Source organism: Mesocricetus auratus, unplaced genomic scaffold, assembly GCF_017639785.1.
Source record: "Mesocricetus auratus isolate SY011 unplaced genomic scaffold, BCM_Maur_2.0 Super-Scaffold_100006, whole genome shotgun sequence".
NCBI classification, from domain to species: domain Eukaryota; kingdom Metazoa; phylum Chordata; class Mammalia; order Rodentia; family Cricetidae; genus Mesocricetus; species Mesocricetus auratus.
Genome location: NW_024429190.1, coordinates 5,162,484 through 5,450,841, shown reverse-complemented (window position 1 = coordinate 5,450,841; position 288,358 = coordinate 5,162,484). Strand labels below are relative to the sequence as shown.

General features: G+C 41.4%; 2 protein-coding genes, 1 long non-coding RNA gene and 1 pseudogene across 4 annotated transcripts; 2 read left to right on the top strand and 2 right to left on the bottom strand.

Annotated features, from left to right (window-relative positions):
• The first annotated feature begins 33,139 nt into the window (after positions 1–33,139).
• On the top strand, positions 33,140–33,907 carry LOC101824733 (annotated as a pseudogene).
• A 34,902-nt stretch (positions 33,908–68,809) lies between these two features.
• LOC121140654 lies at positions 68,810–76,757 on the bottom strand. 2 transcript variants are annotated; one of them, XR_005877578.1, is made up of 5 exons: positions 76,694–76,757; positions 72,952–73,059; positions 72,405–72,473; positions 70,884–71,080; positions 68,810–69,969 (listed from the first exon to the last, which is right to left on the bottom strand). It is a non-coding gene; the product is annotated as an uncharacterized LOC121140654 (long non-coding RNA). The 2 variants fall into 2 exon arrangements; XR_005877577.1 differs by lacking the exon at positions 76,694–76,757 and adding an exon at positions 73,223–73,311.
• Positions 76,758–84,754: 7,997 nt separating this feature from the next.
• LOC121140733 lies at positions 84,755–89,148 on the bottom strand. Its single transcript, XM_040746625.1, is given in 6 exon segments — positions 84,755–86,873; positions 86,875–87,109; positions 87,112–87,272; positions 87,274–87,862; positions 87,865–88,114; positions 89,023–89,148. Coding segments are annotated over 6 exon segments (3,480 nt in total).
• A 49,475-nt stretch (positions 89,149–138,623) lies between these two features.
• On the top strand, positions 138,624–287,834 carry Vwc2 (von Willebrand factor C domain containing 2). Its single transcript, XM_005082954.4, has 3 exons — positions 138,624–139,352; positions 163,277–163,406; positions 287,349–287,834. The coding sequence occupies exons 1-3, from the start codon at positions 138,657–138,659 to the stop codon at positions 287,498–287,500; spliced, it is 978 nt and encodes a 325-aa protein (XP_005083011.1). The 5' UTR covers positions 138,624–138,656; the 3' UTR covers positions 287,501–287,834.
• The last annotated feature ends 524 nt before the right edge of the window (positions 287,835–288,358 follow it).

Genomic DNA, 288,358 nt, shown 5'->3' with positions numbered 1-288,358 from the left:
AGAAAACTTCCCAACCTTAAGAAAGACATGCCAATGAAGGTACAAGAAGCTTACAGAACACGAAATGGAGTGGACCACGAAAAAATCCCCTTGCCACATAATAATCAAGACCCGAAATATACAGAATAAAGAAAGAATATTGAGAGCAGCTAAGGAAAAAGATCAAGTAACATAGAAAGGCAGACCTATCAGAATTACACCTGACTTCTCCATGGAAACTCTAAAGCCAGAAGGTCCTGGATTCTACCAACACTAAGAGACCATAGATGCCAGCCCAGACTACTATACCCATCAAAGCTCTCAGTCACGATAGACGGAGAAAACAAGATATTCCATGACAAAACTAGATTCAAGAAATATGTGTCCACTAACCCAGCCCTACAGAAAATTTTGGAAGGAAAACTCCAACCCAAGGAAACTAACTACAACCAGAAAAACATAGGCATTAGATAATCCCCCTCTACCAACAGCCAAAAGAAAAAAGGGGTGAAATTCCACACATAATTCCAACAACAACAACCATTGCAAATCGAAGAAGGATGAGCAATCAATGGTCATTAATATCCTTCAACATTAATGGCCTTAACTCACCCATAAAAAGACACAGGCTAGCAGAATGGATTCAAAGACAGAACCCTTCCTTCTGCTGCATAAAAGAAACAAACCTCACCCTCAAAGACAAACATTACCTGAGAGTTACAGGTTGGGAAAAATTTTTTCAATCAAATGGACATAAGAAACAAGCAGGGGTAGCAATCCTAATATCTAACAAACTAGACTTTAAAATAAAATCAATCAAAAGAGATGAAAGAGGTCATTATATACTCATCACAGGTGAAACCCACCAAGATGAAGTGTCTATCCTGAACATCTATGCCCCAAATACAAAGGCATCCACATTCATAAAATAAATATTATTAGAACTTAAATCACATCTAAAGCCCCATACAGTTATAGTGGGAGATTTCAACACACCACTCTCACCACTAGACAGGAATACGAGACAGAAACTCAACAAAGAAGCAAAGGGTCTAATAGAAGTAATGACCCAACTGGGATAAACAGACATCTATAGAACATTTCATCCACATAAAAAAGAATATACCTTCTTCTCACCACCACATGGAACGTTCTCAAATATCAACCACATACTTGGCAACATATCAAACCTCAGCAGCTACAAAAAAATTGGAATAACTCCATGCATCTTATCAGACCACCATGCTTTAAAATTAGAATTCAGCAACAACACAAATTGCAGAAAACCTACAAACTCATGGAAATTGAATAATACTCAACTGCACAATCCCTGGGTCAAAGAAGAAATAAAAAAAGAAATTAAAGACTTCCTCAAATTCAAAGAGAATGAAGACACAACATACGCAAACCTATGGGACACTTTGAAAGCAGTGCTATGGGGGAAGTTCATAGCACCGAGCGCCCACATGAAGAAACTGGAGAACAGTTATACTAGAGAATTAACAGCACAGCTGAAAGCTCTACAACACCAAGAAGCAAACTCCCCCAGGAGGAGTAGACACCAGGAAATAATCAAGTTAAGGGCTGAAATCAATAAAGTAGAAACTAGAAAAACAATACAAAGAATCAATGCCACGAAGAGTTGGTTCTTTGAGAAAGTCAACAAGATAGACAAACCTTTGTCCAAACTTACCAAACAGCAGAGAGTGAACATGCAAATTAACAAAATCAGAAATGAAAAGGGGGACATAACAACGGACTCTGAGGAAATCCAGAGAATCATCAGGTCATACTTTGAAAACCTGTACTCCACAAAATTTGAAAATTTAAAGGAAATGGACGACTTCCTGGATAGCTATCACTTGCCAAAACTAAATCAAGAACAGATAAGCAATTGAAACAGACCTATAATCCCTATGGAAACAGAAGCAGTCATCAAAAGTCTCCCAACCAAAAAAAGTCCAGGTCTATATGGCCTCAGTGGAGAATTCTACCAGAAATTCAAAGAACAGCTTATACCAATTCTTCTCAAAGTATTCCACACAATAGAAGCAGAAGGGTCTTTGCCAAACTCTTTCTATGAGGCTTCAATAACCTTGATCCCCAAGCCACACAAAGATACAACTAAGAAAGAACTTCAGACCAATATCCCTCATGAACATTGATGCAAAAATACTCAATAAAATACTGGCAAATTGGATCCAAGAACACATCAAAACAATCATTCACCAGGATCAAGTTGGTTTCATCCCAGGGATGCAGGGATGGTTCAACATACAAAAATCCATCAACGTAATCCACCATATAAACAAGCTGAAAAACAAAAATCACATGATCATCTCACTAGATGCAGAAAAAGCCTTTGACAAAATCCAACACCCCTTCATGATAAAGGTCTTGGAGAGATTTGGGATAACAGGGACATACTTAAACATAATAAAAGTTATATACACTAAACCAACAGCCAACATCAAACTAAATGGACAGAAACTCAAGGCAATTCCTCTAAAATCAGGAACAAAACAAGGCTGTCCACTCTCTCCATACCTTTTCAACATGGTACTTGAAGTTCTAGCCATTGCCATACGACATCAAAGGGGGATCAAGGGGATACAAATTGGGAAGGAAGAGGGCAAACTTTCACTGTTTGCAGATGATATGATAGTTTACATCAATGACCCAAAGAACTCTACCAGGGAACTCTTACAGTTGATTAACACCTTCAGCATGTGGCAGGCTACAAGATCAACTCAAGAAAATCAGTAGCCCTACTATATACAGATAATGAAAGGGCTGAAAAAGAAATCAGTGAAACATCACCCTTTACAATTGCCACAAACAACATAAAATACCTTGGGGTAACGCTAACCAAACAAGTGAAAGACCTGTATCACAAGAACTTTGAATCTTTAAAGAAAGAAATTAAAGAAGCCCTCAGAAAATGGAAAGATCTCCCATGCTCTTGGATAGGTAGGATCAATGTAGTAAAAATGGCAATCCTGCCAAAAGGAATCTACAGATTCAAGGCAATCCCCATTAAAATCCCAGCACAATTCTTCACAGACCTTCAAAGAACAATAATCAATTTTGTATGGAAAAACAAAAGACCCAGGATAGACAAAACAACCCTGTTCAACAAGGCAAGGTCCGGAGGCATCACCATCCCTGACCTCAAGCTCTATTAAAGAGCTATAGTCCTGAAAACAGCTTGGTATTGGCACAAAATTAGACAGGTAGACCAATGGAATCAAATTGAAAACCCAGATATTAACCCACACACGTATGAACAGCTGATCTTTGACAAAGAAGCTAAAAATATACAATGGAATAAAGAAAGCATCTTCAACAAATGGTGCTGGCATAACTTGAGGCTGGCATGTAGAAAAATGCAGATCGATCCATGTTTATCGCCATGCACAAAACGTAAGTCCAAATGGATTAATGACCTCCACATAAATCCAGCCACACTGAACCTCTTAGAAGAGAAAGTGGGTGGTACCCTTGAACGAATTGGTACAGGAGACAGCTTCCTGAACATAACACCAGTAGCACAGACAGTGAGGTCAACAATTAATAAATGGGACCTCCTGAAACTGAGAAGCTTTGTAAGGCAAAGGACACAGTCAGCAAGACAAAAAGGCAGCCCACAGAATGGGAAAAAATATTCACTAATCCCACATCTGACAGAGGGTTGATCTCCAAAATTTACAAAGAACTCAAGAAGCAAGTCTCCAAAACATCAAAGGACCCAATTAAAAAGTGGGCTGCAGAACTAAATAGAGAGTTTTCAATAGAGGAGTCTAAAATGGCTGAGAGGCACTTGAGAAAATGTTCAACATCCTTAGCCATCCGGGAAATGCAAATCAAAACAACTCTGAGATACCATTTTACTCCTGTCAGAATGGCTAAAATCAAAAACACCAACGACAATTTATGCTGGAGAGGATGTGGTGAAAGGGGACACTCCTCTATTGCTGGTGGGAGTGCCAACTGGTTCAGCCACTTTGGAAATCAGTATGGAGATTCCTCAGAAAAATGGTAATAAACCTACCATAAGACCCAGCAACTCCACTCTTAGGCATATATCCAAAACCTGCCCATTCATACAACAAAGATGTCTGTTCCACTATGTTCATAGCAGCATTATTTGTAATAGCCAGAACTTGGAAGCAACCTAGATGTCCCTCAACCGAAGAGTGGATAGAGAAAATGTGGTACATCTACACAATGGAGTACTATTCAGCAGAAAAAAACAATGGAACCCTGAGATTCACAGGCAAATGGGTGACACTAGAAGAAACCATCCTGAGTGAGGTAACCCAGTCACAAAAAGACAAACATGGCAAGTACTCTCATATTTGGATTTTAGACATAGATCTGTGAAGAGGCAGACTCCCTCGGTTGAGTACTGAGCTGAACTCAAGAAAGCCAGTAACAGAGAGGGAGGACTGATGACCAAAGGGATTAAGATTGGGCTGGTTTAACCCCCAGAAACAGCTGACCTGACAAAGGTTAGCTCTTGAATTCCAGGCATCAGCCTGGGAATCCAGCATGGGACTGATCAAGACCCCCTGAATGTGAGTGTCAGTGAGGAGGCCTAGGTAATCTATTGAGCCTTGGACAGCAGATCAGTAACCATCCAGAGTATGCACGCGGACTTTGGACTCCCATCCAACAATGTGTGGTGCACTCTCACCCTGAACTTTTGGGGAAGGGTCTAGGCCCTACCCTATATGAAATGACATACTATGGACACCCCCATGGAGGACCTCACCCTCCCTAGGGAAATGAGGGGATAATGGGGGGGTTGGGGCGGGGGCACGGCAGGAGGGGAGGGAAAGGGAGAGGGACCTGCAACTGACTTGTGAAGCAACCTTGTTTCTCATCGAAATTTAAACTGAAAAATAAACTTAAAATAAAAGCTGCATGAACAAAAATGAACAAATAAAAATCAATGGAGAATGAACACCCTCATGACTAAGAAACAGGAATGTGATTGAATACTTTTTCAGTTTAAACTTGTGCAGTTTTAAAATTGTATACAACGAGTACATTGCTCATCTATTACTGGAAGGATTCCCTCTTTGAGACTTTTCATATCATACTCATGTACCCAGTTGTGTGAAAAAGGAAGCTTCCTTTTTTTCTTCCAATGTCAAAGCCTGGTTAGAGTTTCTAAGTCATAAGTGACATCTAATCTCCCAAACATGTTTGTTATTTGAAGTGTCAGTTGGATATAGATGTCGGCCCAGTGTGCTTTCCCAGCAATATTCCAGCTTTAAAATCGATGTTAGTATAAAATTGCTTCCTAGGTTTTTGCAAAATTAGCTTCTAACTATAGTACAAGTGCTAATAACTTGCACAGTATCCAAACAACTGCCGATTGGCACACATAGAATTTGCAGCTGCTACAGCTCCTATTGCTTCACTCTGTGCTGAGAAAGATCTCTAGGCATAAAATTCTCTCTTGTATACATCCACGGTTGTATTTTACTTGAATTATCTAAGTGATGCTTGGGCTTGCTGCCTACTGATAGATTATGGATATACCATAATTTATACCAGAGACGTACAAGAATCATTCCCGCATGTCAACAGTTCTGAAGTACTTACCTTCACACAACAAGAAATCAGATTTCTGGCCTTCAAACCAGGAAAAGAAGTGTTGTTACCATGTGAGTAGAATTGTAATGCTGCTGCTTTGTTGGCCCAAGAACACAGTTCTACACTTAGCAAATCATCATCTGATGTGCCAATGAGGAAATGGTCCTACAGACAGAATGCGTCCAATGACAAATCTGTGTCAGCACTTAAATCCTTCCAGGATTAGTTGGGTAATTTCCATATGCCATATCTCTTCTCTAGAGAAGTCCATAGGAAGAGAAAGAAGAAAGTCCATATTGAGGATAAGGAATAATGGCAAAAGTCACTAAAGGGCCCACATTACCAAAGTCAAAGTAAAGAAATTTTTTACTCACAAATATAAGTATTCCATGTCAATAAAATCAGAAAACATTTGTTATTTTTATTTATTAAATAAGACCGTGGCCATCATTTTGGCACTTTTGTATATTCATTACATTTTGTTCTTAGTTGTATGCTCCTCCCTTATTATCCTCCACCATTCCCCCTTAATTCCCTTTTTCTGGTCTCCTTTCTCCTCCCAAATAGCCCCCACTTGTATTTGAGGCCACATTTATTCTTCTCATTCCTCCCCTCCAATCACCCTTCAGATCCCTTGCCTGTTTGTCTTTCATGCACCTATTCTACTATCAGAACAAAGGAATACACATCACGCACACACATACGCACATACGCACACACACACACACACACAATTCTACATATGAGGAAAAATGTGCAATAGTTGTCTTTCTAAATTAGGTTTATTTTTATTAAGATAATGTTCTCTGGGGTCAACAGTTTCACTATACACATCACAGTTTCAGTTTCTAGATGAAAAATAATACTGTGGAATAATCCTCTAGTACATTGTAAAGATTTGTCAATAAAATTAGCATAATAAAATGCTGATTGCACTGTAGCCAGGCAGGAAGTATAGGTGGGGGTGACCAAACGAACTATGAAGGTAAGGAGAAGGGCAGAGTCTGAGGTCACCAGCTCAACTCAGAGGGAGCAGTAGATGAACATGCCATGTTAATAAAGGTATTGCCACATGGCACAGGGTAAATACTTAAATTATTACATCTAGTTAGTAATAATCCTTAGCTATTGACCAAGGATTTATAAGTAATAAAAAGCCACTGTATCCGTTATTTGGGAAGCAGCTTCTGGTTATTTGGGACCAGGTGGTCAGGACAGGAAACTTCCACCTACAGTACATATACTACATTTGGTTTTTAATATTTTTTATTTTCTATATTGTAATATAATTAAATCATTTCCCTTTTTTCTATCCTCCATCCAGACTCTCCCTCCATGCCCAAATTTACTTCTTTTATTTTTGAGATTATAATATTATTAGATCATTTCCCCTCCCCATTCCTCCCTTCAAACCTACATTTTCTTTACCTATTCATCTGCTGATGAGAATTCAAGATATTTTTATTTCTTAGCTATTGTAAGTAGCTCAGCAACAAACACAAGTGTGCAAGCATCTTTGAGGAATGTTAACTTAGAGTCCTTCCAGTACACAAGGAGTGGGGTAGCCCAGTCCTTATAGTATTTTTAGTTTTAGTTTTTTTAGGGACAGCCATACTGACTCATACAATGTAGCAGTTTGCTGTCCTACCAGCAGTTTACCCGCCATTTCCCTACATGTTTTCTTTTTTAATGTTAGTTCTTTGAGTGTTCTGAGTTTTGTTCAATCTCTTTGACAACATGTACCCCCCAAGTCTTCTCAGATCTGTCCCCTTCCCTATGGACTCACCTGTTTTGTAAATACTTGAAGACCAATTTGTGCTGCCCAAAATATTCTTAGATGCCTGGTTCTCCATTGGAGACTGATCAAATTTAACAGTGAATATGCTCTTAGAGGATATGGACTCTTCCCTTCTTAGCTCCTAATAATTGGCATTGCTCTGCAGCTAGGGGTGGGATTGCTCAACTCTCTTCTCTATGGTGGGATTTGTCTGGCTTTGACTTACACAGATTTTGTACAAACTGCTTTCAGCTCATTCATGCAGTAGCCCTTTTGTGTTCAGATGTTTCCTTGTAATCACCATTGGCCTCTTACTCTTATACTCTTTCTATTCCCTCTTCTAGAATGATTGCATAGTCTTGAGGAGTACAGTATATATTCCCTTTAGGGATGAGCATTTTTAGGTCTCTTACACTCTGCACCTTAGTATTGTGGGTCTATGTATTAATCATCCCCTACTGAAATTAGGAGATACTTTAATTAGGATTGAGAGACATATCGAGCTATGCATATAACCGTAACTGGATGCTGGCATGTAGAAGAATACATATAGATCCATATCTGTTGCCATGCACAAAACTTAAGTCCAAATGAATCAAAGACATAAATCCAGTCACACTGAACCTCTTAGAAGAGAAAGTGGGAGATACCCCTGAACAAATTGGTAACAGGAGACCGCTTTGTGAACACAACACCAGTAACATAGGCACTGAGATTGACAATTAATACATGGGACCTCCTGAAACTGAGAAGCTTCTGTAAGGCCAAGGACACAGTCAAAAAGACAAAAAGGCAGTCCACAGAATGAGAAAAGATATTCACCAACCCCACATCTAACAGAGGGCTGATTTCCAAAATATACAACGAATTCAAGAAACTAGTCACTGAAACGCCAAATAAACCAATTAAAAAGCAAGGTACTGAACTAAATACAGAATTCTCACTAGAGGAGTCTAAAATGGCTGAGAGACACGTAAGAAAGTGTTCAACATGCCTACCCATCAGGGAAATGCAAATCAAAATAACTCTGAGATACCATCTTAGTCAAAATGGCTAAAATAAAAAACACCAATGACACCTTATGCTAGAGAGGATGTGGATAAAGGGGAACACTCCTTCACTGATGGTGGGACTGCAAACTCATAGAGTCACTTGGGAAATCAGTATGGTAGTTCCTCAGGAAAATGGGACTAAGTCTACCACAAAATCCAGCAATTCCACTCTTAGGCATATACCCAAAAGATGCACATTCATACAACAAGGACATCTGTTCAACTATGTTCATAGCAGCATTATTTGTAATAGCCAGAATCTGGAAGCAACTTAGATGCCCCTCAACTGAAAAATGAATAAAGAAAATGTGGTACATTTACACAATGAAGTACTACTCAGAGGAAAAAAAACAATGGAATCTTGAAATTCACAGACAAATGCATGGAACTAGAAGAAACCATCCTGAGTGAGGTAACCCAGTCACAAAAAGACAAACATGGTATGTATGTACTCACACATATATGGATTTTATACATAGAACAAAGGATTACCTGTCTACAATCCACACCACCAGAGAAGCTAGGATACAAGGAGGACCCCAAGAGAGACATACATGGTCCCCTGGAGAAGGGAAAAAGAACAATATCTCCTGAGATAATTGGGAGCATGAGGAGAGGAAAGAGAGAGCTAGGAGAAAGAGAATGAGAGAAGAGGAGGGGAGAGGAGCACATGAGGGAGCAGGAAGATTGAGGTGGGGAAGAATAGAGGAGAGCAAGAAAAGAGGTACCACAATAGGGGGAGCCATTATAGATTTAGAGAGAAATATGTCACTAGGGAAATGTCCAGAGATCCAAAAGGATGACCCCAACTAAGAATCTAAGCAATAGTGGAGAGGATACCTTAAATGTCCTTCTCCAATAATGAGTTTGATGGCTACCTTATGATCCATCCTAGAACCTTCATCCAGTGGCTGATGGAAGCAGAAGCAGACACCCACAGTTAAACACTGAGCTAAACTCCTGGAATCCAGTTGCAGAGAAGGAGAAGTGATGAGCAAAGGGGTCAAGACCAGACTGGTGAAATCCACAGAAACAGTTGACCTGAACAAGGGGAAACTCATGGACCCCAGACTGATAGCTGGGAAACAAGCACAGGACTGATCCAGATCCCCTGATCATGGGTGTCAGTTAGAAGGCCTGGGTAATCTATGGGCCCTCTAGTAGTGGATCAGTATTTTCCCTAGTATAAAAATGGACTTTGAGAGACAATTCCACATAGAGAGATACTCTCTCAGCTTAGACACATAGAGGAGGGCTTAGGCCATGTTCCAAATGATATGACAGACTTTGAAGATCTCCTATGGAAGGCCTCATGCTCTCTGTGGAGCATAAAGGGGACGGGATAGGGGGTCATTGGGGAGCAGGGAGGAGCAGAAGGTAAGGGAACTGGGATTGACATGTAAAAGAATCTTGTTTCTAATTTAAATTTAAAAACCACCAAAAAAAACAGAATTGGTACAATACTATATCAATTTAGTAGCATAATATTAGTAGGTTTTCCCCCTAGCAACTGTGTCCTACATAGTCATAGACTTTTGACCCAGGAATAGTACCAGGTATGTGTTTCATTTTGTTGAGCAGGACTTAATTAAATCCAGTCTGTAAGTAGTTAGACTCTGTCCTTGTCTTTTTAAGAAAGTGTATACTCCTTCTAGTGCACAATCAGACATACAATTTGCATATGTGACTATGTCTGCCTCTTTACCTGATTTTCTATGTATGTAAGGCCTACTCATGTTCTTAGAGTGTGATTCATTATGCAGATGATCTTCTGTTGTGGATTGTCATGATTCTTCATCCATTTCATGATGTAATATTAATTTCAGGTAATTTTTTCATCTGGTGCAAAGAACTGGACAGTTCCTTTTCCAGGCAATTCTAGAGGTTTGTTTATTTTTGTACACGTTTCTTTGGTTTCTTCCTTTTTGTAATATTCTCTTAATTATTTCTTCATATTTGTGAATAGTTTCATGACATGAGTTATATTATATTCCCATTATATCTTATATCTTAGTTTTATTTCTTTACATTTTCTAAAATTATTCTGATTTATTGTCTCTTAATTTAGACTTAAGTGCCACTGTTTAATTTTCCCAAATGATTATTTCTACTCTAATTGAGTTAGCACTCAATTTATTTAGTTAATTAAGATTTTCTCTCTACTGCATTTTTCCTACCTATTTGTTTGACACATGAAGTGTTCTCTACTGATTTGAGGATACGTAAGAACCACTATATCCATTTTATTTTATTAAAATAATTTCAAGGGAAAGAATTTACTTCTGTGTCTAGATATTATTTACTCAATAGTTTCATATTATTACCTACACATTAATTGTTAAATTTGATCTTTTGTCATAATAGTGACTCACAAAGGTCTAACAGTTTCCATTGAAGTCCATCTATGGCTGACTATTGGAACAGCGAAATGTAGCTATCTCCAGGAGCAAACAGATATTGCTAAGTTGATCCAAAGTGATATTGTTGAATACACCGTGACCGTGGTTGCCAGTTTCCATTCTCTTGTGATAGAAGAACTCTCATTGTCTCTAACTGTTTCCTTGGAAAGACAACTTCACCAACTTGTCAAAAAATGTTACACTGTGTAGGAGGAAACTTAGGACTGCACCATTAGCCACATGGCACTGTAGAGGCGCATCAGGATGTGGTAACAACAGGGCGGAATCCCACTGATAACCACACCCACTTTGGTCATGACTAGAGACAGGGTGGTGAACTAAGCCGCTAGGCAGGCCCACTTTTGGGTGTGTCTAGAGGCGTGTACAGAGGTTCTTATAAAAGATTGCAGCAGAGCCGCATTTGCTTTCTTTTCAGCTTCCGGTTTGGTAGCAAAAAGCTACTTCACTCATGTGGGTTGCCTGGTTTCTCTTGTAATTTCTACAATAAACAGTTACCTATACCTTCAACAAGTGTGCCTTTTATCTTTACAGCAACAGCACTGAGTTAGAAACAGCTGAAATTCCCAGAGGAGTCTTTTTTCCTAATCAAATTGTTCTCCAACCAAGCCTCGTGTGGTTCACAGAATTAGTAGAGCATACGCTTTGCCATGTGTGGCCCCCGTGTATAGACCATGTCAGTTAAGGCTCACATAAAAACAGAAGCAGACTAATTCTTTTATATTCAGATTACTTTTTCTCACTCAAGACCAATATTGGTATTTCTTGTCGCATGACAACCAGTTCAAGTGTTCAACATTCAATGGGGCCATCAAGCTCCAAGAAATGCTGGGAACTTCAGCTACATGCTCACAGCTGGAAAGGTCTTGATTGATCCCAGGTGACCTCTGCTAATGTCTGTTCTTGGAAAAAGACCTGTTCTTATATCAACAAAGGTACATCCACTACCATTTCCAGCACTAGAGCCACCAGAAATGTCACATACCCACTTTTTGTGGGCAGGCAACCCAGTGCGCAGCTGTAGAAGACTACCTCAGAATGTGGTCTGTCAGATTTGTATGCCCATAGCAGGCATAGTGCTGATGGGTTGCCCCTCTTGGGATGGCGAAGTTTCCCAGATTAGTGCTGTATTTTGTTCTGAGATAGAATTTTCAACTTTCCCTTGTCTCCATTGGTTCCACAGATTAAGGAGTCACACTTTGTCTTATTCATTGTGCCACATTTGACATGGACCCTAGACTCTGCTTTTTTAAACGGCTTCCATAATTTTACAGTTGACTTTCAGTTTCTGTTGTTGTTGTTGTTTTTTAAGATAAGTGCTTGGGGCTTTCTCATTTTTAAAGTTTAAAGAAAAATAAGAATGAGCCAGTCAAATGGTAGGATTTGAAAGGCAAAAAAGGTGCATGGGTATAAGATGCATTCAAAAATGCAAGGAAACCCATTGAGCTTTAATGCAACTGTGCATATGAAATCCATTGTGAGCAGTTTTTTGTGGTTGATTTTTGGGACATAGGAGCCAAAAAGAATGTCCACATGCATAGCGGTCATAGTATAATAATTTTAAGAATACTATTAAGGGACTAGAAAGATGGATCCATGCCTACAAGCACAGAGGACTTATGTTTGGTCCCTGAATCCACATAGCATCTCATAACCTTATCAGTCTTCCAGTTCCTGTGGATCAGACACACTTTTTCAGCTTCTGTTATCACAAGGTATGATCCCAATGCACATGCATATATCAAGGCAGAAACCTGTACATGTAAAAATTACAAAAGGCATAAACATTTTTAAATGCTATTAATGTATTTCTAAATATATATCTGTGTGAGTTCCTGCTTTGCTTTGATCTGCTCTTCTCTGCTCAAGTTTCAGGGTGACTTTCAACTCAGAATCCTCCTGCCTCTACCTCCTCTAAGTGCCAAGGCTGCAGGTGGTTGCTACCACACCTGCCTTCTTTTGTCCCCATATATTCAATTTAAAAAAATGGAAGCATTTTGAATACAGAAACAGCTATCTGAATCCAATTCCCTTCCACTAACCCAGACATTAAAGAGCTTTGTGGATTTGTAACACTGATGAATATCCACTTTTCTATGGGGATACATATTTTGACCAATAAATGTATTATGTTTATGTGTTGTGTATTATTGTTATCTTAAATATCTCAATTATTTTTTGAAATGTAACTATAAACTCAAACTTCAAGAGAGAAGTTTTCTGAAAACAAATAGTTCTTCGTGGATTTAAAGATGTCTGCTCTGCAGATAAGCTCAGAAAGAAGCAGAAATGTGATTTTTGTAAATGCATCATGCACCTTCTACACAGTCCAGAATCCATATCTCCAAATACTATCCTATAACATGATTTCTTTCCTGTCAACTGCCTGGATCCCGCAGATGTCTCTGATAATAACACATGAGACACTATTAATTATGAAGGTGTTGGCCATTTGCTATGGTTTCTTAATGGCTATCTCTGATTTAATTCTTAACCCATAATATATATTTTTGTAAGTTCCTATCTTACTGAGAATGCCAGAATTGCACCCTCTCCTCCTGAGATCACATGGCAACTCTTTACTCTTGACTACATTTCCTAGATTCCTCCTTGACTCCTAGTCCCACCTATCTTGCTTCCCTATTGGCCAACAGTGCTTTATTTATCAACCACTAAGACAACATATACACAGAAGGACTTCCCCCATCATCTTCTCTTTTCTGTCTAACTATGAATACAATATTTAGCCCATTAACAGCAGGATTTTAAAAAAATATCATCTATCCTATCTTTGTGAGTCTAAAATCTTATATGTAGCTTATCTTTTATCATAACTAAGGAAAACTATGATTATAACTATCTGTCTTCAACTCCATCAAAGACCACAGAAGGATAATATATAAACACTAGAATTGACAGAAACATCTCACTACCTTGACAGTCACCCGAAGTTCCTCTGTAACATTGGAGAATCAATCTTCAGCCCATAGGCCACAGAGTGTCTGGCAGGCTTCTCAGAAAAGCAGGAAATTTTAAATGTCTATTTGTATTGGCAGTTTGTCAGCCATTTTTTTTGTGTCCTACAGAAAGTCCAGCAGTCTCTTCCATGAAGCAAGAACCCTTTAGAACTGTCATCCATCTTGTTTTGCAAGTTTAGCAGTCACTTTCCTGTGGGTCCTCCATGTCTACTTTATACAGTAATAGTCAAACAGTCCAGGCAAGAACAGTTTCTTGCTCAAATGACTAGATGCATTATGTTGAAGGTAGATTCCATAATGAGTTTCTTCAATGGCCATCTTCCTCTCAGATGTAATTGGTGTGCCTGGAGTAGTTGTGTCTCACTGTCATTAAAAACCCTAAGCCATTTAAATGCCATTTTCTGAAGGTGTTTGAAGGTTTGAAGACTATCTATCCATCTGAAATATATCTCTGTATATATAGAAAACCCAACTAACCTAACTATAAGTTTTAACTATTATAGGTGACTATATACAATCTATATTTAATTATGCATTACATTTTAAAAGATCAGTATAAACACAATACATAAACAAGAGGAGAAATATACATTAACACAAAATTGACCTTAAATTTGTATCAATAAATGAAAATCCATACCAATACAAAGTATTCATTTCTATACCATAATCTCCCTTTTACCTTTAAAAAGAGACTGGTTATGATCATTAACTATTTATAACCACCCCCATTTAAATGAAAACAAAAATTTATAAATAATATTTAGGAATTTGGGCGTTGTTCATTCCAAACTGCTTCCTGCTGTTTGGGCTTACTGTTCATGCCATAGGGATCATTACAAAACACAGAAGCCTGGCTAAGTCCTTGTTTTTTGTAGTCTGTAAGGCTGCATCCTCTCAGCTGTTGCATCACCTGGGACACCGTTTCAGGGGTTCTTGCTTCATCGTTAGAATGAAAGGAATCCATAGCTTGGAAACGCAAGCAGAAATTCTTTTCCCAAGTAACCTGTACTCATATTTAAATTTAGAAGTCAAAGAATTTTCAAAATATATGTTGGATTAATTTAGTAGCATTTCTTTTAGCAGTTGTTGCTATTTCCTTAGCAGTTAAACTATTCAAAGACAACACAGTAGCATACAGTACCCAGACTCTCTTTGTACTTTTCATCTTTACATGGCTTTTATATTACTCTATTTCTTTTATTTTTATTTATCTATTTTTTCTCTGAGACAGGGTTTCTTTGTAGCAATCTGCCTGCCTCTGCCCCTGAAGTGCTGGGATTAAAGACTTGTGCCACCACACCCAGTCATTATCCTGTTTTTTTTTCTCTTCCAAGCCTATATATATTTTTAACACACTATAAACCTTTTAGAGGTTTTACTTTATCTGAATATGACTTTACTGTAAATTGTTATGTTTTTCTGGCCACGTGTCTCTTATCTCCTAAACAACATTGCTAAAATCAAAGCTGCAGCTGTTTTAACTGCTGTCTTTCCAAGATGGCGGACGTAAGTTTACCACCAGCACTGGCCATGCAAGTCTCTGCTTGTCTCTAGCAAAACAGAGACCACCTGAGAAAATGTTGCTACAAAGAATCTGTGCTTCTCTCTGTTCTTGTTTCTAAAATCTGTTTTAATCTTTTGTTCTTCTACGTGGAAATTCATGCCTCACGTTGGGCACCATATGTAACTTGATTTCTTTCCTGCCAGCTGCCTGAGTTCCACAACTGTCTCTGCCCCCAAATAACACACAATACACTATATTAATTACGAAGTTGTTGGCTATTTGCTATGGTTCTTAATGACTAACTCTGACTAAATTCTTAACCCATAATTACTAATATATATTTTATAAGGTCTTATTTTACCAAGAACGCCAGACTTGCACCTTCTCCTCCTGATCACATGGCGACTCCCTACTCTTGATTACATTTCCCAGAATCCTCCTTGACTCCTAGTTCCACCTATCTTGCTTCCCTATTGGCCAGCAGTGCTTTATTTAGTGACCAAGAAGACAAACACATACACAGAAGGACTTCCCCCATCACTATCCTTTACTAAAAAACTACATTTTTGGCAACTAGAGATGGCTGCTCTTCCCAAGGACTTTGGGTTGATTCTCACAAAGTGGCTCACAAACATCTGAAACTCCAGTTCACTGTCCTATTCTGGCCTCCATGGGCATCAGGCATACACACAGTACACAAGCATACATGCAGACAAGACACTCACACATACAAATACTAATAAATAATTGGGCCCTCACCGAGACACCTCTTGGATGTCCTATTGTGGCTTGGTGTCATGGAGATCCTAAAGTTTTGGATCTGCAGAACTGGCCACTTCACGTGCTCCAGCAGTTTATAAATGAGGTGGGTGTTGGGCTGGGCTACCTGGTAGTCCTGGTTATGAGCCTGGGTGATGTAAGTCTGTGAACTTTCCCTCATTGTTATCACACACACACACACACACACACACACACACACACACACACACACACAAATGCTAATAGCTTAACATTTCTATGGGACTCCTGACTTTGAGAATGAGTGAGTTTCTGACTCTTATGTCTGCTCTTGGGACTCTTATCCTTCTGTTGAATCTCTGTATCCAATTTCAATATGATAGTTTTTGCTTCATCTTATTATATTTTTTATGTTTTATTTTGTCATGTTTGGTTGTTATCTCTTAGAAGCCTGTTCTTTTCTAATGAGAGACAGAAAAGAGTGAATGGAGAAGGGTGACTGGGAGGAGTAGAGGGAGGGGAAACCATAATTAGGATGTATTGTTTGAGAAATGGATTTATCTTCAATAAAGGAAAAAAACATAAAAATAATAAAACAATAAAATCACAGATTCTTGAATAGAAACAGCAACCAGTCTGTGGTATGAGAACAAATCTGCTAAAAGCACATATTTCAAGTAAAGACTGGCAAGAAGGCAATCAGCAAAGGTGATGCTCTGATTCTTCTCAGTATCTGACCTGCCAGGGGAATGCCTGTGCTTATAGACAGCAAGAGAGGGGCATCCGTGTCAGCTTTCAGATGCTGCTAAATTTCAAAGCTGAGGTTTCCACTTGATGTCTTTCAGGGTCTTTGTATTTTCACCTTTTAAGTGGTTCATAATGGCATGCAGAGCATATGCATGGTGTCTTGCTTTAAAACACCTTTGAAATAATAATCTATTGTCACTATTTCTTGAGGTGCATGCAGAGATAATGAATCACAGATTTTGTTCACTGCTAACTGGAAGCTGTTTAATAAGACTTGGACAATGTTATAAACCGAGTAGACCTAGCAGATGGTGCTGAAAGATTCTAGCTGGAAAATGCATTCTTCTCTAGCATCATTCAAACTTGGTGTTATCCTACAGAAAGCTCTTCTTCGTATTCTTCATGGTGTCCAATCAGTTGTAAGAGGATTTGTAAACTCTTCCTGTTATCCTTACTCTTAGAAGTAAGACACTCATGAGGCTGGGGAAACAGCTCAGTGATTGAGAGCGCTAACTACTCTTCCAGAGGATCCAGGTTCAATGCCCAGCCACCTACACCAGTGCTCACAATTGGCTGCAGCTCCAGCTCCAGCTCCAGGGGATCAGATACCTAGTTGGGGTTTCTGTGGGTACCAGGAATACATGTGGTGTGTAGAAATACACACACATGAAACACTCATACTGTACAGTTGAGTGTCCCTAATCAACAGGTCACGCTGCACATTCTGAAGCTTTGTGACCCCATAAGTGGCAATCCAATACCAACAAGGTGTCTCCATGCACAAAATTATTAAATATCTGTGTATAGCATGACTATTATAAAACATACATCAATTTTAGATTAAGCTCTGGATACTGGATACTAGCCTCTGAACATCTCTGTGTATAAATACCCCAAATGTAGAAATATCTAAAATCCAAAATGCTTTAGTCCCCAATCCTTCCAGGTAAGGTAGAGTCCTTCTCTGTTTTATTCTCACTCTGCCTTGTCAGTCTGGCAGCCACACAACCTCTCTAAAGCCCTGTGGTTGAATGAGCTTGAAACTCATGCCCAGTCTTTTTACCACAGTCTTTTGTGGTCTCTTTGAGGAGTTAACATATATCTCCTAGGAATTTTCTCAAAATAAAACCTGGTTTTCTGCAGGTTAAAAATTCTTGCTTGGTAGGTGTTTTTATAGTAAGACGATTTGACTGGTTTTTTAATTCATGGTTCACAATTTCTTCAGAAATATTTTAACTTGTGATTTTATAGTCTTACCCTGAAGATGTTTGACTGTTGCTTTGAAATCTGGAATACATTTATGATTATTATTATTATTATTATTATTAGTAGTAGTAGTAGTAGTAGTAGTAGTAGTAATATTATATTAATAATGACTATATGGACAGTAGACTTGATCTGGTATATGGTGAACAGTAAATAAGCTTTAATTCCATATAATTTCCAAAATTATACCTCTGTATGATAGTCGATTTTATTGTGGCTGCTTTGTTCTTTGAAAATTCAAATTATGTAGTCCTTGGATCTCCTTTCCTTGTGTTTTGTTATTTTTTTCCTTCAGTTTACGTTGAAAACTTCTTGTCATGTTACTTGTTTTGCTTTTCTCTTTATCTCTCTTTACATAAGTTTTCTGTCTCCAGTCTCTTTTAATTTTGCTTTTAATTGTATTGTGCTTATTTGCTCTTGTTTTGCTTCTCTCTTGATTTCGATCATGCTTCATTTCCTCCTTTCTCAATTTGTCTCTTACTTTAAATTTTTTTAAATTTTTATTATTTTTGTGTATACTAGTGCAGTGCCCACAGAATCCAGAAGAGGGCGTCAATTCCAATGAGATACAGTTACTGGTGGTTGTGGGCTGCCCTGTGTTTCCTAAGAAAAAATTGGATGGGTTCTTTGGAAGAGCATGCCCTTAACCACAGAACTATGCATGGTTCTGAAGTCTCCCTTGATTACAAAAAGAACCTTGATTAGTGAATAAAATGGATTGTTTAGTAAGTTTCTGTTTGAAACATTTTTGTTGTGTTTAATTGTCTATATCGCAAGGTTTCTGCAAAGAATGGTTATTTTTGGTTAATTTGCAGTACCCTTGGACCAATGTTATGCTGAGCCCTTTTGTTCATCAACACTTGATCTACTGGCCTCCTCAAGCTGGGTCCCTATTGTCTGCAGAGAGCAAAGTAGTGTGTCAAACTTTCTAGTTTTCATGGCCTTTCAGCGTTGTGATTCCTCCATGCCTGCGACTGCACCCAGTTTATTATTTAGATATGGAGTGTGTGCTTCCAGGGCAGAAGTGCTGAGACCTGTAGCTCAAGCTAATGGCACTGTGTCCCCTTTACATCCGTTTCTCTTGTTTCTTTCTTTTCTCTGCTTGGCTCTCTGCATGAATGGAGCAGGAATTGCTTCTTTCTCTCTGTTTACAAAGGCCGAGCCTGGGTTTTTTTTTAAGGTTAATATTTTTCCAATATGATAGAAAATATTTATAAAAATGATGTTTTTGATTAAGAAGGTTACAAAATAAATTAAATGTTTTATATGATCTAATTTTGTGGAAATAAAATGTATGTATACCCAAATAAGATACAAAACAACAACAATAACAAACAAAAAACACCCAAGAGTCATCACGGTATTGACAGTGAATACCAAGGACAGTAAAATTATAGTTGCATTTTTTCTCCTGGCTTACTTATAATATTCCAGGATTTTTTAGAAACAGATTTATTTGGCAATAAGAAAACCTTGTAAAATATAAAATAGTAACTGAAAAAGAAACAGTATCAGTTAGGTATAAAGTAAATTAAATATTAGGTATTGTTTCAATTCTTGGAACTTAAAATGGTGGTTTCCCTTCTCTACTGCTAACTATATACTCTAAGAAAAATCAAGAAATCACATACAAATGAAATATGTTTGGGAGGGTATATTCAGAAGACCGTACAAATAGATAACTGCCAAGGAAGTCTAGTAAACCACCTCTACATGAACAATTGAGAATGTTTAAGATAGTAACCCAACCTGCAATTTGTTTGTTTTAAGATAATGCCTTTGATATTACCAAAGAGCTGTTCAGATTATGAATAGAAAAGTCACCCATTCATACCACCAAAGAGTGGATCTTCTTTCACCAACATTGAGAGACCAAGAAGGACATGGTCGTATAGTAACAAGGTGGTGGATTCCCATGAGAGTTCTGTATTCAGAGTCTATACACATCTCTTAACAGACATTTGGACCCAAAATTCACTACACATGCACTCTTTTCCCTTTGTCCAAAAAAACTAACATCACATGATTATGTCTTCTCTAAGTAGAAGACCACGCTTATTAGGTGTAGGAAATGAACAGGTGAAGTCTAACCAGATAATGATAGATGGTAGGCATACATAATAGATAAAGATAGATAGATGGTGAATAGGTAATGGATGGATGGATGGAAGATAGATAGAAAGATAACATATAGATACTAGAAAGAAATCTTTAGACACTTAAATATATGCAAAAAGATTTGGTTAGATAAACAGATATCAGAACAGAGAAATAAAAGTCATAAAATAGATTAAATTGACTGGCAAACATAGATACCTAGACAGACAGGCAAACAGACAGATAGCATTACTATAGCCACATAAAAGTTTGAGTCTCTAGTGACATATTAGGTTTTGGCCTCATTTGTTTCTTCCATTCTTATCATTGTGCTTTTCTCTCCCCCCCCCTCTGTCTCTCGTGTGTGTGTGTGTGTGTGTGTTTCAATATTACCTTTCTACTCATAGTCTACCACTTCAATTCTCTTCCCATCTTTCTTGTAGCTCTAATCATAAGAAAATATCCACCTAGACCTGATACATATCCTCTTTGCTGGGTATAACCCGTAATTCCTGGCTGCTCTTATCTCCCATGAAATCAGCTACAACATCCTACAGGTGAGCACTGTCCTTCCATACATCCTAGTCAGGCTATAGATGACTGTAATGTGGATGAACTGTAAAAAAAGAAAAACAAACCGGGAAAATCAGTTCCTCCATTCAATAATTTGGAACTGGGATGCAAAAACTATATTTGGTGTGTTGATGACTGAATTTTTGGAATCTCCAAAAATATGAGCTTATGGCACATAAATTTCTAAAACCAAAGGCAAGTTGAGTTGTGGCATAAAGAAAGAAGCAGAGAGGGGAGGGGGGAGGCAGGAGAAGGGGGGGGAGAAAGAGAGATCTTCAAGAGCTCATTTGCATTTTTAAATGCTTAGGTCTATGAATGTAAAAATTATCACTTAAAGTTTTTCTTGTTTTTAAACTAGACTCAGTGGACCCGATCATTGTAAAAAGATGAGTCCATAATTAGATATACATAATTGGATATACACAGTCATCAAAATAATGTAGCTTAGGTGTGTTTGTGGACAAAGCAGTGATAAAAGCAACAGAAATATTTGAATTAATAAAATTACATCAAAAATTCAAATTAAAGGTTAGAGAATAAAGGAAAGATATTGTTTTCACCAAAAGCCTACATGAAATAGCTTATTTGTGCAGGTTCATTAGGCCTTGAAGAATTCTCAGTGGAGCATATTATGTAGAATAACATTAAAATAAAACACTACAATCTACTACATTTTCAACTCAGCTATGAAAATTATAAGGCCATACTTCCATACTAGCTTACACATGGAAAAAATCTGAATCAGAGTCTTAAAGCCACTACAGTCTGATCAATCCAGGCTCATACACGTAGAACAAAAGATTATTTCTTTTGGTAAACTGGAGATGCTGTTTGGTAAACTGGCATAAGTGCCTCTTAGAATCTACTTTCCAGGGATGGAAGTGTAGATGACTGTTGTGGTGAGGATCGCTTCACGGGGGCAATCTGAGTAGCTCTGCTACGAGTTAGAGTTACAACAAGATGAGCTTCTAACCTCTAATTTCCCCCTCTATGTACTTGGCTGAGGGTCAAGCAATGCTATCCAATTTCAGTTATGAAGTGACTGAACTTGACCTTGCACTACTTCATCAAGAGAAGTGCAATGTGTGTCTCCAGGGATGAACTAGAGAACCCAGTCATCTTAAGGTTTCTGTTGCTGTCAAGTGACACCATGATGGCATCAGCTCCTATAAAGGAAAACATTTCATTGGGGATGGCTTGCCCATTCAGAGGTTTATTCCATTTGTCTTTGTGGTAGAAAGCATAGCAACATGCAGGCAGACATGGTGCTCAAGAGGTAGCTGGGAGTTCTACATCTGAATCCACAAGCAGCAGGAAGAGAGAGTGACGCTTGGGATGGTTTGAGATTCTTTAACCTCAAAGCCTATCCCCAGTGACACACTTCCCCCAACAAAGCCACACCTACTCCAGCAAGGTCACACTTTCCAATAGTGTCACTCCCTCCGGGCCTATGCAGACCATTTTCTGTCAAACCATCCCACCAATCAAGTCTACATGAAGACAAGCCAGTGTGTGTATGCCCGAGACCATCCCTATGTGCTGTGTTCCCTAGCACTTGACAAGGTGGCAAGCAGATGAAGTCCTGAGTGAATGTGTGTTGTTCACAAGAGCACAGCTTTGTCAAGGACCCCAGTGCCTGAGACCAACGGGAAGGGTAAAACTCTGCCCAACTAAGACTCAGAGAAGTGGGAAAGCCCTTGCCTGGTCCACGTGTGGATAGCGACAGTGTGTGCAGAAGTATAACTGCACAGTCCTCCTCCCAGATGTCTACCCTGAGACGGCTCCCCTGTAGACACCCTACGAAGATGACCTTGTTTAGCTGCGTGCAAAGAAGCCTCCTCCTTGCTCAGCAGTGTAAACTAAACATACTGAGTTCCCCAACTGCTGGTGGTGTGCTTTTCTGTACATGTGCTTGTATGTGTACCTTCTTCATTCCCTCATACTCAGCGCAATCCCAAAGCCATGCAGGTCACAGAATGATTGTTAGGCCCTTCAGCATTTTTCTGGAAGTTTTAAACCCTTGTTAGCTTTAGTTTACCAGGTATGCTGCATTAAGTTAGAAAAACTAATATAATACAATAAGCAATGGAATCACTGTCAATGTATAAAAACTGTGTCCACATAAAGTTTTCAGCCCTGTAATTTAAATCTACAGACTCACTGTCTGCTAGCTACCAAAAAATTATAAATATATCAGCACCACTCACATTGACCATTTGTGAGTATGTTTAACATGTTTACATGAATGTGATGCAGACACACAAAAGCCTGTTTTTTATTTTATTTATTTTTTATTTTTTGGTTTTTTGAGACAGGGTTTCTCTATATTGTTTTTTTCAAGGCTGTCCTGGAACTCGCTCTGTAGATCAGGATGGCCTCGAACTCACAGAGATCCACCTGCCTCTGCCTCCCTAGTGCTGGGATTAAAGGCGTGTGTCATCAACACCCAGCTGTTTTCTAATTAATCAATCAATTAGTTTTTCCCAGTCCAATCACAGTTTCCCTTCTTTCTTCCTCTTCTCCCAGTCCCTCCCTAACTCCCTATCCACTCCCTCTCCCTTCCTTTCAGAAAAGTGCAGGCCTCCCATATATATCAGACAGCCATGGCATATCAAGTTGCAGCAAAACTAGGCACCTCCTTTCCTATTAAAGATGGAAGAGGCAACCCAGCAGGAGGAAAGAGTCCCAAAAGCAGGCAACAGAGTCAGAGACAGCCCCTACTCTCTCTGTCAGAAGTCCCATAAGAGGACCAAGCCGCACAACCTTCAGCATATGTACAGGAGGCCTAGGTCAGTTCCATACAAGTTCTCTGGTAGGCAGTTCAGTCTCCATGAGCCCCCATGAGGCCAGGTCAGCTGACTCTGTGGGTATTTTTCCCCAGAGAGGGTTTCCCTGTGTAACAACCCTAGCTGTCCTGGAAATAGCTCTGTAGACCAGGCTGACCTCGAACTCACAGAGAACCACTTGCTTCCTACTCCCGAGTGTTGTGATTAAAGGCGTGTACCACTACTTCCTGGCTACTCTGTGAGTTTTACCATGATATCCTTGGCCCTTCTGGCTCCCATAATCCTTCCTTCCCTTCTTCTATGAGGTCGACCTAGTGTTTGGATGTGGGTCTCTCCATCTGTTTCCATCAGTTGCTGGGTGAAGTCTCTCCAATGACAATTAGACTAGGCAGTGATCTATTAGGAGTCATTTCACTGACTTATTTTTTTTGTACCAGTTATGCTTGGTTCTATCCTAGGTCTCTGGCCTGTTCAGGCTCTGAGTCCTTGTCCTACAGGCAGTGTGAGGTGTAGATTCCCTTTCACAGTAATGTCTCAAGCTGAACTTGTCATTGGTTGACCACTCCCATAATTTCTGTACTACCTCTGTTCCATCACATCTTGTAGGCAGGGCAAATTGTAAGTCAGAGGTTGTGTGGCTGGGTTGGGCGTCTCAATATCTCCATTGGAAGTCTTGCTTATTTTTAAGAGATGGTTGGTTCAGGCACCATATCTCACACTGCTAACAGTCTTAGCTAGGGTTACCCTCATAGATTTCTGGAAGTTTCCATTGCATTATGTTTATAGCTAGTCTCAGACATGCCCCTAATTACAGTTGCCTTTCCCCGTACTCTCTCCCTCTATCCTCTCTCCACCTGATTCTTACTGTTACCATGCCCACCCCACATCTAGATATCTTCCCTTGTCTACCTGTGATGACTTTTATTTCCCCTTCACAGTGAGATTCATGTGTCCCCACTTGAGCCTTCCTTGTTATTTAGCTTCTTTGAATCTGTGGATTGTAGCATGGTTATCCTTTACCTCATAACTAGTATCTACCTATAAATGAGTAAATACCATGTATGTCTTTCTGAGTCTGGTTCACTACACTCAGGATGATCTTTTCTTATTCCATACATTCATTGGCCAATTTCACAATGCCATTGTTTTTAACAGCTGAGTAATACTCAATTCTGTAAATGTACATTTTCTTTGTCCATTCTTTGGTTGATGGACATCTAGTTTGTTTCCAATTTCTAGCTTTATGAATAAAGTTTTAACATAGTTGAGCAAGTGTCCCTATGGTAGAATGGATCATCCTTTGGGTATATGTCCAAGAGTGTAATAATTGGGTCAATTCCTAATTTTCAGAGAAACAACCTTATTGATTTCCAAAGAAACTGTACAAGTTTACACTACCACCAGCAATGGAGGAATGTTCCCATGTTCCACACCCTCACCAATAATACTTGTCACTTGTTTTTCTGATATTAGCCATTCTGACAGGTGTAATATGAAGTCTCAGAGTCATTTTGATTTTCATATCCCTAATGGCTAAGATGTTGAACATTTCTTTAAGTGTTTCTTGGCCATTTGAGATTCTTCAATTGAAAATTTTGTTTAGATATATACCCCATTTTGTAATTGGATTATTTGGATTGTTGGTGTCTTGTTTCTTGAGTTTCATGTATTCATATATATTAGTAATCAGTAATCTGTCAGATGTGGATGTTGGTAAAGACCTTTTCCCATTCTGTAGCCTTCCATTTTGTCCTTTTGGTAATGTCTTTTGCCTTACAGAAGCTTTCAATTTCATTAGGTCCCATTTATTAGTTATTGCTATTAAAACTGGCATGATTGGTGTGTTTAGTACGTTGTCTCCTCTGGCAATAAGTTCAGGACTGTTTCCAATTTCTCTTCTATCAGATTCTGGTTTTATTTTGAGGTCGTTTGAACCACTTGGCCATGAGTTTTGTTCAGGTTGATAGATAAGAGTATATTTGCATTCTTCTACCTGCTGACATCCAGTTAGACAAGCAGCATTTGTTGAAGATGCTTTCTTTTTTCCATTTTATATTTCTGACTTATTTATTTAAAAAATCAAGTGTCCATCGTTTCGTGGGTTTACAGTTGGGTCTTTGATTCTGTTAATTTGATCAACCTGTTTGTTCTTATACGAATAGCATGCTGTTTTATTATCACTACAGCTCTGTAGTACACCTTGAAGTAAGGGGATGGGAAGGTTTTTTGTTGTTTTGTTGTTTGGTTTTTATATGGGATTGCTTTATCTATCCCTGAGTTTTTTTCTTTTTTCATTACGAAGTTGAATATTCTTTCAAGTTCTGTGTGAATTGTGATGGAATTCCCATGTGAATTTTGTTAAATCTATAGATTGCTTTTGGTAATACATCCATGTGTACTATGTATAGCCTGCCAATCTATGAGCATGGGAAATCTTTCCATATTCTGATATCTTTGTCAATTTATTCAAAAACTTTAAATTCTTGCTATGCAGGTCTTCCACTTGCTTGGTTAAAGTTGCAACAACATATTTTATATTATTTGTGACTATTGTGAAGGGTGTTGTTTTCCTATTTCTTTTTCAGCCCACTTATCTTTTCTGTATAGAAGGGTTACTGATATTTTTTTTGGTTTATTTTGTATCCAACCACTTTGCTAAAGGTGTTTATTAGTTGGAGAAGCTCCCTGGTAGAATATATACATATATATTCTTATATATACTACCATATCATTTGCAAATAGTAATATATTGACGTCTTCTTTTCCAGTTTTTATCCCCTTGATCTCATTTAGTTGTCTTATTGCTCTCGCTAAATGTATTGAATAGATAAGGAAAGAGTGGAAAACCTTGCATTATCAATGCTTTTAGTGAAATTGCTATATAAAATAACGTTTTCTCCATTTATTTGGATGTTGGCCATAGGCTTGCTGTATATTGTCTTTATTATATTGGGTCTATTTCTATTTTTTTTAATTTTTGGTTTTTCAAGACAGGGTTTCTCTGCGGCTTTGGAGGCTGTCCTGGAACTCGTTCTGTAGACCAGGCTGGTCCCGAACTCACAGAGATCCACCTGCCTCTGCCTCCCGAGTGCTGGGATTAAAGGCGTGCGCCACCAACGCCCGGCCTATTGGGTCTATTTCTTGCATCCCTGATCTCTCCAATACTTTTTATCTTGAAGGGGTGTTGGAATTTGTCAAAGGCTTTTTCAGCATCTAATGAGATGATCTTGTGTTTTCTCCTTTCAGTTTGTTTTTATGGTGGATTACATTGTCATTTTCATATGTTGAACTCTTCTTGCATCTCTGGGATGAAGCCTACTAGATCATGGTGAATGATCCTTTCTGTGTGTTCTTGGATTTTGTTTAAAGGGTTTTTTTTTCAGTATTGTCACATCAGCATTCATGAGAGAGATCGGTCTGTAATTCTGTTTTTTTGTTAGTCTTTTGTGGTGTGGGTATCAGGGTGACTGTGATCTAAAAACCGAATTTAGAAATGTTCCCTCTATTTCTATTTAAGGAGTATTGGTATTAGCTCTTCTATGAATGTCTAGCACAATTTCACACTAAAACCATCTTGGTCTGGGCTTTTTTGGTTGGGATATTTTAATGACATTATCTATTTCTTTAGGGGTTATAGGCCTATCTAAATTTATCTGATCTTGATTTAATTTCAGTAAGTGTTGTCTATCAAGAAAATTATCCATTTCTTTTAGATTTTCCAATTTTTTGGAGTATAAGTTTTGAAATATGATCTACTGGTTCTTTGGATTTTCTTGGGGTCTGTTGTTATATCCCCCTTTCATTTCTGATTTTGTTCATTTGGATGTTTTCTTTGCCTCTTAGTTAGTTTGGATGAGGGTTTGTCTACCTTGTTTCATTGATTCTTTGTATTATTCTCTTTGTTTCTATTTTATTGATTTCAGTCCTCAGTTTATTATTTCCTGTTGCATGTGTTCACTTCTTTTTGTTTTAAAGCTTTCAGGTGTGCTGTTAAGTTACTACTATGACATCTCTCCAAATTCCTTATGAAGGGGCTTAGTGCTACAAGCTCTCCTCTTAGCACCACTGTCATTGTGTCCCAGCCATTTGTGTATGCTGTCCATTCATATTCACTGAATTCTAAGTCTTTAGTTTCTTTCTTTCTTTATTTATTCATTGACCTAGTGTTGCAGTGAGTTGTTCTGTGTCCATGAGTTTGTAAGCTCTCTGTTGTTTCTGTTGTTGAAATCCAGCTTTAATCCATGGTAGTCTTGCAGGGTACAGGGGTTATTTCAACTTTCTTGTACCTATTGAGACTTACTTTAAAACTGAGAATATGGTCAGTTTTGGAGAGTGCTCCATGAGGTGCTGAGGAGAAAGTATATTTGTTTGTGTTTGGGTGAAATGTTATGTAGATATCTGTTAATTCTATGTTAGTCATAACATCTGTTAGCTTCATTATTTCTTTGTTTAGTTTTTGTCTGGACGACATTTCCGTTGGTGAGAGTGGGGTACTGAAGTCTCCCACAACTGATGTGTGAGGTTTGATGTGTGATTTAAGCTTCAGCAATGTTTCTTTCACAGATGTGGATGCCCTTCTGTTGTAGTATGGATGTTAAGAATTGCAATGTCCTCTTAGATTTTTTTCCTTTGAGGAGAGTGAAAGGTCCTTCTCCACCTCTTTTGATTAATTTTGATTGGAAGACTATTTTGTTAGATATTAGAACGGCTACACCAACTTGCTTCTTTCATCCATTTGCTTGGAAAAATCTTTTTCTAACCCTTTAGACAGAGGTAACATCTATCTTTAGTGTTGAGATGGGTTTCTTGTATGCAGCAAAAGGATGGACTGTAAGAAGAAAACAGAATTCCGCCATTAACCATGTGACTTACTAGAGGAGTACACAGATGAGGTAATAAAAGAGCAGTTTACCGCACCACTAACCACACCCACTTTAGGCTTGACTAAAGACATATACGGACATAGGCGGTGAACTACATCACTAGTCAGGCCCACTTTTGGGAATGGCTAGGGGCATTATGGAGGAAGGTATAAAAGACTGAACAGCAGAAGTCTAGCTCTCTTTTTCCTGCTTTCGGGGACGGAAAACTACTCGGCACATCTGGGTTACTTGTTTGGTCTCTTGTGAGTAATTTCTACAATAAATACTTATTTTTACTTTCAGTAAGTGTGCCGTTTATTGTTGCAGCATCATTTTGGTGTCAGAAGTTTCGGAACCCGGATCCAGGCGCCCAGAAAAGTGGCTACTACCTCAAGGTATTTTAAATAGCCCAACTTTGTGTCAATATTTTGTGCATAAACCTCTAGAAATAATTTGTAAAAAAATTCCACGTTCATTAGTATATCATTATATAGATGACATATTACTGTCTGATTCAAATAAGGATACTTTGGAAAAGATGTTTGAAGCAATAAAGGAAACTTTGCCTCACTGAGGATTACAAATTGGCACAGGAAAAAATGCAAAGAGGAGAATCTATTAACTATTTAGGTTATAAAATAGACGCTCAGAAAATTAGACCACAGAAAGTACAGATCAGAAGAGATCATTACCAGACTCTTAATGATCTTCAAAAACTATTAGGAGAAATCTCTCAATTACAGACAATTATCGGTGTAGAAGGGCATGATTTAAAACACCTGGAAATGGCTTTAAAAGGTGATAAAGACCTAAACAGCCAAGAGTACTATCAGCTGAGGCTGAAAAAGAATTAGAATGGGTAGAAAAGAGAATATTAGAAGCACATGTGGACCGTGTGGATCCAAAGCTGGACTGTATTCTGGTTATTTTACCATCTAGAGAATACCCCTCAGGAATATTAATGCAGAGGGAAGACATTATACTAGAATGGGTATTAATGCCACATAAACAGAATAAAAAATTGAAAACACATATATATAGAAAAGATCTCCGATTTGATATTAAAAGGTAAGTTAAGGCTTCATCAACTGACTGGGAAAGACCCAGCTGAAATTATTGTACCTTTAACAAATGGGGAAATTTCCTCCTTATGGAAGGATAATGAGTATTGGCAAATAGCTTGCAGTGACTTTTTGGGAAGTATTAGTAACAACTATCCCAAAACAGAGAGAATCAAATTCATAAAGAAAACAATTCGGATTCTTTCGTGTATCGTGAGGCAAACACCTATTTCTGGAGTTCTGACCTTCTACATGGATGCTAGCAAATCAGGTAGGGCAGGGTATAAATCAGGAAACATAAATAAAGTAGTTCAAAGCCCTTACAACTCCGTACAAAAGGCAGAGTTATATGCCATTCTCATGGTACTTAAAGACTTTACAGACCCTCTCAATATAGTCATGGATTCTCAGTATGCAGAGAGAGTTGTCTTGCACATTGAGACTGCAGAATTTGTTCCTGATAGTATAGAATTAACATCATTGTTTATACAATTACAGGAAACAATCAGAAACAGGACTCACCATATATATATATATATATATATATATATATATATATATATGTATATATATATCACATATCAGATCCCATACAGGTCTGCCAAGTCCTGTGGCACAAGGCAATGATGAAATTGATTAGTTTATTAATAGGTAATGTGTTGGAAGCTTCAGAATTTCATAAGAAACACCATGTTAACAGCAAAGGTTTAAAGAAGGATTTTTCTATCACCTGGCAACAAGCCAAAGAAATAGTAAGAAATTGCCCCAGTTGCTCAAACTCCATTACCAGCAGGTTGTAATCCTAAAGGTATTCACAGAAATGAACTTTTGCAAATGGATGTATTTCACTTCCCAGAATATGGCAGTTTGAAATATGTACACCATACCATAGACACGTTCTCAGGCTTTCAATGGGCTACTGCCCTCAGCTCTGAAAAAGCTGATTCTGTTATTACACACCTCTTAGAGGTGATGGCTGTTATGAGTATACCTAAAACAATAAAAACTGACAATGTTCCAGCACATGTCTCCAGTAAATTGGAACAATTTTTCAAATATTATAATATAAAACATGTAACTGGTATACCTTACAATTCCACAGGACAAGCAGTGATTGAAAGATCTAACCGAACCTTAAAAGAGATGCTTCATAAACAGCCAGGAGGAACAAAGACCCTCAAACAGAGGTTACATACTGCTTTACTAACTTTGAATTTTCTTAATGCTGATGAAAAAGGACAAACTGCAGCAGAAAGACACTGGATTACAGAGAAGATTTCTGAACTGAACCAACTGGTGTATTTTAAGGTGTTATGACCTCAGTCTGGAAACCAGGATATGTGTTACGTTGGGGAAGGGGTTATGCTTTTGTTTCCACAGGAGAAGAAAAGCTTTGGGTTCCATCAAAATTAATTAAGACTCGATCTGAACAGAAGACATCTCAGGAGGAGGAAGATAACAGCTCATCTACAAATTCATATTCCACCATGGGTAAAGTGACCTCCTAAAAGGAAAGAGAAGTGTTTTGTTTTTTGTCTTCCCAGGTAAACTCAGCAAAGAATACTGGACATATAGATTCCTGAAGAAGAATGAATAGCTATCCTGTGGACCATCAAACAAACAGTAACTCACTGTGTGGTATCAAAGTCTAAATCTCTCTATATTGTTTTTTATAGTACCCTTTTATCTTTGTTGCTTCATATACTTCAGTCTCCATTCATTTAACTGAAGCTGGCTTTGGAGTTGGATTGGCTCTCCTACTCTAAATTCAAGCATATTATTTAAATAAAATTCAGAATTTCTGTATTATATCAAAGAGCCATTGATATAAGACAGAAGAAAATAAAATTAGGGACTGTTATCTGTGGATTTCTTTTTCTGAAAAGTCTAATTTCCTTCATGTTTACCATCCTCCTTATTGTCACCTCTCTTCCAGTATGCATACATATAAAAGTTACAATATTTCTTTTTTTTTTTTTTTTTTTGGTTTTTCGAGACAGCGTTTCTCTGTATTGTTTTTTGGAGACTGTCCTGGAACTAGCTCTGTAGACCAGGCTGGCCTCGAACTCATAGAGATCCGCCTGCCTCTGCCTCCCAAGTGCTGGGATTAAAGGCATGCACCACCAACGCCCGGCACAATATTTCTTTGTTAGCATTAATGCTTGAGTTTTCCAGAGAACAAGGGATTTCCTGACAGTAATCTTCAACTGCTTCATAAAGAGAATGTGGGTCTGCCGGGCGGTGGTGGCGCATGCCTTTAATCCCAGCACTTGGGAGGCAGAGACAGGTGGATCTCTGTGAGTTTGAGGCTGGGCTGGACCGATAGCCTCCAAAACAATACAGAGAAACCCTGTCTCAAAAAACCAAAAAAAAAAAAAAAAAGAGAGAGAGAATGGAGAATGTGGATCCACTTCCTTGACTCCACCTGATTCGACTGGAGGCATCTGAACTGCCCCACATAATGACTCTACCTGACTAGCACCATCCTGAAACTGGCTTGAAACTACATCACTCTACACAACTCCGGAGCAAGGAACTGAAACAGCACACCTTCTACAATCTGGCCAGAGCTACAGACGAGAGCTTCAATCAATACTAGAACTCCAGTCAGGAACTTCAATCAAGCATCTCCTGCCTTACAGAGACTGTCTGATCTACTGAAGATTTTGTGACACTAACATTTTTCTTCTCACGGGTCCCCATGAGATTGTCATCGTCCCATCTCAGCAGGAAGTAGTTTTGAAAATTCCATGCCCTCTCTCCCTACTATTGATATTATAGGATAGTTCACACCTGTTAGTGTTAGTTTTAAATTATTTTAGAGTTGGGATTGGAAGGAGGTGTTCAGACTTGGGTGTTTCTTTCAGATAAGTTTAGGTTTAGATGGGATAGATGTTTGATACATTTTGTTCATTGCCACAAGTTAGTTGTTTTAAGTTTAAATATCCTTTTTAGACTAAAGGGGGAATTGTAGGAGGAAAACAATGCCGCCATTAATCATGTGACTTACTAGAAGCGCACACAGATGAGGTAATAAAAGAGCAGTTTACCACACCGCTAACCACACCCACTTTAGGCATGACTAAAGACGTATATGGACATAGGCGGTGAACTACATCACTAGCCAGGCCCGCTTTTGGGCATGGCTAGGGGCGGTACGGAGGAAGGTATAAAAGACTGAACAGCAGAAGTCTAGCTCTCTTTTTTCGGCTTTCGGCTTCCAGTTCAGGGGCGGAAAACTACTTGGCTCATCTGGGTTACTTGTTTGGTCTCTTGTGAGTAATTTCTACAATAAATACTTATTTTTACTTTCAGTAAGTGTGCCGTTTATCATTGCAACATCAATGGACCATGTTTTTGTATCCATTCTGTTAGCCTGTGTCTTTTTATTGAAGAATTGAATTCATTGATATTGAGAGGTATTAATGGCCAATTATTGTTAATTCTGTTATTTTGGTGGTGATGGTGGTGGTGTATGTGTGTGTGTGTGTGTGTGTCCCTTCATTGGGTTTTGATGGTGCCAGGTTATTTATTGCCTGTGTTTTCATGGGTGTAATTAACCTCCTTGGGTTGGAGTTTTCCTTCTGGTAAGTTCTATAGGGCTGGATTTGTGTATAGATATTGCTTAACTTTGTGTGCACTGGGCGATTGAGGGCCAAAGCGGGTGCGCAGCACGTGGCTGCCACAAGGGCGGCATGGATGTGTGGGCTCGCTTTGCTGTGGGCACTAATGGCCTGGGCTCAGAGGAGAGGTGTGTGCTTGAGCTCAAGCAAGCACAGCATGGAGACTTGCTTCTGCTGTCCTCCCTACGATGCCTATGACAACCTCAAGGCCAAGGTCCTGGCCATGTTACTTGACTGGATGAGCACATGGACTTTGAGTTCGTGCTCAAAGCAGATGACGAATCCTTTGCGTGCCTGGATGTTCTACTGATGCGCACATTAGCCTGCACACAACCGTCGCCTCTATTGGGGCTTCTTTTCTGGGCATGGAGGAGTCAAGCCTGGAGGTTGCTGGCGAGAAGCTGCCTGGCAACTTTGCGACTACTACCTACCCTATGCTCTGGGCGATGGGTACATCCTCTCTTCGGACCTAGTGCATTACCTGAGCCTCGGCCACGAATACCTTCGCGAGCGGCACAGTGAAGATGAATCGCTGGGCGCCTGGTTGGCACCAGTTAATGTGCAGCGGGAGCACGACCCACGCTTTGACACAGAGTACAAATCACGGGGCTGCAACAATCAGTACCTGGTGAGACACAAGCAGAGCCCGGAGGACATGCTGAGGAAACAACAGATGCTGCTTCACGGGGCCGATAGTGCAAGCAAGAGGTACGCCTCTCCTATGTCTATGATTGGCCAGCGCCACCCAAAGAGGTTATTCCCTGTTGTCGTTGCATGTGCTGTGGCGTCTTCGGACACAGGCCAAGCTGCCTGGACAATGTGGCCAATTGTTTGGGGTGAGCTGGTTTATCCAATTACTGTTGAAGCCTTGGGACCTCAGTCCACTAACTGATAACCAGAGGCAGCTAATAATATCCAGTTCGTGCCCTGGAGAGTGTGCGCATTAGTGGTCTTGTGTAAGGCCTCGTTATGGGTTTGTAGGTTGCATCTGCACCCCACACACACCTCCAGCCAGAGTAATGCCACCTATCAGTCAACTGGGGTGTGGGGGCAGGGAGCCTCCTCACTTGACGAGTTTATAGTACTGCATTCTGCCCCTACTTGCACTCTGCAGCTCACTGCCCATCTTGAATGCTCTGCACAGCCCTGTCCACAGACTGACCTGCAGACTGTTCAGTTCATCTGTGTGTTGCCATCAAAACGCTATTTGCCAAAATTGCCAGTGTATTGTTGGGACAAAGTTCCATTCTGTTATGTCTCCTGTTTTTATCCTTTGTCATGTACAAATCTGAGATTGACTTGATTTTCAAGTTAGCTAACTTAGATAGTATTTTTGTCTCTGTAGATAGTTTGGTAAATATGATTCAGTTTCTTTGGAACCTATTTATAAATATCGTAAACTTGTGTAGATAAGAATTTTAAGTTTAAAGCTGTGCAGTGGTGGTGCACACCTTTAGTCCCAGCACTTGGGAGGCAGAGGCAGGTAGATCTCGCAAGTTCAAGGACAGAATGTTCTGCAGAGAATTCCAGGGTACCCAGGGCTACACAGAAAAACCCCTGTCTCAAACCCTACCACCCATCCCCCAAAAAAATTTAAGTTAAGAGTGTTCAAGTCTTCATTTTTTTAACTATTTAAGAAAAATTCTTTAGTGTCAGAACTTGTATCTGTGGATTAATCTATCAATAGCCTGAGTGACCAGTCGCACTGTTGGGTGTGTTTAAAACAGAAGATTGTTTCAACTGTCCATTTCTGTTTCAGGTTTACACATAGGTCCCTTTGTTTCTGAATAGACCACTTTTAAGGCTTTTCAGAGAGCACGAGCCTATGGACTGTAAGGCACTCAGCAACTAAGATGTCCACACAAGTTTGTCTTTAAATTTGCTCAATTTTTCACACAAACACTCCTGACATCATGTCAAAATACAAGCTAAACAAATGTCTCAGCACATCCCTTTATTCCCCGCACTTGGAAGGCAGAAGCAGATGAATCTCTGTGAGTTCGAGGCCAATCTGGACTACTAATGGAGTTCTCAGGTAGTTGAGACTACTCTGTCTCAAAAGACCAGGAAAAAAAAAACACAACAACCCAGATGTCTCACCAAGCTAGGAAGCATGGCACTGGTGGAAATCTAGGTCATTAAGAGCATAGGCCGATGGCTAGCACTAACAGGCTGTTCTGAGTGGGCCAAGCCAGTTCAGCAGTCACTGAGACCAGGGCCACAAAGAGTGTCCAGTCCTCTTGGTATCAACACAGGTGATAGAAGCCATGTCACAGGACCTTGGCAGTGTGATTCTAGAGACCATTTCCAAAGTTCTAATCTGTATCATTTCATTGGGTAGCCACTTTGGACTAATGGTTCATTGGCATATCACCACCTTGGGGTTAACTCCTTAGCATATCAAGGCCTGTCCTGGACTAGGCTCATATTCAAGCTGCCAAGTGGGCTGCCAAGAGGTTTGCCTTCTTACCAAAGCTGTCTGGTGGCAAACAAGCATCATTATTTCAAGTCACACAAAATGGTTTTTGAGTTACACAACATGGTTTTTAAGCTGTAGTCCAGGTGTGCTTCCACAAAGGTGTTCAGATTCTCTGTGTTTCACTCAGCAAAGTTCCAGGAATCCACACCCTTGAAGCATAGAGACTTCCCAGACTCTGCCTTAAGGAAATAGTGTTTGCTACCTAGCACCCCAACCACACAAACTAACAGCTAATATTGCATACTTTTTTAATGTTTAAAAAAATTAATGTTATACTTAAAAAATATAAGGTGGTTCAAGAATAAACAACCAATCTGCGCTGAATTTAACCACAAGTTTTGGATGATGATGTTGCAATCTCTGCTATTTTAATGGGACTGATGTTTGTGGTTGTTTGGTTTTAGTTTTGGATTTTTTGAGACAGGGTTAGATTTTTAGCCTAGACTGGACTTGAACTCATTCTTGCCTAATCTGAATACTGGGATTACAGGCATAAACCACAAAGCCCAGTTTACATCAAGTTGTTTGTTTATTTGTTTGTTTGTTTTAGTCTGTGTAGCCTGGGTATATTCCAGCCTGGCCTCTGCTGCCCCACTCAGGGTACAGTGGATAGAGAGAGGCATGCCATGAGTGCCTGTCATCAACTTGCTTTTAAATTCTCAGGCTGTGGACTTGAGCCTGTTTGAATTCTTCTTTTACCTTTTGCTCCTCTGCCCCCCTTCACCCTTTTTTAAAAACAATGCCCCATTGGGTTCTTTTCCTTAAAGACAGAATATTCAGTACTGGATTGTAAAGCCCTGGATCAGAAAGAAGGGTGCTCTTGTCAGTGATTGTGATTCTCCTGTCTCTATAGTGTGAGGTGATCAAGCTTTGAGATTTATAGGGGTCAGATTAGGAGGCCTAATACACTTTCTCCTGGACTCCTGAAGACAGGATGAGCTGTACACTGTTTTTAGATAATCTGTGAGATCTGGTGGGGCTTAAAGGGACCATGCCCTCTGTGGTAGTTTGAATAAAATGGTCTCCATAGGCCCATAAGGAGTGGCACTATTAGGAGATGTGGCCTTGTTGGAGTAGGTGTGGCTTTGTGGAGGAGGTGTGTCACTGGGGCAGGTATGAGGTCTCAGAAGCTCAAGCTAGCTCACTTCCTGATAACTGGGGATCACGATGTAGAACTCTCGGCTACCTCTCCAGCACCGTGTCTACCTGCATGCTGCCATGTTTCCCACCATAATGATAATGGACTAAACCTTTGAAACTGTAAACCAGCCCCAATTAAATGTTTTCCTTTATAAGAAAAAAAATATATTGCTTAACTTTGACTTGTCATGAAATATTTTGGTTTTTCATTATATGGTGATTGATAGTTTTGTTGAATATAGCAGTCTTGACTGACGTCTATGGCCTTTTAGAGTCTGCAAGATATTTGTCCATTCCCTCTGGTTTTTAGAGTCTCTGTTGAGAAGTCAAGTATAATTCTAATAAGTCTGCCCTTATATGTTACTTGACCTTTTTCCTTCAATGTTCTTTCTTTGTTCTGTATGTTTTATGTTTTGATTATTATGTGGCACAGGAGACTTTTTTATAGTCCATTTTATTTGGTGTTCTGTAAACTTCTTGTACCCTTATAGGTATGTCCTTCTTTAGGTTAGGAAAATTTTCTTCTGTGATTTTGTTAAGTATAGTTTCCGGTCCTTTGAGCTGGTATTCTTCTTCTTCTATTCCTATTATTCTTAGGATTGATCGTTTCTTAGTTTCCCAGATTTCCTGGATGTTTTGTGTTAGAGATTTTCTTAGATTTAACATTTTCTTTGACTGTGAATATATTTCTTCTATTGTATCTTCAACACCTGAGATTCTCTCTTCCATCTCTTCCATTCTGTTAGTGGTAGTTGCATCTTTAGTTCCTGTTTTCTTACCCATTTCCAAAATTCCCTCCACTTGTAGAATGTTTTTTAATTGCTTCTGTTTACATTTTAAGGTCTTGAACAGTTTCCTTCACCTGTTTTTCTTGGCTTTTTTTGGCATTCTTTAAGGGATTCATTGATTTCCTCCAATTTTTTGTTCATCTTTTCCTGAATTTCTTTAAGGAATTATTTTTCATTTTCTCTTTAAGGACCTCTATCTTCTTCATAAAGTTTTTTTATGATCATTTTCTTGTGCTTCTGCTGTGTTGGATTGTTCAAGTCTTGATTAGTAGGACAGCTTGGCTCTGATAGTACCACATTGCACTTTCTGCTGTTAATTGATGTTTAAGCATCTGGGTTTGGGATGACTATAGGTCTAGATGTTGCTTGTTGAGTTTGTCTTTGTTGGATGGGTGTTTTGTTCCTTTGTTTCTGTTTCTTCTCTGGTCTTCTGGCCTAAGTAAATGGACAGTGAATCTTGAGGCCCAGGAGGATGTCTCCTGTGGGGGTTTTGTGGTCTGCAAGACCTCTGGGGTGTTGGGTTCCAACGTTGCCCCTGCAGTTCCAAGTACCTGTGTAGCCTCTGAGGTTCTGAGTACCTGATTGGTCTCTGGGATTCTTAATATAGCATGGCCTCCAATATAGCAGATGGTTTATGTCAAGGTTGTAGGCTGGAATGTGGAGCTAAGGGGAGGGATAAATTCTGAGGCTGTTGGGCCAGCTTTAGGGAGTATTAGCTGGCTGTGGCAGTGTTTTACATTGAATCTCCAGTATCAGTCTGACCTCAGGTAAAGAAGAAGTCTGTCTTCAGTTGAAGTTGTGGGCTGGACTATGGATTCCAGGGGAGGGGAGCTGCAGTCTGGGATTGTTGGATGGGCTTTAAGGGATATTAGCAGGCAGTAGGCAATGTCTTACCTGGGTTCCCTAAGACCAACCTGCCATTCAGTAGGGAAGCCAGAGGTGTGGGCCAGGATATGGAACCCAAAACCTGTTCTTTTATCAGAAAAATATTATTACTGCTGTGACTATGTTATATGTTAGATACCCATATTCAAAATCAATTTAGAGAATCTACCTAAGTGGTGTCCATCAACAATTAGATAAATAAAATGTGGTATTTACACTTACAGACATGTAAAGGGAAAGAAATACTATTTGGCCTTAAAAACAGATAATGGGTAATGACACTTGTGACAACATAGATGAATGTGGAGAGTACTATGTCCAATGAAATAAGCCACATACCATCCCAAACACACAAAAAATATTACATGGTATCAAATATTCATGGGATCTGACCAATGGAACTCATAGAAGCTGAAAGCATCCTCCAGCTTAAGTGGAACCTTGTAATCAGATGCTGGGTTATGCAGTGTGATGAAAGTGAAGACTTTGGCCAAAGGATGTGCAGATTCAGTTATACTAAGGGAATAAATGACACATACTTCAAGTAAAAACCTTGTCAATCATACCAACCCAGTTACTACATATTGTGTATGGCTCTGTGGTGTGTGTGTGTGTGTGTGTGTGTAAAACAGCACTACTTTAATATATGGTAATAATTTTTTACTATACAAATTATTTTTAAAAAAACAAACAATTGCCACCATCTTTTGCCATACAAACCTTACTTAAAATGTATGCTCTCCTATAAGATTTAAGGGTTTCATATGTATTTTAATTGTTTTATCTATGCGGTGCTAACAGTGCTAACGGGGAGACATAAGTTGATTCTTCATTATTTTGTTGTTCAAATGATTAGTATGGTAAACAAGATTTGAATGTGAACTTGAAAAGAAGCATAAAATCTGTTAATGTGTAGCATGAAGAATTCATGGTGGAAGTACCAAAATTGAAGTCTGTATTAATAGAGGCACTTCTGAACATGTTCAGCCCTTGAGGCAGACATCCAGGATTGAATCCTCATCTACATTTTTCTGCTCATAGTAGTTAGTGTGGCAGTGCATGCCACTGTGATTTAATATATGGAGACCAATAAAAAGACACACTCCATCAAGAAAGAAGACTCCTTGAGATTCAGAAAGTAAATTAAACCTAAAAAAAATTCAGCAGGAAGCAGCTCACAAGTTTCAGGAAGTTCCTGAAACCTACAAAGTTTGCAAAACCCCTCCCATAATTTAAAAAAGCAATAATGATTGCAGGGGAAAGGAGACCATCAGACTAGAACAACAAAAAAGGCCTGTAAGTTATACAGTGATATGTGTGGGATTTCATCTGTGCTGACCTGGGCTTTGCAGTGATAAAGCTATCTTGTGTCACCCATACTCCATAATTAACTCCTGTAAGTAATACCACGAAACTCAGTGGTTCTTCAAGTTGGATTTGGTAGAATCATTATTTGTTCTGTCCTTGGTTCCCTATATGCTTACTCATAACTCCACAGGAAAAATAACATAACAATGTGATGGGGTATGTTCTTCTGTATATATGCTTCTCTTATAGGCTGATGAATAAAACACTGATTAGCCAGAAGCCAGAAAGGAAGGATAGGAGGGGATACAGGACCAGGAGAAGGCTAGGGAGAGGAGGAAGAGAGAGGCTGCCAGGGGAGGCACCTTGTAGAGACCAGGAAGATAGGATGTACCAGGTGCTCTCTAGTAAGATAAGTTCATGTAGAAATACACAGATTATTAGTTATGGATTAATAATTAAGAGAGGGCTAGCCAGTGAGAAGCCCTAGTCATTGGCCAACAGTCTATAGATTAATATCAGTCTTTTTGTGTTTATTTGGGGCTAATCAAGTGTGAGACCAGGATGGAAAGAAACTCCAGCCACAATAAGGATTTGTTTAGAATTACTGGGCTATATTCATCCTTAAGCTTTTGGCTTCTAAACTTGTTTTTACTAAGACAACAGACACTTTTTTTGTTGCTAGGAACAGAAATTTTAACTCAAATGAAACTTGTAATAAAGGTGTTATGGTTAAAAAGATGGCAAATGTATGGCAAAATACTTTCCCTTAATTCCAGGAGTCCTTATACATAAGTGCTTCAGGGGTAATTGATAATAAATGTTCTCATTTTGGAGGGACTTTGAGGTGATCTCCAGGTTTTCTCTGTCAAAAGACATTAACATTGCTTAGTTCACTGGGTTCTGAGGAGAACCACAGCTATTGTTCTGTCAGAATTCCATTTGAAAATCCCCTTTGCCCACCCTTTCTGTACTGTCAGGATTAAATTCTTTGTTCACTCCGGTTTGATGGTTACTTAGTTCATCTTGATCCATCTTGGCCCAGAGCACTATGTGAGAGGTTTGAGTGTCTGCCACTATGCTGTGTAGCCACCAGGAGCTTTGCTCTTCCTTTGTCTGAGAATTCTGGTCACACCTTGCAGGATGGGCATCTGGGGCCATTTAATAGAGTAATGGCCAGACATCGTCCTCATAAGCTCTTGTGATAGACATTTTATCCTCATTGTGAGTCTGTGTCTGACTGAAATCGGGCCCAAAGAAGATGGCTATAATGTGAATAATATCTGTCTATTCTATAACTTTAGTTAAATTTGATTCTGAATGTGAGGGGGAAAGAGAAGCTTTTAAAGGAGGTTGCTTCCTCAGCATGATTAATGCAGCTCTATAGAACTGGCAAATTTTTCTGAGTTCTCTGTGAGGACTCAATAATAATCTTCAAGAGCAGATTATTTACCTCAGGTGTGGATTTTATAAAACAAAGACCCCTCAAGTCTTTTCTTTCCTCTGCATATACCCAAATGTTCTTCTGCCCTCCCCCGTGAGTTAAAGCAGTAGGAGTCCTTACCACAAACTGAACAGACTCTGACACTACACTCTTGGACCTCCAGCCATAGATAGGAAACACTATCTTTTCTGTATACATAATCCAGTCAGTGTCATCTAGTCATAGTGATGAAAACTAACCTAAGATAAAGACTTCTCCCCAAAGCACAGAATGATGACTTTGAGTGTTTTCAGTGCAAGACCAAATGTGCCACTAGTCACTATAGCAATACATTCTTTCTGGTATTTGTCCAGTGCCCATTGCTTTTGTGGGATCCAGACAATTTTTATATTCCTAAAAAAAGAAATAATTTTGAGAGTCCTGTTGAATGACTTTTCAACCTAGGTACATATTAGACCAAGGGAATATTGGTAAAAAGAAGAGAGCTTGGGGATAGTTGAAATATCATCAATGTTAATGATAAAATTGCCCAGAAATTCTGGCATGGGCCTAGCCATTGTTTCAAACATGACTCAGAGACTCCAATCAAATGACAGAAATATGTCTGGCCAAAAATAAGGCTCTTCCACTGAGACAACCTTTCCAGTGTCTCTTTGCCTCATTTCTGTTTTCTTCCATTATCTGTCTATATAGTCAGAAGAGAAAGAAAGTGGGAGACAGGCATCCCACTGAAGGATAAATGTGCAGGGCTGATGCTCCACTTGTTCTGTGGTAATTTCAGAACAGACATAGAAAGAAGTCCATGTGTGCCACCCAACTAGCTTCAATACTACAACAGTCTACCTAGTAATTCTTTATCGGCCAACAATAAATGAGCAAAGAGATTGTCTGAGTTTCCCTTAGAGTAGAACTTTACACAACCTCAGTCTCCTAGAGCCAGAGAGTAGGCAATGAATGTATCAAAGGGACGCCCTTCAGAGCTTAATTGCATGTACTACACGAGTCCACAATGTTGAGTGAGTTCTTTCAGCATAGATGTGTAACACTGCCTGACACCAAGAAGAAAATATGATATATCACTGTGCCTCTGCCTGGTGTGGAGAACCACTCAATAATAGCAACAATGGGAAAGAAGAGCATATATTATTAACAACCTAAGAAGTCCCTGCAGTGGAATTGCCCAGCCATTTGTCTCAGCCCCACTATGGAGGAGCAGCTCCCCAGACTCTTCCTCTGATGACTGATAGAGTGTGGGGCTCAATAATGTAGTTAAATTGGAATTATTCTGATGTTTTCATACAGCTTTGACAATTTATTTCAATATAATTAGAAGAGAGACTCCAACATAAAAATGACAAATGATGAATGATAAAATACTAGTTAACCTTTATTTGATCATCACACATTGTATTTAGTTGTCAAATTATCACACTGTACCCCCAAATATTTATAAATATCCTGAGTCAATTAAAACCATCCAAATAATCAGAAAGGACATAGCCTTATGTTGTTTATTATTTAAAATCTTTTTGCTTTTATTCTAAGGAATTCTGATTGACTATAATTTTATTTTATATTGTTCTTACTTAATTTTTTCTCCTTAGTTGGGAAATATTGCTTACTGATGAAGATTTAAAATATACCACTTGACCTATCTTCAACTTTTACTTGCAGTTCATTGTCTTTAGAGTTATACTACTCAACCACCAAGATGTTAAGGTGATCAGTATTTATTAAAACTATAACACAACACTGTACTGTTTTTAAGTCCTTTTAAAATACTCAAAAGATTTGCTGCTAGTTAGGCCAAATCCCCCACTGTAGTCTACGTATTATTTTAGTTAATTTGTACCTGATAATTAACCTTTCAAGATATCTATGATAATTTAAGAATTAATTTTAAAGTATTACACATTTAGTATCTTGGAAGGTTAGCAATAATAGAAACTCCACTTTTCCAAAGTATATTAGCATGTCTCTCTTTTCTATTTTTCTGATTTTGTTTTCTAAGCAGAGAGTATACATTGGGAAAGTCAAGAACCAGAATTAAGGTCTAGATTTACTTTACTTGAGAGTGAGCTGAGACTTTGAGTCTAGAAATCTCAGTCTAAATTCAGCATGGCACTCGTCTACTTGTGAGTTTCCTCTCAGAAGCTCAATTCCCTCGCCTAGAAAATGGCGGTTCTTATTGCTTTCTCCCTGAGATTACTGTGAGGGCAGAATGAGGTAATGGTTGTAAATCCTGGGCACTGTGACTGGCACATCATAAATGCTAAATTACTCTCACTTCCATTGCTCCCACTCTTAGTCATACATACGGATATTTCAAGTTTATGTAGCTAAATTCTTACCCTGTTCAGTCACAGTCCATATGTCTTTGTGATCTCTTGACTCATATGTGACTAATCGAGTTGAAGGCTACAGCAGTGAATATCTCATTTCCCTTATAAGTCAATCCAGCTCATCAATTAGATGTGGAAAATAATAACATATAAAAATTAATAATATTTTTTTCTCTAAGAAAAAACAGAACACATCTGAGTTTTAGTCTTAGGGACTTCTATCTGCCACTGTTAGAAGTCAGAAGAGTGAATGATTCCTCACTGGAGTTCTCTGGGCTCCTCTTTTGGCAAGCATTTTACAAACCACCTGCTACTACAATTCTAGGAACACAGATGACAAGTTATCATCTGCTTCCCAAGTAAATCCATGTTCAAAATGTTCTCCCACTGCTGTTAATGAAATTCCCACCTTAGTGAGCTCTAGGAAAGATGGACATAAAATCCTGGGGATACGTCCAATACAATGCCTGTCAACCTTGTGTCATGTTACCTTTAACACTTTCCATGACATTCTTCTTCATGAGGGTGTTCACACACCCATGCTTACACAAGAAGCAAAGTCCTTTACATCTAGCTGAAATACACCTGGCAAGAGATACATCTCAACCCTTTCTTGCTTCTGAATGTTAACAATGGAAGACAGCAAGCATCTTTGCAGGAAAATCCAGCCTTCTCGGAAGCATCTTCATGTGTCCTTATAACTGACCATTAGGCTTTCCATATCCACGGACAAGGGGAATTGACACTAGGAAACCATTGAGCTTAATCTGATCTGAGAGCAGTCCTGCTTTCATTACCTAGCCAACGCTTTACATTTGTGGAAGCTATATGTATTTCATCCCATAGCCTTTTGTTGTTGTCTTTTATGATGGGATTGGAATAGTGGGGTTGGATGCTAGACCTTGTAAACACAAAGCATACATTCTACCACTGATCTACACCCTCAGCCTCTTTCCATACCTTGGTAAAACTGTCACACATTTCACTATTTGGGGCCATCTGAAGTTCAATTTTTTTCCTCCTTAAATTCCACTAGGTTTAGTTCATCTCACCATCACTGGCCCAGAAGAAGTGGGGGTCTCCTGAGTTAGTAGTGAGTCATCCCACCTGAGAATATGTGACTGTGACCAGCATATACACAGGAGGAAGGGAAGCACAGATTGGAGAGTCCACAACTGGAAAGTAACACAAGGTGCATTTTCAGGGTAAGATTACACGTGAAAATTGTTTCCTAAAATTGTAAAATTAAACAAAACTCAGGGACAAAAACTCCTTATGTTCATACGTGAGTATGAACATCTTCTGACAGACTCCAAAATAAACACATAAACAAAGCCAGCTGATGCTGCAACGATAAACAACACACTTACTGCAAGTAAAACTAAGTATTTATCATAGAAATTACTCAAAGATACCAAACAAGTAACCCAGATGAGCCAAGTAGTTTTCCGCCGCCGAACTGGAAGCCGAAAGCCGGAAAAAGAGACAGAGACTTCCATTGTTCAGTCTTTCATACCTTCCCCATAACACCCCTAGCCATGCCCGAAAATTCACCGCCTATGTCCGTATACGTCTTTACGTCCCTCCCTCTGTATACGTCTTTAGTCATGCCTAAAGTGGGTGTGGTTAGCGGTGTGGTAAACTGCTCTTTTATTACCTCATCTGTATGAGCCTCTAGTAAGTCACATGGTTAATGGCGGCATTGTTTTCCTCCTACAGCCAGCCATATTGCTGTCAGGAGCATGTCTGGGGTCCTTGGTCCTGTGGCAGCTGTCTCTATGTTGATGACAGTGGCTCCTGTTGCCTCAGAGGCCTGTAGTCTGGGATAATACCTGAGGCCATGTTAGTGTCTAAGGGCTATGCAACTGAGGAGGCCATACAGATCTGAGTGGCCTGCATGTCATCTGGGCCTGGGCTGCTGCCAAGGGCCGTGTGTGGGTCTGCGATCCTGCTGCAGCTGGGGTCTGTGTTGATCTCCATGGCTCCTGTTAACACCAAAGGGAGTGAGGATAAGGCTGCACAGTCTGCCCTGCCCCTTACGGGCTGCAGCAATAGCGAGAACCGGCAGGGTCTGTCACCAACTGCAGCTCTTGGGAGAGCAAGCCCAGAACCCTGCTGGGCAGCGTAGTAGAGCTGACCCTGCTGACAAGGGTACTGGTGATCTGGCTCCGTGAGCATGCAAGGGACATCTGTACCCACCCCTCACCTGTCATATGGTGCAGTGGGCAAGGAAGAGATGCCCTCCCCTCTCCCCAACCCCTTGCTGCTTATGGGGTAGGAGAGCTAACCCTGAGGTTATGGGCATTGGAGAGCTGGTCCTGCCCCTCACTGCCTGCAGCTCTCAGGAGAGGAGACCGTGCTTTCCTCTGGGGCAGCACAGTAGAGCTGACCCTGTTGTCAGGTGCAGGGGTGAGCTGGCCCTGAGGGTATAAGAGCAGGATAGCTGACCCACCCCCCACCTCCCCCCCCACACACCATGTGCTGGTCTGCCGCAGTGTGTGAGCTGGCAGGGGAAGTGCTGGAGAATTTACCCTGGTAGTGGCAATTAGGGAAAGCAGGCAGGCTCACCAACCCAGCTACCACCCAGACCCAGAAACAGGGCTATGAGTTAGCCCACCCCAGCCTTCACTTCATCTGTGAACTGCTGGGGCACGTGAAGGGGCTGGACCTGAAGATTCAAAGCTGCAGGATCTCCATGACACCAGCAACAGCGGGCTGTCCAAGAAGAGTCCCTCTGAGGGCCAAGTATTGTTAGTGTAGAAGAAGCCAGAGACCTCGACCCAGACCAAAGACTCATTGCAATGAGCACTTACAAGATGCGTGGGCTAAAGGATATACTGTCTGACTCACCGTGTCACACTACCGCAGAGATTTTTGTTTCGTTTTATTTGTGGGGGTTGTTTTTGTTTGTCTGTTTGCTCAGGAACTTTTGTTGTTTTTCTTTTAAGTTTTATTTTATTCTATTTTAAGGATAGGTTTCAAGGGCAGAGGGTGGATATAAAGGATGGGGAGATGAATGGGATCAAGATGCAGGATGTGAAATCTACAAAAAAATAAACAAAGTTAAAGAAAAAAACACACTGAAATTTTTAACACCTATGCACCAAACACAAAGGCATCTATGTTTGTAAGAGGAACACTACCACAGCTTAAAAATCACATACTGACCCTCACACACTGATAACGGGAGACTTCAATATCCGACTCTCGAGAATAGATAGCTTATCCAGACAAAATCAACACAGAGAAATGCTGCAGTCACTGACACTATAAACCCAATGGACTTAGCACATATTTACAAAAAAATTTCACCCAAACACAAAAGAATATACCTTCTTTTCTGTACCTCATGAAACTGTCTCCAAAATGGAGCATATACTCAGACACAAAGCAAGTCTCAAAAGATATAAGAAAATTGAAATAATACCCTGCATCCTATCTGACCACCACAGATTAAAGCTAAATATCAAGAAAGAAAACAATAGAAAGCTTACAGACTCGTGAAAACTGAACAACTCAGTACTGAATGAAATATGGATCAAGACAGAAATTAAGATAGATATTAAGGACTATAATTAAATAAAAATGAATATCCAACATACCCAAACTTATGAGATATACATATGAAGGCAGTTCTAAGAGGCAAATACATGCCTCCAGTTTACATAAAAATATTAGAGAGATTTTATAATCACAACTTAATAGCACAACTGAAAGATCTAGAACAAAAAGAAGAAATCACATCCAAAAGATAAGAAGTTATTAGACTTAGACCAGAAATCAATATGAAAGAAATAACAACAACAAAAAGTTGGTTCCTTGAGAAAATAGATAAGGTTGAAATATGCTTATCTAAGTTAACTAAAAGGCTGAAAGAAAATATCAAATTGGCATAAACAAAAGGGGGGGACATAATAACAGACACTGAAGAGATTCAGAGAATCATAAGGACATACTTTAAAAGCATGTGCTCCACCAAATTAAAAAAAACTAAAGTAAATGGGTTATTTTTCAATACATACCACTTATCAAAGTTAAATAAAGATCAGAGAGTCAGTTTAAATAGACTGATAACACCTGATGAAATCAAAGCAATTAAAAGTCTCCCAACCCCCCCCCAGAAAATAATGACAAAAAATGGGGCCAGATGGCTATATCATAGAATTCTATGAGACTTAAAAAATAGTCAATGCTATAGTACTCCTTAAAATATTCAACAAAATAGAAACAGAAACAGAAGGAACATTGCCCAATTCATAAGACACTAGTCACCTGATAGCCAAACCATGTGCAGACCCAACAATGAAAGACAATTGCAGATCAATTTCCTCATGAACATAGATGCAACAATTGTCAATAAAATACTTAAAAACTCAGTCCAAGATAACATTAAATAGATCATCCACCATGAACAAGTAAGCTTTGTCACAGAGATGCAGGGATGGTTCCACATTTGAAAAAACTGAAACAAAACAACCACATGATCACTTCATTAGATGCAGAAAAGGCCTTTGACAAAATTCAGCACCACTTCAAGATAAAAGTTCTGGAGATAGTAAGGATACAAATGACATACATAGAAATAATAAAGGCAATTTACAACAAGACACTCAAAAAATTCCTCTAAAATATGGAACAAGCCAAGGTTGGCCACTCTCTCCATATGTATTCAAGATAGTACTTGAAGACTTAACTAGAGCAATAAGACCACAGGAAGGATTAAGTGGATATAAACTGGAAAAGAAGAAGTCAAAGTATTGTTATTTATAGATGATATGATAATATACAGAAGCAACCCTAAAAATTCCACCAAGAAAATCCTACAACTGATAAACACTTTCATCAAAGTGGTTGCATACAAAATTCACAAAAGTCATTATGCCTTCTGTATACAAATGACAAATAGATTAAGAAAGAAATCAGGGAAATAACCCTTGTCACAACAGCCTGAAATAATATAAAATATCTTGGGGCAGCTCTCACCAAGTAATTGAAAAACTTATATGATTAAAAAACAAAAAAGCTCAAGACATTGAAGAGAGAAATTGAGGGATATATAAGAAGATGGGACCAATGCTCATGGTTCAGGAGGATTAACCTAGTAAAAAATGGCCATCCTACCAAAGGCAATCTACAGATTCATTGCTAACCCCATCAAAATTCTAACATAATCCTTCACAGAACTTGAAAGGACAATCTTCAGTTTCATATAAACACAACACACATACACACACACACCAGGATAGCTAGAACTATCCTGAATAATAAAAGAACTGCAGGAGATATCAACAACCTGACTTAAAATTGTGCTACAGAGCTATAGTTAAAAACAACAAAACAACATGATATTGGCACACACACACACACACACACACACACACGCACGCACACACACAAACGCACACGCACACACAAACGCACACACACACAACATATTGATAAGTGGAGTTGAATTGAAGACTCGGACATAAAGCCATAAACCTATAAATATTGGATTTTTGATGAAGAATCCAGAAAAATCACACTGGAAGACAAGACAGCTTCTTCAACAAATGGGGCTGGTATGACTGGAAAGGTGCATATAGAATAATTCAAATAGATCCATATTTATTACCCTGCACAAAAATCACCTCCAAATGGTACACAGATTCAACCTTAAATCAGATATACTGATCCTGATAGACAAGAATGTAGGAAATAGCCTTGAACTTATTGGCACAGAAAAAGACTTTGTGAACAGAACAGCCCATTAGCATATGCACTATAATCAACAATTAATAAATGGGACCTCATGAAACTGAAAAGCTTCTGTAAGGCAAAGGATGCTGTCAAGAGTACAAAAACAGCAATTACAGAATGGAAAATGATTTTTTATCAACTCCACATCCAATAGAGGACTAGTATCCAAAATATATAAAGAACTCAAGAAAATAGATATCAAAAAGCAAGTAATCCAATTAAAAATGAACTGAGAATCTAATCAGAGGATTTTCAATAGAGGAATTTCAAATGGTTGAAAACATTAAAAGAAATGTTCAACATCCTTAACTATCAGGGAGTCGAAAATCAAAACTACTCTGCAATTTCATCATACACCTGTCAGAATGATTAAAATCAATAACAAAAGTGTCAGCTCTTGCTGGAGAAAATGTGGAGCAACAGAAACACTCCTCCATTGCTGGTGAGAGTGCAAACTTGTCCAGCCACTATGATAATCAATATTGGTTCCTGATTAAAATGGGAATCAATCTACCTCACATTCAGCTATGCTACTCTTGGGCATATAATCAAAGACCTTCATTCCATCACAAAGACACTTGCTCTAGCATGCTCACTGTGGCTCTATTTATAATAACCAGAAATTGAAAAGCAAACAAACAAAAACATCTCTCAACAGAATAATGGGTAAAGAAATTGTAGTTTATTTACCTAATGGAATATTATTCACTTACTCAAAAAGAAATCATGAAATTCACAGGTAAATGGATGGAACTAGAAATGTCAATGATAACCAAGCTACAATCTGTAGAACCACAGAGGTTAGGTATAGAGTAAGAGACTACAAGGAACAAATAGAGCTGCTTAGAAAGGGGAAACAGAACAGACAGATGTGGGTGGATAGGGGACTGGAATGGGAGAATAGAGGGGAGACAGGGAGGAAAGAAGAAGATGAAGGAGGGAATATGGAGAGAGACAAAATTAAGAGTCATTTGAAGGGCAGTATGAAGCCTAATGCCATAGGAGCTACCTAAAATACATACACATTTGAAAGTGGTCTAAAAGAATCACCAAATAATGGGGGAGAAAGAGCCCCCTTGTCACCAAATGAGGCTCTCAGGACTGAGATTGTTACACGTAATTGAGCTGATGGCCAAAGGGGTACCATGGGAACTTCTAAACAGTTCTGCCTGTTGCCAAGTCTATAGGTTGTTCTTCACAAACTGAAAGTAAGGCCCTGTAGCCGAAGACAACATTTACACAACTCATTGAACATGGAGAAGTTGAGTTGGTGCCCACATAGAATCTTCACCAGACATGCTAGCAAGCTACCAGAGGAGAAATGTAAGCACGTACTCAGCCGCAGACCCTCCCTGCCTGCGAGATACGCTACAGCAATGGCGGCACGAGGCTTGCGCGAGTGACCAACCAATGAAGCCCACTCTGGAAAGCACACCCGGTCAGCACTGCCTGGGAGATGAGGAACCTGAGACTACATATCCCAGAGACCTAGGGCAAAACCAAATAATACTGCTATTTTAAAAAAGAAAGCAATGTAGTGACAAGATAACGCCTAATGATTTTCTCATTCTGCCATCCTGTAGACGACAGGAACAACCTTATGCAGAGAGAAAAAGAGACCTTGGGATACACAGCTCTAAATAGAGGGTCTCTATAAAATCCCTCCCCTCAGGACTCAGGGAACCCCATTAAAGAGGAGTCAGAAAGAGCTTACCAGAGAGGATGGAGGGCACCATGAGAACAAGGCCCTCTGAAACAACTGAGCAAGATTCATATAAACTCATGAAGACTATTGCAGAAGGAACAGAGCCTACAGAATTCGCGTCTGCAAAATGTCTTCTGCATGTATATCATAGCTTTCGGTTTGGTAATTTTGTGGTACTCCTGAATGTGTGAAGGAGTGGATCTCTGATTCTTGTACCTACTCTTGGGGCTATTTTCCTTCTTTCGGTTTGCCCTGCCCAGCCTGGATGTGATGTTTTCGGTTTTATATTATTATATTTTATTTTGTTGTGTTAAAAAGGAATTAGCTCAATAACAAACATTACCAATAATAAAAAATATATAGGCAATCAATGCTGAAGGTCAATGAGCCATACACAAACAGGATTTTTAGAAAGTTTGTTAAGTCAGAAAAGTCTTTATGATTTTCCTTTTTGTCCATGAATGTGGAGATTGACCAAGGGCAGGCTTCTGTAACAGAAAATCCAGAGAAGGTCACAATAACGTGACAACCTCCCAGACTTTGAGATTTCGCTTGTTCATGCTGAGTACTCTACAATTTGAATTTAAGTATCCCAGTAAGAGCATTTCCCTTCATTTTCTAGAATATTTGGTGCTGATTAGTACATCAAAGTGACTTGGTGCTGTTTTGTTTTAGAAAACTAAGCACACTAATAAATCTTCGAGGAAAATGACAGCATTCTGTTTATGATCTTGTCCTATCTCAATAAATGTGTGAATGTTCCGTATGAATAACGTCTGTTAAATGTATGTAAAATAAAAGATTTACCTAACACCACAGAAATTCAAGCTCATTATCCCTGCTGTGATCACATCAAGCAGCACAGTGCTCTCTTTCTCTCATACAGTGCTCTCTCTCTCACATACAGTGCTCTCTCTCACATACAGTGCTCTCACATACTTCTTTCACAATGTTTGTTCGACCTTATTGTGCTTTCCTAGCATGTTCATGTGTGCAGAAAAATGCAAACATCATATAGTCATATTCAATGTATTTTAAACTTCATGAATTAATACAAACATATCTTTATTGTTAAAAAGTTGCATTGTTGAGAGGAGGCTGGGAGTACAGGGAAGTAGCTGTCCCTCTGGCATCATCAGGTAAACAGGCCAGCTTCCCGGCCTGTGTTCCAGAGCCTGCAGATCGCCTGGGAACTGCACAGAGCTCCCAATCCCGGCGGGAGCATCAGGTAAACAGGCCAGCTTCCCGGCCTGTGTTCCAGAGCCTGCAGATCACCTGGGAACTGCACAGAGCTCCCAATCCCGGCAGGAGCCAAGCACCCCAGACTCCAGATCTTCTCTCCCACCAACGAGTCCAGGAAACTAGAGAAGGCTGGGAGCACAGGGAAGTAGCTGTCCCTCTGGCTTCATCAGGTAAACAGGCCAGCTTCCCGGCCTGTGTTCCAGAGCCTGCAGATCGCCTGGGAACTGCACAGAGCTCCCAATCCCGGCGGGAGCCAAGCACCCCAGACTCCAGATCTTCTCTCCCACCAACGATTCCAGGAAAGGAGAGAAGGCTAGGAGCACAGGGAAGTAGCTGTCCCTCTGGCTTCATCAGGTAAACAGGCCAGCTTCCCGGCCTGTGTTCCAGAGCCTGCAGATCGCCTGGGAACTGCACAGAGCTCCCAATCCCGGCGGGAGCCAAGCACCCCAGACTCCAGATCTTCTCTCCCACCAACGATTCCAGGAAAGGAGAGGAGGCTGGGAGTACAGGGAAGTAGCTGTCCCTCTGGCATCATCAGGTAAACAGGCCAGCTTCCCGGCCTGTGTTCCAGAGCCTGCAGATCGCCTGGGAACTGCACAGAGCTCCCAATCCTGGCGGGAGCCAAGCACCCCAGACTCCAGATCTTCTCTCCCACCAAAGAGACCAGGAAACTACAGGAGCCAGGGAGACCAGGGGAGTAGCTGTTCCGGATCAGGTACAACAGGACCCAGCATAGGGTCCAGGGGACCAGGTAGGAGGCTAAGCGCCCCAGATTCCTGTTCTTCTTCTCTACCCACGGAACAGCATTTGGACAAGGCATAGAAGAACCACCAGATTACTGGACTTACTAGCACCCACCAAAAGGGAACTCTGGCCCCAGACCAGGAAGGGGCTCTTTCTGCACCCACTAGAAGAAGAGATGGGAAAGAGACAATACAAAAACACAGTCAGCAACAGAAAAACAAATATGACACCGCCAGATTCTAGAGACTCCACACCAGCAAGACCCCAATATTCCAACGCGAAGGAAGCAGAAGAGAACGACCTTAAAAGCACTTTCATGAAAATGATAGAGGCCCTAAAAGAGGATATTGGAAAATCCCTCAAAGAAATGGAAGAAAAAACAAACCAAAAAATGCAAGAAATGGAAGAAAAAACAAACCAAAAAATGCAAGAATTGGAAGAAAAAACAAACCAAAAAAGGCACGAAATGGAAGAAGAAATGAAGCAAAAAATGCAAGAAATGGAAGAAAAAGCAAAGCAAAAAATGCAAGAATTAGAAGAAGAAACATACCAAATAAGGCAGGAAATGGAAGAAGAAACAAAGAAAAATGCAAGAAATGGTAGAAAAAACAAAGCAAAAAATGGAGGAAGAAACAAACCAAAAAAGGCAGGAAATGGAAGAAGAAACAAAGCACAAAATCCAAGAAATGGAACAAAAAGCAAACCAAAAAATGCAAGAAATGGAAGAAAGAACAAACCAAAAAATTCATAAAAGGCAACAAACAGACGAACAGATAAACAGAAAATTGCAAGAAGCAATGCAAACGCTGCAAGGGTTGAAAACTGAAATAGAGACACTAAAAAAAACACAATCTGAAGAAAGGCAGAAAATAGAAAAGCTGGACAAACAGTCAGGCACTACCAATACAAGCATTACCAACAGAATAGAAGAGATGGAAGAGAGAATCTCAAGTGTTGAAGATACATTAGGAGAAATGGATTTATCAACCAAAGAAAACCTTAAATCCAACAAATCCTTAACACAAAACATCCAGGAATTATGGGGCACCATGAAAAGACCAAACCTAAGAATAATAGGTATAGAAGAAGGAGAAGAAATCCACCTCAAAGGGGCAGAAGGCATATTCAACAAAATCATAGAAGAAAACTTTCCCAACCTTAAGAAAGACATGCCAATGAAGGTACAAGAAGCCTACAGAACACCAAATAGAGTGGACCACAAAAAAATCCCCTCGCCACATAATAATCAAGACCCCAAACATACAGAATAAAGAAAGAATATTAAGAGCAGCTAAGGAAAAAGGTCAAGTAACATATAAAGGCAGACCTATCAGAATTACACCTGATTTCTCCATGGAAACTCTGAAAGCCAGAAGGTCCTGGATAGATATTCTACCTACACTAAGAGACCATGGATGCCAGCCCAGACTACTATACCCGGCAAAGCTCTCAATCACTATAGACGGAGAAAACAAGATATTCCATGACAAAACTAGATTCAACCAATATGTGTCCACTAACCCAGCCCTACAGAAAATTTTGGAAGGAAAACTCCAACCCAAGGAAGCTAACTACAACCAGAAAAACATAAGCATTAGAGAATCCCTCTCTACCAACAGCCAAAAGAACAAAGGGGTGAAATTCCACCCATAATTCCACCAACAACAACCATCGCAAATCGAAGAAGGATGAGCAATCAATGGTCATTAATATCCCTCAATATTAACGGCCTTAACTCACCCATAAAAAGACACAGACTAGCAGAATGGATTCGAAGACAGAACCCTTCCTTCTGCTGCATACAAGAAACACACCTCACCCTCAAAGACAGACATTACTTGAGAGTTAAAGGTTGGGAAAAATTTTTCAATCAAATGGACCCAAGAAACAAGCAGGGGTAGCAATCCTAATATCTAACAAACTAGACTTTAAAATAAAATCAATCAAAAGAGATGAAGGAGGTCATTACATACTCATCACAGGTGAAACCCACCAAGATGAAGTGTCTATCCTGAACATCTATGCCCCCAATACAAAGGCATCCACATTCGTTAAATAAACATTATTAGAACTTAAATCTCATCTAAAGCCCCACACAGTTATAGTGGGAGATTTCAACACACCACTCTCACCACTAGACAAGAATACCAGACAGAAACTCAACAAAGAAGCAAAGGGTCTAATAGAAGTAATGACCCAACTGGGATTAACAGACATCTATAGAACATTTCATCCACATGAAAAAGAATATACCTTCTTCTCACCACCACATGGAACCTTCTCAAAAATCGACCACATACTTGGCAACATATCAAACCTCAGCAGCTACAAAAAAATTGGAATAACTCCATGCATCTTATCAGACCACCATGCCTTAAAATTAGAATTCAACAACAACACAAATTGCAGAAAACCTACAAACTCATGGAAATTGAATAATGCTCAACTGCACCATCCCTGGGTCAAAGAGGAAATAAAAAAAGAAATTAAAGACTTCCTCGAATTCAATGAGAATGAAGACACAACATACGCAAACCTATGGGACACTTTGAAAGCAGTGCTACGGGGGAAGTTCATAGCACTAAGTGCTCACATGAAGAAACAGGAAAACAGTTATACCAGAGAATTAACATCACAGCTGAAAGCTCTAGAACACAAAGAAGCAAACTCCCCCAGGAGGAGTAGACGCCAGGAAATAATCAAATTGAGGGCTGAAATCAACAAAGTAGAAACCAGGAAAACAATACAAAGAATCAATGCAACGAAGAGTTGGTTCTTTGAGAAAATCAACAAGATAGACAAACCTTTGTCCAAACTTACCAAACAGCAGAGAGTGAACACGCAAATTAACAAAATCAGAAATGAAAAGGGGGACATAACAACAGACTCTGAGGAAATCCAGAGAATCATTAGGTCATACTTTGAAAACCTGTACTCCACAAAATTCGAAAATTTAAAGGAAATGGATGACTTCCTGGACAGCTATCATTTGCCAAAACTAAATCAAGAACAGATAAGCAATTTAAATAGACCTATAACCCCTATGGAAATAGAAGCTGTCATCAAAAGTCTCCCAACCAAAAAAGTCCAGGTCCAGATGGCCTCAGTGCAGAATTCTACCACAAATTCAAAGAACAGCTTATACCAATTCTTCTCAAAGTGTTCCACACAATAGAAGCAGAAGGGTCTTTGCCAAACTCTTTCTATGAGGCTTCAATAACCTTGATCCCCAAGCCACACAAAGATACAACCAAGAAAGAGAACTTCAGACCAATATCCCTCATGAACATTGATGCAAAAATACTCAATAAAATACTGGCAAATCGGATCCAAGAACACATCAAAACAATCATTCACCACGATCAAGTAGGTTTCATCCCAGGGATGCAGGGATGGTTCAACATACGAAAATCCATCAACGTAATCCACCATATAAACAAGCTGAAAAACAAAAATCACATGATCATCTCACTAGATGCAGAAAAAGCCTTTGACAAAATCCAACACCCCTTCATGATAAAGGTCTTGGAGAGATCTGGGATAACAGGGACATACTTAAACATAATAAAAGCCATATACAGTAAACCAACAGCCAACATCAAACTAAATGGACAGAAACTCAACGCAATTCCTCTAAAATCAGGAACAAAACAAGGCTGTCCACTCTCTCCATACCTTTTCAACATGGTACTTGAAGTTCTAGCTATAGCCATATGACAACAAAGGGGGATCAAGGGGATACAAATTGGGAAGGAAGAAGTAAAACTTTCCCTGTTTGCAGACGATATGATAGTTTACATCAATGACCCAAAGAACTCTACCAGGGAACTCTTACAGCTGATTAACACCTTCAGCAAAGTGGCAGGTTACAAGATCAACTCAAGAAAGTCAGTAGCCCTACTATATACAGATGATAAAAGGGCTGAAAGAGAAATCAGAGAAACATCACCCTTTACAATTGCCACAAACAACATAAAATACCTTGGGGTAACGCTAACCAAACAAGTGAAAGACCTGTATCGTAAGAACTTTGAATCTTTAAAGAAAGAAATTAAAGAAGCCCTCAGAAAATGGAAAGATCTCCCATGCTCTTGGATAGGTAGGATCAATGTAGTAAAAATGGCAATCCTGCCAAAAGCAATCTACAGATTCAATGCTATCCCCATTAAAATCCCAGCACAATTCTTCACAGACCTTGAAAGAACAATAATCAATTTTGTATGGAAAAACAAAAGACCCAGGATAGCCAAAACAACCCTGTTCAACAAGGCAACGTCCGGAGGCATCACTATCCCTGACCTCAAGCTCTATTATAGAGCTATAGTCCTGAAAACAGCTTGGTATTGGCACAAAAATAGACAGGCAGACCAATGGAATCGAATTGAAAATCCGGGTATTAACCCACACACGTACGAAAATCTGATCTTTGACAAAGAAGCTAAAAATATACAATGGAATAAAGAAAGCATCTTCAACAAATGGTGCTGGCATAATTGGAGACTGGCATGTAGAAAAATGCGGATCGATCCATGTTTATCGCCATGCACAAAACTTAAGTCCAAATGGATCAAAGACCTCAACATAAATCCAGCCACACTGAACCTCTTAGAAGAGAAAGTGGGTGGTACCCTTGAACGAATTGGTACAGGAGACAGCTTCCTGAACATAACACCAGTAGCACAGACAGTGAGATCAACAATTAATAAATGGGACCTACTGAAATTGAGAAGCTTCTGTAAGGCAAAGGACACAGTCAGCAAGACAAAAAGGCAGCCCACAGAATGGGAAAAAATATTCACTAATCCCACATCTGACAGAGGGTTGATCTCCAAAATTTACAAAGAACTCAAGAAGCAAGTCTCCAAAACAGCAAAGGACCCAATTAAGAAGTGGGCTGCAGAACTAAATAGAGAGTTTTCAATAGAGGAGTCTAAAATGGCTGAGAGGCACTTGAGAAAGTGCTCAACATCCTTAGCCATCCGGGAAATGCAAATCAAAGCAACTCTGAGATACCATCTCACTCCTGTCAGAATGGCTAAAATCAAAAACACCAATGACAATTTATGCTGGAGAGGATGTGGTGAAAGGGGGACACTCCTCCATTGCTGGTGGGAGTGCCAACTGGTTCAGCCACTTTGGAAATCAGTATGGAGATTCCTCAGAAAAATGGGAATAAACCTACCACAAGACCCAGCAACTGCACTCTTAGGCATATATCCAAAAGATGCCCATTCATATAACAAATATGTCTGTTCCACTATGTTCATAGCAGCTTTATTTGTAATAGCCAGAACTTGGAAGCAACCTAGATGTCCCTCACCCGAAAAATGGATAGAGAAAATGTGGTACATCTACACAATGGAGTACTATTCAGCAGAAAAAAATAATGGAATCATGAGATTCGCAGGCAAATGGATGACACTAGAAGAAACCATCCTGAGTGAGGTAACCCAGTCACAAAAAGAGAAACATGGCATGTACTCTCTCATATATGGATTTTAGACATAGATCTGGGGAGCGCCAGCCTACAATCCTATTGCCAGAGAGTCTGGGAAACAGAAACTTCATTTACTGGCTGGTTAAGTACTGAGCTGAACTCAAGAAAGCCAGTATCAGAGAGGGAGGACTGATGATCAAAGGGATTAAGACTGGGCTGGTTGAACCCCCAGAAACAGCTGATCAGTCAAAGGTTAACTCTTGAATCCCAGGCATCAGCCTGGGAATCCAGCATGGGACTGATCAAGACCCCCTGAATCTGGGTGTCAGTGAGGAGGCCTAGGTAATCTATTGAGCCTTGGACAGCAGATCAGTACCCATCCCAAGTATACACACGGTCTCTGGACTCCCATAGAACAATGTGAGGTGCACTCTCACCCTGAACTCTTGGGGAAGGGTCTAGGCCCTGCCCTATATGAAATGACAGACTATGGACACCCCCATGGAGGGCCTCACCCTCCCTGGGGGAATGAGGGATAACGGGGGGATGGGGGAGGGCACGGGAGGAGGGGAGGGAAAGGGAGAGGGACCTCATACTGACTTGTGAAGCAACCTTGTTTCTTATCTAAATTTAAAATGGAAAATCAAAAAATATTAATAATAAAAAAAAGTTGCATTGTTAAATATCAACCAGTAAGACTTCACCTAGCAGAAACAGCCACCACATGACTCAATAGTTCTATTTTTTCTCATGAAAAACTGAGTTCTGGGCTTCTCCTTGGCTGAATTCCCAGGTGCTGGATACTTTAGTTTTATTACAAACCTTGCCCATTTTAATCTGATTCTTTCTCCGTGATACATGAGCCTCTCCTTGCAGGGAAAGTTCATCTGAGTGCAGTTCTCTCATTTGAAATTAATCAGCTACCTTCCACATTATCCAGATTGAAGTGTTGATTGTCTACTATTTATCTTCTTAATAACAAAAAAAATTAATCTGCAGAGGAAAGATCAAAGGAGACACTCTGTTCTCCACCGTGAGAGATGATGTTCTCACTGAGAGGCGTGTTTGCCTCCTTTTATTTATTTCTGGGTGGCATTATTTTGTTTAAATGTGATTGCTTTCTGGGCTTCAAAGGTTTTAACAGAGTCCCTGAATACCCATCAGATTCATTCCAGGTTCCACTGATACTGGAGCAGGCTCGGGCCTGAAGTGTTGAGGACCTTCTAGTATTCCATACTTTTAAACCAACCCAGTAACCTCAGAGTCCAGATGTGACATCCACACCCGAAGCAAAGAGCTACAAACAGATTCTCAGGTCTATCCAGCATTCCTTTCTTCCGGGGCCATGCAATTCCTTCCCAAGATCCCTTGGTTTGTTTCTTACTTAGCTGATGCCTCCTTCCCACCCTACAGTGTGATGTGGGAAGACACCTTCACTCACAAATGCCAGAAAGATCCAGGGTTTCAGGACCCTTTCCACCCTGTGCTTCACAGGAGAAGTGCAATTTAAGGCTATGTAGTATTGGGACACAATGCAGAGAGTTTTTTGTCTACCTATAAAGCTGTGCTCAAAGGAATAAACAAAGATGAGACTCTGTTGGAATTCCACCAGTACCCTGAAATTCAGCCCCAGCTTATGTATAATTTCCTCGGTGAACTGTATTGGCTTCAACAAATGCATGCCAAATACCAACCACAGACCAGGTTTTGGGAATGCAGTAACAAGCCATAATCTCCCACTGCAGCAAAACAGCAGCCATTTTCGTCAGAACAGCTGTGACTTCCTGGAAGAGATTGGCGTGACTGTGCCTGTTGACTGTTGACACTCCCTCAGAGGAGGGGTTAGGGACCCTCTTGAGATTCTAGTAACTCCTGCAACCCATTTGTGTGCAATTCTGACTTAAATGCACATGGCCTCAGGGCTTGAGTTTCTCTGAGGGATGCTAGAACACACAGTGCATTGGGCTGGGGAGGTTAACTGATGAGGCTTCTGTCTACCCACTGTGGTGAAGTCGTCATCCATCGTGGGTGAAGTCTTTACAGTGTGACTACTTTGGCACCACCCACACTCCTTCTAGCAGGACCTCACCCCTTCCTAGGTAAGGAAGTCCAGTAAATTCACTGGTTCCCAGGTTGAAGTTTGGCAGGACTATTCTTAGCTTTGTCTTTTTGATATCCTAAAGAGGGACAAATGTTGATTAAGTCTCCAAATGGCAGGAGAGGGGCTTCATGTGACTTAAAGGACATGGTAGTTCCTGGGCCTGATGGTAACATAAGTTTCAGAGAGGGTTTGTTTTGTACCAGGAACTATTTATTTTTTCTCTGAACTCCCAAGAAATAACTTACAGAAGGCACTTTTGTCCCTGTTTTACAGGGAAAAAAAAGTCGGCAGCCTTACCGACTTTTCCCAAAGCACATGGTCAGTGAGCTGCAGACCTAGGTCTGCATGCAGGCAGAAATTGTTCCCAGACTCTGACCCCAGAGCCCTTGCTTGTATCACATGGCTTACCCTCCTCAACACAGGGCATCTTTGTTGAAAAACATGTCCTTGCAGAATGTTTGGGGGCAGAGATTATCTACTAATCTTGTATTAGGAGGAAAGGATGTTGGAGCCAAGGTAGCTTCTGAAGAGTCTGTACTGGCTGCCTCCTTCCCTACCTCATGCTTCCTCCCGATGTTTCAAACCAGTTCAGCCATGGAACCAGGCTTCAGCCTATCCTGCCCTGCATTCTTCAGTCTTCTCTCACCAGAATGCATAAGTTGGAATAGTGCAGCCTGTATTTTAATTTCATTTCCTCTCAGTTCTTTCTTGCCTCTCTTATCACCTTAACACTGTATCTGTAGTCTTGGCCTTCTGTCTTAATGCTAGGCCACTACTGCACAGAGGAAAGACACTTGCTTAGTGTCCAACGTTTCTACCTGCAGTGGTGACTTTTCCTCATATCTGTCACAGAGCAACAATAGAGCCTTCTGGAGACTCCAAGATCAGAGTTTAGCCCTGGTTTTGACACCTATACGTGTAATGGAGTGGCCGTCTTCCATAGAGCAATGCAGTAGAGCTGGTAGGTTCATGAGCACAGTAGATTTGAAATTCTTTTGGCCCTAGCCTCCTGCCTTGAAAGTGATGACTCAAGGTGTGTGGTCTCTGGAACAGTACCATCTCTTAGCAAGTACCGGAAGCTGCAGCTCTGATTTGGAGGCAGTTCTAACTGCAGTGCTGCAAACACAGGGGTTTTGACTTGATGGCTCTGGCCAAGCACACACTTCTGCTTTCAGAATGCACTTAGTGGTATATCTGAGATCTGAGGCTGCACACATCCAAATCTAAATCTTCAGGGGTTCTTTTCTTCTCTGAGTTCTTGGCAAGTCTGTGCATTTGCCTTGGCTTCCATTCATAAATTAAAAATAATGACACTTCCCAGAGCTCTATTGAGAAATGATGAGTTTTAACATCCCTGGAATATACCAGCCCTCCTTGATACACTTATAAAGAAAGACCATGGTTTTCCATTCATTGAAATATCTATTATGGAAAGGCTTCACAGCTGTTTCATTTAAATAACCTGTGGGCTGATGAACTTACTACTCATTTTTTCCCAATGAGGCAGATATTTCACACCACAACGATGGGAGCTTTGCTTATAACAACATTGAATTTGAATGCACAGATATTCTTTATGCAGACCACACTTAAGAAAGACTCAGTAGATAATAATTTATCCCCCTATTCAGGTGGAGCCACCAAATCCTGCTGAGCTTAATACAGCCCTTCAGGACCTGGCTTTAAATGAGCCATCTCTGGCCAGCAGACATGGCGAGAGGCAATGAGTATTTACGTCTGTAATTACCTGATTTGCATAGCTAATTGCCCTCTGCTGTCTGTGTAGCCTGATCTGTGCCAGTAGTCTAGATGTGGGGCTGAGAGCCAACAACTGCCTAGTACAGACACTCTTTCTGCAACTCATTTGCTGAATGGCTTAGACAAATCACTCGGCACTGCCACATCCCAATTTTCCACTCTGTCAGCACCGCGGTGGTGTGCGCTTGTTTACCAATTACTTGACTTCGTTAATAAATTTAAATTGCTTTGTAGATAGGTGATATTGAGTTAGAGTAAGTATTAATTATTGTGATTTGTGAACACTTCCCCAATAGTGAGTCTTGTATGCAAATTAGGCAATAACTAGCCTAATTTGGTAAGAAGAGAAATAAATGCTAACTAGAAGTTGTGTCAGCAAGTGCAAATGTTTACATGGAAGCTGAAAGGAAGAATTAGGAGATACATTGGTGGGGGGGAATTGTCTTTGGACTGCCAAATTAATCTGATGCTTGCACAGTCTAAAACAGATTAAGAGTAGGGAAGCTGGCAAGCAACTCTAGGCAGCCTTACCCAACAGGAGAAAGCAGAAATCCCACTCATTGCATCTAAGAAAAGTCAAGTGCAGACCAATAGATACATATATCTTCCATAAAATACTTGTATTCAATATCCTTGAATTATAAGTGCATTAAAAGTCAAGTACTCAGTTGATGAGTAGCATAAGGTAGACAAGTAATGATGCAAAAAAGTCACATACACACGCACGCACACACACTAGACACCAAGAGAAGCAAGCGTGTTTAAGAGAAGACAGACTTCAGAGAGGAGTTGACAGCTGAACTGAGTTCTGGGTAATTAAGTAGCAATTTATCCAAGAAAAAAAACAAATGAAAACACCATTCAACACCACTCAGCCTCTAGAGCCAAAGGACACACACAACTTTCTGGACACAGTTTTGAGTGTGGACAGCACTGGCAAACCCAACAGAGTTTGACCATAGTAACAAGTAACCAAGAGAAGAATTGGCTCAGGGGGAGCTCTGAAACCATAAATCAGTACATTATCTCCTAGAAAAAGTCTCATTGTACCAAAGAGCAAAGCTGCCTATAGAACCATGGAATGCCTCGTTACTGAAGGTTGTAGACCCCTAGGAGGAATTAAAAAATAGAGCAAAGTAAAAAGACTACGGAAATGTTAGGCTTGTCCTATAAAGTCCACTAATCCTAAGGGTGTCAGACACATAGACAGTTGCCATTGCAGAAGGATGTGCATGTTTGCATGTACCCATAAGGCCCCAAATCATTTTACTTATACGCACACTCTGCTCTTCCACTGCCTGGTACTTGGAGGACTGTTAAAACTGGAGCCGTCTTTCTGCTGTTGTCCTCCAATGCTTCCTCTCACGGAAGCCAGAGGAGATTGGGTTTCCCCTTCCCTTTCAGGTTGACAGGAAGTAGGAAGGTGGTCTGGGCCATCATTACACAGAGGTGTTTCCCTGAACACAGAAAGGCCCATAGCACCTGAGATTCCCAGGAGGGAGGCAGCAAGAGTAGCTGAGGAGACTTCTGCCAGGCTGACGGCACTACCAGACCCCTCCTCCACTGCTTGCCTTCCTTCAGTTCCAGCCCTAGCCATCCCCCTGGACCACAGCCCTTCGCAGGCACTCTGAGAACTACCAATAGCTAGTGGAAAGTGTATGATCTGTTTCAGCTTACAGGCAAGAACACTGCTCAGTGCTCATGTCCACCCCTACCCTCCTCAACCTGCCCCTATATATCTGTAAGAACAAAAGGAGCTCTACTGTGGCATTCAGTTGTGTCTTCTGGATTCCAGCTTCACCCTACAAGGCCAGCTAAGCCCTAAATACCTGCCCAGTACCAGGTTCATGGTATAGTGTGAAAGATATTAAAGTTTCAGCAATGTAGAGAGAGCCTGAAAGTTGTACAGTGATTAATGTAACTTCTTCTATATTCATGTCCCGTGCTCCACATAATAAAGGATAGAAACACACACTTTTTTGTATCCATGTGATTGGCCTTGAAATTTTACAAATGTTTCCATAAAATACCCCTTCTCATCTTATCATTCTTCTAAGAAGCTTATTATACGTATTTACCCAAAAAGATATTGAGGCATCCTAAAAGTTGGGTTGTTTACAAGAACACCCCATGTTTGCCAACCCCTTTTTTCAACAGTATGACTATTAATTTTGATTTTCAATTGATTAGACTAAGAAATGCATGGAGCATTAGGGAGACACACCTTTCAGTGTGTGGACCTTTCCAGAAAGGATTGAGGAAAGAAGACCTGTCCTGAAGTTGGGAAGCATCACCAATGGTTTGAGGCTGGTGCTGAAATAAGAAGGGGAAATGGGGAGAGCTAGCTGAGTACTGCTAGCATCACCTTTTCTCTGCTTCCTTTTCAACTGGTCAAACTCTGCCTGAACTTCCTATAGCATGGACCCTGCCCCCTCAAACTATGAGCTGAAATAAACCCTTACCCCTATAGACTCTTTTGGTCAGTTAGTGAAAGAAAAGCAACTTAATAAACCAAACTACAATTATCCCCAAGTCAGGTCAATTTGGAAAGTATGATAAAAGCCATCAGTAGCTTACAGAAACGCAGGGCACAGCGGTCACAGAATTAAGAAACATACAGGAATGCACTCTGGGTTAGAATTTTCTTTGGGTTAACCAACCAGCTCCTAAATAAAAGCAAGGAGACTTATTATTAAATACGAATGCTCAGCCTTAGCTTAGGCTTGTCCCAATATATCTTTTAACTTAACTTAACCTGTTTATATTCATCTACATTTTGTCTTGGGGCTTTTTACCATTCATACTGTATGTCCTATTTTTCTGTATTTGACTGGCTGAGCCCTCATCTGGTATCTCTTTTTCTTTCTTCCCCTTCCAAGCCTAAATTCCTCCTCTTATTTACTCTCTCTGCCCAATGAACTCATTCCCCCAAACACATTTTAACTTTAAAGTAAGAATTATGTCCTATTGTAGACATCACACACCCTTACCCAGAAGGTGGGACAGTTACTTGCTGCAAAAACATGAAAATGTTGTAGAACTTGTTATTTCTTTTTCATCTACATGGAGAAGCAATCTTTTTATACCAGTAGACTTCAAATAAAAGCTGTCCAGTTTTTATTGTTTCAGTGCGGTAGATGATGGGGTTCCTAATCCAGAATCCCTACCTGAGCCACAAAATTTCACTGAATTTCATCTTCTTTAATTCTTTGAAAGATGCTTAACCTTACTCTTCTTCTTTAGAAAAGAAGCAGAATTAATTCACCCATAATAACAAGTTAAACATACAAATAAAAAGACCTTTCTACGCTGGAGCAGATGTTAAATTAGCCACAGGAGGACTCTCTCACTATTTCCCGGATGAAATGCAATAGAGTTATAGGGAATGCATCATTAAAAAAGAAAAGCTTCTTAAACTCCCATTCTCCAACATAAATTAATAGCTTCCAGGTTTATTTGCTCCCAGAAGAAAACAAGCCAAATTTGTTTACTCCTGCATATGAATAATCATGTCCATCGTGTCCCGGTAGAAGAAAGCATACAAAATGATTAATGTTCCTGTTAGATGAAATAAAAATAAGCACAGTCAGAAATAGGGAGGCAGAGAAGCTCGACTGTACCACACACTCGAGAAGTCAAGCTCCCTCTGGGAACTCTGAGCTTCAGATAGACCGTAATGCATAAACAAGATTCAATATATTAAAATAAAAATGTGAACCTCAGAACCTACTATGCCAGCCTTTACTCACTTAGAATGTTAAAGATCTCATCAATCTCAGAACAATATCGAATGATACATTGGGGTGTTAGTCACACAGGAAAATGGGATCTGGGAGTAGGCAATTTCACAAGTGCCCTTTGTACCAACCTTGTATAAACAGGACTTATTCCATTAACAAGTCATACAGCGATGATTAAACTAGAGCCACAAAAGATTAAAATACAATCATATATATATATATATAGTGAATGTATATATATATGAATTATCATTGCTCACATTTTCTGAAAAATAATATTAAGGTTGGATCAGACACATGCCCCCAGCTTAAATAGGTGAGTGTTTGTTTACTGTGTGGTACTGTGTGATTCTCGAAGCCATTCCCTGAAGCCCTGCAGCTACCATCTTCTCTGAGAAGAGCAGATAACTAAAGAGAGGAGCAAATTGTCATGCACTCCCTCAGGTAAATGGTATGAAGCAATAAAGTATTCTAAGGCACTACCATCCTCAGATTTGCAGAACTCAGGTGAGAGAAGAAAATATCCTAGGAGGCTCCGGATACTAGAAATTATAACTGCTAGTAGTTCTAACTGCACAACAAACATACCCAAAGCATCAATGGCCCTGAAACCTAGATGTTTGTCTTTTGTTCACCAGCTAGTGGATTAGTCTCAGCAAACCTCCTGCATCTGTCTCTCTTTCTTCAAGAGGACTCATATGGCAAAGTACTTTGGTTTCTGGCAGTGGTAGAGGTATGACAGAGTTTACTTGTGCATATTCAATGGCTGCCTCTGCCCACACCATTTATAGAAGAAATCATCTGTCAATCTAGTAGCCAATGCACAAGGCAGAACTGAGTGTTGGGCTTGAAGAAAGACATTAGGGGTCTGTGGTAGAAATATCTCAGAAAACAAAACAAAACAAAACAAAACAAAAAACCCTATGGAGTCAAAGACCTCAGAACAGTCCTGCAACCTGCCTAAAGGGATTTGGATTCATTACCTAGTTTCTGGGGAATCACTGCTGGACTTTATCCAGGGAAATGAAACATTTGAATTTCTTGTAAGGATGGGAAGAGAAAATTTTTGAAGAATAAATGAGGTTTTGGTATGCTTTGTTAGGAAATAACTTTTTTGCCTTCATAAATAATCTGTCATGTGGGGGGTTTCCTCCCTCCCTCAGAGGAAGGATGGAATTATACCTGAGACAAACAGATAACTATGGGGATTGCAAATAAAGGGGTCTGTACTTTTCTTGAAGTTTTTGTACACATATGTTCAAAACAAAAGAAACCAAGAGTAACTAGGATAAAAATTTGAAATTTGTTCAAATTTGAATAGTATTTGAACACTAAAAAAAAGCATTTAGGGCCCATGCCATGGTGGTGTACACCTTTAATTCTAGCACTTGGGAGGCAGAGGCAGGAGAATCTTTGTGCCTTCAAAACCATGATGGTCTACAGAGCAATTCCAGGACAGGCTCAAAAGTTACACAGAGAACAAAAATAAAACAAAACAAAAACATTTATTGATAAACAATGTGTTAAATGGCTAATCCTTATTCACTGTGTGTTTCTACTTGTTAAAAGTATGAAATACTACTATCATTTAAAACTTATCTGAGTATTTTCAAAGCTCAGAGCCAATCTGCATTTCTTTTGGAGACTGCACCATTTACAAAACTGTTTGAAGTTGCCTATTAAAAACTGAATTATTGTCTTGTATGCTTAGAATTTGAAATTACTGTTAGCTTTTCTGAGTCTTAATTCCCTTTTCTTAAAAAAAGTTACAAATACCTAAGTTGTAGGAGGGTTTTTTTAATGTATAGGAAGCAGTACATGTCCTTAATGCCTCCATGATCATTACTATTGTATACTACCAGGTCCTGGGTAAAATTAGCACATAGTTACAACAAAACAAAACCCTCCCTCTCCATTTAGAAAGGAGACATTCTGTAATCAGAGCCAAGGTAAAAATGTCTTGTTTCTTAAGCATCGGTAACTCATCCTTCCTGATCATTTTAAGCACTATTCTAAACTGTAAAGAGTGAAAGTTATTACTGCCCAAAGACCTGCAGTAGGAAGGGGGGAGTCTCAATGGAGTGCTGGCTGGAAGTATGTCCAGTCCAGCCAAAAGAATGTCTTTAATTGCTTGCCCTCTTCACAGATCCTGTGGCAGGTTAAGAACCCACTAAGCACGCTGATGAGTGGTCCATGGCCTCTGCTACAAAGGCTAGAAGGCAGAATAATGTGGAGGGGAGAGGCCCTCATGTTGACCTTTCTGCTTCACTCCTTCCTTTTAAGACAATAAATTATGCGCCTTAATGCAGAACATTATCCACTAAGGTGAACTTGGCATCAAATTCACAACATATTAAAGGAGAATCCATAATAATGAGCATACCTACACTTGACAGTTTTCTTCATATATATTCTTATCTTGTTTATGCTGTAATGTTTGCTATTCTTTCTAATGTAAAATGCATATAACAACTGTCTAGTAATAACAAAAGGAAAGAATCACTGTTTGAATTTGATTACTTAAGTACAGGGTGTTTGCATTACTCTCAACCCTTCCATTAAGTGTCAAGACAAACCATGTACTTGAATTTATTATATCCTATGCAAAAGTAACAAATAAACAAGCAAATAACAAAACAAAAAACAGGATTTTGAAACAACACTGGGGGCTGAAGAAATGGCTTGGTAGTTAAGAACATTTGTTATTCTTGCAGAGGCCCTGGTTTTGATTCCTCACAAACATGTGGTGGCTCACAATTGTCGGTAACTCCAGTTCCTGGGAATTCGGTGCCCTTTTCTGGGCTCTGCACACGCTACTTACAAACTTATGGTAAATTCTCATACACATTAAAAACAAATCTTAAAAAATACTTTATTTGAAACAACATAGGAGAATAAGATTGAGTATTTTTTCATGTGTGTTCTACATACTTATCAAAGACATGAGCCACACACTCATCATTTTAAAGGATGCAAAGGCAATGTGATGTGCTTATTTGTGGGATGCCAGCACACCAATCAGTCCTCAGAGGCCACAACAACACCAATAAGGCCTTTCTTGGCATCAAGCTGGGAGCCAGGGAAGCACCTCAACAGAGTGTGTACAGGAAGGATGTGAGCATGGAAAGACAAAGACCTAAGGCTAATTCAGAATCTGTCTGTCATGCTAGGCTCTCCTACCTGGGGCTTAGTGAGGAAAGGGAATTCCACATGTAAATAAAGCCCAAACATTCTGGGACTGGAAAGACTGCTCCCTTTAAAAAAGATTGCTTAGCATTCATGAAGACTTAAATTTGATCACTAGCACTATTAAACCAAAACTTCCAGTAGTGTTTTTATTAGTCATTGACCTATTGGTTATTGTTGAAGCTGATTGACACTTATTCAAAATTTATAGTAGAATTCCCAGACAAATGAAAGTTGAAAATCTGTCTCCAGGGATGGTGATTCTTTGTCATTGGTCATAGTCATGGCATGAAGGTGGGGAGGGGCATCAGGTCCAAGGCTGCTGTCCGGGCCACTCACTCACGAAAACCCCGTTATTAGAGTCTGGAATTGACTGCCACAGTGAGAAAGGAGGCCTCAAGCAGGGTAGAAGACCTAGCTGGTTAGGATAGCGCAAACAGATCAAGTGTGTATGCTTCATAAATTGGTGAAAATCCATCTCTACTATAAAGAAATAGAAAGCATAATCCTAGATTTGGTATCTATTTGCCAGACACATTTACAAATAATTCACATGTAGAGTTTCCTTTGCTTTGTCAGGGAAGTTATGAGGTAGCACAGCAAAAGAACCTAAGACCACATACTGAAAGAACATCAGAGAGGGAAGTTAAGCAGAACACACAAGTGCTCTTACTCAATTTCACAGAAACACTTGCTTGTTTTGAGTCGTTACATAATTCTACCTTACAGTAACTGTCCTGGAGAGGTAATTCTATGTGATCACCATGCAAACTTGGTGTCTCTTGGCCTTTCCCATTCATCTCATTGAGTCAGGAATGTGCAAAGACGACAACGTCGGTAGAATCTTCTTGTTCAGTTGGAGGAGAACTGGAAAAACAAACTCTTTAAGGGGAGTGTTAAAACCAAATCAAAGTACAGACACAAACATAACTAGCATTTTGTTGCTGGTATTGTTCACAGCGTTTCTTACTCAAATAATGGTAACACGGTGGAGACTAGCAGGAGAAATGTGAAAAATAAAAACTTTACTTAAAGCAGGGGTGAGGGTAAAGGAAGTTTATCAAGCTTCAGAGTGTACCCACAATCATCAAAGACTCTCCCCTCAGATCTCAAACTAGGGCTGATCTAAAGATGGAATCTAAGTTCCTTGAAAATTACAGTATCACTGAATCAGTCAGAAAGGCATTAGAGAGTACCTACGTAACCCTTATGATGTCCTAAATCTCAAGAGAAGCTGTTAGTAACTGGGTTTGGGGGACCATAAAAGAAAATGTTTATAGATGACTAGTTAGTATGCAATTGGAAACATTAAGTTTTGTGAAACGTTAGCAATCATTAACATGACAAACTAGGCATTTTTAAAATGTGGGCTTTCCCTCCTTGTGAGCTTATAAGCCTCATATTTTCAAGATGGACCAGGAAAAGGGAGGCAGAATCTCCTGCTTCTGGATGTGTTGTCTCTGGAGACAACAGCAAGTTTGTGCTTCTTTTGACTCAATTGAAAAAGACTGATTTTTTATGAAATATTCCTATTATAAGAACAGATCTTCTTTCATAACACCTTGGACTACTGACTGTAAAAGGAAGAAATTGTCCATTTTCCTCATGAGTCATAGCAGTACTAATCCATAAGAAATGAAGCTATATTTTTCATACTACAATGTCTCAAGTTAAGCAATATTTTTGTCTTGTTTGTGGACTCAATATGCCAAAACACTGGCCCCTTTGCCAATCCTCCCAGCTTCTGACTTCGTCATCCAATATCCTGATTATAATCTTACCTCATCACCTCAGGCATCATTCTACATGACACATTGTCAGTCACTCAGCATTGTTGCCTGTCTCCTTGGTAGTGTGCAGGTTGTCCCTCTATATACCCATCATGCACTTGTCTCCTTCAGTTCACTCTTTAGACTCAGCATTCTGTGGCAGTTTTCCTTCTAATCAGGGTTGGTGAGTAAAGGTGCACTCTGGGAATCTGGAGGGCAGGAAGAAGCAAGAGAGAAATCATGGTGAGTGCCATAGACAGAAATATCAAGTTGACAGAGGCTGAAGCCCTGGTTCTCAGAAACACAGGAATTATAGTTATGCGGCCCTATCTGCTGGGCACCAAGAGAGCCTTCTTCTGCTATACCTTCAGTTTGAAGGCTAAGGATGATGACTTCTGACATTGTTCATCTCTGCTGTGCTATGAGGTCTCCTCTATTCTTCTTTGCTCTTCTGTTTCTGAATAGCCAACTACATAGCACCTCCAAGGTGTTGATGTACCAACTCTCTTTCAAATACTTAAAGTAGTTTCGGCTTTTCTGGTTGAACTCTGACTAGTAGGGTCTATTCCATGATCCTGGGTACTGCACAGTGTTACAGTGGGCACTCTAAAAAACCCATGTTTGGTTACCATGCTCACCAAGAGACTCACATTTTCACTGAAAACTAAAGCAGCTAGTAGTGTCAATTCACTTTCACAGGAACATTAAGCTCTCAGAGTTTCTCCTGTGGCAGATGATATCCACATGAGGTTCTCATTCTTGACAAGAAGTCTGGCCAGGAATCTATCCCTGAGATAGGATGCTCATTCTGCCATGCTGTCTTTGGAGATGGCAAAAAATGCTTTGTTTCTTCCACCTCAGTTCTAAAAGGTGAAGTCATTTAAATTAAATAGTCTGTTGTAGGGACAATCATTCTTTCATTTGACTGATCAGTGTTCTTTGCCTAATAGAATCCTTAGTGCCTTTGCTTTATTGAGTCATTGCAGTCCTGTAGTGACATCTACTACTGATCCTACTGAGGAACTCTGTAGAATTTCCTTTCTTCCAAGTGTAAGTCATGGGCTGGAGAGATGGCTCAGCCGTTAAAGGCTAGGCTCACAATCAAATGTAAGTCACTTGACTATTTGTGATTATCAACCCAATTTGCCTTTAATAACTGGGATATGTCATTCAGCATGAAATGATCACCATGTAGGCCAAAGGGAGTCCTAAGGAAACAAGTGAGCCAGGTGGCAGTCTCATCTGACTGAGCAGACTCTCCTAATCAGAAGTCGGGACTAAAGAAATAAAGCAAAACTCTTGCAAAGTAAATTGATATTGTGCTCCTGGCTCAGCATGTGAGCAATATGAGACTGCAACACAGCTGAATGGTAACTGTGTTCTAGACACAATCTTCCTGTGCGCGTGGAAGAACTCTACCTGGTTGACTTCTCCAGGGTGATGGAGTACATTTCAAGATCAGTGAAGTGGACAGAAACCTTCTAACTAAATAAGACAAATCTCTGCCCTGGAAAGTGAAGCATCTCTGCTCACCATTTCGGGATGAAAGGGCTCCAATGTAACAGTTTTGTTGACTTGTTTTCAGGAAGCTGCTGATCTGTCCTGGGAAACAGACCAAGTCAAGAGTTCAGTGATGGTGCAGCAACAGTAGTCATCAAACCAATTTCATTGCCATAATGTTCATATATTGAATTCGTAGAAACCTGACTCCTGCAACCAAGGTCTGTGCATATTAGTGCTGTGTTTTGGGCTGCGATAATAACACTATAGTCTGAGTGCTCTAACACAAATTTATTTCTAACTATTTGGGGGGTAAACTCCAAAGTCAAGATTCCTGTGTGGTTGGAGAGTTTCCTGGTGAAAATGCCCTTCCTAGAATGACATCAGGTGGCATTCTTTGGTGAATAAAGTCAGAAAAGGTGCTATTATGCCCTTCCCTCTCTATAAGGGCATCAGTCATTCTTATGGAAGCTCCACACTCCTTAGGACATCAACATCTAACCACTACCCAAGGTTCCCCACGTTGGAATAGTTAGACACTTGATTTTTCCATGTACAAGTATGGGAAAGAGACACATACTTGGTTCATGGCAGTGAGCCAGTAAGGAATGCTGGTTGGCTGGAGGATGCTGTTGACAGTCACAAAGGAGTCTCTTCATGGATGATACATTTCTAAGAGCTCTTTCTGCTGCAAAAACATACTTGAGCCTTAGAACAGGACACAAAATCTTCACATTCTCTCTACATCAATACATTTAACCTCCTATATTTCACTAACATTTCTTCTCACCAGGCATAATAAAACCTTGGGTAATTTGCCAAACTTGATTTTCAATGACTTAGATACATACCTGGCAATTTTTTCAACTTAAAAAGAGTAGTGTGGTGTTAGTCCCAGGAATTTGATATTCTGGAATGTTGCTCCAAATGGCTCAATTTCAGAACCATGGTGACATCATCTTATTGAGGCACAATTGCCTTCAACTGAAAAGGTAGGGTCATTGTTTTATGTTTTCTCAGCAACCAGACAAAAGGAATGCCCTTAAGGTAATAGATTTTGGTTTTAGGGAGAAATTGTAATGAAGAGAAAATCTTAGTCCTTTTCTTATCCAAGTAGTTTATGCCATGTAGATTTGCCCGATCACATGAATGCAATTTCTATATTAAAATGGATTTGTGCACTATCGTCAGCCTATGTTTTATTTATTGGTTGTACCCAGTTTATGATGCAAATCAGAAACCCATGATAAACAAGAACTTACGTTCAAAGGGAGAAACTGGTGGATGAGAAGGGTATGCCTTAATTCAAAGGAGCTGCTGTACAATCCATTTTGCACAGCCCACACTTAAAGAGGCACCAAGGGTCACCAGCCTTCTACACAGAAGACCACCTATATAACTTACTAAGAATTTGTCAGTTATTATAGATGTAATATCCACATAATTTGTTTGTTTGTTGCATAATTTACACCAATATGGATTTGTGAATATTTACTGTATCCTTAAGGTTACAATCTAGTTGTATCTTCTTCCTTAGTTATGCAAATCTTCAGGGTTAGTCACTGCCGGATTTTCAGTTATTACTGGTACCTCTTAACATATCCCATTACAGAAACTTTTGTTCTTTCTAATATATATATATAATATATTCTCAAAATGAGTCTCTTATTCCTAGCTCTAATATGTTGCTACATGGTGCATTCTAGTCCCATCCCTCCTGATTCTCACAGCTACAAAAATCAGGACCTGGATTCCACCAACTATTGTTTAGCTGTGCAGTTTGGATATATACATATGATGGTATAAGTCAGTTAAACTGCAATAGTTACATTAGTTCACTTTGCCCTGGCTTTTACAGACTCCACATTACTTTGAAATAACTTTAGTCAGCACCTTATTCTCCACATCTCCCACTGAGGTATGTATGCACTTGTAATACAGCTATGTGGTTTGGGAACATTCTTCACTCCATCCTAGAAGACTCTGATCTCCTAAATTACTTGTTAATGTTTTTCACACACTACATTCACTTATTTGTCTACACAGGATTAAACAAACGCACCAGTCAAATATTCGCTATTACAGTACTTCACAGAATAGTTTTAAAACAGTGAAAATCAACCAGTCTGTGCCTCTCCTACCTAATACTCCTGTCCTATCCCTTTCCAAAACCTCTGGCAAAAAAATTGATTTATTTTACTGTCTCAGTATGTTTGCACTCCATGATATCACACAACTAAAGTCACATAGCGTGTAGTTTTTCTTGAACTTAGAAATGTTTACTTAGAATTCATCTATATACTTTAATTATTTGATAGTTTATTCTTTCTTGGGCCACATAATATTCTATGAAAGGACTAACATGCTTTTATTTATTCATTATCATTCACCAATAGTATCTTGATTGACAACAGTTACGGGCGATCCACACAATTCTGCTGTAAGCATTCTTATACAAATGTTAGCAAATCAGTTGAATAAGTTACCACTGACTAGCAAATATCAACAAATAAAAATATAAAAAAGATAGAAACCTGAGAGAGATTATTGCTGAACTGTGTAATAAAGCTGTGCTGAGCTGTGTAAGAAACAGGCAAACTACAAAGTAGCTGTTTTATCAGCATTTCCACTCAAAATACCTGAGTGTTCCTTGTCTTCTACATTCTAAACAACATTTGGTTTTGTCTGAGGTTTTGGAGTTTAGCCATCTAGTAAGTGCATAATGGATTTGCAGTTCTCTGGTGACCACGGGTAATTAAAAATCTCATGTTTCTTTGCTATTGCAATATGTCTTTGATGAGGTGACTATCCACATCTTTTAATTTGAATGTTTAATTTTGTTGTTAAATTTTATGGAATTTTTATACTTTGAATACATGTATTTGGAAGCATCTTCTTATAAACTATAGCTAGGATTTTTGTTCTATTAACAAGGTCGTCCATAGAACCAGAGATCAAATTTTAAAGTCCCCCCAGTTAGACAATATTGTAATCATGGGTCATACCTTCAAAAAAAAAGAACCTCATTAAATTTTTTCTCCCATCTGTTCTTCTGGGTATGCTGCATGTTTTACATCTGATATCAACTGACCTAATTTTTTTAAAGATATGCTTGTGTGTAGATTGAAGAATTGAAAGTAACTGTGAGTTGCTAAAGTACCATGTGTTGTAAAAACTATCTCTATGTAGCATCTGACTTTGGCTTTCACCAGTAAAAACTTAAATATGCTTCCTAGATTCTGTTTATGGATTCTCTCTTATCTCAGTTTTCTTACCTATTGCTGTGGTAAAATTCCCCGGCAAAAGAAATACAGGTGAAAAATGGCTTATTTTAGCTCACAGGTCAATGTATGGAAGTCTCTATCAATGAGGGGGAGTGAAAGCAGCAAGTGCTTGAAGTATTCGGCCACATGACTTCAGTAGTCAGAAAAGAGGAGTGAAGACATTTATGCTGGCATTCAGGACACTTTCTCCACTCTTACACAGTCCAGAATCCCTTGCCTGAGAAACTGCAATACCCACAGTAGGCAGGTGTCCCACCTCAGTAACCACAATAAAACAATCCTCCATACACATACTCAGAAACCCGTCTCCAAGGTGATGTCAACTTTTGTCAAGTTGATGATTAGTACTATCATATCTATCTCCTTCCATTGATGTTTTTACATATTTTTTCAATAATACCATTACATTCTAGTCACTGAGTTTTCACAGTCTATCTTTAAGTAAGATAGTGTCAGTCTAACTTTGTTCTTACTTAACATAAGTTGTTAATAGCTATTGCAGACCTTTTGGACATTCTTATAAACCACAGTCAGTTAATAAGTGTCAACAAAATTGATTGATATTTATCTCTAGATGAAGTTACAGGTGACAGGAATGTTAACATTGAATACATCTATTAATTTAGATATTGTCTAATTTTTTTCTTTTGGAATTTTGAAGTTTTCTCTTTAATATTATACATATTTTTTTAGGTCTCAGTTGAATATTTCATTTAGACACTTATTTTTACTTCAAGTTCTACTTTTTCATTGTTTGTATAGATAAAACTAATTTAATTGGTATTTTACCTTTCCTAAAACTTTTTTCTAATCCATCTGAATAAAAAATTCCAAGAATTTGTGTTATTGCAATATAGATGACAATACAATGCAAAATGATGTCACTTGCTTATTCCTCTCTAATTTGGGTAGATTTTACTTCCAATTCTTGTTTTGTGTTACCAAGAAGGGCTTCTTGCATCATGATCTAGAACAAGAAGTGGCACTCAATATACAAGGTAAACTCTAACAGTTCACAAGTTAGGCAATAAAACATACCTTCCAGTTCATCTCTCCAGGCCCTGCACTAGCTCACTGACTGCATCTTTCATGTTGAAATCTGCATTACGTATAAGTGACATTATCAAGCCAAAGTCATCCTGCATAACCATGATTGAATTGCCTTATCTTTGACTTCTAGATACAGAGATTAGAAGATTCCTGGGTTGTGACTGACATCCAGAAAGAGGAAAATGGTTTTGCATACAGGATGCAGTAGAGATAGCCATGGTGATCATGATTAATGGGGTAATTTGGATGAAATGAACTTTGTAATTTTGAAGGGAAAGATAGTTTGGAAGAAAAAAAATGAAATAAAGGCAAACACAAGTTCTAGTACTTTAAATTTTGATTGACTTGAGGGGTTGAAGAGTTCTGACTCACGTAGTATTTCAAGATTCAGCCTAAGATATGTCATCATTAATAAATATATTGAAATTCAAATCAAAATTAATAAAGAGAGCCATAATGAAAAATAGCTATAGAATTCAAAAGATTGTAAGGATGTGTCATAAAACGCTAAATTAGAAAACATGAATGAATACATATATATATATAGATAGAAATATATAAGAAAATATAAAAATCATAAACAGAAATAGATGGATTTCTGGATACATTTTCCCTACCACATTAAACTAAGTTGACATAAACAATTTTAGGATATCATTAATGAGCAATAGGGTTGAAACAGTGATAAAAATATTCTTGACAAAAAAAAACCGTCCAGCGTCAGATTGTACTAAACCTTCAATAAAAAACAACAGCATTTCTTATCAAATTACTCATTAAATAAGGAAGGAAAGAACAAACAGTACAAAACACTTTTTATGAAGGCAGTATTACCCTTATTTTTTCAAAAAATAAGCTGAAAAAAACAAAACAAAAAAGAAAATTATAGACCAATATTCCCAATGAGTATAGACACAAATATTTACAAACAGGATACAGAAACACATCAAAAAGTTTATTCATTGCAATCAAGTTGGCTTCATTCTAGAAAAGCAGAAGTGATTTAATATAGATTAATAGGTAAATGTACTACAGTATAGAGACTCAAAGACAGTAATCACATGTCTATATCAATAATGCAGAAAAGGCTTTTGACAAAATTCAACATTTGTTCATGATAACAGTCTTGATACACTGAAGAAAGAAGAAAAAAGAAGTAGCATTGTATAATAAAGTCTTCATTCAATAAAACCTATGGCCAATATTATACTAAAAGGGAGTGAGCAATCTGAAAGATTTTCACCAAAATAAGAACAGAAGGGTGTCTACTTTCTACACTCTTATTCAATACAGTGCTGAAAGTCTTAGCTAGGCCAATAAGACAAAGGAAACTAAAATAATTCAAATGTGAAGAGACAAAGATAAGGTATACTTACTTGTATATAACACAATACTATATAATTACAGATCCTCAAGACAGTTCCAGAGAAGTTTTAGAGCTAACAAATACTTTCAGTAAATTAGAAGGATTAACATTTTATTTCAAAAAATAGCCCCCTATATAAAATCAACAAACACACTGAGGAAAACTTCAGCAAAACAATACAACTCATAATTTACACAGAGAGGCAGAGACAGGCAGTTAAAGACAGACCAACAGACAAAATAAACCTAATCGAGGAAGTGTAAGATGCATAAAATTAAAATTTTAAAACACTCAAGAGAATTTGAAGAAGTTGCTGTAAGATTGAAACACTGCTCATGATCATAGATTCCACCCTGCCAGCTAGCAACAGTTACGCCATTTTAAGGCTTGTACTGAGTACTAAGGTTCAAATTTAGGTCACAAGTGGCACCACCCAGCCCGTGCCAAACAGGATAACTACGGTCAGGCACCTGGAATTCAGCCAACCATATAAGGAAGGAGAAGGGGGAACGCTGATATCTGACTTTCCTGTACCCACGCCCTTTCCAGGGCATGAATTTCAAATTCTGTGACATCACAGAAGTGGGTGGCAACTCGTACATTGTTGACTGTACCAGGTCTTACACCTCATTTGTATATTGGACCTGTCGGACCTGATTGAGAGCCGCACTTGTACGGTCTGCGGGACTTTCACATCTTACACCTCATTTGCATATCGCCAACTTACACCTCATTTGCATATCGCTGACTGTACCACGTCTTACATCTCATTTGCATATTGGACCTGATTGAGAACCGCACTTGCAAGGTCCGCGGGACTTTCACGCCAAATGTAAATGAGGCATGCCCTGTAACCACTCATCTACTTCTGTGAGCCTGCTTCTGCCTCCCCAAACCCTATATAAGCTACATTAAATCTAGCCCAGCATGCTCAGCCTCCCGAAGGGCTGCAGCATCCGCAGGCACCTGTGTACGCAATAAAGAATCCTCTTGCCATTGCATCCAGTGGCTCTGTCTCGATTCTTGGGCCAGGGTCTCCTGCCTGGAAGATACCCTTCAGGGATCTTTCAAAGCAATCTATAGATTGCAATCCCCATTAAAATTCTTAAACCATTGTTCAGAGAAATGGAAAAAGCTTTTGTTTTCTGAGACAAAGTTACAGCATATGGATCTGACTAGCCTAGAATTATCAGTGTAGACCAGGGTGGTCTCTAACTCACAAAGATATGTCTGTCTCTACTTCTTGGATGCAGAGATTACTGGTATATGCCACCATATCCAGCAGGAAAAAGAGTTTTAAAACTCATTTGTATAATCAAGGGCACAGTAAAAACACAAAGCTAGATCATTCCGTTGGTAGAAAAAAAGGAGCTATTGGGTTATTTCTAAGGGGACAGAGAAAATCAAAATGGTGGGAAAGCAAGCAGGGTGGAGTTTTTGATCTGATGCAGGATATTCAGATTGGCCTGAAAACTAAGTTCCCTTCTGTGACAGACTAGGGGAGGGTCCTGGTAAACAGAACCTGGTTTACAAAATCTGCTATTCTAATAATAAGAAACCTACCTTTAGGCTTCTGTTTATCTAATAACAACTGTTCTTGTTTACAGGTCAAAGTCCTTCTTTTTAGGACATTGTCACTAGCACAGACATTTGGTGGAAACACTTTGTACCTAACATTCCAGCCTTTTGTTAATGGCAAAGGGCAATGATAGCCCTCTGGCTACTTCCTCATGATTGGGGTCTTGAGAAGGGAGCTCTGTAATTCTGGTCCAAAGCAGGGGCTCAAGTTCACAGATGATGGTAGCAGACCTGATGAAATTCTGTCCAAAGCATCTGCTATACTGACTCTTCCAAAGGAACATGAAGAGCCAAGTATCATTGTTATTAGAATGATAGAGAGCCAAGTTGTCAGAGGAGAGGTAGAAGCCAGGGCCCCAGAGTGGACCACAGGAGGCCATAGATTGTAACCTAGATTGTGTAAGATTTTAAACCCCTTGAAAGACCCCGAATTTATAGAAATAAAATATAAGCTTAAACAGGGAGGGTACCCCACTAGAGAACTCAGAAAGTAAACAAAGGGCCACATCCCAGGAACTGGCCAAACCACAGAATGGAATGTATGGTTTAGCAACCTTAATTGCAGAAGGGCTGTAAACCCACAAAAGGCCAAATTCCGGGCTGCTGACCACCTGTGATGAACTGACCAGGGCATCAGAGATGGGCAAACAAGATTCGTGGGAAACGAGATGATAACCACCATTTACTTAGGGAGAGATGATTAACTCATACTGAGGTTTGAGGAATTTACAACGTGTAGGTCAGGAAGACATCTACTTCCCCTGGTCAGTAGTCACGTACCCCCCCCCCCGTCACAAGATAGGGACCCCTCCCAAAGCTTGTGGTTTTTGTCTTTAAAAGCTGATTGTAACTGAACCTCGGGGCCAATCAGTCTAAAAGCTGACCAAGAGGCCCATCTGCAGATGCCTAATTAAAGCCTCTTGCGTGTTGCATCAATTGGCGCGTGGACTCTTGATTCTTAGGGTGACGAATCCAGCTTGGGGACCCCTCCTCAATTCGGGATACCCCAACACTCTCTTCCACTTGACAAAACTGGTTCACATAGTAGCAACATTCTTCATTGAGGAAGAGGTAAATGCCTCCCTTTTCTGCTGTCAGCAAATTGAAAACTCTCTGGTTTGGCACACTTGCAGGGGTGAGGTTGATTCATGGATGGTGTCTGTAGGCTGAGTGGAAATCTGCTAGGATAGATATAAATTAGAACAGGAGGTAAACTTAAGGTGCTTAGGGGGATTCAATTCTTGGGTGTATACTTGCAACTTCAGGCCTGTCATGCTGCCTGGGGCGTTTCAGAGAACAAAAGTAGCTCCCAACAGTTTGTGGGAGGAAAGTGCCCAACCTCAGAGAAAGGCAGTAGAAGGAGAACTTAAGTTGTAGACACACAGGCATACTCATCAGTTACTTGTGGTGAAAGACCCCCACTGGGAATCTTCCCGGCAGGAGACCCTCGCCCAAAAATCGAGATAGAGCCACTGGATGCAACAGCAAGAGGGTTCTTTATTGCTCACACAGGCGCCTGCGGATACTGCAGCACTTCAGGAGGCTGAGCATACCGAGCTGGATTTAGTACAGCTTATATAGAAGAGGCTTTATTTGCATATGAAGTCCTGTGGACCTTGCAAGAGCAGCTCTCAATCAGGTCCGGCAGGCTTGATATGCAAAATGAGGTAGAAGGTGAGAGCACCTCTGATAGGGTACTCGTCTTGGTGATGTCACAGCCTTTGAATTTCACGCTCTTAGAAAGGGCGTGGTTTACGTGAGTGTGGCGGGGGTCTTTCATTCCCCCATTTCTTTTTATCCTTAAGTAAAATCCTTTACTTAACTGTTGTGAGGGTTCTCTGTCTCCTGTTGCTTTAGAACCTGATATTGATGAGTTAGGACTAAGGTCTGGATGACTGACAGCCTTTTCTTGATAAACTGAACCAGCCGGTTAAGGATACAGGGACCAAATGTCAGAATAATCACCAGTATAACTAAAGGTCCCATAAGAGTTAAAAGTAAGGTAACATACCAGGGTGATCTGTTATACCATCCTTCAAACCAGCCTTGTTGTGAACTAAATTCTCTTTTTCGCAGGGCCAGCCTCTCTCTTAACTTAGCCATTGTGTCTCTCACTACCCCTGTCTGGTCTGCATAAAAGCAACATTCTTCTTTAAGGGCCGCACATAATCCACCCTCCTTTAAAAAGAGTAAGTCTAATCCCCGTCTATTTTGTAAAACAACTTCAGATAAAGAGGTCAGGGATTTTTCGAGGGCAGTGATTGTCTTTTCAACCACTTTTAGGTCTGAATGCATGGCGTCATGCAAGGCTTGGAATCTCCCTGTCTGTATCATGGCATGAGTTCCAGTGCCTATCCCTGCCGCAATCCCCCCGACTCCCAGAAGGATCGCGAGGGTCATAGTTACTGGCTCCCTCCTCTGCCTCCTAGGGGTGTCTTCGAAGAATTCATAAACGGTCTGTGAACTATGATAGGTGATCCTGGGCCACAGCTGGATCAACACACAGAACTCTGAGGTTTGGCTCCACACTTGGGCCGATATACAGGGGGTGAGACCTGTGTTACAGGCCCAGTAAGTACCATTTGGGGCGGCCAGATTATAGCTCCCTGCTGACAGAGTTTGGACGGTCCGATTGCAGAGTGGCTGGTGCGACCTAGGAACCTGACCCAAACATGTCCCTTGCCCAGAAACGTCGGGTAAAGTTAGCTTGTGGTGAGGCAGTATCAAACACGAGTCCGGGGCTCTGGTATAATTAGAGAAATTTCCTGAAACAGCAATTCCCTCATAGTAGGGGGGCCTACGCTGAGGCATAGCCAACAGTCTCTAGCTTAATCGGGGTCTGAGGAGTTAAGGGCCTAGTGGGCTCCTTTTACTAAGTTAATAAGTCTATCCCCTGTCCCCAGGAAGTCTTCCTGGTACTGGGCATCCTGGGACTGGTTAGGGGGCGAGGTTGGTGTGGTTATTTCAACTCTAACTGAGTTACCCACTGGCAGGGGGGTTGGTATGAAACCGGAGGAGGATGCCGGCCTCTGCTCTGCCAGGACTTGGTTGGGACTGATTGGTTGGGAGGCCTGTTGTACTCTAAGTTGTATTTTAAAGTTAACCCCCCCCCCGATCTTCTCCTTCTATGTACCAGCGGAGTCACCAAGTATATCCCCTGATCCATTCTGGAGCCTTTTTACCACTCGGTGTAAAGGTGATGTTAAGGGGAAGGCAGAGTCCTCCAGAACAGCTGGAACAATGTCCCTTTCCCCAGCCCTTTAATATGGTGACCTTGTCCCAAGAAGATGAGGGGTTCCAGTATGCACCGCCGGTGGTCTCACAGCCCCAGGCGGCTCAAAAGTAAGAGTCATAGCTTCCACATTTACGAGACATGTGGAAGTCCCTCCCATCCTTTGGGCACATGTAAAAGTCTTGGTGACCCAGTTTATACCGTTTCTCGATGGTAGCACACCCTATAGAGGTCCGGACTCCCTGGACACCATAGCCATGCATGCTTCTATTGCCAGGGTTTGATCTTAGTTTTTCTGGCAATGTGTCTGCCTCATAGTCGGGTATGTCCCAATAGTCTGACCCTGCCACCAGTTGGCAGAAGTCTGGGGTGAGCGAGGGCCACCAGGTTCCCACGGCATGGTTCCCTGACTGAGACCACAAGGCATTTCCTGCTGGGGAGACTATCTGCCAGGTTAATTGTTTTAGGGTATGGGGGCTGGTCGACAGGGTGGGGGTAGTCAAAAGGGCAAACAAGATTGCAAATAAGTCTTATCTTTAGGGGGGTTTTGAGAGCGTTGGAGTCTCCATGCCTGGGCAGGAGATGTGGAAGCGTCCGGGTGGGCAGCCTTCACGTGAGATGCGTGGATCCAGGCGGCAATACTGTCAACTTTCAGTGGTCCCTTCCAGAGAGGCTCGAGGTTTTTGGTTTGGTGTCTCCGGACCCAGACTGAGTCTCCGATTTGGAACTGGTGAGGCACTGTTCGCGTATCAGTGGCTTCCCGGTATGCGGCTGCTAAGGGCTTCCAAACTTCCTTCTGCATGATCTGCAGGGCCTGCAGGTGTGCTTGGAGAGAGGGGGAATTAGCATAGTCCGAAATATCAGAATCAAAGAAAGTGATGGCAAGGGGTGGAGCCCCATATAGAATTTCAAAAGGGGTAAGGCCTTGAGGGCCTGGGGTGTTCCTGGCTCGATACAGAGCCAGGGGTAGGAGTTGCACCCAATCCTTTGAGCCAGTTGTATCGTGTCTGTCTGTTTGTCTCTTGTTTGCGTTTGAAGTCATCATGGGACAGACCCTAACCACCCCCTGAAGCCTAACTCTAGGACACTGGTCTGAGGTTCGAGAACGCGCCCACAACCAGGCGGTCGATGTAAAGAAAAAGAAGTGGCAGACCTTTTGCTCCTAGGAATGGCCCACTTTTAACGTGGGTTGGCCGAGGGACAGCACCTTTAACCTTGATACTATTCTGCAGGTCAAAGAGAAGATTTTTGACAAAGGATCCCATGGGCACCCAGACCAGGCCACCTGCATCGTAACCTGGGAAAACTTGGCTTACGACCCACCTCCATGGGTCGCTCCCTTTGTCTCTCCAAAACCCGCTCCTCCTCCCCCCGTCCTACCTGACCTGAGCTCTGGGGTCTATATGCACAGTGTAATTTCCAATCAATTCCCAGTATCTTGGCCACCTGCTGACTCACCTGGGAGACAAAGGCCGGCCCATTGTCTGATCCTATTACCTGAGGCATCCCATATCGGGGAAAGATTTCTTCTAATAGTTTCTTGGTGACCATCTTTGCAGTTTCATGTTTGGTGGGGTAGGCCTCTACCCATCCAGAGAAGGTGTCTATAAAAACTAAGAGATATTTGTAGCCATACATGCCAGGTTTAATTTCAGTAAAGTCTATTTCCCACTGGACTCCAGGTCTGTGTCCCCGGAGACGGACCCTGGGGGCAGTCTTGGCTCATCCTGTGTTGACTTGAGCACAAGCAGTACAAGTCTCTGTGACCTTTTGTAGGGCCTTATCTCTATTGAGGAAAAGTTTTCCCGTCTCTGCTCGATCCACCAGGACTTGCATTTTTCGGGCACTTAAATGAGTTAGTTTGTGGAAGTTATTAATTAGGTCCATTGTAGGTTGGCACAATGGTTTTTCCTTGGTGCACCCATCTGTCCCACTCTGGATCATAGTCTGCTCCTAGTTTCTGTATCAAATCTAAGTCCTCAGTACTATATTCCCAGTTTACCAGCTGGGTCCGTCCTGGTTCAGTTAAGATCGTGACGGTGAGGAGCTGGGGACCCACAGCGGACTGTTTAGCAATCTCATCTGCTAGACGATTGCCTTTTGCCTCTGCACTGTCTCCTCTTTGGTGCGCTGGGCAGTGCATGATGCTCAATTTCTTGGGGAGGAATAGGGCCTTGAGCAGGGCCAAGATCTCAGTTTTATTTTTAATCTCCTTGCCCTCCGAGGTTAGGAGTCCCCTCCTTGGGTAGATTTCCCCATGTATGTGGGCAGTGGCGAAGGCATACCGGCTATCGGTATATACGTTGAGTCTCTTACCTTCTGCCAGCTGGAGCGCCTGAGTTAGGGCAATGAGCTCTGCCCGCTGTGCCGAGGTGCCTCCCGGAAGGGCGCTGGCCCAGACTACCTGGTTTTCGGTGGTCACTGCTGCTCCTGCTTATCGTTCTCCATTCAGCAAGTAGCTACTGCCATCCGTGTACCACGTGTGGTCCGTGTCTTTTAATGGCTGATCGGACAGGTCAACCCTGGTCCCATGTGCTTCCGCAAGGATCTGCAGGCAGTCATGGGACATAGGGCCCTCTGGCAGCGGCAGCAGAGTTGCAGGACTAAGGGCGACTGCTGGGCCGAAGCGAATCCCATCAGCATCCAGGAGCAGGGACTGGTAATGGGTCATGCGGGCATTGGATAGCCAACGATCAGGAGGCTGGCAGATGATAGACTCAACCGCATGTGGTGCCAGTACAGTTGATGGCTGTCCCAGAGTCAGCTTTGTTGCGTCCTTGACGAGGATTGCAATGGCCGCCACCATTCTCAAGCAAGGGGGCCATCCGGAGGCTACTGGGTCCAATTTCTTGGACAAGTAGGCAATGGGTCGCTTCCATGGCCCAAACCTCTGGGTCAAGACCCCCTTTGCAAAGCCTTGCTTCTCATCCATGAATAGGTTGAAAGGTTTGGTTATGTCGGGCAAGTCCAAAGCCGGAGAGGAGAGTAGGGCCCGTTTGATGTTACTAAAGGCCTGTTGTTGTGCCTCTGTCCATTCAAAGGGAGCCCCTTGTTTGGTTAGGGGATACAGAGGAGCCGCCATTTCGGTGAATCCGGGGATCCACAACCTGCAGAACCCGGCGGTGCCCAAGAATTCTCTCTGCTTCCGGTGACCCCGGGGAACTGGGATCTGGGATATAGTTTTCTTGCACGCGGCCGTTAGCCAACGCTGTCCATCTTTTAATTTGTACCCCAGATAAGTCACTTCCGTCTGGCAAATTTGGGCCTTCTTGGAGGAGGCTCTGTACCCAAGATGCCCGAGGGTTTGTAGTAGGGCCCTGGTACCTTTAAGACAGTCCCGTTTGGTTGGAGCTGCCAGTAGGAGATCATCCACGTACTGGAGTAGAATCAGGGATGGGTGCTGAACCCGGAAGTCCACAAGGTCCTGATGTAAGGCTTCATCGAAGAGAGTGGGGCTGTTCTTGAATCCCTGGCGGAGCCGCGTCCAGGTCAATTGTCCTGAAATTCCTAGTTCGGGGTCCCTCCATTCAAAAGCAAACATTGGCTGGCTCTTAGGGCTTAGCCGGAGACAAAAGAAGGTGTCCTTTAGGTCTAGCACCGTATACCACAGATGGGTGGGTGGTAGGGTACTCAGAAGGTTATATGGGTTGGGCACCGTGGGGTGTATATCCTCCACCCTCTTATTAACTTCCCTAAGGTCCTGTACCGGTCGGTAGTCGCCTGTGCCAGGCTTTTTGACGGGTAGAAGTGGAGTGTTCCATGGCGACCGACAGGGAGTTAAGATCCCTTGGTCCAAGAGTCTTTTGATGTGCGGCTTAATTCCTTGATAGGCCTCATTAGGCATGGGATACTGTTTAATCGAGATGGGTGTAGCTGTTGCCTTTAACTCAATGACTATGGGAGGTTGTTGCTTAGCTAAACCCATGGCCCGGGTTTCGGCCCAGGCCAAGGGGAAATCTTCCAGCCAAGAGTCTATCTCGGGTTTCACTGTATTCAAACAATCTGTATTCATCTTCCATTTTGAGAGTTAATACTTGGAGAGGTGCTCCATTTGGGCCTGACACTGTGGCCCCATTCCCCTCGAAATGGATCTGTGCTCTGAGTTTGGTCAGTAGGTCTCGTCCCAGTAGTGGGTATGGACAGTCGGGGACGTGGAGGAAAGAATGAGAAACCTTACCGGTAGCCAGATGTACCTTCCTTTCAGTAGTCCAACGGTATCGCCTTCCATGGTGGCCCCTTGCACCCAGGCTGTCCGTCTGCTGAGTTGGCCCGGGGAGGTGGTGAGGACCGAGTGCTGAGCTCTGGTGTCGACTAGGAAGGTGACTGGTTGCCCCCCGACTCTGAGAGTTAGCATAGGCACGGTGGGGGGCCTCCCGGCCTTGGCTCCCCTAGTCTTCATCTAAAGCCAGAAGGGAGTTTTCCAGCCGCGAACCCTTCGGTTTTCGGGGTCGCTTTGGGCATTCTCTCACCCAGTGGCCTCACTCCTTGCAATAGGCACACTGGTCCCGCTCCACCCTGGGCCTCCTCTGGTCTCCCTGCCTATCTGACCTATTGCTGTTCTGCACTAAAGTGGCCAAGAGGCGGCTTAGCTCCTTACTTCGTTTATGGTCCCTAGCTGTCTCCTTCTCTTCAGTTTCTCTGCGTATATGGTCCTCCCTCTCTTCTACAGTCTCCCTCTTATTATAGATACATTCTGCTTCCTTTAGTAGATCCTGGATGGTGTAGCCCTGTAGTCCATCCAGCCTCTGTAACTTATTCCTAATGTCAGGCACTGACTGCCATATAAATGCCATGGCCACGCCGGTAGCCTGTCCCGGTTCGTCTGGGTCATAGGGAGTGTACATGTGATAGGCTTCCTTGAGTCTCTCTAGAAAGGCAGCAGGAGGCTCCTCGGAACCCTGACTTACTTGCTTTACCTGTGCCAAATTGACGGGGCATTTACCGGTCCCTCGGAGGCCTGCTATGAGCAACTGGACATAAGGCGTAGGTGTCCCCTACCTGCATCGGTGGTAAAATCCCAGTTGGGTCTGGTCAAGGGGAAGGCGGCATCGATCTCGTTTGGTTGCTGAGTCGGCTGTCCATTCTCCCCTGGCACATTCTTCCTTGCTTCTAGAAAAACCCTCTGTTTCTCCTCTGAGGTCAGGAGAGTTTGCAAGAGCTGCTGGCAGTCATCCCAAGTAGGTTGATGGGTAATTAATATAGATTCTATTAGATTAGTCAAGGTGACAGGATCCTTGGAGAAAGGAGGGTTGTGCTATTTCCAGTTGTATAGGTCAGAGGCAGAGAACCGCCAGTATTGCAGTTGGCCGTTCCCTCCTTGTTGTAAGGGGAATGCCTGGGAGGTAATCTTTGAGGGCGGTTGGTCTCTCCGCCCCCGGAGATGGCCTGCAACTGGGGAGTTAGGAGGTGAGTAGGTGACGCCCCTCTGGTCTCCCACCAGGGGCGTCTGTTGAGCTCCTATCGGGACTGGCTGCAATGGAGGCAGGTGATAGGGAGGGGGTCATCAGAGAGCAAATCCATTAGGGGGGAGTTAGGATCCGGGGGAAGGATGGGTTTGGGAGATTGTTCCCGGGTGAGGATAGGGTACAGGGATGAGAAATAAGAGGGAGCTGGGGGAGCAGAAGGAGGAGGTGCCGTAGGAGCGGGGAGAGAAGGAGAGGGTTCTGAAGGGGCAGGGGAAAAGGAGCAGGTTTCAGAGGGACGGGGGGGGAGGAGCTGGTTCTGGAGGGGCGGGGGGAGAAGGAGCAGGTTTCGGAGAGACAAAGGGAGTGACCCATGGAGGTGGGTCATAAGCCAAGTTTTCCCAGTTACAATGCAGGTGACCTGGTCTGGGTGCCCATGGGATCCTTTGTCAAAAATCTTCTCTTTGACCTGCAGAATAGTATCAAGGTTAAAGGTGCTGTCCCTCGGCCAACCCACGTTAAAGTGGGCCATTCCTAGGAGCAAAAGGTCTGCCACTTCTTTTTCTTTACATCGACCGCCTGGTTGTGGGCGCGTTCTCGAACCTCAGACCAGTGTCCTAGAGTTAGGCTTCAGGGGGTGGTTAGGGTCTGTCTCATGACGACTTCAAACGCAAACAAGAGACAAACAGACAGACACAATACAACAAGACAGCCGGCGACCAGACGCTCTGCACGGTACCGAAAACAAAAATTCAGACGGAGACTCAACAACCAGAGGCCCTTGATTCTCCGATAGAGGGGCGTACACGCCACGGGCTCCGAAAAGGCAAGCCCCTACCTCTATGTCCCCTGAAACATCTTCCATGGTGGCGGGGGAGAAGTCCCGAGCTCGTCAGCTCCTTCTCAAGCCGCCCAGATACCGAGTGACCGGGATCCGAGTCATACAGAAAACAAAACAGACACAGTTACCAACAGGGAACACTGATGCTGGCCAGCTTACCTCCTGGTGGGCTTCTGGTGGAGTTGGGCAGAGGCCTTCTATCTATCGGTGGGACCTCCAATGAAAGACCCCCCCCACTGGGAATCTTCCTGGCAGGAGACCCTCGCCCAAAAATCGAGACAGAGCCATTGGATGCAACAACAAGAGAGTTCTTTATTGCTCACGCAGGCGCCTGCAGATGCTGAAGCACTTCAGGAGGCTGAGCATACTGGGCTGGATTTAGTACAGCTTATATAGAAGAGGCTTTATTTGCATATGAAGTCTTGAGGACCTTGTAAGAGCAGCTCTCAATCAGGCCAGGCAGGCTTGATATGCAAAATGAGGTAGAAGGTGAGAGCACCTCTGATAGGGTACTCGTCTTGGTGATGTCACAGCTTTTGAATTTCACGCTCTTAGAAAGGGCGTGGTTTACGTGAGTGTGGCGGGGGTCTTTCATTCCCCCATTTCTTTTTATCCTTAAGTAAAATCCTTTACTTAACTGTTGTGAGGGTTCTCTGTCTCCTGTTGCTTTAGAACCTGATATTGATGAGTTAGGACTAAAGTCTGGATGACTGACAGCCTTTTCTTGATAAACTGAACCAGCCGGTTAAGGATACAGGCTTTTGAATTTCACACTCTTAGAAAGGGCACAGTTTGCATGTGTGTGGCGGGGGTCTTTCAGTGGTAGCTGGATCCAAGTCATAACTCCCTAAAGCCATACCAAAATAAAGTCTGGGAAGTTGTCAACATTGTAGTGAAGTGACCAGCCCTCCCATTTTAGCAGCCATGACAGCTATCATGTGCTCACATGGAAAGGAACCAATTAGAAGTTAGTTGGCGGGGCTGTGCTTTATGGCTTTGTGTGGCCTTAGGGACAGTGCACAACAGTGACATGCAGAGCTAGCAACCACCCTGGGAGGACTTATGAGCCATAACAGCTGGTTGACCAATCAACACAGGGCAGGCCATCCAAGCCTGGAAGCACACCAATCCTGAGACTGTTGCATACCCCTAGACACTGCCCTTTAAGATTCCTGCATGGCAGTTTCTCGGGGTCTTTCTCCAGCCATTCGCTGCAGTGAATGGATGAAAGGCCTGAGCTAATGGGGTTAGCTCATTAAACAACTACAATATAAAAGAATCTTTGCTTTTGCATCAAAACGGGTGATTTAGGGGTTCAGAACTTGGACACAACAATAGAAGCGTGAACAGCCTTTTCTCTTTCCAGAGAACTGGGTAGATAGAGATAGGACAGAAATGTTTCCAACACAATGAGAAGCATTTTTAAGTCTATATTTAGAAAACAAAACAATCAAAGAAAATTTAAAATTTTGAGCCTTTGACTATGATAATTCTAATTATTTTTTTAAAAAGCTTTACCAGCCAGTGCTCATAACTGTTATCAAGGTTAGATTAATAACTTACCAGAACTCCAATGATTAATATGTTAATTTTGAAACTTTGCCCTCATATTTGTCATCTTTGTCTCATTTTTGGTAAAACTTCTATCACTTCTTTGATCTCCACTTGTGTCTTTGCGTTCTGGAAACATCCAGCCATCTTGATCTTAAACAGTTGGCTTTCCTTTCCATCTGGAAAGGAGTCATTTACCATGAGACATAGGTGCTTGGCTGTTGCCAGCAGTCATTGGAAAGGCTAGTCTCTTTGAAAATTTTCATCAGAGCATAAAAGGGACAGTAAAAAGCAATGTTTAAGTCAGTGACAATAGCAGGGTAGTTTTGAGTTTACTTTTTATAATTGAAACCTGTCTTGTTAACTCTAGGAAAAAGCAAGGCCTGACTTTAACACTTAAAACCAATTTAGGCTGAGAGGTAATTGAAGTTCATTTTTCAAGCTGTTTTATTTAAGAGACTCGGGTAATTTAAACTTTCTTTTAAAGCTCTCAAATTTGTATCATCAGCAAGGAGCATGTACATCTTTTGCACTCAGAGTTATTGTAAAGCCATATTGTTTTTAGGTGAATGCACTCTCTAGCTATGAAAGGACTGACCAGGCAGATACAGCATTGATGGAGGAGTTGGCCAGTTCTGCCTGCTGCAGTAGCAGGAGGTGGCAGGGCTGCTAAATTGTAAGGGGAAGATAGGGCTTGCAGTTGGATGGAATTCAAAGTTGGTAGGAGTAAGCCTGGAGGAGACAAGAGGAGAATAGAGGATGTGGAGTGAGGGCATTGGCTGACTTTAGCAGTCCTGTTAGTAGAAGCATTTTGCAAAGCTATAGCATTAGTTGAGCATGGTGGTAAAGGGGCACACTCTATAATCTGATCAGAGGAGACCATGGAAAAGCCTATTTGGCAGGAGCCAGTGCAGCTGAGAGAAGAGCTTCCTTCTGTGAACTGAATATAGTCTGGCTGTAACAGAGGGGAAATATAAAATAGTGGACTTTGTAGGTAAGGGCTGTTTCAAGTGATTCTATGGGGGAATGGGTGACAGTAATGGTCTTGGGAAAGAGTATGGCAGGGTTGAGAGGAGGGCAAGAATTAAGTGAGGTTCAGGATTTTGTAGGATGTTGGGGACTGCTAGAACCTTGAACAAAATGGAGTCTGTCAACCATTTCTTGGTCTTCTGCCTACATGACTGCGAGCACACATGCCCTTGAGACAAAGGAAAAGGCTAACCATAAAAGTTAAATTTACACAGGGTAGCCCACCCGCCTAGCCAGGGGGAAGTAACCCTTATAGAGCAATTGTCTTTGTTAACAAAAGGTTAAAGTGTTCCTTTGAATACTTCCTACCCCTCCCTAATTCCTGCACCTGACTTACGCTGACAAGCATTTGTGGAATGCGACTGATGACTGATGGAAAATTATAGCTTTGTCTTTACCTTATTTTGTTGGGGAAGGCCTGTGTATATGTCAATAAATTACTGCTGGCCAATAGGAATCTAGATAGGTGGGGCTAGGAGTCCAGGAGGATTCTGGGAAGGAGAAACACAGGAGAGTTCGAGATGTAACCGCCATGGTGTAGGAAGCCTGGAACTATTCTCCGGTAAGAGAAATACTTAGATTAACCATTATGGGGTAATTACTTAAGTCAGAGCTAGCCAGTAAGAAACAAACAAGGCCAACAGCTTCATAATTAATACAGCGTCTTGTGTGTTATTTGGGGACTACAATGCGGCAGAGCCCAGGCGACTTGCGGGTGATAAACCAAAGCGGCTAGCAAAGAAAAAGCTTCCCTTTAACAAAATGGTTGTCAGGAGCGGGATTGAATTTCCATGCAAAATAACAAAAGATTTAAAGGAATTTTAGAAACAGAAGAACGGAGAGAAGCACAGATTTTTGGTAGCAGCATTTTTCTCAGGTGTGCTCTGTTTTGCTAGCGACAAGCCGAGATTCACGCGGCTTGCTTACGGGAGTCTTCCTGACTTGGCATAAAAAAAAAAAGCCAGCAAGGTTGTTTTAAGAGACTCTGCTAACGATTAAAAAGGGTATACATACAGCTGGAAGTGGCAGTTTTTGCTGGATGTCAGCATGGACTGAGGCGGTAAGCTGAAATCACGCTTACGCCTGCCATCTTGGAAACGGCAGTTTAAAACAGCCGCGGTTTTACAGATAAGACATGTGGCCAGAAAAACGTAAAGATTTACTGTAAAGTCAGACTTGGATGAACAAAACCTCTAAAAGTTTACAGTGTGTTTAAAAATATATGTGAGATTGAGAGAGAAAATGAAACAGCAAAGTGGTATATAAATACAAAAGCCGGCATTGTGGTGGCGCACGCCGGTAAGATTTACTCCAGAGGCAGAGGCAGGCAGATTTCCAAAGAGAAACCCTGTCTCAGAGAAAAATAAATAAAAGTAAAATAAATAAAGTAATAATAGATAAATAAATAAGCCATGTAAAGATGGAAAATACACAGAGAGTCTGGATACTGTATGCTATTGTGTTTTTCAGTTTTTTGATTGCTAAGGAAGGAACAGCTACTAAAGTACACTTGATCATAAATGCTGCTGAATTAATCCAACTTCTACCTTTTAAAAATGCCTTGACTTCAAAATTTAAGTATAAGGATATGTTACTCGGAAAAGGAGTTTTAGTTTATATTTCCACAGAAAATGAAAAGCTGAGGATTCCTTCCAGGCTTCTGTGGTTTGATGAACCAAGACCCCCGGAAGCAGTGGACCAAGTGTTCCAACAACTGAAATAGCTAAGATGATGGAGCTTTACAGACCACGAAAATAAGGACTTATACAGGTTTCTGAGTTTTGTCATGATCCCCATGGTATAAGCAGTGCCCCCTTCCAGCATGAAGCAGTTTGGAATGAGCGACGTCCTAATTCCCATCTTGTTTATAAATCTTTGTTTTCATTTAAATGGGATTGTTTATACTTGGCTAATGATCACAGCCGATCTCTTGTTAATGGAAAAAAGGGGAATTATGGTATGGGTATGGATTTTCATTTATTGATACAAATTCAAGGTCAATTTTGTGACATGTATACTTCTCCTCTTGATTAAGTATTGTACGTATACTGATCTTTTAAAAAGTAATGCATAATTAAATACAGGCTATAGATAGTTACTTATAAGAATCAGATCTTATTGTTAGGTAAGTTAGGTTTTCTAGATATATAGAGATGTATTTGAGATAGATATACAGTCCTCAAACCTTTCAAAGACCTTCAGAAAATGGCATTTAAAATGTTTTAGGGTTTTTCTTGACAATGAGAAATGTCTGCTCCTGGCAGCACCAATTACATCTGAGAGGAAGATGGGCATTGAAGAAACTCGTTATGAAGTTTGCTTTCAACATGGCAAGATTAGCCATTTGGGCAAGAAACTGCTCTTGCCTGTACTGCTTGACTGTTGTTGTATAATCTGGACATGCAGGACCCACAGGAAAGTGACTGCTGAACTCAGTCTTACAGGGTTCCTGCTTCATGGAAGTGTCTACCAGACTTTCTACAGGACAGAGAAATGACTGACAGACTGACAGCGCAGATGGACAGTTTGAAATTTCCTGCTTTGCTGAGAAATCTTCTGGACACATTGTGGCCTCCTATGGGCTGAAGATGGATGCCCCAACATTACAGAGGAACTTCGGGTGACTATCCAGGCAGTAAGATGTCTCTGTCAATCCTAGTGTTTATATATTATCCTTCTGTGGTCTTTGATGGAGTTGAAGACAGATAGCTATAATTATAGTTTTCCTTAGTTATGATAAAAGATAAGCTACATATAGGACTTTGGACTCACAAGGATGGGATGGATGATATTTTCTTTAAATCTTGCTAAATGTTAAAAGACAAAATGTTGTAACTGTGTTCTTACTTGATAACTGTTCTGTCATATACAATTTGACTATGTTAAAGTTAAGACCTTTCTTTTTGTTTAAACAGAAAAGAGGAGATGTTGGGGAAGTCCTGTGTATATGTCAATAAATTACTGCTGGCCAATAGGAATCTAGATAGGTGGGGCTAGGAGTCCAGGAGGATTCTGGGAAGGAGAAACACAGGAGAGTTCGAGATGTAACCGCCATGGTGTAGGAAGCCCGGAACTATTCTCCGGTAAGAGAAATACTTAGATTAACTATTATGGGGTAATTACTTAAGTCAGAGCTAGCCAGTAAGAAACAAACAAGGCCAACAGCTTCATAATTAATACAGCGTCTTGTGTGTTATTTGGGGACTACAATGCGGCAGAGCCCAGGCGACTTGCGGGTGATAAACCAAAGCGGCTAGCAAAGAAAAAGCTTCCCTTAACATTATTTGGTTTATATTTGAGTTGAGACTTGATTGACATGCTTGTACCACCCCCTGAGATTATTTTTCTATAAGTACCATCTCACCCCAAAACTAAACGCTCTTGATCAGCAAAAGTTGTCTTGAGCCTGTTTCCTTTAACCTCTTGAAGTTTACTTTTAAGATCGGATCTGCTCGTGAAGACCCACCAAATTAGTAGCGACCCTCACCACCTCATCCCCGCGGGTCAGGGGTCCCCTCCGGGGGTTGCAGTAGGAAGGTGATGTGAACAAGTTGAGGCTTAGAAGGGACAACACAGTGAAGATCTTGTATGATAGCAGGTCCTGATGCAGTCCAGTGAGAGGACTAAAGGTGAGCTTAGAGACCTCCTGTGCCCTTATGGAGGCTGCTACTGGAACCCAGAGGAAAGGATGCTATCACCTAACTGTTACAGTTAGCTCTTTGGAAACACAGGCAACAGGGGAAAGGGTAGGTCCTCTCATTTGTCCCAAAACCCCCAGAGTCACTCCCCATTTTTCAGTTGTATACAGGATACAACTGTTACTAAGTTTGGTCAATCTCTGCCAGAGCCAGAGAAGAGGCCTGTAGGGGTGCCTCTTGGAGATGAGAGAAAGCAGGTGTGACAGGCTTAGGAGTACCTATTCTAGAGGTTCAGTTAGAGGACCCTTAGCTGCTTCATAGAGGAGGTAAACAAGATTATCAAACTTTAGAACCCAGGTTCTGAGATACCCTACTAAGTCAAAACCTGAGAGAATCGTTCCCTTGGTCACCAGAGGAGTCAGTGCCTACAGGTATGGTCTTAAAAGGATGCTGTTAGGGTATAAGAGAAAGTCTAGCTATTTCATCTAAAGGATAGAAAATTGGGTTTGGGGGGGGGATACTCTGCATCTTATGCTTCCTAGAATGTTAAGAAGTTGAGCAGTATGCTATGACAGTCAGAGAAATACAAATCAAAACAACTCTAAGATACCATCGTACACCTGTCAGAATGGCCAAGATCAAAAAATCTGATGACAGCTTATGTTGGAGAGGATGTGGAGTAAGGATACCACTCCTCTATTGCTGGTGGGAGTGCAAACTTGTACAGCACTTTGGAAATCAGTATGGTGGTTTCTCAGAAAACTGGAAATCAATCTATCTCATGACATTTTACAAAAATATACTATAAAATCACCATAAAATGAGGTTCACACCAGTCTCTCTGTGGACAATATTTATGGATTAAAGATTATTTTGATTCTAAAGATTTTCTATTAAAAATTACAAACATTAAGGTTTGAACTTACTAGATGATGGTTCTCAAATACCTCAAAGAGATCTGTTTAATATGGTACTTAAGGTGTTTAGTTGAAAGGAGGAGCAGAAAAGGATGGAAAGGGATTTCCATGATAGACAGAAATCCCAGCTTCTATCAGCTTACCCTAGGAATCCTCTGGAGATGATGGTGGAACCAACAGACCCTACCTGCAACACTTATCACTTGGCAATAATCCCTGTTTTTTGGGGGGGCAGGCTCTTGTCACTGATCTCTCTGGCAACTGACCTGCTTTCCGTTGACCTGTCTCCAAGCTGCTTATTTTAATATGCATATGACCTTCTACTATGCAACCCTTAACTGTAGGAGTTCCATGGTATCAGGGTAACTGTAGCCTCACAAAAAGAGTTTGGCAATGTTCCTTCCATTTCTAATGTGTGGAAAATTTTGAGGAATGTTGGTATTAGCTCTTCTTTGAAGTTCTGGTAGAATTCTGCCCTGAAACCATCTGGCCATGAGCTTTTATTGGTTGGGAAAATTTTTTTTCTATTTCCATAGGGGTTGTAGTTCTATTTAATTCATTTATCTGGTCTTGATTTAATTTTGATATGTGGTACTTATCCAGAAAATTGTCAATTTCCATTAAATTTTCTAATTTTGTGGAGTACCTGATGATTCTCTGGATTTCCTCTGTTATGCCCCATTTTTCATTTCTGATTTTGTTAATTTGTATATTCTCTCTCTGCCTTTTGTTTAGTTTGGATAAAAGTATGTCTATTTTGTTGATTTTCTCAAAGAACCAACTCCTTGTCTCATGGATTCTTTGCATTATTTTCTTTGTTTCTATTATTGTGATTTCAGCTCTTGATTTGATTATTTCCTACTTTCTACTCCCCTTTGGTGAGTTTGCTTCTTTTTTTTCTAGAGCTTTCACCTGTTCTATTAATTTGACAGTGTGAGATTTTTCCAGTTTCTTTATGTAGGCATTTAGTGCTTTGAACTTTCCTCTTAGCACTGCATTCATTGTGTCCCATAAGTTTGGGTATATTGTGTGGCCATTTTCATTAAATTTTAGGAAGTCTTTAATTTCTTTCTTTATTTCTTCCTTGACCCAGTGGTGATTCAGTTGAGCATTGTTGAATTTACATGATTTTGTGGGCTTTCAGCAATTAATGTTGTTGTTGAATTCCAATTATAAGCCACGATGAACTAATAAGATACAGAGGATTATTCAATTTTTTGTATCTGCTGAGGTTTACTTTGTTACCAAGTGGTTGATTTTAGAGAAGGACTGATGAGTTGCTGAGAAGGAATATTCTTTTGTGTTTGGGTGGAATGTTCTATAGATGTCTGTTAGGCTCATTTGAGTCATAACATCTGTCAGTTCCTTTATTTCTCTTTTAAGCTTCTCTCCTGGAGACCTGTCTAGTGGTGAGAGTGGAATGTTGAAGTTTCCCACTGTTTGTGTGTGTTTGGGGGGGCTTGATATATAATTTAAGCTTCAGTAATGTTTCTTTTACAAATGAGGGTGTCCTTGTATTTGGGGCATAGAAGTTCAGAATTGAGATTTCCTTTTGATGGATTTTTCTTGTGATGAATGTGAAATGTCTTTGTTCTTCTCTTTTGACTAATTTTAGTTTGTAGTCTATGTTGTTAGATGTTAGGATAGCTACATCAGCTTGCTTCTTAGATCCTTTTGATTGTAAAGTCTTTTCCCAACCTGTTACTCTGAGGTAATGTCTGCCTTTGAGGTTGAGATTTATTTGTTGTATACAGTAGAAAGATGGATTCTGTTTTCGTATCCAATCTGTTAGCTTGTGTCTTTTTATAGGGGAATTGAGGCCATTGATATTAAGGGATATTAATGACCAGTGATTGATAGTTCCTGTTATTTTTGTTTTTGTTGTTAGTGGTGGTATTGTGTGTGTGTTTGCTTTGTTTTGGATTCATTGTTGTGGGATTATCTATTGCTTATGTTTGTGGATGTAGCTAACTTCCTTGGGCTGGAGTTTTCCTTCTAGTACCTTCTGTAGGGCTAGATTTGTGGATAGGTATTGTTTAAATCTGGTTTTATCATGGAATATCTTGTTTTCTCTGTCTACGGTGATTGAATGCTTTGCTGGATGTAGTAGTCTGGGCTGGCATCCACAATCTCATAGTATGCATAATGCCTGAACAGGACCTTCTGGCTTTCATTGTTTCCGTGTGTAATTCTGATAGGTCTGCCTCTATATGTTACTTGACTTTTTTCCTTTGCAGCTCTTAAGAGTCTGTCTTTATTCTGTTTGTTTGATGTATTGATTATTATGTAACAAGGGAACTTTTTTTGTCCAGTCTATTTGGTGTTCTGTAAGCTTCTTGTGCTTTCATAGGCATCTCCTTATTTAGGTTGAGAAGGTTTTCTTCTATGATTTTATTGAATATATTTTCTGTACCCTTGAGTTGTATTTCTTCTTCTTCTATCCATACTCCTAGGTTTGGTTTCTTCATGTTGGCCCAGATTTCCTGGATTTTTTATTATTTAATTTAAATTAGAAACAAGTTTGCTTCAAATGTCAATTCCAGCTCCCTCTCCCTCCCTTCCTCCCCGGCCCTCTCTTCAATCCTTCCTCAACCCCCCACTCAATGCCCATCCCACACTCCAAGGAGTGTGAGGCCCTTCATAGGGGATCTACAAAGTCTGCCGTATTATACCTGGGCAAGGCCTAGGCCCTCCCCCATGTGTTCAGGCTGAGACAGCATCCCTCCACGTAGAAGGGGCTCCCAAAGTCCATCTGGATGCCAGGGATAAATGCTGATCTATTGTCTGAGGCCCCAAAGAATACTGAGGCCTCCTCACTGACACCCACTTTCAGTGGCTCTGGATCAGTCCCATGCTACCCTCCCTACTATCAGCCTGGGATCCATGATCTCTCCTTGTTCAGGTCAGCTGTTTCTGTGGATTTTACCTGCCAAGTCTTGACCCCTTTGCTCATCACTCCTCCCTCTGCAACTGGGTTCCAGGAGTTCAGATAAGTATTTAGCTGTGGGTGTCTGCCTCTGCTTCCAGAAGTCATTGGATGAAGGCTCTAGGACAGTATACCAGGACATTGTCCATCACATTATCAGGGCAGGGCATTTAAGGTAGTCTCTTCACTATTGGTTAGATTGCCAGTTGGTGTCATCCTTGTAGGTCTCTGGACATCTCACTAGTGCCAGACCTCTCTTCAAACCCATAATGTCTTCTTATATTATGGTATCTCTCATCCTGCTCTCCTCTATTCTTCCCCCAACTCAACCTTCCTGCTCCCCCATGTCCTGTTCTCCCTCGTCTTCACCCCCTCTCTTTCTCCCAGATCCCTCCCTCCCCACCCTCCTTCCCCAGACCATCCTTCCAATCCACTCAGAAGATTCTGTCCCATTCCCCTTCTCTGGGGTACCATGCATATCTCTCTTAGGATCATCACTGTTTCAGATTCTCTGGCTGGGGATTGTAGGCTGGCTCTCTCCTGTTTCATGCCTAAAATCCATATATGAGTAAGAACATACCATGCTTGTCTTTTTGTGACTGGGTTAACTCACTCAGGATGATTTCTTCTAGTGCCATCCATTTACCTGCAAATTTCAAGATTCCATTGCATTTTTTCCACTGAGTAGTACTCCATTGTGTAAATGTACCACATTTTCTCTACACATTCTTCAGTTGAGGGGCATCTAGGTTGCTTCTAGGTTCTTGCTATTACAGATGTCCTTGTTGTATGAGTGTGCCTCTTTTGGGTATATGCCTAAGAGTGGAATTGCTGGGTCTTGTGGTAGACTGATTTCCATTTTCCTGAGGAATCTCCATATTGACTTCCAAAGTGGCTGTTCAGGTTGGCACTCCACCAGCAGTGGAGGAGTGTTCATCTCTCTCCACATCCTCTCCAGCATAAACTGTCATTGCTGTTTTTGATTTTAGTCATTTTGATAGGAGTTAAATGGTATCTCAGAGTTGTTTTGATTTGCATTTCCCTGATGGTTAAGGATGTTAACACTTTCTCAAGTGTCTCTCAACCACTTTAGACTCCTCTATTGAGAATTCTCTGTTTAGTACTGAAGCTCACTTTTTAATTGGATCCTTTGGTGTTTTGGAGACTTGCTTCTTGAGTTCTCTGTAAATTTTGGAGATCAGCACTCTGTCACATGTGGGGTTAGTGAATATGCTGGTATAACTGGATACTGGCATGTAGCAGATTGCAGATAAATCTATATCTATCGCCATGCACAAAACTTAAGTCCAAATGGATCAAAGTCCTCAATGTAAATCCAGCCACACTGAATGTCTTAGAAGAGAAAATAGGAGGTACTCCTGAATGAATCGTTATGGGAGACTGCTTCCTGAACATAACACCAGTAGCACAGACACTGAGATCGACAATTAATAAATGGGACCTCCTGAAACTGAGAAGCTTCTGTTAGGCAACAAGACAAAGAGGCAGCCCACAGAATGGAAAAAACATACCTTTTAAACATATGGTATTAGGGAAACTGCATGCCTACACGTAAAAGTATTACAAGAAACCAAGGTACCCTTTTTTGCATTCTTACTCTCCTTGATTAAATAATTTCAGAATGCAGTCAAATGCTTGGGGACCATGTTATTGAAGAAAACTAACAAAGCAGACAAGCTGTGACTTTCAGCAGGTGCTAGGGTCTAGCAGCTAAGCGGAGAAAAATAGAGGGAGAGAGATAGCTACAACATTTGAGTAAGAGAACAAGAAAACAGAAAGGGTTAGTTGATGGACGGCTGCCAGAAGCAGTGCAAAGGAAGCTGAGAGAGAATGCCTTCAGTGAAAGAACATCAGTACAGTCAAAAGATTTGAGTTTCTACCCAAAGAAAAAAAGCAGAACTGGGAGTTAGGCTTCTCAAGTTAGGACTCACAGAATCAGGTTAAACAGTAAGGATTGTCAAGAGACTGTATCAAGGGATGCAGCTCCTGGGTGGCCTGATTACACTAGCCCTTTATGGAGAGAATTATTCTCCCTACTTGTTAGCATTTCCTGAGTTGAATAAACTTATGTGAGGAGGTTACTCTGGCCAGGTGATTGATGCAGGCACCGCTGTCTTAACTTAATGAAGGAAAGAGTAGTATGTAATGTTCTAGTTTATGCAACAGAGTAGAATCATCTGTTATCCACTCAGGGCCAGAAGTAAAGTTCCCATTCCATTAATTTGAACCTCAACAAAGCTCTAAAATTTCCACCTTTTAATATGGTAATTTAAATCTGAATAAAGAACAGCTATGGTGTTTCTCTCTTATGTGTTACCAGGAAAGATGGAGGTGAAGTCCAAAGCTAATTGTGATGGAGGGGTTGACTACCAATGACCCCTAAGCTTGCCAATACCTGTATATCTACCTCACAGAAGTATGAAATTAGATACTTACCACTCATCTTGCATAAAAATGAAATCCAAGTGGATCAAATCGTCTAATGTAAAACCAGAAACTATGAGGCCGCTAGAGGACAATATAGGAACTATTTCAAGATACAAGTGCAAATAAAAACTTCCTGAATAAGATTTTAGGTATTGGGAAACACAACAAACAGCTAGAAAATGGGCCCTTATGAAATTTAGAAGTTTCTGTATAACAAAGGAGACTGTTAATCAAGTGAAGAACAGAATGGTAGAAAAATATTTGCTAGCTATACATCTGAAAGATGATTAAAACACATAATATATAATGAATTAAAAAAACCTGGGGCTGGAGAGATGGCTCAGAGGTTCAGAACACTAACTGCTCTTCCAGGGGTCCTGAGTTCAATTCCCAGCAACCACATGGTGGCTCACAGCTATCTACAATTCAATCTGGTGCCCTCTTCTGCCATGTAGGCAGAACAGTGTATATGCAATAAATAAATAACCCTTAAAAAAGAACACACCACTTAAAAAATAAAAAATAAAAAACCCTAAATATTGAGAAAGCAAACATTCCAATAAAAATTGAACCATAGTGTGTCTCAGTTACGGTTTTTTTTTTCTGTGAAGAGACACCATGACTGCAGAAACTCTTATAAAGGTAAACATTTAATGTGGGTGGCTTAGTTACAGTTTCAGAAGGACATGGCAGTATGCAGGCAGACGTGGTGCTGGATAAGAAGTAGGTGAGAGTCCTACATCTTGCAGGCAAAAGGAAGTAAACTGAGTGTCACACTGAGGAAGCTTAGGAGCCTGAACTCAGAGCAACACACTTCCTCCAACAAAGCCACACATATTCCAACAAAGTCACACCTCCCAATAGTGTGACTCCCTATGAGTTTATGGGGGGTCAATTAAATTCAAACCGCCATGCATAGTACATAACTGGAATTTTTCAAAGGAAGACCTACAAATGGTTAATAAATACTTTTAAAGGTTCCATATTAATATCAATCAGAAAAATATAAATCAAAACTACTTTGATAATATACCTTACTCCACACAGAATGGTTACCATGACAAATTATGGGAGCATACCAAACAAATGACAAATCATGGAAACAACATACTTCACAATAGCCTCAATAACATAAATCTTGGGATAACTCTAAGTGAAAACTTGTATAAAAAATTCTTAAGTCGTTGAAGAAAGAAACTGCAGAAGGTATCAGAAGATGGAAAGATTCCCTAATGATCATGGATCCATGGGATCAGCATATTAAAAATGGCCATCCTACCAAAAGCAATTTATAGATTCAACACAATCCCCATCAAAATTCCAACACAATTCTTTATACACCTTGAAAAGACAATTCTCATATTCATATGGAAAAAAAACAGGATAACTAAAACAGTCCTGAACAATAAAAAAAACTGCTGGAGACATCACCATCCCTGACTTCGACTTGTACTACAGAGCTATGGTATTGTCATAAAAGCAGACACATTGATATTAGTAGAATTAGAGTGAAGTCCCAAACATAAATCCATACACTAATGGAACCTTATTTTTGATAAAGAAGCCAGAAATACACATCGAAAACTAGATAGCATCTTTAATACATGGTGCTGGTCAAACTGGATGTCTGGATGTAGAAGAATCCAAACAGATGCATATGTATCACCCTGCATGAAACTCAAGTCCAAGTGGACAAAAGACCTTAACATAAAGCCAGACACATTGAAGAGAAAGTGGGGAGTAGCTGTGAACTCACTGGCACAGGAGACCTTTTCTGAAGAGAACACTAATAGTTCAGGCACTAAGATCATTAACTAACAAATGAGATCTCACTGAAAAACTTCTGTAAGGCAAAGAACACTATCAATAGGACAAAGTAGCAGTCTACAGAATGGAAACAGATTTTTACCAACTCCTCATCTGACAGAGGTCTAATATCCAAAATATATGAAGAACTCAAGAAGCTGGATATCAACGAATCAAATAAATCAATTTAAAAATGGGCTACAGATCTAAATAGAGAATCTCAAATGGCTGAGTAGCACTTAAAGAAATGTTCAGAATCCTTAGCCATTAAGGATTGTGAGAACTACTTTGAGATTCTATCTTACACCTGTCAGCAGTGCTAAGTGACAGCTCATGCTGGGGAGGATGTAGAGCAAGGGGTAGTAGTGCAAACCTGTACAGTCACTACGGAAATCAACATGGCAGTTCCTCAGAAAACTGGCAATTGATCTACTTCAAGATCCAACTGTGCCACTCTGGTATTTACCCAAAGGGCACTCCATCCTACTGCAAGGACACTTGCTCAGCTGTGTTCATAGAGGCTACACTCATAAGAGACAGAAACTGGACACAACCTAGATGTCCCTCAACAGAAGAATATAAACAAAATGTGGTACATTTACAGAATTGGGTATTATGCTAAGCAAATGGATGGAACTAGAAAAAAAGTCATCCTTGAGTAAGGTAACCAAGACCCAGAAAGACAAATATAGTATGTATTCACTTATAAGTGGGTATTAGCTGTTAAGTATAATAATAAAGTTATAATCCACAGACCCAGAGATATTAAGTAACAGGGAGGCCTCTAGGGGGAAAGCATAGATCTCCCTGGGAAAGAGAAACAGAATAGATTTTGAGGGTGGACTAGGGACTAGCTGGGAAGGGAGCAGGAGAGATCTACTTGTAGGGGAAGGATGAAGAGAGAGAGTGTGTGTAGAGAGAGACAGATGAAATCGGGGGCCTTGGGGAGTGTGTGGAAGTCTAGTGAAGTGGAAAATTCCTAGAATCCATGAGGGTGACACTAGTGAGGACTCAGAGTCTGAACTGTCCATCTTTTGTAACCAGGCAAGGCTTCCAGTGGGAGGACTGGATTGCACTGAGTTGTTTGCCATGGTAATCCCACAAAAATCCCTGTCAACCCAGGCTGATCCTCGGACAGAGTGTTGCTCTCCAAACACTGACAGCAGGGCCCCATTGCTGAGGACAGCTTCCACTCAGCTTGTTGAACGTAGAAATGTCAAGCTGCTGCAGGCTTAACCCCTATAATCTAGTCTCTTTGGTGCAAGAAGATCCTCCAAAGACTATGGGGAGAGAAACCTGGACATAAACCCAGCAACAAAACTTTCGGCATACAATCTCCCTTGCCTGTAGGATATGCTGGGGGCAATGGCGGCCCAAAGCTTGTAGGAATAGCCAACTAATGTCTGATTTAAATTGAGGCCAATGCCATGAGAGGGAATCCATGCCTCTACACTGCCTGGATGGCCCAGGAACAAGAGACTGGAGAGCCCAGAGAGCTAGGATAGAACCAAACATGCCTGAAAAAAATAAATGAGTGCTTTGTCCAGTTATCATCAGAGAGGCTTTGCCCAGCAGCAGATGGGAGTGGGTTCAGAGACCTACAGCCAGACATTATACAAAGTAAGGGGCTAAACTGAAGATCTCTATCAGGGTTCCTCCTCTTGAAGCTCATGGAGACCATGGAAGAGGAAAAGGAAAAGTTGTAGGGTATGGAGGACACCACGGGACCATGGTCCACCGAATCAAGCAAGCAGGGTTTACACGGGCTCACATGGGGAGACTGAAGCAGCAAGCATAGGGCCTGCAAGGGTCTGCACCAGGTTGTCTGGGTGTATGTTACGACTGTTAACTTGGTGTTTGTGTGGGACTCCTGACAGTGGGAGCTGGTGAATCTTTTACCTGCTCTTGGGACTCCTTTCCTGGTATTGGGTTGCCTTGTCTAGCCTTGGTATGAGGGCTTTTACCTTGTCTCGTTGTCTCTTGTTTTATCATATTTGACTGTTGTTTCTTCCAGGCCTGCTCTTTTCTGAAGAGGAAATGTATGGGGAGTACATCTGGAAGAAGTGGGTGGGAGGAGCTGGGTAGAGTTAGGGGAGAGAAAATTGTAGTCAGGATCATTGTATGAGAGAAGAATCTATATTCAACTAAAAGAAAAAGTGAAATGACACAAAAAAGAGAAAAAGCATGCCTTCTAACATTCCAGTTGATTTTAATAGAGATATATTCTAGAAAAGTATAAAAAAATTTGTAATAGGATATTATACCAAGACATACCAAGGAAAGTCTAGAGAAATAAATTTTGCATTGGAAAAAAAGGATTGTATTTTTGTCAAATCTCAATACAATTAGCATGTCTTAGCAAACTAAAAATAAAACAAAAAAGCAATCTGGAAAGCAGAGCCATTGATAGCTCTTGGAGGACTTGTCCTTCTGTGCCTTCAATCCTGACCTTGGAATGATCTTTTTTTTTTCTTTTTTTTCTTTTTTGCTTTTTTCGAGACAGGGTTTCTCTGTATTGTTTTGGAGGCTATCAGTCCAGCCCGGCCTCGAACTCACAGAGATCCCCCTGCCTCTGCCTCCCGAGTGCTGGGATTAAAGGCGTGCGCCACCACTGCCCTGCTTATCTTTTAATAAGTCATCATCTTGAGAACTGCAAATCTTTTACCCTTACATGTTACTATAACAGCTTATATCCCAAACACTTATGTTGGTTTTATTAGTTTCTTAGCTGTGGAAAACACTCCCATGAAAGCAACCAAAGGAAGAAAAAATTATCTAAGCTCACAGTTCCAGGTCATCTCTCAGCAAGGCAAAGAAGTAAATGTAGCAGGGGCTTAAAGCAGCTGTGCACATTACATAAGCAGTCAGAAGAGGACAAATTCAGCATACTAGTACCAAATTTCCTGTCTAAAGAATGGTGCCATCCTCTATGGTTAAGTCTCCCCCATGTCAGCTAATGTATTCAAGATAGTCCCCCATGGGCATTCTCAGAGAGCAACTTTAATCTAGACAATCCCTGACAGGTGTGCTCAGAGTCTTGCCACCTAGATGATGGTTTCTCAGTAATACTAGCTATCACACTGGGACAGATACTGTATCATCTATACCGATGACTTCCAAGGACAAGGCTTGTCTTATCATTTAGAATTGCTGTTGTACTGCTCTTACATTTCTTTCTGCAATGAGCAAGTACTGAATGCCATGGAAAGCTACCCACAGTATTCTAAAAGGAGAGGTGTGTTTAGAGATAAGAAAATCACATTCCTGAGCTAAATGTTGATGTAAAGAAAAAAGCTCACTCCTAAAAAATATAAAGAATAAACAGGAAATATGCAGTGGAAAATCCTTCTCCACTCTTCACTAATCAAACATCCTCATTATGTTTATACAGAAATTTTTGTACTGCTAATGTTAACTCAAAAACCTCAAATAAATAATTTAACTGAACATAGTATTATTGATGCTTTACTGGTGACTGATATGAGTTGTGCTGTGTGTGTGTGTGCTTATATATGTTTTATATGATAAAAGTTAAGAAATTTTCAGCAAAATTGGCATACACCTTACCTTACAATGAGGATCATGGGTAATCCTACAGATAACTACAAAGATTAAAAATATATCAGTGGAGGGGGAGATTTTGTTAACATAATCAATGAATTTTTAATTTCAACATGTTTTTCTTAATCTGTAGAAGCTGTTTATACATATACATACATACATACATACATTCCAACAAATACATTTCTGAAGAATTTTTGTAAGCTAGTCATTCAAAGAGAAAAATCAAACACACAAGGAGACAAAACACAAACTAACCAGGTCTCTCAGTGCAGGTAATAGAATGAATAGAGAAAATAATGATGCTTAACAGATGTTTGAAATACAAGCAAGGAGTAAGGGACTGTGTATACTAGGGAAAAACAAGTAATGAAACTTCCACAGATTAAGAGAAATATACTGAAATTTAAAATTCATTGACTATGATAAAAAGTGTTTTACACACAGTTAAGGATAAAATTAGCAAGCAAGAACATAGAACACAAAAAATATTTAGAATAAAACACAAGAAGAGAAGAAAACAGAATGTTAAAGCATTGTAGAAAGGAGTTTGACATATCTGAGATAATAGTAACAAAAGTTCTAGAGAATGAAGAATTAAGCAAGGAGTAATTTTTGATTTGATAAATGGTGAGAAATTTTCAGAATAATATACGTACAATTTGACCTATAATGGGACCCTATGAACAACTACAAAAACAAAAATTCCTTATCAGTGGAAAGGGAGATTTTTCTTTTTTTTATTTTTTAAAAATTTTATTTAAATTAGAAACAAGTTTGCTTCACATGCCAAACCCAGCTCCCTCTCCCACTCCCCTTCAACCCTCCCTCAACCCATCCTCCAATCCCCACTCCACTCTTCAAGGAGGGTGAGGCCCTTCATGGGGGAATCTCAAAAGTCTGTCATATGATTTGGTGCAGGGCCTATGTCCTTCCCCATGTGTCCAGGAGGAGACAGCATACCTCCACGTGGAATGGGCTCACAAAGTCCATCTGGATGACAGGGCTAAATGCTGATATATTGCCTGAGGCCCCAAAGAATACTGAGGCCTCCTCACTGACACCCATGTTCAGGGGGTCTAGATCAGTCCCTTGCTGGCCTCTCAACTATTAGTCTGGAGTCTATAAGATCCCCTTTGTTCAGGTCACCTGTTTCTGTGGGTTTTTCCCGCCAAGTCATAACCCCTTTGCTCATCACTCCTCTCTCTCTGCATCTGGGTTCGAGGAGTTCAGTGGTATTTAACTGTGGGTGTCTGCCTCTGCTTCCTTCAGCCACTGGATGAAAACTCTAGGGTGGCATACAAGGAAGTCATCAATCACATTATCAGGGAAGGGCATTTAAGGTAGCCTCTCCAGTATTGGTTAGATTGCCAGCTGGTGTCATCCTTGTAGGCCTCTGGACATCTCACTAGTGCCAGATCTCTCTTCAAACCTATAATGGTTCCTTCTATCGTGGTATCTCTCATCCTGCTCTCCTCTATTCTTATTTTCTCGACAAGTACTTATATACTCTGTAAGAATCAAGATTCCAATAAGGATTAATTTTCCGAATTGAAAACCCAAAGACAAAAGAAAATGTGGTAAAAATTACTTTAGTAGCTAATTAATAACAGTTTACTTTAGCGAACAATGATATTACTGTCTAAATTGTAAGATAAAACAAAGCAAGGAAACCAAAAAGTTAAAAAACGGTGTTGTTAGTTACTTTTGCTGTCTTTGTTGTGTAAAACACCGGACACACGCAGCTAAAGGATGGAGGATTTATTTGGGTTCTAGCTTTAAGAACTGATGTAGTCTACCATGGCAGAGAAGCCTGGGGATAGGACATTCAGGGGGTTGGTCACGTTGAACTTGTCATCAGAAAGGGGAGCTCAGACGGGAAGCAGAGGGAGACTCTAAATCATTACCTCCAGCATGGCTTTGCATCAGAAAGTTCCACAACCTTCCAAAAACAGTGTTGCTTGCTGCAGACCAAATGTTCAAACACACAAGCCCAAGGAGGACGTTCCATAGTCCAACTACAACTTATGACATTAAACTAGGAAAGGAAATGACTCATCTCATACTCATTGAATATCTCCTTATATTGGTGAAAGTGACAAAAAATACTGGTTAGCCTTAACTAGTTAAAAGGAAAAACAAAATATTAAAAAGGCACCAAGAGTAAATCTCCAAATGACTAAATTTTTTCAAATATATCATATATTACTTAAATATATATTTAAATAAATGTGAAAGAATTAGAAGTTTGCAAGAAATTAAAATTCGGAAAAGTTGAAATCCGACAGCTAAAAAAAAAGATTTTCAGAAATATGAGACGAAAGAAGAAACAAATTTTTAAGGACAAAGGTTTCTATACATTAATTAAGAAATGTCATTCATCAATTGTATTCATATTGATGTAGGTATAAAATATTCACACGTCAACTCAAACATTATAGTCACAAATTATGTGTATCAAGATTAAGCCTAATGGTTCAATTACAGAAGTAAAATCTTACAATTCACTTGGATTGTAAAAACTGTACTTATTAAAATGTGTCAGCAAGGCATATCAAGCGAAGGACTGTATAAATAAATGCTGTAGCTCAATGAGGAAAGGCCTCTCAATGAAAACAGACAAATGTGTGAGCATTAAACCCCATACATTTACCATCATTTCAATGCTCCAGAAAAGCTATAATTAAAGCAGAATTAGTTTTCACTACATACCTGCCACAGTGACTGACAGCACACATTCATGGCGACACATGTCACTTTAGAACTCTCTACCTCAGGCAGGTCACGGCTGGGTAACTAAACATGCTCCTACAAGTGATCCGACAGTTCTACCTCCAGGCATGTCCACCAAACATTGCTGCAATGGCACACAACTGATTGTCCTGGACTACAAATAGCTCAGGTATCCACCGATAAGAAAATGAAGGAAAAAAAAGGGGGTGACATGTACACAAATACACAAATGCAAACCAATCCATGCAACAACATGGAAAAACTTCAAAATTGGATTAATTTTTGGGAAGGGAACACTTTGAAAAACAAGTACAAGCACCATGACTTTGTTTAGATGACGTTCAAAAACAGGAAAATTAATCCATAGTAGTGGGAGAGAGAAAAATCCTAAGAGAATCCTTTGTCTGGTGTTAGCCAAGCAATTGCTAGGAAGACATAGTGGGTGATGGCCATATTCTATAGATCATAATTTTGTTTTGCAGCCTAGGAGCCGACACTGAGTACTAACCCACTGACTCCAAAGCAAACTAGGAGACCCAAAGGAATGTCTACTGACAGCAGATGGACTCTTCTAATCACAAAGTATTTCCATGTATTTCATGAAGACAAACAATGAGATAATCAGGAATAAATTTAACTAAGGATGCAAAGATCTTTTATATTAAAACTATAAAATACTTTTGAAGAAAATATACATGAAGACCATAAGGAATAGAAATGTATCTAATGTGGTCATGAATTTTAAATGTTGTATTATTAAAATGACAATATAGCCCAAAGCCCTTTACAGTTTTACTTCAATCACATCAAAACTCAAAATTCTCCTTTGTGTGTGTATGTGTGTGTGTATGTGAGAGAGAGAGAGAGAGAGAGAGACAGACAGACAGACAGACAGACAGAGAGAGAGACAGAGAGAGAGAGAGAGAGAGAGAGAGAGAGAGAATTATTAGGAAATCTGATCTTCAAAAAGTAGGCCATTGCAAGCAAAGCTAAGCAGGCAAAATGATTGAAACACACTAAATTAAAGGACTCAAAGGTATCAATACAGTTACTAATCAAAACTGAGCAATATGAGCATACAGAAAGAAACATAGACAAGGAAACAACTGTAATCTATAAACTCATGTATCTATATTAACATGTGTCCAGCAAATCTGCTGTCTATTCAGTAGGAGGAAATAAGAACTCATTCAATAAAAGGAGTTGGGAAAGTATGCATCAATAAACAAAAAAGGTAAAAATTTAAACTTTACCTCCCATCACATTTAAATTTTACTCAAAATGGATTACTAACATAAAATTTAAAACAATGAAAATCATAGAAGGAAAAGTAAGGCTAAAGTTGAAACCTTATATTCAAACACAACTTTGGATTCTCAGATAATGTATCAAACGCACAAGCTACCAGGATTAAAATTGTGCATCCAGTTAAAATATGTCACATGCCTTTAATCCCAGCACTCAGGATGCAGAGGCAGGATGATCTCTGTGAATTCAAGGCCAGCCTGATATACAAAGCTACACAGAGAAACCCTGTCTTGAAAGATCAAAAAAAATTTAAAATCTTGTCCTTATCAAAGGCATCATTAAAAAATCAAAAACGAAAGTTAGAAAACATTTACAAAGGATATACATGACATGGGGGTTAGTATTCATGATACATAAAGAACTCTTTCAATAACAGAAGGCAAACAACTTGGTTTTAAAATGCACAAAGGAACTGAATAGACAGTCTCTCCAAATGACATATAGTAGTAGCCAGCAAAGAAATGGGAAATGGTTAGAGATCCCACTGGACTTATGCCCTTTACATTTAGTATTCTCTCATACTGAATTATGCATAATATTTCACAGCTTTCCTTAATTAAAATTCATCAAGAAATTCATTTCAGAGCTCACCTTTAGATATTCAAATTTGTCCGCAGTAACAGAGACTATACACAAAACGTTTATCCACGGCTATGGAACAGACACTGATCAATTAGGATGGACATTGTCTATATGCTATTGTTTCAGATGTCCTGGACTGGACCAGCTGCACCCTAGTCTTAGAGAAAGGCAGAGTGTTGGCATGGGAACAGGCTTGCCTCCACCTCCACTCTTTGTTGGGTGTCACCAAAAGCATCATGCCAAAGCGTGAACTTGAATGGTTTGCTTGATTCATGTTGAGTAGAAGCAAATAACTCAGGTGGTAAATTAGTCCCATCTGACAACCAGATTTTTTTCACTATTGTGTTTTCAATTGTTGCAGGGGAATATTGTTAGCAAGTTGCCCAAATGCTGCGATGAATTTACAAGTGGGGCTATTCACAGCAAGTTGTCTACACTCCCCAGCCCTTTCACTCCTGTTATATCACTTACTTAACAAAATCCACCATAGCCCCACCGCCAGAGACTCTGGGAAACAGGGAGGACCCTAAGAGAGAAATGCATGGTCACCCAGAGAAGGGGAATGGGACGAGATCTCCTGAGGAGCATGGGGGGAGGGGAGGAGAGAGGGAGATGGGAGAAAAAGAGGGGAGGAATAGGAGCGGAGAGGAGGACATGGGGGAGCAGGGTAAGAATAGAGGAGAGCATGATGAGAGATACCATAATAGAGAGAGCCATTATAGGTTCAAGAAGAGATCTGGCACCAGTGAGATTCTCAGAGATCTATAAGAATGACACCAACTGGCATTAAGGCTACCTTAAATGCCCTCCCCTGATAATGAGATTGATGACTACCTTATATGCCATCCTAGAACCCTCACCCAGTGACTGATGGAAGCAGAGGCAGACACACACTCACAGCTAAACACTGAACTGAACTCCTGGAACCCAGTTTTAAAGAGGAGTGACAAATATATCAAAACCAGGCTGCTAAAACCCACAGAGGCAGAGGACCCGAATAAGGCTTGGACCCCAGACCAGTGACTGAGAGGTCAGCATGGGACTGATGGACTGATACAGACCCCCCCCCCGATCCCCCCCCCTGCGCCCGAACCTGGGTGTCAGAGAGGAGGCCTCAGCAATCCATGGGACCTCGGATATAAGATCAGTATTTATTCCTAGCATATAAATGGACTTTGGGAGCCCATTCCACATGGAGGGATGTTCTGTTCTGGCAGCCTGGACACATGGGGGAGGTTCTGGACCCTGACCAGGATGATATGACAGACTCTGAAAATCCCCCCATGGAAGGCCTTACCCTCCATAAGGAGCAGAGGGGGGATGGGGTGGGAGATTAGGGGGTGGGGGAGAAGAGGGGAGGGAGAGGGAGCTGGGAGTAACATGTGTAAAAAGTTAAATAATTCAAGAATTTAAAAAATTTTTTGAAAAAAATCTACCATACTAATATCAAAATTAACTGTTTCTTTTTGTAGGAGCAGGGACAGACCCAACTTTTCTTAGTTACTTTATTCCTAGTACCAAACATATTGCCCAGAGTAAGGATGAAAGTATAAAAATTTTGACACATTATTAAAATTGTGAATAAACTTTTAGTTCCTGTGAGCACTTAAGATACTTAAGGATGATCTGTGTTTGGTGTCTTTCTTTTATCTTCTCTTTGACAGGGAAACAATTAACAGGAAAAGGACACTTTATGGTGCTGCTAAACTAGTAATTGCAGAGACTTTTATCATCTTAGTCATAGAAGTTCATGTGAGTCTGTCTATAAAAATGGGTACAAATATTTTTAAAATCCTTACTTGGCAAGAAACTTGAGATTTTATACTATAAACATGGATTTCATTAATGCTACTTTTAAATTTCATACAATTGAAATCTGCAAATTTTCTAAGTTAGTGTCATATTTTATTGCATAATCCATGCTCAAGTAGAATAATTTGAAATTACATGAAAATACAAATAAAAATAAGTTGCAGCCAACAAAATGTCCAGAAATGTGAATGAAAACTGCTTGTAAACTTCATATATTGCTTTTATTCTGAAAGGCTGTGTTGATTACATCCACTAATTGTTTACTTTATTGTCTAAGCACAAGTAATTTACTTCAAATGTATAACTTTAATTTCTTGGTATGGTTTTATGTTGTTCTTTTGAAAGATTTGTTTTTAGGTTTATTTGTGTGTGTGTGTGTGTGTGTGTGTGTGTGTGTGTGTGTGTGTATCTGTGTGGGTATGTGCATGTGACTGTAGGGGCTCATGGATGCCAGAAGAGGGCGCAGATTCCCTGAAGTTAGAGTTAGAGACAGTTGGGAGCTGCCCAATATAGATGCTGAGAGCAGAACTGAAGTCTTCTGCAAGAGCAGCAAGAAATCTTATCCACTGAGCCACCCCTCCTACTGCATAGTTCTAAAACTTTCATTCCTCTTGTTTTTTTTTTTACTTATAACTACACCTTAATTGTGTTCATAGTTGTACTAAAACCTATTCTCAAGAACTTCTTTTTCATTGATTATCTTAAATGTTTAGTATTTTTTTATTGGTGTGTGGGGTGAGGCTGGGGAGGGGTGGGTAAAGGGTCAGGAAGGGCACTCACATGCCATGCGGAGATCAAAGGATAGTGCTCCCTTGGGAGTCAATTCTTTTCTTCAGCCATGTGAACTCTGGGGATTGAACTCGGGTTGTCAGGTCTGGCAGACAAGTGTTCTACCAAGCGAGCCATCGTGCTAGCTCTGAATATCTTCACCTTCTTAACTAATTACACATTTGTGTTTTAGTGAAGATTAAGAGTGGCCTCCCTTTACTATCTTCATTCACAAGCTGTATTTGACTTGGGGGAAATGGAGAGAAATTCAAGCATATTATGCTTGACTTCTGGTTTTTGCTGGAAGATCAAGCCCAGGTACATAAACTACTGAGCAGATGGTGAAGTCTACTGACTAAGCATGCCCCAGGCAGCAAGGTAAGCCAACAAGAAATATGGTTTGACTTCACCGTGAAATGACCACTTTAGTACCCGTATAAGTAGAGTTACTGTTGAAATAGGGCTGAAATAAAAGCCAGAAGAGGAGCCATGCCCCTATGGGCTGGCATTGTGCTTAGATACTGCCCTTCCTCACCACAGACGTCTGTGCACTAAGAGGCAGGACAGAGCTCATCAAAAGACTTAGGCCTTGTCATTATTTGACCCTATATACTGAGGCGGAAAAAATAAGAAAGGACCATAGCAAAGGGGGACATATGACGGAAAAATTAATAACTAAAAGACATAAGCATTTAGGCTGTGACAAAGAAAGAGTGTCCTGCCCTGGCCGTGGAGTATATGACCAGAAGCTCCAAGCTACTAGCAGCTATATCCAAATCTGCCACCTTACCTTGAGAAAACTGGGAACCAGACGGCCTCTCACCCTGCCAGTCTTAAAACTTTTAGATCACAGAATGTGCACTGGTCAAATGTGCACCGGTCATAAGTCCCAGGCCCACAGGATGTGCCAGTTAATGTAACCTAACTAGTGGCAGTTACTACCTTCTTCATCTGGGACCCTTTGTTATGATAACCTTGTATGGAAACTTTGTACACTAAGTAATCTCTATAACCATGGGAAAGTTGCTAACTGAGACTTTCAGTCTCACGATCCCCCTCCCCTTTTTCCCTTTAAAAATGCCTTGTAGTTGTAAGACAGAGCTTTATTCTCCCAATAGAGTAAGATCCCAGCTGGATTGTTTACTGGTAATAAAAACATTTTGCTCTTGCAGTCAGTGGCTTCTGGCTCCTCAGAGGTTTTGGGCTCTTCTTGGGCACAACATATACAACTCACATAACAATCAACATTGAATCCTACATATTTAAGCTTGCAATTAGTTTCTGAGTCCCCTACTCTTAAATACTAAAAGGCAGCCTTGCATAATCTGAGAAGCTCTTTCTGTGGAAGATAGAGAGCTCTCAAAATAATAGAAATAAAAATTTGGAAGACATAGAGATAAAATACTGGGAGAAACATAGAAATCAAAATAAAAATTATGGGCTGGATTGGCAAAATATCTCCCATACAACCATGAAGGTTTGAGTTTACTTCATTAAAACTCACATAAACAAGCAAACAAATTCCATATGAAGTGGCACTTGCCACACGTCTTCTCTGGGAAGTCAGATACTGGCAATCTCTGGCCAGTCAGGCAGCCTGGTAAGATTAGGCAAGCCCCATGCCAATGAGAGACTGATTCTGTCTCAGAAAATAAAGCAAGTTGGATGGCATTTGAGGAGAGTCAGTTGAGGTTGTCCTCTGGCCTCTACACACATGGGCACACACATGTACTTACCTACATATTCACACACACATACACATACAATATTTGCTAAACTATTCTGTCAGAGAAATAAGTAATGACATTAAGTTATGGTAAATATTTAGCATGTGTCAGTATAATTTGTAATTAATTATGAAACTATATATAATCTGTAACTCTTGATACATATTAAATAGTCATACATATAATCCGAGATAATATATGATGCACAGTCATACCATATATATAATATTGAACAAATAGCAAAAGATTATTAAAAACTGAAGACATGAAAGCATTAACATAAAACTGAATAGAAAATTTCTTTAGATAAAGTGCAGAACATGAGTGTGTTTTTTAAAAAAATATACTAACAGGTGGAAAATACGAAAGACATGAAAATTCGAGTTTCTGTCCAATCCCAACAATGAAATCATAAATTCTGAAAAAAAGACAATGATGACAATGCCAAGGTTCTCATTAGGATAACAATTCAAGAACCCTGAGACAGTAAAGTTTGCACGATGGGAAGGAAGCTGTCCAGCGTCACTCATGTTCTCAAAATGAGGTTGAAGATGATCTACAGGAGACATCTGTTCCTCATTCCTTCAGAGAACTGATTCTGCAACCTGAAACCTCAGCAACAACCAGAGCCTTCAAGTATACACTATGAGAGCACTTGCCGAAGGCCAGGTGCAGGCTCATGCAAGTGTGCAGACCCTCACAGCAGAGGAACCCAGGACATGTTAGCAGCTCACAGGCTCTTCTCACCAGACATTCTTGGGAGCTACTTGGAGAAGGCGAGAAAAATACTGCACATAGACATAAACCAGTATGAAAAAAAAGTAATAGCATCAAGTATTTACACTACAAAAGAAGCCTCAAATTCATTATTTAGCTTCCTTATTTAGCTTCCTATTATGAAAGCACAGGAAAAGAATAAAGTAAGCCCTTATAAGCAGAAGGGTGAGGGAGAATGGCAGATAGAGTTGGGGCAAATCACATATCAAGATTGCTTTCAGACCCAGATGATAAAGTTATGGCTTATTCTATCAACTGGCTACAATAGTGATTGGTGAGAGATGTTGGTTAATGTTTTATAACTAGGTGAAATTGTATACACTAAGAACAATGAATTAGGGAACTCTATTAGAAGCTTATTGCTAGTAGAGCTGGGTGTAAGCTCCACATTTCCTGGATGAAAGACATAGAAGCCTGTGGGGCAAGCTGGTTCATCACAGTCCCCATACTAATGAAATGTATATTTCAAGAAAACTGCCATCCCCTTTCATATGCCACACGAGCAGTATGATGAGAGTTATTGTAAGACTTAAAAGGACAAGAGAAACAGATCAAATTTATCTCCTGCTTTAAAATTTAATGTCTATCCTAGCAATAGTGGAGAGGAAACCTGAACTGGTCATCAACTGTAATCAGATTGGTGACTACCCTAATTGTCATCAGAGAACCTTTATCCCGTGACTGATGGAAGCAGATGCAGAGATCCACAGTCAAGCACTGGGTCGAGCTCCGGGAGTCCTGCTGAAGAAAGGGAGGAGGAGTTATATGAGCCAGGTGGTCATGACCAAGGAACCCAGAGACAGCTAATCTGAGCTTGTAGGAGCTCATGGACTCAAGAGCAACAGTTAGCGGGACTACACGGAACTGACCTAGGCCTTCTTCATGTGTGTAATTGTTGAGTAGCTTGGTCTGTTTGTATGACTCCTAGCAGTGAGATCAGGACCTGTTTCTTGCACTTAACTAGCTTTGGGAACTTTTCCCGGTGCTACATTATCTCACACAGCCTTGATACAGAGGGAGGAGCGTGGTCCTGCCTCAGCTTGATGAAGCTTTGTTCAAGCCCATGGGAGGCCTGCCCCTTCCTGAATGGAGATGAGGGAGGAGCAGATGGGGAAGGGGATAGATGGGAGGGAGCATGGAAGAAGAAGAGGGAGAGGAAACTGTAGTAGGTATGTACAATAAAAGAAAAAAGTTAAATGAATAAATAAACAAAATCTCTAAAAAATTTAATGTCTAAAGGAACATCGCAAAGTGTGGCATTCTTCATATTCAAAGTAATTAAGGTATTTCTGTGGGTATCACTTCTTTTTTAAAGAAAGGTAATGACCAGGTGAACAGAACTCCCTAGGTAGTTCTGTGAATGGAGTGTAAAGCATCTACTCATGTTTTGGAAGAACTAAAACAGCCAGTACTTTTCAATTAAAGCCTGGATTAGTATGTGGCTCTGTTCTGGTTACTTTCCGTCAGTTTGACACAAACTTCAGTTACCTGGGAAGGGGAAGCTTCAGATGGGGAATTGTCTTGGCCTGTCTCTGGGACATTTTATCAGTTACTGACTGATGTGGGAGGGTCCAGCCCACTATGGATGGTGCCGCTCCGGGGCAAGTGATGATAGGTGGTACAAAAGACAGGCTGAACAAAGAGGAAAAGCAACACGATTCCACGGTCTCTGCTTCAGTTCCTGCCTTGAGTTTCTGCCTTGGCTTCCCTCAACTTGCAAGCTGAAAGAAACCCTTCCCTTCCCCCTAAGTTGTTTCTGGTTGCGGTGTTTATCACAGAAACAGAAAACAAACTAGGAAAGGCTTGTAATTATTACTCATGGCTAAATGAATGACATCTATATAAAGGACAAAGTGCTCCTAAGTCTGTCCGATCCCTGACCTCTACAAATGCCATTCCATTTGGAACAGAGTTCCCATAGAATAAAATATTAGAGGGAAAAATAAAATATGATAGTGAATACCTAGAAATGCCATTGAGTTACCTGGATATTTTCTATTAAAAATTATGATTCTACATCACATGTCAACCTCATCCTCTATTAAAAATCATGAGCACCTCGTGAAATGTAGACTTCAACAGATTTCCAAAGGTCATAATTTTCCTGGGTATCATAATATTAAATATGGCACTGATAGATGTTAAGAGAAGCTTTTCCTTTGCTAGCCGCTTTGGTTTATCCCCCGCCGCTGGCCTGGGCTCTGCCGCATTGTAGTCCCCAAATAAACACACAGGAGGCTATATTAATTATGAAGCTGTTGGCCTTGCTTGTTTCTTACTAGCTAGCTCTGACTTAAGTAATTACCTCATAATTGTTAATCTATGTATTTCTCTTACCGGAGAGGTTTCCGGGCTTCCTACCCCAATGGCGTTACATCTCGACTCTCTTGTGTTTCTCCTTCCCAGAGTTCTCCTGGACTCCTAGTCCCTCCCATCTAGATTCCCTATAGGCCAGACAGTGCATTTGGAACAGAGTTCCCATGGAATAAAATATTAGAGGGAAAAATAAAATATGATAGTGAATACTTAGAAATGCCATTGAGTTACCTGGATATTTTCTATTAAAAATTATGACTCTACATCACATGTCAACCTCATCCTCTATTAAAGATCATGAGCACCTCATGAAATGTAGACTTCAACAGATTTCAAAAGGTCATAATTTTCCTGGGTATCATAATATTAAATATGGCACTGATAGATATTGGTATTTTGCATTACTTACTGGCTTGGCATTAAGGTCCTGAAGCCTATTTGCAGAACTTCACTTTAGCTTAGAAACACTTGCACTCAGCTGGTCAGCACTCACAACTCCCTGAACACCAATGGCAGAAGTTCTCAATACCTTCATGTGTGGATTTTTTGGTGATGCTGTTTCCACACTTGGTTTCACTTGGGTATAGCGTTCATTTATAAACTGGAGTGGTAGAGAGTCATTGCAGAAAACTGGAAGACACAGACAAGCCAACATAAGTTATGTAAAATTAAAAGAATCATTAATATATTGGCTCATATCTTTTTAGACTTGTATATACACACACATATACAAACACACACACATGTATAATATAATTATGTAGTTTCACTAATCTGTTTTTTCTTAGAATGCCAGTGCTCAAAATAAGAAAGAAAATAGCATTATCATTTGCAATAAGTGCTTCCTTTGAATATGCTATAATTTATTTAAAAGTAGCTAGAGACTAGAAAAAGCAACTTTATCAATAAAAGATAGAGACTTTTAGGGACACAAAATGACAAATGATCCAAAGAGACTATGTGGTAAAGTACTTTATATTTTACTAAATGAATCAATTTTCTAAAAAGTGTTTGTTTCATGAAGAAAGTTCAATAGGAAAGATTAATGTAGGGCCTAACAGTTAGTTGGTGGGACAACCACCAGATCCAGCTCTGTGAAGAACTGGACCCATGGAATGAAGATGTTTGGATTCTAGAACCCAATAAAGTAGTTAAATTAGTGGGGAGATTCACATATCCTAATCTAAGCCATTTTAGAGAGATTTTCTGGAGAACAAAGAAGAGAAATGACACTATGCGTACATGACTGTGTGAGAAAATGTATGTATTGCATCACATTACAATGTCATTGCCATCATATGGTTCTCTAACACCCATAATTGATTGGATGATCTGTTTTCCACTGATGATTTTTTCCAGACCAAGAAGTATTTGTGGCCACCCTTCATATAAAGACATTTATTCACTATAAGCAACTTATTATTATAGAAACAGGAGCTGTAAAGATGAAAGTTGCCAACTACACAGACCTCTGAGGTCATTTGATTGTGTTACTACTGTGAATTTACAGGCTATAATTCATCTCCCAGAAAAAGGAAATCATGACTACTGTTTCCAGACTCTGAAAATTGCTTGCCCTTAGGTCTAACAGCTACAGAATCTTTCTGGGTAGGCTCAGTCTTAAAGTTTCCTAACAGGTGTAGCAGCAACTTCATATGACCCTTGTCCACTTTGGCATGAAGTAGTAAAAGCAGCTCATCCAAGAGCAAGGAAACGATGTTACAGAAGAATGGTAGAGAGGACTATGGGCTTGACTCAAAGCAACAAGCAACAGTCAATACTCTGCTTCAATAGTCAGTGCTCTGTGCAACAGACTGGACCTTCTGCACATGGTACTGGGGAACTATAACTAGGTTTACAGAGACTGCATGCATCCTTCTAAACTTCAAAGTCACGGTAAAAGTTACCAGCAGTGTGAGAGTGGCATCTTAGGTGTGCAGAATTACAAATGTGTGTGTGTAAAAGTTAACTTGCAGACTTCCAATAATAGGTTTTTAGCAGAGGTTGAAGGCGAGGATAAAAAGGGAGGGCTAGAGACAGAGCTCAGTTGTTGCAAGCCTTTGCTGCTCTAGTAGAGGAATTCCTAGCACCAACCAACTGCAGACTCCTTTAACACCGATTCTAGGGATCTGGTCCTCTGGCCTCTTCCAGAATTAGCACATATAGTACACACACACACACTCACAAATAAAAATTAAAAATAAATATTTGTTAAGAAGAAAATCTTTCTCCGGGTTGTAGTGGCTTACACCTTTAATCCCAGCACTCAGGAGGCAGAGACAGGAGGATCTCTGTGAGTTTGAGGCCAGCCTGGTCTACAAAGAGTGTGCCAGGACAGGCTCTGAAGCTACAGAGAAACCCTGTCTCAAAAAACAAAACAAAAGAGAAAAGAAAATCTTTTTAGCAAAATGCAGATGTTATCACAGATGGCTACTTGAGTCTGAGACATTGATCTTTACACACACACACACACACACACACACACACACACACACACACTCATACCCATATCCAGTGAAGACAATTCATCATATACTAAGAGCCTCTGTTGGGTAACACATTATTGTTTGTAAGTATACATCTGACACATTGTTATGACTTTCCAAGTGTCTTCAAAGGAGCAGATGTGTTTGTTAAACGCACTCTATGTAAGATTTAATATGCATGAGCAAATTCCTCACAAGATTATAAGAAATCTGGGCTCCATAAAATATAGATCTCCAGCCGGGCGTTGGTGGTGCACACCTTTATTCCCAGCACTTGGGAGGCAGAGGCAGGAGGATCTCTGTGAGTTCGAGGCCAGCCTGGTCTACAGAGCGAGTTCCAGGACAGCCTCCAAAACAATACAGGGAAACCCTGTCTCAAAAAAAAAAACAAAAAAATAAACAAACAAAAAATATGGACCTCCAGAACTTGGGATCGTAAAGTGATTCCTTTTATACACTTACTTATTTTTATTTATTTATTATGTATACATTATAGCAAAATCCTATCAGCAATTTTCTGATTAAAGATAACAATAGAACGTTAAAGTAACATAATAACATATAAAATGTTATGCTCTAAATACATAATGATGTCTTCCTATAGAGAGATTTAGTAGGAAAACAGCACCATACAATGGAAATAGTAAGTAAAACTGAAGGAAACCCCCATCAAGTTTAAATTCCTTATAACAAACGATGTCTGCAATGTAGTTATGTATGGTGAAATATATTATGTACTTTGTTAATGACCAAAGGAAAAATTCCAAAATGAGTGTCTTATTTTCCTGTTTCTATGATAAAATATCTTGATGAGCAACTTGAGGGAGAAAGGGTTTATTTAGTTCACAATTCATTACAATAGGGGAGTCCCATGCCAGCCTCGAGCATTAGACATTCTCAGAGGTTAGCCTTTATCTAACCATCGCTGGCAGGTGTGCTCCCAGTCTAGCAAGCCATTGCAGGAAGAAAGCTGCTCCCAGACCAGGGAGCCAACACAGAAGAAGGCTGCTCCCAGACCAGGGAGCCAACACAGAAGAAGGCTGCTCCCAGACCAGGGAGCCAACACAGAAGAAGGCTGCTCCCAGACCACGGAGCCAACACAGAAGAAGGCTGCTCCCAGGCTCGTGAGCTATCACAGAAGGAAGCAGGAACTTTACAGCTAGCTCATCATCAGCCCAGGATGAAGGTCAATACTTGTTTATAAATTTTAAAAAACAACAACAGAAAGAATTTCTTCAAATCAGTGAAGGATGCCCACAAATGTTATGAATGGATTTTTTTACACAATGTTGATTTAGAGGTTTCTTTAAAAAATGAGATGCTTGAAGGTGTCTAAAAATAAATCAACCCTGAATCTCGCTGCACCAGTGAAACCTAGAACAGACTGTAGATCTACACATAAAAGGTGAATTACCAGGCTGGAGAGGTGGTTCCACGGCTAAGAGTGCATGCTGCTCTTGCAGAGGCTCGAACGCAGTTTCCAAACCCTTTTGGGCAGCTCACAAGCCCCTCTATTTCCAGATCCAAGAAATCCAAGCACTCTCTTCTAACATTTGCAGGTACCTGCACACGCATGCACACAAATAAATATATGTATTAACACCTAACTTATAAAGCACCCAAAGGAAACAGGGTAAGAATGCCTCTCAATCTCAGGTAGCGAAAGTAGTTTTTTCCCTCAATATATGTTTTTATTTAAGTTAGAAACATGAATGCTTCACATGTCAGTCCCACCCCTCCTCCCTTGTCCCTCCACCAGCATCCCTCAAGCCCCCCACCCCATCCCTACACCATTCCCCAGGGAGGGTGAGGCCCTCCTTGTGGGGACGCGAAAGTAGTTTTTAAAAGACTTGTAAAGTGACTCTTGGGCTCTTGGGCAAGGGTCTAGGCCCTGCCCTGGATGAAATGACAGACTATGGACACCCCCATGGAGGGCCTCACCCTCCCTGGGGAAATGAGGGGATATTGGAGGGGTTGGTGGGAGGGCATGGGAGGAGGGGAGGGAAAGGGAGAGGGACCTGGATTGACATGTGAAGCAACCTTGTTTCTAATTTAAATTTAAAAATAAAAAAATAAAAAAGACTTGTAAAGTATCAGTGAAGAAAACATGTTCTATAAGCTAGAATTTGATTAATAAAAACTGCTACTTTTCCAGAACATTTTTTAAAAGCTGAATCTTTTAAAACTAATGAAAATGGAGGTAAATATAATATTTTATGGATTTTGAACCAAAATCTATAAACTTCAGTTACTCGATACAAAAGGTGGGCAACGAGTTTTTCCAGAAGAGTGCTTGGGAACAGACTCTTCACTGAATGTGACACGGAAAGCAAAAAGCACGTAAGGAAGTGTCAACATTGGTTAGTCAAAAGGCAAGCACAGTTGCAAACCACACGATGATATGCCCTGGCACCCACAAGAGAGGTAAAATCTGCGGTTCCTAACATCAATGCTGACAGGAATTGGCACCGTGGGAGCGTTCAAGGACTTCTGGCACAAGCATAAAAGGTAAATACCCATTTTGGGAAGTAACTCAGTAATGTCTTATAAAGCTACATACAGGCCATAAGCGCAATAATTCAATTTTTCTGAAAGCATATGTTCACAAAACTATTTATATTAAAAGAGCTCAGTCTGCCTCAATCCTGATAGATAGCAAAAATGTAGGCATCGTTCAAATGTCCACTAACTACTACGTGGGAAAAAGATGGTAGAGACATGAAACAGAACATTTCATAAAAGAAAGGAACAACTTCCTGAGATGTGTGGCCATAGGAAGAATCACAAAATCATAGTGGAAGAGGCCAGACGCTGCATAAAGATGTGTGGGTCTCTAAGTGGAAACCTCTAAGCAAAATGAAAGGTGCTCTGGGAGATTAGGATGTGTGGGATGGAGCTGGCAGTCACATAAAGAATTGTCTTGAAAGTAACACAGAGAGATTTCTGACTAGGTAACAGTAAATACAGTGTCTAGTGTGTTAGGTACACATACATATATGTATACTGGTTAAAATGCATCGAAATCCATAAAATTTGGGTGTTGTATACTGTGTATATATATATATTACATTATATGTGAGCTGCTTCCTAATAAAGTGAGTTTCAACTGACATAAGCAGATTCTACATCCTTAGATGGTCATCTAATGGGAACTATCATATGAGTTTATTTCTCACAGTTCAAAAATGTTTATTATTATGCTGATTTGGCATTTGGTACAATTTTAATAGCCACCGATTCAATAAGAGCCAGCAGTGAGTCTTCATAAATAACAGCTGTAGCTGTGTTAAATAGAGGCCACTGACTTTATGGGAAGCCCTGCTAATGAAGCATTGAAATAGTTTAAATAGAGAAAAATGTTGGAGGATCCAGGCCCCACCAGGCATGAATCTTCTGACAGTGCTGGGCTTCAAGGAACAGAATAATTAGAGATATGGGCCTCCCACGCTGTGTGGAGCCACGGGGTTTCAGGAAGACTCCCTCCCCCTCTTCCTAAATAGTGTGACTGGTTTCAATAGCATCCATTTTATAGTTTATTTTATATCTGATCTGTAAATTTATTTTTGTAATTGTCTAGCATCTGTAAGCCTAAGGATAAGCAGCATTTTGTATCTGCATATGTTTAAGTAAAATTACAATAAAAAGATTTTACAATGAGGGTCCATGTGAACCGTTCCTCTTTTAAAATACATCAATACATTACTCAAGACTGGAATATGTTGAGTGTTTCTAAATGGTGTTGTAATTGGAAATGGTCCAGAAATCTTGACTGGAGGCTGGGGCTGCCAGAAAGAAAAAGGAAAAAAAGTAGCAGAGCTGGCAATGGTGACTCTGTGCACAATTCAGGCCAGTTCTGCCTCTGAAGGCACACAAGCAGCGTCACTGGGACGGCATGAAAGACATTCTTGTGCAGACAGGGCAGAGGCTTCATTTCTAAGTGAGAGACCACGTTTGAGAACTGTGAAGACAGGCTCCAGGTCCACTCACAGTCTCATCGTCACGGTGGGATTTGGACATCTGTAGATAAGCTCAGTCACCACGGTTTGAGCTGAATTCAATTAGTGGACTTCACGAAGCATTTGATTTTCCAGAGCTGTGAATGTGTGTTTCAAAAAGAAAAAGAAAATCAAATTCAAATCTGCTTGGAAGAGGAAGGAGGAGGGAGAAGGGAAAAGAAGACAAGGAGAAAGGAAAAGAGGAGTAAGGGAAAAATAAGAAAGAAGAGAAAAAATAAATGGGTTCCTATTCTCTACCAGAAAGTCTGGTTAATGTTTGTTATAAAAAAAGAGATGGATACTGAATGGCAACTATTTTAAGTGTCCTTTTATATCACCATAAAGCCGTCAGCATCGGTCACTTCAAACAACCTCTAAAAAACTAAGTATGAGCATAAATAGGCTTCTAATGGACAAACTGTAAGGTTGTGTTTGAGAAATAAGGAAGAAATCATTGAATGCAATTATATGGGTTAGAAGATAGAGGTTGCTATAGAAATACTTGAAACTGTATTACTGAAAAGATACTAGAGTCTGGTTTCTGGTCCACAATGTCAGAGCCCAGACATCTTCTCTTACAGTGAAAAACTCAAGTGACTGAAACAAACACTAGACTTTTTTTAGGGAACTATGTTCACAAAGCAGACATCTGAGCTCCAAATAAAATAAACAGATAAGTAGATATGCAGAATTGGAATTTATTGGAGCAGAAATCCACCTTCCAACTTCCGTGGGAACTGAGTGTAGGCAGTAAAACATGAACTGAAACTGTGATTGATGGAGGGGTTGTGTGGCCAAGTCAGGCATCAGAAACTCCAGCTGGACCCTGTCACACTGGGGTCTCTAAACTTCTGAAGTTGCAGCCAGTTTCTGCTTCTAGCAAAGAGAAAGAAATAGGAGATATTCTGAAATATACCATAATGCCCTCTTTTCTTTTTAACAATGCTTGCCCTTAGGAGAGCCTATTTAACAAGAGCTTAGCCTGCTGCGGTGTTATCAGAAACAACTGTTTTGTGGGGAAGAGCTCTCAGGCACATCCTCACTATTTGAAGACAGAGCAAGCATCAGAGCAAACAGGAGAAGATGCTTTCTTCACAGGAACGTAAAACAACCATGGTGGACATGGAGAGGATAACACTTGATAAGGACAATAAATAGCACATGCACATTAGATTCAAAGAGGCAGAAATCCCCCAAGAGCTAAAAAATGGAATTCTAAGGATCAAGGCACTAACAGAAATGAAGACTATGAAGAATGCCTTCCATCAGCTCATTGGCAGATGGTGCAAGAGGAAAGATCAAGCTTAAGGATGTTTTGTTACAAAAAAAAAACAGAGTAAAGAGACTGGAAGGGTGCGAGAAACTTGAGCCAATTGTTTGGAAGAAAGGAAAAGTGTGAAAGTTATACACCATGGGAATTTAAGAGAGGGAGGTGGGACCAAGGAAGTGATGGACACATGGTTTGAAGCTGATGACTAAGAATTTCCCCAAATTAAAGTCAAAGGAACACAGATTCACAAATCTCAAAGAAACCCAAGAGCAATAAATGCCAGAACAGAAGATAGGAGGGGTACCTAACAGAAAAAGCAATCCCAGCAGTTAGGAGGCAGAATAGGAGGATCCAATGTTCAAGGTCATTCTTAGCTACACAGCCAGTCAGACAAGTGCCTGGCATTCCCATTGCAAGGAAGGAAGTGGAGAAGGAGGGGCTTGGGGAGGAAGAGAACAGAGAAAGAAATCAAAGAAGGGGAAATGAAAGTTCCACAAAGTGCCAGAAATGAGGGAAAAAACCTTTTCCCATGAAAGAGCAAGCAGAAAACGTATGCAGCATCATAGAAATCTTATAAAAGGGGAGATGGATGTCATAGCTGTCTACAATCGAGCAATATTTGGTTCCTTAAAGGATCTGAGAATCCTCGTCCAAGAGAAAAGGAACCTAGAAAAGCAGAAGAGAATTCCCAGGAAAGTTCGCTGTGATGGATAAACCAGAAGGTTTCCAGGCTTCAACTACCACTTAAGACGCTTCCTGATGATCCTCTCTTACTCTTGTCTCTCTCTCTCTCTCTTACCTCTAGTCTTTCTCTCTATCTCATTCTCTCTCTCTCTCTGTCATCTGTCTCTCCCCCTTTTGGTCTCTCTGTAATAAACTATGATTAATATGCTCAAAAAAAGAAGCTTTCTAATGCAACATGGGCTGACCTCGAGCCTGTGGTCCTCTTGCCTCTGTCAAAATCTGACGTAAGAAGTTAATTGTTGTTGAAGATATAGAAATAGATTTAATAAATTTAGCATAGCTCAAGTACACAGCACTTATCAAGTCTGCAGTGGTGAACAGTGATGCCCAAGCCTGGATAATATCCTAAGACATATTTAACACTAAGGACAAGTAAATACTTTCCAAGGCAAACAGAAGTTAAGAGATTTGTTGCTAGTAAATTCAGCTTCCAATATCACCAAATAAGTGACAAACACATTTGCATGCTTTCTTCACTGATCGAAATGGATGCTCCTGAACTAGTGGACTGATTTAGTCTGAAAGCCAGCCAGCACTTGCATGGTAGGAACTTCTGTAATCAGTAATAAATCAAATCTCTGATGAAGCAAGGGACTGGTTACTTAACCTGCTCTAAGGTGAAATGGTGATGGCCAGAATAAGGAACCAAATCTAGTAATTTATGAAACGCTAGAGCAAAAGACCAGCAAACAGAGCCCAGTGTCTGCAACAGTGAGCAAGAGAGGCATCTCTGTTCTTAAATGCTGGTGAACCTTCACTGGACTGCAGTGAAGACTAGGTGCTGAACACCTCAAGAAACCCACAAAAGGTTTTTTTTCTTGAGCATAGCAAGGAAGTAGGAAATAATGTTATCAACAGAGGACTAGAACAGGAATTTGGGGCCCTAAAGCAAAGAGATTTCTGACTTCTACACTTGGAGCCAAAGAGAAGGCATTTTACTCCATAGCAGAAGCTGGTGTCTACCTAGCAGGTTTGTAAGTGGGAACAGTGTGTTAAAAGATTGGGGATATCCAGAAAACAATTGAGAAAACCAAGGAAGCTTCCATGTACACTTAGTGTATAGTAGCTCTGTGTCTTTGCTGGACTGTTCTGTATGATTGAGCCTGGTCTGGAAGTAGAGGAAAGTTGAGAGATGCAGAGAAACCCATCTCCCACTGCATGGTTTAATGATTCTTTTTAAAATTCATCTCATAACCATTACTACATACTACAGATGTGAGTGTGCTGGCTGCTTGAAATTCAGAGGTCACTGTGATAGTGGCTGAGGCATGGAGATTGGGCATGGTAATTAATCCAGCACAGTAACCCTTCTGTATTTATGGATCCCATATCCACAGATTCAAACAGTTGTCCATCAGATATGTTCAGAAGAGGACTAGAGAGACAGCAGTTAAGTGCACTCAGTGTTTAGTTCTCAGCACACATGTTGGGCAGCTCACAACTTCTGTAACCCGAGCTGGGATGCTCTCCTCCAGCCTCCTCCAGCACCTGTGTCCGTTTGCACATATCCACCCATGAAGAAACACAATACACATACAGGCAGTAATTAAAATAAATAAAAGTATTCAGAAGAGGAACTGCATCTTCACTAAGCCATACAGACATTTTCTCATTATTTCCTAAACAGTGCATAATTATGCAACTATTTGCATAATATTTACACTGTTCTAGGTGTTACAAGTAATCCACAGATGATTTTTAAGTGCATTGCAGGAAGTGAGTAGGTTCTAAGCATATCAGCACACCTTTTTGTAAAGACACTTGCAGTGTGGTAGAGCCTGAGAACCAATCCTATGTGGATACTGAAGGTCATCTAAACATGTAAGATATTCCAAGTGTTCAGGCATTTCTACTAGAAAGCAAGGGCTAGGCCAACTTTAGCTAGGCTAACTCAAATTAGTACCAGCTGCGAAGGATCGATAGTACCATGGGAATCACTATGAGTGGAAGTCTTCGAGCTCTCTCATCAAAGTGATCCCCTGGTGAGCATCACTTCAAAACTCTAGGGTCTACTGCTACTTTCCCTTGGTTTTCAGTGTCTCCATTTTCTACATAGCCCACACATTCTGCTTTTACTTCATATTTATGACTTTACTGCTGTCATTGTCCTTTGTATCCCAAATACCTGAAGTTTCTTATATTTGGATTCCATGTTGAGGTGGCTTGGGGCAAAGGCCCAACTCTGCATGCCAGTTGGGCCTTAGACTCCTGTGAAACAGGTATTGACTATCCCGGCCCACATCTGCAGCCTGGTATCTGAACATCAGGCATGATCAGAGCAGTAAGTACTTTGAATTGTCACTTACAAACAGAATACCACCCCTCCCCACAGATTCCATCATTACTCAAATAGCTTATGATATCCAGAAAGTGTGGGGACACCAGAAAAGATTTTAAAGCTCCTCGCCTTGCTGTGTATTGTTTTGGAAGCCAATCAGCTGGAGGTCAAAGAGACAAGTCATATATGGAGACAGGTGCCTGGTTCTACCAAAAGTCCACACGCCACTGACTCACCATCAGCCCACCTGGAGATAGGTTCCCATTCTCACCCAGCTCTCTGAAAACTCTGCCCATTTGGGGGATTTACAGAAAGGTGTGAACTACAGGGCACCTTCTGTGGCATCGCTGTCAGGTCTGACAACTTGCTCTTTGGAAGACCAGGAGCTAAGAAACCATCAAGATGCAGATCTTGTGCTGGAAAGACCTTGAAGCCCCTGAAATCTTTCATCTCTGATACAGATAGGCCCCTTCCAATGAGACAGCTAGCTATGCCTGCTAGGACAGTCTCAAGAATTCAGACCAATCCCCTTACAGTGCTTCCAGACCAATACACTCGGACCAATTAGTATCTTTCATAATAATTATTAGTTAAAAACAAAACATTTCTACCCATAAGTATTGACATCTGTGATGCTCACACTTTGGTTTAATTTATGATATATGAAAATGAGTCCCTGGAAACCCAGCAAGCTTTTGCAACTGATTTTGGAAAAAACCTGAGTCATCCACTCGATGATCTGAACAGATGCTGCTGACTTTTGGCATCACAGCAGAAGGGATGAGTCCCTGAGGTGTGTTGTAATCAGGCAGCCTGTGCAGCAGGTCAGTCCAGGGAACAGTAACTCTCAACCCCAGGCATGTATCAAAAGGTAAGCAGTAACAGAGCGGTTGCTCTGTCGACTGGTAGCCTGCTCCCGAGCAGAACTTTAATTAGTGGTTCCCTTAACAGCCAGGCCTACTCTGTGAACACCCATAAAAAGCCATCTGAGCATGACGGTGGCTTCTCTCACTCATTAGCTTCAGTCAATGGCCAGCCTTCATCCTGAACCACAGAAATTATGCTTACTCTAATATCAGGTGAAAGTGGCTGTTGCTTCCCTAGCTCTGGAAAAGGAACACTTGATATCACTTCCTTCTCTGGTTCATATCCAAAGTTCACATTGAATGTGCATTTGTCAAAGGTGTAAATGGAGTGAAGTCAGTTCTTATTTATCTAGGGTTAGGCCTTTGGGGGTCAGCAGGACACACGGACATACCCTTTACGTTCCCTTCTTTTCTTGCTCAACTCCGTGAGCAGAGGACTGGAAATCACAGAGGACCGCTTTCTCCTTGTACGCGTCTGTGTGCCCTCCCTCCACGAGGACAGGTGTTGGCAGTCAGATGTGTCTCTCCCCTGCCACTCTACCCAAGCAGGAAAATCTGAAAGGTGTGTGTTCACTAGCTGCTTGCCAGAGCCCATAGGAACATTTCTTGGCCATGTTCAGTCACTTTAACGTCACTCTGTATTTCATTTCATACCGCCTGCTCTTTCCTCTCAGTCCACAGATGCCTGGTGCCCTCATTCCCAGCAGATGGCTATGCTGCGTTGGATCCCGTCTGCTTCCTAGCTTCTCTCCACTTGCACACGAGTTGCTGATGTCCATCGCAACCCACAGCACTTCGTCTTGCTTTTTCTGCCAAGAAGTTCTACCTCCTTGGTTCCATGTGTTCAGGATCATGTTTCCCATCAAGGTGTGCTCCTTCGACCACACTTCCGTTGGTCTGGACATCCATTATGGGGCAAACAAGCTTGGAATCCCGTTACGGCTGGGCACTAGAGTAGGACCTCCAGATGACAAGCAGATAAAGAAGGCTCAGGGACTGACCTGAAGGGCCACAAACCCATCCTAGCTTCCTGTGTCACCGTCGTGTCACTGCTCTTGTGAGTGTGTGGTCTGCATGGTGAACCTTTGTGGTGCTAGCTGGACAGACAGCCAACTTAACTGAAGAAGGGAGGCTACCTTCTCTCCCACTTTCCTGCTTGCTTCCCGTCCTCCCCAAGGGGTCATGTTAGGACCCTCAGCACTATGGGTAGAAAGATGAATGAAACACAGCTCTGCCGTTTACTAAGATGCTATTTCCTGGGTGAGTACCGACACCCTGTAGCTATGAAAAAGTTGAGTGCTATAAGGATGTAATAGAGACATAAACCATGCCTGGATGGAGAGGCAGAAGGTAAAATTACTTTTGCCTGAGGGGACAGGAAAGGTGACCTGCCTTCCAAGGCAAAGTTGAACCCATGTGCACAGCTCATGCTCAGGGCTACCCCGAAGCTGGTCACACATTCTCAGCCTGGCCACTAAATATTACTGTACTGCAGCTGACTGATTTAACTCCCCACTAAAGAAAGAAACGGGAAAGGAATAAATCCAACACAGGGCAGCAATGGAGTGCTCCATCCCCCAAACGGATAGGTTCTTAATCCTTTCCCACTATTTTCCTTTTAAAGACATCCGATTCCCTGCAACACTGGGTAACTGCCCCATGTTTTAAAGCTAGACTTGATGGGGGTTGGACGAGGTTCGTGGCACCTTACTCTCTGGCAAAGATCATTCTGCTGTTGTACTTCATTCTCTAACCTAAAACACAAGGTAGGGAGACAGAAAGGGAAGGAAAACGGAACAGAAGAAAGGAAAGGTGGGAAGCAGGAGAAAATGGACAGGAATTCACTTCATTGGCAATAGACGAATGACAAATTCCTTCTGCAGTGGCAAAGTCCTCTCTAGGCGCTGGGTACGGGGAGGAATTGCTGTAAGGGGTATTGCTGTGAGGGTGATTGTAGGAACCTGTCTTTGTGGGGCTTCAGTTGGATCCCGCTGGCTGGCCTAGTTCATACCTGTGAGGCAGGAGTGTGGATTGAGAAAGGGCAGGTAAAGATACTTAAGGAAGAGATAGAGACACAGAATAGAGTGAGGAGGGCAGTCCAGTGAGTACTGAATGCCCCAAGTTTATTCTTCAACACTCTTAATATACCCAAACCAAAAAGGGGGAAAGGCAGGATACTTCTTTATCAAGATACAAGGAACAAATAGACTTACTTCCTTAATTTTCTAAGCTCTCATTATCTGACCTTGTGGGTTAAGAGTAACCATACCTTAGACCAAGTCTCTTGTTATTTAGATAAGATATCTACACCTTAGACCTTTAGGTCTTATGACTTCAACCTTGGAAGAAATAGGATAGTTTTGAACTCTCTGACCTCAAGTAAAGCCATTTTGATGGACCCCGACATGGGTTATTGCTGTAAGGGGGTATTGCTGTAAAGAGATGTTGTTGTAAGTGGGTTTGTTTTAAGGGGTATTGTTGTAAGGGATACTACTATAAGGGGGCATTGTTGAAGGGGATATTGCTGTAAGGTTATATTGCTATAAGGGGGTTATTGTAAGTGGTTACTGATGTAAGGGGGTATTGTTGTAAGGGGGTATTGCTGTAAAAGACCTGACCATGGTGTTTCAGAGAGGACTTTTAGAGTTTGGGCTGGAAAAGCCATTGAATATTCAGAGACCAATAAGCTGTTCTTTGAAAGCTAGGAAAATAAGAATGCTGAGAAATATGTAGATAATGAAGATCTAGTTTGTGAACATTTAGAGGGAAGTTTAAAGACTCCAGTTTGCTATTTTTAATTAAGAATCTGTAGCACGATAAACAAGAGACCAGCACCTCTGAAATGAAACCCTTGATTTACTGGAGCCATTGATGCTGGTCATCCACAGGGAAGAAATAAACGGTAAGGGATCAGCATCTCTGAGACAAAAATCTTCTGAGACAGTCTTTCCTCAGAGTCGGCACAGAAAGTCTGTGGCCCAGAAGCAACCAAGACTGCTCCTCATTCTGACAGCCAAACTTGGTAGTGTAAGAGTCACCCAGGCAGTGCTGATTTTGAAGGTGTGAAATGATGACAGGGAGTAGCTGAGTCCAGGAGAAGCTGTTAGTGAAGGTGCAACCTCAGTTGCAGCCAATGCCCCAGGATTGAAGGGGTTATGGAGAGAAGTTGAAGCTTGACACAGGTGGCATGGTCAGAGTCCCTGAAGAAAGTCCAAGACAGACTATTAGTGAAGCTACAAACCAGCTGTAGTGGAGACTTTGGCATCTTGGAGATGCCAATATCATGGGTCAACCACCAAGAGCAGCAGCAGATGTAGAATAGAGCCAGCCTGACCCTTGGAGACAAGCTGTGTGCATTAAGAATGACTGCCCAAGCCCTTTGAAGGATCCCAGAAGACTATGAATGAGTCCCAGAAGTCTGACATTGGTTTACACTGTTGAAATTTGGTGTTGCTTTGTACTGCGCCCTCATTCTTCCCTCTTGGAATAAGACTGTGTTTAACTTACTTGATTTTATAGGAAGCCATAGTTGAGAGACTTTGAGATTTTAGAGTTTTACAGAGACTACATTTCTAGAGAAACTTTGAATTCTAAAAGGAATCAGTTATTTTAAACAAACTGAATTTTTAAAGTATTTGAATTTGTAAATGCGGTGACATATTGTTTATGATCTAATAAAGCTTGCCTGAATATCAGAATACAAAGCTAGCCACAGTCATAGAGGCCAGGCAGTGGTGGCATACAACTTTAATCCCAAAAGCCACACTAGTTAGCCACAGAGGCTGGACAGTGGTGGTGCATGCCTTTAATTCCAGTGCTAGAGAGGGATATAAGACAGCAACTCAGGGTCTCATGTAGAATTCAGTATCCAGCGACTCTGAGGACAGGATCGCCCCAGCCTTGGTAGAGGTAAGAACTCTCTAGAATTTGGCTGCTGTGTTTATCTTATCTTCAGTTGGAACCCCAATATCTGTCTCTGGGTTTGTATTATTCATGCTACATGTAAAGACTACAGAATTTCAGTTATTTATGTTTTATATTGAAATATTAATATTAACATCCCATCTTTGGGAAAATGAGAAAAGAAAGGTTCTAGATAAAAAGTGAGGTATTTGTATGTCAATTTGGCAAGTGGTCAATTTTCCTGGTTGGTCTTGATTTCAAGTTGACACAGTTTGAGTCATCCAAGAGGAGGGAACTTCAATTGTAAACAAGAAAGGCCTCCATAAGATCAGCTGTAGGCAAGCCTGTAGGACATTTTCTTCATTAGTGATTGGTGCAGGGGAGCAGCTCATATGGATAGTGCCACCCCTTGGCTATCGGTCTTGGGTGCTATAAGAAAGACTAAGCAAGGCAAGAGGAGCCAGAGGGCAGCACTGCTCCATGGCCTCTGCACCTGCTGTGCCTCCAAGCTCTGAAACGCATGAGCTCCTGCCTAACTGCTTTCCATGAAGAACTGCTATGTGGAGATATGAGTGAATAAACCCTTCCCCCCCCCAAGTTGCTTTGGGTCACAGTGTTTCACTGCAGCAATAGAAACCCTAACTAAGACATTGGACTAATAAAGCTGCCTGGACATTGTTCTTATTCAGCAAGGAAGGGAGTTCCTCTGAAATTGCATTCTCCTCCCTTCATCTTATCCGCCCTATTGCACTATTTCAGAATATCTGCTGGAAAAGCTCAGTTTGGACACAGGGTGGCATAACCAGTCCTTGCTTGGCAAGGCTGTTCTTGCAAGCTTGAATGCTCATATTAATATCCCTATATTATGATCAGGAGATTGGGACAAGTCACATGTCCCTCCAGGTTCAAAGGGACTTGGGGTCAATGAAAGACAAAACCCCCTCATTGGCATCAGGGTGAGGCAAATAAAGCATCTTCCTTCCTTCCGTCGGACCCCTGCTTTCTCAGCTGGGCTTCTTCACACATATTATTACATAGTCCTAGAGAGTGTATGTGTGTGGGCTTCCAACTGCAAACAAATGGAGAAAACAACACTTGGTAAAACTTGAGCTATGTCATGAGTGGAACGGTTAGCAACAACAACAGCTTTGATTCTACAAACCATCTGGCTTTAGTTACTCCATGAAGGACTTCCCCATTAGAAATGAGGACACCTCCAGCCCATTCACACGGTGGCCTGTGGTGGCATCTGTATTAAAGGCATTATACAGCCCGAGAAGTTATGATTGACAAGTAGCAGAGAAGGAGCAGGGAATCACTGTAGGGAAGGCAGCAGCCCTCGGGCAAAGATAGCTTGGTTCCCCTGAAGGTGTCAAGAGTGGGGCTGCACAGAAGGATGGGGTCACCCTGAGCCTGGAAACTCCTACATTTTGTTAGTGTGCATGGTTGATCTCCTAGGGAATCTCAGGCCCAGTCCTTTCAGGTCCCCCATTTAAATCTCGGTTGATCATCTACACAGAGTTGGAGAAAATAGTTAATCCTAAATTAGTCCTCACTCCCAGAAAAGGGCCTGATCCTGTGAAGTTAGGCGTAACTATCTGATCAACCTTGGCATGGAGAGTAATAACTGTCCAGGAAATATTTCTTTAAACAACCCACTTCAGAGATAAATTTGAACAGACACCACTGGCCTTTATTCTTTTGTCCAAGAAAAGCAGCAGATTCCGGGTTCGGATCAGAGTGGAGCCAACAGACTTGCTTACCGCTCCAGCACAGAAACAAGTCCACAGCAGCAGCCGTGGTGCTAGAGAGCCCGAGTGTACGTATGCTGTTTGATATCCTCCAGCTTCTTACTCTTCCTCCTCTGCACCTCTGGGTTTCCGAATGCAAAGGTGGAATAAACCTCCCAGCAACAGTCTGCGTTAATGCTTCCTCGGAATTCCAAACTCAACAGTTTGGTTTACGTTTCCACCAGCAGCAAAAGCAGTCTGTCCACAGAGAGCAAAGCCAGAGGGGGCCAATTAGGAGACAAGATTTTAAAGAAAAGAATAAACAGAAGGCAGGAAAGCCAAGATGAGAAGTCCAGAGGGGAGTGAGTGCTGCTGACAGGTGGGCTGAGCCACAATGGTGAGGGCAGCGCGTGCGGCGGGGGCCTCCCACCCACCAAGGGCAGCGCAGGCCGTGGTGGCGACGCCTCGCAAGCGTGGGCAGCGGAGGAGGGAGCCCGGTGCGAGCCCCGCGCCAAGCAGCTGCGACAGGAGGCAGGCGGCGAGCGCGCGGGCTCCCAGCCAGCCTGAGTCCCATTGGCCCTCGGGACGCGCTCGGAGCTGCTTCTCTCTTTCTGGGCGCAGCGGCTCCCCCACCCGTGCCTGGTTCAGTTTGGAGAAATTCCTTGTCGGCCTTGCGGGGAGAGCTAGGCTGCGCTTCAGCCGCCCTCTAGGGAGCTCTTCGTGCTGGAGATTCAGGGACCAGACCCGGGGATGAGCAGCGGAAGGCGGCGCTGGCACTGACAGGACTGGGGCCGAGGCTGCCGGCCACCGGCTACCGGATGAACCGGCAGGGTCAGATGCCTTAGCCGGGTGCACACGCCGGGCAGAGCGCACAGGTCGGACTTTGCTCTCCGCGGTCCGACTGCATTGGTGCTGGGCCAGCCCCAGGATGGGCACTGGAGCCCCGGGGCCGCGCCCGCTAGAGCCCCGCGTCCCTCCCGCGTCCTGAGCTCATGTATGTAGGTGCCAGTCCGCCGGGGTGAGGGTGCATGTTGGAGGTCCACGCTGGGGGCACGGGGATGCCTCCGGAAACTATTCTATGACCCAGTCGCTGGGGAGGACCCCTTCCTACCTCCCAAGTTTTAAATATGGGCGATTCGCCCAGGGCTGAGGTCCACTGGGGTTGGTTGTGAGCCAGGGGACAGCATGATTAGAGTCCTAATACAGAAGGCTGAAGGGAGCGCGCAGGGGGGGGGGGGTGGCAGACGTACTGGTTCGCACCGAGAGGATGGGCGCTTGGATAGGCAAATAGAGACTGGCATGTCTGTGCCCAGCTGTGTCTGGGGCTCTAGGCTCCTTTGGGCGACAGAAACTTTGAGACCTACAAAGGCTGGAAGACACCCTTCAGTGAAACAGTCTTGGTGCTCCTGCGCCTCCCACCTTCCCTGTCAGTACTCCCTGGGCATGCATCACTTCTCCATCGCCAAGACCCCTCCGGGTTAAAAGCTATTCCAAGACAGCGCTGTTGCGGGCAGGCGACAGCGCTCACGTCACCCTCCAAATCGCCCAGTGAAGAGTCGGGTATTGGGGCGGGGGTAGCGGTACCAGAGCAAAACCTCAGGAAACCAGACCCGGTCGACCAGGCAGAGGCCGGCAGTGCCCAGGTTAGAGAACAGAGGAGATACGTGTTTCCAAGACAGGAGGCATCTCAGAAGTTAAGGCCTTGGGTCTTCGGAGTAGCAGTGGGTTTGTTTGTTTATTTTGTTGTCCCCAGCTCCCTTTCCAAGCACAAACCCCTTGGGCAAGAGAGGAAGGGTTTCTCTTTAATCTGTGCGCCCATTTGTTGGGCTCCAACTCCACTGCGGAATTCTCCGTGTAGTAACCTGCGGGAAATGCGGCCAAGACTTAGGGAGGACCCAGCCCAGGTGCCGGAATTTGAGCTTTGAGTGCAAGCCTCGCAGCCCGCACCGGCCCGACTTGCTGCATTTTCCGGGCTCCATAACCTGCCGGTGACCATCTTCAACACTAATCTGCACTGCAGGAGACCCCGCGCCCGGTGTTTCTCTTGGACTTCGCTTGCTTTATATTCCCGCATGTGTGTGATATCTCAGAAGCCGGTTGTGTACAGACACTGGGCAAGCTGCCCCCGCCCCTGGCGTCCTGCTCGTTAATCTAGAGCGATGCGGGAGCCCGGGAGGCGCCGGGCCGGGTGGGGGCCACGGCGGGGCCAAGGTGCGCGCGGACCGCGGAGCTCAGTTGTGCTGCTGTTTTTTCCGCAGGGACGGCGACTCCCGGCTGGCAGCGGCGCGCCCCCGGGCTGTGAATGCGACTCGCTCATCCTCCGCGCTCCCCGCCCGCCCGCCCGCCGGGACGTGGTAGGGGATGCCTAGCTCCTCTGCGATGGCAGTTGGCGCGCTCTCCAGTTCCCTCTTGGTCACCTGCTGCCTGATGGTGGCTCTGTGCAGTCCGAGCATCCCGCTGGAGAAGCTGGCCCAAGCTCCTGAGCAACCCGGCCAAGAGAAACGCGAGCACGCGTCTCGGGACAGCCCCGGGCGGGTGAGCGAGCTCGGGCGCGCCGCGAGGGACGAAGGCAGCAGTGCCCGGGACTGGAAGAGTAAGAGCAGTCGCGCGCTCGCGAGCCGGGAGGCGTGGAGCAAGCAGAAGCAGGCCTGGACTGCCCAGGGCGGGAGTGTCAAGGCCGCCGACTGGCAGGTCCGGCCTCGGGGGGACACCCCGCAGGGGGAGCCCCCGGCCGCTGCCGCCCAGGAAGCGATCAGCCTAGAACTCGTGCCCACACCAGAGCTGCCTGAGGAATACGCCTACCCAGACTACCGCGGCAAGGGCTGCGTAGACGAGAGTGGCTTCGTGTATGCGATCGGGGAGAAGTTCGCCCCAGGTCCCTCGGCCTGCCCGTGTCTGTGTACGGAGGAGGGACCCCTCTGCGCGCAGCCGGAGTGCCCGCGGCTTCACCCGCGCTGCATCCACGTCGACACTAGCCAGTGCTGTCCGCAGTGCAAGGAGAAGAAGAACTACTGCGAGTTCCGGGGCAAGACCTACCAGACTTTGGAGGAGTTCGTGGTAAGAGGCCAGCGCCTGCGGGCGATTCGACACTTTCCAGGAAGGGACACAATGGTTTTGATTCTGCGACCCCCCACACACACACTTTGAAGGGAAGGCTCTCCCTGGTTCTCTGAGGTGGGGAGCGGTGGTTTGGGCACCCCTATAACACACCCTCTGGGTGCTGGGGTAGTCCTTATAAGGATAGTGTGGCCAGTCCGTATTGATGGATCTGATATTTGCTGTAAAAGGGTTTCATTAGACTGAAGTTTGTGACACCCAGAGAACAACTGCAAGTTATTTATTGGCTATACTGTCAACACGAATTCATTGCTCCTCATTTAGAAGTGAAGGGCTCAACCTGTTTTCAAACACTGTGTAATTTACCCTGCCAACTGGGACATAGTCTTTAGTAACTAATTAAGAAAGACCATTCATATGCATAAGCCATTCTAACAAGTAAATGTCTTAAATATCAAATGAAAACCTTTTTTTTTATTATTTTTGCTTACTAGTTGTCAAAACATGGCGGAAAGCAATATCGAGAAGCCCAGTTTCTGGTTAATCTGAGAGGAATACAAGGAATTCTACTTCTGATCCTCTCTGAATTGGGTCCCAGGCTAAGGCTCTCAGATGCAGTGATTTGCCGGGACTGTGTATCCTGTTAGGAAACAGGTGATCTATCTCTGTTTTATGAAGAGGAAACTGAAACAGAGAATGTCTAAATTACGAGCTGAAGGCAGGGAAGCCAGCAATACACAAATACTTGTACCAGACCGAGAATATGCTTTCTGCCTCAAACTCCACTTGAACTCCAGTCCTGGCCTATTGGGACTTAGGTTTGCTGTGAGCTTCTGCACTGCTTGCATGTGCTGGGCGTGGTGCAGTGTGTAATGTCTGCTTCTGGGTTAGGAACATTTGAAATGTAGTTCGTCTGCATTTGCAAATACCCAGTTTGGGTTCCACCTATGGTTCCTCTGACCCTGGCTGTTGACTTAATTAACATGCCAAAGGCATCCCTCACACCCTTCCCCCACCCCTGCCAGCAGAGGGCATCCTGACGCTGCAAATCCTAAAGCAGAGGTTGGAAGACAGGAAGGAAGTCTTTTGTAACTGTAATCCCCTGTAAATTTGTGGACTCCTGGACTCAAGTGTGAGAGGCGCAGTGGTGACTGGGGTGGACTCCAGCATGTGGACTGACCAGCAAAGCCAGGAAGAACTGACCTGAGGGTAAACTGTTACCAGCTTTGTGATTTAGTCAGAAACACAGCTTTCCATTTGCACTTTGCTGCTCTTCCAGGGCACTACTAAAACAAGTCATGCACGTGTCCTCTTTGGATTTCATTATTGTTCTCTGTAAGATTAGGGATCTGCTATCTCGAAGGCTCACGGGCAAAGTGTAGCTTCAAATGTACCACGTCTTTTGGGGGAACTTTAATAAAAATTCCATAGGACCCAAATTCAGAAGACTGGTTACAGAGTCAAGAACACTATCCTCAAAGTGCCCCCCTGGTGAGCTGGAGAGGCTGCCAGACAGCTCTCCAGATTTGGGTTCTCAGCACAATTCTCTTAAGTGTTTTGGGTTCATAAGATAATCAGGGTCTTATAAAGTCAAAGACAGACAGTTGTTTTTTAAATTAATAACATTTGCTGCCTGTTCTGTTTATAGAGCTCCATGGCACTTTAGAAGGGCTTTGTGAGGTGAGCTGAGGAATTATTTTACCATAAAAATAGAGCTGAGACACTTCCCAGAGGAGCCATCTCTGCACCTGAAATCACAGATACAGAAGAACCCAAACTTCTGTTTTCATAATTCATTGCCAAGTACCAGAAGCAAGGGAGCTGTCTTTTCCTCTGGAGGAGGGCAACCTCTTGTTTGATTTCTGCCTGAAAGTCCTGGTGTTGGATAGAGAGGATGTGTTTGCAAATTCTGGGAGGGGGGTGATAGTGACAAAAAAAAAAAAAACAGGAAATATTAAAGTATTCATGTCTTCCTTATTCAAATGACTTTAAATACTTTCTCTGTCTCTGTCTCTGTCTCTCTGTCTCTCTCTCTCTTGTGTGTGTGTGTGTGTGTGTGTGTGTGCACGTGCCCACGTGCATATATATATATACATACATAGAAGCAGATGTCAATGTGTATTATCTTTTCCAGTTTCCAGCTTGTTTTTTGCGAAAGTGTCTCTCACTCACCCTGAAGCTTACTGATTTATTTAGACCGTTTGGCCACCTTTAGAGAGACCGTCTGACTCCACCCTTCCCCTCTGTACAAAGCATGAGGATTACCAGGATACACGACAGTCCCCAGCTTTTATGTGGGTGGTGGGAATCCAAACTCTGGTCCTCATGCTTGCACAGTAAGCTGGCTGACTCATGTCCAGCCTGACTTTTCATTCTTAACTTCCAGGCAGTCTTTACACATGTTAGGGTGTCACGTGTTTGGATATTGCCAAATGTCATACTTTTAACTATGTGCTTTCTTCTATGAAGTTTGTATAAAGATTTTATCCTATGATGTCATGCTTGCTCCTTACCTTTGTATCAAGTAAATTTCTACTCGATGATCTTATTTGGTTTGACTAATAGAAGTCGTCGGTGCCCGTGGCTGTTGTTTTTCCACAGTGCACAGGGACCTGCAAAGGATCAGGAAAGAAGAGTGCAGTCAGTTCAAGTCTGTGGAGTTTGCGGGTGGCAGTGATGGGTATTTGCTTTACAAATGCTCACATCCTTGCTCTGGGTATTCAAAGAGAGACGTCATCTGTCCATCAGTCTACCATCCTATGACATAGGAGGCTGATGTTCAGAACTGTGAGCTAGAGGTAGCTATGGGGAGAAAGACTTTCTTTCCTGAGGAGATATGGAGCCCAGCTTCAGGCTTGTCTTTGCTTCCTGACAGAGGAAGCTGCTAGCCCTGCCTGGTGAATGTTTGAAGTGAGCAGTAGATGAGACTCTGGTGCTGCCAGCTGCCAGCAGGTACCCATGATGTGTGGGGCATTTGGTTCCTGTAAGCATCTCTTTGGTCACATGGTACCCACCCCTTCTGCTGCAGAGGCTCACTCCTGCCTTTTCTCTCCTTTCTAGATACTTTAACCCTTATCAAAACCCCTGCTATTTATGGCTATGTATCTGTAGAAGACTTTACTAGTCAACAAAAATACCACAAAGATGATAGTGGTGACAAGGATGATGGCCTCCGTCCTCCAGGTGGCTTTAATCCCATTTGATTCCTGAATGGCTGGGGGTGGTTAGTAGTAAATGTTTTCCATTGCCTCTTGATTATATATCAAGCATCTTGTTCTTCAGCTTACGGCAGCAGCAGACATCCAAGATTAGAACAAAGCGCCATCTGCTTTGTGCTTCACTACTAGTCAGCTACAGTTGCCATCACAAGCAAAAAATTAAAAAACAAAGACAAACAAACAAAACATGAAAAAATGGTACCTAAGATATAGAAATGCATTACCTCATGGGCTTAGAGGCTAGAAACTGGAGATCAAGGCATGTACAGTGTTGACTCCATGTAGGCTGTTTCCTTAGCTTGTAAGGGGTTGTCTTCTCTCTGTGTCTTCATTTGCTTTTTCTTCTGAATGTCTATGTTCAAAGTTTCTCTTTCCCTTTTCTTTCTACCTAGGTGGTCATGACTGTTCTTGTGGGGGTTGAGTCAGTGGTTCTCCACATGATAGACAAACACTCGAAGCTAAACCTTCAACCCAAAATTTCTTGCCAGGACACCAGTACTGTTGAATTGTCATTCCAATGACTGCATTTTAACTCAGTTTCCTCTCTCAAAGGCTAGATATTCTAATACAGTAAGGTTATTAGGTATGGGGGTTGGGACTTGACCATAAAGTTAAAATACAGTTCAGTCTATAGCACAGAGTGCCCATGACCAGAGTTGACCTTGTAGGAATGAGGATAAGGGGCAAACAAGACAAGTGGAATATAGAGGGACATATTTACATGAAGTAAGGAAGAAAGTGTGTATAAAGAAGACACCGGGAAAGATAGATAATAACTCCAGGCCGACTAACATCAGCTTGACCCATCTAATTGTGTGAGTTCCATCGTGTGAGTGCCACTTTCGGGGTTTTTATGTTGCTTCTGTGGTTGCTGCACTCTCAAGTCACAGAGAGCTAGCAGGTGGCCCTGTTGCTCTGTTAAGTTTTAAACCCCCATGATGATTTCCATTTGTTGAAGAAGCCGACTGAATTTGAAATCCATTAGCAAGAAAATTTTTATTTTGATCTACACAAAATTGTTCTCATTGTGGGGATTCTGGTTCTGGGAGACTTATGAAGACCTAAATGGGAGTCTGTAGCCTTGCTCAGTGTTTTATTTAAGCTGGTAGAACTCATGGGACAGTTTGAAGTAAGACTTAGTTGGATAGCTAACACTTCATGTTTCTTTGCTTCTTGTTGGATAGTATCAATTCAAAGTGATGGCACTGTTATCACAGCAATCAGAAGCTCAACTGGCAATTACTATGCCTTTGGAAAAGAAAATATGAATTATTAGTAGAAATTGCATGATGGACCACCTGTCAGTGCTTAAGAACTATTAAGAAGGAAAGAATTGTGAGGTTTCTGCAGACAAATTTGGTGGGGGCTACTAAGTTAAAGCAAGTGCTCTCTCTCTCTCTCTCTCTCTCTGAAAGATTGAATGTATGGCTTGCTATTAACTGCATCACAAAATTCTCATTTCTAGAATTTCATCAATGAGAAGAATATTTTCACATGAAAATTGGGTCGAAAATATCTGTCTAAAATAGATGTCTGTTGCAATTTTGGATACTTGCCAGGAAAACAAAATCAATCATATTTTCAGTCTAATGGTGTTTATATTCCTTGGGCTGATATTGCTTGGCCAAAAACAATGCTATTACTATCTACTCTTACTGAGCAAGTAGCATTTTGTGTGTGGCAGTGAGAATGGCATTTAAATCTACCTACCTATACAAAAGGAACATATACACAAACTTGGGCACCTGAATGACATTTATGCCTAACAAATAATTGGGTCCACTCACCTAAACATTAGTTAATTAGAACTTATGACATTTTAGGCTAGAAATAACATAAATGTCTATATCTTTAAAATTATGAACTATTGAGTTGTAATGAAATAAAAAAAACATTTAATCCTAGGCATTCCACAAGAGCAAAGGGCAATGATTTTGTCAGTCACAGAACATTAGGTCTCAAGACGTTGGCAGGATCTTGGAGAAGACCATCCCTGCCCGAGGGGGCTCAATCATATCCAGCTGGAGGTTTTCCCAATGGTTAGCTCATGTCTATGGCATTGGTTTATCGAGAGCCAGTATTGAACATGTGAAAGGTTTATGTCGACACGCAGCTGTTTCATTCCTGTGGAAGCAGAACAGTTCTTAGATGGCAACTGTGCAGGGACAGGCTTAGCACACTGTGTCTTGGAACCCTTTGCTCCCTCACACGGCCTCTCTGCTTAGCACACTGTGTCTTGGAAACCTTTGCTCCCTCACACGGCCTCTCTGCTTAGCAGCTGTTGTTTGCATACACCCTGGCCCCGAAGTCTCACCTTAGCCAATGCCTTACAGCTGATTGTCCTCTGAAGGAGTTCCGGGGTCCTCGGGTCCTTGGCTGTCAGGTCCCCTCTCTTCATTCGTGCACACAGAGTTCACAGAGTGTGGACTTTCTGGTGTGTGTCTCTGTCTGCTGCATCGTGTGTTCTGGGACATTCTCAGGGCTGTCTTGTCTTATGGCAGGTAAAGTAGACAATGCGCTGAGCATCTCTTACCATCAGAAGGAAAGAGGTGACTGAGAGCAGGCTGCATCCTTTGAAGCTCTGAATAGACATGAGGAAAATCCTATTCTCAACACCTGTGTGGATGCTCAGACGAGCTCTGAATCAAAGATTTGAGTGTGGCTATGCCACCGTAGTGTGGCTTAGCACTCCCGGGGCGTCCACCTGAAGATAACACAAATCATCAAGGACTGATTGGTGGAATGTGTTTTAAGCATTTTTATTTAGATAAAATCTCCACATTTGATACATAAAATCAGACCTTGAATTTACTTCCTCAAAATATTTTGATTACCATATGCCAGGCATCAGGATAGATCTTGGAGACACATTGAGAAGCAAATGAGTTCCCTCTAGTTGACAAGTAGTACATGTCCAGAGGATCTTGGTGGGGAGCACTGAGTGGACAGGAGGAAGCTGCTCTTGCTTGTTATTACTTGGTATTAGTAGTAATAACCTCAATTCTTGCTGATGACTTATTTTTAAATGACCAGAGGCTTCAGAGCAGAGGTCTTAAGGGACAGAAAAAGTTCTTCAAATGTAGCCACCATGAGCTAATGAAGGATAGACTTGCCAGCCAGGCCTGTCTGCTTGGTAAACATCCTTCACAGTATTTTTCTGACCATGTATCTGGAAGTCCTCCTTGCTGCTCATGCGTTCCCAGGCTGAGATCCTGCCAGCTGGATCTCTTTTCTCATTCTATTTCTGTCAGGCACTGGGGTGCGGCCAGGACATGGGCCGCCTTTCGAATCTACAGAAAGGATGATGTCAGGCATCTGACTGTGGCCTTCTGATTTTCTCTCACACAATGCCTAGGACAGTAGGAAAGCATGAAGACCAAAATTCAAAATTTTCTGTGGATATATTTCTAGTTATGACAGAATGCTGTTGCATTAGACACAAGGAGACCATTCCTTTCATGGCAATAAGATGGCCAAAATTCTATGTTTTACAAAGTGCACAGAATCCTGGATATCATGCAAAACGTATCCATGTTTGTCAGCACTCTAGTTAGAAAATTGGAAGGTTTTTTTTTTGATTGACAGTTTTGGAAGTTACAATCCATTCTCAGTTGGCCCTGTTGGTGTTGGCCAGTGGTGAGGGGCTGTGTACTCTCTGATGGGAGTACATAGTAGAGCAGAACCAGTCACATCAAGATCCAGGATCAGAAAGTGAGGACTGACTGAGGTTCTGCAATCTCCTTCAAGGACATCCTCTTGGAGGCTATGGATCTATCTGTAGTCTCTGGTGATCCTAGGTCCCACTACCTCCCAGAAGTACTACTTCAGAAATGAGCCTCTAATGTGTAGGTTAAAGGCCAACCAAAGGAACCTGTTTCAAAAGACATAGCTGAGATGGTAAGAAACTGAATGACATTGGTCCCTAGAGGTGGAAATTATAATCCACACAGCAAAGTCTGCCTTGACATGGTGGATTTCTGGAAGCCTCTACTGGCTCTTCTTAGTTCTCACTGAGCCAGTTTCATGAGTCTGTGTAGTCATAGAGGGAATCAGATCAATATTAGCCTCATAAAGCCAGGGTCTGGCCGGGCAGTGGTGGCACACGCCTTTAATCCCAGCACTTGGGAGGCAGAGGCAGGCGGATCTCTGTGAGTTCGAGGCCGGGCTGGACCGATAGCCTCCGAAACAATACAGAGAAACCCTGTCTCGTAAACCCCCCCCAAAAAAACCCAGGGTCTGTCCCTCAAAGGGCCTTAGTACTGCTAGAAGAGAAAGACACTTGAGGTTTCTTTGTGTAGTTCTAGTTTCTGCACTCACACCCTCTTATAGATGTGGAAGTGAGTTCATTCTTCCCTGAGAGCTGTGAAAAACACAAGCTGTTCTGCTTTCCTCAAGTTAACTTCTTAAAAAGAGACCAGAGATGCCTAACTTAAACAAGTACACATAGAGGAAATGCACCTTCCACCTGGGCTACTAAAACCAACACAGAGCATCCCAAGCAATGTGAATGATCTCCAAATAAAATCTTAACTAGGGGAAAACTGGGACTTACGAGTGGGAGTCAGCCAAGAGCAAAGCTGTTGAACCCCTCTGAGATTCTGAAATGGGAAATGAGTACATTTAATATGAATCAAGAAGTGAATGCTAAAACTAAAATCCAAGTAGGAGATAGAAACGTATTCCAACTACTTGTCATCCTCAAAAAAACAAAAGAATCATGTGCTGGCCAGCATTAATGAAGTAATGCCAAAATAGCAGTTCATGTCCAGGAGTGAGTGGGTTTAGCAGAAGTTGCAATGGTTAATCTTCATTATTAAACTGAATAGGCTTAGAATGCCCTAAGGGATATGCTTCTTGGCTGCACAACCCAATGGAATAGGGACCCAGACTGATTAAAAGAAGAAAGGGAGAAATCAAACTTGACACTGCAACCATCTCTTTCCAAACTCCTGACTGAGGATGCAATGTTACCATCCATCTCACATACCAACACCTTGACTTCCCCACGGTAATATAGTATATACTCTACCTCAAAATAAGCTTTCTTTTTTTTTTCTTTTCTTTCTTTTTTTTTTTTTTTTTTTTTTTGGTTTTTACGAGACAGGGTTTCTCTGTATTGTTTTGGAGGTTGTTGGTCCAGCCTAACCTCGAACTCACAGAGATCCGCCTGCCTCTGCCTCCCGAGTGCTGGGATTAAAGGCATGTGCCACCACCTCCCGGCTAAAATAAGCTGTCTTTACATGGCTTTTGTTCATTGTTTTGTGTTAGTAACAAAGTAGCTACTATAAGACTAGACGCTGATGAAGAGTTAATTTAGTGAGTCAGCAAACAAGTCTGAAGAAGCAGACATGTGTCTAGAATGAAGGAATGAGACATTCTGCTGCAGAGAGGAGAAAAGCTAAGGTCTAGTGATTTCTTCCTAGATTGTAGACTGTGCGAGAAATCACAAGACAGTTCCAAGACTTTGTCACTGCAGCAATACCAATTTTCTGATTCAGATGGTAATAATAAACTGAGCAAAATGGCCTCTGCCTGCAGTCTCAGCTAATGCGTTGTCAGACTGCCAGAGGTGTGAAGAACGTTTCTGGCATCAAATAATAGAAGCCAGAATGGAAACCTACTGGGTGCAAAACAGCTGGACAGCCCACAGCCTTGTGCATGGTGTTAGATGAGCGGATCCTGCATAGTGCCTGCCTCCCTAGTGGGAAGAAGGAAGAGCCAGAATGAGCAGGAGCAGATCCGCCTGTGCCTGGGTTGATTTCCCTGCCCTGGAATTTGAATTGGGAAGTTTAAACAGCAAAACCCTCTAAGTCCAACTTTCAAGTACTCTCAGGAAGGAAATCCAGGGGTCAGTCTCAGCTTTAGACCAGATCAGGAAATAGGTGGACACTTTCAAAGGCCCTTCTGCTGCCAAAGCTGCCCGGTGGCAGGCACCACTCAGCTCCCCTTGACCACAAATGGCTTTTATTTTCCGTTCTGTAATGAAGATCAGAGTCCTTCAAAATGATCTTCCTTCTTAATTGGTTCTCTGTACCAGCCACTGACCAGGCAGTTCTGAAACAGCGTATCCAACCATACAGATACTCCCTCCATATGCCCAGCTCCACACCCCTTATACTTGCTTTCATGTTTTGGGTGCCTTTTACAAAGATCTCTTAGTGCTTTTAGAAGGCTACAAGTAAAGCACCATCAAATTAGTTCCAAGCAAGTGACTGTTCTTATTAATTACTTTTGGTGTGTTGCTAGTTGTGACAGTTACTTTGGAGACACAGCCCCTCCTCCCTCAGACAGCAGAAGAGCTGTCTTTAGTTCCCTTGGGTGTGGCCAGTAAGACGCATACCTTCTCATGTGGAGCTGGACTGTCCTGAACACTGTTGTACCTACCTGTTGGTCCCTCGCTATGTCGGGAAGACAGAAATGTAGTGAGTTGAAATACAAAAGGCTGCGGACAGGGCTGTTCATTCCCTCTGGCTGGAGAAAGACAGGCGTGTGGCCCGAGGGGTAAACGGTGCTCTCATGTCTCCGCTTGGACAGCTTCTTATTGTTGGCAGAGCTTCTGGGCTCCAGGACTCTCCAGGAAGACGAGAAAATAAGATCATCATGCCCCTGGATAGTAGAGAAGGAGGAGGAGGGACACGCTTTAATGGTTAGGTCACAGGGACATTGGTTCCAGAATGTCTGCTTGCAAAAGTGGGTCCCTCTGTGGAGAGTGAGCCCAGTAGGCTCCTTTGCATAGAGGTTAGGACCTCAGACAAAAGGGGCTGGGTGACCTGGAAACTCTGCTGGTACTCTATTGACAAATGTGTGAATGACTCAGAAGGCTGCTCACAGTGCAGACAGTGAGCTCTAGCACTCAGTAACTGACAGCTCACGACTTGCATGGCTTTGACATGACAGCTGTACTGGTGGAGTCCACACTGGTTTCCAGAAGAGGCACCTGAGAGATGTGATCCCTGTGGCCATGGCCCTGCCAGCTCTGTTTAAAGGCACAGAAATGTATGTTAGGGCATTGCCATCATTATCCGTTTAAGATGACCGCTGTTTGCCCTCTTAGATGCCATCTCACTTTAAAAATGCTAAAAGGAAGCACGGAGCTGTGCTTTCACGCGTGCATGCCTGCGTGTGTGCATGTGTAAAGACATATGCATATCAGTTTCGGCGCATTGAAGTTTTCTTCACTTGCCTGCAGACCCCATCTCTGTCAGCTAGTTCACTGCTTCACTGAATGATTCCTGAAGTGAATTTATGTTGCCTATAGTGAGATCAGCTCACAGGTCTTTTCAAACCCTATTCCTTGGAAGATATTTTATTTTACTCCTTTCTATATTCAGTGACTAGCAGACCCTCTGCTTCATCCTCCCAGGAGGTACTCAAGACTGGATCTTGAGGACTTTTGTTGTTTGTTTTCATTTGTTTTGTCTTCTCTCAAAGAGAAGGGCAGTTTAGCTTTTAGTCAACGTTGTGACAAGGGTTTCTTTCATGCAAGTGGGCTCTAAGTAGCTGATCATATACACATTCCCCTAAGGGCTTAATTTAGGAATCTGTGACTGAGTAACCATTAGTTATTTCATAAGAATCTCAATATCACCTAGGTTCCTGAAGGCCGGTGTCTGGGGACTCTGGGTCTGACTGCCTATATACAGTCCCGTGGCCCTCGGCAGGCTGGGAAGCGAAACCTTCCTGTGTTGGTCCTGGTGAATAGCAAAAGCCCTTGCCAGACCTTGGAATCTTAGAGTCTCGGGGTGCAGGCAGGGGCCTCCCTAGGTATTGCAGAGCCCAGATGCTGGCCTTATTTGGAGGAAAATGGGGTAGTACCTTGATGTTCCTTGAAAAAACTCATGCCCCCACTCTTCACCATGGCCAGAGAGGAGGCGAGTGGTGTGTAGGGGCGTGCCGGACATGACATGCTTTGTGTCAGTGCGTCCATTCGGACTGACCACGTATCCACGGGTCTGCCGGCACCATGTCTGCACTGTCAGCAGAGGAAGCTGTCTTGCTTTCTTCTATCCTTCCAAGTTGTTCGGCCCTTTGCTACCAAATAAACGTGCCGTGTGAACACACTGGCATTTTCTACACTTAACCGCCATAATAGACTCCTGTAGGATCTGCAATAATCTGAGGGAATTGTTCCAAGAAGGATTTGAAAGACTTTGGCAGACGAGTGTCTTAGAAAGTTGCCAGTTGGGGCCTGAAAATAAGGGTTCTGCCATTTCCCCTCTGTCCTCAGGCTGCTCTGTGAATTTACAGTATGGTCCATGGAGTCTTGTTCTTTCTTCCAGACTCTCAGAAACTGTCAGCTTCTGGGGATGCTTCTTAATTAAGTCCCTTTCTGTGCAAATTCATTCCCTGACAAAGCATGGAGGACAAGGAATAACAAAAATGTCTTCCCTGAAGAGTACAGGCAGGCAGGGGATGCCCTGAGGCTGTCCGCTGCTGCTTGGCTTTGAGGATGAGGATCTATTTCTTCCCAATTTGGAAATACCACCTTCCTTGGAAAGGAGCTGGAAGCACCTAGGGGAGCAGAGCTTGCCTATCATCATCCCTCAGGAAGCAGGGGTGGGGGGTGGGTGCCTGGCAACTTCTCTGTCACCCCGAGAACCACCCCATGACTCACATAGACTGTTGCTCCTGGCTAGATTTGGGGGGGGACAGTGGGTGGATAGTTTATTAAATCAGTGTCAGGGGGAGGGTGTGAAAGCAGAACTGATGGAGCGCGGGGGTGGGGGAGTGCTTGTGAGTTTATTCTAGGTGTGGCCTCCAGGTTAAGACATCCAGGGGGGCCATTGTAGCCGAGTGTGTGTGTGTGTGTGTGTGTGTGTGTGTGTGTGTGTGTGTGTGCGCGTGCGCGCGTGTGTGCATGCATGCGTGCGTGAGTTCTGATTCCATAACAGTGAAGGCTTTATCAATAGACCAGACCTGGACATTTGATCAGGCCACTAGTGTATTTTCTTCACTCTTTCAAAACCAAGTCAAAAGGTATCATTTCTGCCTCTTGCCCCATCTCTGAATAAGGAAGTTCTACTTTACCGGAAAGTAATGAGGTATTCACACAGGAGATATTCACTCAGAAGATGTTCACGCAGAAGGTGGTGAGGTATTCACCCAGGAAATATTCACACAGAAGATGTTCACACAGAAGGTGGTGAGGTATTCACTCAGAAGATATTCACACAGGAGATATTCACTCAGAAGGTGGTGAGGTATTCACACAGGAGATATTCACTCAGAAGGTAGTGAGGTATTCACACAGAAGATATTCACACAGGAGATATTCACTCAGAAGGTGGTGAGGTATTCACACAGGAGATATTCACTCAGAAGGTGGTGAGGTATTCACACAGGAGATATTCACTCAGAAGGTAGTGAGGTATTCACACAGAAGATATTCACACAGGAGATATTCACTCAGAAGGTGGTGAGGTATTCACACAGGAGATATTCACACAGGAGATATTCACACAGGAGATATTCACTCAGAAGGTGGTGAGGTATTCACTCAGAAGGTGGTGAGGTATTCACACAGGAGATATTCACACAGGAGATATTCACTCAGAAGGTGGTGAGATATTCACTCAGAAGGTGGTGAGGTATTCACACAGGAGATATTCACACAGGAGATATTCACTGAGAAGGTGGTGAGGTATTCACACAGGAGATATTCACACAGAAGGTGGTGAGGTACCCACACAGGAGATATTCACACAGGAGATATTCACTCAGAAGATGTTCACTCAGAAGGTGGTGAGGTATTCACTCAGGAGATATTCACACAGGAGATATTCACACAGGAGATGTTCACTCAGAAGGTAGTGAGGTACCCACACAGGAGAGCACTTAGTGACTTTCTGAGCCACATGCTCAGAGAGTGAACTGGACAGTTTTGATAGACTGAGTGATAGAAAGGACACTTCCGCCACCTGGTGACAAAACTGTGGCAGTGATTTTTGAGGAGCCATTGGTCCTCCAAAGCCAGCCAGAAAGCCCTTGCTTTTAGTTCTTTCCTCTAGCAACTTGCTTGGAGTCTGAGCTCATCAGGATAACTGAACAGCAGGGGAGCTGGAAGACTGTTAGCTTTAGTTTGGGGACAATTACTTTAGCTTGTGGCTCCTTAAATTTAGAAGATGGTTGGAACTAGTTGTCCTTATTAGCTTTTGCTTGAACTTCTATTGGAATGTTCTGGTCTCTGAGGTTCTCAGAAATCCCATTACTAGGGGTAATTACTCAGTAATCCAGTGGTTTTCCCCATGATGATATGGCCAGGTTTCATTTACCCCAGAGAGGAAGGACTCCCGTAGCATCAGGTTGTTGGGAAGGGCGCCCTATCCTTAGCATATCTCTGGCTTCATACCTGGTTTCTTGGCTGCAGAATCCAGCCAATTGTATGAAGTTCTGAAGGTCCTGTGCTTTCTTGGGAACAGCATTGTAGCTCCAATGTCTGCGAAAGATTGTGGGTCTCTTTGCAGCCCTTAATGGTGTTAGAGCCTTTACTCTTGACAGCTGTCTTGTTCCAGCTCCTTCGAGACCGCTTGTCACCAGAGGTCCCTGCTATGTCTTGTATCCTCGGTTCCTATTCCCTGCCAAAACACCTGAATGACTCCAGTACTTGTGAATTTTAGTATTAAAATGGAGTCTTTCTCCCACAAGCATCTGATTAGGCTTCTTGTGGTGTGTTCAGGAAGTCACACTTTAATTCCTTCTGCACTATAGCTTACCCTGCAGACTTTTGACTCCTGATGTCTGAAAGTCCAGCTCCAGAAACACTGCAAATGCTCACTTCCTTTCTGGAAAGTCTCTGCCTGGTAATACATATACATTAAGCATAAGAACCTATTAGTAGTTATTAATGGTTCTGGGTGGTTTTGCTCTTTGGAAAACTAAGTTTGAGGGCTCTCTATGAAAGTACAGACGGGATTGACAGGTGAGAAGAATTCTGGGCTGGGCAATACTTCAGAGTTTATCCAGCGATCTATGTATTGTGAGTTCAAGCTATTGTGAACTTAAGATTTGCATCTGAATTTCTTGTTGTTGTCCCCTAAATAATATAGTCAGACAACTATTCCTAGAAATTTGGTACAAGTAAGTATTATAAGTCACCTAGAGGTCAGTGTAAATGTGCAGAAGGGCATACATAGGCTTCATGCAAATGTGACTCCATTTTATAGAAAGTAACTTGAGTACTTGAGTATTTGTGGATTTGGGTCCCCGTGTTAAAGGAAAATCCCACATGGATAGTGAGAGAAGACAACACTAGCCCTCTCTAACCCCATAGCAATTTGCATTTATTAGTGCTTAATCATATTGTGAGTGATGATTTAAGTCCATCTTTCAGATGTGGCACAAAAACACAAGTCACCTGTCCTAGTTTGCATAGTCAATTGGGCAGACCTGGAGTTGGACCCAATATCTGGCTGTCAGTCTTGCTCTTACCCTAACATAGATAATTTGTTGTAAGCCCGTGTGTCAGGCACTGAGGTGCTCTGGTTGGAACTTGCTGTTCATTGGATACCTTCCTCCTCATCGCTTTGCTATATGAAAGCAAAGAGGAGCAACAAGAAGTGTGGCCAGCTTTTGTTTCGCTTCCCAAATCACCACACCATCACAATGTAGAAAAAACCACTGCCACCATCACCACCACCACGACCACCGTTACCACCACTACCACCGCCAACCTAGTGACTTGACTTTCCATCCTGACCCTTACTTGTTCTTGCTTGGAAAACGCTGGAAAAACATTTTGTCCTTGTTGCCCGAGACCTCCCCACCACCACATTTAGCTTTGACTTTCTCCTTGGGCATCTGCAGGAGGCTGATGTAGGGGTTACTGCCTTGCCCTTTCCTCTGGTGTCAGGGATACAAGTACATAGGATTCTTTCATTTGTGTTATCCTTCTGGGATGGTGATGCCAGAGCCCAAAGGAGCTTTATACAAGCGGAGACATAAGTGTCAGCGCCATCCCTACCCTAGAAATCTGGATTACTTGCTCCTAGAGATTATTTATTCACTCCTTTTCATGTTTGGTTTGAGGTAGGGTCTTGCTACATAGCCCAGGCTAGCTTGGAACCTGCAGCTATTCTGTCTCAGTCTTCTGAGTGCTGACATGACACTCCCGTTTGTGGAGCACCCTTAATTCAGTCCCCTGTGGTAGAGGTCAGGCAGACCTGCTGGGCGGGTCCAGCAGAGCAGCATGGAATTCCCATAGCACTCTCTTCACTGTGTTTACATCTCTTGGAAGTGATGTAGCCCCGAGCAACACAGCCACCACTAACTGGTTACTGGTAGGGGTCATGAGTGGATTTGGAGGTATTTCCTAGCATACTTTAAGTGTATAGTAAATGTACCTTAATGCTTTTACATAAAGCAAGCGTTTTTTTTTGAAGAACACATATAAAACATAGTCAACAAGCATGAGCAGTGGGTAAATGTCGAGGTACCACATGCTTCTCTCATGTGCTGTATTTAACTATATTTGTTTCTGATCCCCATTTTCTAATGAGATGGAAGGATGCAGATAAACCTCCCTCCCCATCCTTTCTTGGTCCTTCCTCTCCCTTCACTGCCACAAGAAGATAGATAAATAGCCTTCTGTGCTCACCTTCTCATTGTCCGCATGACCACACACACATGAACCACGCCTTTTGTTGCATGAGCATACAAAGGTTGGTGCTTATATGCACAGGTCATGAGATGCTGTATCTGTTCTTTTGTGACTTGCTTTGCTCCTGATAGTGTTTTTGAGATTAGCATATTTGTTTTCTGTATGATTATTCCTATATTTTTGCTGTGTCCCATATTCCTCATGATTATTGTGACACAGGCTTATCGGGTCTCTTACCAAAAGGCAGCTGTCTCTCAGTTCTGTTTTACCAACTGCTAAGGTCCTAGTTCTCAACTTACTAGTGCCACAAGGTCAGCATCTTGGGCTTGGATGTATACCCAGGTGGAACCCTGTGCTTTTCCAGTCTAAACAACTGCAGAGCCTGTCTATGGGGTAGATCCTGTAAGCTTATGAAAAGAGGTCCCAGAGCCGGGCGTTGGTGGCGCACGCCTTTAATCCCAGCACTCGGGAGGCAGAGGCAGGCAGATCTCTGTGAGTTCGAGACCAGCCTGGTCTACAATAGCTAGTTCCAGGACAGCCTCCAAAGCCACAGAGAAACCCTGCCTCGAAAAACCAAAAAAAAAAAAAAAAAAAAAAAAAAAAACAACAAAACAAGAAAAGAAAAGAGGTCCCAGATGCCCTCATCCTATAGGCAAGATGACAGCCAGGGAGAACATGTTCAGAGAGTTCCTTGGAGTTAGCTTCAGAGTGTCCTTGATTCTCTCCCCCCAAGAGATGGGATGGAGGCAAAAGCAAACCCTGTGAGAATTTCTCTCATTTCTTACCCTCTCTGGTTACCTCCTGTACAGCATGACCCAAAGCCCTAATTCCCATTTGCAAGTCAGAAAAGGTAAGAATTCTTGTTTGCCCTACATTCTCACCATGTGAGTGTAGTGCCCAAGGATACATTCTTTCACACATCAATTAATCATTCAGGCTGTCTTTGCCATGCCCTTGGTTTTGATCGTTTCTCTTTTCAATTTGTAGAAATAATTCACAACTGATTTATAGAATTTCTTGCACACTCTAGTTACTAGTACTTATATGTAGTTCCATCATGATTTGTGTCAACCTTGTGTGTCGTTCATTTCATCTCCTACAGATATCAAATGAACTAAATACTGGTATTCTAGTATTCAGTATTTGTCACTAAAACAGAATACCCAGGGCAATTTACTTATAAAGAGGAAAGGGGTTGTCTATGGCCATAGCAACCTGAATTCGCCCAAACTCATCTGATCTCAGAAGCTAATCAGGGTCATGCCTGGTTAGTACTTGGATGAGAAGAGAAGAGGGGTTCTTTCAGCTCACACTTTTGAAGGTTTCACCCCGTGATGCTGAGATGAGGCATCCCATAATCACATGAGCAAGGGACAGAAAGCAAAGCTGCTTACTTTAGGGCCAGGAAGTAAATGAGAGTGAGGAGGAGACTGAGGTTCCCTATGTCTCAAATGCCCCCAAGGCCATCCACTAGACCTGCCTCCTGAAGTCCATCACCTCCTAATAGTGCCACCCTGTGATACAACCTCTAATACTGTAGCAATTGTGTTTTTCAGTTCATGGCAATGGGCATGGGGGAAAAGAAATGATAAAACAAATGTGAGGTTGGCTGCACTGTCCTTGACTGTTGTAAAGAAGTATGTGAATTCAGCAGGGCAGGTAAATGGAATTGAATGCATTGTTGCAGGTTGATCCTCTGCAAGGACCATGAGTGGAGGATGTCCATCACCACAGAGCTCATGGCCCAGTGTGTCTGTATCTTCTCCCTCTCTTCATGCTGACTCTGACCTACTATTGTATATTTCCATTATAGTTATGTTCATCCAGACTAGTATGGACAACATTCTTTGTACAGAGATCTGTGTCTAAACTTTGTCCTCTTGGTCATAGGGTCTCCTCTGCACCACAGTCAACAATCCTCTCTACAGTACTTATCTGCATCCATCCTAGTTTATTCAGTATGCAGTCATTGCACCAGAAGGGAAAGCTTTGTCTTTGGAACTCTCACGGTACACACATCTCAGTTAGCACTTGACATTTTCTTCAGTCCCCATACCCTCTCCTTTATATATCTTCCCCCTACCCAACACATATTTTGACTTTTGTGTTACTTTGCATGTGTTCACGAGTAACAGGATTCTCAAAGATGCCCACTGTAATGTCTGTGACAAGCATTTCATGGTTGGTTGGCAAACACACAGGTTGTTGGTGAAGGTTTCTTTGTGCTGTGTTGTCCCACTTGGATCTAGCCCATCCCCTTTTGGCAGATTATAGTTCATACCTTAGACTTCCCGTTTTGAAAAATAGATTAATTATGTCAGTAGCAAAGTATGATTTTTTTCTTACTCAGTATAAAATATATCTGATTAAAGAAGACATTGACAGAACGGGTGGAGGTTAGACTGAAAAAGATGAGTATCGGGTGCTGTGGGTTCTGACAATGTTCAAAATTAGAAACAATCTCGATCACAGACTTCATGTTTATCTGCTTAACACTCTGTGCGATTTTGTACAGTTTCAGACCTCAGTTTTAAAAGTCACCACTTTAGGGACCAGTGAAATAATGCAGGTAAAGATGCTGGCCTTGCCCCATGAGTCTGGTAACCTAAGTTCAATTGTCAGGACCCACTTTGTGGAAAAATCGACTCCTCTAAATTGTCCCTGACCTCCATGTAAGCTTGTGCTCGTGTGTGAGCACACACACGTGCACACACATGCACACACACACACTAATAAAATATTTTTAATTACCACTTTAATGAATTTCACACTGTCACCTGCATCACCTTGCATATTAAATGTCCAAATGTCTTCAGGTGCCATATCTAATCCTGGATCATTTTGTATAGGGTTGGGCAAGCCCTCTGACACACAGCTTTAAATTTTAGAGTTTAGTTTTCCATCCTGCCCTGTGCAGTTTAAACTTGCTTTGGAAGGGGAGGTGGTCTGTCCCAGTCATCCCTTTGCTTGCTTCAGTTAATACATATATGGCTTCTGGGGCTTTCATAAAATGCTTGCGGCTGGAGAATTCATGATAAGTGTCGGTTTGTTTAGTTTATAGCTTGGGATGCTGAAAGTCCAAGGCTAATCTTCCCATTGCCCAGCCTCTGCTGAGGGTCCTATGGTAAAGGTCATCATACTGGGGAGGGGGTGAGTTTGACTGTGTTCTCTGTGCCTGGAGAAATTCAGGGGATACCAGAGCAAAAATTGTTTCAGAGAAGAAGTGATTGGAAAGAAAGGAGATTGAATTTTACTGCATCTATTGGTTTTCACGATAGCCTTGTGTTCTGTAATTTCAGAGTGAACACTTAGGAGTTTGGGAAGATGAATGGATAAACTGATCAAATAGGTTAAGTGGAGCTTCCTTTTATCATGAGAAGCTTTGGTGGAGAAAGATCTAAGCTGCAGGCTATTAACTCATACTTCTTCCCTCGATTTAAATTAATCCCATCAACCAAAGCACTGCAATCATTGGGGAAATCGGTCTGGGATTTTCATCTCTCCCATTTGTCTGCTGTTGAGTTAGCATCTGCATTCGGCATAGAACTGGTCCCTAGGCACCAAGAAGTGCTGCCTTTTGCCACAATAGGATTTCATAGTACCCATTCCGCAGTTCTTAGTGACAGCCTCTGGACAAGGAGTATAATAGAGGGGACTAACTACGACAGGGTGGTTGACACACACAACTCTTATATACCAATGCCTCTTTCGTGCAGCATAGAATGGCATTTGAATTGATTTGAGAAAGGAATGCACTATTCCAGAGCAGAGGGCAATTCTGGTGTGGTGAGAGAATGCTATGGTGCAGACAGGAAGGAGCAGGAGGAAGTATCTGGAAAGATTTCTTGTTTTCCAGATGGGCATGGTAGTGCATGTCTTTGATTCCAGCACTCAGGAGCCAGAGACAGGTGGTCTCTGTGAGCCCAAGACCAGCCTGGTCTACAGAGTGAGTTTCAGGACAGCCAGGGCTACATAGTGAGACCCTGTCTCAGAGAGAGAGAGAGAGAGAGAGAGAGAGAGAGAGAGAGAGAGAGAGAGAGAGAGAGAGAGAGAGAGAGAGAGAGAGAGAGAGAGAGAGAGAGAGAGAGAGAGAGAGAGAGAGAGAGAGAGAGAGAGAGAGAGAGAGAGAGAGAGAGAGGAGAGAGAGAGGAGAGAGAGAGAGAGGGAGAGAGAGAGAGAGAGAGAGAAACAAAAAGAGGAGAGGAGAGGAGAGATTCCTTATTTTCCACAGGAAAGAAGTTAGAGACAAAGACAAGATCAGGATTTAAATTTAAGGAGTTTTCTGTAGACCCCTCTTGTGGTACTAGTAATTAGAATTTACAAACTGACCAAGGCAGAGCTTCCTAAAGATAGACACCTAATTCTACCCAAGTTCATGAATACAAAATGTATACAACTTGCCATCTTGTGGGAGTGCACATGTTTGAGGTTTGATCATCCCTGTGGTGATAGATGGATGCTTGAAGAGGTAGGGTCTTTCAGGAAGTGATTAGGTCATGTGGGAATATCTAGTTCAGGTGTAAGGAGGAGTGTTCATTTTTATGGTCTTCATTTTATACTTGAGACTAATTTCATGTATTAATTACATTGCCCACTGTCTTAGTTAGGGTTTCTATTGCTGTGAAGAGAAACCATGACCACAGCAATTCTTTTAAAAGAAAATATTTAATTGGCTGTTTATAATTTAGAGCTTCAGTCCATTATCATGAGACATGGTAGCATGGAGGCAGACGTGGTGCTGGAGAAGGAGCTTGAGAGTCTTACATCTTAGTATCACTCTGAGTGAAGCTTGAGCAAAAAAAAAAAAAAAAAAAAAAAAGACCTTGAAGCCCACCCCCTCAGTGACACACTTCCTCCAACAAGGCCACAACTGCTTCAACAAGGCCACACCTCCTAATAGTGCCACTCCCTTCGGGGGCCATTTGTTCTTAAACCACCCCGTCGACTTCTGTTGAATCAAAAGGTACAGCCTCAGTACTTACTGCTTGGACTGCTGCTGCTGTACCTGTGACGGAGGCACACATATATCTACTGAGTGCTGTGAGGGCAACCCCGTCATGACTGATCTACTTTCCTTACCATTGAATTACTGTATTTATTTACACTTTGTTGTCCATGCTGTAGTCAGAGTTGTTTCACTGAAAAATTTCTGCTTTGGGTTTAGAGCGTATTTCTTAGATTTCCTCTGACAAGCAGCTGTGTAGCACACACGGTGACTAAGAGAGCCATGTGGAAGAGGGACAATGACCAGAAGTGTGAAATCAGAGCTCTTCCCGCAGGGGCCAGGCCCAGCTACTTGATCATCAACACCCCCCACACACTCATACCCACACTACCCACCTCAAACACCATGTTATCCCCATCCTCCCAAAAGGTGGTAGAAGAAGTCCACATTTCTAAATTACAGCTGGAATCATGGCATGAACAGAGAATGTTTTCATCCTCATTCCCAGTTGGGAAAAGCCATACTATTCTTATTAATACATGTTAGGTTCACTCCTGGCATGTTGCTGTGCCTGGGGCTGCTGAACTGAGTCAGTTTTTGAAGGGTAAATTTAGTCTGGGTCAAAGCCAGAGGTGCAAGAAGATCTAGTTTGAGTCCCTCTGTGTCCCCATCAACCTCATGGGGGTCACTTTTTGAATGTGCTATGCTGAGGGGTTCAGCCTGGTTACAACTTCCTTGATTGGCTCCTGAGGTCCCATGAACACTATTTTCTGTTCTGTTTTTTTGTTTGTTTTTTGTATTTCCTTTGTCTTGTTTTGTTTTTAAACTTAGCAATATTGCATACACTGTAAGAGTCATATAACAGGCCAAGGGACAGAATTGAATGATGGCTTACTGGAGGAAAGACCCCATGCTTTGATAGACACATCTCAGCTGGCTCTATAGTCAGCAGAAATAGATTTGGTATGACATTTAAAAGGGGCACAGTTCTGTACAAGTGTAGAGTAGAAAAGTGAAAGCCAAAACACTCAGATGATAAGCATCACTGAACTTCACAAATCAGGAGGAAGCATTATTCCTAGGCATGCCTGGTTACCTGGTGGTTGCTTAATTGATGACCAGGAGTCAACAAAAGGAGTGGCAATAGAGCCTGACAGGTGGTCCCAGAGGGGTCCAGAGACTGGGTGGTCAGGAAGGTGTGCAATTCAGAAGGAAGCATCAGACTGTATTGTCTTGCAGAAGAGAGGAATATGAGCCCTGGACAGGCAGTTCTGAAGTGAGGCTGGGTCCTGGCAAGGTGGGCACCCCATTAACACACAGGGAAAGCTGCTGTCTTAGGAACTCAGGGCCTGTGGTACCAGCAGAATGCTTCAGGGAACCAACAGAGACTTGAAACTTCCTCTCAGCACCCTCTCTTTGTAGGAGCTGAGGTGGCCCGAGCTGGGATTGGAGTGGAGGCAGCCCCCCGTGTGGGAGCTGTTGATAGGAGATGTGGATAGTAGGAGCAAGTCTGGAGAGGGACACTTACGGAACAAGTCCCTGTGCAGCTGAGTCAGACTTCCCCACAATCAAATTCTGGATAAAGAATAGAAAACCATCAGGTGAGCTGTGCTCTGCAGCACTCACATGGGGAGGTTTTAGCTTGGCCTGGACATAGGGGACTTCATTTCTAGGTCAGATTGAGGCCTCATGTGGAAGGGTGAACTCACCAAAGGCCACCTGCCTACAAACTGATGCAGTCTGACTTTCAAGTACACGTTTTGCCTAGGGAATTGGCACAGGCCCATTTTGTCTCCTTTAAATCCATCCCATGTTGAGCGTCATCTTTTTTTCCTAGAGCAGCTTCCTAAGGACAAATGCAGATATGTGACCTTCCTGCCCATTGCTAGCTCTACTGCCCTAAGCTGGGTAGAGCTCTGCTCCCTTGGGGCATCATGGCTCTGCATCTCTAAGCCACACCATCTGGGTTTCTTGGCTTCTGCCTGAAGTCCTTCCAGTTAAGGGGATCTGACATGTACTTGACTGTTTCTCTTGCAACTCAAGGTCTTTGCTTTTAAAACTCAGAATATTTTCCTCTTGTTTTTTGCTGTCTACATCTGCTCTTGAGACAGAGATGCAGTGCTCTACCCAGGAAAAACTGAGGAAAACAGCAGCAAAAATTCATATTGCAAAATCCCCCACACTATGTTGTGCCAAAAACACTTCTTAAAACTGTGCCTTTATATTGTTGTAAAGTTGGTTTTGACTTGCAAACTAGGCCAACATTTTATTCTGGGCTATTCTGAAATGTTTAAGTCTCTCTCTCTCTCTCTCTCTCTCTCTCTCTCTCTGTATACGTACTTAAAAAGACAGAGAATAGACAGACAGACAGACAGACAGACACACACACACACACACACAAACACAACACACACCACGGGGAGGGGAGGGGAGCAGGGAGCACAGAGACAGAGAGACCCTGATACCTGTCAAAGTCTGGGTTCCCAGAAGAACATGGTACTATTGATAACATGAAGGATTGACCCTGTGAGGTGTTGGAGAGGAGCCAGCATGGACCTATAGTCAAGAGCCCTCTGTGGCATCTCAGCTTGATCCCTTAAGATACCTGGTGAAGGCAAGTTGCCTAATGCCTTCAGGTCTCAGGTGTCTTTCCAGCAGACAAGACCACCATTTCAGGAGGGCACTTAGTGTGACTGTAAGAACTCTGGGATATCAAGGTCATGCAGCTCCTGGCAAGGGGCTCCTGGCCTCAGAAGATCACGTGAGTGTCTTATGCTTTCTCCTGTTCTGAGAAATATTGGGAACAATCCAGGCTAGATTAAATGCAGAGCTGACAGAGTTATGAAAGAGTAAGGCTTTATCAAGCAAGAAATCAGTAGTAACTTGATTTTGGAAGCAACAGAAATATTTCTTCAAAGGGATGCTTTTAAAGAAGTACCTTTGGGGAGAACTTCCCTAACTGGAGCTGAGAGACTGAGTAGCCCTGGTAAATACCTTTATTTACTCCTCAGGAAACACCAGGAACATTTGAAAAAATACTGGGCCCAAGAACTTAAAAATGTCATTCCTAAAGCATCTGGGCATCTTCATACCTAAAAATAAAGATGTGACTTTATAGGACAAGGACTGTGAGAGGTGTGACCCTGATCATGGACTTGTGTCTCAGGTGTCTCCGTGTGAGCGGTGTCGATGTGAAGCCAATGGTGAAGTGCTATGCACAGTGTCGGCCTGTCCCCAGACGGAATGTGTGGACCCCGTGTATGAGCCTGACCAGTGCTGCCCCATCTGCAAAAACGGTAGGTGGAACACACAGTTTGACCTGCAGCCCCAGCTACTCTCTGCTTACATCAGTGAAACGTGGGCATGTGTGGTTTCTGCAGACATGTCCCTGCCTTGCTACACAGACCATCTGTAGGTCAGGGGTAGGTACAGATGAGGCTTGCTGAGTATCAAGGCACCCTGTCTTTCTGGTGTCTGCCTTGTGTTTCACAGATGTTATGAAGTTTTGGCGGGGGGAATTCAATTTCACCATGGAGGAGAAACACTTACTTTAATTTAATTTTGTTTGTTCTTGCAAAGCTGTTTCTGTTTCCGTGACAAATCAAACATGCTTGTTGGTCTCATTTACTTTTCATTACTAAGTGAATTAAAGTAGAAACATTGAATATTTTTCAAAAGCAAATTAGACAGGAAGAGAGGTCCCTCTTTTTCCCAGGGAGCATCCTCGGTACACCAAAAGCCAGACTCACTTTGTGAAAGAAGCAAATGGAAGTCTTTGTCATAGAAGAGTTCTTACCTAGCATAATAAGAAGCATTACACTTGTACATTGAGCAATTAGGGCTGTATGGGTGACTCTCCAGGAGGGTGTTTGGTGAAGGTGCTTTCTCACCAGAATGAGCCAGGGGATTGCAACTCAATTAGGTGACTGTTGAAGACATAGCAGTCAGCTTTGAGGAGAACAGAGATAGGAGATCTGACCAGTGCGGTTCTGTGTCTCAGTATCCCCCTGATGGGAGAGATCAGGCTTTCTGGATTATGTTAACTTCTGGTTTATCATATGCATCTAGGTGTGTACATGTGACTATTGCAGGGCTAATTTATGATGTCTGTAAACATGTGTGCTTTTGGACCAATGCTGGCTAGCTCTGTTACATGGGCTTTATAAGCAGCAGGTGAGATCTGCACTTGTGTTTATATAGGAGTACTGGTTGTGTTCCAATTTTGAAAGTCTTGGGACACCATTAAATCTTTGACCAGGTATATGCACATACCTAAATTTTCCTACAACCCACTGTGAACCTCTTGCAATGTGTAAGTAGAAGAGGAAAGGAAGTTTCTGTTGAAGATGGGTGGCCTCGAAGGGGCAAGATCAATGTGTTGGAAATGACTAACTGGAGGATGGTATGTTCAGTCCTGATGGCAAACGGACAGTGTTCCAGGAAGGGCTTAGAATGGTACATGCCGAGATGGTGATGCATTCATGAAGACAGCATGAGGCGTGGTCTCATCTCATGAGAATGGAGAAGCCTTTAAACCCAAGAGTAACTTTTGTTCTTGTATTTGTGTGGGAATTATATCTGCATGTACAAATGTTTGTGCACCACTTGCATGGCTGGGGCCATCAGAGACCAGAAGAGGGTTTCAGATTCCCTGGAACTGCAGTCACAGGTGGAAATGAGCTGCCATGCAGGTGGCTGGGAATTGAACCCAGCTCTTCAGGAAGAACAGTCAGTGCTCTTAACCCATAAAGCCTTTCTATAGCCCCTTAAGTGTGTTCTTTTAAGAAGAATGTAAAACAGAACTATAGGAAACTAATGACTGCTGGGGGAAGAAGAATTAGCATCTCAGAGGGATGAGTCCATGACTATCCAGCACAAAGTAGTCTGGCCTGAAACCATCTGTGCGCAAAGAACAAAAATGGACTGGGTGGGATAGATGTAGATAAAGATATAGACAATGGTCCATATACACACATATATGGACATCATACATGATATATATATGTGTGTGTGTCTGTGTGTCTGTGTATGTAGTAGTAGTAGTAGTAGTAGTAGTAGTAATAATAAATGAAAAAGAGACTGTCACTTTGAGCATGGGGGGGCATAGGATGAGTTGAAATGATGAATACTTTGGATGGACTGGAGGGAAGAAATGGAAGGAGGGAAGGGATATAATAATTATGTTTTAATTTAAAATGTAAAACAAAAAATTAAAAAAGTGTTACAGTACTGAAGTAGTGTGTGGGGAATTGGAATAACTTAATTTACTGGTGGTAAATGACCAATAAGAAAGTCAGACTAAAGAAGGAGAAACAGAAGCAAGCGATAAGGCCAGCAGAGGGTTCTTGGAGAAGGTGTGTGGTACTACACCAGCAAGGCCAAGGCTGTAGTCAGGACTTCAGGGTGAGGAGAAGGCCAAGGCTGACATGGCTTCCGCTCCCTGCTATGAGAGAGGCTAAAGAATGGGCTCTTCTTCAGCCACAGGATAGTCAGTGGGTGGTTTAAAGACTGTCACTTGAGATACTTGGTATACAAGGTATCTGAGCTACTCAGGGCTTCTCTTGTTGGTCACATGTGCAGCGAGCTGTCCCCACTCTCTACATTTGCCTTCTGTTGATGTCCTGCTTTGCTTGGTTCATGCTTTTCATTCTGTATCTGGCTCGCTACCCACCCCCAACTGTACAGCTCTGCAAATGCATAGCTCAGGAGCATTGGTGCTGTGGTCATTTGCACAAGAATAGCTTTGCTTCCTCCCCACCAAAAGGGAACTTTCTGAACAGAGACAGATTCCTTTATGGCTTGTTTTGCCAATAGGATTTATCCCAGTTAGGATAAAGACCTTTAAAAGATATTTGAATGAATTACTTGCCTTGTGTTGATACGCTAAAATTTGCAGATATTCAGGCTTGAGTTAGGCCCCAGTTTGATTTCCAGGACCATTTTAGGTGGCTGCCTGAAACTCCAGCTCTGGAGGAACCCAACATCATTGACTTTTGAGGAACCTGCACTCAAGTATACAATTAAAAATGAAAGCAAAATTTAAAACTCACAAATATTCAGTGTAATTTATTTCCATCTGCATTCAATTTTTTATCATTTAGGTTTAATTTTATTGTTTGAATAAACAGCATGTATTTTAAAAAATAAGAACTATAAAGTGAAGTAAAATCATAGATTTGTTATATTTTACTATTGAAGTAATGGCTTGGGAAGTGTCTACTTGTAGCTGTCCTGATAGTAAACTTCTAAATATTCATGGGTCGCTTAACTATGTTTTTAGGGGCAATAGAGATTAAGCCAAGGCATTTTTTTTGGCCTATTAAAAAATCTCTAAAAGTATGATAATTTTTTTATAAACTAGATTTATTTATGGAAAACTACATGTTAAGAGATTTGAGCAAATTAAACAAAAAAGCAATAACTTCTTATTTTAAGGACTACAACTATAAATACATTAAAATATGTCTGACTCTATACCTATGATGAAATTTTGCATCATACACCAGAGAGTTCTTTATAGCATGAATCCTAATTGGTATAAATAAAAAAAATCCAGAGACAGATATTGGGGTTAAAGCTGAAGGTCAAAGAAGCAAAGCGGCCAGCCACTAGAGAGTTCTCCCCTCTACTAATGCTCAGACAGAAAGGGTGATCCTGTAGTCAGACTGCATCTCCAGACTGTATCTGTCTCCACCAAACCTCAAACTGCACCAAGCTCCTGTCTCCTCTTACCTTATATTACTCTCTACTGCTGGGATTAAAGGCGTGGGATCCCAAGCACTGAGATTGCTTTTGTGTACTTTTGTTTCTCTTTTAAACTGGATCAGTTTCGTGTAGCTCAGGGTGACTTTGAACTCACGGAGATCCATCTGCCTCTGTCTCCTAATTGCTGCGATTAAAGGTGTGTATCACCACTGCCTGACCTCTCTGGCTAACTAGTGTGGCTAGCTTTGCACTCCGATCTTCAGGCAAGTTTTATTAAAACACAAACAAAATGTTACTACAGTTCTTAACTTTGAGGTCTCTGTTTTTAAGACAGGCATCAAATCTGACTGAAAAATGCTTGCTTGAAAATGAAGCCTGTGTCTGTCAGAGATGGAATCTCTGTGACAACCGACTGCAGTGAATGCATGAGTTACAGAGGCCCAGGCCAGATTCCCATGAATAAAAATGATAGTTTTGTAAGCAGGCAACATTATGTGTAGGTGATTAAGGGACACCAAAAGTAGGTGCTGCATATTAAATGTTTAGGTAGCCTTGACTTGGATGAAGCAGTGAGGGTTAACCTGACCTCTGCAGAGCTACCCATTATCCTCAGGCTGGTATAACTTGACCTACAGCATTAAACAGCCCTTCTCTTGGTAGAATGGAAATTGTAATTCAGTTGCTGGCTGTCCATCACTTACATCAAAAGAGCAAAGTTTGAAACCAAGAATGTCTTGAGTATAAATAAATCATCATAAATCAAGTTTGGCTTAATCTATTCACTTTGTTGAAGAAGAGAGTGAGAAGAGACTTGTGATAGGTAGATCACATGCTATGCAACTCAGCCAAACTTTAGACACATCTGGCAAAGGGGAGATCCACTCAACAAACGATGCTTTGCTAATTGAATAGCAGATGGGTTAAAAAGCACAGTCTTGATTCTTGCCTCATACTACATATAAAAAAAGGAGGAAAAACCCTGAATTCCCAATACATTTCAGATTTAATTATGAAAATTGAAACTATTAATTTTGGAGGGAAACACATTTTCAACAGGTGAGAATTATTAACTTGACACTAAAAGCACCAGTCATATGGAAAAAGGGATAAGATGAACTTTATTAAAAGAATGTTTATCAAAGTATTAGCAAGTTAAATGTTCCCCCCATCATGTATTATGGGAAAATGTACACAATACATTTACATGACTATACCTCTGATTCTAATGCATGAAAACAGAGCAAAGAGTTGACAGAAACAAGATTCTAGAGCTTCCCAAGCCTCTGAATATTGGTGTCTTTTCTAATTCATCAGAGCTGCCTATTCTCAGTACATTTTACATACCAGACTTATCACTATTTCTTCACAATGTAGTTCAATTACAGGGCCTATCTTTAGTTCACAAATAAAAGGGGAAGAAAAATAATTCCTTACCTCAGAATTAAATAAATAAGTTAGTATTTTCATTTTTTTTAAATTTTATGAGCTCTTGTTATAAAACAGCTTGCAAGACAATTAAAAAAAAAAACATTGCACACCAAAATGAACCAGACCCAAAGTCTACACGACTCAGTGAACTTCCATACAGTTAGAATAGGCATTAGGAACAGAAGCTGCAGAGCTTCAGATTGAGTTTTCCACAGAAAGTATAAAGAGAATTAGTACTAACATGGATTCCATTGTTACAAATAAAGGCACATCAAGATCACTAAGATAATCAACAAAGAAAATAAGCATAAAACACAAAAATGCATAATTTTAAAAAAGCATTTAAGGAGAAATGGAGACAAAACACAGGAAATAGAGAAAACAAAATGTTTATATGCTTTTATCAGTAAAGCCCAAAATACAAGAGATAAGTTTGAAGAATTCAAAAGATAAACAGAAAAGCAAGTTACCATATTTATAAATTTCAGTAAGCAATACTTAATAGACAATCTAGGCAGAAAATTGGCAAGGTTATGAGAGACTTACACCAGCTGCTGGAGGTGTGAATACATTGCCCAACTGGAGGTACTCATTCTGCCAACTGCAGATGGGTGTTCCAAAGGAGAGACCAATTGCTAAGCCATAAAACGAGTCCCAACATGTTTGACAGGCACAACCACACAACAGAATTCAACAGAATCAACTTAGAATTAACAGCTGCAGACAATCTAAAGAATATGAAGGCATTAGGTAATCAAACTGTTGTATTTTTAATCACCTGGGGGTCAGAAGAAGAAATCACATAGATTGTAGGGCATACCTGCAACTGATCCAAAATGAGAAGCAAGCCTGTTTTAATTGTTGAGGCAGCTCTAAGCTACCATAATGCTCAGAAGGAGCTTCATCTCTCAGTCAGTACATAAGCAGTAAACATCTGCCTGTAGAAAAGTAATATGAGAACAACAGGTCGTACAGAAGCCTGCAGAAGACAGAACCCAAAAAAGTAAGCAGAGCTCTATTAAACACATAAGAAAGAGTCATTACAGCCAGTTGTTAATTCTATGACAGTTACTTGACTAAAGTTAACAGCCTTCACGAGACTTGAAGGATGACATATGGATACCACAAATAACTCTCCAAATTGACAGCAACCACAAGGCAATAATATCAGGGAAGGTTTTAGAGCAATGGGTTAGAAAACTTTGAAGACATGGACAAATACCTCAAAAACCACAAAATTATAATTAATGTTAATCCCAAAGATATGAGGAGAAAGACCATTAATCCAAACCATCATGGCCAAATTAACTAACACAAGCATTTTTATTGGTGTAAGTTCAGGTTGAAGAAGTCAGCCTTGGATGTGGGGAAGATAAGGTAGTTTTGATGAGTTTTGTTTGTTTCTTGGTTTTGTTTGTTTTGAGACAGGGTCTCACTCTGTAACTCTGGCTGTAGTATGAACTCACTGTGTAGTATGTAGTAGAAATCAGAGAGATTCACCTGTCTCTGCCTCCCAAGTACTGGGAATAAAGTTATGCCCAATTAGAAGATCAGGTTTTTGTAATTCAGGGGTAGGGAGTTTCCAAATAGGGCATTTGGTAGGCAAACAGTCAGTGTTACAGAAGCAAAACATAGCAAAGTAGTCATAACAAGGTAGTCATAACAACAGGTGTCTGTAATAACCTTTTGAAACAAAGGTAGGGTTGCAATGTTTTGAAATATATACACGGTTGCCATTTCCTGGAACAGGCAGTTCAGAACCAATTTTAGCTAAGGTTACAAGTGAGGCATAGACCAACCCTTGAGAAACAGATTTAATCATTAGCAGGAATGAGCCTAGTTAGTCTTTACTGTAAGATGGCTTTCAAGCCTAAATTGGAGACAGGCTGGTTTATCATAATATGCGATTTTATTTTACTAATAAAAGCCAGGCTGTGTGCTTTCCCTGGTGAATTATCTGAAATGATTAAAAGAATAATAATGCCATCTAAATGGAGAGAAACTCAACACAGTTCCTCTAAGATCAGGAAGAAGACAAGGTTGTCCACTCTCTCCATATCTCTTCATTATTGTACTTGAAGTTCTAGCTAGAGCAATAAGACAACAAAAGACGATCAAAGGGATACAAATTGCAAAGGAAGAAGTCAAACTTTCACTATTTGCAGATGATACAATAGCTTACATAAGAACCCGAAAGACTCTACATGGGAACTCATATAACTGATTCGAGTGGCAAAGTGGCAGGATACAAGATCAACTCAAGAAAATCAGTAGCCCTGCTATATACAGACGATAAATGGGCTGAGAAAGAAATCAGAGAAACATTACCCTTTACAGTAGCCACAAACAACATAAAATACCTTGGGATAATGCTAACCAAACAAGTGAAAGACCTGTATAGCAAGAACTTTGAGTCTTTAAAGAAAGAAATTAAAGAAGATGCCAGAAAATGGAAAGATCTCCCATGATCTTGGATAGGTAGGATCACCATAGTAAAAATTCCAGTCTTGCCAAAAGCAATGTATAGATTCAATGCAATCCCCATCAAAATATGGGCACAATTCTTCACAGATCTTGAAAGAACAATAATCAACTTTATATGGAAAAATAAAAGATCCAGGATAGACAAAACAACCCTGTACAATAAAGGAACTTCGGGAGGCATCACCATCCCTAACTTCAAGCTCTATTACAGAGCTATAGTTCTGAAAACAGCTTGGAATTGGCACAAAAATAGACAGGTAGACTAATTGAAAACCCTGATATTAACCTACATACCTACAAAAACTTGACTTTTGACAAAGAAGATAAAACTATACAATGGAAAAAAGAAAGCATCTTCAACAAATGTTACGGGCATAACTGGATGCTGGCTTGTAGAAGACTGCAGATGGATCCATGTCTATTGCCATGCACAAAACTTAAATCCTCTTAGAAGAGAAAGTGGGAGGTACCCTTGAACTAATTTGTACATGAGACAGCTTCCTGAACATAACACCAGTAGCACAGACACTGAGATCGACAATTAATAAATGGGACCTCTTGAAATTAAGAAGTTTCTGCAAGGCAAAGGACACAGTCAACAAGACAAAAAGGCAGTCCACAGAATGGGAAAAGATATTCACTAACCCCACATCTGACAGAGGGCTGATCTCCAAAATTTACAAAGAACTCAAGAAGCACATCTCCAAAACACCGGAGGATCCAATTAAAAAGTAGGGTACAGAACTAAATAGAGAATTCTCACTAGGCGAGTCTAAAATGGTTGAGAGACACTTGAGAAAGTGCTCAACATCCTTAGCCATCTGGGAAATGCACATCAAAACAACTTTGAGATACCATCTTACTTCTGTCAGAATGGCTAAAATCAAAAACACCAATGACAATTTATGCTGGAGAGGATGTGGGGATGTGGTGAAAGGGAACACTCCTCCTCTGCTGGTGGGAGTGCCAACTCATACAGCCACTTTGGAAATCAGTATGGAGATTCCTCAGAAAAATGGGAATCAGTCTACCAAAAGACCCAGAAAATCCACTCTTAGGCATATATCCAAAAGATGTCCCAGTCATACAACAAGGACATCTGTTCCACTATGTTCATAGCAGCATTATTTGTAGTAGCCAGAGCCTGGAAGCAACCTAAATGCCCCTCAACCGAAGAGTGGATAGAGAAAATGTGGTACATTTACACAATGGAGCTGAAAAAAAAAACAATGGAATCTTGAAATTTTCAGACAAATGGATGGCATTAGAAGAAACCATCCTGAGTGAGGTAACCCAGTCACAAAAAGACAAACATGGTATGTACTCACTCGTTTATGGATTTTAGACATGAATCAGGGAACTGCCAGCCTACAATCCCGCTGCCAGAGAGTTTGGGAAACAGGGAGGACCCTAAGAGAGATATGCATGGTATCCCAGAGAAGGGGAATGGGACAGGATCTCCTAAGTAGACTGGGAGCATGGGGGGAGGGGAAAGGGAGCAGGGGAAAAGTGAGGGGGAGGCGAGAAGGAGAGAGGAGGACATGGGGGAACAGGAAGGTTGAGTTGGGGGAAGAATAGAGGAGAGCAGGATGAGAGACACCATAGAGGGAGTCATTATAAGTTTGAGGAGTGATCTGGCACTTGTGGGATTCAGAGATTTACAAGCATGAGACTAACTAGCATTGAGGCTACCTTAAATGTCCTCCACTGATAATGAGATTGATGACTACCTTATATACCATCTAAGAGCCTTCATCCAGTGACTGATGGAAGCAGAGGCAGACACCCATAGCTAAACACTGAACTGAACTCCTGGAACCCAGTTGCAGAGAGTGATGAGCAAAGGGGTCAAGACAGGGCTGGTGAAGCCCACAGAACCAGCTGACCTGAACAAGGGGGAGCTCATGGATCCCAGACTGATGGCTGATCCAGACGCCCTGAACATGGGTGTCAGTGAGGAGGCCTCGGCAATCTTTGTGGCCTATGGTACTAGATCAGTATTTCTCCCTGGCATCTGAATGGATTTGGGAAACCCATTCTACATGGAGAGATGCTCTCTCACTTGGACACGGGGAAGGTCCTAGGCCCTGCCCAGGAAGATATAACAGACTCTGGAGATTCCCCCAGGAAGGACCTCACCCTCCCTGGAGAGTGGAGGGGGGATTGCATGGAGGGTTGGGGGGCTGGTGGGGGGCAGGGGAGGAGGGGAGGGAGAGGGAGCTGGGATTGACATGTGAAGCATGCTTGTTTCTAATTTAAATAAAAAAGGATATTTACAACCTGGAAAAAAAAAGAAGAATAATGCTTCTTTACAAATTGACTCAGGAGAAAGTAGCAAAAAGGAACACTTTCTAATTTAGTTTTCCATTGATTCTGATGCTGAAAAAGTTACAGCAATGTTCCATACAGAAAAGAAAACTGTAGAAAAATTCTTTTTTAACATGATGGAAAAATCTTTAAGAATGTATTAATACTCTGAACCCAGTATCATGAAAATGATGTAGCACTATATCAAGTGGGTGTAGCCCAGGAGAGGAATGTTGACTTCACATCTGAAAAACCAGTGAATGAATTACTGCATTAGCAAGATAAAGGAAACAAAAACCACCTCATTGATGCAGAAAAGCAATTTGACAAAATCCAACATTCAATTATGGCTAATGCTTTTTAATAAATTACTTATAAAAGGAGTGTTTGCAAGTTGATAAATGGTAACTGAATAATTCACAGCTAATCACTTGCATGATTGTTCTCACAATACTCCTGAATCTTAAGATCATAGAGCAAACAAGGATATCTGTTTATCTCTTATATTCATCAATGTAACATCAACGTAGTATGGAGAGAAAGAAGGGGGAAGGAGATCATGAATCTGAGTGTGAAATTTTTCAGGGAACATACACAAATTTATTAGGGCTAATAATTAGGGATATCAAGTAAGTAAATAATTTGCATACTATATCATGAATTAAAAAAACTAAATTCAGAAAATAATTCCTTATTTGGTGTGTTAGTGATCACCAAACAAATACTAAGGAAATAGGGACCCTTTTTGTTGTTCTTGAGTTTATTAATAAATGAATTCAAAAACTCAAATGGAAGCTTGGGTGCAATTTTATTTGAGTTGGAAAAATCCCAGGGCAGGCAAACTCTGAGTCTCAGCAGCTGCCTAGAGGAGCAGTGAAAAGCCTTAAGTTAAGCCATCAAGGAAGCCAGCCACATAGACAAGCAGCAGTCAGGGAGGGGAGGTTTAGAGAAAATAAAGCCCAATTGTTAGGAAAAGCATGGGTAAGAAAGAGCTAAAAAGAAGAAAGGAGACAATTCCATTTTTCTGAGTACTTCAGAAAAACTGGCTGATTTACCAAACTGTGGGTTTGACCCTGATAAGACTGAACTGGGGGTAGGAACTGTGAAAAGGGAAAGTAGATATATCATTAACAGATATTTAGTTCTCCCATCTCCTCAGCATGCTTTAAGGGGGATCCACCTTCCTCAGGGCCAGATGCCTTCCTTAGGTGATTGACTGAGTAGCCTAACTGGATTCACTTGTAAGGGAAAAGAGAATGGCCTATATCCACCCAGACATAGATTCCATTTTTTTTTTTAATTAGAAACAAGCTTGCTTCACATGTCAATCCCAGCTCCCTCTCATTCCCCTCCTCCCCCGCCCCCCCCAGCTCCCCCAACCCCCCACCCAATCCTAACTCTACTCTCCAGGGAGGGTGAGGCCCTTCATGGGGGAATCTCCAGAGTCTGTCTTATCTTTCTGCGCAGGGGCTAGGCCCTCCCCCATGTGTCCAGGCTGAGAGAGCATCCTTCCATGTGGAATGGGCTCCCCAAGTCCATTCAGATGCCAGGGATAAATACTGATCGAGTACCCGAGGCCCCATAGATTGCAGAGGCCTCTTCACTGACACCCACGTTCAGAGGATCTGGATAAGTCCCATGCTGGCCTCTCAGCCCCTTGTTCAGGTCAGCTGTTTCTGTGGGTTTCATCAGCTCGGTTTTGAGATTCCATTCTTTTGAATAGAAGGTGACCGTGTAATTCTACATCACCTTGAAGGGTAAAGCAAGAAAATTGTGGTTTGAAGTCAGGTCAGGCTACACAGAAAGTCTTTTGCCTCAAGAAAAAGAAAAATTAAATAATATCATTTTATTTATCAGAAGAATAGGCTACTAGGACTATAAATAGTTAAAAAGCAAGATAAGAGCACTGAGAACTACAAAATGTTACTAAGAGATACAAATGAAAAACCATTTCATGTATTAAAAAAACTTCACTATTGATACGATGATAATTCTTTTCAAATTTGACAATAAATTCAATGCAGTTCTTTACAAACCAACAATCATTTTTGCAGAAATTGAGAGGTTGAACTTAAAATTCACCAACAACAGACAAACCAATGTTGGGAAAAGCTCACTATTCAACTTGATCCCACATTGGAGAATTGTAAGGATACTGAAGTATTGGTGTAAAAATATTTGTCTTTTTGTTTTGAGACAAGGTCTCATGGTGTAGTTAGTTCTGACTGGCCTCAAAGTGACTATGTTATGTAAAATAGCCTCAAATTTGTCCTGATCTTATTGCCCCATTCTCCCTAATACTGGGATCGCAGACATCACCAAACTGAGCCATCATGCCTGGCAAAAGATTGTGTGTGCTTGTATGTGTATAATTAATACATTTATATATACATATGTATATATTATATATATACATACACACATATGTATATATATACATGTCCATGCAGATATGAATTAACATTTTCATATGGAACATATACTATGAACATAATGAATTTATATAATATATGACCTATATGAAAAATATTACATATAAAACAAATAATATCTTGGATTTAAATGTCATGCATATAAAATTAATGCATGAAATTTATATTTGAGACAGCACAAAAAATATAAATCCTTGCATTCTTATTTTTAACCAGAAGAATAAGATACGTTAATAGGGGTAGAAATAGCCTTTCCAGAAAATCCTTCAGGGACAATTATAAAATCACATGATTAAAAACAAGAAATCGATAAGAACTTTGACACTTAAGTCTTATCATCTACAAACACTAGCACTCATAAACCACAGACTTACCTAGAGATTTAAACTATTCATCCTTTGGGCAGGAGAAGGATACTTTATGGCTTTAAGTTAAGCAGAGTTTTCAGATTTGATATAAAAATCACAATCTATAAAAGGTAAGCAAAATTTGAATGCCATGAGAATTTCAATCTTTTGTAATTCAAAACATACAACTAAAAATAATAAAGTACAAACAACAAATTATGAGAATATAGTTTGAAATGATGTATTTGATAAATTACTTCTAACTAGAATCAACAAGGAACTCACACAATTTAAAGGAAAAAGTAATAAGAATAAACCAAGGACTTGAATGCACACTTTCCACAAGATGCACAGATGTAAATAACTTTATTATTACTGGTCTTTAGGGAAAGCAAAAGAAACAAATGAAATATGTGAAAACACGAATCATGGGAAGTAAGACCAACACATGGTGGAAATGATGGAGAAAAGCTAGACCCCTCAGCATGGCTGACAGAATGCCAAACAGCCTCCATCATGGAAACAATTTGATGTTTTCTTTCAAATTGAAGGAAAAACCTACCACACATCTTAGTAATTCACTCCTAGTATTCTGTCCTAGAAAACTATGAGCATATGTCTTCACAAAGATGTGTGTGCAAATGTTTATAACAGGGTGACTTTCCATTTCCTCAGACAAGGTCTTAGGCAGGCGAGGCTGGCCTCGAACTCCCGACACTCCTACCTTCACCTCTAAAGTGCTAGAGTTATTGTTTTGAGCCACTACACCAGCTGCATTCTTAATGACCACTAAATAATAAGAGATGTCTGTCAGTGAACAGATGCAAAAAATGTACCCTATGCATACAAATACATGTTATTTATTAATACAAAGGTAAGAGCTAAAGCTACGTGCCACCCCATGAATGAACCTCAGTAGCCAGTTTTAAAAGATCATGTGATTTATTGGAAACATTGTTAGGAGATAAATTCACATAAATGGGAAATTGACTCTTAGAAGCATGTGGCTGTTATCAAACTAAAATTTACTTCATGTAGACCCAGGGAATTTATTGAGGTGGTAGTATGTGTGTTAAATAAGTTAACTAATTAGCTGGGTTGATTAATTAATTGTATTAATTAGCCACACAGTGACATAAACTTACCAAAAAAACTGTTAAATTATAATGCCACTGTGTGTAGTTCAGTGTCACGTGAGGCTTACCTGAACAGTGCTGGTGCTCTCGTAAGACGTGGGACATATCTCAGAGTTGTTTTGATTTGCATTTCCCGGATGGCTAAGGATGTTGAGCACTTTCTCAAGTGCCTCTCAGCCATTTTAGACTCCTCTATTGAAAACTCTCTATTTAGTTCTGCAGCCCACTTTTTAATTGGGTCATTTGATGTTTTGGAGACTTGCTTCTTGAGTTCTTTGTAAATTTTGGAGATCAACCCTCTGTCAGATGTGGAATTAGTGAATATTTTTTCCCATTCTGTGGGCTGCCTTTTTGTCTTGCTGACTGTGTCCTTTGCCTTACAGAAGCTTCTCAGTTTCAGTAGGTCCCATTTTTTAATTGTTGATCTCACTGCCTGTGCTACTGGTGTTATGTTCAGGAAGCTGTCTCCTGTACCAATTCATTCAAGGGTACCACCCACTTTCTCTTCTAAGAGGTTCAGTGTCCTTAGACATCCGGGAAATGCAAATCAAAACAACTCTGAGATACCATCTCACTCCTGTCAGAATGGCTAAAATCAAAAACACCAATGACAATTTATGCTGGAGAGGATGTGGTGAAAGGGGGACACTCCTCCATTGCTGGTGGGAGTGCCAACTGGTTCAGCCACTTTGGAAATCAGTATGGAGATTCCTCAGAAAAATGGGAATAAACCTACCACAAGACCCAGCAACTCCACTCTTAGGCATATATCCAAAAGATGCCCATTCATACAACAAAGATGTCTGTTCCACTATGTTCATAGCAGCTTTATTTGTAATAGCCAGAACTTGGAAGCAACCTAGATGTCCCTCAACCAAAGAGCAGATAGAGAAAATGTGGTACATCTACACAATGGAGTACTATTCAGCAGAAAAAAGTAATGGAATCATGAGATTCGCAGGCAAACGGATGACACTAGAAGAAACCATCCTGAGTGAGGTAACCCAGTCACAAAAAGAGAAACATGGCATGTACTCTCTCATATATGGATTTTAGACATAGATCTGGGGAGTGCCAGCCTACAATCCTATGGCCAGAGAGTCTGGGAAACAGAAACTTCATTTAGTGGCTGATCGAAGAAGAGGCAGACTCCCTGGGTTAAGTACTGAGCTGAACTCAAGAAAGCCAGTAACAGAGAGGGTGGACTGATGACCAAAGGGATTAAGACGGGGCTGGTTTAACCCCCAGAAACAGCTGCCCTGAAAGGTTAACTCTTGAATCCCAGGCATCAGCTTGGGAATCCAGCATGGGACTGATCAAGACCCCCTGAATCTGGGTGTCAGTGAGGAGGCCTAGGTAATCTATTGAGCCTTGGGCAGCAGATCAGTACCCATCCCAAATATACACATGGACTTTGGACTCCCATCCAACAATGTGAGGTGCACTCTCACCCTGAACTATTGGCGGAGGGTCTAGGCCCTGCCCTAAATGAAATGACAGACTATGGACACCCCCATGAAGGGCCTCACCCTCCCTGGGGGAATGAGGGGATAACGGGGGGGGATTGGGGGAGGGCACGGGAGGAGGGGAGGGAAAGGGAGAGGGACCTGGAACTGACTTGTGAAGCAACCTTGTTTCTTATCTAAATTTAAACTGGAAAAAAAAAAAAGACATGGGACGTGTATTAGTTACTGGCCTGAGGCTGAGATAAACACCATGACTGAAAGCAGCTTAGAGAAGGGGGCGGTTATGTTGGTTTGTGGTCTCAGGGGGAGAGTCTGTAATGATGGGGAAAGCGTGGAAACAGAAGGAAGCCGAGGGCCTTTTTAAGCCCCTTTTGAATATGTGTGGAAACAAGAAATTAACTTCCATAGAGTTTATTTGCTCAAAGGACAATTTATGAATCAAACTGGGCAACACTCTAAAAACCAGAAGTTCAGAGAGTTCCATCCTGGTAGGTTTCAGCTTGTTATGTAACAACCCATGTTTATTTTATTTTAACCTTGAGACAGAAAGCTGTAAAGGCGAGCAAGTGTAGTGATGGAGCCAGAGACGTTAACCAAACGGAGTCTTTGCTGGCTCGCACTCCAGAGTTCCATGCTCAGACTGTTCAACACCCCAGCATGCCTGCTCTGGTCGCTGCTCTTCTCCTGTAGGACAGATACCGCCTTCAAGCCCTGTACGTGCCCTTGCCAGTCCTGGCTCTTTTACTTTATAGTTCAGCTTCTCCAAACATGGCCATGAAAGGGCAGGAAGAGTAAAAATCGGGAAGAGACTCCGGGGCCCGCACCGTTCTCTGCGAAGTTCACCAGCCCACTTGTAACAAGGCGGTATATGCAAAAGGAACACCTTGAAAGCTGGCTAGCTGGACCGTGCTCTCTAGAGTTTCTAATTCGCAAGAGCTTTTGAGTTTTTAAGTTGAATCAGCCTCCCCTCTGAGGTGTTTCTGCCGATGCTGGGATAAATCCTAAGCTGTAAAATACTGCTGGCCTGCACTCACATTTTTCCGCTCTAGTTGGATATTTCTTCCTTGTCAGATTTAATGAGAGGAGAGCGCAGTAGAATTCTAAGGCCTTAAACATGGAATGAGATCATTTTGAGAATTAAATGCATTTGCAACTCTATTAGTTACATTTCATGTTTTTCTAGAGATCTGAGAGTTTATAGAAATGCATAATGTAATTGTTTTATTTTGAAAATATCAGGTCAAAGAGAAAGTGGCAGCTGAATGACAAATTAAGTTGGGAAAGGTTAAAACAAAAATGTGTTCTCTCATTCTGTACAGTTAGTTATTTAAGACAAAGTTTTACTGTTGTCTTAGAGCCAAAATAAAAAAGAAACATAATAAATCTTAGCTACAAAGAGACAAACAGTTCTGCCTTTCTTGGTACAAAGGCAGAGAAAACTCTGTAGTCATCAGGTTTCCTGACAATGAATACATAAATGAAATTTAAATATTTAAAAATTTCCTTCGACTTCTCAGCATTCCCCAAGTCAGAAACTCAACTCAAAAGTGCTAACTTTCTTGTTCTACGGATGTCCTGATTTATGCACATTAGGTGGTATAGAAGTTCCCAAGTGCCACCCACGTTCAAGGGACCTGGTTCAGTCTATACTGGAGTTCTTCAAATGCCCCTCATACACACCTGTAAAGCTCCGTGAGCATCAGCTATCATTTTCCCTTACATATGTGTTTCCCACTGTTTCTCAACATTTGTGTGGTTAATGCTGTTTCTACGTCTATTGCTGTCTGCTCCAGGCTTCCACGTTGTATCAGTAGAAGAGAGACCCTCTCATATAACAAGGTAGATAAAGAGAGGTGTGTAGGGTTGGTTTCTAAACTGCAGAAGTTGGTTTGTTTCTACCTCAGATCTTTGGAATAACATCCTTCCTTTGCAAATTTAAGAACATTAAAAAATAACAACTTTGTTCACAAATAATGGTTCAGACTTTTTGTACAGTCCCTCACTAAAATAGCCCAGGCTGTTCTACCAAGCCCAGCTCAACATTTTTAAAAAACAAATAAGACAGACTACTCCCAAAGCAGTTTCTATCAGTTTTGTTAGCATGAATAATTTCTCTGGGTTTAAGTACACTTCTAGTCAATGACTTTAATACTGTTTCTAATGTTTCAAACAAACAAACAAACACCCTAGTCTGCCAGGCATGGCCACTTCTATTTTATGCTGTGTCCTTTGACCTTTCTGAGAACTAGTCCTGGTGTCCCCTCCTCATCTTTGTCTCTTTGTAACCCTTTTTGAATCTCTAAAGGCATGTGCCCATGTTGTCACTGGAGAGACTGAGCATGCCCAGCTTCCAGAGCAAGTTTCTTATGCTGACTGTTCTCAGAGCCTGTGGTCTCAGGCAGGCAGTTCTGTGAGTGGAGGATATGGAGACACCGTGGTAAATGAACTTTCTTCAGCATTTAGCTCTGCTTTCAGAGAGATGTGTGTTTGCGTGTGCATACGTGTGTGTGTGTGTGTGTGTGTGTGTGTAGTGTAGTGTGCATTCCCATAATTATTTATAAAGCAATGAGTTCCTTACCACTTATTTCTCTGTAAGTACAAAAATGGATCATGTTATGGCATTTTGCCCATAATGAGCTCATGGCCTAGAGGGGAGTCTGCCTCGTAAATAACTGTGTTTGTGGTTCTGCTTGAATTGTGGTAAAGTGGGAGAGGGCCAGAAAAACACTGCAGCTCCACAGAAGTCTCACTGTATATATAACCTCGGCTTGCTTTTGAATTATTAGAACGGATTCCCAGGAGTGAGCTGATTAAACCAGAGGCTTAGAGCATATTTATGATCTGATATATTGCCATGTTGTTCAGCAAGAGGTTGTGAGGATTCATTCTGGTTTCATTTTAATCCTTCTCAACTCCCATTTGCTTAATTTAGAGGAAAGAGTAGTTCATTTTTTTCAGTATTGAGCATTTAAACTTATAAATAGCTAGATAGCATTTTTTCCTATAATACATCTTACTTCTCTGCCTTTGTAACAAATAACTTCTGACACAATTTAAATAGTTCTTGGTGATTTACAGTCAGGGACATCAAAAGCAGTGGAGTGCCATATATAAGGTAAGATCTCCAAATCTGAAGTGGGGCCTTCGAATAACCTGATTTCTCTGTAGTCATTTTTGTATCTGTAACTGTGGGTACATACATAGATGGTCTATGATAGTTAATACAAGCATGGATTTTGAAATCCTCCATAAATACATTCAGCAGAAATTACCTGATTCTTACCATTTCATAGATTACCATTTGTATGCCTCAGAAATGAAAATGACAAATAGAAAGACTTCAGAAGCATAGTGTCCTGGTTGGGTCTTTTTGTTTTGTTTTTGTTTTTTGTCAACTTGACACATGCTAGAGTTATCTAGATGACTCTATCAAGACTTCTCATAGGCAAGTCTGTAGGGAACTTCTTGATTAATGACTGATGTGGACAGGTCCAGCCCAAAGGGTGGGGTGATGCTGCCTCCTCTAGGCAGATGGTCCTGAGTCCTATAAGAAACCACTTAGCAGGCCATGGGGAGCAAGCCAGTAAGGAACATTCCTCTACGCTTCTGCTTCCGTTCCTGCCTCCAGGCTCCCAGTCTGAGACATCCCTCAGAGACCCGAGAGCTGTAAGATGAAATACACCCTTTCCTCCCAGCAATAGAAACCCTAACAGAGATATAGTACAGGTAAGGAAAAATGTAAGAAGGGCTCTTCTCCACATAAGGTTGTAGTGGCTGAGAGGGGAACCACGTGTTAAGACAGGAAACACAGTTGTTGGGGACCTAAAATGGTCCTGGGAGTCCGAGCTGATACAGGAGTGAGGCAGTGGGAGGCCAGGGCATGGGTGTGGTCACAAAGCACCCCATAGAGGACTTAGATGCCTCATTATGGAGGTCGACTTTCTGAGGAATGAGATGCAAAGAGTATTTTCGGATGGAAGTGGCACAGTTATATTTGAACTCTGTAAATCCAGTCTGATTGCAGGACTCAGAATAGAGGCTATTGCGGTATCCAGGGAAGGATGACAGTGGTTTAACTTGAACATGGCCAATAGTTATGGGGAGAAGTTGCATCACAGAAACACATTAGAGGTCAAGACAGCTCAGTGCTGACTCTGTAAGGGGGGATCAGAAGTTTAAGAATGGTGCTCTACTTCAGATTTGAACAATAGCAGAGACAGTAGACAGGGTCTCTAAGAAAAATGGGAGGATGAACACATGAGCAGCTGTTTGGTCAGGCTTCTCTTGAGCAACGAAACTAATAGGATAGGTAACTGCGTGTTTGGGTGTGTATGTATGTGTGCGCATAAAAATGCATTAAGTCAGCTGTAAGGGTGATATGAATAGCAAAATCACACATGAATGCTGAGAAACAAGTAGTTATTGGGTCCTTGAGGCTGGGTACCTCAGCAGTAAGTGTGTCCCCACAGGGCAGACTCACAGTTATTGTCTTTCTCTGTAGGGGGCCCAACAACTGGGTAGTTGCTTGGTTCACAAACCGGGCTAGCTCAGCAGTCCCAATCTGGCCCTGAAAACCCAGAAGGTTACTGGAGAACTACTGGTGTGTAGACCATGATGAGAGTCTGGTAACTCTGTTTCTGACATTAGCAGAGAAATCAGCATTAGCAGCAGATTAATTTAATGGTAGAGAAGGCCAAGTGATGGAGAGGCAAGATGCTCTTCCTTATGTCTTATCTTATTGGAAAGTGCTGCCCACGGTTGAGGTGGGCATCAATCAAGGCAGTCAGAACACTACTCAAGTGATTCTAACTCATAGTGGTTTGGCATTAAAACCAACCATAATAGCGTTTAGTGTTCCTTATGAAAGACCAAGTTCTGGGGGTGCTTTGTTCAACCCTCAAAGCTGTCAGGTTAGGTCAGATTCCTTTGTGTAGTGTGAAAGCTCTTGGCTTGGAGGTAGACCACTGTGATTTCTCACTTCATTACCTGTGCCCTGTCCAGCTTGTTTGCCATATTTACTTTCTTCTTCTGTAAAATGGGCACAATCTGCTGTACATCACTTTAAGGTTATTATGAGGAATAAATGAGTAAAAAAACCAACTATTGAGATTAAGAATCAAGACTGCTTCCTTCCCATCCCTTGCCCCATAGGGTTTTTTTTACCTGAAATTTCAGTTAATACTCAATTTGAAAGCAACCTTGGCACTATAGTGAGACTCCATCTCAAGAAACAAAAGAGTAGCATGTAGTGCCCAAATTCCTTTTAATAAGCCTCCAAAATTTGTCCTGAAACCTATAACAGCTGTGCAGCCTCAGACTGTGGGCCAGGGCTGGAAAAGAGGCTTACATTCCAGCTGTGTTGCACAGGCCAGACCTCTCAGATTATCCATTTGTGCTCTCATCATCATTGTTTATCTTTTAGAAGCTGCTTAGTCATTAGTACAGTGGTCTAAAATTCCCCTAGTCTGTGTCCTCTGCAAAAGGAAGATCAATTGTCACAATAGACAATAAAGCCATTCAACCCAAGACAGATAGCTTTGCCACGTCCCCAGGATGATCAATGGCACCATTACTGGAGGTAACTTGAATTGTATCCAAAACACTTACATGGGACACATCCTGGTAGCAATGACCTGTCAGCAGTTAGACAGTCTGAAGACAAATAATCCCATGGATGTCTTGCCCAATCTGTCTCCTCTCAGCAGTATGAACCAATGAATATTCAAAGCAAGGGTTGTAGTAAGGGCATCCGAGGAATGCAGAATGTGTTTCTTGGTGATAGAAGACACATCCTGCTCTTACCTAACAGCCAAACCCAAATGTCTTATTTGGCTTTCATGAAGATAAACTTCAGGTGTAAAAGAGTCCATGGCCCTGGGAGGTTCCCATAAACGCCCAATTCTGCACATTGTTTCTCCATCTCGTCTTTTCTACTTCCACTTAAGCTTGCCATTTGCTAACCCTGACAGCTGCGAACTGAGTGTTTCTTTAATCACACATTCACTGAGGGCTGTAGAAGGCACATCAGCCATCGCTGAGTAAAGTATTAGCATATGGGATGGGAGGGAAATGTTGCCAAGTCTTTAATTAGGAACACGTAGGTTTCCCAGATATAATAACTACGTGCCTCTTGGAGGAATGAGTACACTTAGCCACTGACAGACCTTGTGCTGCTATACACTGGTTAAGATAGTAGGTATCTGAACAAATATTTAGTTACTGTAGGAGCAAACTGGGATAAGTAAAAAGGAACACCACAGATTTCACCTCGAAATACGGCCACCAGATACTGGGACTCTCCCAGTCTCCTGAGATGGACATCTGCCCCTCATGATAAAGAATCCTACCCCAAGCTACACCCTCCATTCTAGAAAATCCTCAGGTATCCATGAAACCACACATTTTCAGAAAAGCAACCAAAATCCCAACTCCTATAAAACCCTAGCTTCCCCATCCCCATGAGGCACTGCCTTCATCCTTCAGGGAAAGTTGCTGGCCTCTTATAAAAACAGCAGTGCTTTCTGTTTCTGCTGAGGTTGATTTAAGTCTCCTTCATTTTTACATTCCCTGGATCAATCCTGAATTAACACTGGACAAGCCTATACCCAAGTAAACTTTAAAGATGAAAGCGAAATGCATGGGAGCTCCAAAGCCAGGATCCTCATTCTCATTCTCTGGCCTCCACAGCCATGTCAGCCAAAGCACAAAAGACATGGAAGCTGACATGTAGCCATGCTGTAGGCACCAACCGTGTAACTGCAGTAGGGTAAAACAGAGGGCACAATTGCCATGTGCGCTGGCACAAAACACAGACATCTAGGAGAAGACAAACAGAAGGTTGTTACTACACATTTCCATGGGCACACGGGAGTGAGGAGTTCTCCAGGAGTGGCACTGGATTCTAGATTCTATGATCTGCTTAACAAAGATGCACAATTTTAGATTCTATGATCTGCTTAACAAAGATGCACACTTTTAGATTCTATGATCTGCTTAACAAAGATGCACAATTTTAGAGCAACGAGGGACAAAGCAAAGAAAAGGGTGTGAATCTCTAAGGACCAGCAACTGTGGGGAAGTGAATAGCCGGACAAGGCTATTAGTGAAGCTTGTTATTCGAGTCCTCTGGTTCTGTCTCCAGTCCCATGAGGAGCCAAAGAGGCCATTCTCCCTGGTGAGGAGGGCAGTGAAGAACGTCTGTGTTCAACTTCCAGGTAAATACGAGGGAGACAGGGAATTCTGCTGCTTCGCTTCTAATTGTCCTCGGTTCCTTCATATTCTTCTCTCCCTTAATGAATTGCCAAGTTCAGTCCCTTCTAAATAGGGTGGAGTTAGAGCTACCAAGCAACCTACCCTTTCTGGGGAGATCCTGCTTTACGGTTTGCTCTGGAGCCCTTGAAGGAAATGCTGAATGTTTCTTTTTTAAGTATTTAAAAATATTCAAAAACTCTGTAGCCTGCAGGCTCTGTAGATCTCTGGGAATGTCCAGAGTACAAGAAACTTCTCACCAGCGACAATGACTGCTCCTATGGCTGCATGAACAATGACCACCAAACAGCCTGACTATCACGATCTAAAATTCAGCCTCAGAGTAATGAAGATGCCCAGACTCCCTGCTGGCTCCCATGGGTAATGAAAGCCTGAAGGAAAGGCTCGCTCATTAAGGTTTCATAAGTAGAGGAAGAATAAAAGGCTGTCTGTCTTAAAGAAATTCATTTTTGTCCAGTCTATTTCTACTTTAGAAGAACATTATAGGGTATGTGCATTTTTTAACAAATAAAGTGACGTTCGCTTGCTGAAAATGTCTTTTAACTACTGAAATGTTTCATTAGTAACAACTTCTTCAGAAAAATTATACACTAAGAGAGTATGCTAAAGAAATGCAATGATGGCTATTATTATTCGCCAGGAATACAGACAATAAAGTGTATTTCGCCCCTTCCTCTTCCCATCACAAACTTCACACTGCCTCTGTGGTCTTTAATTACACCGCCAGTGCTTCATTTCTCGGGACACACCCACGAGGTGACCAGACAGTCCTACTCAAAAGTGCAGTCCACAGTCTTCAGTGTCAGGAGTCCTAGGAGGGAAGCGGTGGTGACATGTCAGCTGTCCTTCCTACGTGCCCCGTAGACCAAGCTGGACCACACCCCAGAGCAGCACTGTGCTGTCCCTCAGAACAGGATTCTGAATTAAGGACTGGTGTGTTTGGTTGTTGTTGTTGAGCAATGTAATTACAAAGAAACATCTACGGTCACTTCTCAGTTTCTGTGAGATGGGATCTAGAACCCCTGTCACTTACACAAAACGATCTTTTTCACCTACATTCCCTATGTACCTTAAACCATTTTCATGTGATCTATAGATACTATCACAATATTAATGCTATGTAAAGAGTTGTATTGTGTCTGTAAGGCTCAGTTTAATATCAGTGTTGTTTATTTTTGGAGATAAAATCTCATGTAGCCCAGGCTGGCCTCAAACTCTCTAAATTGGAGGATGAATAATATTTAACTCCTGATCCTTACACTTCCCTATGTCTTGTGCTGGAATACCAAATTTTTAAAATATACCATTGTATATGAGTTACTTTTCTATTGTTGTGACAGAGCACCATAACGAGGTGCTGTACAAACGGAAGGGTTTACTTGGAGCCTTGTGGTGCCAGAGCATGCATGGGGCGTGGCTGCAGACGAGCAGGCATGGTGCTGGCTGGAAGAGCAGCTGACAGCACACGTCCCAGCCTGAAGCACAGGAAGCAGAGGGCATGCTGGGGACGATATGAGTGTTCTCAAACCTCAAGACCACCCTCCTGACTCACGCTGTCCAATCAGGTCATGCCTCCTAATCCTTACCAAACAATCCTATCAACTAGGGCCTGAGTGTTCAAACAGAGGAGCCTATGTGAGCTGTTCTCCTTCAAACCACCACCTAGGACTAGGGTTTATGTAAAATGTTTCGTAGACAACAAATTTCTCAACATTGCTCAGGAAGCCTCAGTGCTTTTTCTGTTGCAAGGTTTCTTTGTGGTAGAGTAAAATATGTGCTGTTGTTCACATGTGGACTCTAGTGTTGCAAGAAAAAGACAGCAAAAAAATGTTACCTACTTGTTTTATATTAGTGTCCCATTTAATTGAAAATCAGTAATATCAAAATCAAGGCCAGGTGTGTGTGTGTGTGTGTGTGTGTGTGTGTTTGTGTGTATGTGTGTGTGTGTGTGTGTGTGTGTGTGTGCCATATGTATGTATCTATGTGTTCATATGTTTTTGGGGAAGTCTTTTGTCAATAAAGCACTGCTGGCCAATAGGAATCTAGATAGGAGTGACTAGGAGTCCAGAAGGACTCTGGGTAGGAGAAACACAGGAGAGTCGAGATGTAACGCCATGGGGTAGGAAGCCCGGAACTTCTCTGGTAAGAGACATACTTAGATTAACAATTATGGGGTAATTACTTAAGTCAGAGCTAGCCAGTAAGAAACAAGCAAGGCCAACAGCTTCATAATTAATATAGCCTCCTGTGTGTTTATTTGGGACTGATGCGGCTCTAGAACCAGGCTGGCGGGAAGGCTTCTCTCAAGGAAAAAGCCTCTCTTTACAGATGGTGATCAGGAGCGGGATTGAATTTCCACGTAGAATGACAAAAGCTTTAAAGGAATTTTAGAAACAGAAGAACGGAAAAAAGCACAGATTTTTGATAGCAGCATTTTCTCAGGTGGGCTCTGTTTTGCTAGCAGTAAGCAAAGATTCACGCAGCTGGCTTAAGGGGTCTTCCTAACTCAGAATTAAAAAAAAAATCAGCAAGGTTGTTTTAAGAGGCTCTACTAACAATTAAAAGGTGTGTACATACAGCTTGAAGTGGCAGTGACCACATCTCCAAGCCAGCAGCTGGAGTCATGCTTACGCCCGCCATCTTGAAAAAAAAAAAAAACGTCAGTTTAAAACAGCCACGGTTTTAACAGATAAGACACGTGGCCAGAAAAAAATAAAGATTTATAGTAAAGTCAGACTTGGATGAAGAAAAACCTCTAAAGGTTTACAGTGTGTTTAAAAATATACGTAAGATTGAGAGAAAAAAAATAATAAAAAAGCCGGCGTTGTGGTGGCACGTGCCGGTAGGATTTACTCCAGAGGCAGAGGCAGGCGGATTTCCAAAGAGAAACCCTGTCTCAGAGAAAAATAAATAAAAGTAAAATAAATAAAGTAATAATAGATAAATAAAAAGCCACGCAAAGATAGAAAATACACAGAGAGTCTGGATACTGTATGCTATTGTGTTTTTCAGTTTTTTGCTTGCTCAGGAAGGAACTGCTACTAAAGTACACTTGATTATAAATGCTGCTAAATTAATCCAACTTCTATCTTTTGAAAATGCCTTGACTTCAAAATTTAAGTATAAGGATATGTTACTTGGGAAAGGAGATTTTGTTTATGTTTCTACAGAAAATGAAAAGCTGAGGATTCCTTCCAGGCTTCTGTGGTTTGATGAACCAAGACCCCCGGAAGCAGTGGACCAAGTGTTCCAACTACTGAAACAGCTAAGATGATGCAGCCTTTCAAACCACGAAAATAAGGACTTATACAGGTTTTTGAGTTTTGTCATGATCCCCATGGTATAAACAGCGCCCCCTTCCAGCATGAAGCAGTTTGGACTGAGCGACGTCCTAATTCCCATCTTGTTTATAAACCTTTGTTTTCATTTAAATGGGATTGTTTATAATTGGTTAATGATCACAACCAATCTCCTTTTAATGGTAAAAAGGGGAATTATGGTATGGGTATTGTTTTTCATTTATTGATACAAATTCAAGGTCAATTTTGTGATGTGTATATTTCTCCTCTTGATTAAGCATTGTGCTTATACAGATCTTTTAAAACATAATGCACAATTGAATACAGACTATAGATAGCTACTTATAACAGTCAGAAATTATATTTAGGTAAGTTAGGTTTTCTAGATATACAGAAATATATTTGAGATAGATAAACAGTCTTCAAACCTCTCAAAGACCTTCAGAAAATGGCATTTAAAATGGTTCAGGGTTTTTCTTGACAATGAGAAATGTCTGCTCCTGGCAGCACCAATTACGTCTGAGAGGAAGATGGGCATCAAAGAAACTCGTTATGGAGTTTGCTTTCAACATGGCAAGATTAGCCATTTGGGCAAGAAACTGCTCTTGCCTAGACTGTTTGACTGTTGTTGTATAATCTGGACATGCAGGACCCACAGGAAAGTGACTGCTGGACTCAGTCTTACAGGGTTCCTGCTTCATGGAAGAGTCTACGAGACTTTCTGCAGGACAAAGAAAAATGACTGACAGACTGCCAATGCAGATGGACAGTTTGAAATTTCCTGCTTTGCTGAGAAATCTTCTGGATACATTGTGGCCTATGGGCTGAAGATGGATGCCCCAACGTTACTGAGGAACTTCGGGTGACTGTCCAGGCAGTAAGATGTCTCTGTCAATCCTAGTGTTTATATATTATCCTTCTGTGGTCTTTGATAGAGTTGAAGACAGATAGTTATAGTTATAGTTTTCCTTAGTTATGATAAAAGATAAGGTACATATAGAACTTTGGACTCACAATGATTGGATGGATGATATTTTCTTTAAATCTCACTAAAATATTGTAACTATGTTCTTATTTGATAACTGTTCTGTTATATACAATTTGACTGGGTTAAAGTTAAGACCTTTTTGTTTAAACAGAAAGGAGGAGATGTTGGGGAAGTCCTTTGTCAATAAAGCACTGCTGGCCAATAGGAATCTAGATAGGAGGGACTAGGAGTCCAGAAGGACTCTGGGTAGGAGAAACACAAGGAGAGTCGAGATGTAACGCCATGGGGTAGGAAGCCCGGAACTTCTCTGGTAAGAGACATACTTAGATTAACAATTATGGGGTAATTACTTAAGTCAGAGCTAGCCAGTAAGAAACAAGCAAGGCCAACAGCTTCATAATTAATATAGCCTCCTGTGTGTTTATTTGGGACTGATGCGGCTCTAGAACCAGGCTGGCGGGAAGGCTTCTCTCAAGGAAAAAGCCTCTCTTTACAATATGTGTGTGTTTTAAATTTGCAGAATCAAAGCTAGTTGAAGATAATTCTACCAAAATTAAAAATATTTAAATTTGCTTAAAAATTCTAACATTGAAAACCAAATGTTTTGTGACAATGTGAATAAAGTTTTGACATATCGGTGTATTGCTATAAAACCATGGTCTTGCTAATTGATTAAGGCAGCAGAGAGAAATGCTGTGTGTATTATTCATGTTTGCACCCAAGAAATAGTTTGCAGAAATAATTGTGGAAGTTGTGCTTGTCACATTTCAAAAACTTTATGAACCTATCTTTTTACAAATAAAAAGAAAATCAGCTTGGCTGTCATGACTCCACTTTCAGCAAGTGGGTTTCCTCTAGACCAGCCTGGAGCTCAGCATGACTGCTCTGTGTCTCCCCAGCACCTCAGAGACTTTCTGAGTGTGAGTGAGGTCTGGGTGCATGGTTCTTTCATAATAGGTTAGAAAATGCTAACAGCAGCACTTACCAGATGCAAAAAATACCTCCAGGTTTTAAAGTTTTAGAGATCTGCTATTACTGAAACAAATTATATATGTATCTTCTACATATCCATAATTTCATATGCTAATGAAGACTTTCCCTTTGTGTGCTGCATGTGTCCCAGCCTTGCCCCCTTCTCCTGTGCTTGTGTGTTCTGTGGCTGTACTTCTTTTAAGCCTGGCTTGCCGAACTCCTTTGGATGAACTAACTTACCACAAATGCTCTGTGAATCATCTATGCTGCTGGCTTTGATGCCCTCCTCATTCCTAGCATACCTAAGCGCCCACTTCACTCGCTGACTGCCTTATTTCAGCTTTCAGTTTTTAACTGGCGTGAGTGATGCTTCTGTGAGCATTTATGAGTCAGCTGCAGTGTGAGAGTAAGTTTTCATTTACCTGGGATAGATCTCCAGGAATGGAAATAATGGGAGGCAGGCATGTTTTCTATGGTAAGAAACCCACAGGGCTTCGCATCAAGGCTGTTCTGTTTTCATTCTCTTCAGGAGGGTGTGAGTACTCCTATTGTGTCGTAATTACATGCTGCTCCATATGATTACGGGTTTCTTGGATCACAGGATTTAACGCAAAGATGAAAAGCTGTGTGCTTTGTGACTTACGGATGAAAACACAGTGTGTTACATCCAGAGATACATATGAACACAGCAAAATGGAACTACCGGAGGGAGCTTTGGGTTCCCAAGATGGGTGAAAGGGTTTGGTGGAGCATGCCGGAAATGGAAACAGGTAAGAAGTGAGGAGGGGCTGTTCCTGGGGATTTGGTACCCAGGGAAGCCTCTGGCAGTGGGGTACATACATACTCAACTCTCAGTTCTCAGAGCCTGCTTAGAGAAATTACTGTGAATGCACTTAGCAAATTGTATGAGCTTTCAGAGTTCAGAATTTCAGAATACAGAAGTTCCAGTCAGAAATACAGTTTTGGTGAAACAGCACTTGTGAAGTATTGAATTAAATGTCATTGCCAGTAGTTGTTATTGATGGCACTTAATTTTAGAAATTCTAGAAGGTGAACCTCAACTTCAATTCCCGTGACTGCCAAGGATGAGCATCCTTTCCTAAGGCTTTATGGCCATTTGTACAGTGAGTTTCTGACGTGTCTGTTCTGATCTTTGGCTCACTTTTCTTTGAATTTTCTTGATCCTTGTTATTGACTTGAAATGACTCATTCAAACCCTCTCTCTCTCTCTCTCTCTCTCTCTCTCTCTCTCTCTCTCTCTCTCTCTCTCTGTGTGTGTGTGTGTGTGTGTGTGTGTGTGTGGTGAATGAATATTTGCTTGAAGGCTTTGGCTTGCCTTTCACTCCTAAAGGGTATCTTTCAAATAACAAAAGCTTTTAATTTTAATAAAGCTTAATTTGCCCATTTGCCTATTATGATTTATATTTTTATGTCCTATTTACCCAATTCAAGATCACCATAGCTTCTTTTTTCTTTTTAATTGTGATCCAGAAGTTATGCAATTTTAGGTTTATGCTCCATATATTAAGTATAGAGGGAGAGGAGGTTGATAATAACTGTTTCCATGTTGAAATCCAGTTGTGCCTGTACTGCTCTGAAAAAGATTATCTTTCCCTATTGACTTATTTTGCATCAAAATATATTCACCATATAAGTGTGAACCTATTTAGGTTACTGATTTTGCTCCATGTATCCATACATTTATTCTTATGTCAATACCCAACTTGATTACTGCAGAATTACTATAAGTAAATCAGATATTCTGAAATAGCAAACATTTAAATTTTTTCTTTGGCCTTTATATTCTGATAAGTTTTTAAAATCATCTTGTCAGTCTCTACAAGAATCTTTGGGTTTTGATTGGGATTGCATTGAATTTATAGATCAGTTGGAGGGAAAGACATACGTTTTATTTTATTTTTCATTGCTGTGATAAAAAAAGACCAAAACTAACTTTGGAGGAAAAAGGGTTTATTTTATTTACAGTGCATCATGAAGGGATTACAGGGCAGGACTGAAGCAAAGAACATGAGAAAATTCTGATTCCTGTCTTACTTTCTCTAGCTTACTCAATACCTTTTTTTCCTTTTTTTAATTTAAATTAGAAACAACTTGCTTCACATGTCAATCCCAGCTCCCTCTCCTCCTCTCCTTCCCCGATCCCCACAACCTCCCCTACCTCCAATCCCATCCTCCCTCTCCTCCACAGGGAGGGTGAGGGCCTCCATGGGGGATCTCCAAATTCTGTCATATCATCCAGGGCAGGATCTAGACCCTCCCCCATGTGTCCAGGCTGAAAGCATCCCTCCATGTGGAATGGGGTCCCTAAGTCCATTTGTATCCTAGTGATAAATACTGATCTACTAGCTGAGGCCCCATAGATTGTCAAGGCCACCTCACTAACACCCAAGTTCAGGGAGTCTGGATCAGTCCCATACTAGCCTCTCAGTCTGGGGTCTCCTCAGAACCATTTGCCCAGAATAGACACTGTCCACACGAACTAAGCGTTCCTGCATAAATTAGCAAGCAAGTAAATGCCCTACAGGCCAATACCATGGAAGCAGTATCTCAGTTGACAACCAAGATTAGCCACCTCAGCATAAAAATGCAGTTGAGCTTTCTGGTCCATGAACATAGTCCACTCCGCATTTATTCAGATTGTCTCTAATTCTTCACAAGGATGCTTTATGTTTGATTGTGCAAGTCTTACACACTTCTATACTTTAATTGCTATTTATTTTTCCAATATTGAGCAGAAATATTTCCAAGTTACTTGTGTCATCAATATAAAAATGTATTTGACTTCAGCTGATTAACCCTGACTTACCATCCTGATAAATTCATCAAGTTTATGCAACTTTTCAGCCATTCTTTCTCTTTCTTCTATTATTTTTTCCATTTCTCTCTGATGTTCTTCGTAGATTCTTCTTAGATGTATGATTATCTTTTACTTCCCAATAGGTGTTTGAGAATATAGTCATTGTTTCCTCACTCTTTCTCCTATCTATTCTTTTTTAAAATTGTTTTTATTTTATTAGTTTGTGTATGGGCATTTTGTCTGCGTGTATGTGTACCACATTCATGCAGGACCAGAGAGGTCAGAAAGAGGGCACTGGATCACCTAGAAATGGAGTCAGAGACAGTTGTGAGCTGCCACATGTGGGTGCTGGGAGTCAGACTTGGGTCCCCTGGAAGATCAGCCACTGATGCTCTTAACCACTGAGCCCTTAACCATCTCTCCCGCCCTCTGATCTACTCTCTCAGCTGGATGAATTCTAACATGTTTGCTGATTCTCACATGCTCACTCTCCATCTTCTGCTGAGTTTATCTGAGGAGTTTTCACTTTGGTGATAGCATTTTCAACTCTGGCAACTCCACAGAACTCTCCTGAGCCTCATTCCCCTGTTCTGATTTTCTGTGTATTAGTCCACCAAAACTCATTAAGAGTATATTTTCTCTTAGATATTGAAATGCACATTAACAGTTGTTTCGAGGGCTATAGGTGCCAATATTCAGAACCTCTTAAAATCTATTTGTATAGTGTTTTATTTACTTCAACAAGGAAAACACATTTTGTTTTTGTTTCTTTTTCTGAATAATAATTTTTTTTATTCAGAACTGTGCATTGTAATTATTTATGCTGCAGCAACTCTGGATTCTGACATTTCTTTGATGGTTGGTGGTTTTCTGCTCCTGCAGGCTCTTGTGTTGCCTGTATGCGTATTGTGGATACAAAGAACCCCTGTGGAATGCAGCAGCTCAGCTAAATTGTTGTTGCGGTTTGTTCCTTTTCAGCCTGGTGCTCATGGGCTGACACTGTGTCTGTGTACAGTGCTGCAGGCAGTTATGCGGTTCCTGGTGGCATTTTGAGCCAGTCCACTTCAGGACTGCTTTGCTCTCAGATTTTCTCTGACACTTTTCAACTGTTCTGGGATTGCCACCTTTGTCTCCTGGAAGCTTATCCCAATAATTATTCAGCATCCTCTCACCTGAATGTTCAGAAACCACAGTCCAAAGGGGCATCAAGGTGCACCTGAGGAGATGGCTTAGTACCTAATATGCTTCCCTCAAAGGCCTGAGGGCCTGAGTTTCACCCTGCCAGAACCTACACAAAAATTCGGTGCATAGTGGTGTGCCCTTGCAATCCCTGTTCTGGGGAGGCAGAGACCGTGGGGTCCCTGGGGCTCACAGTCCATGCAATTTAACCGATGAGCCTAAGCTAATGAGAGACCTTGTCTTAAAGGAAGTTGGCAGGTTGGCCTCTGGCTTACACACACACACACACACACACACACACACACACACACACCTTTTTAGAGCATCAAGCTGGCAGACCTTTCCTGATACATGCTGCTGTTCAAGGAAAGACTGCTCTCACCATGCTGTGTCTGGACGCTCTTGACGCTGGCCATTGCACATGTTGGCTTATTTCTGGCCAAGGAAGAAAGCTTCTACTCCTTCTTTGCCTCTTTGACTTCACAGAACAGTTCCCCACTAGTATCTCCAGATGTTTTGCCAGCCATGACTCCCCTTAAGGCAATAAAACTGTGAATAAATTTCTTTCAAATATAACATTTGAGCCACAGATAAAACAATAACTGACAAATAAAAAGAGAAACTCACCGTCCCTATTGTGGACTGTTCAGCAATCCCTGCTCAGGTTCCTGGTATGTACCAAGTACAAATGTAAGCTAAGTTATAGAGGACGAAGCAAGGTCTGTCTATGAAATCACATAGTTATAATAACCTATAAAATCCACCTAGGCACTAGAGAGATGGCCCAGCAGTTAACAGTGTTTGTGGTCCACAGTTTGCTTCCTAGCACCTGTAATAGTCTATAGTTACAGCACCAGAGTATCTGATGCCTTCTTCTGCCCTTCGTAGATACATACACATACCCCACACACAGACACACAGACACACAGACACACAGACACAAATAAAAGTACATCTTTAAAAGAAATTCAAACAAAACCTGAAATTCTCTCAACTCTTTTTACATTAAAGAAATACTGAATGCTATATAGAAATGAATTAACATAAATATCACATGCCAAAATCCATGATAATGTCAAATACCTATGTTTTTGGTAGGAAATTTTTAGCAGTTATCTTAATAAATCTTTAGTAGGTTTCTTATGCACACATACAGGCTTGAAAAATATGATATGAAAGGTGACTTAAAGTTATGTTGGCAACTACAAGGGACACTATATACATGTGCTTTTGTCATGATTATCAGGAAGAATCATATATTATTTACAATATGGTAAATTTACCCTAAAGGTTGGAATATTTTCTGAAACAAAATTTTCATCTTCAGCTTGTTCAGTTTGCAGAGTCAGGAAAAATGGTTTATTCACAATGTCTTGTTCTTTGTCTTGTGTGCAGTTACACATAAACATAATATTTCATCCCTCCTTCCCTTACCATATTTCAATATGACACAGTATAATTTAAAATTGTTTCTTGCTTAGCTTCATCTTTCATATTCCATGGACACAGACACAACATATTACAGGTTTGGAGGAAGCTTGGTATAATTTTATGTAGTCATATTTCAGAGGACTTAGTTTTGCTAGATAGTCTCATGGTAATCTTCCTGTACTGATGCTCTGCAATCACAGTCCTGGGCTGCAGTTGTGTTTTGGGGTGGAATTTGGATGTTTGTTTAAATTTTCTGTGTATTTCCATGTTCGTGGGTTGTTATACTCAGATAGAGAGTAGCTTTGTTGGTTCTTCAGAAAGTGTGTGTGTACTTTGTTGGCATTCTTTTTAACGTTTTCTTCATGTAAAATCCAGAGAGTGCCTTCTTTTATTTAGAAGAGTCCATTGCATTTCATGGTTGGATTAATACAGATTCTGTGAGGGAAAGGATGATTCCTCTTCCTTCTCAAAAGGTTTTACTGCTCTAACTGACAAAGACAAAAGAGATGAACACCACACAGCACTGAATGTTCCAGAAGAGGAGAGCACGGCACAGGAGAGTGATTACCCACCTCCTTCACCTCATATACAAATCACAGGAGACTCTTCCCATGGGAACTGGAGAATTGAGACACTTTTCATGATTTGCAAGTGACTGTGAGCCAGCCATGAGCAGCAGGCACAGACATTCTCCTGTAGGTTGGCTCCTGCTCCTGTCTTCTTCCCTGAACTGGGGCTGCACGCAGGGTGGAACTGGAGAATTCCCTGGGCAGCTGCTCACAAGGAACTAAGGGAATTCCAGTGGACTGTGTGAGTGTGTGTGTGAGTGTGTGTGTGTGTGTGTCTGTGTGTGCCTGCGTGTATGTGTCTGTGTGTGTGTCTCTGTGTGTATGTCTGTGTGTGTCTGTGTGTGCCTGTGTGTGTGTGTCTGTGTGTGTGTGTCTGTGTAGCGGGCGTGCATGTGCAGGTACATGTGTGCATGTATGTGTGTAGTGTGTATGTGGGTATAGTGTGTGTGCGTGTGTGTATGTGTGTAGTGTGCATGTGTACGTGTGTAGTGTGTGTGTTCATGTGTGTATGTGGTATGCATGCATGTGCAGGTCCATGTGTACATGAGTATATGGTGTGTGTGCATGTGTATATGGTATGTGTGTATGTGTGTAATGTGCATGTGTGTATGTGTGTAGTGTGCATGTGTATGTGTGTAGTGTGTGTGTGTTGTGTGTGCATGTATATGTAGTGTGTGTGCATGTGTGTATGTGTGTATTGTGTATGTATGTGTAGTGTGTATGTGTGTGTAGTGTGTGTGCATGTGTGTATGTGTGTATTGTGTATGTATGTGTAGTGTGTATGTGTGTGTAGTGTGTGTGCATGTGTATATGTGTGTAGTGTGCATGTGTGCTTGTGGGTATGTTTGTAGTATGCATGTGTATATGGTGTGTGTGTCTCTCTCTCTCTGTGCATGTCTATATGTGTGTAGTGTGTATGTGTGTGTAGTGTGTGTGCATGTGTATACGGTATGTGTGTAGTGTGCATGTGTGTATGTGTGTAGTGTGTATGTATGTAGTGTGCAAGTGTGTATGTGTGTGTAGTGTGTATGCATGTGTGTATGTGTGTAGTGTACTTGTATGTATGTGTGTAGTATGCATGTGTATATGGTGTGTGTGTCTCTCTCTGTGCATGTCTGTATGTGTATAGTGTGTATGTGTGTGTGTGTAATGTGTGTGCATGTGTATATGGTATGTGTGCATGTGTGTATGTGTGTAGTGTGTATGTGTGTGTGTGTAATGTGTGTGCATGTGTATATGGTATGTGTGCATGTGTGTATGTGTGTAGTGTGTATGTATGTGTGTGTGCGCATGTGTGTATGTGTGTAGTATGTATATGTGTGTAGTATGTATGTGTGTGTAGTGTGTGTGTGTGCATGCGTGTGTGTGATGTGCATGCATGTACATATGCTGGTACATGTGTGCATGTGTGTGCAAAGGGCAGAGGGGAGCCTCAGGTATCATCCTCACCCAGCTCTTCTGAGACAAGGTCTCCTTTTGACCTGGAGCTCACCTATTGGTCTAGGATGACTGGCCAGTGACCCCCAGAAATCCTCCTGCCTCTACTTCCCCAGTCCTGGGATTATCAGAGAATTGTATGGTGCTAGGATGTTTTGTAATGTGAATTCTAAGAAGTGAACTCAGGTCCTGGGCTTGTGAGGCAGGCACTTTTTTGCTGGAGCTGTCTCCCCAGCCCCTGTTGCTAGGTCTTTACTCTAGGCTGCATGGTAGGAGCAGTAACGCTTTGATGGAGGTAGTTGCACACTATCCAGCTTATTTTGTAGACCTTTATTTATGTTGAACTAAGACACTTTCTTTAGTTTCTGCTGTTGCCACCACCATATGTTGTTGATAGAAATCACTATGTAAGAGGTTTGCTTTGTACAAAGAGTGATCCTAAACCGCTGTAACGGCTCATGTGCTTCTGAGTTCTCTTTTCTTCGAGGGGACTTTTGCAGCCAGGGCACTGGAACATCCTCTCTGCACATGCCATTATGTCTTCATTTATTGGCACTAGAGATTTAACCCGGAGTCTCGGCATCACAACATCCTAATTGAGTTCGATCCCCAATTAAATAAGATGTAATTCTTACTCTGGACTGTTTCTTAAAGGTAAACTTTTGAGAACAAAGTTTCTCCTCCCATATTTTGATTAAACTTTTGTTTCTGATGCATGGGTCTCATGAAAAAATTTCAGGTATACTTTAGTCAGTATCTTTTTTAATGTTATCTTAACATTAAAAAGTGTTTGCCTGTGTGGATGTTTGTGTTATGTTTGTGTCTGAAGGTCGGTTAAAGATATTGGATCCTTGGAGCTAGAGTCATTGATGGTTGTGAACTACCATGTAGGTTCTGGGATCTGAACCCAGGTCCTCTGCAGTAGCAAAAGGTGTTCTTAACCTCTGAGTCATATCTCCAGCCCCTCGTGTGAATTTTGGTTATTACACATATTTACCTAACCAAGTCATCATCTCCAAAATTCTTTCATGAGTATAACCATATGACTTCCACTCAACTTTCTCTGCCTAAGGAATTGCTCTCTGGTTCCTATCCCTGTAGGTTATTTTTCTTGTTCCTAGACATCATTCCTTGGAATATCCTGAAAGTTATATCTGTTCTCATCTGATGGAGCATCACTAAGCTTTATCCCTGCTGCTGTGTATACTGAAGTTTGTTTCCTTTTCCGTGCTTCCTCATCCTATTTTACAAATAACTGCAATTTGTAAATCCATCCAACTGTTGATGGATGCCCAGTTCCTTTCCAGTCCAAGTAGTGAATAAATCACAGTAAATATTTTCATGCTGTCTTCTATTAATCTTAAATAAATACTAAGAAGTAACTTAAGAGTTAGCCTTGTTTAATGTTATGTGAAATTGCCAAGTTTCAAAGATTTGTAGCTTTGTGTGTATGTCTGTTGTGTGTGTCTGTGTATCTATGTGTGTTTTCATACATGGTGACACACATGTGTTGTGTACGTGTGGAGGCCAGTTTATCATTGTCTTAGCAGCCATTCTCCTTATTTTGTAAGACCGCATCTGTCACTGGTTCAGGTAGTGTGCTGGCCAGAAGCCTCAGGAAGCTTCCTGTCTCTGACCCCTCAGTGCTAGGATTACAAGAACATGCAATCTGTCGCCATAACCAGCTTCTTAGTGGTGTTCTGGGGATTGAACTCAGTATGCATGCATGTGTGGCAAGCTTTTACTACACTATCTATTCCATGTCACAGTCCTAGCAGAAGTGTGTGAGTCCCCATTGCTAGGCGTGCCCCCTCACTTAGCACTGGCGGTCTTCCTGTCTTCCTTTGGTTACTGGTGGTGTGGCATTGCTCAGCAGGCTCTAGGCTTTGCCACTGCCTGGTTGCTCTCAGTTCAACAACTTTGATTTTCTGTGTCCTGGTACTTTGCACCAAGTCTGGGGGACTGACGCTCTACGTGCTATCCAATTTCAGAAAATATGAAGTAGCTCACTTATAGAGACACTTAGGAAACACAAACCAACCGGTCCACGGTATTCCCTCTTCATCTAGGTCCCCAGAAAGTTCTCACACTGAGTCACTATTTCTCTGTCTTCATATCCACCTAGAGACAGGAAGTGGAAAGTCCCTATACCTGAGAGCCAAGCCTATCCTAAACCTGTTGAGGTACTTTTGTCTCTTCCCACTGGGCCTCCTACAAATGCCCCTAGCCAAGGGCCCTTTTATCTCCTTCTGCCTTGTGGTTCTGGTCTTTTCCAGTATGAGCCCTGAGAGTTGCAGGTTCTTCCCCTTGGGAACTGGGGGATGGTTGAGTATCAAGACAATGAGATCTGTCTCCTGATGTATTGGACCGGCTGTACCTTCTGTCTTTGTTAATACACTGTATTTTAAAACAAATCTCCTGCACACCTCCAGATGGTTTTTAGATGCAAATCAGAATTTTGCTTTTAGTGGTGCTGAAGAGCTGAACCAAATGTTCTTTAATTTTTGCAATTATTTTGCAATAATTCAGCTTCCTAAGTTTTTGAGTCTCCTTTTGCTCATGACCTGGCTGTCTCTGGTCCTCGGGGGAATTCACTTAGCTGACCATCTGTGCTCCTGAGGTCCCCACGTTGTAGGTCTTTCTGATCTGATGCCCAGGGGTGACCCCACATCACACTGAGTTAAGGTCTTCATTGTCTGGCAGGGAGCATCTCCTACCTAGTCCCAAATCGTCGCATGGCCCCTGTTCCTGCAGTGAAGCCCACAAGAAAGGACAGGGTTTGTGGACAGCCTCCTTGACAGCTTGTTCTCCCCTGGGCCTAAGTACTGCGCCATCTGCTTTTTCCAGTAAAAACAGGGAACCCTTGCTTTCTCCAGGCCTAAACGGCCCCCTTTTCATCCTCTCAAGACAGAGATGACAGCAGGGCTGTGGTGGGTCTCTGCCCTCATGCCAGTCTGTCACTGTCCTGGTCTGCCTCAGGTCTGTGTGGCTCTCTTTGAGTGCTGTTGATTAAATGCATTAAGAAGACCACACAGCAGTCACAGCAAAGTCTGTGGTCCTGTAGTTTATGCAGAGTATCCTTATTAGGGTTGCAGTGACAGCTCTTTGAAATCGTTCCTGTGGCAACTGGAAGCATAGCTCCATCTTGACTGATCTGTGTATCATTACCTGTCTGTGGCCTATTGTCATTCTCCTTAGTTAACCTGCTCTCGGCTCTCTGTTGCTGCCTGTAATAAATTTTACAGCCATGGGACTGTGTTTATAGATTTTTCTCAGGTCCTCCAGCTTCCAAGACATTTTTCTTCTGACAAAAACAAAACAAAACCATGAACAACAACAAAAAGACAGCCTAGCGGACCAACTGCAGCCGTTGCCGAGGTAATGGTCCTCTTTTCTCTGTCCTGGACTCCGTCTGCAGCTCTAACCTGCACAGAGAAACAGTTTCCTTTTTGTCATGAGCATGCTGAAGCCTTTGGTTTTAGCTTGCAATGTTTCAAAGACTGTTTAAGAGGAAAGACTGGAACAGAAAAGGGCTTTTTTGGTGGGGGACTATAATACCGATGTCTTAGGAATCTTGATGGCATCGAGTATTGGATTGCCCCCATGTTGTGTCAAAATGTGTGAGTTAGCTTTATGTTAGTGCAGTTTCTCTTGTCCGTGGAACCAATAGCAATTCTTCTGTCTGTCGCTGATCTGTTCTTTCTCATCACTCAGTTAGAGCTTCAAGAAAGTTAACTTCCACCTTGCTGAGGATTTCTATTTTAGCACTTCCTACAGCCTAGCATGGGCGTGTCTACCTTGCTCAATGACTTGACCGGTTTTCTCTGACTCATGGGAGTCAGAGCGGAGCCACCTGCTCCTCAGCGTTGCATCACCTGATGTGCTTCTGGTGGCCGTCATTTCCCTTGAGTTTCTCACTGCTCTCATCCGTGCTTCTAACGTGTGGAGCTATGGGTTCCTTTTCACATTCTGTCATGTGCATTAACTATTTATTTTTCAGCAGCATTAACAAACAGACCTCTTCTATGTTGTCTGGACACCAGGGCCTCAGAATGCTATGACAGGTGTCCTACTTATTAGCACAATTATTTAATCAGAAGATAATTACTTAATGTAGAAAGAAACACTGAAATTTAAGGGGTAAAATGCTATGAAACTTGACTATAGTGGCTGGGGCTCGGCTTTTGGGGATTAAAAATGAAAGCCTCTGGAGTTTGCACCTGAACTCAACAACCACTTATTAATAGTGAAATGTTTTATTACAAACTGCGAGTAATCTGGAGTTGATTTAAAATACACAGAGTCATGTATGTAAGTGATATGGAAATCCTATAACATCTTATGTAAGGGATTTGAACATCCCTGGAACCAAGGCCCTACCCACAGGTGCTTGTTATGGAGCTGAACACAGTGGGTTCACACCCTGGTAAACACAAAGCCAAAATGAGCACAAGACATGAGAGAGGAGAGAAAGACTGATTACCAAGCAGGACAAAGACGAGTAGAGCAGTGATTTCCTAGGCCAACAAAGGAAGCATTCAATGGGAATTTCACTCCAGGAGGCTATGCATACTCACTTAGAGCATTTTAAGGGTGGACGCATTCCTGAGCATGCTCAGCTTGAGGTGGTAATTTACAAGTGAAAAACATTTTGGATATGTTCACATTTAAAAGGTCAAAATGGTCAACAAGAATGCATCTGGGCATGCTCAGATTTGTCTCTAAATTCTTGCTGAAAATAAATGAAAGGACACTAAAGGTGAGTTAATATGTTAAAATATGATTCTGCTCCTAAATGTGTCTGTCTCACCTAGTGGCTAATGGTTATGCTAATCTCACGAGGAGAAGAAAGAAAACCTATTTATTCTGTACAGTTTTAGGACATGGCAGATTTTACCTCCATGTAAGGAGAAATTTCTGACAATGAAAACTAATGGCGTCAGAATGGAGCCTAGGGAGCTGCTGCTCTCAGAGGCAGGAGAACAAAGCCTCCCTAGCCTCACTTGAGCTACAGTGTGAAGACAGCTGAAATTTGGCAGCGAAATCCAAAAGTTCATTCTATCAGTAAGATTATAACTAGGAGTAGAGAGATGACTCAGTGGTTAAGAGCATGGGCCATTCTTCAAGAGAACCTGGGTTCAATTTCCAGCACCCAAATGGAAGTTCACAACCATCTGTAAATCCAAGATGGGGGGGTGGTCAATGGGTCATTGTCCTGTTCTGGCCCTTACAGGCACTACACGCATGCAGTACACATACATCCCAACACACACACACACACTCACACACACACACACACATATACAGACAAAACACACGTAAAATAAAAATAAGGTGATAACTGTCAAACAAAGAAATAAATAATACATTTTAGGAAAGACTATTCAAAAATACTGTGGCAAGCAAGGAAGGGACTTATTCATCAGGGAAGTAGCTATTGCTGCAGTGGCAGTGTGCTGTTGGAATGTGGAAAATGGGTTGGTATAGTCCAGGAGGAAGGCTATTGCACTTGAGGGAGCATTGTGTCTTTAACAATAGAGCTAAGATTCCAGAGTCAGAGAAGCAGAGGTCTATTTTCATAGACATGAGTAGGCAAACACAGGAAGAGCTGCATGTGGGAAGCAGAAGGAAAGAGCTGCATCACTGGCTAGATCAGGGATATTTTACCAGAGGCCACCTGTGGACCAAAATCCCAGGAGGCCAGAGAAAGTTGGGCCAGTGTAGAGAAGGCAGTTCAAGTAATTGTTTTGGTGGAAGCTTTACTCCAGTCCCTGGCATCTATATATCCAAAGAGTCTGGAATGTTCTGCTGGAAGTACCGCCCCAAGCCTCCCTCCCCCATCTCATCTCTCTCCAAACCCTGCTGTAACTCAGAAAACCCACCAAATGATGACCCCTCCCCACAGAGATGCTCAAGACCACTCCCATAGGGTGTTTAAACTGTCCCCCAGAAAACAGATTCATGGTTTCTAGTCTCTTCTGTCTCCTTTCTGGGGGGCTGAAAAATCATCTGCGAGCGTTGTATCCATTAAACCTGGACCTTTTCTAATTCAGTTTGATTTGGACTGATTTAGATTGCTGTGTCAGGTAGAGAGGCTTATCCCGGTGCAGAAACTTTTCAAATTTGAGATCCCCCTACCCTAGCATCACCAGGGCTTGAGTTCAGGGTGTTGACTATCTTGCCTACTTAATACTTTCTCAGGATTTGTTAGCTTGTTATCAAGAGCTGTGCCCATGTGTCATTTAGTATTCCTTAAACACGTGCTAAGTACATCTAGGTACTGCACAAGACCCTTGGGCTACCATACACTGACCCTACCCCCCAGGAGACCACAGCTGTAGGTCATGTATGTCTTGAGTTGTCAGTGTGTAGCAGTCAGGTTGGCCATAGGAAGGCCAAGATTTCAAAGTCCATGACAACAAGCATCATGTCATGATTTACATTCATGCATGAAAATTGAGAGGCATCCAGCTCAGCTGTAAAGAATTTAGTCTGAAAAAATAGATGACACCATCTGATAGCAAGAAAAAAAAATGTGGGCATAAAACGATGGACGAGGAGGAGAATAGGAATTCCTCCTGGATATATACAACTTGGTAAACCTCCTTCAGACCCAAGTCACTTTTTCAGTGTAGAGTTAGAGTCTGGAATTTACAAATGTAGTCCAGGCCAGAATGACATATCTGGAAATGACTTTTGGAACATCTTAGCCATAGAGTTTACCTTGTACCATGAGGACAGTCATGTTTGAACCTAATAGAGATTGTAATAAATTCTAGGCTAATAAATAGGGTTCAGTAATGAGGGAAACCTGCTATTTTCCAAAACACCCCAATTTTCAAAACAGTCTTCTCTGACCTGTGAGCATGGGTGTTCTGATTTTTTTGTTTTTTGTTTTTGGTTTTTTTTTTGTTTTGTTTTGTTTTACGAGACAGGGTTTCTCTGTATTGTTTTGGAGGCTGTCGGTCCAGCCTGGCCTCGAACTCACAGAGATCCACCTGCCTCTGCCTCCCGAGTGCTGGGATTAAAGGCATGTGCCACCACTGCCCGGCTGAGCATGGGTGTTCTGATTAGCTGCACAACATTGTGTAGGTTATGTGGGCCTTGGGGCAAACTTCAAGGTTAACTTGATTCAATTCATTGGTGTGTCTCTTTGTCCTCTATTCATTGTTCCCTGTGGCTAATTCATTCCCTGGGGGTACTCAGTAGTAATCTAATGGTATATGGAGAATGAATCAGGGCAGAGAGGTTTCATAATTAATTTTAAAAGACCATACTATAAATGAGACACAGAATTATAACGATAGGATTAAAATCACATTAATATGTATTCAGGTGACAAGTTAATGAGCAACTCAAATACTGAACACACTTGTTAGCTATAGAAAGGGTCAGTGTCTGAATTGTATACTAAAATAGCCATAGGGAGTAGGTTCCAAGCAACATTGCTGACAGAGCTAAAATTCATGACACCTTCTTACCACAAATAGGCCTAAGCAAATTAGTTTTAAAAATTCTTGACAACTATAGCTTATTTTGAATAACAAATGTAAGTAAAATTTCTTCAACTGCTAGAAACAAAGAGGAAAGGGATTCTCACTCATAACTGATGGTCAATGCCACAGAAACCTTGGAAATTTAAGGTTGACAGAGGCATTCAGGATGAGAGTTGTGATCTTGTTACCAGAACCCCTGTTGTGAGGCCTGGCTCTTGGGGACAAATGCCCTCCCTGTGTTAAGAGAATAATATTAAGTGTCAACAGAAATGGGGTAATGAATTTATTTACAACTTTCACTTTGGAAAAAAAATACAGCTCTATGCTTATCCACCTGTGTTGAACCACACTTAGAATTGATAATAACCAGAAGGCAAGTGAAATTGCCAGGGGAATATTTTTCATGCTATGTATTAAGAGATATCTGAGATATTCATTATTTTTGTTTTCAATGGGGCACCAAACCATCAGGTTTAATTTAGGAAGGATGTTATAGGCAAATAAATACACTAATTGTATTTACATTTCTATATCAAAATGTGGAGGAAAATGTATAAGTTGCTGTCTTTCATCAAGAATTTCGAAAGACTTTATCTATGCCCTTTACTCAAACCATAACTACACTTTGATAGGTCCAGAATTTATGAATCAAAACAAAACAAAACTCTTCCCTGAGAACTAGCAAAACTTCCCAACAGTTTTGTATACAAAAATGTTAATTCACTGAGCAAGAAACCAAGCTGCTGCTTCAATGTGTGCGTATGTTCTCAGAGGGTCCTCTCAGTGAGGGCGTGGGCTCAGGTTCCCGCCATCTTTCTCCTGCCCTTGTAGAGAACGTCAACAATGATGATAAGATGTACCACCGATTCTAAAGTTCATAGTCTTATACATGCTTGTATTTTTGCCTTTGAAGTCTGTGTTATTAGTTTGTATGATATTAAAATTGGCAGCACAGAAAATAACACATGACAACTACTGAAGTGAATTGACACCCTTAATATAAGTAACCCAGCTATTTTCAAGTACTTTTTAAAGCTTATTCCACAGAGATATAGACTATTTAAATTCAGAATTGTGACTATGATAACCAGTAACTGTGATAACCAATAACTAATTTGTATTCCATGGGATCCGATGAACCATGGAAACATTGTATTCTGGCCTGATTAGTGGAATTTAATTAAATTTAGACATACTTAGAGTAATTGCTGGAGATTCTGTTATTGTTTGCAAAATAAATATTTCTAACCTTAAGGGAACCAAGATATAGTTACTATTTCCGGCAAGAGTGTGGATATCAGAGAACATGTGAAGGACTTCGAACACTTCTTATCAACAAACAGGTTTCATACTGGGGTCTCTGAAGGCTAGGTTAGATAGTAGAGAGCCTTTAAACAAGGCCTCGGGCCCCTAATCAGTCCTGTGACTTAGTGAGGGCCCAGTGGCAGGGAAATTGCTTTCGCTGAGAAGCAGTTTGGAGATCAAAACTGGGAGTTACATGGGAAAAGCAGCAGCTTTATTCATCGCAGCCCTTTTTGTTTCCAAAAGGACTCACAACTTGGCAAAGGATACAGAACACAAGGGGGTTTAAGACTTTTAAACAGTGAGGCAATTTGAGAGGGATAAGAAAAAGACAAATCCTAGCAAGACAATGACCCCAAATGCCTTCCAACATCAGACGAACTTACTAGAGATGAAATACAAATTTAATTTTTAATTTTATTACACAAGGATATAGAAATGTGCTCCATCCCATAGCCTTTCACACTGATAATAAACATAAAATGACTGGTTCAGGAGAGCACGTTTTCTCATTGTGAGATTTGAAAGGAATGTTTCCATTAGTCTTTATGGTACAGTGTAATAAAAAAAACATTTTCCACCTTCACAATACAAGAATAAAATTCAAAAAATCAGCCTGTATGCTTCCTTTTTGTACACTGATGTGATGACTCCAAGAGCAATTCAGTAGAAGTAATCTGGAGGAAATCCTTCATGCCCTAGTCCAGATAAGAAAGTCTCCAACGGCCTGGCTTAATCTGGATATAGAATCCACCACAGCTGAACATCCCCAAGGCTGTCTTCCATATCTATAAGTATGCTAGACTTGTGATAAGAACCTTGAGGCAGTGTTAGGGGCATAGTTTGTGAAAAGCAAGTACCCAGAGTGTATAACCATGAAAAGTGAAACACTAAATTAATGGGAAATGTTCCTCATCCAAGATTCTTGAACAAAATTGTGTGAAAGATGGGATTTATTCATCTATTACTTCTTTCTTAAATGATTTATTTTTATCAGATTACTGCTCATCTTGACTTTCTTTGGAATGGCTGGCTGGACTTCAGAGGGCATCTGGATGCTGATAAGAGATCTCTGAGAGTTAGATGTGGGTGGTTCAGTGTCTTCAGATCTGGCCAGGGAGAGAGGAGCCAGGAGTCCAGTTCTGGGGATGCACACACCGTAAGTGATTCCTCTAGCATCCAACAGAAGGGAGGGCTACACAAATGCCCAGACTTCAGGATGTCCTGTCCAAAAACTGTGCATGTAGGAAGATTCCTACTGTTCTGGGGGTGGACCAAAGCAGTGTACAGCTGCTTCTTAAAGGAAAAGTCTGTGTAAAGTTTCAATGACTGGAGTCATAATTTCTCTAACAAGATCTAAAATTTATTATGATTTCTGGGAGTTTTTAACATATCATTTAAGGTTCACAGATACTGATATATAATACCCACCTTTTCCCAGGCCCATCCCCTTTCCACACCCTCCAAGCTTCATGTTCTCCTTAAAAGAAAAAAAAATCAACTTCAGCTTTATCTCCTGTATACACTTAAGTGAGGGGCCATCCACTGGAGTGTGGTCAACCTATTATAAGCCATACCTCCAAAGAAAACTGAGCCTCCTTCTCCCAGCAGCTCTCATGAACAATATATCTTTGGCTAGAGATAGGAGTTTATGCCTACCAGGAAGAGTTAAACAGGGCTGGGAATGAGAGGAGGGAATGTGGGGAGAGATAACTAACATTGATGACCTTTGGAAATACCATATGGGAGTCTAGCATTGTAGAAGCCTTCTATAATATTTACATACATGTACATTTACACATAATCTAAAATCGTTTTAAGTAAGTGAAGGTGCCGCGCCCACTGCGTAGCCTGTGTCCGAGAATGTGCAGAGGGTGTCGGGATTGATGACACAGAGACCAGTCAGTGGTGCATGAAGGCTTCCAGAAGGCTTCCAGAAAACTTCAAGAAGCCCCCAGGAAGGCTCCTCTCTTTATTCTTACCCCGGCTGCTTATATGCCCTGACAGCAGAGGTGGTGGCGGGGATGGGGGGAGTGGAGTGGGGGTGGGGGAAAGAGGTGGTGTCAGGAAGAGGCAGTTAGTCATTATAAAAGGTCAAGGTCAGGGTGTTCCCGTGGACGAGCCCTTATCAGGAACTTATTGCTCCGGTAAACATTTCTTATGGGCACCATATTGTTTTTAGGAAACATGTTTTTAGTAAACATGTCTTCTCTGCAGCCGGTTACAGCTTCCTGCTCCCAGGCTGATGGGGAAGTGGGCCTCTGGCCATCGTCTCTTGTTCCCACAATTTCCCCCTTTTTTATTTTCTGATGAGGGACTGCTGTCTTAGGTCAAGTAGGGTCACCCTCCCTTACCTGTCTTTGAATGCCTACCACCACTGCCACCACTCCTAGCACCCTCATTGACATGGCGTCTCCCCATCGCTGTGCCCATGCCCTGATCTGGGCCATAGCATTCTACCAGCCTTCCTCTGTTACAAGGGTAACCTGAATGTAATTTACAGTTACAGTTTAAAGGTCAAAACAGTGATAAAGTTTACAGTCATTCCAAGATCCACTCAGGAAAGCATTTAGAAGGTGCACTTGCACAAATACATTAGATACACTCATTGATGTTACACATGTAGCATGATTAAAAAAAATACGAACAAAAGGCTTGTTGCACTATCCACAGAGCACCAATTTGTTCCTGTAGTGATGCAGTTTGTTGATTTAACGTCAGCAGCCCCAGCTGAATATGTGAATTGAGTGCATTCTGGGTGGACAGCGCTTCGCTAACTCTACCAGCAAGGCTGTTAACGGTCTCTGCTTGGGCCGAAGATTGGGTAACGGCAATTCTGGCCATGGCAGCAGCAGTGTGACGGTACTCTACTAGATACTACAGGCTAACAAATTCAAAGCAAAGTACCAGAGATGTGTTACCTCTTTCAGAGTTGTTGGCCAGTGGGGTTCCAGAGACCCTCAGACATTGTACTCTTGCTGATGCTCTTGGCTACACTCCAGAACATGGTGAAACTCTGTTGATGAAGATGCCCACACACTTGAGCCAAAGAACATGAGAAGTCACACTAGTACTGACCTGGAAACTCCATTCCTAACAGCTAGATTTCGTAGTGCTGGATTATGCTGTGCACACTGTCAGAGGCAAAAAGTGATCATCAGCCTTCATGATGTGTGAACCCTGTGAGGAATAATAGAGATGAGCCTGGCAAAATGTACTCAGTGGTTAGAAATATTTCACGGGAGTAACCAAACACTTTGTGATAGAATTTAAGGCCTGCCCCATGGAACCCGTACCACGCTATCAGGAGTAAAAACCTGTGGCTAGACAGGTCATAGACACATGTGAGAATCGACTCCTGCTGCTCATCGCCAGATAGAGTATTACACTGATCCCTGATGATTTGTGCCTATCCATAAAGGGGACAAGCACATCACATCCCTCCTCCCAGGGATCAGGGGTCATCTAAAATGGAGGCAGAGGGATTGGAAGAGCAAGAGGCATTGGATGACTGTAAGACAACAGTATCTTCTGACACTACAGGGCAATCACGCATACTAACCTACAGAGATTGGGACAGCATGCACTTGCATAAGCTCAAGCCAAACAAAAATCTTGTTCACTTTTTCATTTAAGTTATTTTTAATTTTTTAATATTTACATTCCATTCATTTCTACCTTGGTCTTGCTCTTTATTTCTTGACTATTGCCTTTGATTTTTTGTTTGTTTTGTGTGTGTGTTGTTGTTAGTTTATCCTTAATTTTTTAATTTTCCAGAACTGTACAGTGCATCAATAAGCTATTTCTGTAGTTGACTCTGACTATTTGATGGAGAAATTTAGTGCTATAATTTATCCTACTAATGTTGCCTTTTTTGTATCCCATAGATCTTAGTTTTCTTTTCAGTCAACATTTGGAACTTCTTATTTCCTTCTTAATGTCTTTGGTTTCCTATTCATCACTCAGTTTATGTGGTTTAATCTCTGGTAGTTTGTATGCATTTTGCATTTCCTCTTTTTTGATATCTTGCTTTAGTCCATATGCTCAAATAGAATACATGATGTCATTTCAATTTATTAAGACTTGCCTTATATTTTGGAGAAAGATCCATGAGCTGCTGAGGAAAAAATGTATATTCTTTAGCATTTGTGTGTAATTCCCCATTGCTAGGTACTTCTAAATATCATTTTAATGTGTATGTTCCTCTGTTTATTTTATACCCAATTGAGCTTTCTGTTGATGACAGAAATATAATGTGGTATTTTGGACACATTATAACTTTGCTAGAGTTTCCCTGTGGTTTTAGATCTACTAGCATTTATTTTATACTGGATGCACCTCTGCTTGGTGCATATGTATTTAGGATTTTAATATCCCCTCCAAGAAATAGGAAGTGACCTTAATTTTCATGGATAGTTGTAGTTAGAAGTCTTTTTGTCAGATATTGGAATATGCCAGTTGGTTTCCTAGTTATATTTGTTTGGCATGCCTTTCCCATCCTATTTATTCTAAGGTGATGTCTATTTCTGTTAGTGTAGTTTATTTCTTGAGGTAGAATAAATATGGATCCCACTTTCTTATCCATTCTGATAGTTTTTATCAAGGGGAATTGAGATATAACATTCATAATTATTATTGACAGATGTGTTTATTACTGCAATTTTAAATATTGTAAAAATTAGCAGCACACTTGATGAGGGTATAGGTAACTATTTATTGTGGAAAGTACTTACAAGAAAAACTGGCAACCAAGGAAAATCATCAGCTTTCCATTATAGGAGGGGAACCCGGAAGAGAGCGTACATCTCTCCTGCACCTCCTTTTTTCACCACATCCATATGCGCCTCTAGCCACGCCCAAAATGGGCGTGGTCAATGGCACAGTCAACTAAAATCTCTCCCTACAATTCCCCTTTTAGTCTAAAGAAGATATTTAAACTCAAAAGAAAACTAAATTGTGTCAATAAAAAATCTCAAACATATGTAAAGCATAAATACATAGAAGATGATAAACAAATTATAATCTACCCATATCCTATCCTAACCATATCTATCCCATCTGAACCTAATCTTATCTGAAAGAGATGCCCAAGTCTGAACACTTCCTTCCAATCCAACCCCTAAGATAATTGAAAACTAACAATAACAGGTGTAAACTATCCTGCACAATCAATAGTAGGGAAAGAGGGAATGGAATTCTCAGAACTACTTACTGCTGAAATGGGACAATGACAATCTCATGGGGACCTTTAGGAAGAAAATATTAGTGTAGCAAGAGTCTGAAGTAGGTTAGACAGTCTCTGTTTGGCAGGAGATGCTTGACTAAAGTTCTTGACTGAAGTTCTAGTGTTGATTGAAGCTCTTGTCTGAAGCTCTGGCCAGATTGTAGAAGGTGCACTGTATCAGTTGCTTGGTCTGGAGTTGTGTCAAGCGATGTAGTCCCAAACCAGTTTCAGGATGGTGCTTGTCAGGTAGATGATGTGGGGCAGTTCAGATGCATCAAGTCGAATCAGGTGGAGTCACTGAAGTGGGGCCCCATTTTCTTTCCAAAGTGTTTGAAGATTGCTGTCATGAAATTCCTTTTTCTCTGGAAAACTCAAACATTAATGTTAACAAAGAATTTTTCAACTTTTATATGTATGCATACTGGAAGAGGTGACAATAAGGAAGATAGTAAACATGAAGGAGATTGGGATTTCAGAAAAGGAACCAAGTATACACAGATGAAAGTCCCTAATTTTGTTTTCTTCTGTCTTATATTAATGGCTCTTTGATATAATATTGAAATTCTGAATTTCATTTTAACAATACACTTGGATTTAGAGTAAGAGAGCCAATCCAACTCCAAAGCAATTCAGTTAAATGAATTGGTACTAAGGCATATTAAGAAACAAAGAGAAATGGGTATTATAAAAACGATATAGAGAGATTTAGACTTTGATGCCACACAGTGCATTATTATTTGTTTGATAGTCCTCAGGATAGCTGTCCATTCTTCTTCAGGTATCCATACATCCAGTGTTTCTTCACTGTTTGGAGCTGAGTTTTCCTGTGAAAACAAAAACAAAACAGTTCTCTTTCCTTTTAAGAGACCTTACACATAGTAGAATGTGACCTTGTAGATGAGCCATCATCTTTTCTCCTCCTGAGGTTTCTTCTGTTCAGATCCAATCTTGATTAATTTTGATGGAATCCAAAGTTTTTCTTCTCCTGTGGAAACAAAGGCAAAACCCCTTCCCCATCATAACACATATCCTGGTTTCCAGACTGAGGTCATAACATCCTTAAAATACACAAGTTGGTTCGGTTCAGAAGTCTTCTCTGTAGTCCATACTTTTTCTACAGCAGTTTTTCCATTTTCATTAGCATTAAGAAGGTTCAACGTTAGTAAAGCATTATGTAATCTGTGTTTGGGGGTCTTTGTTCCCCCTGGGCTGTTTATGAAGCATTTCTTTTAAGGTTCGGTTAGATCTTTCAACCACTGCTTGTCCTGTGGGATTGTAAGGTATACCAGTTACATTTTTTACATTGTAATATTTGAAAAAGTGTTCCAATTTGCTAGAGACATATGCTGAAGCATTGCCAGTTTTTATTTGTGCAAGTATACCCATAACAGCCATCACCTCAAAGACGTAGTTGATAAAAGAATCAGCTTTTTCAGAGCTGAGAGCAGTAGTCCATTGGAAGCCTGAGAACATGTCTATGGTATGGTGTACATATTTCAAACTGCCAAATTCTGGAAAGTGAAAAATGTCCATCTGCCAAATTTCATTTCTGTGAATACCTTTGGAATTATTGCCTGCTGGTAACAGAGTTTGATTATAGAATGAATAGGTAGGGTAGTTTCTTACTATTTCCTTGGCTTGTTGCAAAGTAATAGAAAAATCCTTCTTTAAACCTTTACTGTTGACAGAATTTCTTATGAAATTCTGAAGCTTACAACACACTTCCTATTAAAAAAGCAATCAATCTCATCATTGACTTGCACTAGAGTATCTGGCAGACCCGTATGGGATCTGATGTGTGTTATATATAGGATGAGCTCTATTTCTGATGGCTTCCTGTAATCGTAAAAACAATGAGGTTTATTCTGTAGCATCATGAACAAATTCTACAGTCTCAATATGGAAGACAACTCTCTCTGCATACTGAGAATCCGTAACTATATTAAGGGCCTCTGTAAAGTCTTTAAGTACCATGAGAATGGCATACAACTCTGCCTTTTGTACAGAGTTTTAAGGGTTTTGTACTACTTTACTTATATTTCCTGATTTATAACCTGCCTTACCTGATTTATTTGCATCAGTGTAGAATGTGAAGAACTCCAGAGATAGGCGTTTTTCTTATAATACCTGGAAGGATCTAAATTGTTTTCTTTATGAATTTGATTCTCTCTGTTTTGAGATAATTGTTGCTAATCGTTTCCAAAAAGTTATTGCAAGCCATTTGCCAATATTCATTATCCTTCCATAAGGAGGAAATTTCCTCATTAGTTAAAGGTACAATAATTTCTTCTGGGTCTCTTCCAGTCAGTTGACAAAGCCTTAACTTACCTTGTAATATCAAATCAGAGATCTTTTCTATATACGTTTTCAGTTTTTCATTCTGTTTATGTGGTAGAAATACCCATTCTAGAATGATGTCTTCCTTCTGCATTGATATTCCTGAGGGGTATTCTCTAGATGGTAAAATAATCAGAATGCAGTTCAGGTTTGGATCCACATGGTCCACATGTGCTTCTAATATTCTCTTTTCTACACATTCTAATATCTTTTCAGCCTCAGCTAATAGCATTCGTTTGACTATTTAGATCTTTATCTCCTTTTAAGGCCATTTTCAGATGTTTTATATCATGCCCTTCTACTCCAATAATTGCCTGTAGTTGAGAGTTTCTCCTAATAGATTTCAAGAACATTAAGAGTCTGGTAATGATCTCTTCTGATCTGTTCTTTCTGCGGTCTAATTTTCTGCGAGTCTATTTTATAACCTAAATAATTAATAGAATCTCCTCTTTGTATTTTTTCTGGGGCAATTTGTAATCCCCAGTGAGGCAAAGTTTCCTTTACTGCTTCAAACATCAGTTGCAAAGTACCTTTATTTGAATCATACACCAATATGTTGCCCATATAATGATATATTAATGATTGTGGAAATTGTTTACAAATTATTTACAAAGGTTTTTGCACAATATGCTGGCACAAAGTCAGACTATTAAACATTCCTTGTGGCAATACCTTCCACTGAAATCTCCGTGCTGGTTGAGAAATGTTATAGGTAGGTACTGTGAAGGTGAATTTTTCTCTGTCTTTTTCTTGTAATGGTATAGTGAAGAAACAATATTTTAAATCTGTAACTACAATTGGCCAATCCTTAGGTATTAGAGAAGGTAATGGTATCCCAGGCTGTAGAGAGCCCATAGGCTGAATGGCCTTATTGATGGCTCTCAGATCAGTAAGCAGTCTCCATTTACCAGACTTCTTTTTGATAACAAATACAGGGGAATTCCATTGACCAGTTCATTCTTCAATATGTCCAGCATTTAGCTGTTCCTAAACTAACTTTTCCAAAGTCTCTAACTTCTCAGAGGTCATAGGCCATTGACTACCCGGGCAGGTTCATCTGTTAACCATTTTAAGGGTAGAATTTTTGGTTCCTCTCTAGGTTTGGCACTAGCATCCTGTTTTTGTGTAGTCTGTGTGTTTGGCATCTGTTTTCTGTAGGGCCTCACAATATATTTCTACCACCAAGAGCTTGTCTATGATTCATATCTGATACAGGAAGAATGTTAATCTGTGTATTCCATTGTTGTAATAGATCACGACCCCAGAGATTTATAGCAATATCTGTGACACATGGCCTCAATCTTCCTCTCTGTCCTTCTGACCCAATACAGTCAACCCATCTCATGCTTTGCTTTTCTTGAGATTGGGTTCCAATTCCTAAGAATTGAATGTTTACATCTTTTATGGTCCATCTGGAGGGCCAAAACGTTCGAGTTTATAGTGACATCTAATAAATGTCTAAAATTCCAGTAATCACCATAATATTCACTTTAACTGGTAACTTGGGTCTGTGATCTTGTATAGAAGTTTGCCAAAATCTATATTTTTTATTTCCTTCAGTTACAATTGGTTAATCCTCTGTAGCTAATGTATTATCCAGAACTGTATTTTTTACAACAGACAGTTGATCTTGTAATTTTCCTGGGAGAGGATTTCCTCCATCGTTACTGGGAATGACCTGACCACTTTTGATATGGGGGGCCTTTGAGAGGCCCCTCTACGAGTTTCCCAATTGTAAAGGGTTATCTTGTATGTCTGTGGTTGACTAGCATTCCTTGGTACTGTGTCTGCCCTTGCCACACCTCCAACTCAAACCAGAAGGCTGAGGCCTTCTGTTTGAAGCATTCCTGGGAGAAGCATTATTTCTACGAATGCTTTGTCTACAGTCCTACTCAGATGTCATATTCTCCCACAGTTAAAGCATTTAGTATTTCTATGTCTTTCAAAACCTCTGGAGATTGCCTCCCTTACCCAAGCTTCTATATCATCACGGTTAAAGCATTTGGCATCTTGGTGCCTCTTCACACCTGTAGAAAACGCTTCTCCTACCCAAGCTTCTATATCCTGACTTTTATATTCAAGGTTAGCTGTATATAGGACCCATTCCTCCAATGGTCCCAATCTTATTTTTAATGGCCAAAGTATCTACTTGCATTGTGGATTTGCATTCTTGTTTGCCAAAGTTTCTATGAGGAGTTGCCTAGATCCTGAATCTGTTACCTGTGCTTCTACTGCTCTAGACAATCTTTCTAAAAATTCAGTGAACCTTACTCTTGGACCCTGTACCACTTTGGTATAGGGTTACATTGTCTTTCCTGCTTCCAAAGCATTCAAAGCAGCATAAAGACAATATGTGCTCATCATACGCAGCCTGAGCATTTGGGTCAGCATAAGTACCCTCACCAAGAATCTTGTATTGGGGCACTTCATAGTCTTTCTTTATATCCTTGAAGCTCTAGGGCTTTTGCCTCTTGCCTCCATAAAGGTCTCCATTGTATTAGACATGAATTTTCGAACACCACAAGGCCAATTAGCTCCAATCCCTAGGGGTTACCCTGTTTGCCATTGCCCATGTGTTCACTAGCTGCCTGACATAGGGAAAATGAATACCATATGAAACAATGGCCTCTTTGACTCACTTTAGGTCCTTCATCTGTACAGGTTCCCAATGATAAACAATGAAGCCATTTGGGTGTTTCTTTGTTGATAGGTTTTTGGTTACAGATACTGGGAAGACCATAGGAGAGGGCTTAACAACCTTAGGGAGGTCTTCCCAGTGTCTGAGTGGTGTAGGGAAACCTCTGTCATGACCTGTATGTCCAATTCTGAAGTATCAGAGTGGGCATCTTCTGATACCTGCAATATATTTATCATTGTTTCTCTGAGGTCTTGAAGTTCTTGGGTCAAATAAATTTCCATGTTCATTTTTTTGTATTCATTGTTTATATGTGATTCCAAACATTTAATATTCTCATCCTTAGAAATTATCTGGATGGCATGTAAGCTGCCTTCTGGAAATAGTGTTCTATAAGCTAGTTTGTCATTATTCTCAGACATTGAACAAATCCTTTCTGTTAGCATTTCAATCTTATGTACCAGTCTTTGTAGTTTACTAGTGAAATCATCAAACACGGAACAATATTTTTGTTTAAGTGTTTAAACATTATGTTCCACTCTTTCTATTCTGTCTGTTGAATCAATAGATATGGAACACATTTTCCCTGAAAGTAATTCAATTTTATGTTCCGTATTGTTCAACCTGTTTGGCAAATCTTTATTATCACTTTGAACATTCTGGATATTTTTTGCCAAACCTTCCTTTCTATTCTGTAAGGAATTTTTTATTGTCTAAATTCTTTGTACTAGGTTTTCATAACCATCCTGTGATGACAGCATGATGTGTATAAGTTTGTCATTTTTTGCCCTATTCTCAAACCATTTCTTTAATGAAATTATATGGATTACCAAAATGATAACCACTACAGCAGATAGAAAGTACATTATAGGTAGGTTCTCAACCTCTTTTCAATATCTCATCCATACAAGTAACAAGAAAAGTCCTAACTCCTGCATTGTAATGTTATTTACCATATGTATAGAGCAGTTAATATTATTGCCAGTTTATATGCTACCAGAACTCAAAGCTTACCTTCAGTGATTTCAGGCTGGGGTATGGATTTTTATATGCAGTAACTGAGTCTGGCCAGTATGTGGCACAGGCGTACCACCCAGCACAATTCTCTTGAGATTGCTCAGTGTTTTTCCAGTGGAATCTGAAAAAATATTCTAAACAGCTCTTTTACCAAAATTTAGCAAGCAGGCTGTTGTTAAAAGGAAGGGAAAAGAGCCTCACATATATTTCAGGTACCCGCTGAGAGGAATGGCTGAGTTCAGCAGGCTGCCAGTAAAGGAAAACGTGGCTGCGAGAGAATTCTCCGGAGACCCCAGCGGCTTCTAAGGTGCTGGTTCTGGTTGGTGGCAGGTGCAGCAGGAATCATGCCTTGCCGAGCTTTGGGAACACACAAGTGGTGGGGAACCATCTGGTTGCTGGATGCAGCTCAGCGATAGGAGAGCCCATGTGTGTCTAGAGCCAGCAGGGCAGGCGGTGTTCAGGCTGAGTAAGAGCAGCTGCTCCTGTGGCATCTGGAACTGGGTTCCAAAACACTTCTGACACCAAACTGTAAAAATAAACGGCACACTTGATGAGGGTATAGGTAACTATTTATTGTGGAAAGTACTTACAAGAGAAACTGGCAACCCAGGTGAGTCAGCAGCTTTCTGATATCAGACCAGAAGCTGGAAAGAGAGCATGGGTCTCCCCTGCACCGCCTGTTATTACCACATCTGTATGAGCCTCTAGCCACACCCAAAGTGGGAGTGGTCAGTGGCACAGTCACCTAAAATCTCTCCCTACTATATATGTATGTGTATATATAAAATATATTTAATATGTATGCTCCTCTTTTGATGAACTGTCTTAGTATTGTTTATCCCTGCCCCCGCTGCCCCTATAGTGTACTTGTTCTTATTCTCATTCTGAGGCATTCCTTCTAGCAGCCCTTATAGAGTTGTCTTAATTGTCACAAAAACTCTTTTGGTTTGTTTTTATTGTAGAATGTTTTATTTCTCATTTGCTTACAAAAGAAAGTTTTGCTGGAGATAGTAGTATGCATTGACAGTTGTTTTTTAAGTTTAGAACTTTGAATACTGTCTTAGTCAGTGTTCTATTACTGTGACAAGACACCATGATTATTTTTTAAAAGCCTTCAATTTGGTCTTGCTTACAGTTTTAGAGGTTTAGTCCATTATCATCTCGGCCCACATACGGTAGGATGAGCCACTGGGTCAAGCTTGGGCTTTTGAAAGCTCATGGCCACCCACAGTGTTCTTCCAATCTCCAGCTCCTTGTGGCTTTATTGACTACAACCTCTCCTCAGCAGGTTCCAATGCTCTCCTCCGCATGTATTTCCTGACTCTGGTATCTCTGACATCTCCAACATCTTAGGGTCTCTAACATAATCCAGGCTTCACCTCACAGTTTCACAAAATGGCCACTCTGGACCGCCATTCAGGAAAACCCTGGGGAACATACCTGGCCTCAGAAGCTTTCCTTAGCTGCAAAGGGAAATTCCATAACTCCTTTACTCTATCCGTGGCTCTAAAGCCAGAATCATGTGACCAAAGGTGACAACTTCTGCTGCTTGCTGGGCCTAGAGCTTGGCCCCCTCATCCAAATATATTTCATTAGCTTTCTGTTCGCAATGGTTTCCTTCACTGCTTAAGCTTTTTTTCAATTCCTTTCTATAACTTGGAAGCTTAGCTGGATTGGGCCTTGTCTTGTGATCACCACTCCCTTTATTCTGTATAAGACCCATTCCATTCTTTAAACTTTTTATCTCATGGAGCACTGGATTTATCTCCATTAAATTTTCTGGAGCTCCTTTTCTCCTCACTCTATAGTTTGTATTTTTCCCTGCTTAACTTGCTCTGTTTCATTATGGATCTGCATAAAAGTGACCACTAATAACCACAGGACAGAGTCAATACTAGAGTGTCTTGAAATATCTTCTGCCAAGGTCATGAATCTGAGACCCCTCAGTTTAGCCTCAGGCTGATTTCTTTGGATCAGGGCAGAAAGCAGCAACAAGCTTCACTCACTTGCCACACAAAAGGTCTCTAGGCCACTCACCAATATTCTTCCCCTATGAAACATCTTGAGCTGGCCCCTCACCATTCAAACTGGCCTCAGCACTGTCTTTAAGCCCCACTTACAGCATCCAACTACTTTTCTGGTCCAAAGACCCAAAGTCTTCTCTATTCTTCCAACAAACAGCATGGCCAGGCCTGTCACAGCAATACTCCAGTGCCTGGCCCTAAATTCTGTCTTAGTCGGTGTTCTATTGCTGCAACAAGACACCGTGATCATGGTAACTCTTATAAAAGAAAGCATTTAACTAGGGCTTGCTTACAGTTTTAGAGGTTTACTACATCATCATCATGTCAGGAAGCTTAGTGGCACACAGGCACCCATTTAGTGCTGGAGAAGTACCTCGTGGCCCCATTTAGGGGAGCCATGGGGGAGTTTCCTAAAGTGGTGGGGACCAGGAGGGGCCATGGCGTTTCCTGTATTTTACCACCAATCACAGGGGGAAGAGTGGTAGGACAGGTTCTCTGTGTGGTAGGGAACAATGCTGGCTTGTCTTGATTTCCTGGCAAGCAGGCTGCATTGTGTGGGAGAGCAGGAGGAGTCCCAGAGGGGGCTGTTGTTTTAAGTCAAAGTTGTGGTGAGGCCCCAAAGAACCTGCATATTGTTTGGGTATTGTACATCTTGCTCCCTTTATACACACAGACCCTCAAGGATGACAATTCTCTATGCAAAAGTTCATTCTGTCTTATTGCAGGTCACATTCCACACAGGGTGACTGCTCTTTGGTTAATGGTAGGAAAAATCCAGGAGATATTTTCCAAGGATGGCTTGCCAATGGGCAGATGTTTCTGTGGCTATCATTTGTAAATGATGAAAATAATGCTCAAAACCAGAGGCTCATGGGACTTAGGATAAAGGAGGGCATCCCCAGTAAGAGTTCTGAAAATTTCTAATCACAGTAGAGCAATATCTCCACAATATTGAGGTTGTGACTGTCATGTGGTGTCTGTTTCATATCTGATCAGTGACTGCCTTTGACGGATCTACTCTTATAACAAAATTTGTAGGCTTGTGCTTGACAGAGTTGCTCTGGGCAGGAGGCTGCTTAGTAAAACTTAAATGCCGGGTTGTAATGCTTGGGGTGGGAGGGAGTGGTTATGGGACAGTAAGCCTCCATCAGTGGTAGATTTCTGAATGGGTAAATGCTTGGAAGTTCCTCAGCTTTTCTTTATTTTGTGTGCGGGAGGGTGTTGATGTGACTATTTTTTTCTTCGTGAATCGCTAGAAAATTGCTTCAGTGCAACTTCAAGAGCCTTATGCATAAAACCTGCTTAGTAACTGTTTTGCTGTTCATCTGTATGGATGAGGCATTCAGGAAAATTCTCCCAAAATTCTACTCGTAGCATTGATGTACTTCAGGCTCCCAAGCAGTCAAGCCCACCTTACACCTTATTTTTCTCCATTTTTTCTCCAGTTCCCCAAGGCATTGCTATAGACCAGTCCCAAACTATCTGCCTCTTAGAGCAAACAGGCCAGGACTGCAGATACTCTACATGCAAAAGCTCATAAGTGTACAAAGTACACATGGTGAAGATGCTAGAAGGGGCTTTAGGAGGAACCCATTCTTCTCGATGCTAGGAGGGGCTCTAGGAAGAACCCACCCTTCTTGATTGGCCTTCTTTCAGAAGATCAAGGTCAAAATACTTGTCTTATTTAGATGTGGGCAGAAATGTTGTTTGGAATTTTTCCTGTCTGAATTATGAGGCATAATTCCTACAGGGGATTCATTTGTTCTGACCTGGGAGGATTCCAGATAGAGTGGCTTTTCTACTCCAAGACAAGTAAAGGATGGCAGAAAGTGACTGACAGTTTTCTGACAATAGAGATGAATTTGGCTATGTTATGAGAAGTACCATTTACAGAAAGAGCATTATTGCATTTGTGTTTTGTAATGTAATAAGATCAGGCAAAGGCAGGAACTAGCTCTCCAACTCAGAGTTCCATAGTCAAGCAGAACAGGATTTTTCAGAGTGGGAAAAGAAAAATTAAATGGGATGGTATGATTTAAGGCAGAGATTCAGTGTTTATTATGTTGATACATAATTCTCACATATTTGTATCTGAAAGTGTTTTTCTTTCATTTCATGCTTCTGAACTCTAATGTTGTAGAGGGTTTTGTAAACCTGTAAGAAACTGTACAGAAATATTCTACATTCATATGGATGGGAGCTTTTACTCTCCCCAGACCAGGGCAGAGACCCTATGTGACACCTCTAGAGGTGCTAGATAAATCGTTTTATTTTCTTCAGATTCCCCATCTTAATAGAAATCCTTGGCTAACGTTCTTATAACATATGAAATTTATACAGACATTTTTTCATAGAGATCTGTTTTGTGTGAAACTATTTTCTTCTTAATCTGCATTTCATGGCTGTAACCAAATACTGATGACTTTGTAACTGGTAGAAGAAAACAGGGTTTATTTGGTTCATTGTTCTAGAGGTTTGCAATGTCAACATTAGCTAGACAGACAGGGTGAGGCCTGTTTTATAGGTAGAGACTCTCTTCAGAGTTCAAATACAGGGCATTACATGATTTTTAAAAAATTGTCCCAGTTTAGGCCTCTTCTCTTCTTTTTTTTTTCTTTCTATATTTGAGCATTATTTTTTTTATTGATTCTTTGGGGATTTCACATCATGCTCCCCAATCCTATTCACTTCTCAGTCCTTATGTGTCTGCCCCTAGTCCTTCTGTGACCACCCCCCCATAACAAAAAATAAAGGAAAAATAGAAAATTAAAGAAAAAATTCCAATTTATGTTGTCTCTATACTCACTGCAGCAAAGCCAAACCCTCAGTGGTCTGCCCTTAAATAGAACTCTGTTTTCCCCTCCCACACCAGCAATTGTGGAGAGTTACAATTCAGCAAGCTTATCTCACTTTTTAAGTGTTCTCTTCAATGGCTTCCTGTTTAGGCTATTGCCTTTTTTGTGAGGGAGAGTGTTGTGGAGTAGGGGTTCTTATAGAAACTTTTATCCATTCTGTCAACGAGGGCCATGTCCGGGTCAGTGGTCCTATCGTGGCTGGCATCTGTATTGATGTCCATGGCCTGTGTTACCACTGAAGGCCACGTGGATGTTGGGATCTATACTGCAGCCTGAAGCCATGTTCATGTCTGTGGGCTGTGCTGTCATTCAGCCTTATCGATGTGGGTAGCCTGCACTGCCACCTGAGGCCATGTCAATATCCATGGTCTGGGTTGCCTCTGAGAGCTTCGTTTTAGTCCATTGTCCTCCTGAAGCTGAGGGTCATGTTTATGATCTATGGCGTCACCAGAAACCATACTGAAACCCGTGATTGGTGCACTCACTGACTCTAAAGGGCAAAGAAGCTACTTTGCAGTAGTATGGATGACTGCAGAGGTGCGGCTGAGAAAGAGGGATGTGGAAGGCTTCTCGTCCTAAAAAGTGTCAGGCCTATGGGATGGGGCCACCACTTCATTTAATTTAGAAACAATGTTATTTATATATCAATCTCCATTCCCTACCCCTCCCATCCTCCCATGCCTCCCAATGACTCCCCCCAATCCACCCCACCCACTTCCCCAAGGACAGTGAGGCCTTCCATGAGAGATCATCAAAGTCTGTCACATCATTTGGAGGAGGGCCTACTTCCTCTTCTGTGTCTCTGGGCTGAAATAGAATCCTTCCTTGGGGAATGGGCTGCCAAAGTCCATTTGTGCACTAGGGATAAATACTGGTTCCACTGCCAGAGATCCCATAGAGTGCCCAGGCCCCCAACTGACACCCACATTCAGGGGGCTTGGTTTGGTCCAATGCTGGTCCCCAGCTTTATGACTGGGTCCCTGTGCTCTCACTTGGTCAGATCAGCTGTTTCTGTGGTTTTCTACAGCAAAGTCTCGACTCCTTTGCTCATCACTCCCCCCTCTCTACAACTGGATTCCAGAGTTCATCTCAGTGCTTAGCTGTGGGGGTACCTGCTTCTACTTCCATCAGCTACTGGATAAAGGATCTAGGATGGCAATTAAGGTAATCATCAATCTCATTATATAAGAAGAGCATCAAAAGCAGCCTCTCTACTACTGTCTAGATTCTTAGGTGGGGTCATCTTTGTGGATCTCTGAACATTTCCCTAGTGCCAGAGTTCTCTTTAAACCTATACTGGCTCCCTCTATTAAGGCATCTCTTTTCTTGCTCTCCTGTATTCCTCCCCTGACTCAGTCTTCCTGATCCTTTACGTTCTCCTCCCCCCTTTTCCCCATCTCTTTTTCCTACCTCCCTCATTCCTGCCCCCATGCTGCCAATTTCCTCAGGAGTTCTTGTCCCTTTCCCCTTCTTCAGGGGACCATGTATTTATCTCTTAGGGTCCTCCTTGTTTCCTAGTTTCTCTGGTGGTATGGATTGTAGGCTGGTAATCCTTTACTCTATGTCTAATATCCATGTATGAGTGAGTACATACCATTCTTGTCTTTCTGTGACTGGGTTACCTCACTCAGGATGGTTTCTTCCAGTTCCATGTATTTGCCTGTGAATTTCAGGATTCCATTTTTTTTCTAGTGAGTAATACTCAATTATCTCAATATACCATGTTTTCTCCATCCACTCGTTGGTTGAGGAGCATCTAGGCTGCTTCTAGGTTCTGGCTATTTCAAACAACGCTGCCATGAAAATAGTTGAACATATGTCCTTGTTGTATGAATGTGGATCCTTTGGGTATATGCCCAAGAACGGAATTGCTGGATCTTGAGGTAGACTGATTCCCAAGAATCAGAAACCACCATACTGATTTCCAAAGTGGCTGCACAAGTTTGCACTTCCACCAGCAGTGGAGGAGTGTTCCCCTTTCTCCACATCCTCTCCATAAACTGTCATTGGTGTTTTTGATTTTAGCCATTCTGACAGGTGTGAGATGGTATATCAGAGTTGTTTTGAGTTGCATTTCCCTGATGGGGCCACCACTTTTATGGCCTCAGTCAGCATTGATTACCTACTAAACTTCCAGTCTGTAGTCAGATTAAGTTTCAGTTTTTAAATATCTTACAGATGGATTTAAATTCAGAATGAGCTTTGGTAGAAACTATTCAAGTTATAGAAACCTCTGTTTCTGAGTGAGGACCTTGTCCATGTGACAAAAACAGATACTACTCATGGGGCTGGAGAGATAGCTCACCGATTAAGAGCATCTGGGTTTCATTCCTAGCACACAGCATCTAGCAACCCTTTGGAACTGCAGTCTCAGGGGATATGTTGCCTTCCTCTGGCCTCCTTAGGCACAGCATGCCCATGGTGCACAGACACACACACAAGCAAACACCCATGTACATTAAATATATGGTGTTCACATGGTGCATGGACTGAAAGAAGACATTGCTACTTTTTATGTTTGTGAGATAAAGTCCTACACCATCATCCTGGCTGGCTTGGAGCTTTTAGCTATACTCCAGCATCAGCTTCTCGAGTGATGGGATTAAAAATAAGCACCTCTTAGAGAACGTTCTAAATTCAACTCTTGTAAGTGACATTATTAGGATTGCATAAGTATTTGATAAATACGTACTAAATTTGAGAGCATATACATACATGAAGAAATGAAGAAATGGCTTTTGCAATAACATCTCATAGCACAATGATAACCAACATTGAGGAAAATTATTTTAAAAGCCCTGAATTTTATCTGCTTCAATATATTTAAATAAATTCTTGCTCAACATTTATTTTAGGGACTTTTTAATACAGGGTAGCCTGGAACTTAACTGTGTAGCCCCCGTCTCGTAAATGCTCTTCCAGCTTTACCCTCTCTGGTACTGAGATAACAGCTGTGCCTCACCGTGGCTGGCTCTTTTACATTTTAATAGACATGTTATTGGGCATGTCAGTTTAGTCAAGGCAGTCTTGGAAAGATCTTAGGAACTTAGATACATATGTAAGAAAAGCAGTGTTGGTAACAGTTACCCAGAGGGACTCAGTAACATGACAGTGAACCCATATCCTTACCTGGTTCCATAAAATATAGCCCCCTTCCCATCATGCATCAGTGAGTTTAAGAAAGCTCTTATCTGGAATGGTGTATCTAGTTGCACGTTGACTGACATTAATAAACATGGGAAATAATGTAATCATTCATGCAAGTCCAATGTTAGTGATTTCCATCCAAGAGTATTTTGAAGCGAAACAAAATTGTATAGTATGGATGGGTGACTAAGATCATCTTATAGTGGAGGCTGATTTGGGAGGTTGGTGTGACTATGCAGAAAAGAATCATGTTTCCCATGACAGATGTCTCCCAGCTTTTCTCTTCCCTTTAAACTTCTTGCTTACTGTAAGAAGTAGTAAGATTCCTGTGGAGCAATTCCAATAGCAAGCTACACTCATAGAAGTCCACATTCAGTTGCCTTAGAAACTCTCTTGCTATGGATGTTCGCGATGACATCAGGCACATAGAGCACACACTCTGTGGGTCAGAGATACCAGGCCCAAGACTCCAGGTAGAGAAGAGCTATCCTAAGTGAGAATCTTTGAACTATGTTGGTGTCATTTTTATAATTCAAAAGATCAAAGAGTATTCCACTAATGAGCCCCCAGAGCCATGATACACTCAGATAACTACCCAGACTAGTTCAACTATTTTACCTAAGCAGCTATGTAACTAAAGCAAACAAATAGTCCTTAAATCAAGGATCTCTTATTGATGAATAGATTTATTTCATTGAGCACAGAAAAGGCTTTTCATCTACAGCATCCACAGTATATGCAGAACTCATGTTGTTGCTTTGGTCAGTTAATTCCCTTTCATATTTACTCTAGAAGAAGCAAAGGTATAAGATTATGTCATCAGTTGTGGGTGATGCTTCCTGCAGAGAACAGTCATGAAATGTTGAAGATGGGTGGCTATCTTCTGGGGTAAGGGATATGTGGAATCTGGAAGGTCAAAAAAATTGCCTCAATCCTTAGGATGGCCATTCTGATAGAACAATATGACGCTGTCTGAAAAAGCAACATGTAGTTTTAAAATATTATTATTATAAATACTTTTGGAAAGATGAATGAAAGAAAGAAATCTTATTAAGTATAGTCACATTCTATAAAAATATTCTTAGGAAAGGTTTAGATCAAACCACCCATAGCCCAGGCCTCAGTGAATCTTCAGTCAACATCTTTAAGGATTAGTGAATACTAGCAGAAATCGTGGGTGAGTTCCCCCACTCCTCACTCATGCTCCCTCTCTGCTCATGTGTTATCTTACTGGATTGCTCATTTCCTCCCAAAGAGCTGCCCTCCTTCACAGCCCAGCACAGGAAGTGTCTTTGATATCACAAGACTCACCATGGAGTCAGAGAAAACCACAGTGTTTTAGAATCTAATCAGATTTATAGTTTTCTTAGACAACTGAGAGTTGCTGTACAGAAGTTAGGTTTAGCTTTGAAATCTGATGTCTGTTTTATGGAATTCCTCTTGGTCACATAACTTCTGGGTTTCACTAACAGTTAAGAAGTTTATTTGCATGTAAGTTTTACACAGATGACACTTTCCCTGTCTCTGTGTTATACACATTCCTTCATTATTGACCTTCTAAACAGCAGCACCAATAGAAAATATGTGCTTCTGGAGAGCTGTGTCTTTCTGGAGAAAATGTGTCTCTGGAGACTGAAGTGACTTGCCTAAGAACAGATCCTTCATGCTGGATCCCCTGACCCCAGTCACTGTTCTTTCTGACCCCGTCTCCTACCCTAGGGCTGCCTTTTGCTCCTATGCCATAACCTATTAAGTAGAAATTTACATTCACTGATGGCTCTGACTAATTGAGTAATGTAGAATAAATTTCCCCTAGGCAAGTTTACATCGTGTAAACTTAGAAATGCATCATGTTTATGTTAGCTAACATGATTCCCACTTAATGTTGGAGTCATTTCTGACCAAGTCGACGCTTTACCTGACAGTACCGTAAGTACCTTACCATCACCAACTCTCTGTCTTTTGGGCGCTTCCTCTCCATCAGCAATAACCCCTAAGTTCTCATTCTGTGGGCCACGACCCCTTTGTCAAACGCCTGTCTCCAAGAAATATCTACTTTATGACTCACAACAGTAGCAAAGTTACAGTTACGAAGTAGCAACAAAAATAATGTTATGGTTGGGGTCATCGCAGCATGAGGAACTGTTTTAAGGTCACAGCATTAGGAAGGGTGAGAAGCACTGGTCTAACACTTGCCCTATGCCATCCACACCCAAAAAGTTCCAGAGCCAAGCCCCAACCCTTCACTGTTTTCTCCCCGTCCCCTCTTTACTCACGGCCCAGATGGCCTTAATCTGAAATTTTGCCTGTTCTCTTCTCTCGGAAACTCTGAGGTCTCTCTACCTCTCTGGCCGCCCAGCTTTTTCCATCCACACGCTTCACAGCAGCCAGATTGATTTTTCTGAGATCAAACTCTGCTCACATCAGCTCCCAGCTTACATCTTTGCATGATGCCCTTGTAGTGCCAGACATCATATTCCCACATGCAGCTGCTCATTCCCATACCTCTGTGATCTGACCACTAGCAGACCTCAGAAATGCCTGCTTCCCTACCAGCCCACATGCCAGCCTCTGCCCCCAGCTCTCCAGCTCCAATGTGGCCTGCAGTACAGCTCCCAAACTAGTCTCACCGTCTCTTCTGCTCTCCTGCCTCACGTACTTCCTGTGCTGAATTTTAAACACCATACGAACTTCTTCATCTCAGCATCCACAGAGTCTAAAAAACAGATAACTCAAAAAGCCTTGTGCTGCATAAAGACTGACTTAGGAATTCATACTTTCCCCATTGAAATATGCATAAACATCTCAGAGCATTGTTAACAGCCAGAGAAGGCTTCCCAATCATACAGACATGATGGCAGATTAGCCCCAATGAGGTAAAACATTATGATAAAGTATATGACTGTTTTTCTTTGAAGGGATAATTAGCAGTTTCTTTGCATGGAAAGCTGGGAAGCTGTAATCTCCTACCTGCACAATTTAACTCAGCTTTAAGTTGAAGGTCTGTATTAAAGGCTGGAAAGCTTTGAAATGTGACTCATTACTTGCCATGTGACAAAAAAAGTAATGGCAAGCTATGTAGATGGCTTTGTTTTTGAATGATAGATCTTAAAAGGGTCATTGCCAGGCTGTATGAATACTCTTAAGTCAGTGGTTCTCATCCTGTGTGTGATGACCCCTTTAAGGGGTTGCCTAAAACCACCAGAAAGTCGGGCGGTGGTGGCGCATGCCTTTAATCCCAGCACTCTGGAGGCAGAGGCAGGTGGATCTTTGTGAGTTCGAGACCAAGCCTGGTCTACCGAGCAAGTTCCAGGACAGGCTCCAAAACAATACAGAGGATTGCTGTCTCAAAAAAAAAAACCCCAAAAAACAAAAACAAACCAAAAAGAAAACCCATCAGAAAACACATCTATTTACATTACAATTCATGTCAGTAGCAAAATTACAGTTAAGAAGTAGCAACAAAAGTAATTTTATGGGTGGCAGTCACCACAACATGAGAAACTGTATTAAAGGATCACTGCATTAGGAAGGTTGAGAACCACTGCTCTAGGTGATGCAATTATCATGAAAAGTGTGAAATGTGTGCACAATTAGTATATATGACAAGTCCTTTGCTACCTACAATTCTGAGGTTTCGTATTTAAATTGGCATTGTGGGGTTGCCTGTGTTTGGAAACCTGTTGCAGTAAAGATCAAGGGGCAGAGCCTGCCAGTGATCCCTGACTATCAGAGCCGTCATTATACCACCCCTCAGGCAGCCTGAGGAAGACAGAACCACAGCTTTGACTGTGGCGTCTGTGAAAATACGTAGACTAGGTTGGGGTCTCAATTGGGGTTACTGTTGCTGAGATGAAACACCGTGCCTGAAAAGCAAGTTAGGTGTAATTAGAGGTTTCTCTCCCGCCCACCAGTTCCCTGAATTACCACTCTGAGGCTTAATATTAATTATAACTGTTTAGTCAATGGCTCAGGCATATTAATGACTAGCTCTCACAATTAAATTAACCCATTCTTACTACTCTGTGTATTACCACCCGGCCATGGCTTAACGGTAATGTTTTGGCATATCACCCCTTCAGCGGCTGCAGACTCCGGGACTTTTCTTTTCCCCTATGTGTTTGCTTGGATATCCTGCCTGGCTCTATTCTTCCTGGCTGCTGGCCACATCACCTTCTTTATTAACCAACGGTAGTAAAGCATATTCACAGCACACAGAAGGGCATCCCACCTCAGTTGGCGATGAGAGGCTTTGCTCAGCTTATACTTTCATATTACGACTCATCTTTTCATGCTTAGGACTGGCCAGCAGGGGGAATATCAACATGCCTAGGGCACAGGGTTGGGCCTAGCTGTCCGGGACCTGGCTCCGAAGTCGGGTGAGCAGAGCAGGTGAAGAGTAGTCCACAGTGAGAGCCCCATGGTTGGAGTAGGGACTCTGGTGTGGGTTGCCTTTGGGAATATGCTGATCTTGCAAAAATACTCCCTCCAAGTCAGCAAGGCCCTGGATGTAATGGCATCAGAATTTAGAGTAAAAGGTGAGGAGCTTCAAATGGAGCAGTCGCAAGTGCTGGCCACTAGTTGGATCAGTCTTGAGGGCAGAAATCTGCCATGGGTCTGATTCATTCTGTCTACATAACAGCACTTTACCTAGCCAGGTAGAGGTAGGGCTGAAGTGGCTGCAAGACCTGGGACAGGGTTTGACAGTGTGTGAATTTTCCCAGCTCAGGAACAGACCACCACACAGCACTAGTAGTTGCTGGATGTATGGCACATCCACTCAGCTAAGGCAGGACCTGCCCAGGATCTATTCCCTTGATAACCTCTTCCTCCACTGATAAGAAGCAGTTGATTCCCTGAGACTTCTGGGAACCAGACTAAGGAGCCTGAACACAGCATCGTAGCACTCTCTTGTATCTGTTCTTGAGCCACGTGGCTTGGGTGACACAGTCTTGTGTAGTAAGCATCCAGTGGCCTCAGATGTTGAATCTGGTTCTCATTGTCCCATTTACCAATCAGCTTCTATATAGCTGCACTTTCCCAGGAGCCATCTTCCCATTTGTCAAATCTTGCCAAAAGTATGTGTCGATAAGTGCTCTATATTCAGGTTCTGCATCTGGATTCAGCCACCTGTAGTTGGAGAGTATCTGCACCCTTCCTCAAAAAACATCTGAACTGAACATCTACAGACTTTGCTTGTCTTTATTCTATAAATGACACAGTATAGCATCTAATTATATAGTAAACATGATGTATTAAGCATTTAAAGTAATCTAGAGATGACATAGGAAATGGAGTTCAATAGTCCTTAGCTTTATATGCAAACTGCACCATTATGTAAGGGACTTGAGCACCCACAGAGCTTGTTATCCATGGGGAAGCCAGAGACTAATCCTCCATGACAGCTCTGTGTCTGTGATTCAGTGACTGCCACTTCCTATTTCTTCACAACACCTGTATTCAGAATCTTCTACTTGGAAAACACATTTCTCTGTTTCATTCATATCATTTCTGTATGTCAATGATACAGCTTGATATTTCTGTAACTGTTGTGTGTTATTTAAATTACTTGCACTTTATGAATTAAGAACATTAAAATACTGTCAATAAGATGATTGTGCTTTCTCTAGATTAGTAGATCAGGAAGGAATTTAGCCAGGATATATAGAAATGGCTCAGCAGTCAGTCAGGAGCAGGCACTGCTCTTGCAGAGGACATGAGTTTGGTTCCCAGCACCCATGTCGGGCAGCCTGTAACTCCAGGTCCAGGAGAATCTGATTCCTTCTGCAGAAATGTCTGTATACCACTCCTACATGATAAAAATAACTTTTTAAGGAGGAGATGAATTGGCCAAATATTATAGTTTTACTAATGTTTTAGGAATTTCCTGAATTCCATATCTACTTTTGATTGTTGTTTTGGTTTTTTAAGACTGGGTTTACTTTGCATAGCCCTGGCTGTCCTGGAACTCACTCTGTAGGCCAGGCTGACCTTGAACTCACAGAGATTCACCTACCTCTGTCTCCCGAGTGCTGGGATTACCAGTGTGCACTACCGCGGCCAGGCCTCCACATCCATTGTGTAAGAACATTTGAACTTACCCAGAATTTGGAGGATGTGAACACTGTCCTCTGTTCAAATTTTCCAAGTTTGACTTAATGTTCTCATAGCAGCTCATATTCCACAGACCCAGACATCAGCATCCTCCTCCAGAGGGAAAAGCAGTGGGCCTACCTTGTTTACATAATGCTTTTGCCTTTTATAAACAAATTTCTACTTAATAGTCTGCTCAAAAGACATTACTGAAATAAACTGGGCCAAGAGGCCCCTGGGGACTAAATACAAGGTGGGTATTTGTGCATCTAGCCAGTGCTCTGCAGGGTCTGAGCATGGTCTCTGTAGCTGAGAGGGGTGGAGGAGGAGGGCTCCTCACAGCCCTGTATGTGGGGTACGGCCCATCTCAAGCAGACTGCGATGTAAAAGTTCACCCCTCTGCTTATGCTGCAAGTTAAGTTCAGCTCCAGCAAGTACACACCCTGCACGTTACTGTGTTTTCCTGCCCAGTCCAGAATCTGTCTGCCAGTTAAGACACTGCTCTAGTCCAATGCTGGCTATTTACCTTTACCATGTGCTGTCTGTCTTATTCCAAAGAGACTCTGTTTTAGCAGAAGCTAGAAGATGGGCACTTGGTGAGAGCCAGTTTGCTCTGGCTCACTAAAGATGACTGCTGCTCATACTGCACTTCTTTTCTTGATCATCAGGGCATTTGAGGCCTGTGTAATCTAACAAGAAGATCCTGAGAGGACTGAGCATAGTACCACAACATGGTACACAGGAAGGCTGAGTACTCCACCCTAGCACAGTGCACAGACTGAGTACAGTACCTTAACACAGTGCCCAGGGAGGCTGAGTCTGGTACTGTAATGGGTGTGTAAGACAGGATCCAACAGTCAAAACATCACCCTCATGTCGTTGATGGAGACAGGAGGTTCTCTCAACTTTCTAAGGGTTCAGTAATGAAGCATATGAAATAAAATGATAACAGGGAAAATCAGTCATAGAAATTTGTTTATGTGCGTACATTAAGACCAGTTTGGGAGACCCAGTCTTCCTGTGGAACTCTCCTGAGCCCAGCTTCCCTAGAACTATGGTAAACATGGTGTCTTCTGTACAAGATATAGATGAAGACTGGGCAGCAGGGCCTCAGGACAAGAGTTATAATGGTTTTCTCCTGTTTGTTAGCAGTTGTCAGCACGCACACACACACCATACAACATCATTCCTACAGAGAATTTTACTGGGCAAGGTCATAACTAATTTCATATCATGTAAAAAGAGATATAATGTAGAAAAATGCAAATGTCAAACACATACCTGTCTGAAATATCTAACCTTTGTGACTCCCCAAGTTAATTTACTCTGTAAAACAGTAGCCATTTCATTATCAGTAAAACAGCGCTCATGTACTCATCTAGCAGAACTTAGCTGATATTTCTCTCACTGAGTTAGCTTCAGGGTATCCTAGATCTTACAACAACTGGCTATGGAGGCGTGAGAAATGTTGGGGAGAAGGAGCGTGACAAAATTACCACAGTTTTAGTGCTCAGTCAGCCTAAATTCATTCTCCAGCAGTTTGGAAGTCAACGTCTGGACTCAAGGTGTTGGCAAGCAAGCCTTCCTTCCGTCTGGATGTTCTGAGAGAGGGATCCTCCCTTCTTCCCTTCTGTTTCTGGTGACTGCCAGTTGAGCTGGGCTCCCTGCAATGTGGACCATTATGCTCATTTTTCCTCCTGTCTTCGCCATTGCTCTTAAAGAGGAGTGTGGCCTGGTACTACCTGGGTCAGCTCATATGGAAATCCTTCACTTTATTACATCTGTAAAGGCTTTACAAAGAAAGCCTCATTTCTAGGCCCTTGGTCAAAATAAATCTTTGAGGTCATCATTTCAATGATTACTCTTAGTGTCAAATTGATTGGGTTTAGAGCCACCTCAGGTGTTAACTTCTGGGCATGTTTGTGAGTTTGTAGTATGAATAATAGCTATTCATAGACATTAGGCTTCAAGTTGAAGATCATAAAATCAAAGCAGCCAGCCACTAAAGTTTTTACCTCTACCAAGGCTAGGGTGATCCTGCCCTTAGCTTGACTGCAGACTGAACACACTGCACTCCCGTCACCACCCGCCTTATATTCTTCTCTAGTACTGGGATTAAACTCATGCGCCACCACTGCCCAGCTTCATGGCTACCTGGTGTGGCTGCTGGAATTAAAGGCGTGGCTACCACTGGGCTGTATGGCTGACTAGTGTGGCTATCTTTGCCCTCTGATCTTCAGGCAAGCTTTATTTGTTAGATCATAAACAAAATATCAACACACAGGGTTGTTTCTAGAAAGTTGTAGCTAAATGGGGAAAGGTCAAACCTAAACGTGGGTGACAACATCTAATGGACTGGATTCTCCGACTAAATAAAAGGGAAAATGGAGGAAGCCAGCTGAGTCTTAGTGTTTCATCTCTCCTTCCCTTCCCTTCCCTCACTGTGATACAATACGGTCAGCCTCCTCACTCCAGCTGCCCCATGCTCCTTGCACACCATGGTGAGAACTGTGCCACCTCAAGCCATGTGCCAAAATAACCCTTCCTTCCTTCCTTCCTCTCTCCCTCCCTTTCTTCCTTCCTTTAAGTTGCCTTTGCTAGATATTTTGTAGCAGCAGAAGCAACACCAACAGCAACAAACTTATCATAGACCATTCCATCCAGCTGTTGGGCTAAACACACGGCCAGCACATAGCAGACAGGGACCGAAGGACATCAGACAAGAGGAAAGAGGATGTTCTATTTAGCACCATGGTCCAGCCTGATTTCTGTTGCTGTGATAAACAGCACAATTAAAGCAACTTGGGGAAAGAAAATGCTTATTTCAGCTTACTCTGAAAGGTCATTGTACAGCATCAAGGGAAGTCAGGGCAGAAACTCAGGGCAACCACTCACAGGTAAGAACCAGGGAGGAGTCCTGCTTCCCAGAATCATCTCAGTTAGCTTTCTTATTCAGTTCAGACTCACCCACGTAGGGATGCTGCTATCCACAGTGAGCTGGGTCCTTATCCACAGTGAGCTGGGTCCTCTCCTCCCTGTCATCAATCAAAACATGATCATAGGCCAATCTGATCTAGGCAAGTCCTCTATTAATGCTTCTTTCCAGATGACTCTAGGTCATGTGAAGTTGACAGTGAAATCTAACTAGCACACCTGCTAACAGTGCCATGGAACAATGTGTGACATAAGAGAGCTGAGGTTGCTGGGCAGTGGTGGCGCACGGCTTTAATCCCAGCACTCGGGAAGCAGAAGCAGGCAGATCTCTGTGAGTTAGAGGCCAGGCTGGACTGACAGCCTCCAAAACAATACAGAGAAACCCTGTCTCGTAAAACCAGAGAGAGAGAGAGAGAGAGAGAGAGAGAGAGAGAGAGAGAGAGAGAGAGAGAGAGGGAGGGGGAGGGAGGGAGGGGGGAGGGAGGGAGGGGGATGGAGGGGGAGACGAGAGAGAGAGAGAGAGAGAGAGAGAGAGAGAGAGAGAGAGAGAGAGAGAGAGAGAGAGAGAGAGAGAGAGAGAGAGAGACAGAGAGTTGAGGTCGTGGCACCAAAGATGAAATTTTTAAAAATTCTGGAAAGAGGCCAGACCCATGCACCTTTCACTTCATAACACAGGGTCTCCTCTTCACACCTCCAGACTTCTTCCCATGTTCATTCTGATGGCTGATGACTCCAAGACAATTTGAAATCTCCACTTCCTATAGAGAATCTATCCTGGAACTCACTCTGTAGACCAGGCTGGCCTCCAACTCACAGAAATCCTCTTGCCTCTGCCTCCTATGTGCTGGGATTATAGGTTATTTTTGCATGCCTAGGATAAAGATTGGATCCATGAAACCCAGAGCTACCTTGAATAATCAGAGTGTTGGGGGCCTGTCAAAGGTTTCAGGTTCCTGAACTCTCCTCTACTGATACCTACTCTGTGGAGAGTGGATGTTGACAAACTGTCTGCTCCAGACCCTATGGCTACTACTCCCACTGACCAGTCAGATGGAAAGCCAACCTCAATAGTTCTGTCCTGGGGAGTCAGGGTCATAGCATCCTAGGCCTGTGGCTTGTTTCTCTGAGGACCAAGGATGAGAGTTGATAAGGCCAAGATTGCCAGTTAGAAGAGGGGAAGGCCAGTGGCCATCCTTGAAGTGTGCACCCTTTCACTGTACAGAACATGCTGTTGATAGCACTTGCTGGAAGTTTATTCATAGTGCAAACCTTTAGGAAGATGATTCTTTCCCATGATTTAACCAAGTCTTTGTAAATACTTTAAAACTGAGGAGGACAAGATCAGACCTGAGGTAATACTATATAGTGGCTGTTGCTATTCTTGTGAGTTTTGATATTGCTGTGGGAAGTGGTAGAGTAGATTGGGAGCCATGTGTCTAGCCTCCTCTCTTCTAAATAGTCTTTCTATCCTGCTGTGTTAGTCAGGGTTCTCTAGAGGAACAAAATTCACACACACACACACACACACACACACACACACACACACAGTTTTTCAGTCCATGAGGCGGCATGTCTCAGCTGGTCTTCAGTACACACCAGAACCCTGAAAAAGTAATCTCCAATGTCAGTAAAGGAATGGACAAGCCAGCAAGAGCAAGGTAAAGAACAAATGCTCATTTTTTCCACGTCCTTTATATAGGTTGCCACAAAAAGGTGTGGCCCAGATCAAAGGCAGCTCTTCCCACCTCAAAAGATCTGGATTATCTTCCCACTTCAAATGATTTAATTAAGAAAAAATCCTTCACAGGTGTGCCCAGCCACTTGGCATTTTAGTTAATTCCAGATGTAGTCAAATTAACAACCAAGAATAGCCATCACATTTGGCATGGCTGTCCTGTAAGGGGATCATCCTGTAGATTTTCAACTTTAAGCATCTACATTTTCCTTGCTTGGTTTCTTATAAAGATAGACCCCTCTCTTTGCCTTCAAACTTTAGATATTCATTCATGACCTGGACTGATTCGCCATCTAGTGCCTGAGTCTTTAACTACATGTTCATGTGGAAGCCAGTTTAAACCCAGGGCCAATGTTGATATTGGCAATAGAAGGGATGGATAAGGGATACTAAGTTTCCCTAAGAAGCCAATCATCTTTCCCACAGGCCTACTTTGACTCAGCACCCTCATCTTTATCTTCCTTCTCGTCATCACTCCTCACTTCGGAAATGCAATATCATTAGCAAAGAATGGAAGCAAAGGTCACAGGAACTCAACACAGCCAACCTGACTGACAGAGTTATGGGGGAGGAGCAAGAGTCTCAGTATGAAACATGACTGGAGTAGGCTTTGATTTGTGTAGGCTCCTTCTTGAAGGTGAGACTCTACATATTCAGGCTAATACTGGGTGTGGGTGTTGGCCTCCTCTGATGACTGCAAGCCAGCCATGGCCTCTGTTGGGGGAAGAGTCATCATCCATAGTCATCTTAGAAGCCAAACTCACCCCTGATCTCAGGAATACCAACCATCTGTCTGCTCAGCACCAGGATTTGGCTGGTCCCAAACCCAAGCTGTGTCCTCAGATAACTTGAAGTTTAAAACACAGAGAAAGCAGAACAGGTACCATAGTTATTTTTAATCTTGGTGAAACACAAAACCTGCAGTGAAATTAAATGAGCAGACTTATACAATGCTTATGCAATTCCTGTTCCTGTTTGCCATTTATTATTACACCCTTAATATGAGACATATATCACACTCTGTGTTCTAGATGCTACAACAGGATGAAATAGCTGTTATAATATTCTACTTTTTTATATGAGGATTTAAAGATTATTGTCCATTGTAGCACAGCCTGGCCCAAGGTGACTAGACTGACACATATTAGTTATCATAAGACAATTATGGAAAAACATAAGGAGGCAAAGAGAGGTGGTGTCATTCATGACTTTATGATTGAGGTATGATCTGAGTAATGCACTGCTGAATGAACCTGTCACCATCCTAACGTTACGAAGTGTACACAGGTTGCGCACAGGCTGTGCCTGCCTGCATCATGGGGCCGCCCTGAGTGCATTGAGAGAGAATAACACAATGATAAGTGTTTGTGGATCTAAGCATCCAGAATGAAAAACTTGCATTGAGAACACCGAGACGTAGAAATGCCTCAGCTCCACTGTAATCTGTGGAAGCTCTATTGTGTATTATACCTGCCCCTAGACTACATCTTATTACGTAGCACATGATTGATGAGTCTCATTCTAATGGGACAAGGAGTCTTCAGCGTCCTTATTTAAAAGTAGAAAAGTAAATGTGCTCCTTCATAAAGCTGTTGGTGCAGAAATAAAATATATTATGGGTGTTTAAAGCATATTAACCTTAGGTTCTTATTAATGCAGCTGGGCCGTGGTGGTGCAAACCTTTGATCCCCCTACTCGGGAGGCAGAAGCAGGCGGGATCTCTGTGAGTTCGAGGCCAGCCTGGTCTACAGACAGAGTGCCAGGACAGGCTCCAAAGCTACACAGAGAAACCATGTCTTGAAAAGCCAAAATAATAATAATAATAGTTATTGTTATTATTAATGCAGTTGTCATGTAAATTACTCCCTAAGAAGCACCTTTTATTTAGCATATGTTCTTGTCTCAGAAGCCTTGGATGCATTTTGCTATATATGTTGGAGAAAAAAAATTAGGGGTCATGGTTTAATGATACATTTTCTTCTTTTGTGATATCTAACGGTCTTTCTTACCAGTGCTGGAAGTTGCGTTCCATTTTCTGTGGTACTGTTCGTTGTTAGGAGCCAAGCTTGACTAGGACAGCCCATTGTGTCTCCATTGGCATCAAATGACCAGAGAGTGAGCATCAAGTACAATCACGAGGTCATTCAGGTGGAGGAAGGACAGGTGGATCCTGGAGTAACACAGGGAAGACCTTAGGAGACAGGGGAGGCAGGCTCACTTGGGATGAGTTCAGAGACACAGAAGAAGAGGCTAGAGCTCATTGCATTCACTGACTTTTGTGTCTTAATATTCACAGTCAATTTGATAGCCTTTTGTTGATGATATTGAATCCACAGTCATTGCAGATGTTTTCTGAAAGCTTTCTTTGATTTGCCTGGCTATGTAATTGTGTAATGTTGACCCCTGTAACCGATTGCAAGAAAGTGATCTCCTTTCTTCTACTATGTGGAAGAGTTTGTGAAGGACTTGCGGAAAACACCATGCACCTTGGATGTATAATACAGAAAAAAATCCTTGTCAAACTGACATGGAAGTATCTCAAGAACATGCTGTGTAGTCTGTGTGTGGAGAAAAGGCATCCCTGCTCTTACTCAGCTATGAACACTATAGTCTATAAGACCAACCAGCCAGGCAGGATGAGCCCACCCACTTGTGCAAGAGCAGCACTACTGGGATCTGGAACCAACACCACGGGAGGGAATGCTTGTCTAGTGCTGCAAACCAAGGTTCAAAAATACCTAGGGAGAAACTAGATACTGTTCTTTAGCAAACTGATAGAGTCTCAGGCTGCCTTTTACAAATGTATGTTTATTCCCATAGGCAGATGACACTTACTCACACAGCCTCTCTGTCCAGCCAGCAGTGTGGATGCTCTAAAGACATTTATACCATCCCTTCTGAGGTTCAGAGAATACTGTGTAAGAAGCAGCAGAAAGAATTGAATAGCTAAAAGATGGGCGGAAGGACCATGAAGCGTCATCACCTGGCAGGACTCTGCCGTCACAGTCACAAACTCAACGGCTGTTGTAGATTCCTGCATTAAGTCTATACATGGACTGCAGGGAGGCTCAGGGTACCCTACCCCTCACTGTGAAGTGTGTTCTACTGATACATGCAGGAAGAGGGAGAAGCATTGTGCCCACTGGTGATGCTGCCAGTCTCCAGTGGAGAGTTCCAATTGAATGGTCACACAGATGGCCCTAGTTAAAGAAAATGGGTCACAAAGGTAAATGGAAAGTCATGAATGTGAGAAAGGGATGGGAAGGTATGAGAGAGTTGATCAGGATTGATGAAATAGGGTTTGGGGAGAGGGCAACCAGAATGTGCTAAATACATGGATAAAATTGCCAGGTAACAATGACAGTCAAATAAGAAACATGATTCGATCTTTACAGTGTAATGCGTTGTAACAGATATTCTACTATTCATGCATACCCAATACCAGATTATAAAACAATACACCAATGACAAAGCACATTCAAATTAAAACATACACATCAAAAAGTTTGGTCTCATCAATAATAAAACCTAGATTTTCACTGTTCTTTGGATTAGCTATTTTGACTTTGCAGATTTTTAAAAACAGTCTCTATTTCTTTCTGAGTGAGTATATGTGCTGTGTGTTTCTAGGAATTTTTTTATTTCATTCAGAGTATACAGACAGTGGTAGGAGGCTTGGTCATGCTAGTATCACGTGATGCTCTTTGTTCCCACGAGTTTCCACTTTCACTTCCAATTTAGGTGATTTTGATCTCTTTATCTTTGTTGTTCAAGATAGTGGTTCTTATATTTTGCTGATGGTTACAAAGTGATGTTTAGATTTGATTTCTCTCTTGTTTTTCTATCCTCTATTTTGCTTATCACTACTCTAATTTTTTTTCATTTCCAGTTGGTTCTATTAGAAAGGGCAAGGCAAGAGCAAATAGAAGGTTTGCACCCTCTCTTTACTTCCTGTTGGAAATTATGTCCCCTTGTAACCTTGCAGCTGACCTCACAATGTTTTTGCCTCACCCTGTTGAATGACGGGTTTCAGGCATGCACTTCCAAGCCTGGCTTGCCTTATTCTTGATTCAGCATTTTCGTGCTTGCTGTAAGCCTTGGACTACTTTCCACATTTCTAACAAAACTGGTTCTGACAATTCCTCCTGGCTACGCAGTGTCTCTGTGGAGGGATGGAAGACTGGAGCTGTTTTGCTGACATCATCGCCATCTGTTGAAAAAGATTTGGTTTTCGCAACCAACTTTTAAGGAGCATCATGCGGAAATGCTATTTATTTTTATTCCAACTCTCTGTGACACTCCTTGAAGACCATGGTTGAGAGTGAAAGCTTTTGTCGGACGGTGGTGGTGCATGCCTTTAATCCCAGAACTCAGGAGATAGAGGTAGGTGGATCTCTATGAGTTCGAAGCCAGCCTGGTCTACAGAGTGAGTTCTATGACAGGCTGCAAAGCAATAAATGCTGTCTCGAAAAACAAAACAAAACAAAAAAAGAGTGAAAGCTACCATTATTGAGTTATTGAGTTGGATTTAAAATCACAGACTTGGAGCAAAATACAAACTGATTCTCCCTTCTCTTCTCTATTTTGTAAGCTTTAGTGAGTGATTTAAATGTTTAGCCTCAACTTTCTCAGCTTAGTTCATCCCTGTTGATGACAAGCTGAATAAATTATTTTAAAAAGTTTATTTTGATCATGGGTATAGTCCAAATTTGAAGGGACACATGAAATGATGGTCTCCTAGCAAACACGGTCCTAAGGTGATAATCTAAGTCACATGTCAAGTGCCAGAAAACATGTGATTTGGGCTTTTGCAACAGATCTACACTCCAGATAATCTATTAACCTATTAATCACGTGAATGAATGAGTACATTTGTAAGGGCAGAGCCCTAGTCATCTCTTAGAGTTCCTGCCTGGTTCAACTTTTCCCACAAAAAGAATCAACTGAATGTGTGTTTACACACAACTTGCTTCTATTATTTTTCTGAGGCTATTTCTTCTTGAGAATATATTGCCAGCTGGAGACATTAGAGATGTAAAAAGTTTCAGTCTTCCACCTAGAGAGTCCTGGCTTGTTCACATTTTTCCATATCCTGCATTTAAGCCAAAGAGTTTAAACTTGTTTATCTTATCATTACCTGGCTGGTAGAGTATCAGAGACAGATGTGAGAACCAACCAACACTTTGCCAGATCCAGAGTTCATCACTACTTGATTTCCTCTCATTACTCCAGATGTTAGCTGTGCCACATCTGGCATGAATTGCCATTTTTTTCTGACCAGTTGATTTTCCAACATCTATTTTATGTTAAGGCTTCTGTGAAGAGCCACCATGACCACAGCAACTTTTATAAAGGAAAAATATTCAGTTGGGGTGGTTTACAGTTCCAGAAGTTTAGTCCATTATCATTGTGGTACATGGTGACGTGTCAGAGAGGTAGCTGAGAGTTCTACATCCTGTGTAGGAAAGAGGAAGTGGTCTCAGACACTGAGCATGGCTTGAGCATATATATAGATGACCTCAGAGGCTGCCTCCAAAATGACACACTTCCTCCAACAAAGCCACACCTCTGAATAGTGCCCCTCCCTTTGGGGGCCATTTTATTTCAAACCACCACAATGCCCAGTCATAAAACTCATTTTCCAGGCCAGATGGGTAGTAAGTACAGGTACAGAGCCATCTTGTGTGCAGGCACTTTGCAAGCCTCTGCTTTCGCTACATCTGCTGTTGTGCACAGAATAAAGCCGTCACACAAGAAAGTCAGACATAACCTGTAGGGAAACAGCTCAGTGCTTGATGGGAGAAGATGCTCTGACTAGCTCTGATGTCCATCCCAGGTGCCTAGTTTGTGGTATTGTGGTGAGTCATCTTGTCATTTGTAAGAAGGAGGCAAATACATAATAGCCACTTCTGAAGGTGCTCACACGCAACCTTAGCAGGATGGAACACTTACTGAAGCTATCCTTTACTGTGTAGAGGGCTTGTGATGGTAGGGCTGGATCTATGTTTGCTTCCTTTCAATTCTTACAGTCCTAAGATGAAAGAGGTGCAGACAACAGTTACAGCAGTAAAACAAAGTCACCATTTCTCTAAGTAAAAGGAGACCAGTATCTTCTCTTTGTCAGTAAGAGAATTCTAAGTGATACTGTAGACCAAAGATGGGATACTCAGGGGCTGACCACTTTGTCTTTGTACTTCCTAATGAAAAAAATGTGACTTAAGACATTGAAATAGTAGCCTATCTCCTCAGAAGGGGTTGCTTCTCAACAGGGGAACACACATTAAAGGATATGAGGAAAACCCTTCTTCAGGCAGCTTCCTGGGAAAGGCTTAAGCTTTGTTATTCTCTATGAACTGCACAGGCAAATATTGACCAAATTAAAAGCCCATATACATTTAAAGATACTTCATTCCTAAATTTGCTACCCACGAAAGGAGTCATGGAACCACCAGAAGAGGGGATCTGCTCGTATATTCATTTAGTGTCAGAATTTGCTGCTCAGAAGGCAGGAGAACATATGAGAGTGACGTACAGACTGTCCTGAGCCCAGGTGTTAGCATTGAAACATTTCAATCTAACCCTACATATTCTGATTACTTTTAAGGTAGGCTACATGAAGACAGGATGTTTGGTGAGCTGGGTGTAGTAAATAAATATTCTGCTCATTGTGGTTTATTGGCTGTAGCTACATCTCAAGTTGAGAAGCTTCTGTGGTGGAGTAGGTGTCAAATCAATAGTGAAGTGCTGCCGTGTATCCAGACTGAAGAAGACCATTAGGGAAGTATTACAGTAAATAGAGTTCCCCAGTGTGCTGACATGACCACTAGTGTCTTAAGAACAATTAGCAGAGAAAGCTAAAAGATCTGTGAACGAGCAGGCTCTAGAAGAAAATAAGAAGTCCTTCTGACTTTGCCATCTGGGTAATTCTATCTAAAGCCATAGAATTCTGTTCCTATGGTTTATCTGTCAGATACCACATGGACTTGGGATGAGGACACTTCCCAAGATAGAAATACAGAAGGAAAAAAAGAGTAGAACACCTTTTGAGCTCTAATACCTAGTCTCTAGTACCTACATAAGCATTGTGTGTGTGTGTGTGTGCGCGCGCGCGCTCGTGTGCATGCATGTGCGTTTTAATTGGGAATTACATTGTTCATGAAGAACACACAAACAATTCTTTCTCCCTGCGGTCACTGTGCTACTGTGTTTTAAGGTTTGCTCTTATTGATAAGAAGCATAGACTCCTTTCAAACACCTAGAAATGGTTTGTTCTTGTTTTTCCAAAATGCTTCAATGTATCAATTGATGGATCATAAATTGGTTGGTGAACAGATTACTTCATGACTAAGAGATGAAGCAAATTTAATTCAGGGCCACTGTATCTACCTGGGGAGACATTTGTACTCTCATTCATTCCCCTGAATATTTTTGGACTACTAATTATGAGTTCAAACTCTTAACCAGAGCCAGGGTCATAAATGTGAATGCAACATGGCAGCTCATAGCTTGGGATAAGAGGCAGACACTGCTCCTATTCCATATGTTTAATTATTATAGAGTATTCATGAAGCACACAGGAAATAATTGCACTCTCAGACCCAGGGAAGCAAGGCAAAGGAGCGAATACCAAGCCAGCCCTGAAGGTGCAACAGGCAGTGGGGAGGGGACTGTTTCAGATGGACAAATAATGTTCACAAATCAGGAACTACACTGTAAGAAGTTATTCTTCTCATCTTATATTGTGAATTAGGGTTATACTCCCTGTGTCATGGGATTCCTGAGATATAATTGCCCTAGAAATTTTATTTGATTTATTTTAAAAACTGTTGTTTGTTCTTCTCTCATACAACCCAGTCAAATGCAGTTTTCCCTCCCTACATTCCTCCCAGGCCCCCACCATCACCTCCCCTCCCACCGAGATTCACTCCTCCTCCCTTTGGCTTAAAAAAAAAGCGCAGACCTCCCAGGGATATCAACTAAATGTAGCATGACAAATTACAATAAGACAAGGAAGGCACTTACCCTCATATAAAAGCTGGGTGAGGCAAACCAGTAGGAGGAAATGTTTCCTAAGCACAGGTAGAGATATTCCCCCAATCCTACTTTTAGAAGTGTCACAAGAACTCCTAGGTATACAAACAACCATAGCATATATATGTAGATGACCTAGCAGAGTCCTGGGCAGTCTTTGTGATTATCATTTTATTCTCTATGAGTCCCTATGAGCGCTGCTTTAGATGATTCTGTGAGCTATGTTGTCATGGTGTCCTGGACCCCTCCAGCTCCTACAATCATTCCTCCTTGTCTGTAGGATTCTCCAAGCTCTGCCTAATGTTTGACTGTGAGTCTCTGCATCTGCTCCCAACAGTTTCTGGCCAATACCTTCCCTGGTTATAGGAGTTGGCCAGTTCAGGCTCTGTATCCCCCATGAATGTGAGTCTTCATTAGGGTCATTCTCACAGGTTCCAGGGAATGTCTACTCAGTCCCCATGTTTCCACATTACTCCCTTAATGCCCCCCCGATCCAGTCATCTCTCCCAGTACTCTTTCCCTCCATCCCTCCCCTAGGCAGTCAGATGCCATTATGGTGAGCAAATTATGGAGATGTAAGGGGGCAGGAGAGAGGCAGAGCGTTTCATGTCCTGTGTGGATCTGAAGAGGCAAAGGCAGTGAGGAACAGACTGATATGTGAGGTCTGGTTGCCATCTGGGGCCATGGTGATATCCCATCCCGGGATGCTGCCAAGGGCCACGTCTTGGTCCATGGCCCTTGAATTATTTTGTGAGAAGAATGAGAAAGCGTTTGGGAATTTGCATTAGGAATGCCACTGAACACTGTAAACAGAACATAATGGACTAATCTGGTAGGATCCTAAAAAGCATTAATGCTGAGAGAAACATGGACAGTGGAGGCCCAGCTCATAAGGTTGCAGGAAGATGGTCTCTATCAGAAACCTGGCAAAAGCTATTTGTGTGATATTTGGCCAAGAATATGGTTTCATTATGTCCATATCCTGAACACTAAGCATAGTTAAATTTATGGATAATGAAGTAATTCATTTGTCAGAGGAACTTTCAAGATATTGGGGCATTATTGCTATTGCTTAATCCTTGTTTGGATGAACAAGGCTTTCTAAAGTTGTGATAGCCAGTGTTGTCACCTTGACAGTATCTAGAATCACATGGGAGATGGGCTCCTGGGCAGGGCTGCATATGGGTACCTTAATTATGTCAACTGAAGTGAAAAGACTTGCTCATCATGGGAAGCACCACTCCCTATCTGGGATGCGTGACTGCATAAATGGAGCAGCACTGTGCATTTATCTCTGCTTCTTGACTGTGAATATGAGACAACCAGCTTCCAGGTTCTGCCTATTACAAGTAATACTTCTGTGAACATATTGGAACAGATGTCTTTGTTTTGTGAATGTGCATCTTTTGGGTATATGCTTAAGAGTAGAATTACTGAGTCTTGTGATAGACTGATTCCCATTTTCCTGAGGAATCTCCATACTCATTTTCAAAGTGGCTGTTTGAGTTGGCACTCCCACCAGCAGTTTAGGAGTGTTCCCCTTTCTCCACATCCTCTCCAGCATAAACTCTCATTGGTGTTTTTGATTTTAGCCATTCTGACAGGAGTAAGATGGTTTATCAGAGTTGTTTTGATTTGCATTCCCTGATGGCTAGGGATGTTGAACACTTTCTAAAGTGTCTCTCAGCCATTTTAGACTCCTCTATTGAGAATTCTCTATTTATTCTGTAGCCCACTTTTTAATTGGATCCTTTGGTGTTTTGGAGACGTGTTTCTTGAGTTCTTTGTAAATTTTGGAGATCAGCCTCCTGTCAGATGTTGGGTTAGTGAATATCTTTGCCCAATCTGTGGAATTTTGTCTTGCTAACTGTGTGCTTTGCCTTACAGAAGCTTCTCAGTTTCAGGAGGTCCCATTTATTAATAATTGGCCTTAATGTCTGTACTACTGGTGTTATGTTCACCAATTCGTACAAGGGTACCTCCCACTTTCTCTTCTAAGAAGTTCAGTGTAGCTGGATTTAGGTTGAGGTCTTTGATCCATTTGGACTTAAGTTTTATGCATGGCGATAGACATGGGTCTATCTGCAGTCTTATACATGTCACCCTCCAGATATGACAGCACCATTTGCTGAAGATGCTTTCTTGTTCCCATTGTATAATTTTAGCTTCTTTGTCAAAGATCAGGTGTTCATATGTGTATAAGTTAATGTCGGGGTGTTCAATTTGATTCCATTGGTATATCTGTCTATTTTTGTGCCAATACCAAGCTGTTTTCAGGACTACAAATATGTAAGGGATGGTGATGCCTCCAGATGTTGCCTTGTTGAACAGGGTTGTTTTGGCTATCATGGGTCTTTTGTTTTTCCATGTAAAGTTGAGAATTGTTTTTTCAAGGTCTGTGAAGAATTGTGCTGGGATTTTAATGGGGATTGCATTAAATCTGTAGATTGCTTTTGGCAAGATTGTCATTTTTACTATGTAGATCCTACCTATCCAAGAGCATGGGAGATCTTTCCATTTTCTGAGGGCTTCTTTAATTTCTTTCTTTAAAGACTCCAAGTTCTTTTGATACAGGTCTTTGGTTAGCATTACCTCAAGGTATTTTATGGTGTTTGTTGCTATTGTAAAGGGTGATGTTTCTCTGATTTCTTGCTCAGCCCTTTTGTCAACTGTATATAGTAGGGCTGCTGATTTTCTTGAGTTGATCTTGTATCCTGCCACTTTGCTGAAGGTGTTAATCAGCTGTAAGAGTTCCCTGGTAGAATTTTTTTTTGGCTCACTTATGTAAACTATCATATCATCTGCAAATATTGAACGTTTGACCTCTTCCTTTCCAATTTGTAACCCCTTGTTCTCCTTTTGTTGTCTTACTGCTTTACCTAGAACTTCAAGGACAATATTGAAAAGGTATGGAGAGAGTGGACAGCCTTGTCTTGTTCCTGATTTTAGAGGAATCACATTGATTTTCTGTCCATTTAGTTTGATGTTGGCTGTTGGTTTGCTGTACATAGCTTTTATTATGTTTAGGTAAGTTTCTGTTATCCCGATCTCTCCAAGACCTTTATCATGAAAGGGTGTTAGATTTTCTCATAGACTTTTCAGTATCTAGTGAGATGATCATGTGATTTTTGTTTCTCAGCTTGTTTATATGGTGGATTACATTGAGGGATTTTTCACATGTTGAACCATCTCTGCATCTCTGGAATGAAGCCTACTTGATCATGGTGGATAAGTTTTCTGACGTGTTCTTGGATCCGATTTACCAGTATTTTATTGAGTATTTTTGCATTAATGTTCATGAGGGATATTGGTCTGAAGTTCTCTTTCTTAGTTATGTCTTTGTGTGGCCTGGGTATCTAGGTTATTAAAGCCTCATAAAAAGAGTTTGGCAAAGACCCTTCTGTTTCTATTGTGTGGAAATTTTTGAGGAGAGTTGGTATAAGCTGTTCTTTGAATTTCTGGTAGAATTCTTAATTGAGGCCATCCGGACCCTGGCTTTTTTTGGTTGGGAGACTTTTGATGACTGCTTTTACTTCCTTACGGGTTATAGGCCTCTATTCCTCTGACTTCACCAGCCAGGGTGCGGTCAAAACCTTTCAACTTCTTATTCCTACAACTACAAGGTATTAAAATGCAAACATGTGGATTATATTCCATAGTTTTCATTTTTGCTGTTTCATTTCTTATCATAAAAATCGTGAAATTATGGTGAATGTTTGTTAGTAATGGAATGACTGGGTAAAATACGCAAATATATAGTGTTGAATATGGATACCTTAATTGGAACGAGTTGGGTTGTTGGGAGTTCTATGTGTTTTTAAGAACAAATGGCAGACAAGCTGGTGTAGTTTTTCCCCCATGAAGAACATTAAGTAAAACAAAATAAGAAATTCTGTAGTTTTATTCAATCTATTCTTTTTTTCACCAGAGAATGGAATGATCCTGAAGGTAAAATGCATGGTGATACTATTCACATGTGAGCAAGGACTTTGAGAGATAGGGAAAAAATGATGGAAGCAGATGCAGGGATCCACAGCCAAGCATCAGGCTGAGCTTTGGGAGTCCGGTCTAAGAGAGGAAGGAGGGGTTATATGAGCAAGGGGGGAGGGGTCAAGATCATGATGGGGAAACCCACAGAGACAGCCTGACCAACAGCTGGGGAGCCTGCATGGGGCCCAACTAGACCTTCTGCATGTGGGTGACAGTTGCATGAGGCTTTTTTCTGTTTTGGAGAGCCCTGGCAGTGGGACCAGGATGTATCCCTGATACATAAGCTGACTCGTTGGAAGCTATACCCTAAGGTGAGATGGGATGCCTTGGTCAGCCTTGATGCAGGAAGGGAGGGCCTTGGTCCTGCCTCAACTTGATATGCCAGGTTTTGTTGACTCCCGTGGGAGGCCTGCACTTTCTGAAGAGGTGAAAGTGGGGGTGGGGAGCTGTGGATGGTATAAAAAAATGAATCAAAAATTTAAAATGAAAAAGATAAGAAAAATAAAACAAATTTCTTTAAAAATGTAATGTCCTTAGAAAACAGCCTGCATTTTATGATCATGATTGTAGGAAATTATACATACAATTAGACAAACTCATAGGAGGAACTGGGAGGAAACAAAGGAGGGGAAAGAACACAAAGATAAAGGAATCCAAGTATTCCTCCTCAGTCAAGTTGAGACAGGATCAAGCTCCTCCCCCTTGCATCAAGGCTTGTCAAGGCATCCCACCATAGGGAATAGGTTCCAAAGAGCCAGCTTATGTGTCAGGTACAGGTTCTGGTTACACTGCTAGGGGGCCCCAAGCTATACAATTGTCATCCAGATGGAGAGAGCTTAGGTTGGCCCCATGCCAGCTCCCTAGCTATTCAGAGTCCATAGTCCCTGAGCTCCCACAAGCTCGGGTCAGCTGTCTCTGTAGGTGGATGGGGGTGGGTAGGAGGCAGTGGGGGGATAGAGGTGGAGGGAGGGAACTGAGAAGAGGAGGAAGGGGAAATTGGTTTGTATGTAAGATAAACTAAAAAAAACAGAATCGATGTAAATGATTGAATCTAACAAAAGATAAAACAAATGAAAAAATAACATTTATTTAAAGAACTGTAGACTGAGCGGGTGGAGTATAAAAAGAAGCCCTACAAATGAAAATATTCATGTCATTGAACCTCAGACCCAATTACCTACCCACAACTAAAGCATGGATTTAAGAATTGGCCTGAGTGGGGAGTGGCAAAGAAACCATTGCTGAAGTCACAGTCACTGAAGATATTTGAGAAATAAACACAACAAAAGGCCTCAAACTTAAATGTTTGTCAATATTAATTCTGGTTAGTAGGAACAACAATACAAACCATGCCTTATGTCCAGCTACAGGTTCACAGTGAAACTGTAGGAGAAATAACCTGAATATCCCAGAAGTAAGGAAAGTTCCTATAAAAGCCCAGCAAACAAAGTAACTGCACCTTCAACCAGAAATGGACATGAGTGTCAAGAAGAGTTTAAATACATAGAAATACTTAGTCCTGAGACAAAACAGTGATGTTGTAGACTTCAGCATCCCTCCATATTCTCATTTGAAAATGAAATTTGACTGTACTGTACAAAATAAAACTATCCTAAGCCATATAAACTTTCATTTTCTCAGAAATATATAGCATAATGACAGCAACCCTCTAACAAGTAAGTCTACACCATCTCAGTTACAGAACACTAAAAAAGCAACTATAAATCCATTCACACAGTGGGATTATGGATAGGAAGACTCAGCATTGTATCCATTTCTGGAAATGGACTGTGGGAGCCAGAAACTTGTGGGGCAGACCACAGGAGGCACCCAGTCTCAGATGCACTTTTGTTGGCACAGTCCTGAACTGATGCCTTCTCTCTCCCTGTCATGAGAGAAAACATAATTTTTGGCCGTTGTCTACTTACAAGCCTAGTTCCCAGTGATACTATCCAATAAATGTTACCAAGAAAATTGGGTTTCCATATGGAAGCAAATTTAATTAGATCTCTGCATCATAGCTAAGCAAAAGCAAATCCAGGCATTTAGGATCCTAATGTGAAAAATAAGTAAATTAAATTTGTGAAAATTGAATTCGTGAAGATCTATGGCTTATGGGAAATTAGAATTCCTTAAGATATGGGAAAGAAACTATAAAATATTAAGGAAATTATGTAACATATTTCCATAATAATATACAATAAAACCACAGGCAGGAGAACTTGGTATCTAGGTAAATTACGTTATAAATCAAGAAGAAAGCAACATGGGAGAGAGCAACAAGAGAAACCAAAATATTGATAACAAGAATCATACCATGTAGCTGCCGAGATGGCTGTGGGCACACACTGCCCAGACTGACAATCTGAGCTCCACACCTGAGGTGCATGCAGTGGAAGGAGAGAGAGCTTACTCTCTTCAGCGGTCTTCTGACTTCCACATGTGAGTGTTCCACACCCAAAATAGCCCGAATGTCCCAGAAAAAAAGACAAATTCCTATAAAATTCCAGCAAATTAAGTAACAGCAACTTCAACCAGAAATGGACATGAAGTGGCAAGAATTCATAAAACAAATTAAATGAAGAATGTTCCACTTTGGTAGTTTTTATTTCATAAAATAATATGGAAGAAAGACAATTTTGACCCATTATTTTGAAGCAAAAAAAAAAAAAACCTAAGCCCACAATCTGTGTTTGATTTATTTGGATTGTCAGCACATAATAACATAACAAGGTATATTATAATTGGAGTTTTTTTTCCTAAAAGTTCTAGAGGCTGGAAGGTCAAGGTCAAGCCAATTCCTGATCTAGAGAGGACTCACTTCTTAGTTTTGGCCACATTATGGTGGACTGGAGAATGACTTCCTCTAGATTTACTTATAAGTCACTAACCCCACCAGGAGGATTCCACCACCATGATGTAATCACTTGTTCAAATGCTGTTAAGTCCCCATAATACCATCTCCTTAGGTTGGATTTCACCTTAACCCTTTTGAATGCAGGAATATTGAGACAGCTATTGGGTGAGGGGTAAGGAAACCGTGGCATTCAGCTACTGTGTGCATGAATCGCAAGGCAACTTTGTTCCGCAGTTTGGCATTATATGTAAAATGGTAAGTGTGCATAGGCAGACAGAATGCAGCAATTGTCAATTTGGGACAGAAGAGAGACTCCCTAATGGGTCTTGTACACAGAATCTTGAACATGTGTATGTGTTATATTATTCTTGTTAATGACTAAAAAGGGGAGATAGCAGCTGAGTATCTGGTGAGGGCCCATCTACTGGATCCAAAGTTATCACTTAGAGCAGGCTACACAGACACCAGGTAGAGAGAGCTCAGCTTTGAACAAAGCTCAACATTTATCCAATAATGCATTAAACTGTGGAGTGATTATTTCATTTACCTCTTAATCGTCCCATCTCCTGTTACAAGCCCTGTTGAGATAGTATGATAACTGTGTGTGTGTGTGTGTGTGTGTGTGTGTGTGTGTGTGTGTGTGTAGGTGGATATTTTCCTTGTGAAACTGAAAGAAATGGGACTGTAGTTGGGAGCAGATGAGGTTCTCTCTCTTTGTACCATACTAAGGATTTGTGAAAAGCAAAACTAAATACCCTACTTCTGTGACCCTTAGAAACTAGTAAGTTCTCATGTCTGTGTGATGGGATTGGAGTATCCGTGTTCTGTTTCTTTTTCTTTTCTGGAACTTAGAAACTTACTAGACAACTGTCAAACTAACACTAACAGACTGCAGATGATACACCCTTGTCAGAAGCACGCTAACGTGACAGGACCCAGAAATGCAAATCCAATTTTTCATCCCATTCCTACCTCCAATGTAAACTCAATCCCTTCTTCTTTTCTCCAGAATGTAGAGCAAGAGCAGTAAGCATCAAAGCTACCTCTAAGCTTTGGAAGAGCATTGCATGTCTGGAATTGCAATATACACTATAAACAAGTTTAAGCTGTTTGGGAATGGAATTGAATTTATTATTATAACATGCTTCAAATGGGTAAAAGATGTCTGAAGACAGAGCAGGAAACCATTTACAATGCTGTCTCTGTGTAAAAAAAAGACCAAATATAATAAGAAAAAAGGTTAAAGTACTTGTAACCCAAGTCAATTCTCAATGCGCGGTCAGTGTTAGAAACTAGATACCAGCAAGATGAGCCAGTGATCCTGGCATGTGGCTTAACATTGTGTGAGTATCAAATGATGACACAAGGCAGAGTGTAAGTGCTGGGTGCAAACACACCTTTCTTCCCCTTACAGGGTGGCCTTTCTCAGTTGCACCACCCACTCTCTTTTCCTCTTCCTAAGTGATGACAGGTCAGAGTTTCCCTTATTCAGAGTACTTCAAAGGCAAAGTACATCGTGGTTTGTATTTTCTCAGATTTGGGAGTATTTATAAAACTTTAGATATATTTAAATTGTTATAGCTCATACACACTAATCTTATATGATTTTTAAAAAGTTGTTCATGGAATGAGATTTTATGCTGTGATATTTTCCTCTGGCATCACATTGATGGTTTTGTCTTAGAGATGTTCATTCTTTAAGTGACTTAATGGAATTGTATGATAATTGAATTAACACACATTGAGCACCAAAGACAGTGCCAATGCATGGTAGATGCATTCCAAATGCGGCTCACACTGGTGTTATTCCTCTTAGCATCTATCTTCTTACTAGACTCTGAGACTCTGTGTAATGCCTGTTTCTCACCACTGTGTCCTTAGGGATTGCTCATTACCAGTAATTAGTTGCCAAAGAATAAACAGGAGAAAATTATGTTACACTTTTCTGACATTCTTGTTTTCTACCATGGATGTATATTATCTATATATCTATACTTGACAATGGGTATCAAGTTCCTGAAAATGTTCAGAATTTGTTATGGCTTGGGGATTGTACTTCTAGAAGCTTTTCCTTGGGAAAGAACTAAACCCACGGAGCAGAGTTTACATGGAAACTGTGCCTGCCACATACGAATGCAGTAAAGTTCTGGGTGCTGTAAGTCACGAGTTCAGGAAGCCCTGGTGTGATGGAAGCTTGCAGCAATGTATCTGCATGCTAATTGACAAATATTGACAAGTTTTCCTTATTGAGAGTTTGTGGTTAGTTTTGTGGGAAACACATAGGCTTTCATTCAAAAGACAGGTGTTTGGTTCTTTTACCTACCATTGTGACTGACAAGACAAGGGTTTGGTTTTTCTATCTACCATTGTGACTGACATGATAGGAGTTTGGTTTTCTATCTACCATTGTGACTGACAAGACAAGGGTTTGGTTTTTTCTACCTACCATTGTGACTGACATGACAGGAGTTTGGTTTTCTATCTACCACTGTGAATGACAAGACAGGAGTTTGTTTTTTCTATCTACCTCTGTGACTGACAAGCTCAGGCAAGGGATTTAAGTTGTGGGACTGCAGCATCTACTACGGTACAGTAGAAACGGAGCACCTGCCGCTTAGCTATGAAAATGATTCACTGGACATAGAAGGTCTTTCAAGACCACAGACTCCTACAGGGCTCTCAGGCAGTGTTCAGGGTTATGCGTGTGACACAACTTCTGCATCATCTCATGCTTCAGTTAAGAAGCTAAGTGCAGGGGACTCTACAGCATGAACTGAGAGCATCCAGGAACAGATCCAGAAATTAGTTCCCATGCTTTGCAAAACTGTCAACATTAATCCTATTTTAAGAGGTTTCTTCCCCCTTTCTCTTGACAGCCCATGTCTGTATTCAATCACTACCTGCCAACACAGTTTTATTTTGTATGAATAAATATGGCATAATTAGCTTGGAAACGATTCTCTTAATTACAGTTGTAGAGGTGCCTTATTTGCTCAGCCTTCATGTCTGAAGACGATGACACAACCTGCCAAGACGACTTACAACACAAAGTCTAAATTTATACATGCCATCCTTTTGATGTGCTCTCACTATTGTGGCTTTGCCCAATTTCTCCTGACAGGTCTCCAGAGTTCAAATACATTTAGCCACATTTATTCTCGAGGGCAGTCTGGGGGTACAGAGTGCTCCATGGTACTGTCAAGTCTCTCCCATAATTAGAACTGATGTCCCAAGGAAGATAAAGGATATATAATGCTGCCAGCATCTACAACGGCACTGCTGTAGAGTCATGAGAAAATGTATTAGAACACACTCAAGACACAGGGCTGTTTCCGGGCATTCTGTCATAAATAGCCATTAGGTCATTTGTTCATACAGGCATCAATGGTCCTTTTTCTCTATGGTCAATTTCATGATTGTATCCCAGCATGTGGAATATATTGTAAAAATAATGACTTGCTCAATCCCTGTAGCAGAACCGAGACAGCACTTACCTGGTGGGCACAAACACTTGGATCCAGTCATAATGTCTGTACTTTGGATGGTCACAGTCACTTTTTAGGCACCAAATGCTTTTTTTTAAGGTGTCATTGTTGCTTACTGTCACCAAGGGTTCTGAGACCTGCCCACCTGACTGCATGCCTATAGTGCCTCTCCAACCTCCTTTCAGGACACTTCGTCTTCTGCTTCAAGGCTCCCTGCAGTGTAACTCCATAAGCAAAAGATATAGTAGATGAAATAAATAGCTCATTTGAATCTATTTATTTAGCTTTCCTTTTCAGAGACTCTGCACATATTATAATTGAAGTACATTATATGCACTAATGAAATAGCATGACGAGCCCCATTATGACTGATATATACTAATTATTTCTAAATCTGTTACTCACTCTAGACCTCTAGCTACCAGTCTCTTTCAAATCTCAGAGGCATTTTGTTCTCTGAATTCCAGGGTGGTGATTATCCCTTCTTTCTGTTCTTCGGTTCTTTGGAGGCAGTTTGACATTTGTTTGTTTGTTGTTTTGTTTTTGCTTTGCCCGTAATGGTTCCTCTGCTCTTTTCAACAGGCTCACAATGGTTTCCTAAGTTGTATATTTCAATCAATTGAAAAATATCCCCCTTTTTTCCTAAAGCAATCTGTATGTAGCCTGGCATCTTTTCTAAGTTATCAACTATAATCTTATTAAAAGGAAATGTTGTATCTTGTCCTCTAGTAATAATATCAGACCTTAATTTTCCAAAGATAGGACCAGGAATGAGCAACTGTATGGCCCCCTAACCAAGTCAAACTAGCTCCCAGGATTTTGTTAATAAAGTTTTATTAGAACTCCCCTTATTCTTCCCTACATACTGTGCCTTGTTCACAATGGCAAAGCTTAAATGGCCTTAGAGACTATGGTGCCCAAGTTTAAATATTTGGTCTCTAGTCCTTTAGACAACTGTGGCTACATTATGTCACTACATCTTTTTGTCTGTTACATGCTCTCTGAATGTTCTAATGCATTATTTTGTGCTGACATTTTCTTCTGAATACTTTTCAGTTCACTCTACCTTCAGATTTTCTACTTTATTTCTATATTTTGACCTCTTTATGTTATTACCACTTGAGGAAACTCAGCTTGTTTGATTTCTATTTTCTTTCAAAAATCTTGATAATGATTTCTGTCATTGAGTATACTGAGTAAACATAATTGAAACACTGTATTAGATAATACCATAATGGTCTTATCCTTGTGCAATCTCATGTGCTTCCCATTTAAAAAAAATTGTTGGGCATTATTTTTGGGGTATTTTTAAGAACTAATTTAAGACTAAAGATAATGTCATCTTACCCAGAGAAGGTATATACACAAGCATATATACTGCTCTCCAAACCTAGCCAGTCTGGACTTCACCACACACAAGGTTATGGCCACTGTGTTACTTTACTCCTATGAGTAAACAGGAAGTTATCAATTCTAACTCCCAACACACAATGTGGCCTTGGACTAAGTTATATGATAAAAATGTCTTCTAATTCTTGTACCCAGTAAGACTTCCTCTTCAGTTGTCCTGTTATTTCTGTGAATAGTTATTGTATGCTTTTTGCGGTCTTGGACTATTTTCCTTTTATAATGTTAGATATAATTTCTATTGTCAGTGGACATTTTTTATCCTTTTCTTTACTACAAATTTATTTTCATATATTTCAAGTCTATTTGATTTTGTAAGAGGTCTACTCTTCCTTAGACAGACGTACCACTATTCCCAAATGTTTACTGCAACTATCTTGTACTCTGTGGATCTTTTGTTGTTTGTTTTCCATGTTTAGGTTTGCTGAGAGCCAGGGTTGTTCCTCCTGTGTTCACGGTCCCCAGGCTCTAGAAGGTGCCCAGCTCTGGGTGGTGACCCATGTGCTCTAGGGGGAGGAGAGAGTCCCACGTCAGTGTCTTGCTTCTATGCAGGTGCATATGCTTCACCAGGGGGTTCATCCTACAGAGACACCCCACTTATGGGACTTCTGAAACACCAAAGGACAGCCTGGAATTGCACTTGTGATACCTGCAATTTGAGAATATTGTAATTAAGCTGACATTTAGGAAGACAGAGAGAAGTAGGTCAGCCTGAGTCTCCCGTCTCTCCTCATGCTCATGTCCTTCCTCTGCTTCCTCTGCTTATGTCTGTGTTCTTTGCTTTGTCTCCGGAAGTAAACTCGACTCCTAAGATCTGTGTTGTTAGATCTATAAAGCAGTGTGCCATTGTTTCTTTGAGACTCTCTGATAGTTCCCACCCATCATGACGTGCTTGTCTTAAACTGCCACAGTACTATTTCAGAAAATATTCATTTTCACCAAAAATCTTTGATTTGGTTGCATTTCATAGAGAATGATTATAAGTAGGCACTTGAAGGTAGCTTCTCTTCTAGAAAATATTTATTGAAATCTTTTTCATATGGTAAAATGGTTTACTACAATTATTAGTTATTTTTGCACTGTTTAAACAGACACATTTCTAAGCCGAATTTACAGATATGTTTATAAAGAATGAACATTAAAATAATAATCTATTATACAGCACATTAAATATCGACTTAAATGAGTAAAATTTTCCTTCCCAGTGTTAAACTTGTGAAGTAAATTAGATTCTCATACAATTTTATGAGCTCACAAGGAAATGAAGACAGATTTTAGACCAGCATCCAAGTGCCATCTGCTTGCTTATCAGTTACACACAGATTTTCTGTTTTACAAATTATTTAAAGCAAAAGTAATTGTGTATAAATATTTAAGAATATATCCACACATGCCATAAACTTGAAAATGAGCGGGTGGTGTAGTCACTGTTTTCTCACTGGTTCAACTTACTAACCAGACAGCAAACAAAGCAGCAGTAAGCCCTTCACGGAAGTGGCTAACCGTTTGTGCAACTTCCAGTTAGATGTCCAGGAGAGATTCTGGACAGCTCTCTACCCTCTGCCATGCGACTAACACTGCAGTCGTGTGAGGCCACCGGAAAACACATTAGAAAGAGGAAAGCAACGGCACAGGTATTTAACACCAATATTTCACACCAATACTGTACCGGTGTTTTCCACCGCCTCCATTTGCCTTCTCTTCTACACACACCCCACACTTCTATATTATCATTGCAAAGATCAGGAAGGATGGAGGAGTGGGGGAGAGCTGGGGGGAGGTGAGGAGAAGGGTATGGAGGAAGAGGGAGTCCGCAGGCAAACATTCAGTTCCTCTGGAGCTTTCCGCGTCCCCACTTCCGGGTTCTCACTGCGGGTCAGGGCACAGTTTTCTCCACCACACTAGAAGCACACGGCAGTCACTGACAGAATCTGGATTTGTACTTCTCTTTAGGACATAACAGAACTGTAGCAATCAAAAGCTTCAACTCCACCTTTTTTATTGTCTTAATTTTTCCTTTATCTTCAATTCCTAAAACCAAACTCCATTAAAAGTTTCAATGCTTTCTGTGAAAACGTCATGTGCAATTGCAATGGAACCTCTCCCCTACGCATGCGCGCGCGTGCACGCGTGAACACACACACACACACACACACACACACACACACACACACACACTTTTTATTTTACCAGAGTCGTGTCACAAAGAATGATGGGAAGAGCCAATGTAAGACGCTCCCTTGGGAGTGGAGGGGAGTTAGCACATCTCACAGCAAACCTCAAGTAGCAGGAAGTAGCAGAGAGCCATGCTGGTGGCCTTGAAGACACAGTTGTGGCCAGACCTATCATCTTAGAGCTAGGGAAAGGGGTCCTCCTGGTGTGTGAGGAGCCACTAAGACCCCTGAAGGAAGGAAGCAGAAGTGTGCATCTGGGAGGGCAGGAGCAGGGCAGGGTGAGATGAGACCTGTGTGCCACACCTTCAGACCCTATGAGCTCCAGCTCCACTTGTAATCCAGGCCTTGCTATTTTCATTTCTAAACAAGGACAAACATGAGTCAGCACAGAGACCTAAGGGACAGAAACACGGAAGTCTGAAAATTAGAAACTAAACAAAATGGAAAATAGTAAAAGAATACAGAAAAAAATGATGAACCTGAATGCAAATTCCTTGACCAGAGCAATAAAACAATGACTTTCAATGAGTCAAAAATAAAAGATTAGAAGCATTAGCTGACAAAATTATGAAATATATAGGGAACACCATAGTAGTGGAGCTAAATTTATTATGGGAGATAAAGTCTCAATTAGGTGGGCTATTTTCTGATGTTACTGACAATGACTTGAAAGGAATGACAGAGAGTTTGAGTGGTGTAAAAAACATGTAAAAAGTGAACTATTTGTTAAATTACTTAGTTACAGAATGACTTTTGCAAGTTTTTGTGAAGCAAGTAATATATATATAAAATTAAAATTAGCACATAAAAGCAGAACAACTCTCATAGAAGCAGAACAACTCTCAATAAATTTAATAAAATTAATATAATTCTAAACTGTAGCCTCATTAAAAACAGCTCTACAAAGAAAAATACAGGAAAATTCCACGTATTGATTTAAGAGGGTAACCTTATTAAATTACATCCCATAATGTAATACTCCATAAATATTTAGTATTCTTCTGGCAACCCTTTCAAACTACAAAGACTCAATGTTACAAAAGCAGCAAAACACATCTTTTATGAAGTATTTTTCTAGTGTAATTCTCTATGTTCTAGCTGGAAGAAGTACACAGAGCTGCTAACAGTGAGTTTGAGACAGTGTCATCATTGGGTCTAATTTTAGATCATTAACTCATTAGTGAATGCACGAGGGACATGGTCCCTGGAAGAGGCAGGTAGTAGAGATGATAAGAAGGAACTGAATGCCCACACACTCAGATAAACTCTGTGGGACACTCTTGGTTCCTTGATATGACAAATGAGAAAGAAATCAGGTACCTGGTGCAATTATTTGGCCCTAATCTCTCCCAAAAGTTTATGCACTAAAGGCTAGTTCCCAGACTACAGTTACTGGAAGGTGGCATCAACACAGTGGGCAGACTTTGGGTTAGTGGTTGCATGCCTGCTAAGGAGACAGAAAATGAGTGCTTCATGACTGCCTTGGGGTGAGCAACTTGTTCTAGCACACGCTGCCTACCGTGCTGTTCTGCCTCACTGAAGACAGCAATGGGGCCAACCCTGCACTGAGTGGACTTCTGATACTTGAGAATTTCCTTTAGAAAACTATATATAAAATTTCATAAAACAAATAGGAACATTTAATATAACAAATGGAATCTTAAAAACACAATGAAGAAATGACATCTAAGAAGTGACACCTTAACCTTCAACATCCCAAAGTGCATGTTAACTAAAAACTTAAATGAAAATTTATTTGAAATAAAAATTTAAGAATAGTCACATAATTTTTATGACTTCATCAACATAAGGCAGATTCGATGTAACTTAGCAGGTACAAGACACTGAATTAACATTGCGGATGCCAGGCTAATAAGCAGAGTTTTGAATATCCAAATTGGGATATAGTTAGACCTGAATATTCAAGGTCTTTTATTAAAGATAATTCGAAGTCACAGGGGTGTTTTCCGTGAATCAGAGTAAGAGCACAGCTTACCAGAGATCCTCATTCCCTCACTGCCGTACTTTCTGACTTGGTCTATTAGTGCCCCATGAAAGCTATAGTTTCTTTTAATGATACACACAAGACTCAAAGTGAAAGATGAAACTCTGCTAAGCTAACAAACATCCAGAGCATAGCTTTCAAACAGGTAAAGACTAAACCGTGGGAGTGACTTCATGACTCTATTTCAAAGTTCTATCTGCAGTTACGCACCAGATAAAGGACTCATCCAGAACATGTGAAGATTCACACAAGTCTCAGCAACTCAACAAAAATCAATGGCAATGCCTATTTTAATATTTAAGATTTGAAATGACACATGTATTTAAAGAGATCTAAATGACTATCATTGGGAAAATGAAAATTTAAGCCACATTCTCCCATGACAAATAAAATATACTAAAAGCATGTGTCTGTGTCTGTGTGTATGTATTTTAAATGAACTTATGCACTTGATCTGAAAATGACCTCCATAAGAGCCATAGACTAACACCCCTTTTCCCAGTACCAGGCATGAGAAACCTCATTTTGAATTTGAGGGTAAATAATGTGACTCCTCAAACAACAGTATAGGCTATTAGTGTTGATTTGGTTACCACTCAGAGGTTGACGGTACGTCCCCATTTCTTAAGACACTGCATATTTCAGACACTGAACATGAAAGATTTGAGCTGGTTCTAACCTGAAAGCCTCCTTCCTGCAGTCTAGCTTTCATAGAACATGTAAATACTATGTAAATAAGTAATATGTCAGTATAATGTAAGCTGCCAAGGGAGGAAAGTGATTAGTGCTCCTATACAGCTGTGATGCCTATAAACTATATTAATGTTCAGAATGCAAGTGTTCTAAAGGCACTTATATCTTAGTGATAACTAACAGCTAATTGACTTAGTGCTTCTCAATAGGAAGGAAATCATGACTGGCACTAGAAACCTATCTAACTGTCCAGGGCTGGTGAGGTCATGAATCTTAGAAGAGAACTTATCACCACCACTTAAAGCTTATCTTTACATGTACAGGTTAGGTGTAGCTACCACCCCTCATGAGAGAAGTTTCTCTTTATAGCAAATGGAGGCTGTTACAGAAAGCCACAACTGGTCATAATGCAGAGATCATGGGGAGCCTAGAAGCAACAGACACATCTATAACAATTCTAGTCCCTGAGACTTGGGGAACAACTAGGAAGAGAGAAAACATTAGAGGTGGAAAGATCTTAAGAGCCAGAGGGCCAGGGGCTCTGCTGTGAGAGGTTGTCTTCTAGAGTGACAGGGAAGCTTCACTCATGATGCCTCAACAATATGGCTACCTAAACAAGGCCTGGACAGTATCAGTTGACATTCTAACTTGGAAGGAAGAAAGATCATGGGATCTCAGACCTAGAAAAAGAACTATAGGCAACTAATGACTGCTGAGGAGAAATAGCCTCTCCCATAGTCAGCCCTGAAATCATATACACACAAGCAGCACTAAATGGATTCAGCAAGTTGTGTGTGTGTGTGTGTGTGTGTGTGTGTATACATACATTTACATTTGTGTGTTTACTACATAAAATAAAAAAGAGGCCATTAATTTGAGGAGGGGGATGGGATATGGGGGATGATGGAGGGAGCAAAAGGGGATAAGTGATGTAATTTAAAAACAATTTGGCGCCGAGTGTTGGTGGCGCACGCTTTTAATCCCAGCACTTGGGAGGCAGAGGCAGGCGGATCTCTGTGAGTTCGAGGCCAGCCTGGTCTACAAGAGCTAGTTCCAGGACAGCCTCCAAAGCCACAGAGAAACCCTGTCTCGAAAAACCAAAAAGAAAAAAAAAACAATTTGGCAGTTAATGATAATAAATAAAAATACATTGAACACAGGTCTCACCATGTAGCCTTGGCTGTCCTGGACTCACTATGTAAGCCAAGCTTGAACACAGAAACCCACCTGCCTCTGCCTCCTGACGGCAGTGATTGAAGACACGTGCCACCACACCAGGCCAAACTGTGTGTACTTCATGAGATTTTGTGGAGACTGACTGGTGTATGATATACCACATCAGCTTGAAGGATAGAGTAACTAAAGAACTCCGAGTAGCTTCTAGGAGCCCAGGGAAGAGCAGAAGGCAGAAAGGAAGCATGAGCATGAGTGCCATGCTGGGAACAGGAGGTGATTTAGTGGGGTAGTTTTCTGACACAATTTCTTTTAAAGGGCTCTACTGTTTTTCTGAAGATCCCAAATTTGCTTCATTTTCATGCTTGCTTAGGAGTCATTTGCTATGTTTTCTTCTTTAACTCTTCTAGTTAAAAAGGACTTTGTAGTAGATTAACAGAGAAACAAGTGTACACACACATGCTGTGTGTGCAAATGTACATACAATGTGTGCACAGAGACACATGCTATGTGTGTACAAATGTACAATGTGTGCGCAGACACATGCTATGTGTGTGCAAATGTACAATGTGTGCGCACAGACACATACTATATGTGTGCAAATGTACAATGTGTTCACACACATGCTATGTGTTTGCAAATGTACAATGTGTGTGCACAGACACGTTATGTGTGTGCAAATGTACAATACAATGTGTGTGCACACATATTATGTGTGTGCAAATGTACAATGTGTGTGCAAACACATGCTATGTGTGTGCAAATGTACAATGTGTGCGCACACACACATGCATATACAGACTCAAGCTTTAATTGCTTCATTCTTAAGTAAATTACAGGAAAAATGGATCATAAGAAAACAAATTTTCCTCTCCTTTGGAGATGATGCCTGGTGAACTTAATTCATGTAAATTAGGAATTTAGGCACATAAAATAGAAATTGAGATCTAAGAGACTGCTTCCTCTATATCTGTGGATCATGACCCTTTGGAGGTTGAATGACCCTTTCATAGGGGGTCACATATGAGATACTTACATTAGGGTTTATAACTAGAAAAAGTAGTTATAAAGTAGCAATGAAAATAATTCTATGGTTGGGTTCACAACAACACAAGGAACTGTATTAAAGGGTTGCAATGTTAGGAAGGCTGAGAACCACTGATCTATAGAAATAATTCGGGTGAAAATTCATATTTGGGAACCAGGGCTCTGTTCAGGAGCATGATTCACAGGGAGGGAGCATGGTGCACAGGGAGGGAGGGAGGGAGAGGGAGGGAAAGACAGCTGTCTCTAAACAGGCATGGGAGGTAAAGTTGGGCACTTAGTGCCTATTTTATTCTAATTTCATGGTTTCAAAGGAAAGAGCACCTGCAGTCTAATCCCTAAATAAAACACTGTAACATAAACCAACAGTGCCTCTCCTATCTGGAGTTCTGTCTCACTGCTCTGATATGGGGTGTTTAATGACATGTGAAAGGAAACAGGGTATGACGTCACACACTTGTGTCTGTTCACCGGCTTTCTGTTTCCTATGCCTTACCATTACTGTAGTGAAAATCCCTGGCGGTATACATACCAACAGGGTTGTGATGTTTAGCAGGGTGTCTAAAAACAGAGGCTTTGCAGACACAGGAGCTCTGGTCTGTGTTGCAGGGGCGGAGCTGCAGTGAGCTTGTGGGTTCTGCCTGTGTTGAGAGCTGATGACTATCACTGTGGAAGGCAGCGGGAATTCCAAGCCTCCCACAAGGTTCCAGCTTGATTTGGGATTTGTGAACCTCTAAGTAATTTATCATCAGGCTAGAACAAGCTATAAGGAACCGCTGTCATGGCTTACCCCATGCCTGTATCCAGAGCACAGTGCAGACTGTCCATTCCAGTAGAGACACTGGTAAATATTAAAGGTAGGAAGGTTCCTGTAAACACCACCCAAGAATGAGTTCTGATAACAGTGCTACTAGGCCCTTCAATCCTTGATACTTGTGTCTTAGCAAAACACTACAGGTCTAGAGAGATGGTTCAGTCTTTAAGAGCACTTGCTGCTCTCCCAAAGGACCCAAGTTCAAGTCCTAGAATTCACATGGTGGCTTGCATCTGTATGTGACTCCAGCTTCAGGGTATCTGACGTTCTTCTGGCCTCCACTAGCACCCACACACGTGTAGGTTGCATAAGCCAACATAAATAAAAATAGTAACAAATAATGTAAAACACTACAGACTGATTTACAAACATCAGAGCATATTTTCTCACAGTTCTGTAGGCAGAAAAGAACAAAATCAAGTAGCTATCGGTTTCCGTGCACCTTGTGAATACCTGCACCTGTGGTACTTCCGAAGGTGGCATCCCCACATGGAGGGAGTGGTAGGAGCAGAGGCAGAATGGCTCTGTGAATCCCTTCTATAAGATATGCCTACTCCTGAGGACATTTCATAACTCAATCCTGCTGGGAAATAACCCTGCTTCAAAACTGTCACTGTCCACTAAGTGTCTGCTCATGAATTTTGAGTAACACTGGCCTGCAGACCATATATATCACTGTTCATCAGTTGAGGTTGGCATACCTGTGGCGTCCAGGCGTTATGAATAACAGTCTCCATGACTGTCAACCCTCTGTCCTGAAGTCAGGCCAGCATAGGAAAGTTCAGTTTATCAAGGTTTATTTATCAATTGTTCCTGAGGAAAGAAAGTATTATTCTTATAGAATAGAATCATTTTGGAATTAGCCATCATTAGTTACCTAGGCCAAGTCAATAATGATATAATTAATCATTACTTACTACCCATATGACTCAATTAGTACTTACAGTTTCTGAATGTATTTTCCAAAGTTATGAAGTTGTTTTGCCCAATGCAGAGCAAATAAATGACTAAGAAGATTATCTATTATATGTTAAAATTAAGTAATTAAACTTAAGGTTATTCTTTCCCTTCCCCCCATATAACTGCAGCTTAATATATGGTTGTTCATTTTTCATTAAGTGATTATAGTACCAAAGTCCAATTTCATGTACCCATTTGTTAATTACAAGTGATGATTTTCCCAGAATTCTAAAGATCTCCTTTGTTAAAAACTGAGAGACAACTCTGCTTCCCATCGATCAATGCTCACATGAGTCAGGCTTCTTACTTATTTAAATTTCTCTCTGATGTGCCTTTCTTTTTTAATTTGACTTTTAATTTTTGGCCACATTCTTTCCCTTCTACCAACTCTTTTTATATCCCACCTCCCTACACCTCAATTCATATTTTCTCTTAAAAGTAAATAACTGGACCTGAGCTCCTCCCAACCCATTGGTCGATGCCATGTCCAGTTGTGGTTGTCAGCACTGACTCCCATTTACTATAAGAGAAGCTTCTTGGATGGGGGGTGCTAGCTACACTAATCTATATAAAAATATTTGACTATTGTTAGAAATTATGCTGGTCTAGCAATGAGGCAGTAGCAGGTTCTCTTCTAAATCCATGACCTACATCCCTAGACACGATATTTGGTTAGGTTTTACTACCACACACAATTTCTCTCCTGGTGACTTAAAGAGGGCCTTAAGCTTAATTAGACAGATGTTGTTTACCACAAACATATAGATTCTGCTACTGCAACTTTTGGATATCTTGCCATGTTGGTCGTAGTTGTGGTTCATAGATGTCACTTCTGGGAAGGACTTGGAAGCTTCCATCTTGACTTCTGGTACTATGGAAGCTAGATCTCAGGAATGAGGCTTTTAGATTAGATCCATCTTGATATGTGAATCCAGTATTCTAAGTTCTAACACTATGCCATTCAGTGTCTAATACTATTGTTATTCTAACACTAATGTGCTCAGCATCCTCAGCAGTAGTCCACACCGCACACTCGGAGAGTCAATCGAGGGCTACAACAGTAGTCTATATTGCTTTGGGGGTCACTAGGACTAACACAACCAACCATTTGATACTGGGATTTTTTGTGGGGAATAATGCCAACCCAAGTGGCACAGTACAGAGACTAACAGATCCTGCATAGCCCAGGCCCTGTGGATATATGCAGCCCCGCTCCTGCATGCATGGCTCGGGGAATATCATGGAAGAAGGGCAGAAAGATTGGGAGAGCAAGAGTACCAGGAAGTCTGATGTGAGGCCATTTATCTTAGAAATGGCTGTGTAAACAAACCCGAGAAATGACGGTACCAACAGACATGCTAACATGAAGGGAAGGAATTTTATGGGTTCTATCCTTACACAGAGAACTACAGACAATTAGTGACTTCTGAGAGAAGGGAAATTAGATTTTCTCAGGAATGAGCCATCTAATTGGTTATCCATTTCAAAGCAGTCAGAACTGAAACCATATACACACAAATAGCAAACAGCACTCAGCTAGTTACTGTATAACAATCAAAGAAACAGAGGCTATCAATTTGAAAGTGAGGGGATGAACATGAGAGGGTTAGAGAGGGGACATGGGAGGCTGAACATGGAGTGAAGAAAAAAGGGTAAAAGTAATTATATCTTAATTAAAATTAAAGACAGAAGAAAAGCACACAGGTGCACACACAGAAGAAACAAGGAGTCCATTTCTGTTAGCCAGCTATTCCTCAGTGGCCTTCTTTGGGGTGGTTGATGTCCAAGTGTCATTGAGGTGTGGCTCTGTGTCCACTTCCCCTTCTCCTTGCTGGAATTTTTGTCTGGTTTGAACATGTGCAGGTCTTATGCATGTTGCCCCAATATCTGCGAGCTCATGTGTGTATGCCTATTGTCTGGACAAAGCTATTGAGTTAGAGTAGTCTACCACCTGGCTCTTTTATATTCTAGGCACTTTTCCTTCAGCAGACAAAAGACTTGCAAACATCTTGTAGCTTGTGCTCCTATTTTGGGTCGCTTTCTCAAAGTAAGACCTTAGATTTGAATGGAATAAGATGTGCCAATTTTCTCTTTTATATAACTCAGACAGTCCTCAGTCACTATCCTCCCGTCTCCCCTGCCAGAGCTTCATGTGCTGGTGGCATGTAGTGCCATGTTCATTCTGACCACACAGTCATGCTCGCACAAAAACTCACAAATAATTCTGTTTTGACAACTTTACTCTGTTACTTTATAAAAATGTTATACTTTTAATCTACATGTAAGTGTGTCCCCCTGCAGAGTAATTTTGTGTAAAGCGGAACATTTGGATTGAGTCTTCTAATCCTGCATAGCCAAGGATTTCAGTACCATGTTTTCTGCTAATCTTGATTTGGCTCTATCTTTCCTAGTTTCCTAAGGTAGAAACTTAAATACTTTAGTTAAGATGTTTTTTAAACGCATTTAATCCTGTATGTTCCCTTCTTGATTTTGTTACCTCTCAATTTTAAGTGTTTTCATTGTTAACTTAATTTAAAATATTTAATTGCTCTATGAATTTTATCGAGCACCCAAGTCTTATTGTATCTGTACAATTGTAATTTGGGGTTTTACTGCTGTTTTTCTGTTAATGACAGCTGTGATTTAATGCATATTCAGTATGATTAATCACACTAATTCCAACATGATCTAACTGCAGTTACAGCATGATTTTCATCTTTCTTTTTTTCTTTTTTACACTTTTCATTATATATTTAAATTAGAAACAAGCTTGCTTCCCATGTCAGTCCCAGCTCCCTCCACTCCCACTCCCTCCCCAGCCCTCCCAGCCCCCAGCTCAATCCCCACTCCATTCCCCAGGGAGGGTAATACCCTCCACAGGGGATCTCTAGAGTCTGTCAATTTATTCCAGGATGGGCCCAGGCCCTCCCCAAAGTGACCAGATTGAGAAAGCATCCCTCATTGTTGGATGGGTCCCCAAAGTCCATTTGTGTGCCAGGGATAAATACTGATCTACTACCCAAAAACCCCATAGACTGCCTGAGTCTCCTCACTGACACCCACATTCAGGGGGTCTGGATCAGTCCCATGCTGGCCTCTCAGCCATCAGTCTGGGGTCCATGAGCTCCCCCTTGTTCAGGTCAGCTGTTTCTCTGGGATTAAACAACCCAGTCATGACTCCTTTGCTAATCACTCCTCCCTTTCTGTGACGGGTTCCAGGAGTTCAGTTAGTGTTTAGCTGTGGGTGTCTGCCTCTGCTTCCATCTGTCACTGGATGGAGGTTCTAGGATGGTATGTAAGATAGTCATCAAAATCATTATTATGGAGGGACATTTAATGTAGTCTCTCCACTATTGCTTAGTTTGCCAGTTGGTGTCATCCTTGTACATCTCTGGAGTTCTCATTAGTGCCAGATCTCCCCTCAAACATAGAATGGTTCCCTTTATTATGGTATCTCTCATCCTGCTCTCCTCTATTCTTCCCCTAACTCAATCTTCCTGTTCCCCCATGTCCTCCTCCCCCTTCCTCTTGTCTCCCTCTCTTTTTTCTGGCTCCCTTTCTCCTCCCCCACCCTGTGCTCCCAATCTGCTCAGGATATCTTGTCTCATTCCACCTTCTCTGGGGAACCATGTATATCTCTCTTAGGGTCCTTCCTGTTTCACTGCCTCTCTGGCAGTGGGATTGTAGACTGGCACTCCTCTGATTCATGTGTAAAATCCATATGAGTGATTACAAACCGTGCTTGTCTTTTTGTGACTGGGTCACCTCACTCAGGATGGTTTTTCTAGTGTCATCCATTTGCCTACAAATTTCAAGATTCCATTGTTTTTTTTCTGCTGAATGTATTCCATTGTGTAAATGTACCACATTTTCTCTATCTACTCTTCAGTTGAGGGGCATCTATGTTGCTTCCAAGTTCTGCCTATTACAAATAATGCTGCTATGAATATACTGGAATTGACATTGTGGATATATGAATGTTCATTTTTTAGGTATATGCCTAAGAGTGGGATTGCTGGGCCTTGTGGTAGACTGATCCCCATTTTCCTGAGGAATCTCCATACTGATTTCCACAGTGGCTGTACGAGTTGGCACTCCCACCAGCAGTGGAGGAGTGTTCCCCTTTCTCCACATCCTCTCCAGCATAAACTATCTTTGGTGTTTTTGATTTTAGCCATTCTGACAGGAGTAAGATGGTATCTCACAGTTGTTTTGATTTGCATTTCCCTGATTGTCAGGGATGTTGAGCACTTTCTTAAGTGTCTCTCAGCCATTTTAGTCTCCTCTATTGAGAATTCTCTACTTAGTTCTGTAGCCCACTTTTTAACTGGATCTTTGGTGCTTTGGAGACTTGCTTCTTGAGTTCTTTGTAAATTTTGGAGATCAGGCCCCTGTCATATGTGGGATTAGTGAATATCTTTTCCCATTCTGTGGGCTGCCTTTTTGTCTTCTTGACTGTGTCCTTTGCCTTGCAGAAGCTTCTCACCTTCAGCAGGTTCCATTTATTAGTTGTCAATCTCAGTGTCTGTGCTACTGGTGTTATGTTCAGGAAGCTGTCTCATGTACCAATTCGTTCAAGGGTACCTCCCACTTTCTTTTATAACAGGTTCAGTGTGACTGGATTTATGTTGAAGTTTTTAATCCATTTGGACTTAAGTTTTGTGCATGGCAATAGACATGGGTCTATGTGCAGTCTTCTACATGCCAGCATCCAGTTATGCCAGCACCATTTGTTGACGATGCCTTCTTTTTACCATTGTATAATTTTAGCTTCTTTGTCAAAAACCAAGTGTTCATATGTGTGTGGGTTAATATCAGGGTTTTCTATTCTATTCCATTTGTCTACCTGTCTATTTTTGTGCCAATACCAAGCTGTTTTCAGGACTATAGAGCTATAACAGGGATGGTGATGCCTCTGGACGTTGCCTTGGTGAACAGGGCGGTTTTGGCTATCCTGGGTCTTTTGTTTTTCCATATAAAATCACATGATCATCTCACTAGATGCTGAAAAGCCTTTGACAAAATCTAACACCCCTTCATGATAAAGGTCTTGGAGAGATCTGGGATAAAAGGAACAAACATAAAGATAATAAAAGCTATATAGAGCAAACCAATAGTCAACATCAAACTAAATGGAGAGAAATTCAAAGCAATAAATCTAAAATCAGGAACAAGACAAGGCTGCTCACTCTCTCCATACCTCTTCCATATTGTACTTGAAGTTCTAGCCAGAACAATAAGACAACAAAAGGATATTAAGAGCTCCACAGATGCTGTTTGTATTGCAAACCTGGTCAAAAGCCATAACAGGGAACTTGCAGGTTGACATTTTGGGAAACTTGTTATGTTAAATGGATATGGTGCTAAACTGAATTCCAAATATTTTTTACATCTGTGCCCAAAATTTCGGGTTGATCTCAGATTAGTTACAAATTGAACTTTTTTCAGTGGGTAGCATTTAATACAGGGACACATATATGATCAAAGCACCAAGTGTAAATAATCTCAAATACTCAGCTGTAGATGAATCATCTCTATTACTCCCTTCATCAAAGACTTAGACAACATAAGAGAACAGTGGGGGTAAGGAATGCAAGAGCTGACAGGTGAAAAGCATAGTTATGAAATGCACATTTCTGAGCATGCCATAGCTGGAGAGGCTGGCAAAGTGTTTGCTTCGATGGACAAACAGCGTGGTAGGTTCCCAGCATGGGTAGTGCGGGGAAGGTGTAGCTGCCTGCAGTTTCAGGGAAGGCAGCAGAGGGGAAACTGACATGGACCTGGTAGGTGTTGTTTTCCCCTTTTCTCTATGTTTTGTTCCCTCTGCCTTCTTTTTTGTTTGTTGTTTTGTTTTCCTTTTCTCTTTCCCTGTGGCCTCTTCCTCGTTATCAGAGTGTTCACTGTGGGCCTTAATTACCTCTCATTCTGGGCTCTTAAACTAATGATTATTGAAAACAAAATGGAAAAAGTATAACTGAGGGGCCACTCCCGAGACTACCTTTCTTCCTATCCAGAAACAAAACCTGCGTCCAGAGATCAGGGTCCCATATGTTCACTGGGGAAATCTAAGGTGCTAAATTTGTGGCCTCCATCCAAAATTTTTATGGGTCCACAGTTCTTGTCCAAAGTCCTTGGCAGGTTAAAAGGGACTTGAGGGCCCCATATGAGCCTCCTTACAATGAGAAGGGAGATTTCCCATAGCGAAAATGCTTGCAAGCGACAGTATCTCTGGACAGGGAGCAGAGATCAGGATGATCGTGATCGTGAGGTACTCCTTGGTTTCAACTCCTGGGGGATCAATCCTTATAAAGTGGTGCCAGGGGAACCAAGACAATGTGTACCTCCCTATCACTTTCACAAGACAAACAAAGACAAACACCAAAAGAAGAGAGGGTGTCCCATAGCGGATCAAAGGAACACTCAACACAGAGGGGCTTACCGAAAACACTGATCAGGGGTACTATCTAGCACCAAGAGTGGGGAGGAGAGATCCATCAGGTCAAAAAATGTCAAAAAAAATTCAAAAAATGAATTCAAGATCGGGTCACTGCAAAGGACAAAAATGATGGCCCAAAAAATTACTGAGACAACAACAACAATGACAGCAATCCGGGCGGACTCAGTACCCATGTTGAGCCCCACGTTGCAGGGCACCAGATGTTGCAGGATCACGACAGGTATCCCTTGGGGCTGGGGGAAAGTAAGCATGACACCAACATCACAGGCATCAGGAACAAGTTGCAACAACAGGCTTAGTTTATTCCAGGAAGGGGTTGGCCTTATATACTCCCCAACCCTGCCTTAGGGGAGGAGACCCACCAAGCTGGCATTTGCTGAGGAGATGTGGTCGCTGTCCATAGGTCCACTTCATCTGTTGTCACACTCTGCTGCTGTAGTCACACTCTGCTGCTGTTGTCAGACCCCAGGCAGACCCTGGGCCAACTGTCAGGACATATCTACTGTGCATGCTCTTACTATTGGTCTAGGCAGACTGTCAGGAGACATCTACTGCTCATGCTCTAGGCCATGTCTCGGTTTTTTTATCCCACAAAAAGGAAACAGTTCTAGTTGGCAATTTCTTGTCAAACTAAAAGTGGAATTAGCATACAAACATGCAGTTGTTCTCTGCAGCACTCATCTTAGAGATATGAAAACTTTATTTGTACCAGGAATATACAGCAATGTTTATAGATCTTTATATATAACACCCAGAAATATATATAGAAGGTCTCTCAATAGATAGTTCAACTGCGGTATACCCATGACACGAAGTTCATCTTATCTGTAAGAAGGAATGAAGTTCGTCTTATCTATAAGAAGGAATGAAGTTTGTCTTATCTGTAAGAAGGAATGAACTCCCTACTTGGGATCTGTAAGCGTCTGTGCTGAGTTTGCATAGTCAATCTCAAAAGACTAACCTGCTGTATGGCTATATTTACATAATGTTCTTTTCATGACACAACTAGACATACAGAAAATGATACAATAATGATTCTGAAGTGTTAAAACTGATGGAAGAAGAGAATAACATGACTGTGAAGCATGGTATGAGGGAGCTCATGGGTAAGAAAACAGGTCTTTTGTTAATTGTGGCACTGACTATAAAAAGTTCAATAAATGAAAAAATAACCAAGATGTACATATATATATGTATGTATGTATATATATATATGCGTATATATATATATATATACCATGCCATGGCACTATAATTATATAAAATAACTATAATGGGATATTGAATGACATGTCATACTCTTCAGACTACCATCTTTGCACCCATGTGGCTTGATTTAAATCAAGAAATGCAAAATCTAAGAATTTTAATTACTGTAACATGAACAATAAAAGACCCAGAGGCTGATTATTGGGGTTTAAACTTCAAGCAGGAGATCAGAAAAGCAAAGCAGCTGGTCACTAGTTCTTACCTCTACCTCAGACAGAAAGACAATCCTGGCTCCACCAAAACTCAGACTGCTGCCTGTCCTCAGTATGGCTGGAAAATCCTGAGACTTTAATGTGTTCCTATCCTCAATGTGACTGGAGAATGAATTCCTGATACTGACTACTGAAGACCCTGCTCCTATCTCTTATACCCTCTAGTGCTGGGATCAAAGACGTGTGATCCCGGGAGCTGAGATCATCTTCGTGTAAGCTGTTTCTCTTTAGGACTGAATCAATCTTATGTAGATCGGGATGGCCTTGGATTCACAGAGACCCGTCTGTTAACCCTGAGTCCTAGGGTTAAAGGGGTGTATCACCACTGCCTGATCTCTACAGCTTGAGGCTGACTTTGCTTTCTGAATCCTCAGTCTGTATTATTGTGGCTCCAAATGACACTGTAACGATAAGCGACACACTTACTGAAAGTAAAACTAAGTATTTATTGTAGAAATTACTCACAAGATACCAAACAAGTAACCCAGATGAGCCAAGTAGTTTTCCGCTGCCGAACCGGAAGCCGAACTCTGGGGAAAAAAAGACCGAGACTTCCTGTGTGCTGTCTTTTATACCTTCCCCCGTAACGCCCCCCTAGCCATGCCCAAAAGTGGGCCTGGCTAGTGACGTAGTTCACCGCCTATGTACGTATACGTCTTTACGTCTGGCCGTATACGTCTTTAGTCATGCCTAAAGTGAGTGTGGTTAGCGGTGTGGTAAACCACCCTTTTATTACCTCATCTGTATGCGCCTCTAGTAAGTCACATGGTTAATGGCGGCATACAGACTTCCTCCTACAATTCCCCTTTTAGTCTAAAAAGGAACAACTAACTTGTGTCCATGAACAAAATGTATCAAACATCTATTCTATCTAAACCTAAACTTATCTGAAAGAAACACCCAAATCTGAACACCTCCTTCCAATCCCAACTCTAAAATAACTGAAAACTAACACTAACAGGTGTAAACTATCTTATAATATCAATAGTAGGGAGAAGGGGCGTGGAATTCTCAAAACTACTTCCTGCTGAGATGGGACGATGATAATCTCATGGGGACCTGTGAGAAGAAAAATGTTAGTATAACAAAATCTCTGTAGATCAGACAGTCTCTGTATGGCAGGAGATGCTTGATTGAAGTTCCTGACTGGAGTTCTAGTGTTGATTGAAGCTCTCATCTGAAGCTCTGGCCAGATTGTAGAAGATGTGCTGTTTCAGTTTCTTGGTCCGGAGTTGTATAGAGTGATGTAGTTTCAAGCCAGTTTCAGGATAGTGGTTGTCAGGTGGAGTCAATGATGTGGGGCAGTTCAGATGCCTCCAGTCGAATCAGGTGAAGTCAAGGAAGTGGATCCTCATTCTCTTTCTGAAGCGGTTGAAGATTGCTGTCAGGAAATCCCTTGTTCTCTGGAAAACTCAAACATTAACGTTAACAAAGAAATATTTTAACTTTCATATGTATGCATACTGGAAGAGGTGACAATAGGGAAGATGCCAAACCTGAAGGAAATTAGACTTTACAGAAAAAGAAATCCACAGATAACAGTCCCTAATTTTATTTTCCTCTGTCTTATATCAATGGCTCTTTGATATAATACAGAAATTCTGAATTGTATTTAAATAATATGCTTGAGTTTAGAGTAGGAGAGCCAATCCAACTCCAAAGCCAGCTTCAGTTAAATGAATGGGGACTGAGGTATGTAAAGAAATAAAGATAAAAGGGTACTATGAAAAAACAATATAGAGAGATTTAGACTTTGATACCACACAGTGAGTTACTGTTTGTTTGATGGTCCTGAGAGTAGCTATTCATTCTTCTACAGGAATCCATATGTCCAGTATTCTTTGCTGAGTTTACCTGTGAAGACAAAAAACAAAACACTTCTCTTTCCTTTTAGGAGGTCACTTTACCCATGGTGGAATATGAATTTGTAGATGGGCTGTTATCTTCCTCCTCCTGAGATGTTTTCTGTTCTGATCGAATTTGGGTTCTGATGGAACCCAAACCTTTTCTTCTCCTGTGGAAACAAAAGCATAACCCCTTCCCCAACGTAACACATATCCTGGTTTCCAGACTGAGGTCATAACATCCTTAAAATATACCGGTTGGTTCAGTTCAGAAGTCTTCTCTGTAGTCCAGTGTCTTTCTGCTGCAGTTTGTCCCTTTTCATCAGCATTAAGAAAATTCAATGTTAGTAAAGCATTGTGTAACCTATATTTAGGTGTCTTTGTTTTCCCTGGCTGTTTATGAAGCATCTCTTTTAAGGTTCGGTTAGATCTTTCAATCACTGCTTGTCCTGTGGAATTGTAAGGTATACCAGTTACATGTTTTATATTATAATATTTAAAGAATTGTTCCAATTTACTGGAGACATATGCTGGAGCATTGTCAGTTTTTATTGTTTTAGGTATACCCATAACAGCCATCACCTCTAAGAGGTGTGTAATAACAGAATCAGCTTTTTCAGAGCTGAGGGCAGTAGCCCATTGGAAGCCTGAGAACGTGTCGATGGTATGGTGTACATATTTCAAACTGCCAAATTCTGGGAAGTGAAATACATCCATTTGCAAAAGTTCATTTCTGTGAACACCTTTAGGATTACAACCTGCTGGTAATGGAGTTTGATTGTAGAATGAGCAACTGGGACAATTTCTTACTATTTCTTTGGCTTGTTGCCAGGTGATAGAAAAATCCTTCTTTAAACCTTTGCTGTTAACATGGTGTTTCTTATGAAATTCTGAAGCTTCCAACACATTACCTACTAATAAACGATCAATTTCACCATTGCCTTGTGCCAGAGGACCTGGCAGACCTGTATGGGATCTGATGTGTGTTATATATATAGGATGAGTCCTGATTCTGATGATTTCCTGCAATTGTAAAAACAATGAGGTTAATTCTGTATTATCAGGAACAAATTCTGCGGTCTCAATGTGCAAGACAACTCTCTCTGCATACTGAGAATCCGTGACTATATTGAGAGGCACGGTAAAGTCTTTAAGTACCATGAGAATGGCATACAACTCTGCCTTTTGTATGGAGTTGTAAGGGCTTTGAACTACTTTACTTATTTTTCCTGATTTATACCCTGCCTTACCTGACTTGTTTGCATCTGTGTAGAAGGTCAGAACTCTAGAAATAGGTGTTTGCCTCACGATACGTGGAAGAATCCAAATTGTTTCCTTTATGAATTTGATTCTCTCTGTTTTGGGATAGTAATTACTAATAGTTCCCAAAAAGTCACTGCAAGCTATTTGCCAATACTCATTATCCTTCCATAAGGAGGAAATTTCCTCATTTGTTAAAGGTACAATAATTTCAGCTGGGTCTTTCCCAGTCAGTTGACGAAGCCTTAATTTACCTTTTAATATCAAATCTGAGACCTTTTCTATATGGGTTTTCAATTTTTTATTCTGTTTATGTGGCAGAAATACCCATTCTAGAATGATATCTTCCCTTTGCATTAATATTCCTGAGGGGTATTCTCTAGATGGTAAAATAACCAGAATACAGTCCAGATTTGGATCCACAAGGTCCACATGTGCTTCTAATATTCTCTTTTCTATCCATTCTAATTCTTTTTCAGCCTCAGCTGATAGTGCTCGTGGGCTGTTTAGGTCTTTATCTCCTTTTAAAGCCATTTTCAGGTGTTTTAAATCATGCCCTTCTCCTCTTTGTATTTTTTCTGGGGCAATTTGTAATCCCCAGTGAGGCAAAATTTCCTTTACTGCCTCAAACATCTTTTCGAAAGTATCCTTATTTGAATCAGACAATAATATGTCATCCATATAATGATATATTAACGAATGTGGAATTTTTTTACGAACTATTTCTAGAGGTTTATTCACAAAATATTGACACAAAGTTGGACTGTTTAACATACCTTGAGGTAGTACCTTCCACTGGAATCTCTGTACCGGACAGGAATTATTATAGGTAAGTACCATGAAGGCGAACTTTTCTCTGTTGTTTTCTTGTAACGGTATGGTGAAGAAACAATCTTTTAAGTCTATAACTATAATTGGCCAATCCTTAGGAATTAGAGAAGGTAACGGCATCCCAGATTGTAGAGACCCCATAGGCTGAATTACCTTGTTGATGGCTCTAAGATCAGTAACCATTCTCCACTTACCAGACTTCTTCTTGACAACAAAAACAGGTGAATTACATGCACTAGTTGATTCCTCAATATGTCCAGCATCTAGCTGTTCCTGAACTAACTTCTCCAAAGCCTCTAACTTCTCAGATGTCATAGGCCATTGACCCACCCAGACGGGTTCATCTGTCAGCCATTTTAAGGGTAGAGCTTTTGGTTGCTCTGTAGGTTTGGCACTAGCATCTTGCTTCTGTACAGCCTGTACATTTGGCATCTGTTTTCTGTACTGCCTTACTATATTCTTTCTACCACTAAGAACTTGTCTATAATTCCTAGCTGATACAGGAGGAATGTTAATCTGCGTATTCCATTGCTGGAGTAGATCACGACCCCAGAGATTTATAGCAATATCTGCAACATATGGCTTTAACCTTCCTCTCTGTCCTTCTGGCCCAATAAAGTCAATCCATCTGACACTCTGTTTAACTTCAGATAGGGTTCCAATCCCTAAGAATTGAACATTAACCTCTTTTAAAGCCCAGTTGGGGGGCCAGGACTGCTGATTAATGATATTGACGTCACTTCTGGTGTCCAAAATGCTGTTAATCACCATACTATTTACTTTTACTGGTCGCTTGGGTCTATGATATTGTATAGAAGTTTGCCAAAATATATGTTTTGTATCTCCTCCTGATGTAATTGATTCATCCTCTGGAGCTAATGTATTATCCAGTGCCGTATTATGAGTGCCTCATTTAAAAATAAAAAGGGGTGAATTGTGGGAACACCAGACCTTGAGCAGAGACCCACTTCCCCTTCTGCCTGGGAGTTGGCAGCTGTAAGACAATCTAAAGACATGTTTACTAAAAACAATACAATGCCTGGGGGCATTAAGTTCCTGGAAAAGGCCTGCCGGCAGAAACCACCCTGAGCTCGACCTTGTCCAGAGACTAACCGCCTCTTCTGCCACGCCCAGATCAGTTTCTGGGGGTCAGAGGAGAACCAGCCAGGGTAGAGGAGAGAGCAGAAGCTTCTCTGGTGGGAGCCTTTCTTAGGAAGTTTTCTTGAACCTTTTTGGGGCCTGCTTAAAGTTTTCTTTACATCGTTGAACAAGTCTCTGTGTTGTCAATCCCCGACACCCTCCGCACGTTCTCGGACACAGGCCGAGCAGCAGACGCGACAATTATTTACAATGGGCAGTGGATCTTCTAATTGTCCTGGGAGAGGCTGTCCTCCACTGTCACTGGGAATGACCGGATAATCTTTCTTTTTGGGGCTCGATTGAGCCCCTGAACCCCGCTTCCCGGCTTTAAAGATCTGCCTTGTCGGTCTATTGTAGACCAGCATTCATCAGTCCAATGGCGCCCCTTCCCACACCTCCTGCAGAGACCAGGAGGCTGAGGCCTTCTGTTTGATGCATTCCTGGTAAAAGCATTATTTCTAGGAATGCGTTGTCTACAGTTCCTACTAAGATGTCCTATTCTACCACAGTTAAAGCATGTTGCATCTTTATGCCTATTGGAATTCATGGAGATTGCCTTCCCTACCCAGGCCTCTATATCATCACAGGTAGGGTATTTGGCATCCTGGTGCCTCCTCAAGCCTGTAGAAATAGCTTCACCTACCCAAGCTCCTGTATCCTGACTTTTACATTCCAGGTTTGCTGTATGTAGGACCGATTCCTCCAATGGCGCTGATCTTATTTTTAATGGCCAAATTACCTGCCTGCATTGAGGATTCGCGTTCTCATACACCAAAGATTCTATAAGGAGACGCCTGGATTCTGGATTCGCTACCTGTACTTCTACTGCTCTGGATAATCTCTCTAAAAATTCAGTGAACCTTTCCCTTGGGCCCTGTAATACCTTGGTGTAGGGTGGCATCATCTCTCCTGTTTCACAAACCTTATCCAAGGCATTTAAAGCAGCTGTACGGCACAAAGACAACATGTGCTCATCATATGCAGATTGAACCTGCGTGTCAGCGTAAGGACCCTCCCCAAGAATCTTGTCTTGGGGTACTTCATGACCGTTCTTTAATTCCTGAATCTCTATAGCTTTTGCTTCTTGCCTCCATAAAGCTCTCCATTGAATTTGACAGGAATTTTCGAGCACTGCAGAGGCTAATTGGGCCCAGTCTTTTGGGGTTACTTTATTTACAGTAGCCCATGAAGTTATGAGCTCCCTGACAAAGGGAGAATGAAGACCATACAAGACAATGGCCTCCTTAATATTCTTTATATCCTTCATCTGTATAGGTTCCCAGTGATAAGCAATGGGACCATTTGATTGTTTTTTCGTTGCTGGTTTTTCTGTTACAGATACTGGAAAAACCATAGGGGAACGCATAGCAACCTTAGGGAGATCATTCCGGCATTTGAGAAGCTTTGGGAAACTCCTGTCCTGACCTGTTGCCTGTATTTCTGATTCTGAAGTATCATATTGAGCGTCTTCTAAATCCTGCAGTCTATTCATCATTGTTTCTCTGAGCTCTTGAAGTTCTTGGGACAAATAATTTTCTATGGACGTCATGAATCTTTCATTGTTTTACATTCATCATTTACACGTGATTCCAAATTTTTAATATTCTCATCCTTAGAAAGTACCTCAATAGCATGTAAACTGCCTTCCACAAATGATATTCTATCAGTTAGTTTATCATTGCTCTCAGACATGGAACAATTCTTTTCTGTTAGCATTTCAATTTTATGTTCCAGTCTTTGTAATTTGCTAGTGAAATCATCAAACATGGATCAGTGTTTTTTGTTAAATGTTTCAACATTATGTTCCAATTTTTCAATTCTATCTGTGGAACACATTTTTCCTGAAAGTAATTCAATTTTGTGTTCCGTCTCTTTAAACCTGTTCGTCAGACCTACATTATCATTTTTAATATCCTGAATATTTTCTACCAGCCCTTTCTTACTATCCTGCAAGGAATTTTGCATTTCCTGAATTCTTTGAATTAAGATTTCAAAACTATCCTGCGATGACCATATGACCTGTATAAGTTTAGTCCTATTTTTGAGCCATTTCTTTAGCAAAATTATATTGATTATGAAACTAATAATCACCATCGTGGGTAGGAAGTACCTTTCAAGTAGGTCCTCAACCCTTTCTAAAATCCCATCCATACAAAAAACAAGAAAATTCTTAACATCCTGCATCATAATGGTAGCTGTTGACATTGTATAAAGCAGTTAAGTTTGTTACCAGTGGAGTAACTCAGGCTGAAATCAACAGGCTGCCAGCGAAAGAGCACGTGGCCAAAGTCAGCAGGCCGCCAGTAAAACAGCACGTGTCCACGAGAGAAATCTTGGAATACCGCCTAACCTTACTGGCAGGTAGAAGGTGCTGGTTCCTGGCGGCAGGAATCGTGCCTTGCTGAGCGCAGTGGTGAGGAACTTAGCGAAAGGAGAGTCCACGTGTGCCTGGTCAGGCCAAGAGAAGCCGCTTTTCTGGGCACCTGGATCCGGATTCCAATCCCACTTCCGACACCAAATGGGGCTCAAATGACACTGTAACGATAAGCGACACACACTTACTGAAAGTAAAACTAAGTATTTATTGTACAAATTACTCACAAGATACCAAACAAGTAACCCAGATGAGCCAAGTAGTTTTCCGCTGCCGAACCGGAAGCCGAACTCTGGGAAAAAAGACCGAGACTTCCTGTGTGCTGTCTTTTATACTTTCCCCCGTAACGCCCCCTAGCCATGCCCAAAAGTGGGCCTGGCTAGTGACGTAGTTCACCGCCTATGTACGTATACGTCTTTATGTCTGGCCGTATACGTCTTTAGTCATGCCTAAAGTGGGTGTGGTTAGCGGTGTGGTAAACTGCCCTTTTATTACCTTATCTGTATGCGTCTCTAGTAAGTCACATGGTTAATGGCGGCATACAGACTTCCTCCTACATATTATGTCATAAATAACATGTCACCACAAATTATTATGCTTGATAAAGAAAATAAGCATATCTACACTTGCAGACACAAATATTTATGAATATTTCTCTGTCCTTATAGCCAGCTTACAAATAATGGCACAAAGACTTCTTAGTAATGATTAGAGCCCGGACTATAGCTTGGGCTTGTTCCTAACTATCTCTTATAACTTAAATTAACCCATAGTTTTATTAACCTATGTTCTACCACGTGGCTCTTACCTCTGCCCCACTCTGAGTGTCTGACTGGCTTCTCTGCCTCTCTTCCTCCCAGAGTCCTCTCTGAATCTGGCATTCCCACCTAACCTCTTCCTAGCTATTGGCCATTCAGCCTTTTATTACACCAAACACAGTGATACATTTTCACACAAGGTACAAATGTTTCATAACAACCAACTTGGCTAATGCATACCATTGCTACTTAAAATATAGACGGTGTAGAAAATTTCAATAGCTGGAAACTGTTATTGAAATTTAAATTTTAGTAAGATTAATATAATTCACCAAGCATTTAATATCATTTTCATCCAAAATAATTTATAAATTACAAGAGTAACAGATTTTTGTATCAGAATTAAATATCTGAAGCAAGAAAACACAGCAACATGACATACAATTCCAATTAAAAGTTACCATTTAAAAAAATAATAAAATATTCCTCTACTCTAAAAGTTATTTTGCATGAAAAATGTCAAATCTCATATAGTCTTTAAGTGTCTGTGTCTTAACCAATTTTTCATTAATATAACAAAATACTCACTGTAGTATGAATAATAAAAACCCAGAGACAGATACTGAGGTTCAAGCTGAAGATCAGAAAAGCAAAGTGGTCTGCCACTAGCTCTTATCTCTACCTCAGACTGAAAGGGTGATCCCGTCATCACAAATCCTCAGACTCCAATCTCAGACTGCACTCTATCAAGGCTGGGGCGATCCTGTCCGCGGCGTGGCTAGAGACTGTATGCCACCTGAGACCCTGAGCTCCTGTCTTATATACGTCTCTAGTGCTGGGATTAAAGGCATCACCACCACCACCCAACCTCTATGGCTAACTAGTGTGGCTGCTGAGATTAAAGATGTGTTACCACCACTACCTAGCCTCTATGGCTGTGGCTACCTTAGCATTCTGATCTGCAGGCAAACTTTATTAGATCATCAACTATATCACCATAACTCAAGGCAGGGTACTTTACTAAAAAGGCAGTTTATCCAGCTCCGGGTCACAGCAGCTCACACTGGCTGTGTGTCCCTGGTAAGCACCTCATGATGGAAAGCATTGTTGTCAGCAGTGTACACAAGGATGCACCAAATCACCATACTGTGAAGCCAGAAATGCTTCTCAGGAGTGCCAACCACAACAACCTTAGTTCTGTTCACTCCTAAGTGATATAGGCATTTCCTGCTAAGTTCCAATCCTTACTTTTACCACATTGGGAAACATTTTTCAAATACCTTTGGAGGATACAGTCAAGCCATTTCCAAGCCAAAGCAGTCCATGCTGATGCAGTGTATTTGAACTACACTTACATCTACACTGCTTCACTAACACACCATAAGACAAGCATACACTGCCTGACACATTCAGTGTGAGAAATCCTCTAACTAGGCTAAGGATTCTGGTCTAAATGAAATGCCTATCAGAACTTAATAAAGCATATCACTTAGAGTTCCAAGCAGGAAGAATTACTGCTTGGTCATTATCACAGCCTGAGAGACAGACATCTGACACCCTGGAAGCCTATTGGTTCTGTACCAAATAGTGCATCCTGAAGTTGAGCTCCCAGGAAGCTCTGAGGAAGGATTTTTCTTAGCTATTCATTTAGCAACAAGAGGGAGACAAATGGTGTAACACTCTAGTTGAAAGTGTATAAAAGGAGAGCCTTCCTACATGAAACAGTATAAATTGGTGCCTCCTTCCTTTAGGGTTGTATATTCTTAATTCTTTTCATAAACTGTTAGTAGTATAGTTACTTTTTTGCCTTTTTTTCAGGAATATTCTTTTCACTAGTAAGTTTCCAATTATTTCAATGTATCTTCCTCACCTCAATCATAAGGTTACAACATAGCCCAAGGACAGAAGCACTGCATATTTTCAGAGGACCAATTCCAAAGTGTCCATTAGCAGAGTAGGTGTTGAACACACAGTGAGGATTCCCCACCAGAGCCAAGAAAACAGTTCTCCTGTTCTGATATGGGTTCACCATCTCAGATAAGATTTTAAGTAAAATGAAAACAAAAACATGCTTTTTGTGAAAAAACAAAGAAATAATTTCCTTACTCTTTTTTGGTTTTTTTCTTGTTTGTTTTTTTTGAAATAGAGTTTCTCTGTGTAACAGTGCTGTCCTGGAATTCATTCTGTAGACAAGGCTAGTCTTGAAATCACAGAGATCCACCTGCCTCTGCCATCTGAGTGTTGAAATTAAAGGTGTGTACAACCAATTTCCTTATTCTTTTTTTTAAAGTTGTACAGTAGAATGATAAATAAGAAATGACTTCAAAGAAACAGTTTGAGGTTCCTGCATCCCACCAGCCAAACTTTGACCATTACAAAGTGCATTAAAATTGCCCTGAGTTGAGAAAACATTAACAAATAAAAATCTAAAATCTAAGAGTGACATAAAAATTAATCATAAAAGCCCAAGAAGGAATAGTACCACTTGTGCAGAAAGAGCAGTTCAGGTAAGGACAATATGAAACTAAGAGGAGTACACAGTGTATAATGAGATGCTATAGCAGATAGTTACCCCTTTCTGTGGATAAGGCTACCACGGCACAAAGCAATTGCATTGTTTAGCCTATGAACATGTGTTTGACAGAAGTACCACATTTCTATGAAGATGAGTCCTCCAAGTAACTTTCTCAGTACACAGACACTCAGTGCAATCAATTATGGTATGTATTTTCTGCAAATCACACCGATATTAGGATGAATCAAAAGCAGATCACGTTCTTAAGTTACACTCTGTACAGAAAGGAGATAGAAAGAAGAGATGATGTGAAAGAGTGTGAAACTAACATACCTTTGTGGTGTATCTGGCGGTGGGGTGTGCAGTGTGACCAGGGAGGGCACTTGTCTGAGTAGGTCCATTCGTAGCCCTGTAGCAGCACACTGGGCATTCACATGGCAGTGGAAAAGGGGCATGGGCAGGTCATACGTAAAGAGGCCTAAGGTACCTAAGCAGTGCTACTGGGTGCACAGAGGTCTTGCATTTAAAAAAAGTTCAGCTAAAGCTTTCTGTATGTCCTTAACAGTTCAGTAGATGTCAGTCTGAGGCATGATTATCTGCCGTTAGGACAAGACTGGAGCTCAATGGAAACTCTCAGGAATCTATAAGGATGACCCTTCCACTTGAGGGAATGGGATCCCAACTCAATCACATAACTTTTGACCCACAATTGCACCCCCCAAGATATTCTGGGACAAAGGTGGCACAGAAATTATGGGAGTGGCCAGCCAGTGACTATGCAGCTTGAGACCCACACCATGAGAGGGAGCCCACTCTTGACAATTTCTGGAGGGTCAGGACCCAGAGACCTATGACAGAACCAAACATGACTGTCAAAAAAGTCAATGAAATAATGCCTAATGATATTCTGCTATATTCATAGATTGGTGCCTAGCCCAATTGATGCAAACACAGAAGCAGAGACCCACAGCCAAACATTAGGCAACATTGTGGGAGCCAGAAGGGCCAAGGATGTCACAAGAAAACCCACAGAATCAACTAACTTGGGATCACAGGGGTTCATAGAGACTGGACTGCCAACCAGAGAACTAAACTAGTTGCACTGGACTAACCTATACCTTATGTAAAATATGAGAGTTGTATAGCTTGGTCCTTTTGTGGACTCCTAACGGTGGGAGCAGGGACTGTCTCTGGCTCTGTTGCCTGCTCTTGGGACCCTTTCCTCCTGCTGGGTTGCCTATTCCAGTCTTAATAGGAGGGGAGGTACCTAGTCTTACTGCAATTTGATATACTACGGCTGGCTGATATACATGGGAGGACTTCCCTTTTCTGAAGAAAAAGGAGACAGAGTAGATTGGGGAGGGGTATTGGGGGTAAGGACTTAGAGGAGGGAGGGGAAAATGTGGTTGGGATAAATTAATTTTAAAAATCAAGCTGAATTAAAAAATTAAAGCTGAATCTATAATTTTTATTTTCTAATTCATTTATTTACTTTACATCCCAAACACAGCCTTTCCTCTCTCCTCCCTCTCCTCAGCAGGACTCCCCCTGAGCTCAGCCCAAGGTTTGGCCTTGGGTCTCTAAATATGCCTCCATCAAACACTGGATGAAGGCTTTCTAGTGACAACTGCGGTAGCCACCAATCCAGTCACTGGAGATTTCCAGTTCAGACTGTGCATATGCTGCTGCCAGGGGCCATAGCTGGGGCCATCCTTGTAGACTCATGGAAGTTTACAATGTATCAGGATTCTACCCCACTCAGTAAACCCCCCTTTTCCAGTCATCTCTCTCAGCACTTTCCCCCTCTAACCACCCCCCCCCCAAGCCAATCCCCAAGTTCCCATGCCCAGCCACCCCCAGTCCAGCCAGGAGATCTCTATACCATCATCCCAAAAAGGTAATTGGTGAAGCTTCCTTCAAACTCTCCCTTACTCTCTTTCATATTTGTGGCTTTTTAAAACACCTGTTGCTGTATGTGTGTGTTCCTACATGCATAAAAACTGTTGGCTTAATTTCTGTATAATGTTACCTATATGTGTACATGTTTTCAAGGTTGGCCCTTTGTTATTAGATAACCAATTGTTACATTCTTTGCTGGGAAGATGATTTCACTTATGCTCTCATTATTTCTTAGTTGCCTGTAGTTCTTTGCCTAGAGTTGACGCCTCCTGAGCATGCCATCTTGTGTGTCTACTGGTATCATCCTTGTTTAGGTCATGTTTAGGCAGCCATGTTAGTGAGGCAAGTTGTGGTGGCTGATCAGCTTTTGCAAGGATTACAGGCATCCTTGGTTCTTAAGGATTGTGGAAGACATACCTCTGTACAGTAACTGGGGGTGTTGTTTTAGCTGTGGTCTCTAGATAAGCATCACCATCACCTAAGAACTTACTTCTTTGGCCCCTAAACTTAAGGAACTCTGGTGTTGGGGCCTGAAGCCAGTAACTGAACAGAAAACCTGGTACTTGTGACTGCTGATGTTTTAATACAGGTGGGAAGTTGTGGGATGACTGTTTTCTTGTTTGAGTTCTCTCTGTTAAAACTGCCAAGAAGAGTGAGCCTAGTCCTGAAGATACTGGTTGGCTGTGCTCCTTAAGTAATTATTTAGCAACATTAGTTAAACCTGATGATTACAGGTGTGGCTTCTAAAGAGCCCCCCACCAAATGGAGTAGTCTACATGTGAAAGTAGTAATGCTTTAGTCCTAAAATGTTAAGTAACATTGGTCTCAATTCAAAAAAAGTTGGTGTTGTTTGTCTTTCCAGTTCTGGCTTTTCTAACCTTCATAAGAGGGTAAAGGAAACACCCTGTAGTGCTATTTACATAATATATGCATTGTACACTTATGCACTCAATAGTCTGAAACATTTTTCTGTATTTCAGGCCCAAACTGCTTTGCAGAAACTGCTGTCATCCCAGCTGGTAGAGAAGTGAAGACCGACGAATGCACCATATGTCACTGTACTTATGAGGAGGGTACGTGGAGAATTGAGCGGCAAGCCATGTGCACAAGACATGAATGCAGGCAAATGTAGACTTCACAATACAAAACTCTCATGTTTTTCTAGAATATTTTACTAATGTGACATTCTAGATGACTCTGAGCAATGTCAATCACAAAGAGAAGACTTTGGATAAGGACTCAAGGAGAATGGTTGGTACTTTTCCTTTTCTTGGTAACAATTACAGCAAGAGACAGAAATGGATGTATTTCAAATCATCAATAAGAACTTTGGACATAAACTCCCTCTCTAAATAAATGTGCTATTTTCACAGTAAGTACACTAAAGTCCACTATTATATATTAAATGTGTTTCTATAATCCCTCTATTAGAGTCTTATATATTAAAAATGCTGTTGTCAACCGTCCTCACTGTGTTAGCCTTCATTCCATCACAGGGGCTCCTGGTGGCAGCAGGAGTCTTTTACTCCTGCACATGGATACTACACCCTATGAAGGGACTCAGAAAATATTGACTGCTTTATATAAAAATCCTGTTCAAATGCTATTAAACTAATACTATGTATTTAAAGCTTGCCCGTAGGACACGATCTAATTCACATAAATAGGTTTCCATATTTTAGTAACCAATTTCTTTTATCAGTTCATTTGAGAAATGTAAGTATACAGATTGCTAGCATATACTTTTTCAGTTCTCATAGCAGTCCATAAATAAACACTTACCTGCATTTCATTTTCAGTCACGTTACCTATTTTTCTAAGCAACACTTGAGTTCATCCCCAGAGGAAAACGATGCTGGCACACCTATGCTAGAGCTCATGGAGCCGGAGCTGCTATGAAGCACTCTGCGAGTGTATGGGGCAGCTGTGACTGGATTCTCTGGAGAGTAGTTAAGGAAAGTCAAATCCCTGAACAAGCTTGTACGTGAAA

What these genes read in the sequence shown, in the direction of transcription:
- Vwc2 (XM_005082954.4), top strand. Translation starts at nt 138,657, where the DNA reads ATGCCTAGCTCCTCTGCGATGGCAGTTGGCGCGCTCTCCAGTTCCCTC. An exon ending in AGACTTTGGAGGAGTTCGTG is followed by an intron (nt 139,353 to 163,276) that starts GTAAGAGGCCAG and finishes CTTGTGTCTCAG; the next exon opens with GTGTCTCCGTGTGAGCGGTG. An exon ending in CTGCCCCATCTGCAAAAACG is followed by an intron (nt 163,407 to 287,348) that starts GTAGGTGGAACA and finishes TCTGTATTTCAG; the next exon opens with GCCCAAACTGCTTTGCAGAA.